General features: G+C 33.4%; 12 protein-coding genes and 1 long non-coding RNA gene across 24 annotated transcripts; 5 read left to right on the top strand and 8 right to left on the bottom strand.

The window, feature by feature from the left end:
- Nucleotides 1-67,782: 67,782 nt before the first annotated feature.
- On the bottom strand, nucleotides 67,783-178,454 carry LOC143205223 (uncharacterized). The gene is made up of 5 exons (XM_076418416.1): nucleotides 178,155-178,454; nucleotides 177,953-178,100; nucleotides 177,553-177,707; nucleotides 177,351-177,430; nucleotides 67,783-67,880 (listed from the first exon to the last, which is right to left on the bottom strand). Exons 1-5 carry the CDS (start codon nucleotides 178,452-178,454, stop codon nucleotides 67,877-67,879), a joined length of 687 nt encoding a protein of 228 aa, XP_076274531.1. The 3' UTR covers nucleotides 67,783-67,876.
- Nucleotides 93,934-118,018, bottom strand: LOC143202054 (uncharacterized). 3 transcript variants are annotated; one of them, XM_076413441.1, is made up of 3 exons: nucleotides 117,833-118,018; nucleotides 95,634-95,779; nucleotides 93,934-94,204 (listed from the first exon to the last, which is right to left on the bottom strand). In XM_076413441.1, the coding sequence occupies exons 1-3, from the start codon at nucleotides 117,896-117,898 to the stop codon at nucleotides 94,174-94,176; spliced, it is 243 nt and encodes an 80-aa protein (XP_076269556.1). In that variant the 5' UTR covers nucleotides 117,899-118,018; the 3' UTR covers nucleotides 93,934-94,173. The 3 variants fall into 3 exon arrangements, with proteins under 3 accessions (XP_076269556.1, XP_076269477.1, XP_076269634.1); XM_076413362.1 differs by lacking the exon at nucleotides 93,934-94,204 and adding an exon at nucleotides 95,472-95,570; XM_076413519.1 differs by lacking the exons at nucleotides 93,934-94,204; nucleotides 117,833-118,018 and adding exons at nucleotides 95,472-95,570; nucleotides 114,473-114,607.
- On the top strand, nucleotides 119,227-120,129 carry LOC143201899 (elongation factor 1-beta'). Its single transcript, XM_076413131.1, has 2 exons — nucleotides 119,227-119,397; nucleotides 119,495-120,129. Exons 1-2 carry the CDS (start codon nucleotides 119,318-119,320, stop codon nucleotides 120,069-120,071), a joined length of 657 nt encoding a protein of 218 aa, XP_076269246.1. The 5' UTR covers nucleotides 119,227-119,317; the 3' UTR covers nucleotides 120,072-120,129.
- On the bottom strand, nucleotides 120,120-121,016 carry LOC143202249 (uncharacterized). Its single transcript, XR_013007109.1, has 2 exons — nucleotides 120,607-121,016; nucleotides 120,120-120,555 (listed from the first exon to the last, which is right to left on the bottom strand). It is a non-coding gene; the product is annotated as an uncharacterized LOC143202249 (long non-coding RNA).
- Srp68 (Signal recognition particle 68) lies at nucleotides 121,021-123,299 on the top strand. The gene is made up of 7 exons (XM_076413051.1): nucleotides 121,021-121,248; nucleotides 121,322-121,502; nucleotides 121,561-121,729; nucleotides 121,782-121,904; nucleotides 121,957-122,107; nucleotides 122,158-122,295; nucleotides 122,351-123,299. Exons 1-7 carry the CDS (start codon nucleotides 121,152-121,154, stop codon nucleotides 123,193-123,195), a joined length of 1,704 nt encoding a protein of 567 aa, XP_076269166.1. The 5' UTR covers nucleotides 121,021-121,151; the 3' UTR covers nucleotides 123,196-123,299.
- LOC143201965 (uncharacterized) lies at nucleotides 128,791-129,367 on the bottom strand. Its single transcript, XM_076413254.1, has 2 exons — nucleotides 129,118-129,367; nucleotides 128,791-129,054 (listed from the first exon to the last, which is right to left on the bottom strand). Exons 1-2 carry the CDS (start codon nucleotides 129,301-129,303, stop codon nucleotides 128,911-128,913), a joined length of 330 nt encoding a protein of 109 aa, XP_076269369.1. The 5' UTR covers nucleotides 129,304-129,367; the 3' UTR covers nucleotides 128,791-128,910.
- Nucleotides 161,844-168,263, bottom strand: koi (Sad1 and UNC84 domain-containing protein klaroid). Its single transcript, XM_076409087.1, has 7 exons — nucleotides 168,020-168,263; nucleotides 167,818-167,960; nucleotides 167,359-167,549; nucleotides 167,011-167,280; nucleotides 166,209-166,493; nucleotides 165,928-166,157; nucleotides 161,844-164,373 (listed from the first exon to the last, which is right to left on the bottom strand). Exons 3-7 carry the CDS (start codon nucleotides 167,493-167,495, stop codon nucleotides 162,887-162,889), a joined length of 2,409 nt encoding a protein of 802 aa, XP_076265202.1. The 5' UTR covers nucleotides 167,496-167,549; nucleotides 167,818-167,960; nucleotides 168,020-168,263; the 3' UTR covers nucleotides 161,844-162,886.
- Nucleotides 178,455-178,540: 86 nt separating the features above from the next.
- Nucleotides 178,541-179,187, top strand: LOC143205154 (uncharacterized). The gene is made up of 3 exons (XM_076418286.1): nucleotides 178,541-178,728; nucleotides 178,784-178,859; nucleotides 178,923-179,187. Exons 1-3 carry the CDS (start codon nucleotides 178,541-178,543, stop codon nucleotides 179,064-179,066), a joined length of 408 nt encoding a protein of 135 aa, XP_076274401.1. The 3' UTR covers nucleotides 179,067-179,187.
- Nucleotides 179,188-201,930: 22,743 nt separating this feature from the next.
- Nucleotides 201,931-205,530, bottom strand: ND-75 (NADH dehydrogenase (ubiquinone) 75 kDa subunit). Its single transcript, XM_076410583.1, has 12 exons — nucleotides 205,240-205,530; nucleotides 204,907-205,084; nucleotides 204,705-204,846; nucleotides 204,495-204,654; nucleotides 204,296-204,438; nucleotides 203,970-204,237; nucleotides 203,772-203,917; nucleotides 203,437-203,717; nucleotides 203,114-203,386; nucleotides 202,707-202,848; nucleotides 202,335-202,645; nucleotides 201,931-202,237 (listed from the first exon to the last, which is right to left on the bottom strand). Exons 2-12 carry the CDS (start codon nucleotides 205,075-205,077, stop codon nucleotides 202,088-202,090), a joined length of 2,187 nt encoding a protein of 728 aa, XP_076266698.1. The 5' UTR covers nucleotides 205,078-205,084; nucleotides 205,240-205,530; the 3' UTR covers nucleotides 201,931-202,087.
- Hap40 (Huntingtin-associated protein 40 kDa) lies at nucleotides 205,468-206,796 on the top strand. The gene is made up of 5 exons (XM_076411703.1): nucleotides 205,468-205,677; nucleotides 205,732-205,981; nucleotides 206,037-206,253; nucleotides 206,305-206,523; nucleotides 206,581-206,796. The coding sequence occupies exons 1-5, from the start codon at nucleotides 205,610-205,612 to the stop codon at nucleotides 206,745-206,747; spliced, it is 921 nt and encodes a 306-aa protein (XP_076267818.1). The 5' UTR covers nucleotides 205,468-205,609; the 3' UTR covers nucleotides 206,748-206,796.
- A 107-nt stretch (nucleotides 206,797-206,903) lies between these two features.
- On the top strand, nucleotides 206,904-258,179 carry unc-104 (kinesin family member unc-104). 10 transcript variants are annotated; one of them, XR_013006511.1, is made up of 29 exons: nucleotides 206,904-206,979; nucleotides 233,271-233,389; nucleotides 234,455-234,537; nucleotides 234,602-234,908; nucleotides 239,894-240,089; nucleotides 241,426-241,603; nucleotides 241,757-241,920; nucleotides 242,750-242,889; nucleotides 244,792-244,830; nucleotides 245,254-245,373; nucleotides 245,478-245,674; nucleotides 245,724-245,885; nucleotides 247,365-247,634; nucleotides 248,260-248,374; nucleotides 249,799-249,971; nucleotides 250,471-250,643; nucleotides 252,186-252,511; nucleotides 252,565-252,835; nucleotides 252,900-252,990; nucleotides 253,140-253,490; nucleotides 253,572-253,737; nucleotides 253,847-253,992; nucleotides 254,057-254,246; nucleotides 254,842-255,141; nucleotides 255,219-255,482; nucleotides 255,541-255,671; nucleotides 255,727-255,840; nucleotides 255,981-256,255; nucleotides 257,306-257,489. XR_013006511.1 is itself a non-coding variant. In XM_076409693.1 (28 exons), the coding sequence occupies exons 2-28, from the start codon at nucleotides 233,290-233,292 to the stop codon at nucleotides 256,182-256,184; spliced, it is 4,950 nt and encodes a 1,649-aa protein (XP_076265808.1). In that variant the 5' UTR covers nucleotides 206,904-206,979; nucleotides 233,271-233,289; the 3' UTR covers nucleotides 256,185-258,179. The 10 variants fall into 10 exon arrangements, 8 of the variants coding, with proteins under 8 accessions (XP_076265808.1, XP_076265727.1, XP_076265614.1 ...); XM_076409693.1 differs by having other exon boundaries at nucleotides 249,820-249,971; nucleotides 255,981-258,179; XM_076409612.1 differs by having other exon boundaries at nucleotides 254,057-254,237; nucleotides 255,981-258,179.
- Nucleotides 258,180-258,283: 104 nt separating this feature from the next.
- Nucleotides 258,284-268,639, bottom strand: Spt6 (transcription elongation factor Spt6). The gene is made up of 28 exons (XM_076409390.1): nucleotides 268,410-268,639; nucleotides 268,124-268,205; nucleotides 267,876-268,069; nucleotides 267,718-267,825; nucleotides 267,151-267,430; nucleotides 266,990-267,089; nucleotides 266,770-266,956; nucleotides 266,335-266,627; nucleotides 266,139-266,282; nucleotides 265,883-266,076; nucleotides 265,694-265,833; nucleotides 265,275-265,539; nucleotides 264,937-265,224; nucleotides 262,346-262,724; nucleotides 261,890-262,286; nucleotides 261,596-261,827; nucleotides 261,339-261,536; nucleotides 261,111-261,267; nucleotides 260,930-261,048; nucleotides 260,715-260,835; nucleotides 260,504-260,658; nucleotides 260,226-260,427; nucleotides 259,964-260,164; nucleotides 259,765-259,910; nucleotides 259,493-259,703; nucleotides 259,201-259,392; nucleotides 258,863-258,954; nucleotides 258,284-258,784 (listed from the first exon to the last, which is right to left on the bottom strand). The coding sequence occupies exons 1-28, from the start codon at nucleotides 268,449-268,451 to the stop codon at nucleotides 258,573-258,575; spliced, it is 5,331 nt and encodes a 1,776-aa protein (XP_076265505.1). The 5' UTR covers nucleotides 268,452-268,639; the 3' UTR covers nucleotides 258,284-258,572.
- A 4,173-nt stretch (nucleotides 268,640-272,812) lies between these two features.
- Nucleotides 272,813-275,389, bottom strand: Noc2 (Nucleolar complex protein 2). Its single transcript, XM_076410461.1, has 6 exons — nucleotides 274,991-275,389; nucleotides 274,614-274,941; nucleotides 274,398-274,564; nucleotides 273,666-274,331; nucleotides 273,400-273,615; nucleotides 272,813-273,343 (listed from the first exon to the last, which is right to left on the bottom strand). Exons 1-6 carry the CDS (start codon nucleotides 275,306-275,308, stop codon nucleotides 272,837-272,839), a joined length of 2,202 nt encoding a protein of 733 aa, XP_076266576.1. The 5' UTR covers nucleotides 275,309-275,389; the 3' UTR covers nucleotides 272,813-272,836.
- Nucleotides 275,390-288,358: the final 12,969 nt, after the last annotated feature.

The raw sequence follows: 288,358 nt of genomic DNA, 5'->3' as shown, positions 1-288,358 counted from the left end.
AGTTTCCGGGATATAGACAATCGAAATTTTACAATTTTATCTCTGCTTCTAACATGGGTCAAAATTGTAAAATGGTCTTATGAATTAGCGATTTCGTTCCAATTCACACTCCAAGTAATATTTGGCATGCTAATTACGTTGTCGATTACCAAATTGCATTATCCCTTATAGTTTCCGAGATATGGACTATCGAAATTTTACAATTTTGGCTCTGATTCTAACTTGGGTCAAAATTGTAAATTGATCTTATAAATTACCGATTTCGTTCTAATTCACATTCCAAGTGATATTCGACATGCTAATTACGCTGTCCATTACCAAATTGCATTATCTCTTATAGTTTTCGAGATATGGACTATCGAAATTTTACAATCTTATCTCTGCTTCTGACATGGGCCAAAATTGTAAAATGGTCTTATGAATTAGCGATTTCGTTCTAAATACATTCCAAGTAATATTCGGCATGCTAAATATGATGTCGATTAGCAAATTGCATTATCTCTTATAGTTTCCTAGACATGGGCAATCGAAATTTTATAATTTGGGCTCTATTTATAACTTGGGCCAAAATTGTAAAATGGTCTTATGAATTAGCAATTTCGTTCCACTTCATATTCCAAGTGATATTCGGCATGCTAATTACGCTGTCGATTACCAAATTGCATTATCTCTTATAGTTTCCGAGATATGAACTTTCGAAATTTTATAATTTTGGCTCTATTTATAACTTGGGTCAAAATTGTAAAATGGTCTTATGAATTAGCGATTTCGTTCTAAATACATTCCAAGTAATATTCGGCATACTAATTATGATGTCGATTAGCAAATTGCATTATCTCTTATAGTTTCCTAGATATGGGCAATCGAAATTTTATAATTTTGGCTCTATTTATAACTTGGGCCAAAATTGTAAAATGGTCTTATGAATTAGCGATTTCGTCCCAATTCATATTCCAAGTGATATTCGGCATGCTAATTACGCTGTCGATTACCAAATTGCATTATATCTTATAGTTTCCTAGATATGGGCAATCGAAATTTTATAAATTTGGCTCTATTTATAACTTGGGCCAAAATTGTAAAATGGTCTTATGAATTAGCGATTTCGTTCTAAATCACATTCCAAGTAATATTCGGCATGCTAATTACAATGTCGATTAGCAAATTGAATTATCTCTTATAGTTTCCTAGATATGGGCAATCGAAATTTTATAATTTTGGCTCTATTTATAACTTGGGCCAAAATTGTAAAATGGTCTTATGAATTAGCGATTTCGTTCTAAATCACATTTCAAGTAATATTCGGCATGCTAATTACAATGTCGATTAGCAAATTGAATTATCTCTTATAGTTTCCTAGATATGGGCAATCGAAATTTTATAATTTTGGCTCTATTTATAACTTGGGCCAAAATTGTAAAATGGTCTTATGAATTAGCAATTTTGTTCCAATTCACACTCCAAGTAATATTTGGAATGCTAATAACGTTGTCGATTGCCAAATTGTATTATCTCTTATAGTTTCCGGGATATAGACAATCGAAATTTTACAATTTTATCTCTGCTTCTAACATGGGTCAAAATTGTAAAATGGTCTTATGAATTAGCGATTTCGTTCCAATTCACATTCCAAGTAATATTCAGCATGCTAATTACGTTGCCGATTGCCAAATAGCATTATCTCTTACAGTTTCCGAGATACGGTCAATCGAAATTTTACACCTTAGAGTCTGTTTCTAACTGGGGTCAAAATTGTAAAACGGTCTTATGAATTAGCGATTTCGCTCCAATTCACATACCAAGTAATATTCGGCTTGCTAATTACGTTGCCGATTGCCAAATTGCATTATCTCTTATAGTTTCGGAGATATGGGCAATCGAAATTTTACACCTTAGAGTCTGTTTCTAACAGGGGTCAAAATTGTAAAATGGTCTTATGAATTAGCGATTTCGCTCCAATTCACATTCCAAGTAATATTCGGCATGCTAATTACGTTGCCGATTGCCAAATTGCATTATCTCTTATAGTTTCCGAGATATGGACTATCGATATCTTACAATATTGGCTCTGCTTCTAACTTGGGCCAGAATTGTAAAATGGTCTTATGAATTAGCGATTTCGCTCCAATTCACATTCCAAGTAATATTCGGCATGCTAATTACGTTGCCGATTGCCAAATTGCATTATCTCTTATAGTTTCCGAGATATGGACTATCGACATCTTACAATATTGGCTCTGCTTCTACCTTGGGCCAGAATTGTAAAATGGTCTTATGAATTAGCGATTTCGCTCCAATTCACATTCCAAGTAATATTCGGCATGCTAATTACGTTGCCCATTGCCAAATTGCATTATCTCTTATAGTTTCCGAGATATGGGCAATCGAAATTTTACACCTTAGAGTCTGTTTCTAACTGGGGTCAAAATTGTAAAATGGTCTTATGAATTAGCAATATCGCTCCAATTCACATTCCAAGTAATATTCGGCATGCTAATTACGTTGCCCATTGCCAAATTGCATTATCTCTTATAGTTTCCGAGATATGGGCAATCGAAATTTTACACCTTAGAGTCTGTTTCTAACTGGGGTCAAAATTGTAAAATGGTCTTATAAATTAGCGATTTCGCTCCAATTCACATTCCAAGTAATATTCGGCATGCTAATTACGTTGCCGATTGCCAAATTGCATTATCTCTTATAGTTTCCGAGATATGAACTTTCGAAATTTTATAATTTTGGCTCTATTTATAACTTGGGTCAAAATTGTAAAATGGTCTTATGAATTAGCGACTTCGTTCTAAATCACATTCCAAGTAATATTCGGCATGCTAATTACGATGTCGATTAGCAAATTGCATTATCTCTTATAGTTTCCTAGATATGGGCAATCGAAATTTTACACCTTAGGCTCTGTTTCTAAGTTGGGCCAAAATTGTAAAATGGTCTTATGAATTAGCAATTTTATTCCAATTCACACTCCAAGTAATATTCGGCATGCTAATAAAGTTGTCGATTGCCAAATTGTATTATCTCGTATAGTGTCCGAGATACAGACTATCGAAATTTTACAATTTTATCTCTGGTTCTAACATGGGTCAAAATTGTAAAATGGTCTTATGAATTAGCGATTTCGTTCCAATTCACATTCCAAGTAATATTCGGCATGCTAATTACGCTGTCGATTACCAAATTGCATTATCTCTTATAGTTTCCAAGATATGAACTTTCGAAATTTTATAATTTTGGCTCTATTTACAACTTGGATCGAAATTGTAAAATGGTCTTATGAATTAGCGATTTCGTTCCAATTCACATTCCAAGTAATATTCGGCATGCTAATTACGCTGTCAATTACCAAATTGCATTATCTCTTATAGTTTTCGAGATATGGACTATCGAAATTTTACAATCTCATCTCTGCTTCTGACATGGGTCAAAATTGTAAAATGGTCTTATGAATTACCGGTTTCGTTCCAATTCACATTCCAAGTAATACACGGCATGCTAATTACATTGTCGATTGCCAAATTGTAATATCTCTTATAGTTTCCGAGATATGAACTTTCGAAATTTTATAATTTTTTCTCTGTTTATAACTTGGGTCAAAATTGTAAAATGGTCTTATGAATTAGCGAATTCGTTCTAAATCACATTCCAAGTAATAATCGCCATGCTAATTACGATGCCGATTACCAAATTGCATTATCTCTTATAGTTTCCTAGATATGGGCAATCGTAATTTTACACCTTAGACTCTGTTTCTAACCTGGGCCAAAATTGTAAAATGGTCTTATGAATTAGCGATTTCGTTCCAATTCACACTCCAAGTAATATTCGGCATGCTAATTACATTGCCGATTGCCAAATTGCATTATCTCTTATAATTTCGGAGTTATGGACTATTGACATTTTACAATTTTGGCTCTGCTTCTAACTTGGGTCAAAATTGTAAAATGGTCTTACGATTTAGCGATTTCATTCCAATTCACATTCCGAGTAATATTCGGCATGCTAATTACGATGCCGATTAGCAAATTCCATTATCTCTTATAGTTTCCTATATATGGGCAATCGAAATTTTACACCTTAGACTCTGTTTCTAACCTGGGCCAAAATTGTAAAATGGTCTTATGAATTAGCGATTTCGTTCTAATTCACATTATAAGTGATATTCGGCATGCTAATTACGCTGTCGATTACCAAATTGCATTATCTCTTATTGTTTCCGAGATATGGACTATCGAAATTTTACAATATTGGCTCTGCTTCTAACTTGAGCCAAATTTGTAAAATGGTCTCATGAATTACCGATTTAGTTCCAATTCACACTCCAAGTAATAGTCGGCATGTTAATTACATTGCCGATTGCCAAATTGCATTATCACTAATAGTTTCCGGGATATGGGTAATCGAAATTTTACACCTTAGACTCTGTTTCTAACTTAGGCCAAATTTGTAAAATGGTCTTATGAATTAGCGAATTCGTTCCAATTCACATTCCAAATAATATTCGGCATGCTAATTACATTGCCGATTGCCAAATTGCATTATCTCTTGTAATTTCGGAGATATGGACTATTGACATTTTACAATTTTGGCTCAGCTTCTAACTTGGGTCAAAATTCTAAAATGGTCTTATGAATTAGCGATTTCGTTCCAATTCACATTCCGAGTAATATTCGGAATGCTAATTACATTGCCGATTGCCAAATTGCATTATCTCTTATAATTTCCAAGATATGGATTACAGAAATTTTACACCTTAGGCTCTGTTTCTAACTTAGGCCAAAATTGTAAAATGGTCTTATGAATTAGCGATTTCCTTCCAATTCACACTCCAATTAATATTCGGCATGCTAATTACGTTGTCCATTACCAAATTGCATTATCTCTTATAGTTTCCGAGATATGGACTATCGACATCTTACAATATTGGCTCTGCTTCTAAGTTGGGCCAAAATTGTAAAATGGTCTTATGAATTAGCGATTTCGTTCCAATTCACATTCCAAGTAATATTCAGCATGCTAATTACGTTGCCGATTGCCAAATTGCAATATCTCTTATAGATTCCGAGATATAGACTATCGACATCTTACAATATTGGCTCTGCTTCTAACTTGGCCCAAAATTGTAAAATGGTCTTATGAATTAGCGATTTCGCTCCAATTCACATTCCAAGTAATATTCAGCATGCTAATTACGTTGCCGATTGCCAAATAGCATTATCTCTTACAGTTTCCGAGATACGGTCAATCGAAATTTTACACCTTAGAATCTGTTTCTAACTGGGGTCAAAATTGTAAAACGGTCTTATGAATTAGCGATTTCGCTCCAATTCACATTCCAAGTAATATTCGGCATGCTAATTACGTTGCCCATTGCCAAATTGCATTATCTCTTATAGTTTCCGAGATATGGGCAATCGAAATTTTACACCTTAGAGTCTGTTTCTAACTGGGGTCAAAATTGTAAAATGGTCTTATAAATTAGCGATTTCGCTCCAATTCACATTCCAAGTAATATTCGGCATGCTAATTACGTTGCCGTTTGCCAAATTGCATTATCTCTTATAGTTTCCGAGATATGAACTTTCGAAATTTTATAATTTTGGCTCTATTTATAACTTGGGTCAAAATTGTAAAATGGTCTTATGAATTAGCGACTTCGTTCTAAATCACATTCCAAGTAATATTCGGCATGCTAATTACGATGTCGATTAGCAAATTGCATTATCTCTTATAGTTTCCTAGATATGGGCAATCGAAATTTTACACCTTAGGCTCTGTTTCTAAGTTGGGCCAAAATTGTAAAATGGTCTTATGAATTAGCAATTTTATTCCAATTCACACTCCAAGTAATATTCGGCATGCTAATAAAGTTGTCGATTGCCAAATTGTATTATCTCGTATAGTGTCCGAGATACAGACTATCGAAATTTTACAATTTTATCTCTGGTTCTAACATGGGTCAAAATTGTAAAATGGTCTTATGAATTAGCGATTTCGTTCCAATTCACATTCCAAGTAATATTCGGCATGCTAATTACGCTGTCGATTACCAAATTGCATTATCTCTTATAGTTTCCAAGATATGAACTTTCGAAATTTTATAATTTTGGCTCTATTTACAACTTGGATCGAAATTGTAAAATGGTCTTATGAATTAGCGATTTCGTTCCAATTCACATTCCAAGTAATATTCGGCATGCTAATTACGCTGTCAATTACCAAATTGCATTAACTCTTATAGTTTTCGAGATATGGACTATCGAAATTTTACAATCTTATCTCTGCTTCTGACATGGGTCAAAATTGTAAAATGGTCTTATGAATTACCGGTTTCGTTCCAATTCACATTCCAAGTAATACACGGCATGCTAATTACATTGTCGATTGCCAAATTGTAATATCTCTTATAGTTTCCGAGATATGAACTTTCGAAATTTTATAATTTTTTCTCTGTTTATAACTTGGGTCAAAATTGTAAAATGGTCTTATGAATTAGCGAATTCGTTCTAAATCACATTCCAAGTAATAATCGCCATGCTAATTACGATGCCGATTACCAAATTGCATTATCTCTTATAGTTTCCTAGATATGGGCAATCGTAATTTTACACCTTAGACTCTGTTTCTAACCTGGGCCAAAATTGTAAAATGGTCTTATGAATTAGCGATTTCGTTCTAATTCACATTATAAGTGATATTCGGCATGCTAATTACGCTGTCGATTACCAAATTGCATTATCTCTTATTGTTTCCGAGATATGGACTATCGAAATTTTACAATATTGGCTCTGCTTCTAACTTGAGCCAAATTTGTAAAATGGTCTCATGAATTACCGATTTAGTTCCAATTCACACTCCAAGTAATAGTCGGCATGTTAATTACATTGCCGATTGCCAAATTGCATTATCACTATTAGTTTCCGGGATATGGGTAAACGAAATTTTACACCTTAGACTCTGTTTCTAACTTAGGCCAAATTTGTAAAATGGTCTTATGAATTAGCGAATTCGTTCCAATTCACATTCCAAATAATATTCGGCATGCTAATTACATCGCCGATTGCCAAATTGCATTATCTCTTGTAATTTCGGAGATATGGACTATTGACATTTTACAATTTTGGCTCAGCTTCTAACTTGAGTCAAAATTCTAAAATGGTCTTATGAATTAGCGATTTCGTTCCAATTCACATTCCGAGTAATATTCGGAATGCTAATTACATTGCCGATTGCCAAATTGCATTATCTCTTATAATTTCCAAGATATGGATTACAGAAATTTTACACCTTAGGCTCTGTTTCTAACTTAGGCCAAAATTGTAAAATGGTCTTATGAATTAGCGATTTCGTTCCAATTCATATTCCAAGTGATATTCGGCATGCTAATTACGCTGTCGATTACCAAATTGCATTATCTCTTATAGTTTCCGAGATATGAACTTTCGAAATTTTATAATTTTAGCTCTATTTATAACTTGGGTCAAAATAGTAAAATGGTCTTATGAATTAGCGATTTCGTTCTAAATACATTCCAGGTAATATTCGGCATGCTAATTATGATGTCGATTAGCAAATTGCATTATCTCTTATAGTTTCCTATATATGGGCAATCGAAACTTTATAATTTTGGCTCTATTTATAACTTGGGCCAAAATTGTAAAATGGTCTTATGAATTAGCGATTTCGTCCCAATTCATATTCCAAGTGATATTCGGCATGCTAATTACGTTGCCGATTGCCAAATTTCATTATCTCTTATAGTTTCCTAGATATGGGCAATCGAAATTTTATAAATTTGGCTCTATTTATAACTTGGGCCAAAATTGTAAAATGGTCTTATGAATTAGCGATTTCGTTCTAAATCACATTCCAAGTAATATTCGGCATGCTAATTACAATGTCGATTAGCAAATTGAATTATCTCTTATAGTTTCCTAGATATGGGCAATCGAAATTTTATAATTTTGCCTCTATTTATAACTTGGGCCAAAATTGTAAAATGGTCTTATGAATTAGCGATTTCGTTCTAAATCACATTCCAAGTAATATTCGGCATGCTAATTACAATGTCGATTAGCAAATTGAATTATCTCTTATAGTTTCCTAGATATGGGCAATCGAAATTTTATAATTTTGGCTCTATTTATAACTTGGGCCAAAATTGTAAAATGGTCTTATGAATTAGCAATTTTGTTCCAATTCACACTCCAAGTAATATTTGGAATGCTAATAACGTTGTCGATTGCCAAATTGTATTATCTCTTATAGTTTCCGGGATATAGACAATCGAAATTTTACAATTTTATCTCTGCTTCTAACATGGGTCAAAATTGTAAAATGGTCTTATGAATTAGCGATTTCGTTCCAATTCACACTCCAAGTAATATTTGGCATGCTAATTACGTTGTCGATTACCAAATTGCATTATCCCTTATAGTTTCCGAGATATGGACTATCGAAATTTTACAATTTTGGCTCTGATTCTAACTTGGGTCAAAATTGTAAATTGATCTTATAAATTACCGATTTCGTTCTAATTCACATTCCAAGTGATATTCGACATGCTAATTACGCTGTCCATTACCAAATTGCATTATCTCTTATAGTTTTCGAGATATGGACTATCGAAATTTTACAATCTTATCTCTGCTTCTGACATGGGCCAAAATTGTAAAATGGTCTTATGAATTAGCGATTTCGTTCTAAATACATTCCAAGTAATATTCGGCATGCTAAATATGATGTCGATTAGCAAATTGCATTATCTCTTATAGTTTCCTAGACATGGGCAATCGAAATTTTATAATTTGGGCTCTATTTATAACTTGGGCCAAAATTGTAAAATGGTCTTATGAATTAGCAATTTCGTTCCACTTCATATTCCAAGTGATATTCGGCATGCTAATTACGCTGTCGATTACCAAATTGCATTATCTCTTATAGTTTCCGAGATATGAACTTTCGAAATTTTATAATTTTGGCTCTATTTATAACTTGGGTCAAAATTGTAAAATGGTCTTATGAATTAGCGATTTCGTTCTAAATACATTCCAAGTAATATTCGGCATACTAATTATGATGTCGATTAGCAAATTGCATTATCTCTTATAGTTTCCTAGATATGGGCAATCGAAATTTTATAATTTTGGCTCTATTTATAACTTGGGCCAAAATTGTAAAATGGTCTTATGAATTAGCGATTTCGTCCCAATTCATATTCCAAGTGATATTCGGCATGCTAATTACGCTGTCGATTACCAAATTGCATTATATCTTATAGTTTCCTAGATATGGGCAATCGAAATTTTATAAATTTGGCTCTATTTATAACTTGGGCCAAAATTGTAAAATGGTCTTATGAATTAGCGATTTCGTTCTAAATCACATTCCAAGTAATATTCGGCATGCTAATTACAATGTCGATTAGCAAATTGAATTATCTCTTATAGTTTCCTAGATATGGGCAATCGAAATTTTATAATTTTGGCTCTATTTATAACTTGGGCCAAAATTGTAAAATGGTCTTATGAATTAGCGATTTCGTTCTAAATCACATTTCAAGTAATATTCGGCATGCTAATTACAATGTCGATTAGCAAATTGAATTATCTCTTATAGTTTCCTAGATATGGGCAATCGAAATTTTATAATTTTGGCTCTATTTATAACTTGGGCCAAAATTGTAAAATGGTCTTATGAATTAGCAATTTTGTTCCAATTCACACTCCAAGTAATATTTGGAATGCTAATAACGTTGTCGATTGCCAAATTGTATTATCTCTTATAGTTTCCGGGATATAGACAATCGAAATTTTACAATTTTATCTCTGCTTCTAACATGGGTCAAAATTGTAAAATGGTCTTATGAATTAGCGATTTCGTTCCAATTCACACTCCAAGTAATATTTGGCATGCTAATTACGTTGTCGATTACCAAATTGCATTATCCCTTATAGTTTCCGAGATATGGACTATCGAAATTTTACAATTTTGGCTCTGATTCTAACTTGGGTCAAAATTGTAAATTGATCTTATAAATTACCGATTTCGTTCTAATTCACATTCCAAGTGATATTCGACATGCTAATTACGCTGTCCATTACCAAATTGCATTATCTCTTATAGTTTTCGAGATATGGACTATCGAAATTTTACAATCTTATCTCTGCTTCTGACATGGGCCAAAATTGTAAAATGGTCTTATGAATTAGCGATTTCGTTCTAAATACATTCCAAGTAATATTCGGCATGCTAAATATGATGTCGATTAGCAAATTGCATTATCTCTTATAGTTTCCTAGACATGGGCAATCGAAATTTTATAATTTGGGCTCTATTTATAACTTGGGCCAAAATTGTAAAATGGTCTTATGAATTAGCAATTTCGTTCCACTTCATATTCCAAGTGATATTCGGCATGCTAATTACGCTGTCGATTACCAAATTGCATTATCTCTTATAGTTTCCGAGATATGAACTTTCGAAATTTTATAATTTTGGCTCTATTTATAACTTGGGTCAAAATTGTAAAATGGTCTTATGAATTAGCGATTTCGTTCTAAATACATTCCAAGTAATATTCGGCATACTAATTATGATGTCGATTAGCAAATTGCATTATCTCTTATAGTTTCCTAGATATGGGCAATCGAAATTTTATAATTTTGGCTCTATTTATAACTTGGGCCAAAATTGTAAAATGGTCTTATGAATTAGCGATTTCGTTCTAAATCACATTCCAAGTAATATTCGGCATGCTAATTACAATGTCGATTAGCAAATTGAATTATCTCTTATAGTTTCCTAGATATGGGCAATCGAAATTTTATGATTTTGGCTCTATTTATAACTTGGGCCAAAATTGTAAAATGGTCTTATGAATTAGCGATTTCGTTCCAATTCATATTCCAAGTGATATTCGGCATGCTAATTACGCTGTCGATTACCAAATTGCATTATCTCTTATAGTTTACGAGATATGAACTTTCGAAATTTTATAATTTTGGCTCTATTTCTGACTTGGGCTAAAATTGTAAAATGGTCTTATGAATTACGGATTTCGTTCCAATTCACATTCCAAATAATATTCGGCAAGCTATTACGTTGTCGATTGTTAAATTGCATTATCTTTTATAGATTCCGGGATAAGGGGAATCGAAATTTTACACTTTATGCTCTGTTTTTAATTTATGTCAAATTTGCATAATGGTCTTATGAATTTCGGAATTCATTCGAATTCACATTATAGGTAATATTGGGCAAGCTAATTGCGTTGTCGATTGCCGAATAGCACTATCTCTTATAGTTTCCGAGATACGAACTTTTGAAATTTTAGAATTTTGGCTCTATTTATAACTTGGGCCAAAATTGTAAAATGGTCTTATGAATTAGCGATTTCGTTCCAATTCATATTCCAAGTGATATTCGGCATGCTAATTACGCTGTCGATTACCAAATTGCATTATCTCTTATAGTTTCCGAGATATGAACTTTCGAAATTTTATAATTTTGGCTCTATTTATAACTTGGGCCAAAATTGTAAAATGGTCTTATGAATTAGCGATTTCGTTCCAATTCATATTCCAAGTGATATTCGTCATGCTAATTACGCTGTCGATTACCAAATTGCATTATCTCTTATAGTTTCCGAGATATGAACTTTCGAAATTTTATAATTTTGGCTCTATTTATAACTTGGGTCAAAATTGTAAAATGGTCTTATGAATTAGCGACTTCGTTCTAAATCACATTCCAAGTAATATTCGGCATGCTAATTACGATGTCGATTAGCAAATTGCATTATCTCTTATAGTTTCCTAGATATGGGCAATCGAAATTTTATAATTTGGGCTCTATTTATAACTTGGGCCAAAATTGTAAAATGGTCTTATGAATTAGCAATTTCGTTCCACTTCATATTCCAAGTGATATTCGGCATGCTAATTACGCTGTCGATTACCAAATTGCATTATCTCTTATAGTTTCCGAGATATGAACTTTCGAAATTTTATAATTTTGGCTCTATTTATAACTTGGGTCAAAATTGTAAAATGGTCTTATGAATTAGCGACTTCGTTCTAAATCACATTCCAAGTAATATTCGGCATGCTAATTACGATGTCGATTAGCAAATTGCATTATCTCTTATAGTTTCCTAGATATGGGCAATCGAAATTTTACACCTTAGGCTCTGTTTCTAAGTTGGGCCAAAATTGTAAAATACTCTTATGAATTAGCAATTTTATTCCAATTCACACTCCAAGTAATATTCGGCATGCTAATAACGTTGTCGATTGCCAAATTGTATTATCTCTTATAGTGTCCGAGATACAGACTATCGAAATTTTACAATTTTATCTCTGGTTCTAACATGGGTCAAAATTGTAAAATGGTCTTATGAATTAGCGATTTCGTTCCAATTCACATTCGAAGTAATATTCGACATGCTAATTACGCTGTCGATTACCAAATTGCATTATCTCTTATAGTTTCCAAGATATGAACTTTCGAAATTTTATAATTTTGGCTCTATTTACAACTTGGATCAAAATTGTAAAATGGTCTTATGAATTAGCGATTTCGTTCCAATTCACATTCCAAGTAATATTCGGCATGCTAATTACGCTGTCAATTACCAAATTGCATTATCTCTTATAGTTTTCGAGATATGGACTATCGAAATTTTACAATCTTATCTCTGCTTCTGACATGGGTCAAAATTGTAAAATGGTCTTATGAATTACCGGTTTCGTTCCAATTCACATTCCAAGTAATACACGGCATGCTAATTACATTGTCGATTGCCAAATTGTAATATCTCTTATAGTTTCCGAGATATGAACTTTCGAAATTTTATAATTTTGGCTCTGTTTATAACTTGGGTCAAAATTGTAAAATGGTCTTATGAATTAGCGAATTCGTTCTAAATCACATTCCAAGTAATATTCGCCATGCTAATTACGATGCCGATTAGCAAATTGCATTATCTCTTATAGTTTCCTAGATATGGGCAATCGTAATTTTACACCTTAGACTCTGTTTCTAACCTGGGCCAAAATTGTAAAATGGTCTGATGAATTAGCGATTTCGTTCTAATTCACATTATAAGTGATATTCGGCATGCTAATTACGCTGTCGATTACCAAATTGCATTATCTCTTATAGTTTCCGAGATATGAACTTTCGAAATTTTATAATTTTGGCTCTATTTATAACTTGGGTCAAAATTGTAAAATGGTCTTATGAATTAGCGACTTCGTTCTAAATCACATTCCAAGTAATATTCGGCATGCTAATTACGATGTCGATTAGCAAATTGCATTATCTCTTATAGTTTCCTAGATATGGGCAATCGAAATTTTATAATTTTGGCTCTATTTATAACTTGGGCCAAAATTGTAAAATGGTCTTATGAATTAGCAATTTCGTTCCACTTCATATTCCAAGTGATATTCGGCATGCTAATTACGCTGTCGATTACCAAATTGCATTATCTCTTATAGTTTCCGAGATATGAACTTTCGAAATTTTATAATTTTGGCTCTATTTATAACTTGGGCCAAAATTGTAAAATGGTCTTATGAATTAGCGATTTCGTTCCAATTCATATTCCAAGTGATATTCGGCATGCTAATTACGCTGTCGATTACCAAATTGCATTATCTCTTATAGTTTCCGAGATATAAACTTTCGAAATTTTATAATTTTGGCTCTATTTATAACTTGGGTCAAAATTGTTAAATGGTCTTATGAATTAGCGACTTCGTTCTAAATCACATTCCAAGTAATATTCGGCATGCTAATTACGATGTCGATTAGCAAATTGCATTATCTCTTATACTTTCCGAGATACGGGCAATCGAAATTTCAAACCGTAGACTCTGCTTCTAACCTGGGCCAAAATTGTAAAATGGTCTTATGAATTAGCGATATCGCTCCAATTCACATTCCAAGTAATATTCGGCATGCTAATTACGTTGCCCATTGCCAAATTGCATTATCTCTTATAGTTTCCGAGATATGGGCAATCGAAATTTTACACCTTAGAGTCTGTTTCTAACTGGGGTCAAAATTGTAAAATGGTCTTATAAATTAGCGATTTCGCTCCAATTCACATTCCAAGTAATATTCGGCATGCTAATTACGTTGCCGATTGCCAAATTGCATTATCTCTTATAGTTTCCGAGATATGGGCAATCGAAATTTTACACCTTAGAGTCTGTTTCTAACTGGGGTCAAAATTGTAAATCGATCTTATGAATTAGCGATTTCGTTCCAATTCACACTCCAAGTAATATTCGGCATGCTAATTACATTGCCGATTGCCAAATTGCATTATCTCTTATAATTTCGGAGTTATGGACTATTGACATTTTACAATTTTGGATCTGCTTCTAACTTGGGTCAAAATTGTAAAATGGTCTTACGATTTAGCGATTTCATTCCAATTCACATTCCGAGTAATATTTGGCATGCTAATTACGATGCCGATTAGCAAATTCCAATATCTCTTATAGTTTCCTATATATGGGCAATCGAAATTTTACACCTTAGACTCTGTTTCTAACCTGGGCCAAAATTGTAAAATGGTCTTATGAATTAGCGATTTCGTTCCAATTCAGACTCCAAGTAATATTCGGCATGCTAATTACATTGCCGATTGCCAAATTGCATTATCTCTTATAGTTTCCGAGATATGAACTTTCGAAGTTTTATTAGTTCAGCTCTATTTATAACTTGGGTCAAAATTGTAAAATGGTCTTATGAATTAGCGATTTCGTTCTAATTCACATTATAAGTGATATTCGGCATGCTAATTACGCTGTCGATTACCAAATTGCATTATCTCTTATTGTTTCCGAGATATGGACTATCGAAATTTTACAATATTGGCTCTGCTTCTAACTTGAGCCAAATTTGTAAAATGGTCTCATGAATTACCGATTTAGTTCCAATTCACACTCCAAGTAATAGTCGGCATGTTAATTACATTGCCGATTGCCAAATTGCATTATCACTAATAGTTTCCGGGATATGGGTAATCGAAATTTTACACCTTAGACTCTGTTTCTAACTTAGGCCAAATTTGTAAAATGGTCTTATGAATTAGCGAATTCGTTCCAATTCACATTCCAAATAATATTCGGCATGCTAATTACATTGCCGATTGCCAAATTGCATTATCTCTTGTAATTTCGGAGATATGGACTATTGACATTTTACAATTTTGGCTCAGCTTCTAACTTGGGTCAAAATTCTAAAATGGTCTTATGAATTAGCGATTTCGTTCCAATTCACATTCCGAGTAATATTCGGAATGCTAATTACATTGCCGATTGCCAAATTGCATTATCTCTTATAATTTCCAAGATATGGATTACAGAAATTTTACATCTTAGGCTCTGTTTCTAACTTAGGCCAAAATTGTAAAATGGTCTTATGAATTAGCGATTTCCTTCCAATTCACACTCCAATTAATATTCGGCATGCTAATTACGTTGTCCATTACCAAATTGCATTATCTCTTATAATTTCCAAGATATGGATTACCGAAATTTTATACCTTAGGTTCTGTTTCTAACTTGGGCCAAAATTGTAAAATGGTCTTATGTGTTAGCGATTTCGTTCCAATTCACATTCCAAGTAGTATTCGGCATGCTAATTACGTTGCCGATTGCCAAATTGCATTATCTCTTATAGTTTCCGAGATATGGACTATCGACATCTTACAATATTGGCTCGGCTTCTAACTTGGGCCAGAATTGTAAAATGTTCTTATGAATTAGCGATTTCGCTCCAATTCACATTCCAAGTAATATTCAGCATGCTATTTACGTTGCCGATTGCCAAATTGCATTATCTCTTATAGTTTCCGAGATATGGACTATCGACATCTTACAATATTGGCTCTGCTTCTAAGTTGGGCCAAAATTGTAAAATGGTCTTATGAATTAGCGATTTCGTTCCAATTCACATTCCAAGTAATATTCAGCATGCTAATTACGTTGCCGGTTGCCAAATTGCAATATCTCTTATAGATTCCGAGATATAGACTATCGACATCTTACAATATTGGCTCTGCTTCTAACTTGGCCCAAAATTGTAAAATGGTCTTATGAATTAGCGATTTCGCTCCAATTCACATTCCAAGTAATATTCAGCATGCTAATTACGTTGCCGATTGCCAAATAGCATTATCTCTTACAGTTTCCGAGATACGGTCAATCGAAATTTTACACCTTAGAATCTGTTTCTAACTGGTGTCAAAATTGTAAAACGGTCTTATGAATTAGCGATTTCGCTCCAATTCACATACCAAGTAATATTCGGCTTGCTAATTACGTTGCCGATTGCCAAATTGCATTATCTCTTATAGTTTCGGAGATATGGGCAATCGAAATTTTACACCTTAGAGTCTGTTTCTAACTGGGGTCAAAATTGTAAAATGGTCTTATGAATTAGCGATTTCGCTCCAATTCACATTCCAAGTAATATTCGGCTTGCTAATTACGTTGCCGATTGCCAAATTGCATTATCTCTTATAGTTTCCGAGATATGGGCAATCGAAATTTTACACCTTAGAGTCTGTTTCTAACTGGGGTCAAAATTGTAAAATGGTCTTATGAATTAGCGATATCGCTCCAATTCACATTCCAAGTAATATTCGGCATGCTAATTACGTTGCCCATTGCCAAATTGCATTATCTCTTATAGTTTCAGAGATATGGGCAATCGAAATTTTACACCTTAGAGTCTGTTTCTAACTGGGGTCAAAATTGTAAAATGGTCTTATAAATTAGCGATTTCGCTCCAATTAACATTCCAAGTAATATTCGGCATGCTAATTACGTTGCCGATTGCCAAATTGCATTATCTCCTATAGTTTTCGAGATATGGACTATCGACATCTTACAATATTGGCTCTGCTTCTAACTTGGACCAGAATTGTAAAATGGTCTTATGAATTAGCGATTTCGCTCCAATTCACATTCCAAGTAATATTCGGCATGCTAATTACGTTGCCGATTGCCAAATTGCATTATCTCTTATAGTTTCCGAGATATGAACTTTCGAAATTTTATAATTTTGGCTCTATTTATAACTTGGGTCAAAATTGTAAAATGGTCTTATGAATTAGCGACTTCGTTCTAAATCACATTCCAAGTAATATTCGGCATGCTAATTACGATGTCGATTAGCAAATTGCATTATCTCTTATAGTTTCCTAGATATGGGCAATCGAAATTTTACACCTTAGGCTCTGTTTCTAAGTTGGGCCAAAATTGTAAAATGGTCTTATGAATTAGCAATTTTATTCCAATTCACACTCCAAGTAATATTCGGCATGCTAATAACGTTGTCGATTGCCAAATTGTATTATCTCGTATAGTGTCCGAGATACAGACTATCGAAATTTTACAATTTTATCTCTGGTTCTAACATGGGTCAAAATTGTAAAATGGTCTTATGAATAAGCGATTTCGTTCCAATTCACATTCCAAGTAATATTCGGCATGCTAATTACGCTGACGATTACCAAATTGCATTATCTCTTATAGTTTCCAAGATATGAACTTTCGAAATTTTATAATTTTGGCTCTATTTACAACTTGGATCGAAATTGTAAAATGGTCTTATGAATTAGCGATTTCGTTGCAATTCACATTCCAAGTAATATTCGGCATGCTAATTACGCTGTCAATTACCAAATTGCATTATCTCTTATAGTTTTCGAGATATGGACTATCGAAATTTTAAAATCTTATCTCTGCTTCTGACATGGGTCAAAATTGTAAAATGGTCTTATGAATTACCGGTTTCGTTCCAATTCACATTCCAAGTAATACACGGCATGCTAATTACATTGTCGATTGCCAAATTGTAATATCTCTTATAGTTTCCGAGATATGAACTTTCGAAATTTTATAATTTTGGCTCTGTTTATAATTTGGGTCAAAATTGTAAAATGGTCTTATGAATTAGCGAATTCGTTCTAAATCACATTCCAAGTAATAATCGCCATGCTAATTACGATGCCGATTACCAAATTGCATTATGTCTTATAGTTTCCTAGATATGGGCAATCGTAATTTTACACCTTAGACTCTGTTTCTAACCTGGGCCAAAATTGTAAAATGGTCTTATGAATTATCGATTTCGTTCTAATTCACATTATAAGTGATATTCGGCATGCTAATTACGCTGTCGATTACCAAATTGCATTATCTCTTATTGTTTCCGAGATATGGACTATCGAAATTTTACAATATTGGCTCTGCTTCTAACTTGAGCCAAATTTGTAAAATGGTCTCATGAATTACCGATTTAGTTCCAATTCACACTCCAAGTAATAGTCGGCATGTTAATTACATTGCCGATTGCCAAATTGCATTATCACTATTAGTTTCCGGGATATGGGTAATCGAAATTTTACACCTTAGACTCTGTTTCTAACTTAGGCCAAATTTGTAAAATGGTCTTATGAATTAGCGAATTCGTTCCAATTCACATTCCAAATAATATTCGGCATGCTAATTACATTGCCGATTGCCAAATTGCATTATCTCTTGTAATTTCGGAGATATGGACTATTGACATTTTACAATTTTGACTCAGCTTCTAACTTGGGTCAAAATTCTAAAATGGTCTTATGAATTAGCGATTTCGTTCCAATTCACATTCCGAGTAATATTCGGAATGCTAATTACATTGCCGATTGCCAAATTGCATTATCTCTTATAATTTCCAAGATATGGATTACAGAAATTTTACACCTTAGGCTCTGTTTCTAACTTAGGCCAAAATTGTAAAATGATCTTATGAATTAGCGATTTCGTTCCAATTAATATTCCAAGTGATATTCGGCATGCTAATTACGCTGTCGATTACCAAATTGCATTATCTTTTATAGTTTCCTAGATATGGGCAATCGAAATTTTATAAATTTGGCTCTATTTATAACTTGGGCCAAAATTGTAAAATGGTCTTATGAATTAGCGATTTCGTTCTAAATACATTCCAAGTAATATTCGGCATGCTAAATATGATGTCGATTAGCAAATTGCATTATCTCTTATAGTTTCCTAGACATGGGCAATCGAAATTTTATAATTTGGGCTCTATTTATAACTTGGGCCAAAATTGTAAAATGGTCTTATGAATTAGCAATTTCGTTCCACTTCATACTCCAAGTGATATTCGGCATGCTAATTACGCTGTCGATTACCAAATTGCATTATCTCTTATAGTTTCCGAGATATGAACTTTCGAAATTTTATAATTTTGGCTCTATTTATAACTTGGGTCAAAATTGTAAAATGGTCTTATGAATTAGCGATTTCGTTCTAAATACATTCCAAGTAATATTCGGCATACTAATTATGATGTCGATTAGCAAATTGCATTATCTCTTATAGTTTCCTAGATATGGGCAATCGAAATTTTATAATTTTGGCTCTATTTATAACTTGGGCCAAAATTGTAAAATGGTCTTATGAATTAGCGATTTCGTCCCAATTCATATTCCAAGTGATATTCGGCATGCTAATTACGCTGTCGATTACCAAATTGCATTATCTCTTATAGTTTAATAGATATGGGCAATCGAAATTTTATAAATTTGGCTCTATTTATAACTTGGGCCAAAATTGTAAAATGGTCTTATGAATTAGCGATTTCGTTCTAAATCACATTCCAAGTAATATTCGGCATGCTAATTACAATGTCGATTAGCAAATTGAATTATCTCTTATAGTTTCCTAGATATGGGCAATCGAAATTTTATAATTTTGGCTCTATTTATAACTTGGGCCAAAATTGTAAAATGGTCTTATGAATTAGCGATTTCGTTCTAAATCACATTCCAAGTAATATTCGGCATGCTAATTACAATGTCGATTAGCAAATTGAATTATCTCTTATAGTTTCCTAGATATGGGCAATCGAAATTTTATAATTTTGGCTCTATTTATAACTTGGGCCAAAATTGTAAAATGGTCTTATGAATTAGCAATTTTGTTCCAATTCACACTCCAAGTAATATTTGGAATGCTAATAAGGTTGTCGATTGCCAAAGTGTATTATCTCTTATAGTTTCCGGGATATAGACAATCGAAATTTTACAATTTTATCTCTGCTTCTAACATGGGTCAAAATTGTAAAATGGTCTTATGAATTAGCGATTTCGTTCCAATTCACACTCCAAGTAATATTCGGCATGCTAATTACGTTGTCGATTACCAAATTGCATTATCTCTTATAGTTTCCGAGATATGGACTATCGAAATTTTACAATTTTGGCTCTGATTCTAACTTGGGTCAAAATTGTAAATTGATCTTATAAATTACCGATTTCGTTCTAATTCACATTCCAAGTGATATTCGGCATGCTAATTACGCTGTCCATTACCAAATTGCATTATCTCTTATAGTTTTCGAGATATGGACTATCGAAATTTTACAATCTTATTTCTGCTTCTGACATGGGCCAAAATTGTAAAATGGTCTTATGAATTAGCGATTTCGTTCTAAATACATTCCAAGTAATATTCGGCATGCTAATTATGATGTCGATTAGCAAATTGCATTATCTCTTATAGTTTCCTAGACATGGGCAATCGAAATTTTATAATTTGGGCTCTATTTATAACTTGGGCCAAAATTGTAAAATGGTCTTATGAATTAGCAATTTCGTTCCACTTCATATTCCAAGTGATATTCGGCATGCTAATTACGCTGTCGATTACCAAATTGCATTATCTCTTATAGTTTCCGAGATATGAACTTTCGAAATTTTATAATTTTGGCTCTATTTATAACTTGGGTCAAAATTGTAAAATGGTCTTATGAATTAGCGACTTCGTTCTAAATCACATTCCAAGTAATATTCGGCATGCTAATTACGATGTCGATTAGCAAATTGCATTATCTCTTATAGTTTCCTAGATATGGGCAATCGAAATTTTACACCTTAGGCTCTGTTTCTAAGTTGGGCCAAAATTGTAAAATGGTCTTATGAATTAGCAATTTTATTCCAATTCACACTCCAAGTAATATTCGGCATGCTAATAACGTTGTCGATTGCCAAATTGTATTATCTCTTATAGTGTTCGAGATACAGACTATCGAAATTTTACAATTTTATCTCTGGTTCTAACATGGGTCAAAATTGTGAAACGGTCTTATGAATTAGCGATTTCGTTCCAATTCACATTCCAAGTAATATTCGGCATGCTAATTACGCTGTCAATTACCAAATTGCATTATCTCTTATAGTTTTCGAGATATGGACTATCGAAATTTTACAATCTTATCTCTGCTTCTGACATGGGTCAAAATTGTAAAATGGTCTTATGAATTACCGGTTTCGTTCCAATTCACATTCCAAGTAATACACGGCATGCTAATTACATTGTCGATTGCCAAATTGTAATATCTCTTATAGTTTCCGAGATATGAACTTTCGAAATTTTATAATTTTGGCTCTGTTTATAACTTGGGTCAAAATTGTAAAATGGTCTTATGAATTAGCGAATTCGTTCTAAATCACATTCCAAGTAATAATCGCCATGCTAATTACGATGCCGATTACCAAATTGCATTATCTCTTATAGCTTCCTAGATATGGGCAATCGTAATTTTACAACTTAGACTCTGTTTCTAACCTGGGCCAAAATTGTAAAATGGTCTTATGAATTAGCTATTTCGTTCCAATTCACATTCCGAGTAATATTCGGAATGCTAATTACATTGCCGATTGCCAAATTGCATTATCTCTTATTGTTTCCGTGATATGGACTACCGAAATTTTACAATATTGGCTCTGCTTCTAACTTGGGCCAAATTTGTAAAATGGTCTCATGAATTACCGATTTAGTTCCAATTCACACTCCAAGTAATAGTCGGCATGTTAATTACATTGCCGATTGCCAAATTGCATTATCACTATTAGTTTCCGGGATATGGGTAATCGAAATTTTACACCTTAGACTCTGTTTCTAACTTAGGCCAAATTTGTAAAATGGTCTTATGAATTAGCGAATTCGTTCCAATTCACATTCCAAATAATATTCGGCATGCTAATTACATTGCCGATTGCCAAATTGCATTATCTCTTGTAATTTCGGAGATATGGACTATTGACGTTTTACAATTTTTACTCAGCTTCTAACTTGGGTCAAAATTCTAAAATGGTCTTATGAATTAGCGATTTCGTTCCAATTCACATTCCGAGTAATATTCGGAATGCTAATTACATTGCCGATTGCCAAATTGCATTATCTCTTATAATTTCCAAGATATGGATTACCGAAATTTTACACCTTAGGCTCTGTTTCTAACTTGGGCCAAAATTGTAAAATGGTCTTATGAGTTAGCGATTTCGTTCCAATTCACATTCTGAGTAATATTCGGAATGCCAATTACATTGCCGATTGCCAAATTGCATTATCTCTTATAATTTCCAAGATATGGATTACAGAAATTTTACACCTTAGGCTCTGTTTCTAACTTAGGCCAAAATTGTAAAATGGTCTTATGAATTAGCGATTTCGTTCCAATTCATATTCCAAGTGATATTCGGCATGCTAATTACGCTGTCGATTACCAAATTGCATTATCTCTTATAGTTTCCGAGATATAAACTTTCGAAATTTTATAAATTTGGCTCTATTTATAACTTGGGTCAAAATTGTTAAATGGTCTTATGAATTAGCGACTTCGTTCTAAATCACATTCCAAGTAATATTCGGCATGCTAATTACGATGTCGATTAGCAAATTGCATTATCTCTTATAGTTTCCTAGATATGGGCAATCGAAATTTTACACCTTAGGCTCTGTTTCTAACTTGGGCCAAAATTGTAAAATGGTCTTATGAATTAGCAATTTTGTTCCAATTCACACTCCAAGTAATATTCGGCATGCTAATAACGTTGTCGATTGCCAAATTGCATTATCTCTTATACTTTCCGAGATACGGGCAATCGAAATTTCAAACCTTAGACTCTGCTTCTAACCTGGGCCAAAATTGTAAAATGGTCTTATGAATTAGCAATTTTGTTCCAATTCACACTCCAAGTAATATTTGGAATGCTAATAACGTTGTCGATTGCCAAATTGTATTATCTCTTATAGTTTCCGGGATATAAACAATCGAAATTTTACAATTTTATCTCTGCTTCTAACATGGGTCAAAATTGTAAAATGGTCTTATGAATTAGCGATTTCGTTCCAATTCACACCCCAAGTAATATTCGGCATGCTAATTACGTTGTCGATTACCAAATTGCATTATCTCTTATAGTTTCCGAGATATGGACTATCGAAATTTTACAATTTTGGCTCTGATTCTAACTTGGGTCAAAATTGTAAATTGATCTTATAAATTACCGATTTCGTTCTAATTCACATTCCAAGTGATATTCGGCATGCTAATTACGCTGTCCATTACCAAATTGCATTATCTCTTATAGTTTTCGAGATATGGAATATCGAAATTTTACAATCTTATCTCTGCTTCTGACATGGGCCAAAATTGTAAAATGGTCTTATGAATTAGCGATTTCGTTCTAAATACATTCCAAGTAATATTCGGCATGCTAATTATGATGTCGATTAGCAAATTGCATTATCTCTTATAGTTTCCTAGACATGGGCAATCGAAATTTTATAATTTGGGCTCTATTTATAACTTGGGCCAAAATTGTAAAATGGTCTTATGAATTAGCAATTTCGTTCCACTTCATATTCCAAGTGATATTCGGCATGCTAATTACGCTGTCGATTACCAAATTGCATTATCTCTTATAGTTTCCGAGATATGAACTTTCGAAATTTTATAATTTTGGCTCTATTTATAACTTGGGTCAAAATTGTAAAATGGTCTTATGAATTAGCGACTTCGTTCTAAATCACATTCCAAGTAATATTCAGCATGCTAATTACGATGTCGATTAGCAAATTCCATTATCTCTTATAGTTTCCTAGATATGGGCAATCGAAATTTTACACCTTAGGCTCTGTTTCTAAGTTGGGCCAAAATTGTAAAATGGTCTTATGAATTAGCAATTTTTTTCCAATTCACACTCCAAGTAATATTTGGAATGCTAATAACGTTGTCGATTGCCAAATTGTATTATCTCTTATAGTTTCCGGGATATAAACAATCGAAATTTTACAATTTATCTCTGCTTCTAACATGGGTCAAAATTGTAAAATGGTCTTATGAATTAGCGATTTCGTTCCAATTCACACCCCAAGTAATATTCGGCATGCTAATTACGTTGTCGATTACCAAATTGCATTATCTCTTATAGTTTCCGAGATATGGACTATCGAAATTTTACAATTTTGGCTCTGATTCTAACTTGGGTCAAAATTGTAAATTGATCTTATAAATTACCGATTTCGTTCTAATTCACATTCCAAGTGATATTCGGCATGCTAATTACGCTGTCCATTACCAAATTGCATTATCTCTTATAGTTTTCGAGATATGGAATATCGAAATTTTACAATCTTATCTCTGCTTCTGACATGGGCCAAAATTGTAAAATGGTCTTATGAATTAGCGATTTCGTTCTAAATACATTCCAAGTAATATTCGGCATGCTAATTATGATGTCGATTAGCAAATTGCATTATCTCTTATAGTTTCCTAGACATGGGCAATCGAAATTTTATAATTTGGGCTCTATTTATAACTTGGGCCAAAATTGTAAAATGGTCTTATGAATTAGCAATTTCGTTCCACTTCATATTCCAAGTGATATTCGGCATGCTAATTACGCTGTCGATTACCAAATTGCATTATCTCTTATAGTTTCCGAGATATGAACTTTCGAAATTTTATAATTTTGGCTCTATTTATAACTTGGGTCAAAATTGTAAAATGGTCTTATGAATTAGCGACTTCGTTCTAAATCACATTCCAAGTAATATTCGGCATGCTAATGACGATGTCGATTAGCAAATTGCATTATCTCTTATAGTTTCCTAGATATGGGCAATCGAAATTTTACACCTTAGGCTCTGTTTCTAAGTTGGGCCAAAATTGTAAAATGGTCTTATGAATTAGCGATTTCGTTCCAATTCACATTCCAAGTAATATTCGACATGCTAATTACGCTGTCGATTACCAAATTGCATTATCTCTTACAGTTTCCAAGATATGAACTTTCGAAATTTTATAATTTTGGCTCTATTTACAACTTGGATCAAAATTGTAAAATGGTCTTATGAATTAGCGATTTCGTTCCAATTCACATTCCAAGTAATATTCGGCATGCTAATTACGCTGTCAATTACCAAATTGCATTATCTCTTATAGTTTTCGAGATATGGACTATCGAAATTTTACAATCTTATCTCTGCTTCTGACATGGGTCAAAATTGTAAAATGGTCTTATGAATTACCGGTTTCGTTCCAATTCACATTCCAAGTAATACACGGCATGCTAATTACATTGTCGAATGCCAAATTGTAATATCTCTTATAGTTTCCGAGATATGAACTTTCGAAATTTTATAATTTTGGCTCTGTTTATAACTTGGGTCAAAATTGTAAAATGGTCTTATGAATTAGCGAATTCGTTCTAAATCACATTCCAAGTAATAATCGCCATGCTAATTACGATGCCGATTACCAAATTGCATTATCTCTTATAGCTTCCTAGATATGGGCAATCGTAATTTTACAACTTAGACTCTGTTTCTAACCTGGGCCAAAATTGTAAAATGGTCTTATGAATTAGCGATTTCGTTCCAATTCACATTCCGAGTAATATTCGGAATGCTAATTACATTGCCGATTGCCAAATTGCATTATCTCTTATTGTTTCCGTGATATGGACTACCGAAATTTTACAATATTGGCTCTGCTTCTAACTTGGGCCAAATTTGTAAAATGGTCTCATGAATTACCGATTTAGTTCCAATTCACACTCCAAGTAATAGTCGGCATGTTAATTACATTGCCGATTGCCAAATTGCATTATCACTATTAGTTTCCGGGATATGGGTAATCGAAATTTTACACCTTAGACTCTGTTTCTAACTTAGGCCAAATTTGTAAAATGGTCTTATGAATTAGCAAATTCGTTCCAATTCACATTCCAAATAATATTCGGCATGCTAATTACATTGCCGATTGCCAAATTGCATTATCTCTTGTAATTTCGGAGATATGGACTATTGACATTTTACAATTTTTACTCAGCTTCTAACTTGGGTCAAAATTCTAAAATGGTCTTATGAATTAGCGATTTCGTTCCAATTCACATTCCGAGTAATATTCGGAATGCCAATTACATTGCCGATAGCCAAATTGCATTATCTCTTATAATTTCGGAGATATGGACTATTGACATTTTACAATTTTGGCTCAGCTTCTAACTTGGGTCAAAATTCTAAAATGGTCTTATGAATTAGCGATTTCGTTCCAATTCACATTCCGAGTAATATTCGGAATGCTAATTACATTGCCGATTGCCAAATTGCATTATCTCTTATAATTTCCAAGATATGGATTACAGAAATTTTACACCTTAGGCTCTGTTTCTAACTTAGGCCAAAATTGTAAAATGGTCTTATGAATTAGCGATTTCCTTCCAATTCACACTCCAAGTAATATTCGGCATGCTAATTACGTTGTCCATTACCAAATTGCATTATCTCTTATAATTTCCAAGATATGGATTACCGAAATTTTACACCATAGGCTCTGTTTCTAACTTGGGCCAAAATTGTAAAATGGTCTTATGAGTTAGCGATTTCGTTCCAATTCACATTATAAGAAATATTCGGCATGCTAAATAAATTGTCGGTTGCCAAATTGCATTATCTCTTCTAATTTCCGAGATATGGACTATCGAAATTTTACAATTTTGGCTCTATTTCTGACTTGGGCTAAAATTGTAAAATGGTCTTATGAATTACGGATTTCGTTCCAATTCACATTCCAAATAATATTCGGCAAGCTATTACGTTGCCGATTGTTAAATTGCATTATCTTTTATAGATTCCGGGATAAGGGGAATCGAAATTTTACACTTTATGCTCTGTTTTTAATTTATGCCAAATTTGCATAATGGTCTTATGAATTTCGGAATTCATTCGAATTCACATTATAGGTAATATTGGGCAAGCTAATTGCGTTGTCGATTGCCGAATTGCACTATCTCTTATAGTTTCCGAGATATGAACTTTTGAAATTTTAGAATTTTGGCTCTATTTATAACTTGGGCCAAAATTGTAAAATGGTCTTATGAATTACCGGTTTCGCTCCAATTCACATTCCAAGTAATACTCGGCATGCTAATTATATTGTCGATTGCCAAATTGCATTATCTCTTATAGTTTCCTAGATATGGGCTATCGAAATTTTACAATTTTATCTCTGCTTCTGACATGGGTCAAAATTGTAAAATGGTCTTATGAATTAGCGATTTCGTTCCAATTCACATTCCAAGTGATATTCGGCATGCTAATTACGCTGTCGTTTACCAGATTGCAATATCTCTTATAGTTTCCGAGATATGAACTTTCGAAATTTTATAATTTTGGCTCTATTTATAACTTGGGCCAAAATTGTAAAATGGTCTTATGAATTAGCGATTTCGTTCCAATTCATATTCCAAGTGATATTCGGCATGCTAATTACGATGTCGATTAGCAAATTGCATTATCTCTTATAGTTTCCGAGATATAAACTTTCGAAATTTTATAATTTTGGCTCTATTTATAACTTGGGTCAAAATTGTTAAATGGTCTTATGAATTAGCGACTTCGTTCTAAATCACATTCCAAGTAATATTCGGCATGCTAATTACGATGTCGATTAGCAAATTGCATTATCTCTTATAGTTTCCTAGATATGGGCAATCGAAATTTTACACCTTAGGCTCTGTTTCTAACTTGGGCCAAAATTGTAAAATGGTCTTATGAATTAGCAATTTTGTTCCAATTCACACTCCAAGTAATATTCGGCATGCTAATAACGTTGTCGATTGCCAAAGTGCATTATCTCTTATACTTTCCGAGATACGGGCAATCGAAATTTCAAACCTTAGACTCTGCTTCTAACCTGGGCCAAAATTGTAAAATGGTCTTATGAATTAGCGATTTCGTTCCAATTCACACTCCAAGTAATATTCGGCATGCTAATTACATTGCCGATTGCCAAATTGCATTATCTCTTATAATTTCGGAGTTATGGACTATTGACATTTTACAATTTTGGCTCTGCTTCTAACTTGGGTCAAAATTGTAAAATGGTCTTACGATTTAGCGATTTCATTCCAATTCACATTCCGAGTAATATTCGGCATGCTAATTACGATGCCGATTAGCAAATTCCATTATCTCTTATAGTTTCCTATATATGGGCAATCGAAATTTTACACCTTAGACTCTGTTTCTAACCTGGGCCAAAATTGTAAAATGGTCTTATGAATTAGCGATTTCGTTCCAATTCACACTCCAAGTAATATTCGGCATGCTAATTACATTGCCAATTGCCTAATTGCATTATCTCTTATAGTTTCCGAGATATGAACTTTCGAAGTTTTATTAGTTCAGCTCTATTTATAACTTGGGTCAAAATTGTAAAATGGTCTTATGAATTAGCGATTTCGTTCTAAATACATTCCAAGTAATATTCGGCATGCTAATTATGATGTCGATTAGCAAATTGCATTATCTCTTATAGTTTCCTAGATATGGGCAATCGAAATTTTATAATTTTGGCTCTATTTATAACTTGGGCCAAAATTGTAAAATGGTCTTATGAATTAGCAATTTTGTTCCAATTCACACTCCAAGTAATATATGGAATGCTAATAACGTTGTCGATTGCCAAAATGTATTATCTCTTATAGTTTCCGGGATATAGACAATCGAAATTTTACAATTTTATCTCTGCTTCTAACATGGGTCAAAATTGTAAAATGGTCTTATGAATTAGCGATTTCGTTCCAATTCACACTCCAAGTAATATTCGGCATGCTAATTACGTTGTCGATTACCAAATTGCATTATCTCTTATAGTTTCCGAGATATGGACTATCGAAATTTTACAATTTTGGCTCTGATTCTAACTTGGGTCAAAATTGTAAAATGGTCTTATATATTACCGATTTCGTTCTAATTCACATTCCAAGTGATATTCGGCATGCTAATTACGCTGTCCATTACCAAATTGCATTATCTCTTATAATTTTCGAGATATGGACTATCGAAATTTTACAATTTTGTCTCTGCTTCTAACTTGACCCGAAATTGTAAAATGGTCTTATGAATTGGCGATTTCATTATAATTCACATTCCAAGTAATATTCGGCATGCTAATTACATTGCCGATTTCCAAATTGCATTATCTCTTATACTTTCCGAGATACGGGCAATCGAAATTTTAAACCTTAGACTCTGATTCTAACTTGGGCCAAAATTGTATAATGTTCATATGAATTAGCGATTTCGTTCCAATTCACATTCCAAGTAAATCGGATTCGGAATGCTAATTACGTTGTCGATTACCAAATTGCATTATCTCTTATAGTTTCCGAGATATGGACTATCGAAATTTTACAATTTTGGCACTGCTTCTAACTAGAGCCGAAATTGTAAAATGGTCTTATGAATTAGCGATTTCGTTCCAATTCACATTCCAAGTGATATTCGGCATGCTAATAACGTTGTCGATTGCCAAATTGTATTATCTCTTATAGTGTCCGAGATACAGACTATCGAAATTTTACAATTTTATCTCTGGTTCTAACATGGGTCAAAATTGTAAAATGGTCTTATGAATTAGCGATTTCGTTCCAATTCACGTTCCAAGTAATATTCGGCATGCTAATTACATTGCCGATTGCCAAATTGCATTATCTCTTATACTTTCCGCGATATGGGCAATCGAAATTTTACAATTTTATCTCTGCTTCTGACATTGGTCAAAATTGTAAAATGGTCTTATGAATAAGCGGTTTCGTTAAAATTCACAATCCAAGTGATATTCGGCATGCTAATTACGCTGTCAATTACCAAATTGCATTATCTCTTATAGTTTCCGAGATATGAACTTTCGAAATTTTATAATTTTGGCTCTATTTATAACTTGGGTCAAAATTGTAAAATGGTCTTATGAATTAGCGATTTCGTTCTAAATACATTCCAAGTAATATTCGGCATGCTAATTATGATGTCGATTAGCAAATTGCATTATCTCTTATAGTTTCCTAGATATGGGCAATCGAAATTTTATAATTTGGGCTCTATTTATAACTTGGGTCAAAATTGTAAAATGGTCTTATGAATTAGCGATTTCGTTCCACTTCATATTCCAAGTGATATTCGGCATGCTAATTACGCTGTCGATTACCAAATTGCATTATCTCTTATAGTTTCCGAGATATGAACTTTCGAAATTTTGTAATTTTGGCTCTATTTATAACTTGGGTCAAAATTGTAAAATGGTCTTATGAATTAGCGACTTCGTTCTAAATCACATTCCAAGTAATATTCGGCATGCTAATTACGATGTCGATTAGCAAATTGCATTATCTCTTATAGTTTCTTAGATATGGGCAATCGAAATTTTACACCTTAGGCTCTGTTTCTAAGTTGGGCCAAAATTGTAAAATGGTCTTATGAATTAGCAATTTTATTCCAATTCACACTCCAAGTAATATTCGGCATGCTAATAACGTTGTCGATTGCCAAATTGTATTATCTCTTATAGTGTCCAAGATACAGACTATCGAAATTTTACAATTTTATCTCTGGTTCTAACATGGATCAAAATTGTAAAATGGTCTTATGAATTAGCGATTTCGTTCCAATTCACATTCCAAGTAATATTCGGCATGCTAATTACGCTGTCGATTACCAAATTGCATTATCTCTTATAGTTTCCAAGATATGAACTTTCGAAATTTTATAATTTTGGCTCTATTTACAACTTGGATCAAAATTGTAAAATGGTCTTATGAATTAGCGATTTCGTTCCAATTCACACTCCAAGTAATATTCGGCATGCTAATTACATTGCCGATTGCCAAATTGCATTATCCCTTATACTTTCCGAGATATGGGCAATCGAAATTTTACAATTTTATCTCTGCTTCTGACATTGGTCAAAATTGTAAAATGGTCTTATGAATAAGCGGTTTCGTTCCAATTCACAATCCAAGTGATATTCGGCATGCTAATTACGCGGTCAATTACCAAATTGCATTATCTCTTATAGTTTTCGAGATATGGACTATCGAAATTTTACAATCTTATCTCTGCTTCTGACATGGGTCAAAATTGTAAAATGGTCTTATGAATTACCGGTTACGTTCCAATTCACATTCCAAGTAATACACGGCATGCTAATTACATTGTCGATTGCCAAATTGTATTATCTCCTATAGTTTCCGAGATATGAACTTTCGAAATTTTATAATTTTGGCTCTGTTTATAACTTGGGTCAAAATTGTAAAATGGTCTTATGAATTAGCGAATTTGTTCTAAATCACATTCCAAGTAATATTCGCCATGCTAATTACGATGCCGATTAGCAAATTACATTATCTCTTATAGTTTCCTAGATATGGGCAATCGTAATTTTACACCTTAGACTCTGTTTCTAACCTGGGCCAAAATTGTAAAATGGTCTTATGAATTAGCGATTTCGTTCTAATTCACATTATAAGTGATATTCGGCATGCTAATTACGCTGTCGATTACCAAATTGCATTATTTCTTATTGTTTCCGAGATATGGACTATCGAAATTTTACAATATTGGCTCTGCTTCTAACTTGGGTCAAAATTGTAAAATGGTCTTATGAATTAGCGATTTCGTTCCAATTCACATTCCGAGTAATATTCGGCATGCTAATAACGTTGTCGATTGCCAAATTGTATTATCTATTATAGTGTCCGAGATACAGACTATCGAAATTTTACAATTTTATGTCTGGTTCTAACATGGGTCAAAATTGTAAAATGGTCTTATGAATTAGCGATTTCGTTCCAATTCACGTTCCAAGTAATATTCGGCATGCTAATTACATTGCCGATTGCCAAATTGCATTATCTCTTATACTTTCCGCGATATGGGCAATCGAAATTTTACAATTTTATCTCTGCTTCTGACATTGGTCAAAATTGTAAAATGGTCTTATGAATAAGCGGTTTCGTTCCAATTCACAATCCAAGTGATATTCGGCATGCTAATTACGCTGTCAATTACCAAATTGCATTATCTCTTATAGTTTCCGAGATATGAACTTTCGAAATTTTATAATTTTGGCTCTATTTATAACTTGGGTCAAAATTGTAAAATGGTCTTATGAATTAGCGATTTCGTTCTAAATACATTCCAAGTAATATTCGGCATGCTAATTATGATGTCGATTAGCAAATTGCATTATCTCTTATAGTTTCCTAGATATGGGCAATCGAAATTTTATAATTTGGGCTCTATTTTAACTTGGGTCAAAATTGTAAAATGGTCTTATGAATTAGCGATTTCGTTCCACTTCATATTCCAAGTGATATTCGGCATGCTAATTACGCTGTCGATTACCAAATTGCATTATCTCTTATAGTTTCCGAGATATGAACTTTCGAAATTTTATAATTTTGGCTCTATTTATAACTTGCGTCAAAATTGTAAAATGGTCTTATGAATTAGCGACTTCGTTCTAAATCACATTCCAAGTAATATTCGGCATGCTAATTACGATGTCGATTAGCAAATTGCATTATCTCTTATAGTTTCTTAGATACGGGCAATCGAAATTTTACACCTTATGCTCTGTTTCTAAGTTGGGCCAAAATTGTAAAATGGTCTTATGAATTAGCAATTTTATTCCAATTCACACTCCAAGTAATATTCGGCATGCTAATAACGTTGTCGATTGCCAAATTGTATTATCTCTTATAGTGTCCGAGATACAGACTATCGAAATTTTACAATTTTATCTCTGGTTCTAAAATGGATCAAAATTGTAAAATGGTCTTATGAATTAGCGATTTCGTTCCAATTCACATTCCAAGTAATATTCGGCATGCTAATTACGCTGTCGATTACCAAATTGCATAATCTCTTATAGTTTCCAAGATATGAACTTTCGAAATTTTATAATTTTGGCTCTATTTACAACTTGGATCAAAATTGTAAAATGTTCTTATGAATTAGCGATTTCGTTCCAATTCACACTCCAAGTAATATTCGGCATGCTAATTACATTGCCGATTGCCAAATTGCATTATCTCTTATACTTTCCGCGATATGGGCAATCGAAATTTTACAATTTTATCTCTGCTTCTGACATTGGTCAAAATTGTAAAATGGCCTTATGAATAAGCGGTTTCGTTCCAATTCACAATCCAAGTGATATTCGGCATGCTAATTACGCTGTCAATTACCAAATTGCATTATCTCTTATAGTTTTCGAGATATGGACTATCGAAATTTTACAATCTTATCTCTGCTTCTGACATGGGTCAAAATTGTAAAATGGTCTTATGAATTACCGGTTTCGTTCCAATTCACATCCCAAGTAATACACGGCATGCTAATTACATTGTCGATTGCCAAATTGTATTATCTCTTATAGTTTCCGAGATATGAACTTTCGAAATTTTATAATTTTGGCTCTGTTTATAACTTGGGTCAAAATTGTAAAATGGTCTTATGAATTAGCGAATTTGTTCTAAATCACATTCCAAGTAATATTCGCCATGCTAATTACGATGTCGATTAGCAAATTGCTTTATCTCTTGTAGTTTCCTAGATATGGGCAATCGAAATTTTACACCTTAGACTCTGTTTCTAACCTGGGCCAAAATTGTAAAATGGTCTTATGAATTAGCGATTTCGTTCTAATTCACATTATAAGTGATATTCGGCATGCTAATTACGCTGTCGATTACCAAATTGCATTATCTCTTATTGTTTCCGAGATATGGACTATCGAAATTTTACAATATTGGCTCTGCTTCTAACTTGGGTCAAAATTGTAAAATGGTCTTATGAATTAGCGATTTCGTTCCAATTCACATTCCGAGTAATATTCGGCATGCTAATAACGTTGTCGATTGCCAAATTGTATTATCTATTATAGTGTCCCAGATACAGACTATCGAAATTTTACAATTATATGTCTGGTTCTAACATGGGTCAAAATTGTAAAATGGTCTTATGAATTAGCGATTTCGTTCCAATTCACATTCCGAGTAATATTCGGAATGCTAATTACGTTGTCGATTATCAAATTGCATTATCTCTTATAATTTCGGAGATATGGACTATTGACATTTTACAATTTTGGCTCTGCTTCTAACTTGGGTCAAAATTGTAAAATGGTCTTATGAATTAGCGATTTCGTTCCAATTCACATTCCGAGTAAAATTCGGAATGCTAATTACATTGCCGATTGCCAAACTGCATTATCTCTTATAATTTCCAAGATATCGATTACAGAAATTTTACACCTTAGGCTCTGTTTCTAACTTGAGCCGAAATTTTAAAATGGTCTTATGAATTAGCAACTTCGTTCCAATTCACATTCCAAGTAATATTCGGCATGCTAATTACATTGCCGATTGCCAAATTGCATTATCTCTTATAGTTTCTCTTAGTTTCTTTCTTATAGTTTGTCTCTATTTATAACTTGGGCCAAAATTGTACAATGGTCTTATGAATTACCGGTTTCGTTCCAATTCACATTCCAAGTAATTGTCGGCATGCTAATTACATTGTCGATTACCAAATTGTATTATCTCTTATAGGTTCCGAGATATGGACTATCGAAATTTTATAATTTTGTCTCTATTTATAACTTGGGTCAAAATTGTAAAATGGTCTTATGAATTAGCGATTTCGTTCTAAATCACTTTCCAAGTAATATTCGGCATGCTAATTACGATGTCGATTAGCAAATTGCTTTATCTCTTGTAGTTTCCTAGATATGGGCAATCGAAATTTTACACCTTAGGCTCTGTTTCTAACTTGGGCCAAAATTCTAAAATGGTCTTATGAATTAGCGATTTCGTTCAAATTCACATTCCAAGTGATATTCGGCATGCTAATTACGCTGTCGATTACCAAATTGCATTATCTTTTATAGTTTCCGAGATATGGACTATCGAAATTTTACAATTTTATCTCTGCTTCTGACATGGGTCAAAATTGTAAAATGGTCTTATAAATTAGCGATTTCGTTCTAAATCACATTCCAAGTAATATTGGGCATGCTAATTACGATATCGATTAGCAAATTACATTATCTCGTATAGTTTCCGAGATATGGACTATCGAAAATTTACAATTTGGCTCTGCTTCTAGCTTGGGCCAAAATTATAAAATGGTCTTATGAATTAGCGATTTCGTTCCAATTCACATCCCAAGTAATATTCGGCATGCTAATTACGTTGTCGATTACCAAATTGCATTATCTCTTATAATTTCCAAGATATGTATTACCGAAATTTTACACCTTAGGCTCTGTTTCTAACTTGGGCCAAAATTGTAAAATGGTCTTATGAATTAGCGATTTCGTTCTGATTCACATTCCAAGTGATACTCGGCATGCTAATTACATTGTCGATTGCCAAATTATATTATCTCTTATAGTTTCCGAGATATGAACTTTCGAAATTTTACAATTTTATCTGTGCTTCTGACATGGGTCAAAATTGTAATATGGTCTTATGAATTACCGGTTTCGTTCCAATTCACATACCAAGTAATACTCGGCATGCTAATTACATTGTCGATTGCCAAATTGTATTATCTATTATAGTTTCCGAGATATGAACTTTCGAAATTTTACAATTTTATCTCTGCTTCTGACATGGGTCAAAATTGTAAAATCGTTTTATGAATTAGCGGTTTCGTTCCATTTCACAATCCAAGTGATATTCGGCATGCTAATTACGCTGTCAATTACCAAATTGCATTATCTCTTATAGTTTTCGAGATACGGACTATCGAAATTTTACAATTTTATCTCTGCTTCTGACATGGGTCAAAATTGTAAAATCGTTTTATGAATTAGCGGTTTCGTTCCATTTCACAATCCAAGTGATATTCGGCATGCTAATTACGCTGTCAATTACCAAATTGCATTATTTATTATAGTTTTCGAGATATGGACTATCGAAATTTTACAATTTTATCTCTGCTTCTGACATGGGGCAATATTGTAAAATGGTCTTATGAATTACCGGTTTCGTTCCAATTCACATTCCAAGTAATACTCGGCATTCTAATTACATTGTCGGTTGCCAAATTGTATTATCTCTTATAGTTTCCGAGATATGAACTTTCGAAATTTTATAATTTTGGCTCTGTTTATAACTTGGGACAAAATTGTAAAATGGTCTTATGAATTAGCGAATTCTTTCTAAATCACATTCCAAGTAATATTCGCCATGCTAATTACGATGCCGATTAGCAAATTGCATTATCTCTTATAGTTTCCTAGATATGGGCAATAGAAATTTTACACCTTAGACTCTGTTTCTAACCTGGGCCAAAATTGTAAAATGGTCTAATGAATTAGCGATTTCGTTCTAATTCACATTATAAGTGATATTCGGCATGCTAATTACGCTGTCGATTACCAAATTGCATTATCTCTTATAGTTTCCGAGATATGGACTATCGAAATTTTACAATTTTGGCTCTGCTTCTAACTTGGGCCAAATTTGTAAAATGGTCTCATGAATTACCGATTTAGTTCCAATTCACATTACAAGTAATATTCGGCATGCTAATTACATTGCCGGTTGCCAAATTGCATTATCTCTTATAATTTCGGAGATATGGACTATTGACATTTTACAATTTTGGCTCTTCTTCTAACTTGGGTCAAAATTGTAAAATGGTCTTATGAATTAGCGATTTCGTTCCAATTCACACTCCAAGTAATATACGGAATGCTAATTACATTGCCGATTGCCAAATTGCATTATCTCTTATAATTTCCAAGATATGGATTACAGAAATTTTACACCTTAGGCTCTGTTTCTAACTTGAGCCGAAATTGTAAAATGGTCTTATGAATTAGCGATTTCGTTCCAACTCACATTCCAAGTAATATTCGGCATGCTAATTACATTGCCGATTGCCAAATTGCATTATCTCTTATAGTTTCCGACATATGGACTATCGAAATTTTATAATTTTGTCTCTATATATAACTTGGGCCAAAATTGTACAATGGTCTTATGAATTGCCGGTTTCGTTCCAATTCACATTCCAAGTAATACTCGGCATGCTAATTACATTGTCGATTACCAAATTGTATTATCTCTTATAGTTTCCGAGATATGGACTATCGAAATTTTATAATTTTGTCTCTATTTATAACTCGGGTCAAAATTGTAAAATGGTCTTATGAATTAGCGATTTCGTTCCAAATCACATTCCAAGTAATATTCGGCATGCTAATTACGATGTCGATTAGCAAATTGCATTATCTCTTGTAGTTTCCTAGATATGGGCAATCGAAATTTTACACCTTAGGCTCTGTTTCTAACTTGGGTCAAAATTGTAAAATGGTCTTATGAATTAGCGATTTCGTTCTAAATCACATTCCAAGTAATATTCGGCATGCTAATTACGATGTCGATTACCAAATTGTATTATCTCTTATAGTTTCCGAGATATAGACTATCGAAATTTTACAATTCTATCTCTGCTTCTAACATGGGTCAAAATTGTAAAATGGTCTTATGAATTAGCGATTTCGTTCCAATTCACACTCCAAGTAATATTCGGCATGCTAATTGCGTTGTCGATTACCAAATTGCATTATCTCTTATAGTTTTCGAGATATGGACTATCGAAATTTTACAATTTTGGCTCTGCTTCTAACTTGACCCGAAATTGTAAAATGGTCTTATGAACTAGCGATTTCGTTCCAATTCACATTCCAAGTAATATTCGGCATGCTAATTACATTGCCGATTGCCAAATTGCATTATCTCTTATACTTTCCGAGATACGGGCAATCGAAATTTCAAACCTTAGACTCTGTTTCTAACCTGGGCCAAAAATGTAAAATGGTCTTATGAATTAGCGATTTCGTTCCAATTCACACTCCAAGTAATATTCGGCATGCTAATTACATTGCCGATTGCCAAATTGCATTATCTCTTAATTTCGGAGTTATGGACTATTGACATTTTACAATTTTGGCTCTGCTTCTAACTTGGGTCAAAATTGTAAAATGGTCTTATGATTTAGCGATTTCATTCCAATTCACATTCCGAGTAATATTCGGCATGCTAATTACGATGCCGATTAGCAAATTGCATTATCTCTTATAGTTTCCTATATATGGGCAATCGAAATTTTACACCTTAGACTCTGTTTCTAACCTGGGCCAAAATTGTAAAATGTTCTTATGAATTAGCGATTTCGTTCCAATTCACACTCCAAGTATTATTCGGCATGCTAATTACATTGCCAATTGCCAAATTGCATTATCTCTTATAGTTTCCGAGATATGGAATATCGAAATTTTATAATTTTGGCTCTATTTATAACTTGGGCCAAAAATGTAAAATGGTCTTATGAATTAGCGATTTCGTTCTAAATCACATTCCTAGTAATATTCGGCATGCTAATTACAATGTCGATTAGCAAATTGAATTATCTCTTATAGTTTCCTAGATATGGGCAATCGAAATTTTATAATTTTGGCTCTATTTATAACTTGGGCCAAAATTGTAAAATGGTCTTATGAATTAGCGATTTCGTTCTAAATCACATTCCAAGTAATATTCGGCATGCTAATTACAATGTCGATTTGCAAATTGAATTATCTCTTATACTTTCCTAGATATGGGCAATCGAAATTTTATAATTTTGGCTCTATTTATAACTTGGGTCAAAATTGTAAAATGGTCTTATGAATTAGCAATTTTGTTCCAATTCACACTCCAAGTAATATTTGGAATGCTAATAACGTTGTCGATCGCCGAATTGTATTATCTCTTATAGTTTCCGGGATATAGACAATCGAAATTTTACAATTTTATCTCTGCTTCTAACATGGGTCAAAATTGTAAAATGGTCTTATGAATTAGCGATTTCGTTCCAGTTCACACTCCAAGTAATATTCGGCATGCTAATTACGTTGTCGATTACCAAATTGCATTATCCCTTATAGTTTCCGAGATATGGACTATCGAAATTTTACAATTTTGGCTCTGATTCTAACTTGGGTCAAAATTGTAAATTGATCTTATAAATTACCGATTTCGTTCTAATTCACATTCCAAGTGATATTCGGCATGCTAATTACGCTGTCCATTACCAAATTGCATTATCTCTTATAGTTTTCGAGATATGGACTATCGAAATTTTACAATCTTATCTCTGCTTCTGACATGGGCCAAAATTGTAAAATGGTCTTATGAATTAGCGATTTCGTTCTAAATAAATTCCAAGTAATATTCGGCATGCTAAATATGATGCCGATTAGCAAATTGCATTATCTCTTATAGTTTCCTAGACATGGGCAATCGAAATTTTATAATTTGGGCTCTATTTATAACTTGGGCCAAAATTGTAAAATGGTCTTATCTATTGGCAATTTCGTTCCACTTCATATTCCAAGTGATATTCGGCATGCTAATTACGCTGTCGATTACCAAATTGCATTATCTCTTATAGTTTCCGATATATGAACTTTCGAAATTTTATAATTTTGGCTCTATTTATAACTTGGGTCAAAATTGTAAAATGGTCTTATGAATTAGCGATTTCGTTCTAAATACATTCCAAGTAATATTCGGCATACTAATTATGATGTCGATTAGCAAATTGCATTATCTCTTATAGTTTCCTAGATATGGGCAATCGAAATTTTATAATTTTGGCTCTATTTATAACTTGGGCCAAAATTGTAAAATGGTCTTATGAATTAGCGATTTCGTCCCAATTCATATTCCAAGTGATATTCGGCATGCTAATTACGCTGTCGATTACCAAATTGCATTATCTCTTATAGTTTCCTAGATATGGGCAATCGAAATTTTATAAATTTGGCTCTATTTATAACTTGGGCCAAAATTGTAAAATGGTCTTATGAATTAGCGATTTCGTTCTAAATCACATTCCAAGTAATATTCGGCATGCTAATTACAATGTCGATTAGCAAATTGAATTATCTCTTATAGTTTCCTAGATATGGGCAATCGAAATTTTATAATTTTTGCTCTATTTATAACTTGGGCCAAAATTGTAAAATGGTCTTATGAATTAGCGATTTCGTTCTAAATCACATTCCAAGTAATATTCGGCATGCTAATTACAATGTCGATTAGCAAATTGAATTATCTCTTATAGTTTCCTAGATATGGGCAATCGAAATTTTATAATTTTGGCTCTATTTATAACTTGGGATAAAATTGTAAAATGGTCTTATGAATTAGCAATTTTGTTCCAATTCACACTCCAAGTAATATTTGGAATGCTAATAAGGTTGTCGATTGCCAAAGTGTATTATCTCTTATAGTTTCCGGGATATAGACAATCGAAATTTTACAATTTTATCTCTGCTTCTAACATGGGTCAAAATTGTAAAATGGTCTTATGAATTAGCGATTTCGTTCCAATTCACACTCCAAGTAATATTCGGCATGCTAATTACGTTGTCGATTACCAAATTGCATTATCTCTTATAGTTTCCGAGATATGGACTATCGAAATTTTACAATTTTGGCTCTGATTCTAACTTGGGTCAAAATTGTAAATTGATCTTATAAATTACCGATTTCGTTCTAATTCACATTCCAAGTGATATTCGGCATGCTAATTACGCTGTCCATTACCAAATTGCATTATCTCTTATAGTTTTCGAGATATGGACTATCGAAATTTTACAATCTTATCTCTGCTTCTGACATGGGCCAAAATTGTAAAATGGTCTTATGAATTAGCGATTTCGTTCTAAATACATTCCAAGTAATATTCGGCATGCTAATTATGATGTCGATTAGCAAATTGCATTATCTCTTATAGTTTCCTAGACATGGGCAATCGAAATTTTATAATTTGGGCTCTATTTATAACTTGGGCCAAAATTGTAAAATGGTCTTATGAATTAGCAATTTCGTTCCACTTCATATTCCAAGTGATATTCGGCATGCTAATTACGCTGTCGATTACCAAATTGCATTATCTCTTATAGTTTCCTATATATGGGCAATCGAAATTTTACACCTTAGACTCTGTTTCTAACCTGGGCCAAAATTGTAAAATGTTCTTATGAATTAGCGATTTCGTTCCAATTCACACTCCAAGTATTATTCGGCATGCTAATTACATTGCCAATTGCCAAATTGCATTATCTCTTATAGTTTCCGAGATATGGAATATCGAAATTTTATAATTTTAACTCTATTTATAACTTGGGCCAAAAATGTAAAATGGTCTTATGAATTAGCGATTTCGTTCTAAATCACATTCCAAGTAATATTCGGCATGCTAATTACAATGTCGATTTGCAAATTGAATTATCTCTTATAGTTTCCTAGATATGGGCAATCGAAATTTTATAATTTTGGCTCTATTTATAACTTGGGCCAAAATTGTAAAATGGTCTTATGAATTAGCAATTTTGTTCCAATTCACACTCCAAGTAATATTTGGAATGCTAATAACGTTGTCGATCGCCGAATTGTATTATCTCTTATAGTTTCCGGGATATAGACAATCGAAATTTTACAATTTTATCTCTGCTTCTAACATGGGTCAAAATTGTAAAATGGTCTTATGAATTAGCGATTTCGTTCCAATTCACACTCCAAGTAATATTCGGCATGCTAATTACGTTGTCGATTACCAAATTGCATTATCCCTTATAGTTTCCGAGATATGGACTATCGAAATTTTACAATTTTGGCTCTGATTCTAACTTGGGTCAAAATTGTAAATTGATCTTATAAATTACCGATTTCGTTCTAATTCACATTCCAAGTGATATTCGGCATGCTAATTACGCTGTCCATTACCAAATTGCATTATATCTTATAGTTTTCGAGATATGGACTATCGAAATTTTACAATCTTATCTCTGCTTCTGACATGGGCCAAAATTGTAAAATGGTCTTATGAATTAGCGATTTCGTTCTAAATAAATTCCAAGTAATATTCGGCATGCTAAATATGATGTCGATTATCAAATTGCATTATCTCTTATAGTTTCCTAGACATGGGCAATCGAAATTTTATAATTTGGGCTCTATTTATAACTTGGGCCAAAATTGTAAAATGGTCTTATGAATTAGCAATTTCGTTCCACTTCATATTCCAAGTGATATTCGGCATGCTAATTACGCTGTCGATTACCAAATTGCATTATCTCTTATAGTTTCCGAGATATGAACTTTCGAAATTTTATAATTTTGGCTCTATTTATAACTTGGGTCAAAATTGTAAAATGGTCTTATGAATTAGCGATTTCGTTCTAAATACATTCCAAGTAATATTCGGCATACTAATTATGATGTCGATTAGCAAATTGCATTATCTCTTATAGTTTCCTAGATATGGGCAATCGAAATTTTATAATTTTGGCTCTATTTATAACTTGGGCCAAAATTGTAAAATGGTCTTATGAATTAGCGATTTCGTCCCAATTCATATTCCAAGTGATATTCGGCATGCTAATTACGCTGTCGATTACCAAATTGCATTATCTCTTATAGTTTCCTAGATATGGGCAATCGAAATTTTATAAACTTGGCTCTATTTATAACTTGGGCCAAAATTGTAAAATGGTCTTATGAATTAGCGATTTCGTTCTAAATCACATTCCAAGTAATATTCGGCATGCTAATTACAATGTCGATTAGCAAATTGAATTATCTCTTATAGTTTCCTAGATATGGGCAATCGAAATTTTATAATTTTGGCTCTATTTATAACTTGGGCCAGAATTGTAAAATGGTCTTATGAATTAGAGATTTCGCTCCAATTCACATTCCAAGTAATATTCGGCATGCTAATTACAATGTCGATTAGCAAATTGAATTATCTCTTATAGTTTCCTAGATATGGGCAATCGAAATTTTATAATTTTGGCTCTATTTATAACTTGGGATAAAATTGTAAAATGGTCTTATGAATTAGCAATTTTGTTCCAATTCACACTCCAAGTAATATTTGGAATGCTAATAAGGTTGTCGATTGCCAAAGTGTATTATCTCTTATAGTTTCCGGGATATAGACAATCGAAATTTTACAATTTTATCTCTGCTTCTAACATGGGTCAAAATTGTAAAATGGTCTTATGAATTAGCGATTTCGTTCCAATTCACACTCCAAGTAATATTCGGCATGCTAATTACGTTGTCGATTACCAAATTGCATTATCTCTTATAGTTTCCGAGATATGGACTATCGAAATTTTACAATTTTGGCTCTGATTCTAACTTGGGTCAAAATTGTAAATTGATCTTATAAATTACCGATTTCGTTCTAATTCACATTCCAAGTGATATTCGGCATGCTAATTACGCTGTCCATTACCAAATTGCATTATCTCTTATAGTTTTCGAGATATGGACTATCGAAATTTTACAATCTTATCTCTGCTTCTGACATGGGCCAAAATTGTAAAATGGTCTTATGAATTAGCGATTTCGTTCTAAATACATTCCAAGTAATATTCGGCATACTAATTATGATGTCGATTAAGAAATTGCGTTATCTCTTATAGTTTCCTAGATATGGGCAATCGAAATTTTATAATTTTGGCTCTATTTATAACTTGGGCCAAAATTGTAAAATGGTCTTATGAATTAGCGATTTCGTTCCAATTCATATTCCAAGTGATATTCGGCATGCTAATTACGCTGTCGATTACCAAATTGCATTATCTCTTATAGTTTCCGAGATATGAACTTTCGAAATTTTATAATTTTGGCTCTATTTATAACTTGGGTCAAAATTGTAAAATGGTCTTATGAATTAGCGATTTCGTTCTAAATCACATTCCAAGTAATATTCGGCATGCTAATTACAATGTCGACTAGCAAATTGAATTATCTCTTATAGTTTCCTAGATATTTGCAATCGAAATTTTATAATTTTGGCTCTATTTATAACTAGGGCCAAAATTGTAATATGGTCTTATGAATTAGCAATTTCGTTCCAATTCACACTCCAAGTAATATTCGGCATGCTAATAACGTTGTCGATTGCCAAATTGTATTATCTCTTATAGTGTCCGAGATACAGACTATCGAAATTTTACAATTTTATCTCTGGTTCTAACATTGATCAAAATTGTAAAATGGTCTTATGAATTAGCGATTTCGTTCCAATTCACATTCCAAGTAATATTCGGCATTCTAATTACGCTGTCGATTACCAAATTGCATTATCTCTTATAGTTTCCAAGATATGAACTTTCGAAATTTTATAATTTTGGCTTTATTTACAACTTGGATCAAAATTGTAAAATGGTCTTATGAATTAGCGATTTCGTTCCAATTCACAATCCAAGTAATATTCGGCATGCTAATTACATTGCCGATTGCCAAATTGCATTATCTCTTATACTTTCCGCGATATGGGCAATCGAAATTTTACAATTTTATCTCTGCTTCTGACATTGGTCAAAATTGTAAAATGGTCTTATGAATAAGCGGTTTCGTTCCAATTCACATTCCAAGTGATATTCGGCATGCTAATTACGCTGTCAATTACCAAATTGCATTATCTCTTATAGTTTTCGAGATATGGACTATCGAAATTTTACAATCTTATCTCTGCTTCTGACATGGGTCAAAATTGTAAAATGGTCTTATGAATTACCGGTTTCGTTCCAATTCACATTCCAAGTAATACACGGCATGCTAATTACATTGTCGATTGCCAAATTGCATTATCTCTTATAGTTTCCGAGATATGAACTTTCGAAATTTTATAATTTTGGCTCTGTTTATAACTTGGGTCAAAATTGTAAAATGGTCTTATGAATTAGCGAATTTGTTCTAAATCACATTCCAAGTAATATTCGCCATGCTAATTACGATGCCGATTAGCAAATTGCATTATCTCTTATAGTTTCCTAGATATGGGTAATCGAAATTTTATAATTTGGGCTCTATTTATAACTTGGGTCAAAATTGTAAAATGGTCTTATGAATTAGCGATTTCGTTCCACTTCATATTCCAAGTGATATTCGGCATGCTAATTACGCTGTCGATTACCAAATTGCATTATCTCTTATAGTTTCCGAGATATGAACTTTCAAAATTTTATAATTTTGGCTTTATTTATAACTTGGGTCAAAATTGTAAAATGGTCTTATGAATTAGCGACTTCATTCTAAATCACATTCCAAGTAATATTCGGCATGCTAATTACGATGTCGATTAGCAAATTGCATTATCTCTTATAGTTTCTTAGATATGGGCAATCGAAATTTTACACCTTAGGCTCTGTTTCTAAGTTGGGCCAAAATTGTAAAATGGTCTTATGAATTAGCAATTTTATTCCAATTCACACTCCAAGTAATATTCGGCATGCTAATAACGTTGTCGATTACCAAATTGTATTATCTCTTATAGTGTCCGAGATACAGACTATCGAAATTTTACAATTTTATCTCTGGTTCAAACATGGATCAAAATTGTAAAATGGTCTTATGAATTAGCGATTTCGTTCCGATTCACATTCCAAGTAATATTCGGCATGCTAATTACGCTGTCGATTACCAAATTGCATTATCTCTTATAGTTTCCAAGATATGAACTTTCGAAATTTTATAATTTTGGCTCTATTTATAACTTGGATCAAAATTGTAAAATGGTCTTATGAATTAGCGATTTCGTTCCAATTCACACTCCAAGTAATATTCGGCATGCTAATTACATTGCCGATTGCCAAATTGCATTATCTCTTATGCTTTCCGCGATATGGGCAATCGAAATTTTACAATTTTATCTCTGCTTCTGACATTGGTCAAAATTGTAAAATGGTCTTATGAATAAGCGGTTTCGTTCCAATTCACATTCCAAGTGATATTCGGCATGCTATTTACGCTGCCAATTACCAAATTGCATTATCTCTTATAGTTTTCGAGATATGGACTATCGAAATTTTACAATCTTATCTCTGTTTCTGACATGGGTCAAAATTGTAAAATGGTCTTATGAATTACCGGTTTCGTTCCAATTCACATTCTAAGTAATACACGGCATGCTAATTAAATTGTCGATTGTCAAATTGTATTATCTCTTATAGTTTCCGAGATATGAACTTTCGAAATTTTATAATTTTGGCTCTGTTTATAACTTGGGTCAAAATTGTAAAATGGTCTTATGAATTAGCGAATTTGTTCTAAATCACATTCCAAGTAATATTCGCCATGCTAATTACGATGCCGATTAGCAAATTGCATTATCTCTTATAGTTTCCTAGATATGGGCAATCGTAATTTTACACCTTAGACTCTGTTTCTAACCTGGGCCAAAATTGTAAAATGGTCTTATGAATTAGCGATTTCGTTCTAATTCACATTATAAGTGATATTCGGCATGCTAATTACGCTGTCGATTACCAAATTGCATTATCTCTTATTGTTTCCGAGATATGGACTATCGAAATTTTACAATATTGGCTCTGCTTCTAACTTGGGTCAAAATTGTAAAATGGTCTTATGAATTAGCGATTTCGTTCCAATTCACATTCCGAGTAATATTCGGCATGCTAATAACGTTGTCGATTGCCAAATTGTATTATCTATTATAGTGTCCGAGATACAGACTATCGAAATTTTACAATTTTATGTCTGGTTCTAACATGGGTCAAAATTGTAAAATGGTCTTATGAATTAGTGATTTCGTTCCATTTCACACTCCAAGTAATATTCGGCATGCTAATTACGTTGTCGATTACCAAACTGCATTATCTCTTATACTTTCCGAGATATGGGCAATCGAAATTTTAAACCTTAGACTCTGTTTCTAAATTGGGCCAAAATTGTAAAATGGTCTTATGAATTAGCGATTTCGTTCCAATTCACATTCCGAGTAATATTCGGAATGCTAATTACGTTGTCGATTATCAAATTGCATTATCTCTTATAATTTCGGAGATATGGACTATTGACATTTTACAATTTTGGCTCTGCTTCTAACTTGGGTCAAAATTGTAAAATGGTCTTATGAATTAGCGATTTCGTTCCAATTCACATTCCGAGTAATATTCGGAATGCTAATTACATTGCCGATTGCCAAACTGCATTATCTCTTATAATTTCCAAGATATGGATTACAGAAATTTTACACCTTAGGCTCTGTTTCTAACTTGAGCCGAAATTGTAAAATGGTCTTATGAATTAGCAACTTCGTTCCAATTCACATTCCAAGTAATATTCGGCATGCTAATTACATTGCCGATTGCCAAATTGCATTATCTCTTATAGTTTCTCTTAGTTTCTTTCTTATAGTTTGTCTCTATTTATAACATGGGCCAAAATTGTACAATGGTCTTATGAAATACCGGTTTCGTTCCAATTCACATTCCAAGTAATAGTCGGCATGCTAATTACATTGTGGATTACCAAATTGTATTATCTCTTATAGTTTCCGAGATATGGACTATCGAAATTTTATAATTTTATCTCTATTTATAACTTGGGTCAAAATTGTAAAATGGTCTTATGAATTAGCGATTTCGTTCTAAATCACTTTCCAAGTAATATTCGGCATGCTAATTACGATGTCGATTAGCAAATTGCTTTATCTCTTGTAGTTTCCTAGATATGGGCAATCGAAATTTTACACCTTAGGCTCTGTTTCTAACTTGGGCCAAAATTCTAAAATGGTCTTATGAATTAGCGATTTCGTTCAAATTCACATTCCAAGTGATATTCGGCATGCTAATTACGCAGTCGATTACCAAATTGCATTATCTTTTATAGTTTCCGAGATATGGACTATCGAAATTTTACAATTTTATCTCTGCTTCTGACATGGGTCAAAATTGTAAAATGGTCTTATAAATTAGCGATTTCGTTCTAAATCACATTCCAAGTAATATTGGGCATGCTAATTACGATATCGATTAGCAAATTGCATTATCTCGTATAGTTTCCGAGATATGGACTATCGAAAATTTACAATTTGGCTCTGCTTCTAGCTTGGGCCAAAATTATAAAATGTTCTTATGAATTAGCGATTTCGTTCCAATTCACATCCCAAGTAATATTCGGCATGCTAATTACGTTGTCGATTACCAAATTGCATTATCTCTTATAATTTCCAAGATACGTATTACCGAAATTTTACACCTTAGGCTCTGTTTCTAACTTGGGCCAAAATTGTAAAATGGTCTTATGAATTAGCGATTTCGTTCTGATTCACATTCCAAGTGATACTCGGCATGCTAATTACATTGTCGATTGCCAAATTGTATTATCTCTTATAGTTTCCGAGATATGAACTTTCGAAATTTTACAATTTTATCTGTGCTTCTGACATGGGTCAAAATTGTAAAATGGTCTTATGAATTACCGGTTTCGTTCCAATTCACATACCAAGTAATACTCGGCATGCTAATTACATTGTCGATTGCCAAATTGCATTATCTCTTAGAGTTTCCGAGATATGAACTTTCGAAATTTTATAATTTTGGCTCTATTTATAACTTGAGCCAAAATTGTAAAATGGTCATATGAATTACCGGTTTCGTTCCAATTCACATTCCAAGTAATACTCGGCATGCTAATTACATTGTCGATTGCCAAATTGTTTTATCTCTTATAGTTTCCGAGATATGAACTTTCGAAATTTTACAATTTTATCTCTGCTTCTGACATGGGTCAAAATTGTAAAATGGTCTTATGAATTACTGGTTTCGTTCCAATTCACATTCCAAGTAATACTCGGCATGCTAATTACATTGTCGATTGCCAAATTGTATTATCTATTATAGTTTCCGAGATATGAACTTTCGAAATTTTACAATTTTATCTCTGCTTCTGACATGGGTCAAAATTGTAAAATCGTTTTATGAATTAGCGGTTTCGTTCCATTTCACAATCCAAGTGATATTCGGCATGCTAATTACGCTGTCAATTACCAAATTGCATTATCTCTTATAGTTTTCGAGATATGGACTATCGAAATTTTACAATTTCATCTCTGCTTCTGACATGGGGCAATATTGTAAAATGGTCTTATGAATTACCGGTTTCGTTCCAATTCACATTCCAAGTAATACTCTGCATGCTAATTACATTGTCGATTGCCAAATTGTATTATCTCTTATAGTTTCCGAGATATGAACTTTCGAAATTTTATAATTTTGGCTCTGTTTATAACTTGGGACAAAATTGTAAAATGGTCTTATGAATTAGCGAATTCGTTCTAAATCACATTCCAAGTAATATTCGCCATGCTAATTACGATGCCGATTAGCAAATTGCATTATCTCTTATAGTTTCCTAGATATGGGCAATAGAAATTTTACACCTTAGACTATGTTTCTAACCTGGGCCAAAAATGTAAAATGGTCTAATGAATTAGCGATTTCGTTCTAATTCACATTATAAGTGATATTCGGCATGCTAATTACGCTGTCGATTACCAAATTGCATTATCTCTTATAGTTTCCGAGATATGGACTATCGAAATTTTACAATTTTGGCTCTGCTTCTAACTTGGGCCAAATTTGTAATATGGTCTCATGAATTACCGATTTAGTTCCAATTCACACTCCAAGTAATAGTCGGCATGTTAATTACATTGCCGATTGCCAAATTGCATTATCACTATTAGTTTCCGGGATATGAGTAATCGAAATTTTACACATTAGACTCTGTTCCTAACTTAGGCCAAATTTGTAAAATGGTTTAATGAATTAGCGATTTCGTTCTAATTCACATTATAAGTGATATTCGGCATGCTAATTACGCTGTCGATTACCAAATTGCATTATCTCTTATAGTTTCCGAGATATGGACTATCGAAATTTTACAATTTTGGCTCTGCTTCTAACTTGGGCCAAATTTGTAAAATGGTCTCATGAATTACCGATTTAGTTCCAATTCACATTACAAGTAATATTCGGCATGATAATTACATTGCCGGTTGCCAAATTGCATTATCTCTTATAATTTCGGAGAAATGGACTATTGACATTTTACAATTTTGGCTCTTCTTCTAACTTGGGTCAAAATTGTAAAATGGTCTTATGAATTACCGGTTTCGTTCCAATTCACATTCCAAGTAATACTCGGCATGCTAATTACATTGTCGATTACCAAATTGTATTATCTCTTATAGTTTCCGAGATATGGACTATCGAAATTTTATAATTTTGTCTCTATTTATAACTTGGGTCAAAATTGTAAAATGGTCTTATGAATTACCGGTTTCGTTCCAATTCACATTCCAAGTAATACACGGCATGCTAATTACATTGTCGATTGCCAAATTGTATTATCTCTTATAGTTTCCGAGATATGAACTTTCGAAATTTTATAATTTTGGCTCTGTTTATAACTTGGGTCAAAATTGTAAAATGGTCTTATGAATTAGCGAATTTGTTCTAAATCACATTCCAAGTAATATTCGCCATGCTAATTACGATGCCGATTAGCAAATTGCATTATCTCTTATAGATTCCTAGATATGGGTAATCGAAATTTTATAATTTGGGCTCTATTTATAACTTGAGTCAAAATTGTAAAATGGTCTTATGAATTAGCGATTTCGTTCCACTTCATATTCCAAGTGATATTCGGCATGCTAATTACGCTGTCGATTACCAAATTGCATTATCTCTTATAGTTTCCGAGATATGAACTTTCAAAATTTTATAATTTTGGCTTTATTTATAACTTGGGTCAAAATTGTAAAATGGTCTTATGAATTAGCGACTTCATTCTAAATCACATTCCAAGTAATATTCGGCATGCTAATTACGATGTCGATTAGCAAATTGCATTATCCCTTATAGTTTCTTAGATATGGGCAATCGAAATTTTACACCTTAGGCTCTGTTTCTAAGTTGGGCCAAAATTGTAAAATGGTCTTATGAATTAGCAATTTTATTCCAATTCACACTCCAAGTAATATTCGGCATGCTAATAACGTTGTCGATTGCCAAATTGTATTATCTCTTATAGTGTCCGAGATACAGACTATCGAAATTTTACAATTTTATCTCTGGTTCAAACATGGATCAAAATTGTAAAATGGTCTTATGAATTAGCGATTTCGTTCCAATTCACATTCCAAGTAATATTCGGCATGCTAATTACGCTGTCGATTACCAAATTGCATTATCTCTTATAGTTTCCAAGATATGAACTTTCGAAATTTTATAATTTTGGCTCTATTTATAACTTGGATCAAAATTGTAAAATGGTCTTATGAATTAGCGATTTCGTTCCAATTCACACTCCAAGTAATATTCGGCATGCTAATTACATTGCCGATTGCCAAATTGCATTATCTCTTATACTTTCCGCGATATGGGCAATCGAAATTTTACAATTTTATCTCTGCTTCTGACATTGGTCAAAATTGTAAAATGGTCTTATGAATAAGCGGTTTCGTTCCAATTCACATTCCAAGTGATATTCGGCATGCTAATTACGCTGCCAATTACCAAATTGCATTATCTCTTATAGTTTTCGAGATATGGACTATCGAAATTTTACAATCTTATCTCTGCTTCTGACATGGGTCAAAATTGTAAAATGGTCTTATGAATTACCGGTTTCGTTCCAATTCACATTCCAAGTAATACACGGCATGCTAATTAAATTGTCGATTGTCAAATTGTATTATCTCTTATAGTTTCCGAGATATGAACTTTCGAAATTTTATAATTTTGGCTCTGTTTATAACTTGGGTCAAAATTGTAAAATGGTCTTATGAATTAGCGAATTTGTTCTAAATCACATTCCAAGTAATATTCGCCATGCTAATTACGATGCCGATTAGCAAATTGCATTATCTCTTATAGTTTCCTAGATATGGGCAATCGTAATTTTACACCTTAGACTCTGTTTCTAACCTGGGCCAAAATTGTAAAATGGTCTTATGAATTAGCGATTTCGTTCTAATTCACATTATAAGTGATATTGGGCATGCTAATTACGCTGTCGATTACCAAATTGCATTATCTCTTATTGTTTCCGAGATATGGACTATCGAAATTTTACAATATTGGCTCTGCTTCTAACTTGGGTCAAAATTGTAAAATGGTCTTATGAATTAGCGATTTCGTTCCAATTCACATTCCGAGTAATATTCGGCATGCTAATAACGTTGTCGATTGCCAAATTGTATTATCTATTATAGTGTCCGAGATACAGACTATCGAAATTTTACAATTTTATGTCTGGTTCTAACATGGGTCAAAATTGTAAAATGGTCTTATGAATTAGTGATTTCGTTCCATTTCACACTCCAAGTAATATTCGGCATGCTAATTACGTTGTCGATTACCAAACTGCATTATCTCTTATACTTTCCGAGATATGGGCAATCGAAATTTTAAACCTTAGACTCTGTTTCTAAATTGGGCCAAAATTGTAAAATGGTCTTATGAATTAGCGATTTCGTTCCAATTCACATTCCGAGTAATATTCGGAATGCTAATTACGTTGTCGGTTATCAAATTGCATTATCTCTTATAATTTCGGAGATATGGACTATTGACATTTTACAATTTTGGCTCTGCTTCTAACTTGGGTCAAAATTGTAAAATGGTCTTATGAATTAGCGATTTCGTTCCAATTCACATTCCGAGTAATATTCGGAATGCTAATTACATTGCCGATTGCCAAACTGCATTATCTCTTATAATTTCCAAGATATGGATTACAGAAATTTTACACCTTAGGCTCTGTTTCTAACTTGAGCCGAAATTGTAAAATGGTCTTATGAATTAGCAACTTCGTTCCAATTCACATTCCAAGTAATATTCGGCATGCTAATTACATTGCCGATTGCCAAATTGCATTATCTCTTATAGTTTCTCTTAGTTTCTTTCTTATAGTTTGTCTCTATTTATAACATGGGCCAAAATTGTACAATGGTCTTATGAAATACCGGTTTCGTTCCAATTCACATTCCAAGTAATAGTCGGCATGCTAATTACATTGTGGATTACCAAATTGTATTATCTCTTATAGTTTCCGAGATATGGACTATCGAAATTTTATAATTTTATCTCTATTTATAACTTGGGTCAAAATTGTAAAATGGTCTTATGAATTAGCGATTTCGTTCTAAATCACTTTCCAAGTAATATTCGGCATGCTAATTACGATGTCGATTAGCAAATTGCTTTATCTCTTGTAGTTTCCTAGATATGGGCAATCGAAATTTTACACCTTAGGCTCTGTTTCTAACTTGGGCCAAAATTCTAAAATGGTCTTATGAATTAGCGATTTCGTTCAAATTCACATTCCAAGTGATATTCGGCATGCTAATTACGCAGTCGATTACCAAATTGCATTATCTTTTATAGTTTCCGAGATATGGACTATCAAAATTTTACAATTTTATCTCTGCTTCTGACATGGGTCAAAATTGTAAAATGGTCTTATAAATTAGCGATTTCGTTCTAAATCACATTCCAAGTAATATTGGGCATGCTAATTACGATATCGATTAGCAAATTGCATTATCTCGTATAGTTTCCGAGATATGGACTATCGAAAATTTACAATTTGGCTCTGCTTCTAGCTTGGGCCAAAATTATAAAATGTTCTTATGAATTAGCGATTTCGTTCCAATTCACATCCCAAGTAATATTCGGCATGCTAATTACGTTGTCGATTACCAAATTGCATTATCTCTTATAATTTCCAAGATACGTATTACCGAAATTTTACACCTTAGGCTCTGTTTCTAACTTGGGCCAAAATTGTAAAATGGTCTTATGAATTAGCGATTTCGTTCTGATTCACATTCCAAGTGATACTCGGCATGCTAATTACATTGTCGATTGCCAAATTGTATTATCTCTTATAGTTTCCGAGATATGAACTTTCGAAATTTTACAATTTTATCTGTGCTTCTGACATGGGTCAAAATTGTAAAATGGTCTTATGAATTACCGGTTTCGTTCCAATTCACATACCAAGTAATACTCGGCATGCTAATTACATTGTCGATTGCCAAATTGCATTATCTCTTAGAGTTTCCGAGATATGAACTTTCGAAATTTTATAATTTTGGCTCTATTTATAACTTGAGCCAAAATTGTAAAATGGTCATATGAATTACCGGTTTCGTTCCAATTCACATTCCAAGTAATACTCGGCATGCTAATTACATTGTCGATTGCCAAATTGTTTTATCTCTTATAGTTTCCGAGATATGAACTTTCGAAATTTTACAATTTTATCTCTGCTTCTGACATGGGTCAAAATTGTAAAATGGTCTTATGAATTACTGGTTTCGTTCCAATTCACATTCCAAGTAATACTCGGCATGCTAATTACATTGTCGATTGCTAAATTGTATTATCTATTATAGTTTCCGAGATATGAACTTTCGAAATTTTACAATTTTATCTCTGCTTCTGACATGGGTCAAAATTGTAAAATCGTTTTATGAATTAGCGGTTTCGTTCCATTTCACAATCCAAGTGATATTCGGCATGCTAATTACGCTGTCAATTACCAAATTGCATTATCTCTTATAGTTTTCGAGATATGGACTATCGAAATTTTACAATTTTATCTCTGCTTCTGACATGGGGCAATATTGTAAAATGGTCTTATGAATTACCGGTTTCGTTCCAATTCACATTCCAAGTAATACTCGGCATGCTAATTACATTGTCGATTGCCAAATTGTATTATCTCTTATAGTTTCCGAGATATGAACTTTCGAAATTTTATAATTTTGGCTCTGTTTATAACTTGGGACAAAATTGTAAAATGGTCTTATGAATTAGCGAATTCGTTCTAAATCACATTCCAAGTAATATTCGCCATGCTAATTACGATGCCGATTAGCAAATTGCATTATCTCTTATAGTTTCCTAGATATGGGCAATAGAAATTTTACACCTTAGACTATGTTTCTAACCTGGGCCAAAAATGTAAAATGGTCTAATGAATTAGCGATTTCGTTCTAATTCACATTATAAGTGATATTCGGCATGCTAATTACGCTGTCGATTACCAAATTGCATTATCTCTTATAGTTTCCGAGATATGGACTATCGAAATTTTACAATTTTGGCTCTGCTTCTAACTTGGGCCAAATTTGTAATATGGTCTCATGAATTACCGATTTAGTTCCAATTCACACTCCAAGTAATAGTCGGCATGTTAATTACATTGCCGATTGCCAAATTGCATTATCACTATTAGTTTCCGGGATATGAGTAATCGAAATTTTACACATTAGACTCTGTTTCTAACTTAGGCCAAATTTGTAAAATGGTTTAATGAATTAGCGATTTCGTTCTAATTCACATTATAAGTGATATTCGGCATGCTAATTACGCTGTCGATTACCAAATTGCATTATCTCTTATAGTTTCCGAGATATGGACTATCGAAATTTTACAATTTTGGCTCTGCTTCTAACTTGGGCCAAATTTGTAAAATGGTCTCATGAATTACCGATTTAGTTCCAATTCACATTACAAGTAATATTCGGCATGCTAATTACATTGCCGGTTGCCAAATTGCATTATCTCTTATAATTTCGGAGATATGGACTATTGACATTTTACAATTTTGGCTCTTCTTCTAACTTGGGTCAAAATTGTAAAATGGTCTTATGAATTACCGGTTTCGTTCCAATTCACATTCCAAGTAATACTCGGCATGCTAATTACATTGTCGATTACCAAATTGTATTATCTCTTATAGTTTCCGAGATATGGACTATCGAAATTTTATAATTTTGTCTCTATTTATAACTTGGGCCAAAATTGTACAATGGTCTTATGAATTACCGGTTTCGTTCCAATTCACATTCCAAGTAATATTCGGCATGCTAATTACATTGTCGATTACCAAATTGTATTATCTCTTATAGTTTCCGAGATATGGACTATCGAAATTTTATAATTTTGTCTCTATTTATAACTCGGGTCAAAATTGTATAATGGTCTTATGAATTAGCGATTTCGTTCTAAATCACATTCCAAGTAATATTCGGCATGCTAATTACGATGTCGATTAGCAAATTGCATTATCTCTTGTAGTTTCCTAGATATGGGCAATCGAAATTTTACACCTTAGGCTCTGTTTCTAACTTGGGCCAAAATTATAAAATGGTCTTATGAATTAGCGATTTCGTTCAAATTCACATTCCAAGTGATATTCGGCATGCTAATTACGCTGTCGATTACCAAATTGCATCATCTTTTATAGTTTCCGAGATATAGACAATCTAAATTTTACAATTCTATCTCTGCTTCTAACATGGTTCAAAATTGTAAAATGGTCTTATGAATTAGCGATTTCGTTCCAATTCACACTCCAAGTAATATTCGACATGCTAATTACGTTGTCGATTACCAAATTGCATTATCTCTTATAGTTTCCTAGATATGGGCAATCGAAATTTTACACCTTAGGCTCTGTTTCTAACTTGGGCCAAAATTGTAAAATGGTCTTATGAATTAGCATTTTCGTTCCAATTCGCACTCCAAATAATATTCGGCATGCTAATAACGTTGTCGATTGCCAAAATGTATTATCTCTTATAGTTTCCGAGATATAGACTATCGAAATTTTACAATTCTATTTCTGCTTCTAACATGGGTCAAAATTGTAAAATGGTCTTATGAATTAGCGATTTCGTTCCAATTCACACTCCAAGTAATATTCGGCATGCTAATTACGTTGTCGATTACCAAATTGCATTATCTCTTATAGTTTCCGAGATATGAACTTTCGAAATTTTATAATTTTGGCTCTATTTATAACTTGGATCAAAATTGTAAAATGGTCTTATGAATTAGCGATTTCGTTCCAATTCACGTTCCAAGCAATATTCGGCATGCTAATTACATTGCCGATTGCCAAACTGCATTATCTCTTATACTTTCCGAGATATGGGCAATCGAAATTTTAAACCTTAGACTCTGTTTCTAAATTGGGCCAAAATTGTAAAATGGTCTTATGAATTAGCGATTTCGTTCCAATTCACATTCCGAGTAATATTCGGAATGCTAATTACGTTGTCGATTATCAAATTGCATTATCTCTTATAATTTCGGAGATATGGACTATTGACATTTTACAATTTTGGCTCTGCTTCTAACTTGGGTCAAAATTGTAAAATGGTCTTATGAATTAGCGATTTCGTTCCAATTCACATTCCGAGTAATATTCGGAATGCTAATTACATTGCCGATTGCCAAATTGCATTATCTCTTATAATTTCCAAGATATGGATAACAGAAATTTTACACCTTAGGCTCTGTTTCTAACTTGAGCCGAAATTGTAAAATGGTCTTATGAATTAGCGACTTCGTTCCAATTCACATTCCAAGTAATATTCGGCATGCTAATTACATTGCCGATTGGAAAATTGCATTATCTCTTATAGTTTCTCTTAGTTTCTTTCTTATAGTTTGTCTCTATTTATAACTTGGGCCAAAATTGTACAATGGTCTTATGAATTACCGGTTTCGTTCCAATTCACATTCCAAGTAATAGTCGGCATGCTAATTACATTGTCGATTACCAAATTGTATTATCTCTTATAGTTTCCGAGATATGGACTATCGAAATTTTATAATTTTGTCTCTATTTATAACTTGGGCCAAAATTGTAAAATGGTCTTATGAATTAGCATTTTCGTTCCAATTCGCACTCCAAATAATATTCGGCATGCTAATAACGTTGTCCATTGCCAAAATGTATTATCTCTTATAGTTTCCGAGATATAGACTATCGAAATTTTACAATTCTATCTCTGCTTCTAACATGGGTCAAAATTGTAAAATGGTCTTATGAATTAGCGATTTCGTTCCAATTCACACTCCAAGTAATATTCGGCATGCTAATTACGTTGTCGATTACCAAATTGCATTATCTCTTATAGTTTTCGAGATATGGACTATCGAAATTTTACAATTTTGGCTCTGCTTCTAACTTGACCCGAAATTGTAAAATGGTCTTATGAACTAGCGATTTCGTTCCAATTCACATTCCAAGTAATATTCGGCATGCTAATTACATTGCCGATTACCAAATTGCATTATCTCTTATACTTTCCGAGATACGGGCAATCGAAATTTCAAACCTTAGACTCTGTTTCTAACCTGGGCCAAAAATGTAAAATGGTCTTATGAATTAGCGATTTCGTTCCAATTCACACTCCAAGTAATATTCGGCATGCTAATTACGTTGTCGATTACCAAATTGCATTATCTCTTATAATTTCGGAGATATAGACTATCCACATTTTACAATTTTGGCTCTGCTTCTATCTTGGGTAAAAATTGTAAAATGGTCTTATGAATTACCGATTTCGTTCTAATTCACATTCCAAGTGATATTCGGCATGCCAATTACGCTGTCCATTACCAATTTGTATTATCTCTTATAGTTTTCGAGATATGGACTATCGAAATTTTACAATTTTGGCTCTGCTTCTAACTTGACCCGAAATTGTAAAATGGTCTTATGAACTAGCGATTTCGTTCCAATTCACATTCCAAGTAATATTCGGCATGCTAATTACATTGCCGATTGCCAAATTGCATTATCTCTTATACTTTCCGAGATACGGGCAATCGAAATTTCAAACCTTAGACTCTGTTTCTAACCTGGGCCAAAAATGTAAAATGGTCTTATGAATTAGCGATTTCGTTCCAATTCACACTCCAAGTAATATTCGGCATGCTAATTACATTGCCGATTGCCAAATTGCATTATCTCTTATAATTTCGGAGTTATGGACTATTGACATTTTACAATTTTGGCTCTGCTTCTAACTTGGGTCAAAATTGTAAAATGGTCTTATGATTTAGCGATTTCATTCCAATTCACATTCCGAGTAATATTCGGCATGCTAATTACGATGCCGATTAGCAAATTGCATTATCTCTTATAGTTTCCTATATATGGGCAATCGAAATTTTACACCTTAGACTCTGTTTCTAACCTGGGCCAAAATTGTAAAATGTTCTTATGAATTAGCGATTTCGTTCCAATTCACACTCCAAGTAATATTCGGCATGCTAATTACATTGCCAATTGCCAAATTGCATTATTTCTTATAGTTTCCGAAATATGGAATATCGAAATTTTATAATTTTGGCTCTATTTATAACTTGGGCCATTATCGACTACCAAATTGTATTATCTCTTATAGTTTCCGAGATATGGGCTATCGAAATTTTACAATTTTGGCTCTATTTATAACTTGGGTCAAAATTGCAAAATGGTCTTATGAATTAGCGATTTCGTTCTAAATCACATTCCAAGTAATATTTGGCATGCTAATTACGATGTCGATTAGCAAATTGCATTATCTCTTATAGTTTCCTAGATATGGGCAATCGAAATTTTACAATTTTATCTCTGCATCTAACATGGGTCAAAATTGTAAAATGGCCTTATGAATTACCGATTTCGTTCTAATTCACATTCCAAGTGATATTCGGCATGCTAATTACGTTATCGATTACCAAATTGCATTATCTCTTATAGTTTCCGAGATATGGACTATCGAAATTTTACAATTTTGGCTCTGATTCTAACTTGGGTCAAAATTGTAAAATGGTCTTATGAATTACCGATTTCGTTCTAATTCACATTCCAAGTGATATTCGGCATGCTAATTATGCTGTCCATTACCAAATTGCATTATCTCTTATAGTTTTCGAGATATGGACTATCGAAATTTTACAATTTTAGCTGTGCTTCTAACATGACCCGAAATTGTAAAATGGTCTTATGAATTAGCGATTCCGTTCCAATTCACTTCATAAGCAATATTCAGCATGCTAATTAAATTGTCGGTTGCCAAATTGCATTATCTCTTATAGTTTCCGAGATATGGACTATCGAAATTTGACACCTTAGGCTCTGTTTCTAACTTAGGCCAAAATTGTAAAATGGTCTTATAAATTAGCGATTTCCTTCTAATTCACATTCCAAGTGATATTCGGCATGCTAATTACGTTATCGATTACCAAATTGCATTATCCCTTATAGTTTCCGAGATATGGACTATCGAAATTTTACAATTTTGGCTCTGATTCTAACTTGATTCAAAATTGTAAAATGGTCTTATGAATTACCGATTTCGTTCTAATTCACATTCCAAGTGATATTCGGCATGCTAATTACGCTGTCCATTACCAAATTGCATTATCTCTTATAGTTTTCGAGATATGGACTATCGAAATTTTACAATTTTGGCTGTGCTTCTAACATGACCCGAAATTGTAAAATTGTCTTATGAATTAGCGATTTCGTTCCAATTCACATTCCAAGTATAATTCAGAATGCTAATTACGTTGTCGATTACTAAATTGCATTATCTCTTATAATTTCCAAGATATGGATTACCGAAATTTTACACCTTAGGCTCTGTTTCTAACTTGGGCCAAAATTGTAAAATGGTCTTATGAATTAGCGATTCCGTTCCAATTCACATCATAAGCAATATTCGGCATGCTAAATAAATTGTCGGTTGCCAAATTGCATTATCTCTTATAGTTTCCGAGATATGGACTATCGAAATTTTACAATTTTGGCTCTATTTCTGACTTGGGCTAAAATGGTAAAATGGTCTTATGAATTACGGATTTCGTTCCAATTCACACTAAAAATAATATTCGGCAAGCTATTACGTTGTCGGTTGTTAAATTGCATTATCTCTTATAGATTCCGGGATAAGGGGAATCGAAATTTTACACTTTATGCTCTGTTTTTAACTTATGCCAAATTTCCATAATGGTCTTATGAATTTCGGAATTCATACTACATTCGGAATTAGCAATTTTGTTCCAATTCACACTTCAAGTAATATTTGGCATGCTAATAACGTTGTCGATTGCCAAATTGTATTATCTCTTATAGTTTCCGTGATATAGACTATCGAAATTTTACAATTTTATCTCTGCTTCTAACATGGGTCAAATTTGTAAAATTGACTTATGAATTAGCGATTTCGTTCCAATTCACACTCCAAGTAATATTCGGCATGCTAATTACGTTGTCGATTACCAAATTGCATTATCTCTTATAGTTTCCGAGATATGGGCTCTCGAAGTTTTACAATTTTGGCTCTGATTCTAACTTGGGTCAAAATTGTAAAATGGTCTTATGAATTACCGATTTCGTTCTAATTCACATTCCAAGTGATATTCGGCATGCTAATTATGCTGTCCATTACCAAATTGCATTATCTCTTATAGTTTTCGAGATATGGACTATCGAAATTTTACAATTTTGGCTGAGCTTCTAACTTGACCCGAAATTGTAAAATGGTCTTATGAATTAGCGATTTCGTTCCAATTCACATCATAAGCAATATTCGGCATGCTAATTAAATTGTCGGTTGCCAAATTACATTATCTCTTATAGTTTCCGAGATATGGACTATCGAAATTTTACACCTTAGGCTCTGTTTCTAACTTGGGCCAAAATTGTAAAATGGTCTTATGAATTAGCGATTTCCTTCCAATTCACACTCCAAGTAATATTCGGCATGCTAATTACGTTGTCGATTACCAAATTGCATTATCTCTTATAGTTTTCGAGATATGGACTATCGAAATTTTACAATTTTGGCTCTGCTTCTAACTTGACCCGAAATTATAAAATGGTCTTATGAACTAGCGATTTCGTTCCAATTCACATTCCAAGTAATATTCGGCATGCTAATTACATTGCCGATTGCCAAATTGCATTATCTCTTATACTTTCCGAGATACGGGCAATCGAAATTTCAAACCTTAGACTCTGTTTCTAACCTGGGCCAAAAATGTAAAATGGTCTTATGAATTAGCGATTTCGTTCCAATTCACACTCCAAGTAATATTCGGCATGCTAATTACATTGCCGATTGCCAAATTGCATTATCTCTTATAATTTCGGAGTTATGGACTATTGACATTTTACAATTTTGGCTCTGCTTCTAACTTGGGTCAAAATTGTAAAATGGTCTTATGATTTAGCGATTTCATTCCAATTCACATTCCGAGTAATATTCGGCATGCTAATTACGATGCCGATTAGCAAATTGCATTATCTCTTATAGTTTCCTATATATGGGCAATCGAAATTTTACACCTTAGACTCTGTTTCTAACCTGGGCCAAAATTGTAAAATGTTCTTATGAATTAGCGATTTCGTTCCAATTCACACTCCAAGTAATATTCGGCATGCTAATTACATTGCCAATTGCCAAATTGCATTATCTCTTATAGTTTCCGAGATATGGAATATCGAAATTTTATAATTTTGGCTCTATTTATAACTTGGGCCAAAAATGGTCTTATGAATTAGCGATTTCGTTCCAATTCACACTCCAAGTAATATTCGGCATGCTAATTACGTTGTCGATTACCAAATTGCATTATCTCTTATAATTTCGGAGATATAGACTATCCACATTTTACAATTTTGGCTCTGCTTCTATCTTGGGTAAAAATTGTAAAATGGTCTTATGAATTACCGATTTCGTTCTAATTCACATTCCAAGTGATATTTGGCATGCCAATTACGCTGTCCATTACCAATTTGTATTATCTCTTATAGTTTTCGAGATATGGACTATCGAAATTTTACAATTTTGGCTCTGCTTCTAACTTGACCCGAAATTGTAAAATGGTCTTATGAACTAGCGATTTCGTTCCAATTCACATTCCAAGTAATATTCGGCATGCTAATTACATTGCCGATTGCCAAATTGCATTATCTCTTATACTTTCCGAGATACGGGCAATCGAAATTTCAAACCTTAGACTCTGTTTCTAACCTGGGCCAAAAATGTAAAATGGTCTTATGAATTAGCGATTTCGTTCCAATTCACACTCCAAGTAATATTCGGCATGCTAATTACATTGCCGATTGCCAAATTGCATTATCTCTTATAATTTCGGAGTTATGGACTATTGACATTTTACAATTTTGGCTCTGCTTCTAACTTGGGTCAAAATTGTAAAATGGTCTTATGATTTAGCGATTTCATTCCAATTCACATTCCGAGTAATATTCGGCATGCTAATTACGATGCCGATTAGCAAATTGCATTATCTCTTATAGTTTCCTATATATGGGCAATCGAAATTTTACACCTTAGACTCTGTTTCTAACCTGGGCCAAAATTGTAAAATGTTCTTATGAATTAGCGATTTCGTTCCAATTCACACTCCAAGTAATATTCGGCATGCTAATTACATTGCCAATTGCCAAATTGCATTATCTCTTATAGTTTCCGAAATATGGAATATCGAAATTTTATAATTTTGGCTCTATTTATAACTTGGGCCATTATCGACTACCAAATTGTATTATCTCTTATAGTTTCCGAGATATGGGCTATCGAAATTTTACAATTTTGGCTCTATTTATAACTTGGGTCAAAATTGCAAAATGGTCTTATGAATTAGCGATTTCGTTCTAAATCACATTCCAAGTAATATTTGGCATGCTAATTACGATGTCGATTAGCAAATTGCATTATCTCTTATAGTTTCCTAGATATGGGCAATCGAAATTTTACACCTTAGGCTCTGTTTCTAACTTGGGCCAAAATTGTAAAATGGTCTTATGAATTACCGGTTTCGTTCCAATTCACATTGCAAGTAATACTCGGCATGCTAATTACATTGTCGATTGCCAAAGTGTATTATCTCTTATAGTTTCCGAGATATGGACTATCGAAATTTTACAATTTTATCTCTACTTCTGACATGGGTCAAAATTGTAAAATGGTCTTATGAATTAGCGATTTCGTTCCAATTCACATTCCAAGTGATATTCGGCATGCTAATTACGCTGTCGATTACCAAATTGCATTATCTCTTATAGTTTCCGAGATATGAACTTTCGAAATTTTATAATTTTGGCTCTATTTATAACTTGGGTCAAAATTGCAAAATGGTCTTATGAATTAGCGATTTCGTTCTAAATCACATTCCAAGTAATATTCGTCATGCTAATTACGATGTCGATTAGCAAATTGCATTATCTCTTATAGTTTCCTAGATATGGGCAATCGAAATTTTACACCTTAGGCTCTGTTTCTAACTTGGGCCAAAATTGTAAAATGGTCTTATGAATTAGCAATTTTGTTCCAATTCACACTCCAAGTAATATTTGGAATGCTAAAAACGTTGTCGATAGCCAAATTGTATTATCTCTTATAGTTTCCGAGATATGGACTATCGAAATTTTACAATTTTGGCTCTGATTCTAACTTGGGTCAAAATTGTAAAATGGTCTTATGAATTACCGATTTCGTTCTAATTCACATTCCAAGTGATATTCGGCATGCTAATTATGCTGTCCATTACCAAATTGCATTATCTCTTATAGTTTTCGAGATATGGACTATCGAAATTTTACAATTTTAGCTGTGCTTCTAACATGACCCGAAATTGTAAAATGGTCTTATGAATTAGCGATTCCGTTCCAATTCACTTCATAAGCAATATTCAGCATGCTAATTAAATTGTCGGTTGCCAAATTGCATTATCTCTTATAGTTTCCGAGATATGGACTGTCGAAATTTGACACCTTAGGCTCTGTTTCTAACTTAGGCCAAAATTGTAAAATGGTCTTATAAATTAGCGATTTCCTTCTAATTCACATTCCAAGTGATATTCGGCATGCTAATTACGTTATCGATTACCAAATTGCATTATCCCTTATAGTTTCCGAGATATGGACTATCGAAATTTTACAATTTTGGCTCTGATTCTAACTTGATTCAAAATTGTAAAATGGTCTTATGAATTACCGATTTCGTTCTAATTCACATTCCAAGTGATATTCGGCATGCTAATTACGCTGTCCATTACCAAATTGCATTATCTCTTATAGTTTTCGAGATATGGACTATCGAAATTTTACAATTTTGGCTGTGCTTCTAACATGACCCGAAATTGTAAAATGGTCTTATGAATTAGCGATTTCGTTCCAATTCACATTCCAAGTAAAATTCGGAATGCTAATTACGTTGTCGATTACTAAATTGCATTATCTCTTATAATTTCCAAGATATGGATTACCGAAATTTTACACCTTAGGCTCTGTTTCTAACTTGGGCCAAAATTGTAAAATGGTCTTATGAATTAGCGATTCCGTTCCAATTCACATCATAAGCAATATTCGGCATGCTAAATAAATTGTCGGTTGCCAAATTGCATTATCTCTTATAGTTTCCGAGATATGGACTATCGAAATTTTACAATTTTGGCTCTATTTCTGACTTGGGCTAAAATGGTAAAATGGTCTTATGAATTTCGGAATTCATACTACATTCGAAATTAGCAATTTTGTTCCAATTCACACTTCAAGTAATATTTGGCATGCTAATAACGTTGTCGATTGCCAAATTGTATTATCTCTTATAGTTTCCGAGATATAGACTATCGAAATTTTACAATTTTATCTCTGCTTCTAACATGGGTCAAATTTGTAAAATTGTCTTATGAATTAGCGATTTCGTTCCAATTCACACTCCAAGTAATATTCGGCATGCTAATTACGTTGTCGATTACCAAATTGCATTATCTCTTATAGTTTCCGAGATATGGGCTCTCGAAGTTTTACAATTTTGGCTCTGATTCTAACTTGGGTCAAAATTGTAAAATGGTCTTATGAATTACCGATTTCGTTCTAATTCACATTCCAAGTGATATTCGGCATGCTAATTACGCTGTCCATTACCAAATTGCATTATCTCTTATAGTTTTCGAGATATGGACTATCGAAATTTTACAATTTTGGCTGAGCTTCTAACTTGACCCGAAATTGTAAAATGGTCTTATGAATTAGCGATTTCGTTCCAATTCACATCATAAGCAATATTCGGCATGCTAATTAAATTGTCGGTTGCCAAATTACATTATCTCTTATAGTTTCCGAGATATGGACTATCGAAATTTTACACCTTAGGTTCTGTTTCTAACTTGGGCCAAAATTGTAAAATGGTCTTATGAATTAGCGATTCCCTTCCAATTCACACTCCAAGTAATATTCGGCATGCTAATTACGTTGTCGATTACCAAATTGCATTATCTCTTATAATTTCCAAGATATGGATTACCGAAATTTTACACCTTAAGCTCTGTTTCTAACTTGGGCCAAAATTGTAAAATGGTCTTATGAATTAGCGATTTCGTTCCAATTCACATCATAAGCAATATTCGGCATGCTAATTAAATTGTCGGTTGCCAAATTGCATTATCTCTTATAGTTTTCGAGGTATGGACTATCGAAATTTTAAAATTTTGGCTGTGCTTCTAACTTGACCCGAAATTGTAAAATGGTCTTATGAATTAGCGATTTCGTTCCTATTCACATTCCAAGTAAAATTCGGAATGCTAATTACGTTGTCGATTACCAAATTGCATTATCTCTTATAATTTCCAAGATATGGATTACCGAAATTTTACACCTTAAGCTCTGTTTCTAACTTGGGCCAAAATTGTAAAATTGTCTTATGAATTAGCGATTTCCTTCCAATTCACACTCCAAGTAATATTCGGCATGCTAATTACATTGCCGATTGCCAATAACTAATAATAATTGAAAATAACGTAATGTAAACAAACATCGGCGCATACCCAAGCCACAAGATGGCGCCGAAATGGATGAAAAGTAAACAAAGGATGCAGGTATGAATTTTGAAAATATTTTAATTACACTGCAGCATGAAAAGGGAACTTTCCTTAAATTCTGAAAAAGAAATGTTGAATAAAAATTCGGTGTGGCGAATTAGTTCTAGGTAATAGGCGACGCAAAATGATTGTCCGCCCCTGAGCACAATGGCACAGGACCGGATCTGGTAAAATAATTTTTTTACTTATTTTTTTTACAAGCGACAACGTTTTCAAGTGCAACAGACGTACTTTCTATTTATTACAAGAAGTAGATAAATTTGAAAATTATATTTTTTCTGATTCATCTGTTTTTTCCACAAGGTTTCTGTTGCAAATCGATAGACATGACGATGAGGTACACCAGCAAATCGGCATGATGTGGAACAGCAAATTAGCTACATACATCACAGGTTATAGCTCTACATAGAGAGCAATAACCTGTGATAAAACAACTCGCAACTGGCAGGCCACAGACAAGGCCAGCTACACAAGTTCGCTATAGTGAAAGACAACACCAGATATACCAACAAGATTGACGCTACCTAGCAGTCCTGCACGATGAGAGACAGGAAGGGGTACATCAACAGGATGGGCGCCAACTAGGCCTGCATCATGAGAGATAGTATGGGGTACACCAACGAGAGGGCTACCACTAGAAGTTCACCACGAGTTCGCAGACTTAATATCAGGTATGTAATCTAGATCGACGTCAATCTGGGGAGCCATGACAAACGATCCAACAACCTGGGTGTTCCATGGCATGAGCCTCGCCAACTTAGCAGTCGCAACAACGAGCCGCCTATTTGAAGGGTCGCGTCCCACCAATCTGGGTCACCACAACAAGTCTGCTGCCCACTTGGGGAATCCATGAAAGAGTCCTACCAATTTGGGGAGTTCGCTATATGCGTACCACCAATCCAAGGGTCCACGACATGCATGACGCCTACCAGACGAGCTTGCCGCCTACCTGAGTGGGGTGCAACCAGCGTGCCGTCTACCTGGGGTCCGCAATCAACGCGAAGCCTCTACAAGGTGCCCGCAACATGCATGCCTCCTACCTGACGGGCATGCAACCAGCGTGCCGTCTACCTGGGTTCCGCAATCATCGTGCAGGCTATTCAAGGGCCCTGCAACCTGCTTGCCACCTACCTGACGATCGCACAACAGGTGTGACGTCAACCCGAGAAATCCACAATGAGCCGCCTACCAACCTGGGAGCCACAACGAGCGTTCCTTCAACATAGAAGGTCCACAACAAGCTGCCCACCAACCTGGGGGGCCCACAACGAGCTGGCCGCCAACATGAGTGGGCCACAACGAGCGTTCCGTCAACCAGGAACGTCCACAATGAGCGTCCCACCAACCTGGGGGCCACAACGGGCAGTCCATTAAATAGGGGCCATGCAGCAGACGTTCAGCCTACCAAGGGGGCCACACGTACGAACCACCAACCATGTGGAATCATCGCAGACCAGCTGCCCATCCAAGAGACCACTACAGAATCACCAAGCACGGTGACACACTGAGAAAGCTTGAAGCAGATACACACCTATGTGGGGTACGCCAACGAGAAGACCAACAACTAGAGTCATCAATGCAAGCGACAACAAATTAGCGGCCAGTATGAAGGGTACTACCCAAACAGGGGCCTGCCAATCGGCCAGCATCATCAGAGACGTTCCATGAACGTCTACAACAAGACTGCCTGCAAGAGGGGGGTCAACCAACCTGTTGCCACTACGAGTGACGTTCCATGAACGTCTACAATCAGACTGCCAGCGCAAGAAGGGCCAACCAACCGGTGGCCATCACAAGCGACGTTTCTATTAACGTCTACAACTCAGCAGTCAACAGAAGGGGGTCAACCAATCGGTGATCACCACGGGAGACGTTGAACGTCTAGAGCCAGGTTTCCACTGCGGACAACAATAGCAGTCACGACATTCACATGAATTGCGACAACCAGTCCTCCATCACAGGGGATGCATGCAGTCAGATGAACAAGAAGTTTGTCTGCTATCAGGCCTTCACCATGGCCGACAGCAGCAGTTACAGCAATCAGATTGAGATCTACAGTCAGACCACTATCACAGAGGCATCCACAACCAATACAGATAGTATATCAGGCCACCATTACAGTGAGTATTAACATCTAGGTTGACAAGACGAACATCTACAGAACCGCCAAGCAGACACTCCAGCGTGAACACGCACAGCCAAGCGAACCAGTTGAATATCTGCAGTCAGGCCACCAACATGGGGCCAGCATCATTCATTACAACCAGATGAATGTCTGCAGTCAGGCTACCAACACGGGGCCAACAGCACGCACAGCAATCAGATAGATATGTGAAATCAGGGCATTATTAGAGTGAGTATTAGCTTCCAGGCCGACAAGATAGTTGTCTGCAATTAGACCACTAACATTGAGAACAACAGCAACAATCATGCCAACCTAATGGGCGGTAGCAATCAGACTGCCATTCATTAGGGGGAAACCAGTAGCTGTCGCCAACTAGACAACTGGCTACAAACAGCTTGCCATGTTGACAAATAAGCGTCTAAAAAGGGTACACCAAAAGGTATGTTAACAACCAGGCGGTAATAAGGTAAAGGTCAACAAACCAGCTATCAAGATTATGAAGAATAGTAGACAAACCGCTAACAAAGTGGTTGTCAACAAACGAGCCATCAAGATGAAGAACTATTAACAAAATTTCAGTAAATATACAGCCAATAAGGTTTATATCAAAGTAGTGTTGAAAATAGTAATTAAGCAGTATCAAAATCAGTAAACAAAACCTCAATAAATACACATGCTGCCCATATGGTGGATGTCATCAAACAGCCAGCACAATAAAAGTCGCAATCATAGAAAATCAAGTAGTAATCAAACAGTAACAAAAATAGTAATAAACAAAACCTCTAGAATTACACATGTTGCCAATATGGCGAAGGTAAATGCACAAGCTATCAACAAGCAAAAATTCAACAAACGGGCCACCACAATATGGACATAAACAAAGAGGCTGTTCACAAACAAAATCAAGTAGTTACAAAGTCAATCATGTGGTTAGTAAAAGACGTCAACAATGGCTAGGTTTTAGAAGCAAGTCAGTAGCAAGCACGAGCATTAAGTATTACCAGCACACAAAATCGATGCAAGTAAGATAGACATCCTATTAATGTGCACAAAATTAGTAAAGTGAGAGAATACTAGAAATCATTGGTTTGATAGTATAAGTAGTAAATCTACATGAGTTTGGATTAAAGCTAATTAGTATTTTGCTTCGAGTACATTAATATAGAAAAGCAGATAGAGGTTAGGAAATAACACATCGGCTGTTATCCAAAATTTACAGGCACACAAGAAAAGAAGGAACCAACAGCATTCACACAGAAGCAGACCTATTGGAAGAATATTTTTTGAAGATCTTCTTACGGTAAACAGCAAATGAATCCACAGTAAACTTTGTAAGATGAAGATAGGGGTAATGTAACTATTGTTATTAAATCAGCCAAAATTAGTATATAATAACAAAAGAAATAGGATATTTTTAACATCCATGATTACTATTTTAAATTCCATGTTAAAATTAGAAACAATAGACTTTAGTAATTTTATACAAAATCTAAATAATTTCAATCAACAAACATACCAATTATGACGATTCAATTTAAAAACAAACATAATTCATTAAAATACATATTTAATACGATAATCTGATTAATCGCTAAATAATTTCAGCAAAATTAGGTAATAAAGTTATAGGGTAAATTATGTTAAATAATAATTTTGCTATATTTCGAGTTAAATGTAAATTTCATTTTGTTTAAATTTATTAATTAATAGAAGCTCAATTGTAGCATAATGATAATATTTCCTATAAACACTATGTATTTTTGGGTAATATCAATACATTTTAATTAGTATAATACATTCTGAGAATTTTAAAATAACCGTTGAAAGAACAGATTTTTAACCCTCAGACGAAAGAAATGTTATAAATTGCAAGATTATAAAATGTTCAGACCACATTGTGCTGCTGTAATAACATTCTTGACAAAATTTTGAAGTTGATTAATTTTAATTCAAAGTTAGGGTTGACAACAGATCATATCAATGTGTGAATAGTTTGAATAAATGAATACAAATAAAGGCTTCAAATGGATAGTTTAGTCCAGAAAATTTAAAATACTTTGGGAATAAAACCAAAATGGTAGTCTAATTTAGTAATAATCTTGAATAGGACTATTGATATTGAAAATACAGCAATGGTATAGTTTATAATTTCTTACAAATATATAAAATAGCAAATGATTAAAATAAAATATTTTCTTTAAAGCAATATACTCACATTGCATTTGTCAAATTATCTATAAATTAATTAAATAAGTTAAATAATTGAGAATTAAACAAAACAAAAAGTTTTATAACTTTAATTTATCTAATGTAAGGTAATCCGAATTCTTTTAATTTTGGTGATTTCCTGAAATGGAATATTGTATAATTACATAAAAAAAGATAGCAGAACAACCTTCTTAAATCTAAAAAATGTGCCAATTGCAGTTGCATGAATTTTGTATTTAGATATGGCTTGAGATTATTATCAATTTAGAGGTTGTATCTCTGAAAGATCTGATGCATGATTTTAACCTGAATTAACAACTTTCTGTTCGAGAAATCACTTACTTTTGTTAATAATTCTCTAGACATGGATATAATCATAGGTAAACGCTTACACTAGGGACATAAGTTAAAATTTTGGAATTGTAAAATTAAAGCTTGTAGTGTATACATACATTCAATATGATTCTGTAACATTTATGATTAAAATGAAGGCAACATAACAATAAATTACAAAACTTTTGTTAAAAGGCAGCAACTCATCAGAGAATAAAATAACTTTTAAACGCAAATACAAGAATGTATGTGTTTTAATGAATACATGGAATATAATACAAATCTATTAAGAACATAGTGATGAAGAACAATAGTAATATGAAATCAGACCAGTAAATAGGCAGATATATACAATTAAAAGGCAATAAATGATCAAAATAGAAATCAAGTAATGAAATACATGAATAAGAATAGTGTGAAAGTAAAATACAACAAAGGTTTGCAGTATAACAATAAGTATAAACAGTATATAGTTGGGTAAAGTAAATAATAAGTATACAGCAAACATGAGTTTGATTGTTCAGTTGAGGTGATCATTGAAAAGGATAATATTATAGTTATTGGATAGATTTATTGTTATAAAGTTTCAAAATGTTATAAAATATTGCAGTAAATGTAATTAAAATAATATTTAGTTGGAAAACAAAAAATGAAACAAGAAATATAGTTTTGGGGATCGAAGTAGATCTTGAGAATATAAAGGTGCCAAGTTATTAAACAATGTAAAAATTTGCAAAGTAATTATTTCAAGTAAATAGTTTAGACTATTGTTGGATGAAAAATTCGAAATATCAAACGCAAAAGGATATAAATTGTAAGGTTCGTTAGAAATATAGCAGAAAAAGAAGCACATAATCCACCAGGCAATTCAGAGAAGTTAAAATGGAGTCTAGCAGTTGAACCCCACCGAAGGCATTGACTGCAGTTCAGCCAAAAAAAATAAAATTAACTTCACAGAAGTTATAAAACAAACCGCATGGAAGGTATAAAATGAAACGATGAAGGAAGAAATCATCAAGTTAAGACATTTTAAAAGATCATGTAGTAAAGACTGTTTCCATTATAGAAAGAATAAAGCCACCAACTACAATATTCTAAGAGCAGCCGGAGTGAAGCCTTGCGAGGACGCTGCGAAGTCAGGATGGCCGAATGTTGGATATATAAATAATTGAGTGGGTGCGCTATCTGACATCCTCTGACGATGTATATATGGTTGCATAGCCGATTAGTAGTTTCCTGTAAATTATAATAAACGCTACGGCGCATGCTCGTACTAATGCCGTCCGGACATGATGAAGATCCCGCCATCTTGATTCATTCTGTGTTGGGGCTTTAACCGATATGTTTTTCGAAATAAATAGAGAGTGACTCAGTTGAATCCTGTGTTTTAATTGCCCAAACACTTTCACCAAATCGATTCTACAAAATCCGTTCTAACATTAGTCTAAAATTATAAAATGGTCTTATGAATTACGGATTACGTTCCAATTCACATTCCAACTAATATTCCGCATGCTACTACGTTGTCGATTGACAAAATGCATTATCTCTTATAGATACCGGGTTATGGGCCATCGAAATTTTACACTTTAGTCTGTGTCTGTGTTTTTAACTTAGAATAAAATTGTAAAATGGTCTTATGAATTACGGATTTCGTTCCAAATCACATTCCACATTATATTCGGCATGCTATTGCGTTGTCGATTGCCTTATTGCATTATCTTTAATAGTTTCCGGGATATGGAAAATCGAAGTTTTACGCTTTAGTCTGTGTATTTAACTTAGGCTAAAATTGTAAAATGGTCTTATGAATTACAGATTTTGTTCGAAATAACTTTGCAAATTATATTCGATATGCTAACTACGTTGTCGATTGCCAAATTAAATTATCTCTTATAGATTCCGAGATATTGGCTATCGAAATTTTACACTTTAATCTGTGTTTTTAACTTATCTTACCCTTCAGGCTCTTTTCTTAATATAGGCTAAAATTGTAAAATGGTCTTATGAATTACTGATTTCGTTCCAATTCACATTCCAAGTAATATTCGGCATGCTAATTACGTTGTCGATTGCCAATATCCATTATCTCTTATAGTTTCTCTTTTTTAGTATAGGCCCAAAGAGTAAAATGGTCTTATAAATTAGGGATTCCGTCCCAAAACACATTCCAAGTAATATTCGGCGTGCTAATTACGTTGTAGATCGCTAAATTGCATTATCTGTTATACTTTCCAACATATGGGCTATCAAACTTTTACCCTTTAAGCTCTATTCCTAACTTAGACCAAATTTTAAAATAGTCTTATGAATTACTTAAGTCTTATGAATGATTTCATTTCAATTCGCATTCCAAATATTATTCGGCATGCTATTACATTGTCGATTGTTAATTTGCATTAATTCTTATAGTTTCCGAGATATGGGCTATTGAAATTTTTCACTTCAGGCTGTGTTTTTAACTTAGGTTAAAATTGTAAAATGGTCTTATGAATTACGGATTTCGTTCCATATCAGATTCCTAGTTATATTTTTCCTCTCTCATAGTTTCCGAGATATGGGCCATCGAAACTTTACACTTTTGTCTGTGTTTTTAACTTAGGCTAAAATTGTAAAATGGTCTTATGAATTACGGATTTCGTTAAAATTCACACTACAAGTAATACTCGGCATGCCAATTACGTTGACGACTGCCATATTGAATTTATAATTTGATATCAATTTGTTGTCAATTAGTTGTCAATTAGTCACACAATTAGATATGGGCTATCGAAATTTTTCAGTTTAGGCTCTGTTTTTAACTTAGTCCAAAATCGTAAAATGGTCTTATGAATTAAGGATTTCGTTCCAAATCACATTTCAAGTAATATTCGGCATGCTAATTAGGTTATCGATTGTCAAATTGAATTATCTCTTATAGTTTCCGAGATGTAGGCTACCGAAATTTAAAACTTTAGGCTCTTTTTTAATAAAGGCCAAAATTGTAAAATGGTCTTATGAATTACGGATTTCATTCCAAGTCACATTCTAAGAAATTTTGGGCAAGCTAATTACGTTGTCGATTGCCGAATTAAATTATCTCTTATAGTTTTCAAGATATGAGCTACCGAAATTTTACACGTTCGTCTGTGTTTTTAACTTAGGCTAAAATTGTAAAATGGTCTTATGAATTACGAATTTGGTTCCAAATCACATTCCAAGAAATATTGGACAAGATAAATATGTTGTGGATTGCCAAATTGAATTCTCTTTTTTAGTTTCCGATATATGGGCTATCGAATTTTGAGACTTTAATCTGTGTTTTGAATTTAGGCTTAAATTGTAAAATGGTCTTAAGAATTACGGATTTCGTTCCAAATCACATTCCAAGTAATATTCGAAATGCTAATTACGGTGTCGGTTACCATATTGCATTATCTCCTATAGTGTCCGAGACATGGGCTATCGAAATTTTACAACTTAGGCTCTTTATTAATATAGGCTAAAATTGTTAAAATGGTCTTATGAATTAGGGATTTCGCCCCAAAACACATTCCAAGTAATATTCGGCATGCTAATTACGTTGTGGAGCGCCAAATTATATTATCGCTTATAGTTTCCGAGATAAGGACTCTCACAATTTTACACCTTAGGCTCTGTTTCTAACTTAGACCTAAATTAGTCTTATGAATTACGGATTTCGTATCAAAACATCTTCCAAGTAATATTCGGCATAATAATTACGTTGTCTATTACCGAATTGAATTATCTCTTATAGTTTTCGAGATAGAGGCCATCGAAATTTTACACTTTAGTAAATGTTTTGAACTTAGGTTAAAATTGTAAAATGGTCTTATGTATTAAGGATTTCGTTCCACATAACATTCCAAATCATATAATCTTAGACTCTGTTTCTAACATGCTCCTAAATTGTACAATGGTCTTATGAATTACGGATTTCGTTCCAAATCACATTCCAAGTTATATTAGGCATGCTACTACGTTGTCGATTGTTAAATTGCACTATCTCTTATAGATTCCGGGATAAGGGGAATCGAAATTTTACACTTCAGGCTCTGTTTTATTGCTCTGCAAATTGCATTATCTCTTATGGTTTACGATATATGGAATATCAAAATTTTCCTATTTGGCTCTGCTTCTAACTTGGGCCAAAATTGTAATATGGTCTTATGAATTAGCAATTTCGTTCCAATTCACATTCCAAATATTATTCGGCATGCTATTACGTTGACGATTATTAAATTGCATTAATTCTTATAGTTTCCGATATATGGGCTATCGAAGATTTTCACTTTAGGCTCTGTTTTTAACTTAGTCCAAAATTGTAAAATGGTCTTATGAATTTAGGATTCCGTTCCAAATCACATTTCAAGTAATATTCGACATGCTAATTAGGTTATCGATTGCCTAATTGAATTATCTCTTATAGTTTCCAAGATATAGACTACCGAAATTTTAAACTTTAGGCTCTTTTTTAATATATGCCAAAATTGTAAAATGGTCTTATGAATTAGGGATTTGTTTCCAAGTCACATTCCAAGTAATACACGGCAGGCTAATAACGTTGTCAGTTGCTAAATTGTATTATCTCCTATAGTTTCACAGATATAGGCTAGCGAAATTTGACCCTTCTTTGGCTCTCTTTTAATAGAGGCAGAAATTATATAGTGGTCTTATGAATTACGGATTTCGTTCCGATTCACATTCCAAATAACATTCATCATGCTAATTACGTTGTCGAATACCAAATTGAATTATCTCTTATAGTTTCTGAGATATGGACTGTCGAAATTTTACACTTTAATCTCTGTTTTTAACGTATGTCAAAATTGCAAAATGGTCTTATGAATTAAGGATTTCGTTCCAAATCACATTCCAAATAACATTCGTCACGTTAATTACGTTGTCGAATGCCAAAATGAATTATCTCTTATAGTTTCCGAGATATAGGCTGTCGAAATTTTGCAATAGAGGCTCTGTTTTTAATATAGGCCAAAATTCTAAAATTGTAGGAATATTATTCCAAATCACATTCCATGTAACATTCGACATGCTAATTAAGTTTCCGTTTATCAAATTGCATTATCCCTTATAGTTTCCCAGATATGGGCTATCGAAATTTTACACATTGGGCTCTGCTTCTAACTTAGGCCAAAATTGTAAAATGGTCCTATGAATTACGGATTTTGGTCCAAATAACATTCCATGTAATATTCGGCATGCTAAGTACGTTGTCGGTTGCCAAATTGCATTATCTCCCATAGTTTCATAGATATAGGGTACCGAAACCTTACACTTTAGGCTCTTTTCTTAATATAGTCTAAAATTGTAAAATGGTCTTATGTATTACTGATTTCGTTCCAATTTACATTCCAAGTAATATTCGGCATGCTAAGTACGTTGTCGGTTGCCATATTGCATTATCTCCTATAGATTCACAGATATAGGGTACCGAATTTTTACACTTTAGGCTCTTTTCTTAAAATAGGCTAAAACTGTAATACGGTCTTATGAATTACGGATTTCGTTATAAATCACATTCCAAGTACTATTGAGCATGCTAATTAAGTTGTCGATTGCCGAATTGAATTATCTCTTATAGTTTCCGAGATACGGGCTACCGAAATTTTCAATTTAGTCTATGTTTTTAACTTAGGATAAAATTGTAAAATGGTCTTATGAATTACGGATTTCGTTCCAATTTACATTCCATGTAACATTCGGCATGCTAAGTACGTTGTCGGTTGCCAAATTGCATTATCTCCTATAGTTTCGCAGATATAGGGTACCGAATTCTTAAACTTTAGGCTCTTTTCTTAAAATAGGCTAAAATTGTAATACGGTCTTCTGAATTACGGATTTCATTATAAATCACATTCCAAGAAATATTGGACATGCTAATTATATTGTGGATTGCCGAATTGAATTATTTTTTATAGTTTCCGATATATGGGCTATCGAATTTTTAAACTTTAGTCTGTGTTTTGAATTTAGGCTAAAATTGTAAAGTGGTCTTATGAATTCTGGATTTCGTTCCAAATCACATTCCAAATAACATTCGTCCTGCTAATTACGTTATCTCTTATAGTTTCCGAAATATAGGCTACCGAAATTTTACTCTTTAGGCTCTTTTTTAATATAGGCCAAAAATGTAAAATGGTCTTATGAATTAGGGATTTCGTCCCAAAACACATTCCAAGTAATATTTGGAATTCTAATTATGTTGTAGATCGCCAAATTTCTTTATCTGTTATACTTTCCGAGATATGGGCTATCGAACTTTTACACTTTAGGCTCTGTCCCTAACTTAATCCAAAATGTTAAAATGGTCTTATGAATTACGGATTTCATTTCAAATCACATTCCAAGTAATATTCGGCATACAAATTACGTTGTCGATTGCCATATTGAATGATATCTTATAGTTTCCGAAATATCGACTACCGAAATTTTACATTTTAACCTTTTTTTAATATATTATATATATATATATATATATATATATATATATATATATATATATATATAATATATATATATATATATGTATATAAATAAACTATTCTTATAGTTTCCGAGATATGGTCTATCGAAATTTTACACTTTAGTCTGTGTTTTTAACTTAGGCTAAAATTGTAAGATGGTCTTAAGAATTACGGATTTCGTTCCAAATCACATTGCAAGTATCATTGGGCATGATAATTACGTTGTCGATTGCCGAATTGAATTATCTCTTATAGCTTTCGAGATATGGGTTTCGAGATACGGATTTCCTTCCAATTCACATTCCAAGTAATTGGCATGCTAATTACGTTACCGTTTATCAAATTGCATTATCCCTTATATTTTCCGAGATATGGGCTATCGAAATTTTACACTTTAAGCTCTGCTTCTAACTTACTCCAAAATTTAAAATGGTCTTATGAATTACGGATTTTGTTTCAATTTACATTTCAAGTAATATTTGGTATGGTAATTACCTTGCCGTTTATCAAATTACATTATCTCTTATAGTTTCCGAGATATAGGCTATCGAAATTTTACACTTTAGGTTCTGTTTTTAACTTAGGTCAAAATTGTGAAATGGTCTTATGAATTGAGGATTTCGTTCCAAATCACATTTCAAGAAATATTAGGCATGTTAATTACGTTCTCGATTGTTGAATTGAATTAATTCTTATAGTTTCCGTGATATGGGCTATCGAAATTTTTCACTTTAGTCTGTGTTTTTAATTTAATGCTAATTACGTTGTCGATTGCCAATTTGAATTATCTCTTATAGTTTCCGAGATATAAGCTTTCGAAATATGACACTTTTAACTCTGTTTCTAACTTAGGCCAAAATTGTAAAATGGTCTTATTAATTACGGATCTGGTTCCAATTCACATTCCAAGTAACATTCGGCATGCTAATTACGTTGCCGTTTATCAAATTACAACTATAAGAGATTAGTTTCCAAGATATGGGCTATCGAAATTTTCATATTTTGTACTCGGAAATACGCTTATTAGGAGTACGACTCGTATTTTGGATTATCGCATTAGTTTTCGAGGGGTAACGCATTGAACTTTGATGGACTTGCTATATTGTCGATTTTTCAATTATTTTACTTTAACGAATAAACTGTAACAGATGGAGATTTTGGGTTTTCACCACCAGTATAACAGTAATAACAGTTTTTGAATTCTTGAATACCTACGTTCGCTTCTTTACAAATTTTTCGCGTAATTTTGAAAGGTTTCAACATTTCCTTTTAACATATTTTGTTATATATATTTATGTATATCATAACATATATACCCAAGGTACGCCGATTAAAATTCCAAAGTACTCCCTTTTTAAATTATCTGCATTAGTTTTTGAGATATGGTGCATTGAACTTTTACATTTGCTTAATCATTTCAATTTCGTTTCAATATCTTTACACTAACGGCAAGGCTGTAATATACCATTAACGCATATTACTCACCGCGGTACCCGATTAAGAGCATGACTCGCATTTTACATTACCTACATTAGTTTTTGAGATATGGCGCATTAATCTTTGATAAATTTGCTTAATAGCTGCTTCTTCAGTTATTTTACATTATCGCGTAAACTACAATAGATGAGGATTTGAAATTTTCACCACAAGAACAGCAGCCTATTTTTTAATATACTACCAGATTTTAACTGCTTTCTGTCGATATTGAATTAATGAAAAAATTCGCTTTTAAAAACTGAATAACACGTAATATTGAAATGTTGGCTTCAATAGTTATCTTTAACATATACTGTATTAAGAAGTAGACCGAATAAATATGCGACTCGTATTTCGATTTAACTCCACTATTTTTTGAGAAGTGAGGCATCGAATTTTTATGAATTTGCCTAACAGCCGGTTTTTTTATTTACCAAATTGAGGACAAAACTAATAGATGGTATTAGGGGTTTTCACAGTTAGGTCCTATTTTTTATAAATCACCGTATTTTCACTGGTTTCTATTTCCCAATAATTTTGAAATGCAAGTTTCTGTAGTACCTTTTAACATATTTTGTAACCCAAAGTAAACCTAATAAAAGTACACCTTGCAATTTTGATTACCGCCATTAGGTTTTGAGATATAACGCATTAAATTTAAATAAATTAGATACATTTTTGTGTTATTCAATTTTTTAACATTAATGCGAAAACTCTAAGAAATTGTGATTTTAGGTTTTTAACAAAATAATAGCAACTTAATCTTTTTAAACTACCAGATTTTCACTGGTTTCTATCGGTTTTCACATACTTGAAAAATTTCTACTTTCCCCACTTTGCAATTTTTTTAGGGTAATTTTGAAATGTAGGTTCCAGTATTTCATTTTAACATATTTATTACTCCAGAGATAGCCGATTAAAAATACGTCTCATACTACGTAATTTGAATTGCCGCCATTATGTTTTGAGATGTAACGATTTGAACTTTGATAATTGGTTTTAATCGCCAGTTTTTCAATTCTTGATCTTGGTATTGAAACGAAAACTGTAATAAATGAGGATTTAAGTGTTTTATCACATGAATAGCATCATTTTTATAAACTGCCAATTTTCATTGATTTGTGTGGGTTTTCACATTCCTGAAAACGGCCTCCTTTCTCTTGGGGTTCCCCCTTCGCAATTCCGCATCGAGACGTCGAAACGAACGTGTGCTCAAGTATATCGGTACCAATATAAGAACGACTATAACTGGAAATCCTTTTATTAAAGCAATTAGGTTGATTGTAAGATAATTCTGCCGCAAGAACTGCTGTCAATTAGATTGAGTACGCAACTGCAATGCTGCCCGACATGATCAAACATTATTAATTTTATGGTGTCTTAGAGGTAGATCTACAGTACCGTACAGGGAACTTTCCAACTTAATAATTAACTAGAATTATTTTATTGACTAGGATATTTTTTAAATAAAAAGGATTTTATTTATTAATTAATGAAATTATTAGTAATCAATAATAATTAAAATTTTATAACCTTGCGATGAAATTAATCAAAGTACAAAGGCGGGTCAAAGTAATAAGCGGTTTAATAACCTAAGAATATAGAGGCCATAAGAAACTTCATTTACGAGGGCAGATATTAGAAAAGGCTGCAACCATATAGACAGCATCTGAAAGATGACACGATTTATAGCAATAAAAACGTAACTAAAATCTATGGAGAAAGCAACATCATCAAAAAAGAATGTGAGAACAGAAATGGATCAAGAACATATGCCAAGGTAGCGAAAAGAAATTTAAATATGGATTTGGGTACACAAATACTCACAACTGAAAAAATAAAAATAGAAAAAAACAATGGGAAACTCCAAAGAAATGGAGCTTCGTAATTGAACGTCGTATGGTGAAACAGAAAAATAATATTACCATTAGATTAAGCAGAAAGAAAGGTATTAAAACAAGGAGAGGGAAAAAGCTGAAGCCGAGGCTAAGAATTATTACTAATAAAACTATGTGGATGAATAATGAAATTATTGAAGACATTACCAACAAAAATAGTATCCATATAGTGTTATGGCTAAGTATAATAGAGCATAATAACAGGACCAAGCTATTAAGGTATTGACAATATTCGAAACAGTTATACTTAGTGCTCTAATACAAGCAGAAGGAATCAATGTAGGATTGTTGAGCTTGCTGGTGGAAGAAGATATTAAACCACTACAGTGCCTCAGATGCTTTGGTTTTGGACATAAACAAGGCTATTGTAAAGCTAAACCCAGCTGTTATAATTGCGGTGGGGAGCACGAAGGAAGACAATGTCGAGAGGTAAAAAAATGTGGAAGTTTCTGCAAGGCGGGAAGGGAGACAAACGAGCATCGGGCGATTGTCCAGTTGGAAATTATTGGAAAGCAATTGAGGACACGAAAGCCATAACTAAATATTAATGGGAATTAAGGTACTAGAGATAAACTTAGGGAAATGGAGTCGATGGGGTAATTATAAGAATTATGTTATGCAGCAATCTAACAACTATAAAGATAGTCGATAGATATGCTAACAATAAATATTTATGAAGAACCAAACAGTAACAGTATGAAAAGAACTAAAGAGAGAAATTATGAAATGTTCTGTACTGAAAATAATAATAGAGGTATAAAATTGCTAAATTGGACCATTACACATGAGCTGAAATTGGGCTACGGGAATCATGGAATACCAACATTTAAGAATAATAGGGGAGAAGGTCGTATAGATACAACATGGCATAGAGGATCGATCTGCAAGGTTGGGAGGTACGCAAGATCAAGATTCAATTAGTGATCATAGGTATATTAAATGTAAAATTGATGCTATTGTCAGTATGGACAGAAACACAAAACTGCACATGGATTATACGGGCACAAACTGAGAATTAGTGAGGAACATGTTTCAAGAAACATTAACTTACATAGAGCTTACGCAGGACGAAAATTAAATAAACGAGCAAGTAGAGAGACTATATAAGGCAATGAAAAATGTCATGAAATGTCTAAAGATTAAAACTATCTTAATCAAGGATGATAATGAATGGTGGGATAGTGAATGTCTTGAAAATACGAGGATACTGCACAGACTAAAGACAATGATTAGAGAAATTAAGAACGATGAGAAAGTAATGGGCAATAGAGTAGAATCGCACATATAAGGCACAAATAAAGCGAGAGCAAGAAATACTAAATAACAATAGAAATTGAAAGAACATGTAAGTACCACCCAAATGTGGATGCGGAAGAAAAGGAAGAGTTGAAAGCGATAAGGGAGAAAATTAGAAAGGATGAGGGAATGGCTGAAGATGAGGGTCAGCTAGCAATCACTGAGACATAGCTGTAGCGGGTGCTGAACTAGCTAAACTTGGGAAGGCGTGCGAAGTTGCGAGTTCCGAATAAATTACTTAGAGAAGTGTGCATAATTAAAAAGGAAGAAATTCTACGGTTGTTAAACAATTGTGGTAATTTAAGATATTTCCCAATAAGTGGAAACGAGAAAAAATGTGTGGCTCAAGAATACGAATGGAGGAGAAGACCGATTAACCTGTACCCAATAATGGTGAAGGTTTCGGACAATTTATTATATAAGAACATACTGGCTATATGCTTGGAGCTGTTGCACCACCATCCAGCCAAGTATAGTGTTAAGAAAAGAAGATCAACGATAGGTGCAGTAGAGTAATTAAGAGCATGGATAAATGAAGAGAAAATAGCAGAAAAATGAAGAGGAATGTATTGCTAGTGACTCTGAATCTGAAGAATGCGTTCAACACCGTATCGCAAGTAATGATACTTGATGAAATGATGGAGAGCATGAATAGCAAGCTCATCAGCATGGTTGAGCTTTTTGAAGGGCAGGACGGTCATTAGCAATGGCGTGGATGTTCAAATTGTTGATATCAGTGACATTAGCAAAGATAGGATCAGGGAAACATGGAAGGCAGGTTGGAAAACATGCGAGGACTGGGCTGCCAAATCAAGGGTGGAGTATAAGAAGGAAAACACGAAAGCTATGTACGTATGGAGTAAGAAATAGATCATATCCCCGTTGGTCAGAATAGGCCAACACGTCGTACACCCAAGTAATGGAATCAAATAACTGGGAATAATCAAATAACTGTGATAGAGTATCTAGCTTCAAAGAGCACATTAAATATATAAGAAAGAGTATGAACAAGGTGCCAATCAGAGTGTCGGTACCGCAGAAATCCTTACTAGGCAAGTAGGCTCAAAACACGTTTAAATTGATATAGGAGAAAGTGGTAATGCTAGCAGCCCTATATGGAGCTAACTGAGACAATATACGACCAAGACAGTGTCTGGTGTTTGTTCGTACGGTAGTGGAGACGAAGATAGTGAGCACATCATGTGGCAGTGTACTACTGAAGAGAGGCAAAACACAAGAATAGATAGTGGACTCGACGAGTTTCGAACTGATATAACACATAACGATTGTTAGGACCGATTTGGTAGAATCGATTTGGTGAAGGTATCTGGGCAATTAAAACACTAGATTCAACTGAGTCGCTCTCTATTTATTTCTACAAACAGCTCGGTCGAAGCCCCAACACAGAATGAATCAAGATGGCGGGATCTTCATCCTGTCCGGGTGGCATTAGTACGAACATGCGCCGTAACGCTCATTACAATTTACAGGAAACTGCTTAAAATCTGCTTATGCAACCATATACAAATGAGGACGTCAGATGTATCCAACAATTATTTATATATCCAACATTCGGCCATCCTGACTTCGCAGTGTCCTCGTAAGACTTCACTCCGGCTGCTCTTGGAACATTGTAGTTGGTGGTTCTGGTCTTTCTATAATGGAAACAAGTTCTTTACTACTTGATCTATTAAAATATCTTACCTTGATGATATCTTCCTTCATCATATCATTTTATACCTTCCGTACAGTTTATTTTATAACTTCTATGAAGTCAATTTTGTACTTTTTTGGCTGAACTGTAGTTAATGCCTTCGGTGAGGTTCCACTGCTAGACTCCATTTTAACGTCTCTGAATGGCCTGGTGCGTTATATGCTTCTTATTCTGTGAGTTTTCTTATGAACTTTATAATTTATATTTTGCCGGAACAACTCCCAAGTAATTAACTCTACAACCTCCTACTATTATTTTATACCTTTTGCATTTGATATTAGAATTTTACATCCAACAATAGTTTAAACTATTTACTTGCAATAATTACTTTGCCAATTTCCGCATTGTTTAATAGCTTTGCACCTTTATATTCTCAAGTTCTATTTCGATCTCCAAAACTATGTTTCTTGTTTAGTTTTTTGCTTTCCAACTAAATATTATTTTAATTACATTTACTGCCACACTTTATAACTTCTGTGAAGTCAATTATGTATTTCATTACTTGATTTCCATTTTGATCATTTTTGCCCTTTAACTAAATTATATACATCTACGTATATTGTAACGGAAATCATCCAGCGAACTACAAGGGTTGCGCAGTTCACAAGCAACTACAGCAGAAACTCTATCCTGCCTTAAGGGAAAAAAGGCATCAACAAAAACAATCCACTACTACCAATCTACCACTACCCACCAGAACAAGTCAACCAGACATAACTTATGCCCAAATAGTTGAAAATGGTTCAGCACAAAAACGAGAGACAATATCTCAACCTACTGAAACTAGCAACATCTCAAGATTGGAAAATATGATGGCCAAACTAATGGATCAAATGAGTACGATGCTTGGTCTACTCACAACCGTCGTAAGCAAACTTGCCTAATGCCTGAAACCAATAGCTACAAAATCGCCGTCTGGAATGCCAATGGGCTCCAACAACACGCCAGGGAACTAAAAATGTTCGTAAATGAACAAAATATTGACATTATGATGGTTTCCGAAACACACTTTACGGACAAGAATTATCTGAAAGTTCCTAAATATAAGATTTATCATACAAATCACCCTGATGATAAAGCACATGGAGGTACAGCCATAATAATTCGAGATGATATAAAGCATTTCGAAAAAGAAAAATTCCGCAAAGACTACCTGCAAGCCACCAGTATAACCATAGAGGAAGCCCATGGACCATTAAAAATTTCTGCGATTTATTGCCCACCCAAACATAACAACAAGGCAGAACAATTTCAAGAATTCTTCAGTACGCTAGGTAATAGATTTATAGCAGGTGGAGATTATAATGCAAAACATTTAATGTGGAGTTCAAGAATAATAACCTCAAAAGGTCTAGAACTGCTCAAAGCCATAAGGAAAGATAACTTACAACATATCTCTACTGGTGAACCAACATATTGGCCTTCAGACAGAAATAAAAAACCAGATACAATAGATTTCTGTATTACAAAAAATATTGATCCAAAAAAGTGTCAGGCAGAATCATGTTTCGACCTGTCTTCTGATCATTCACCAATAATAGTAACAATTTCTTCAAAAATTACCATCAAAGATAAACCCCCTTCTCTGTGCAATAATAGAACTAACTGGCCCTCATTTAGAGAAAACTTAGACCAAAATATCTCTCTAAATTTACCGTTACAAACTGAAATGGATATAGAAATAGCAGCAATAAATCTTACAAAAAATATACAGGAGGCAGCATATTCCGCGACTCCCAACAGTGAAACATTTCCAAGAAAAAATACACATATATCATGTACAATACAGAAAAAGATAGCAGAAAAAAGAAAGTTACGACGAAATTGGCAACAGCAAAGGACTGAAGAGAATAAAAGAAAATTTAATAGGGCCATAAAAGAGCTGAGAGATCTAATCCAAATTGAACAAAACCAAGGCATTCAAGAATACCTAGAAAATTTGACATCAACTGAGGCTACAGACTATTCGTTGTGGAAAGCAACAAAAAAGCTTAGGAGATCCCAGCAGCATAACCCACCTATTAAAACGAGCGAAAATAATTGGGCGAGAAGCAATAAAGAGAAGGCCGACATTTTCTCAAAACACTTAAAAAATGTTTTTAAACCTTTCCAGTCTCAGCTACATAAAGATGAGGAAAATAAAATTACTAGCTTTCTAGATTCGCCATTTCAAATGGATTTACCGCACGAGAAATTAACGGTCAAAAAAGTTAAACATACAATAATGAGAGAGATTAATATTAAAAAAGCTCCTGGTTATGACTTAATTACTGGCAAAATTTTAAAAGAACTATCAGAAAAGGCTATAAAACTATTAACATATATATTTAATGCTATGCTACGAATTAATTACTTCCCTAGTATCTGGAAAGTAGCTAAAATATTAATGATACTTAAACCAGGAAAAATACCAGAAGATGTGACCTCCTACCGACCTATAAGTTTATTACCAATAATCTCGAAAGTTTTCGAGAAATTATACATAAAAAAACTAAACTATATAATAGAAAAAAGAAAACTTATTCCAGAACATCAGTTTGGCTTTCGCAATAAGCATGGGACTATAGAACAAGTGCATAGACTTGTAAACCAAATAAACGCTGACCTAAATGCCAAAAGATATTATTCGGCTGTTTTCCTAGACATATCTCAGGCTTTTGACAAAGTATGGCATACGGGCTTGCAGGTTAAACTAAAGAAACTTCTCCCTCATCCGGACTATCAGCTACTAAAATCGTATCTCACTGACAGACATTTTATTGTAAATCAAGGCGATGAACATACCGAATTAAATCCCATATATTCAGGAGTTCCGCAAGGTAGTGTACTGGGTCCAGTACTGTATCTTCTGTATACGGCTGATCTGCCCACCACAAAAATAACTACTGTGGCAACATATGCAGACGATACAGCAATCTTAGCATCCCATGAAGATCCAGTCACAGCATCAATAAACCTACAAACTCACCTGGAGCAAATACAATTATGGTTGAAGACATGGCGCATTAAAGCCAATGAATCAAAATCCACGCATATAACGTTTACCCTGCGTAGAAGAACATGTCCACCAGTAAATATCAATCATCGTCAACTCCCCCAAGCAGAGCATGTTAAATATCTTGGTATGCATTTAGATCGACGCCTAACCTGGAAGAAGCACATACTCTCTAAACGGAAACAACTAGGACTAAAATTATATCAAATGTATTGGCTCATCGGGCGCAAATCCAAGTTATCATTAGATAACAAGGTATTGCTGTATGAGTCTATACTCAAGCCTATTTGGACATATGGAATTCAACTATGGGGTACCGCTAGCAAATCGAATATATCCATCATTCAACGGTTCCAAAATAAGGTGTTGCGTGCCATTGTTGATGCTCCGTACTATATTTCAAATAAAGTGATACAACGCGATATTCCTCTAGAACCTATAACCAGTGTAATCCAACGTGTTTGTGTGAAGTACTTCGAAAGAGTGTCAGTGCATCCCAATGTACTCGCTAATCAGCTAAATATGCGACGTGATAGTGAAGTGCGTAGACTAAAACGTTTAACACCACCTGATCTGATTACTGGACATATGTAGAGTTTAGAATAAGCATTAGAATAAGACTAATTAATTAAGATAATATTTTATACAGAAGATTGCTTAATGAAGTGATTTTCTACATGCCATGTATATATAATATAGACATAAGAAATACTTATTGCCAATAGGGCAGATTGTGGACTCACGAAGAGTAATAAAAAAAAAATCTACGTATATGACTATTGTTCTTCATCACTATGTCCTTAATAGATTTATTTTATATTCCATGTATTCATTAAAATATATTCAACATTCTTGTATTTGCGTTTAAAAGTTAATTTATTTTCTGATTGGTTGCTGACTTTTAACAAACGTCTTATAAGTTATTGTTATATTGCCTTCATTTTGATCAGAATTATATTGAATATATGTATATACAACAATTTTAAAATTTATAATTCCAATTTTACGTTATGTCCCTAGTGTAAGCGTTTACCTATGATAATATCCATGTCTAGAGAATTATTGACGAAAGTAGATGATTTCTCGAACAGAAAGTTGTTAATTCAGGTTAAAATCATGCATCAGATCTTTCAAAGATACAACCTCTAAATTGACATATAATCTCAAGCCATATCTAAATACAAAATTCATGCAACTACAATTGGCACATACATTAGATTTACGAAGATTGTTCTGCTCTCTTTTTATCTTAATTATATAATATTACATTCCAGGAAATCGCCAAAACTAAAAGAAATTGGATTAGCGTACATTAGATAAAATTCAAGTTATAAAACTTTTTGTTTTGTTTAATTCTCATTTATTTAACTTATTTAATTAATTCATCGATAATTTGACAAATGAAGTGTAAAGATGTTTTAAAGAAAATATTTGATTTTAATCATTTGCTATTATATATATATTTGTAAAAAATATAAATACTGTATAATACTGTATACTATACAATTACTGTATATTCAATATCAATAATACTAGACTACCATTTTGATTTTCTTCCCAAAATATTTTAAATTTACTGAACTAAACTATCCATTTAAAGCCTTTATTTATATTTATTTATTCAAACTATTCACACATTGATATGATCTGTTGTCAGCCCTAACTTTGAATTACAATTTTTAAACTTCAAAATTTTGTCGAGAATGTTATTACAGCAGTATAATGTTGTCTGAAAATTTTGCAATCTTGCTCTATAAAATTTCCTTCGTCTGAGAATTAAAAACCTGGTCTTTGAAAAACTGCTGTTTGAAAGTTTATTTTAAAATTCTCAGAATGTATCATACCAATTCAAAATGCATTGATATTAATCAAAAAACATAGCGTTTACAGGAAATATCATAATGCTACGATTGGGCTTCTATTAATTAAATTTAAATCTTTGACAATTCCCCTGCGCCTATTTTTCGGAAATTTATGATATTTAACTTGAAATAAAAAATTATACAGCAACCTCATTATTTAACATAATTTATCATTTAGCATTATTACTTAATTTAGCTGAAATTATTTAGCAACTAATCAGGTTATCTTATTAATTATATATTTTAATGAATTATGTTTGTTTTTAAATTGAATCATCATAATTAGTATGTTTGTTGATTGTAAATTATTTAAATCTTGTTTGAAATTAATAAAGTCTATTCTTTCTAATTTTAACATGGTATTTAAAATCGTAATCTTGGATGTTAAAGATATCTCGATTCCTCATTTTTGCGTTATTTTATATTAATTTTGGCTGATTTAATTACAATGGTTACTTTACCCCTATGTGCATCTTACAAAGTTTACTGTGGATTAATTTGCTGTTTTCCGTGAGAAAAACTTCAAAAATATTCTTCCAATAAGCCTGCTTCTGTGTGAATGCTGTTGGTTGCTTCTTTTCTTGTGTCGATGCAAATTTTGCATAACAGCCGATGTTTTATTTCCTAACCTCTATTTGCTTTTCTATAATAATGCACTCAAAAAAAAAATACTAATTAGTTTTAATCTCAACTCATGTGAATTTACTACTTATACTACCAAACCAATGTTTTCTAGTATTCTCTCACCTTACTAATTTTTGTGCACATCAATACGGATGTCGATCTTACTTGTGTCAATGATATGTAATGATAATACTTAATGCTTGTTCTTCCTACTGGCTTCTAACACTTGACCATCGTTGACGTCTTTGACTACATGACTGGCTTTGTAACTACTTGATTTTGTGAATGAACAGCCTGTTTGTTTTTGTTTACTATTTTTGTTACTGCTGATTTTCTATGATTACTATTTTTATTATGCTTGGCTGTTTGATGACATCCACCATATTGGCAGCAGGTGTTGAGGTTTTGTTTACTAATTTTGATACTGCTTAATTATTGCTTTCATCACTACTTTGGTATAAACCTTATTGGCTGTATATTTGCTGAAATTTTGTTAATAGATCTTCATCTTAATGGCTCGTTTGTGGACAACCACCTTGCTAGCGGCTTGTCTACTATTCTTCAAAATCTTCATAGCTGGTTTCTTGACCTTTACCTTATTACCACCTGGTTGTTAACATACATTTTCGTGTACCCCTTTTAGACGCTTACTTGTCAACATGGCAACCTGTTTGTGACCAGTTGTCTAGTTGGCGACAGCTACTGGTTTCCCCCAAATGATGGCAGTCTAATTGCAGACGCCTATTAGGTGGGCATGGCGGTTGCTGCTGTTTTCGATGTTAATAATTGGAGACAATTATCTCGTCGGTCTGGAAGCTAATACTCTCTCTAATAATGTCCTGATTTCAAAAGTCTATCTGATTGCCGTGCGTGCTGTTGGTCACGTGTTGGTAGCCTAACTACAGACATTCATCTGGATGCAATGAATGATGCTGCCCCCATGTTGGTGGCCTGACTGCAGATATTCATCTCGTTCTCTTGACTGTGCGTGTGTGTTCTCTGGAGTGCCTGCTTGACAGTTCTGCAGGTGTTTATCTTGTCAACCTAAAATTATGGCCTGATAGTCTATATTGGTTTCGGATGCCTCTGTGATAGTGGCCTGACAGTAGACCTTTATTTGATTGCTCTAACTGCTGCTGACAGCCATGGCGATGGCCTGATGGCAGACAAACCTCTAGTTCGTCTGACTGCATGTATCCCCTGTGATGGAGGACTGGCTACCGACATTCATGTGAATGTCGTGACTGGTAATGTTGTCCGTAATGGAGACCTGGCTGTAGACGTTCAACGTCTCTCGTGGTGACCACCGGTTGGTTGGCCCTTCTTGCGCTGGCATTCTGGTTGTAGACGTTCATAGAAACGTCGCTCGTGATGGCCACTCGTTGGCTGGTCCCTCTTGCGAGCAGCCTGGTTGTAGACGTTCATGGAAACGTCTCTGATGATGGTGGCCGATTGGCTGGCCCCTGTTTGGTCAGTACGCTTCATATTGGCGGCTAATTTGTTGTCGCTTGCATTGGTTCTCTAGATTGTAGTTCATCTCGTTGGCGTACCCCACATAGGTATGTACCTACTGCAAGCTTTCTCGCTGTGTCACCGTGCCTGGTGATTATGTAGTGGTATTTTGGACGGGCAGCTCGTCCGCGATGGCTCCACAAGATTGGTAACTGGTACGTGTGGCCCCCTTGGTAGGCTACATGTCTGCTGCGTCCCCCCTGTTTAATTGAATGCCCGTTGAGGCTCTCAGGTTGGCGGAACGTTCATTGTGAACCTCCCCGGTTGATGGAACGCTCGTTGTAGCCCACTCAGGTTGACGGCCAGCTCGTTGTAGACCTTCTAGGTTGAAGGAATGCTCATTGTCGCCCACAGGTTGGTGGATAGCTCATTGTGGACCTTCTCGGTAGGAGAAACACTCGTTGTGGACCCCCCAGGTTGGTGGGCATCTCGTTGTGGGTGACCCTCCAGATTGGTGGGCAGCTCGTTGTGCACCCCAGGTTGGTGGGAGGCTCGTTGTGGACCTTCTAGGTTAAAGGAACGCTCGTTGTCTCCCCCAGAAGTTGGCGGAACACTGATATAAAACCATCAGATTGACGACACGGTCGTTGCAGACCCCTCAGGTTGACGCCAGACGTCTTGCGGACTCCCATGTCGGTGGAACGCATGTAGTGGATCTCTCGAATTGTCAACACGTTGTTGCGCGCTGGTCAAATTGGCGGTATGTTTGTTATGCACCTTTACATTGGCGGCCCGCTAGTTACGGCCCCTGGATTGGCGAGCTTATGTTGTGGATTTCTCGGGTTGACGTCACACCTGCTGTGCGACCGTCAGGTAGGCGGCAAGGATGTTACGGGCCCCTTGAATAGCATGCACGGTGTTTGCAAACCCCAGGTAGGCGGCACGCTGGTTGCACGCCCGTCAGGTTGGCGGCATGCATGTTGCGGGCCCCTCGAAGAGGCTACATGCTCATTGCGGACCCCAGGTAGGCGGCACGCTGGTTGCACGCCCGTCAGGTAGGCGCCATGCATGTTGTGAACCCTTGGATTGGTGGTACGCATGTAGCGATTTACCCAAATTGGTTGGACTGTTGTTTGAATGAATTGAAGTGGGTGGCAGAGTTGTTGTGGTCCCCCAGGTTGGCGGGACGGGATCCTTCAAATGGGCGGCTCCCGTGTTGCGGCCCCTAGGTTGACGAGGCTCATATCGTGGAATACCCAGGTTGGCGGATCATTTGTCGTGGCTCCCCTGATTGACGTCGATATTGTTTATATACCTGATACTGAATCTACGAACTCGTAATGAACAGCCAGTGGCACCCTTCCGTTGGTGTACCTAGTACTGCTGGCGTCAATCTTGTTGGTGTACCTCACCATGTCTGTGGCCTGCTGGTTGCGAGTTCTTGTATCACAGGTTATTGCTCTCTATATAGACAGCTAATTTGCTGTTCCACATCATGCCGACTTACTGGTATACCTCATAGTCATGTCTATTGATTTGCATAAGAACCCTTGTAGAAAAACAGATGAATCAGAAAAATAATAGAATTTTCAAATTTATCTACTTCCTGTAATAAAAGGAAAGTACGTCTGTTGCACTTGAAAACGTTGACGCTTGTAAAAAAAAATAAATTATTTTACCAGATCCGGTCTTGTGCCATTGTGCTCAGGGGTGGCGCCTATTACCTAGAAGCAATTCGCCACGCCGAATTTTTATTCAACATTTCTTTTTCAAAATTTAAGGAAAGTTCCCTTTTCATGCGGCAGTGTAATTAAAATGTTTTAAATTCATACCTGCATCTTTTATTTGCGTTTCATCCATTTTGGCGCCATTTTATGGCTTGGGTATGCGCCGATGTTTGTTTACATTATGTTATTTTCGTGTTTATGGCTAATTACTAATTAATAATCAAACTGCCCTTGTGGCGATTAATCTATAACAATAGTGTTGTAATAACATTCCTTTGTATCAACTTGTTCGTCTCATGGATTCTAGTTTGCGTTGTTTACACACTAAAAACACTACTTATAAAATAATAACTATAATTCACTGTGAACGCGTTGTTCTTTATCCCACTTCTGATTTGTTAGAACCCATTTGGTAGAATCGATTTGGTGAAGGTGTTTGGGCAATTAAAACACTGGATTTAACTGAGTCGCTCTCTATTTATTTCTACAAACAGCTCGGTCTAAGCCCCAATACAGAACGAATCAAGATGGCGAGATCTTCATCTTGTCTGGGTGGCAATAGTACGAGCATGCGCCGTAGCGTTCATTACAATTTAGAGGAAACTGCTTAATATCTGCTTATGCAACCATATATACGCGAGGACGTCAGATGTAGGCGCATCCACCCAATTATTTATATCTCCAACACGATATAAGAGACTATGAAGCGGTTGATAAACTTAATCAATGGTTGTGTAGGTTTATAAAGACACCGGAATTCGGGTCGGACGAACTAATTGACAGTGATCGCGAATAGTAGTAGAGATTTTATGAGCGAAAACATTACGTAGGTAGATTTAAGTAAAATTTAAGGAAGGAAAATTACTTAAAAAGGAAAAAAGAGTGAAATAAACACTAATTAGATAGATTAATTATATATATAGAGATAGGTTAAGTATGTATTGGAATAACAATGAAAGTATATAATCTCATGCCAAGAGCGCAATCAATGGGTCGTGAAGAACTAAAATTTATTACTCTCGAAGGGTCTTGATAATTTTTCTGGAGTAAGTGCTGTTAGGAAATAGCGTCGTAAGAATGTGCGACATATGCCTGTGGGTTCCTCCCGTAGTGGTAAGTTGTTTACTACTGCAACTATTCATAATGATTGATAGCGGGCCGGCCTGAAACTGAAAAGTATAAGGGTTTAACTCTAAACTTATAAATTGTTCCCCCTTTGCCCTTTTTTCCAGTAATATTGAAAATCAGGTTTCAGTAATTTTTTTATCATATTTTATACTCCAAAGCATGCCGATTAACAGCATTTTGAGTTACCGCCATTAGTTTTTGAGATATGGCGCATTGAATTTGAACTAGCTAAATTTGATTAACCGCTTGTTTTTCAATTTTATGACATTAATGCAAAAACTATAGGAATTGAGAATTAAGGGATTTAACCCGAAGAATATCGGCATATTTTTTATAAGTTAATTTGATGAAATATTTCAAGTTCAATGGTCAATGAAACGTGGCGTCAGGGCTATAACGTGCTGCACATGCATAACAAACTTTATCAAAGAACCAATCAAATGTCTTCACAGCAACACAATTTTTCTCTCAATAATAAATTCGTTTATATATGCCGATATTCTTCGGGTTAAATCCCTTAATTCCCAATTCCTATAGTTTTTGCATTAATGTCATAAAATTGAAAAACAAGCGGTTAATCAAATTTAGCTAGTTTAAAATTGTTCAGAAGTGTACAAAACTAAATATAATAATTTGCTAAATTAAGCCCCTGTCATTAATATAACCTCAAATTTCAGGACTATAAAATGTATAACTCAACAAAAAACACAGTAATGTTATAGAAACGTCTATAGAATTTCAATTTTTATTATATACAAACTTATATAACATATATATTATATAAAATGTATAAATGACTAGATATCTATTCACCTCAATTATTTGACTAGAATTTCCAATTTATATTTAATTAATGAATAATATATCTCTTAAAATTATATATTTTACATTAAATTCTTATAATTTGTATTAAAGTATTATTAAATTCTATAAAATAATAAAAATTTTGAACTTAGGTATTAATTAATTACTGTATAATACAATGTATCCAGTATTGACTAGCAAAGTTTTTATATATTTTAATAATAAACCTTATTTGTTAATAATAATACTATAATATATATACATATATATATATATATATATATATATATATATACATATATATATATATATATATATATATATATATATATATATATATATATATATATATATATATATATATATTTATATATATATATATATATTTATATATATATATATATATATACATATATATATATATATATATATATATATATACATATATATATATATATATATATATATATATATATATATATATATATATATATATATATATATATTTGGATATGTTGATATCAATTTCGATTTCTTAATAGCCTTTCAGTTAAAGCCTTAACAAGGGGATGATCAGAAGACATTCCTTGTGCAGACAGAAACCTGAAAGCAAACAATATATATAATTGAGAAAATATGTGAAAAATAAGTTACTTTAGGTGTTACCTGAGAGTTTCCATAGCACAAACGGAGTAACCTTCAGCTTCAGGATCGTGAATTTCCTCTTCATCCTGTTGTATTTCCGCTTGAAGTTCGCATATCTTTTGCAAACAGTATTTTAACGTTTCTGTCATACGATCTCCATCTCTTCCCTGAAACAAAAATTACAATACATGATTCTCAAGAATAGTAGGCAAAATAATATGTTTAACACGCAAAATAGGTTTCCGATTAATTGGTCACTTCCAATCTTGCTACAGTTGACGATACGAATATAATTTTCTGTCAACCCAACGACAAATTTTCCGACGATACAATCATTATGGCAAAAGACATATAGGTCCGTTAATATTGCGTTCTGTGTCTTACATATTCTACGTCACAAATCATAAAGTTAAAAAGGTGAAGTCGACATCTGAAGAGGAGATCGTTAGAGTAAGACAGTAAACTTAAAATATAAAAAGGTAATATAAAAAGTTAAGGGTCCAAAACGAAATATGTATATGTACGAAATATATATAAATGCAGCGTAAAATAAAATGTATACATCAACATCAAGAATAGTATACTTGGAACAACGAAGTTTATCCTTGAATCCAAATCTAACTCAAAATTAACAACAATTCTACAATGAATCGATGAACGAAAATTCGGCGTAAAAGAACCTTGAAATTGTGTTGACAAATATACAGAAATAAATAAATATACTTCATCTTAAATTAACTAGTCAAAACTCTTAGTGCAAAGACAAAAGAACAATAAACAATCAGGCCAATAAAAACAGTTTTCCTCTAACTTATGAAACACATGAAGGGCTGCAACAAGAACTAGGCTGGATAACCATGATGTTAGGGTGGTAGGTTAAACAATTATAAAAAGAACTATTAAGAAATATAACAAAGGGGAAATAATTTTTCTGGAGAAGCCTTAGACCCTATTTGTGTTATCACTTAGACATGATTCCGATGAAGTCTATGATGATGGTGAAGTCTATTTATGGAGCTAAATAAACTCTAGGAATCGAAGTGAAAACCACAATGCAAGTGATGCCAACTATACACACAGTAATTTTACAACCGAGATGTGTAAAATACTCAAACACCTAACTAAAAACCGCAGAAAATCAAAAAAGATAATTATAAAACTCACCAACTTGATTAAAGTAGCATTCCCATTAAAACATGTTCCTGCAGAAACATTTTACTGCTACCAGCGAGATGAGATGATATTATCGAGATGCTAACATGCTAGTAGCTTAGATTGGAAAAATTACGTTATACAAAATCATCCAAAATATATCAAAATATCTTGTTAAAAAGGTAAAAACCAATCATAGATAGAAAAAAATTATAAACTCCATAAAATGTTACCAAACCAAAACGTTGAATCTTAAACTCCTCTCCTACGTCTTAGTCAAAAGTTTACAGTTGAGTAAGAAGACAAAAGCAATTCTACCGTAAACCGTGTTTTTGGTCCTGTTATTTACCTAGTCTATGCATGAACAAAATGCAATGAAAAAGTAAGGACAATAGCCAAAATGCAATCAGAACTGCAATACGCAAGTACTAAGATAAATAAGTGGATCCAGACATGGAGAATTAAAGTCAACGAGAGTAAATCAGTGTATATTGAATTCACCTACAATCAAGCTGCTCACAACCCAATGAATATACATACAGTAACAATGCTAAAAGCCTTGGAATGAATTTTGATACAACATTTGGGAGGAACGTATCAAAAACAAAAGAACTCGAATTAAAATACAACAAAATGTATGGAATTAATTTAAGGGGATATCAGAATAAAGCCTTGAGAGGTATTATGGGAACACTCAGTTACTATAGGAAGAATTATTTAAACCGAGACCTCAAATGTGCTACTGGCTGCTTTTATTTATTTTTATTAGATTTTTAGAATGTTATTTTATTACAGACTAAGTAAGGGCGTTCCTGGATAAGTAACTGGTTTCAAGTCAGTGTACAAGCAAATTTTAAGTTAGTTGGCAACGACTAGTAATAATTTAAAAATTGTCATTGCGGTGAAATTACAATAACCTAATTATATCACTTGAGGATGACTGATTCCATCGAGATGCTAACATGCTAGTAGCTTAGATTGGAAAAATCACGTTATACAAAATCAATCAACTTTTTTAATTATTTGGAATATACTCTCATATCTAGTGTCAAAGAGAAGAGCTAATAAGTCAAATATAAATCCTATTTAGACTTTTCGAGTGCAAGGGTGCAAATATGGAGCATTGAAAATCATACCGACAGCCATCCAACTCTGAGCAAAACAGTTTTTTCGATTAATTACCTATGCCAATCGGTACGTAACCAAATGCATTATGACCTCCAAAATAAATTGATTTATAAAGACGACCAATATATAGTTTTAAAATATGATATTTTAAATAATGCGGAAAGAATACAGCTACTGGACAACGCGCAGTATATCAAAAGATGGAGGAGAACCAAACCACATGAATTTATATAGTGTATAAGTCCTGCTTTTAACTTTAGTTTGAATAATCTAATGTAATTTAACTTTCAAAAATACATGTTGACATATTTATACCTTACAACTCTCTTGTACAGTACAGGATAAACTGAGGTATTTTACTGTCCTACTTGTTTTTAATATAAGTACAACAGAACAATAGTAATAAATTAATTTCGTAAATTAAAGTTAGACTAAGCATGTTTAAGTTAAGATGTAATAAAACAAGGCTATGACAAACAAGAAAATGTATATTTGTAATAAACGAAGCAATACAGCTAGGAACCAAGAGTTAGCGATGCATAAGAATTGATACCATGCTGTTATATAAAAACATGCAAAGAATATAAAAAAAATCCAGGACGACTACGCCTCTCTTTCTTTCCTATTTCTGGTATGTTAGAAACTTAACTTTAACCTGCATTTCCATTCCATTTAAACATTATGTAAAACTTCGTATCAAATAAATATTTAAGTAAAACATAACACCAATGACAAAGGGAGAAAACCCTAAAAAGAAATCCCCTTCCATAACACAGAAATCCTCTACCCCACCATCAGAACTCCTCCAAAACCAAACCGCACCTAATAGTGCGGATCTTTCCCTTATCACTTCCCAGTCTTCCCGTTTCTCATCCCTTGATAAAAGGGATGGCTTGCTCTCCAGCACGATCAGGCAATTAAAGGCTAAATGCTGGATGGTATTCAGCAACAAATTAAACCCTCAAACTTCAACACAAGATATATGGAAGAGCATTCGAAAATTAAAGGGTCTATCCATATCTAACATACCAGCCATTGTTAAAGAGACACGGTACATATTTTTTTTATTATGTAATTAATACATTGTTACTAGTCGTTTCCATCTAACCTACAATTTGTCTTTATGCTAACTTAAATCTAGGCATATAACTAGGAGGACCCATCGGCCCTAACTCAGTCTCTGGTGAAATAATGTTTATACATGTCAGTGCTGATTTTTTTAATATATGCACCTCACTACACAACACTGCAAAAGATCAGATGGTTTGATCATTTGAGTCTGTGTCCTGTTCTGGTGGTATCCAAAAGTTGCAATATTTCAATATTATTAGTATAAGAATGGAGTCTTCCCTCGTGCCCCCTTGCAATTCTCTTGATTTCTTGACTGACTGTGAGTATCTGAAGGTCTCGATGTAGGTATCAGTCCTATACTATTTGGGTGCACCCACAATACCTCTCAGGACTTTGTTCTATAAAGTTTGTATTTTATTTATGTTACTCTTTGCAGAACATCGCCATAATTAAACTCCGTATCTCCATATAGGTTTCAATATTTGCTTATATAATAGCAATTTATTATGTACTGATAATTGTGATTTTCTTCCTATTAGCCAGTACATTTTCCTATATTTCAATTCCAGTTCTTTTCTTTTCTTTTTTATATGTTCCTTCCAGCGAAGTTTTGCATCGAGATTAATTCTAAGATATTTAGCGTTGTTGCTATATGGAATGACAGTGTTATTTAATGTTATTGGTGCTTGTACGGTGTTTATAGGTGAACTGCACATGGACAGATTTACTTTCATTAATTCTTATTTTCCAAGCTTGTGTCCAATTATTTATATTGTCACTTGCCCGTTGTAATTTTTGTGAGGCTCCTTCACTATTTTCTCCCACAGCTATAATCGCAGTATTATCAGCAAATGTAACCATCGTGATATTTTCCATTTGTGGTATATCACAAGCATAAAGTAGATAAAGCATTGGTCCCAGTACACTTCCTTGTGGTACACCTGCTTTAGCTTCTTTTATTGTAGAGTAGGCTTCTTCTTGTTTGACTCTAAACATTCTGGTTGTAATGTATGATTTTGGTAGTTTGGTGTGTTGTTTTGGTAACATTTTCTGTAGTTTATGAACAAGGCCTTACATCTAAGAATATAGCTGAGCATACTTTTTGACTTTCGTAGGCTTTTTCAATAACATCTGTTATTCTGTGGACCTGGTCAATTGTTGAGTGCTTGTTAAGAAAGCCAAACTGGTGTGTTGGTATTAGGTTTTATCTCTCTATGATCGGTTTTATTCTTTTCAACAGGACTTTTTCAAAAACCTTAGATATTACTGGCAGTAGTGATATAGGTCTATAGGATTTTATTTCGTTTGTTGACTTCCCAGGTTTTGGGATCATTATAATTTCCGCTATCTTCAAATGTCTGGGACATGTTTTAATCTAAATGCTGTGTTGATCAAGTTGGTGAGTTTTATAATTCCCTTTCTTGATAGTTTTTGCAGTAATTCTCCTGTTATTAAATCGTAGCCTGGTGATTTCCTGGGGTTAATGTCAGTTTTAAAAACTTTGGTTAACTCGTTCTGCGTGATTAATTCAATCATCGAATTTTCAGCTTCTATGTCCGGCAAATTATGTTCAATATTAGTTTCGTTTGGTTTGAAAGTTTTTTCTAGATATTCAGCAAATGCTTCTGCTTTTTGGCGATTGTCACGTGCCCAATTCCCACACAGGTCTCTTATAGGTGGACTGTGTAGACATGAGCAATTTAGATATTTTGTGGCTTTCCAGAGCGAGTAATCAGTTTCTTTATAATCTGTTAAATTTCTAAGATAATCATTTATGGTTTCCTTTTTTATTTGCAGTATTTCTCTTTTCAGTCTTTTCAGGTGTTCTGTTTTGTTGCTATTTTTTCGTAATTTACGTTCTTCAGCTACCATTTCCTTCACTTCTTTTGGATAATTAATTCTTTTAGTTGTACTCTTAATTTCTGGAGTATTATTCTAAGCAGCTTGTTGCTACTAATATCTACTACGAATTTTTCTACTTCAAGATTTAATTGTTCAGTTGTTTTGAGGGGTACATTTAGTTGAATTCGTTTGTTCAATTCTTCAGCAAATCCTTCCCAGTCTGTTCCCTTGTTTGTTAACGTTGGGTTTCTTTCTTTTCTTATTATATTTTCGCTCAGCGTCAGAATCACTGGCGTATGATCTGAACTTAGCTCAAAATTTTCTTCGACTTTTATATAGTTGGATGGTATGTTTCTTACTATGAAGAAATCTAACAGGCCTGGGGTTTTCTCTTGATTAGTCGGCCAATAAGTACGTTTTTCAGTTGACATGTGCGGTATATAGATGACCCTCTATAACTGACAGAACTCTTCGGGGGGCACTTCGAAAACCAACAACAATTATGATTACCTATATGGTCCCATCACTTATGACGAGCTATCTCAAGCTATATATAAAACTAGGAATACCTCTTCCGGCCCTGATGGTTCAGGTCAATATTTATAATTGCTATTTATATTGCAATATATATTTGCTGAGCGTTTACAATACCATATGGAACAGTGGACAACCTGCTTTTGGAAATAGTCAATGTTGGTCCCGATACATAAATTAGGAAAACCCGGACATTCGGTAAATGAATACAGACCAATAGCGCTAACTAGCCATCTATGTAAGCTATTGAAACGCATAATCAACAATAAACTTTCTTATGTCATTCAAAAATACAGATTGTTGAGTGGTCACCAATTGGGTTTCATCAAAGGCTTCCCCACATTGGATCATAGTGGGGTTTGAAAGCAATTTGGTTGAGGGATTCAATAACAGGCAGCTAGGGTCAGAGTAAACGATGCGCTATCGTCATCCTTTCCGCAACTAAACGGTGTACCTCAAAGCTTCAACATCAGTCCAACTCTGTTTTTATTTGCAACAAAGAATTTATACAAAGACAAATTACAGTACGTTTCTTTGGAGATGATATTGTTATCTATCATACTCATCAGGACCACAAGATCAGTCAGGATTTACTTCAAAAATTCCTTGATACTCTTCCTTCCCGGGCGGAAAAAAACGACCTCAGGTTCTCTTCCAATAAATCTAACAGCGTACACTACTACAGAATAAGGAACTGCCCCTGAATGACTGTTATTCCTCGTTGTTCAAAATTCCTGGGATATTTGATTCACGGCTCAGCTGGCTCCCACATATAAAATATATAAAGAACAGATGCCTGAACTTTCATTGGGGTGCCAATAGAACCACCCTCTTGAATATTTATAGAACGCTAACGTTGAATAAGCTTGGTTATGACTACCAGTGATTCACTTCTGCAGCCCCCTCATATATAAAAAGATTTAACTCAATCCAAAACACAGAACTAAGAATAGCCTAGAAGCCGTTCATACCAGTCCAATTGACAGTTTGCTTTGCGAGGCGGAGATTTCTTCCTTGAATTCTCGAGGGGAACTTTTCTTGCTAAAATATGCGGGCTCTATAAGATTCAAGCCAAGACTATCTCAATATGGACTGTTTTTTCCTACCAACTGCAATACCACTATGATAGGGAGAATATATAAAGGGTCTTGTCATTACTTTCAGAGAATATGTAATCATTAGATATACCTACAACCTATAGACTTATAAATAGAATACCTTCCTGGCAAAATGTGCTTATGGCCATTGATGTGTCGATGAGGCTTCTTCCCAAGGATAGCCTCAGTTCTTTTAGCGCGCGTTCCCTCTTCAAACAAATTATTTCTGAAAATGGCAATTGAAAATTCGGAATTGCTAGCCATATACAAAGCCCTAAAATACATTCAAAACAGCCAGGATATGATCTCCGTGGTAATTGTCACTGACTCCATGAGCTCTCTAGAGAGCTTTGGATCAGTACACACACATTATCCACTGATAATGTGCATCCTAGAGCCAAACACCATTATTTACAATAGTAGCTAGAATATCAAGTACATGTGGGTTCAATCTCACATGGGAATTGATGGTAATGAGAAAGTTGATCATCTTGCGGGGAGGAGGGAAGGATCGCTTTCGGAGAATTTTCTTCGTTGGAACAGAGACCTGAATCCGCATTATACTACCCTTACTTGTTTTTAAATTATCTATTTGTATGTACGTTTATAAGTATTCCTGCATTTTATTTATACACAGCTTTTGTTTATTTTAGGATTCTATTTTGTCTTTTTGCTATTAAATATATTGTGCTAAGTCCTAAATAGCACATGAGGCTGACGGATCTTTGTTAGATCTTATAATCTGATCTTATAATCAGACCTTCTATTACTGAAAGTTATTTCCCCAAACTGATTAAACCCTAGGTGACTACTTTCCATACATGTAAGTCAATTAAAATATAAAAATCTTCCTGTTTTTTGCTTTGGCATATCACGATTTTGTATGATACCCGTTTCACAATTATTTTGAAGGAATTTTAGACATTAAAGATCCCTAACTCCGTTAAAATAGCAAAATTATTTGTTAACCTTCTAGAAGTATCCTCATGGTGTATTCCTCAGTTTAAAAGTGGAAGTTTGGCTATTCGAACATAAAATTAAGACCATAGATGAAATACTGGTAGATGCTAAATTTTAGGATAGAAATTTAACAAATACATTACGAAGATAGCATCTTCATAAATTTGAATTGCTGGAGAGATTAGTTGAATTTTTTGGATATGTAATTCCACCCCAAGGAATTAAACTTAATGTTAAAAACGTCCCTGCTATAAAATATTTCGAACTCCTCTAAACTCCTAAAGAAATCGAACCCTTCCTTGGATTATCTGTATATTGCCCCAAGTCTATTGAAAACTTTGCACAAATGACAAAACCTCTCAGGCAATGCTTAAAGAAAACATCAATCACAGCAGGGCTTTAATTCAAACTTTTGAAACCTGCAAAAATATCCTAACTAACAATCCCATTCTTCAGCATCGTGGTTTCCAAAAACTATTTATTCTATCAACTATCGGTGCTGTATTAGCTACAGTTTGCATTACTTAATATTTCCGTCCTTTTCTTTGAAAGAAAATACGCTTTGAAAGAAAAAGATAATAGTCACCGGCCACAAACCCTTGAACACCCCAAAATGAATAATGAAATAAGGAAAATCACTAAACACAAATACAAAAACCAAAAAGAATTATTAAGCAAAAAGGCTGCAGAAGAAGATATTTATATAAGATTTTATATTACTTAATAACGAGAGTGAAGTCAGAAGAGAAAATGACTTACACGCTTCTATGAGAAACGCTATTTTTAAGATATTAAAGAAAGCCAACTACCAAAGTTAGTCGTCCCATGATCTTGAATGAAACATAACAAAACTATTAGAGAGTACTTGTTCAAAGATGTAAATGTTGAAATATTAGTAATGCAATCTAAAAGAGCCTGCGGTATGAACAAAAAAATGTCAAGATCGATATAATATCGGATATATATAGTCTATTCAAAGTTTTTTGTACATACGTCATCAAGATGTTCAATGTATTGCCTGTCGCAATTTGTAAATTCGTTTTAGAATCAGATAATAGTTTCCTTCTCATTTTGTTCTACTTAAAATTAAAAAGAGACACAATACTAACTGATTAGTTCGAACACGTAAACGAATGAGTTTGTCAAAGCAAGAAGTTATAACTCTAACCTAGAAGCCATTTTGGCTGTATAATACACTGTAGTTTTTAGATGTACTATAATGTTAAAATAAATTATCTTTTATAACATTTTTGTTCAATTATTTTATTTAGATTAGAATTTTGTTGTATATCAGAGCCAAACTGGACTAAAACTCAGAGTTGATAATATAGATAATAACATTGCGATGTTTTGAGGTCACAAATTTAAATGACGTATATACAAAATAACTTTGAACAGACTATATATATATAAAGTTTATAATAAGAAAATGACATATTTTACACCACAAACATAAAGTAAGAAATTTAACTTTAATGTACCTCCAACATCCAATATCTAAATAACACTACAATCGCCTTTTCGATACATTTTATTGGGTTGTTTGAATCGCCATGCTTATGCCGCGAAAGCATTTTATTGGTTCATTTCACTTCTATGGTGGTTTTGTGGTTTATTGGGGTTGATTTTTGTCACCAAATTATAATCAAGATTAGTTCATTATAATTCGTTCGAGTGTAGTTTTTTTAATATATTAATATATTTTTCTTTAATCTTAAGTTAATCTTTAATTAATGTTAATTGTCAATAAATGGGCGATAGTTGTATATTGGCCAAAATATAAGTCTAAAAATCAAGTAGAACAAGGATAAAAAAAAGATATTTATTGCCAAATAAATCAACATTTGAATAGTGTTAAATTGTGTTGCAACTTAAAAAGATCTATCTGTTATGTTATATTTTATTTCAACATATATTTGTTGTGTTTTATATTTTTATTTATATAACTTTACTTTAGTTATTTAATTTAATTATTAAAAAAGAGTAAAATGTGCATGAAATATCCTGCGAACCAATTATGAACCCCTATGAACCAATTAAATGCAATTCAAAACATTTTTTTTCTACAAATGTTAGAAATTACACTAACCAATCAAATTACTCCAATGGCGATCAGTGGAACTGGCGAAGCTTTTCTATAGAGACCCCTATCGTGTTGTATCTCCGTAACTCTCTATTTTATACTAAACTTTGATATTCACACTGCCATGCCATTCAAATCTTACATATTAGAAAATATAATATCAGTTATAATAATATTTCTAATAGAAAGGGAGTATTGCAGTTCTTAATGAGGAATTTATTCAGTTGTTGCTCAAGTCGGTAAAGAAAACTAAACGCAGAAGCACTACGAAATTTGTAATGTCATTGTAGTCATGTCATCTCAGTTTAAGTGTCATGTAGTTTAATGTATGTGTGTTTGTAGTTTATATATGTCAATTTCATTAATTCACAATTAACAACAACGGAACGGTAAAATGAGCGTGTATATGTATGAGGCGCGTAAATTAATAATCTAAACAAATAAAAAAACTAAATAAATAATCTAAACATTTAAATTTTAATTAAATGCTAACTAATTCTATATGGTTAATTTCAATTCATAATGGCTAATCCACAACACATTTCTGTTGATTAATCAATTCAATCAATCGCTCTTAGCAGTAACGTTCAACATCCAATAACTGAAACCCATCAAATGCCAGAATGGAGCATTGTTACAAACAAAAAACGCTTAAGAAGTCCGGAAGAACAAGTCGTCTGAAGACAAACGAAAATCAGCGAGTATTGGCTTCAAAAACTCATCCAAATATATAACAGAAGAGACAAAAGAAAACTAGAACAACAAAGAAAACCAGTTAAAAACACTTCCCAGGCCACCTCCAGTAACAATGTATAAGGTCGGAGTTACTAAACATCCGCATGACTTGTTCAAGACAATATATAATAATTATACAATAAAAACAACCGGATTTCAAACATTGAAGATTCAAATGTTTGAGCCTGAACATTTCAAAATGTTAATAAAGCAATTGGACAATAGATATACGCAAAATCCAAAAAAAAAATTGTCATAAAAGGACTACATCTCGCCACAGTCTCAAACATAATCAAAACAGTCCTAGCTGAACAAGGCCACGAAGTTGTAAATATACACAATATTAAACAACATGCAACAAAAGAGATCCAATGTTTTATATTGACTTGAATCCCAAAGAAAATAATAAAAATATACCATATAAATTATGTGATTAAATATCTGGACTACAATGTCATTAAATGTTAACTACCATAAACAAAAAGTATTATCCCATAATGCGCTAGATACTAAGCATATGGGCATACCAAAACGTACTGTCGCAAAATATATCGAAGTGAAAAATGCGCAGGAGAGCATGCGATGAATGATTGCACGCGTAAAATACGGAAAGATAAAGTAAATTGCGTCAACTGTAACGCTGACAGCCATTACAGTCTGGAATGCTAATTGATCTCAACAACATACCACGGAGCTTAAAATATTCTTATATGAACAAAATATTGATATCATGATAGTATTCGAAACACATTTCATACATAGAAATTATTTGCGGATTCCGAAATACAAGCTGTATCACACAAAACACCAGATGATAATGCACATGGAGGAACGTCTATAATTATCCGTGAAAACACTATGAAAGAAAGAAATTCAGCGAGGACTATTTATAATCCACCAATGTAACCATTGAAGAAGTAAACGGGCCCACAAAAAAGTAACAATGAGTAATATCTATTGTCCACCTAAACACAGCAACATGGCAGAACAATACCACGGTTTCTTTAGCAGACTTGATAATAGATTCATTGCCAAAGGAGACTACAATACAAAACATGTAATGTAGCTTTCTAGATTAATAACACCAAAAAGCAGAGAATTGGTTAAAGTAATAAAAGCACATAATTTAAGACATATATCTATTAGTGAGCTAACACATTGGCCGTCAAATAGGAACAAAATTTCCAAAAATATTGACACCAAAAAGTGCAAAGCTGAATCATACTTTGATCTGTCATCTGATCACTCACCAGTTACTATAAACGTCAACTCAAATATTCTCAACAAAATAAAACCACCTTCTTTGCATAACATTAAAACTAACTGGCCATTATTTAGAGATAAACTAGACAGTGTAATATCCCCAAATTTACGTCTCAAAACAGAAAGAGATATAGAAGCAGCATCAATAAATATAATAAAAACTATACAAGACGACGCATGGTACGCAACTCCTAATAGCGCGACATATCAAAATTTTAATTATATATCATCTACAATTAAACGAAAAATTTTTAAAAAAGGGAAGATGCGAATAACCTGGCAACAAATCAGAACAGAAGAAAACAAGAGAAAATTCAACCAGACAGCAAAGGAGCTGAAAGAGATAATAAATAAGGAAGAAAATCAAAGAATTCAAAACTATTTAGAAAATTTAACGCCAACTAATACAACGGAATATTCTCTCTGGAAAGTAACAAAAAAAATTAGAAAACCTCAACAACATAATCCACCCAATAAAATTGACAACAATACCTGGGCTAGAAATGATAAAAATAACGCCGAAGTTTTCTCTAAACATTTAAATACAGCATTTAATCGGTACCCGTCTGAAATATCCGCAACAGAAGAAAATAACATAGTTGACTTTATTAATACTTCGTTTCAAATAGATATGCCACATGAGAAATTTACTGTTAAGGAAATAAAACAAACAATATATAAAAAATCAATTCTAAAAAAGCCCCTAAGACCTAATAACTGGAAGAATCTTAAAAGAGCCGCCAGGAAAGCGCATCAAATTAATAACATTCATATTTAATGCCATGATAAGACTTAATTACTTTCCTAGCACTTGAAAAGTGGCTCACATCATTATGATTCTTAAACCTGCAAAAAAATCAGAAGACGTCTCCTCTTATCGTCCTATAAGCCCGTTACATGTGATCTCTAAATTATTCGAAAAATTATACATTAAATACTTAAAATAGTCGCAGAGGAGACAAATATTATTCCGTTATATCAATTTGGCTTCCATAATAAACACGGAACAATAGAACAAATACATAGATTAGTCAACCAAATTAACAAAAAAACGATAAAAAATATTGCTCCGCTGCATTTTTCGATATTTCTCAGGCCTTCGACAAGGTGTGGAACACTGAACTGCATGTTAAATTGAAAAAACTTTTGCTCCATACGCACTTTCAACTGCTGAAATGGTACCTCACAGAACATTTTATTGTCAAACAGGGTGACGAATACACTGACGTACAATATATTCGGGTGTTCTGCAGGGCAGTGTTCTTGGCGCATTGTTATATCTATTGTATACAGTATTGAGGACCTATTGTTTTATCATCACACGAGGATCCAATATCAGCCACAAGAAACCTCCTTCAAAAAAACTTCATCTTAACAAAGTCAAACTGTGGTTGAAAACGTTTAACATGGAAAAAACATATAGTGACAAAACGCAAACAGATTGGGGTTAAACAAAACCAAATGTACTGGCTGATAAGGCATAAATCTAAATTATCATTAGATAACAAGGTTTTGCTGCATAAGTTAATACTTAGGCCCATTTTGCGAGCCCATGTTGCGAGTCATCGTCGATGCCCCATTTTACGTGTCCAACAAACTGATTCAGCGCGATATCTCCATACAACCCATAACGAGTGTAATTCGGAGTGTTAGTGGGGAGTACTCTGAAAGACTATTAGTGCATCTCAATGAATTCGCCAAACAGTTAAATGTGCGCGATGACAGTAAAATGCATAGGCTCAAACTACCATACGAACTGATTAATACACATAGAGTGAGATATAATAATCTCTAGAATAAGTTAGAATAGTTTTTAGAATAAGTTAGGATATACTTTAGAATAAGTTAGAATAGTATCTAGAGTAAGATTTGGATTATAAGATAACCCATAACGAGTGTAATTCGGAGTGTTAGTGGGGAGTACTCTGAAAAACTATTACATCCTAATGCATTTGCCAAACAGTTAAATGTGCGCGATGACAGTAAAGTGCATAGACTCAAACTATTATAAGAACTGATTAACACACATAGAGTGAGATATAATAATCTCTAAAATAAGTTAGAACAGTCTTTAGAATAAGTTAGGATAGACTTTAGAAAAGTTAATACAGTATCTAGAATAAGATTTGGATATAAGTCTGAACAGCAGATCACTTACAAAAGCGGTCTTCTACATGTCAGGATAGTTATATTGTATAATGGAAATCAAATAATAGTACTAATTGTCCATGAGCAATTGTTGAAATTCTAAGAGATTAATAAAACAAATTAGGTAAAGAAATAATTCTTTTAATTAGCGTGGCGTATTTATGGGGTTTTTAATACCTATTTTAGGTGAGAAATATAGATAAAAATACATAAGTAAAATAATGAAAGTATGCAGGATTTGTTTGAAATATAACTTACTACATAATTTGAATGGATGGAAAAGCAGGTCAATTCAAAATTCTCCGGACTGGCACATGGATGGCGCTACTAAAATTAAATCCATATGTTTTTTAGTTAGCCCTAACCCTCAAAAGATACGTGTATAAATTTGACAGCTGTCGGATCATTAATTTGTGCATTTTGAGTGAAGCAACTTTTGTTATCGTGAAAAAATTGATAAAAAGGAATTTCGCATGTTGATAAAATATTGCTTTTTGAAGGGAAAAAATACAGTTGAAGCAAAAACTTGGCTTGATGCCGAGTTTCCGGATACTGTCCGAGGAAAATCAATCATCAAGGTATGCTAAATTTAGACGTGGTGAAATGAGCACCGAAGACGGTGAACGCGGTGGACGCCCAAAAGAGGTTGTTACCGACGAAAACATTTTAAAAATCCACAAAATTATTTTGACTGACATTTTTTTGAACCTTGTATCAATTATTTTGATTATTGACTTTATAGACCTAAATTTTGGAATATCAATAGTTAATTTAATAATTGTAAATACATTACTTTAATATACATTTCTAAATTATGTTCGTTATTGTGTTAATGTACATGCTCCAATATCAAAGTAATAATACATATATTAATTATACAAGAACATTAAATATATACAAGAACGCAAATAGACTAAATCAACGGGTCGGAGAACTAGAACTGTTTCTGACAACAAACCACATAGATACAGCTCTCATATGGAAGACTATTTTCTTAAAAAAATACATTAAAATTCGGGATTATGATGCTTACACCACAGTAAAAGTTCCCGAAGCTCATAATCATAAATCAAAATATACAGTATTTCCAAAAAGACGAGATTAAAAAAGAAGGAAGCAAACGCACGTTGGCGCTATATACTATCGACCAAAACACAAACGCAACAAGACGCAACAACAATATGTATTTACTTATTTTTAAAATTAAGCACAAGGTTTATTATTGGAGGGGTATTTAATGTTAAACACAAGGCTTGAGGCTCCTGACTAATCACACCTGGAAAAGGAACTAAATTACTCACAGCAATTAATATTACAAATTATAATTATCACAATTATTTACAGGTGCCAGTATGATTCAAATACAAAGTAACCAATCATATTACTCGAATGGCGATTACAGCACCATCTGGATATCGGACGTTACGAAACTTTTCTATATGGCTATAGATCGATATCCATAGAAAAAATAGAAATTCAACTGTATAGGCGACCTTGGATAGGACCAAAGGTAGCGCTGCAATCGTAACGTGTGATTGGCTAGTTTAAATTATTCGAACCGCCTCTACAAAAGCATGTGATTAGTTCGCTGAACTTGTGCGAAGGAAATTTTATTTTTAAGTATGTTGTTATAATGGTTTAATTTTAAGTGTTTAAAGCCATTTTGGCAGCCATAAGAAGTAATCTCCTATAATAGAAGGAAATATTCGTTTTACGTCGTACATATTTTCTGTGTTAAATTAATTGTTACTAAGTAATGAACATAAGTAGTGAAAATATTGTTTTAAGTAGTTTACCAAGTTGTTCGAATGCTTTCGATGTAATCATATAAAGAAATCTTCCAAAAAGGTAATAATTAATTAGGTTAATTGAATAATTACAATACCTTTATAACAATATCTTATAAACATATTGTCAGAAATAAGAGTTTAGTAGCCTCGTACAAAAGCAGATTTGCAAACATCAGTTCAGGTTCGCGTTCAAATTTACTAAAAGACTTTTTTGAAGGTACTAATAAACCAACATTTATTTTTCTTTCTCAATTAGCAACGAAGCCACGTAAACGTTTCAAAATACAAAAGAAAGTTTTTACTGTTGTTCTTTTAAAGTCAAGCGGAAAGGCCTATAGATTATTGTCAAAAATATTTACTCAAAAATGCTTCCCTCAAAAATACGAACAATGCTAAATGAGCAAATATTTTTGTCAATGAGGAGCGCAGTTGAAAACATGAACATAAAAAATAGTGCCTGTATTGTGATGATTGACGAAATGAACCTAACTAGCTTCCAATTTGCAATATATTATTAAAGAAGACTGTATCGATGGCTTGGACAACATAGCAGACTACGTAAATGTGTTTATGATGAGGGGATTGTTTCGGAAATAGAAATCTTCCTATCCTATCTCCTTCACGTACAAAAAGGTCCAATTAAATCAATATCATTAAAATAATTGATTGTTTCAGTAATAGTAAAATGCCAAAAATAGGTGTAAAAGTCCTTTGCAAAATTCTGCGACCAAAGGTCTGCTAATCAGGCTGCTATTAACACATAAAAATATTATTTATACATAAAAATTCATAATTGCAAAATGGGGAGCTAGGATCTATATTACTCTCATAGAGAAGAGCGCGTGACTATATGCCCAAAATTGAGACCGCCACATGTACCAGTATCATGTAATACCAGGCAAGATAAACAAATGAACGTGATGAGTTGTTCACAAATTATCAGTTATAGAGTGGGCTCACATTTGGTCCACTGGATAAATTATAGTAAGTATGCTGCAACGTAACATGTATTAATCATAATTGTAATTTTGTCTTGTTTTTAGAAGCTACTTTTCCAAAGGAAGCTGAACAAACAGGTGCCACGTAGGTTACGTGTTATGTAGTTGTAACACGTAACGTTAGTCTATTTCAGGCTGTTTGACAAAACCTCTGAAAAAGAGACAATGTGTAACCTTGGTCTACATCTTCTTAAGTAGTTCTAGAGATCAAATACTCGATACTGATCATAGAAGCAATACCACCATGCAGGCTCCAGTTAACTCCATCAAGGCTGTTTTATTATACAGTTTGTAGATATTTAAACTATATCTTATATATAGTTCCTAGATTTGACCATAAAAACAATATATCAGTTATTTTGAGACATATCTTTAAAAAACACACCAATTTTAAACGTTTTAATTTTTCAAAAAGTTACTTTCAGGTGTATATTGTATTTTTGGGTTAAACAACTCATGCAATATTAACAGGGAAAGACTTCAAATTTACCTTCAGTATAGCAAAAATAGAAGATAGAACTCTAATAGATCCCGTAAAATTGCTGGTACTAAACAAATACGAAAAAATATTTTTAACGAAAAAATTTAAGAACTCACTATAATTTAAAAAATAATCAAACTTAAATTTTTAACACAAAAACAAATTAAAATAAAATATGTACACAATAATCCTTATAATAACTAATAAAAATTTTTAAAAAAAAATTAATTAACCTATCTACTACACGTATTTTATATTCTACAATATACACAAAACTTAGCTTGATACCTAAACCAGCCGGCTTGCTGGCGCAGTGGAAAAGCCGAAGGAACGGCCCTCCTACTGTTGCGATAGGCGCGGGTTCGAATCCTGCTGGGGCATAGTCGTAAATTTATGTTTGTGGTTAATTTAAAATTTGTGAATGTTCTAGTCAGACCAGTAACCAGGCTGACCTGGTAAGACCGGATGTCTTCTGGGATGATTTCACACAGATGATCACTTTAAAGTCAGTGTCGAACATATAAACAGTTATATTAAATTAGATTTGTTTTGTTGGTAATTTAATTTTTTGTATGTCACAAATTTATATTATTATTTTTGTACTTTTCAGCTCGGCACCGACTTCAAAGTGACCAGTTGGTTGTCGTAGTGAGCTTCTTATTTATTTTTTGAAGTCGGCTCAATTTTTTTGTTAAAATATTTTATTTTTCTCTTTTTAATATTAGATACTTACTCAATAAATTACGCAGTTATTTTATTTAAAATTACAATGAGTAGGCTAAGCAAAGGTGCAGCCCGTATGAGAAAAAATAAGAATAAAGAAACAGTGATTAAAAATAAGGGGTCCGCTACCTAGAATAAGTGATTTGACAAATGTTCTAACTAAACAACAAGAAGTTATTGTAACGCTGGGACTCGAATCCTCGACCGCCGTTTTGGAGCTAAAGACTTTAACCGTTGTACCATAGAGGCAGTTCTACAACATTTCTACGAGGTCTTATATGATACAGTTAGTGCTTAAAAATCAAACTAAATGGTTTTTGCACTGAACAACTTTTGATTTGCCGTCACATCAGATCACCAATGACATTATACACAAATAACTGATTATTTTAGAAGAAAGAATTTTGAAAATCGATCTACAATTGACGGAGATACCGGCGAACACATAAAGAAAAAATATATGCAGCCGAACATAGAACGCCCTCCTTTTTCTAAGTCGATTAAAAAGCAAGAAGCCGTTGCACATGAATATTTTAATTAATTGCCTTGAGTACTCAGCTCTTTTTTTTATTTAAACTTATATACTTTTATTTCCTTATTCTTACTTTACTTATGTACTTATATTTGTATATATTTTATATAATTATATTATTTACATTTTTTATTTTCATTTATATTTATAGGATATAGGATTTTATACTAATAACTTATTTTTAAAAATTAAATTTGGTTTTCGTTTGAATTCTATTGGCTAATCAGTGTGGTGTCATAAAGTAATCACGTGAAATGCAGGACCAACCAAAGCTTTTTTTAATATTTTCTCTACAGACTTTTACATAACCAATTTAAACTAACCAGTCAAATGTTACGTTCTCAGCGCCCGCACCGATTGAACCAAACAAAATATTGTCCCAGAGGATCCTGTTGGAGTTATCACCCTATCGATCGATGCCCTTAAATTCACCATCACCCACGCACCATATCGTCAATCCACACGGATCTATATTATGATCTATTTGAATCATGTTATATTCCATACATAAGAACATAGATGATGCTTTCAACTAAAAGAAAAACGTTTCGTTAATACATCATAGTTCTGTTCAAACCACCACGGAGTGCAGACGTACCTTTCAGAACGCTTTGTTGCAAAAAAAACCATCTGTGTTACTGTTGGTGTCATAAAAGTGCCGTTCATAAAAAGTGAAAACCTAGTCTCAACCATTGTATGGTGAGAACGTGATTTAAAATGTGAACTATTGAACATGAAATTTAAAATTTATTTTTTATAAGCAAGGCTCTACCTTCTAGGAATTTTCTTCATTATTTTCGGAACGGTACATCGAGAGAGTAAAATATAACGCGTGTACAAAAAAATTAAATTAAACCTTTAATAACTATTAAGTGATCTGTACGGTTAATTTCAATACGGAATGGCTAATCCACAACATATTTTTGTCGATTTATTAATTGGACCACCCGCTATTTGAAATAAGAATCAATTGCCAATAACTGAAACCACTCAAATGTACGAATGGAACACGGTTATAAACAAAAACCGCTTAAGAAGTCCCGAAGAACAATTAGTTCGAAAACAGACGAAAATCAGCGACTATTGGCTTCATAACTCATCCCAACATGCAGAGTTTCAGTGCCCTGAAAGAAGAAACAAAAGAAAACTAGAACAACAAAGAAAACCAACAAAAAGCAATTCCCAAACCACCCCCAATAACAATATATAAGGTAGGTATGGTTAAACACCTGCATGACTTGCTCAAGACAATATCTAATCATTATACAATAAAAACGATCGGATCTGAAACAATAAAGATTCATATGTTTGACCCTAAACTTTTCAAAGTTTTAATAAAAGAATTGGACAATAGCAACACAGTTCGACGAAAGTCCGAAAAAACTTTTAAATTCGTCATAAAAGGACTACAACACGCGACAGATACAAACACAATTAAAGCAGCCCTAGCTGAACAAGGCCACGAAGTCGTAAATATACATAATATAAAACGTTGTTTAACAAAGGAGCCACTGCCAATGTTTTATATTGATTTGAAGCCAAAAAAAATAAACATGTTGACGAGATTAAGTATTTGAACCACAATGTCATTAAACGTGAGCCATCAAACACAAAAAAAATCATCCCACAATGCGCCAGAGGCCTAGCATATGAGCATACCGAAACATACTGTCGCAAGTTGTATAGATGTGCGAAATGCACAAGAGAGCATGCGACCAATGATTGCACGCGCAAAACGCATACCGATAAAGTAAAATGCGTCAACTGTGACGGTGACCATCCTGCAAATTATAGGGGATGCCTAATCCATAAAGCGTTGTAACAAAATTGTATCTAGCACTGAGAGAAAAAAGAAACTTAAACCACCAAAACAGCCCATACCGTTTAACTCGCCTAAAGCACTAATACAACATCTTCATATATACGCACGCGCAGTAACCAACAGTCAGGCCCAACCTAATACGCAGAAAACGCCAATCACCACTGAACCCATAAGTACTATTAGTAAATTAGAGGAAATGATGGGAAAACTTATGGAACAAATGAGTACAATGATGAAATATTGCTCGCTGCATTTCTCGATATTTCTCAGGTCTTTGACAAGGTGTGACACACTGGACTGCACGTTAAATTGAAAAAGCTTTTGCCCCATACGCACTTTCAATTGCTGAAATCGTACCTCACAGACAGATATTTTATGGTCAAATAGGCTGATGAATACACTGACCTACAGCCCATAGATTCGGGTGTTCCGCAAGGCAGTGTTCTCGGCCCATTGTTATATCTTATGTGTACAGCTGACATACCGACCTCAAGAAACACTACTGTTGCAACGATATGCTGACGATACAGCGGTTTTATCATCACACGAGGATCCAATATCAGCCACAAAAAAACCTCCAGCTTCATCTTAACCTTCATCATCATTAACAAAGTCGAATTGTGGTTGAAAACGTGGCGTATCAAAGCAAATGAGACAAAATCGACCCAGATGACATTCACCCCTGGCAGAAGAACATGTCCCTCCGTAAAATTGAATAATCATGAACTTCCGCCAGCAGATAACGTTAATTATCATTAGATAACAAGGTTTTGCTGTATAAGTCAATACTTAGGCCCATCTGGACCTATGGTATTGAACTGTGGGTTACTACTTGCAAATCTAACATAGATATTCACCTAGAACCCATAACAAGTGTGATTCGAAGTGCTAGTACGAAGTACTCTGAAAGACTATTAGTGCATCCCAATGCACTCGCCAAACAGTTAAATGTGCGCGATGATAGTGATAGAATAGTCATTAGAATAAGTTAGGATGGACTAAAATAAGTTAGAATTGTATCTAGAATAAGATTTAGATTATAAGTTGTACAGCAGATCACTTACTGAAGTGATCTTCTACATGTTAGGATGGTTATATTATATAACGGAAATCATACAATAATACTTATTGCCCACGCGCAGATTGTTGGCGTTCTATGCGATTAATAAAAAAAATACTTCATAGGCAGCTTTTCTATCCTAATTAAAAAGTTCTATTTCAAAAGCGTTCAAAACTGAATGTAATAGCATACTAAAAAATGTGTCTATGTATTAATCGGATTAGCGAAAATTTTACACACCTTTTTAATAGAAACGGTGGCACCTGGAGGAGTGAAATCTAGCACTATTAAAGCTTATATCGAGAAAGAATTGTTAGGCCTAATATTTTTGTGTAATATGCGCTACAAATAAATATATAATAAAAATAAAATTAAAAACAACCAAATCAAACAACCATGAATAGCCGTCTATTCTAGCTTTATTTTGAACTAAAGTATAGTAAGTCGTTTAATAAGTTCACAAACTTTAAAATAAAAATTGGACGCCATTAGGAATCTATGACAAGCTGACTCGCTGCGCTCAATGCTAACTTAAAAAATCACATTCATGGATATGAGAAAGGCGGATTATTTAAATGAGTAAGTATTTTCAAATTCAAATGCATAATAAAATGTACAAAAAGGTGTTAAAAGAAGATAACTCTAGATATAAAATACTGTGAATTAATATTTGAATATATGAAATTCAACTATTTTCAAAAATTAATTCAAAATATTAATTTATTTAAATATAAAATATATACAGTTGATCACTACAAAATAAATCTTTCGTCATAACCGGAAAGAAAAATTGAAACTCACCCGATGTCTTATAATTCTTCTATTACTATATTTTCCAGATTTGTTTGCCAATCCTTCTCGTTTCATTTTTATATGTATTTTACTTTTTTTATAATATTACTGATAATTTGTTTAAAAATCACACAAATGTTTAATGTTTATGCCCATAAAAATATCAGACACACTCCCACTAAAGACACAACATCGTTTGAGTTCTATGCAGTATGTACTTTGAAAATCACGTATGGGGTGAGGGAGCGGATATAATCGAATATTAAAATAATGTGACACTATTGTTCGGAATTAAGATATTTGAGAAGCGTTCAGTGGCTGCATACTATTTACATTGCATGAAGTAGTATGTATTATAGAATAATTGTTAATGTGCTTGTTTTCACATAAACACCTAAACAAATTATTAAAATTGTTAAATTATAATTAACAAATATGTCCCAATACTTTGCCATACTACATTAACAACCCTAAAACTCAAGCTGCATGTTCGAAGCACAAACTATATACAGCGTCATGGGAAATAATCCATATACTTACTATTGCTAGCAAACATTTTACTTTGCCGCTTCATATATAATTTATCAGCAGCTGTTCTGCCGACAGATGGAAGGATACATTCCATGTTAATGTGGTTCAAAAGAGAGCACTTTGCGTATAAATAGGGGATGAATATTAATCTGATAGAAATCGTTAATCTAACGAAACAATTTAAATCTAAGTTGTATTGTTAAAAAATAAATTATGAATTGAAAATAAAATTGAAAATTGAAAAATAAATAAATAAATTGAAATGTTACATATATATTGGTATATTTATGGAATTATAGTTTATATATTTATTATCAATAATTTAGTTTATTGTTATGATGTGTTACGACAACATGCATTTCTCCTACACGATAATATGTTTTAATAAAAAACTATCAGTCAAAAATTATAAGGAATTTGAAAAAATAATTTACAAAATTTGATTTTCTAAAATAATAAACTGGTAATTTAGAAAAAATTAGGAACATTCAGATATTACGTAGCAATATTCTTGTGAACTATTATCTTGATACACCACAGATGACAAACGCAAGGTGGGAAAATGTGTTACTTCTTGGCGTTTTTAAGTAATATATTAGTTGATTGTTCTAATATAGTTAGTGATGAGATTTGAAATAACTAAAAAAATGTGTTATTTATTTATTATTTTATACATTTTAAAAATATAAAACACGAAAAACTAAAATGCACTTCAATTCATAATAATTGAATAGATTTTTTCAAGCATACAACGAAATTATCCTGATAATAACTCATTCAAAGTTAAGAGAAAAACAATTTAGATATGTGGAATAATCTGAAGATCACTTCTGAAAACAATTTGTGAACTAAGCTTAACTGACATTTGACGATTCCTTTCCCGTCAAATGTTACTTCCTTTGAGGTTGGTTGATTTGAGTTCTAGCACGTTTTTATAGATTAAAGGTAAAATTTTATTATAAAATGGCTTTTGGAGATCTTAAAAGTGATAAGGGAGTTAGCGAACTTAACAAATTCCTGGAAGATAAAAGTTACATAAGTGGGTAAGTATTTTAATTAATATAGGTTATTTAAACACATTGCTATTTAATGATATGCGATATGTAAGCCTTCTACGTAAAATATACCCTCCATTTTCAGATATGTTCTTTCTAAAGCTGATATTGACGCATTTAACCAGCTAGCCAAAGCCCCATCAGTGAACCAGCCTCACGCCTTAAGATGGTATAACCACATAAAATCATTCTCACCTGAAGAACTCAAAAGTGTGGGGGCTTCTCCACTTAAAGCTGGAATGACAACAACAGCTCTAACTGCTAGTAATAATGAAGATGATGAAGATGTTGATTTATTTGCTTCAGACGAAGAAGAAGATGCTGAAGCTGCCAAGATCCGTGAAGAAAGATTGAAAGCTTACGCAGAGAAAAAATCAAAGAAACCAGAATTAATTGCTAAATCCAGTGTTGTTCTCGACGTCAAACCATGGGATGATGAAACTGATATGAAGGAAATGGAAACAAATGTGAGGACTATTGAAATGGATGGACTAGTGTGGGGGGCCTCGAAACTGGTACCAGTAGGTTATGGAATTAACAAGTTGCAAATAATGTGTGTTGTTGAAGATGCTAAAGTTTCAATTGATGAGCTTACTGAAAAAATTCAAGATTTTGAAGATTTTGTTCAATCTGTTGATGTAGCAGCCTTCAATAAAATTTAAATGAGAATGTTCACTTTTTTCGTTCATAAAGTATAAAATAAATACAAGTATATATGAATATTTTTATTGATTAAAATTACCAACCATAATATTACATATGACTGACAGCAAAATACTTTCATTTACAACAATTTTGTATGTAGATCTTAGTTTATAAAACATATGCACAGGTTTAAAATTAATTTGCTTGCTGACCTAATAATCAACCACTATCACTAATTTGCAGAATTTGGTATAAATGCAATGGTTTTGTCACAGAAACAAATTTATTACAACTCTCTTTAGGACTCCTAGCTAAATAAAACTGCTTATTTCCTTCTTTTACTTCATTATCTATAAAGTTATTTAATTTTGGTTCTGGGTCTTTTTGTAAAACAGGACCCCTATTTACAATTAAAGGAACTGATTTAGTTCCCTCTGAACAAAGGGGTATTAAATCTTTGAAAACAAATTGCCCATATGGAAAATTTACTTTTTTTGACACCTACAATATACAAGAAATATAAATCTCATAATTGAAGATAATCTAGGCTACCTTTTCTTCAGAAGCCAGTTCGTTTTTATTTACAGCAGATACACCGAGCGTATTTCTTGGTTTAGTAACACTGTCAACACTTTTTGATATTTTAAGTGTACTTTGCATTTCTGGTGTATGAAATTCTTTGTTATAGGCTGATTTTGTATGGACATCAGGTGTAATTTCAGTTTTTTGCAAAAACCTACTTGAGGAAACACCTACGTCATTTACTTTTCTTGCTTGCCATAATTCAGTATTCCTAACAATTTTTTTGTGTGTATCTAACTGTTTACATTTATTCATAATGGCAAATTTTACTTTGTACCTACATAAAGAGGTTAACTCACAAATTTTTCTATGGTCAAAAATAGAAATAAATAGCTAAAAAAAAAATATTTTATAACCTATATTCTGCTTTAAAGTAATCTTGCTATGTATAGGCAGCACTCTATGCACACACGTCAACTCTTTAAAGTGACAATTAAAATTGAGATATTAGGCCTGGTAAAGTTTTTATCTACTCAAATTAGAAAATATTATTTTAAATCAATAAAAGGTTTAGAATGAGTGAAAAAACTTTGAATTCAAAGATTCCCGAAGAAGACGAAACTCGAAAGATTAAGCCGGAACCAGAACCATTAAAACAGTTTACGTTGAAAGGTATAATTTCCATCTGTTAAAGAAATGTTATATGTGAAGCGTAAAATGTAAAGCTCGTATTTTACTCTTTTAGTTTTAACACTTATTAAAGAATCACAACAACAACATGGCCTAAGGCATGGGGACTATCAAAGATACAGAGGTTATTGCTCAAGACGTTTAAGTCGCCTTCGAAAGGTTTTAAAAATACCACAAGGTGATAGAAGACACTTTAAAAAAAGAGATGTAACAGAAAGTCATATAAATAATCCAAAGTAAGAATGCAATGTAATTAAAAGCAATATCTTGAAAATATATAATATTGTTTTATAGAGCAGATGAGAGGTATCTCCATATTCCATTAATATTAGCTGAGAGATGCTGGGCATATGCCATGCAGTTACGTCAAGAAGCAAATACAGAACCAAGAAAAAAGTTTCATTTAATTCAAAAACTGCGAAAAGCTTGTATTTATGCATTACAGTTAGATGAATTATGTAAAGTATGTTATAAAAGTTTAGTTATATTAAACACTAGTATTTCAAAATATATAGCAAGAAAGATGTGATGCAAGGACCTGCCTAGAAGCTCAAGCATATGTTGCGTGGATCCACGGATCATTACAATTTGAGTTGCAATTATGGCTAAAAGCTACTGAAAATTTTAAAAAAGCTCAAGTTAGTATTTTTAAAAGTAATATAATCAAATATTATATTATATAATTATTAGGTTATATATGAAAAAATAGCATCTACATTAAATGATGATGATCAGTTGCCCTATAAACAAAGATTGGAAGAAATTGCGCCAAGTTTAAGATATTGTGCTTATAACATTGGAGATGATAAAGCTGTTGACTTATTAGAGTTACGAAGCCAAGGTAAGGAAAACATACTTCGCTTCATTATCTAAAATATTTTATATTTGCAGGTGTCCTAGAAACATTTGATGCCCTGGTATCACAGTCTAAAGAAGAGACAGCTGCAATTTTACATGAGATTACTTGGTTTGATTTAAAAATCCCTGTAAGAATTGAAAGAGTAAGGCTCTTTTTATTAAGCATTGAAGGTCGATACTAATTAGATAGTAATTTTATTCAAACTAATAATTAACTCTATTTCAGGGTTGAATGAATCGTTAGGGAATGCTGAAGATAATCAAGCTAAGATTAAAATTTTGGAAAATTTGTTTATAGATTTACGTGATGTAATTTCACTAACGAGGGAAAGTGCACGATCAGAGAAACAAGATCTTTTATTGTTAGCTTATTTACTGTCCATCAGGATTGAGAAAACTTCTCAAAGAAATCTATTATTAATTCAACAAACCAGAAAATCTCAAGATTGTGTTCGGTTACTTGACATTAATATACAACAAACCCATGAACTTTCACAAAATGATTCAATTAAAGAAAACTCTGCTTCAAAAAAATATTTTGAAGATCAATTGAAAGCTTATAAATCTTTGCGTATGTACTATTTGGCAAAAACTCATGCTAGTGCTAAAAGATGGAAAGAAGCCGCGGTATTATATGATGCTTCTGGAAGAGTTACTAAAGAACTTAATATAGACCATTATCAATCTGAATTGAAACAGTTTTTGAAGACAATTGTTGAGAACTACGAAATTGAAATAACAACTGCACAAGCTAATTTTGTCCTAGAGAACCAAGAAGATCAAACTGTGCCTACTGTGCCACAAAAAATATTCAAATCTAAGAAACCTCTTATTGAACGGCTTGATGAATTTAGAGAGGAGCCACAATTACTTACAAAAAATCCAAATTTGGTATCTTTACCACCCAATATGAATCCAATACCTGCCAAGCCTCTTTTCTATGATTTAGCATTAAATTTAGTACAATTCCCCGATTTATCTGACAAGTTAGAAGGTCAATCAAAAACTAAACAAACAGCTGGCATATCTGGATTTGTTAAAGGATTATGGGGTTGGGGCTCTAAGAAGTAAACAAGCCCATATTAGCATAAATGTAGCATTATAAAAATCATTGATGTTTTACTTTTTAATTTATATAATTGGATCAGGAGAAATAAATATTTACATGACTTGAATTGTTAATGATGAATTATTTTATATAGCATTTAACTAATAATTCCTCGATTTTTCGAGTGTCGAAAGACACTTATATTCATAAAACGTTGCGTCTGTATATTTTGTGCTTATATTTGCTTAAACATATATTTATATATTTTGTGTTGTACTATCTTAGCTTTTTACCAATATATGGCACAGTATCTAATATGAATAAATTAACGTTGGCAGCTGTCTTGCTACTTAACTTATTTCTTATTATTTAATTATTGATGTCAAATTTTTATGGTAAATTACACGATTAAGGTGCATGTCCTGATAAATAAGATTTTTCCTTTTTTAATCCTTTTTTAAAATACCCTATTATTCAACTTAGTTTTTATTAAGTCAATTTTAGAAACCCACCTTAAGAGGAATATTATTTAACGAATATCTATAATCTATTCAAAATAACATATATGGAAAATATACATTCATGGGAAGCTAGTGCCGAGTTACCATCAACAAAATAGTTGTCTATTAAAATAAATTAATAGCATTGAGAGTAAACATATTAACAGGTATAATTTATTTATGTAAAACGACGTCAACCTGCCCGAAGCTCACCAATTTTTTTTATGATAACCTGTATTAGATAAGCTTAGTACAATCTTAACTATTAATTAATTTATTACTAAATTTCATTTGTAGTTGAATTCATTCACAAGCAAGACGAGTGCGAGAAATTAATGCATTCTCTATTTATGTATTCTTCAATTATATAATTATAATAACTTAAGTTATAGTTTACACTAAAGGTATATACTTTATGTAAGTTCGCGTTGGATGACTAGTTGATTTGAATTCTTAGTGCAACCCCATATTTGCACCCTATAGGTCCAAATTTACATTATGATTGTCTTATAAATCAACCTCTTTGATTTTAGATCAAGTTGAGAGTATCTTCGGACTAACCAGTATAGTTGTTTTATTTTGGTTCTATTGTGTTTTGCTTTTGTCTAACATGATGTTAAGCTAACCAAGTGGCAATGTATTTACAAAAAGTTACTGTTGGGTTCGATGATATCGTCCATATCAATTTACAACCCTACTTTTTAACGCCGTTAAACTTCTGTAGTTTTCTGAAATCTTATATATCACAGCCCGTTGCTCATAAATTATTAAAAATTAGATCAGCACACAAAAAACAATTTATTTTCTAAAATAAATGTATTAATTCAACGAATGCAATAAATATAATCTGTGAAATAAATATATCCATAAAATATAAATATTATGTATATAAAATGAAAATCAAATAACTTGAAATTACAATTCAAAATTACTTCTTCGGTGCTTCAGTTTCCCCTTTTCTATATTTGTTTGGTGCCATCAGTTTAATCTATTAGAGATGATTATGAGTTTACCCAAAAATATATAGTACATCTTATTTGTAATATTCTATCTGGAAAATCATTATGTAGTGTACAATTAAAAGGTTTTAAATTTACATTTTTTAAAGATATTTGACAAAAATATGTTATATTACCAGCGTGGCAATATCGCAGGATAAAATAAAATGGTTTAAAATAAAGAGACCTACTGGCAGTATAATAAACTTTGGCAATTTTCTGAGGCATAAGATATTGCCTTGACTCGTTTATTCATATAGGAATATGTGGAATTCAAGTTATCCTCCGTTAGTATAGAATGTAAATTATTTAAAGAGCACTCATATTCATCATCTTCACAATTTACTAAAGGCCAATGAGGTGAAAAAAAAAATTATGTTGAACGCCTCAAATTATTTCTAAAACATACTAGCCAAGGATGTATATTTCTGAATCCATGAGCTAGATCAAAAAAAAAACTATCTTGGTTAAGCAGCCCTAAGTCAATATATTTGTTTGGTAAAGACACTTTTTATTTCTTGTTAGAACCGATTGTGTAGAATCGATTTGGTGAAGGTGTTGGGCAATTAAAACACTGGATTCAACTGAGTCTCTCTCTATTTATTTCGACAAACATTTCGGTCAAAACCCCAACACAGAATGCATCAAGATGGCGGGATCTTCATCCTGCCCGGGTGACATTAGTGCAAGCATGCGCCGTAGCGTTTATTATAATTTACAGGAAACTACTTTAATATCAACTATGCCATATATACACAGACAGAGGGCGTTAGATGTAGGCGCATCCACCCAATTATTTATATATCCAACACTCGGCCATCCTGACTTCGCAGCGTCCTCGCAAGGCTTCACTCCAGCTGCTCTTGAACATTGTAGTTGGTGGCTTTGGTCTTTCTATAATGGAAACATAGTCTTTACTACATGATCTATTAAAATGTCTTACCTGGATGATTTTTTCCTTCATTGCTTCATTTTATAGCTTCCATGCAGTTTGTTTTATAACTTCTGTGAAGTCAATTTTATACTTTTTGGCTGAACTGCAGATGCCTTTGGTGAGGTTCAACTGCCAGACTCCATTTTAACTTCTTTGAATGGCCTGGTGCATTATGTGCTTCTTCTTCTGCTACTTTCTAACGAACCTTATAATTTATATCCTTTTGCGTTTGATATTTAGAATTTTACATCCAATAATAGTCTAAACTATTTACTTGAAATAATTACTTTGCCAATTTACACACTGTTTAATAACTTTGCACCTTTATATTCTCAAGTTCTACGTTGATCCCCAAAATTTCTTGCTTCGTTTTTTTTTGTTTTCCAACTAAATTTATTTTAATTGCATTTACTGCAATATTTTATAACATTTTGAAACTTTATAACCAATGAAACTATCCAACAACTACAATATTATCTTTTTCAATGTTCACCTCAACTGAACAATCAAACTCATGTTTGCTGTATACTTATTATTTACTTTACCCAACTATAAACTGTTTATACTTATTGTTGTTCTGCAAACCTTTGTAGTATTTTACTTTCACCCTATTCTTATTCATGTATTTCATTACTTGATTTTTATTTTGATCATTTATTTGCCTGTTAATTGTATATATCTGCTTATTTACTGGTCTGATTTAATATGACTATTGTTCTTCATCACTATGTTCTTAATAGATTTATTTTATATTCCATGTATTCATTAAAACACATACATCATTGTATTTGCGTTTAAAAGTTAATTTATTCTCTGATTAGTTGCTGCCTTTTAACAAAAGTTTTGTAAGTTGTTATGTTGCCTTCATTTTAATCATAAATGTTACAGAATCATATTGAATGTATGTATATATAGAGAATGTATATATATATACTACAACTTTTGAATTTACAATTCCAAAATTTTAACTTATGTCCTTAGTATAAGCGTTTACCTATGATTATATCCATGTCTAGAGAATTATTGACGAAAGTAGGTGATTTCTCGAACAGAAAAGTTGTTAATTCAGGTTAAAATCATGCATCAGATCTTTCAGAAATACAACCTCTAAATTGATAATAATCTCAAGCCATATCTAAATACAAAATTCATGCAACTACAATTGGCACATTCATTAGATTTAAGAAGGTTGTTCTGCTATCTTTTTTTTTATGTTAATTATATAATATTCCATTCCAGGAAATCACCCAAAATTAAAAGAATTTGGATTAGCTTACATTAGATGAATTCAAGTTATAAAACTTTTTGTTTTGTTTAATTCTCAATTATTTAACTTATTTAATTAATTTATAGATAATTTGACAAATGAAATGTGGGTATATTGCTTTAAAGAAAATATTTTATTTTAATCATTTGCTATTTTATATATTTGTAACAAAATATAAACTATACCATTGCTGATCAAAATATTAAAAATTTTCTGAACTAAACTATCTATTTGAAGCCTTTATTTGTATCCATTTATTCAAACACATTGATATGATCTGTTGTCAACCCTAATTTTGAATTAAAATTAATCAACTTCAAAATATTGTCAAGAATTTTTATTACAGCAGTACAATGTCTGAAAATTTTATAATCTTGCACTTTATAACATTTCCTTCGTCTGAGGGTTAAAATCTGTTCTTTGAACGTTTATTTTAAAATTCTCAGAATGTATTATACTAATTAAAATGTATTGATATTACCCAAAAAATACGTAGTGTTTATAGGAAATATTATCATTATGCTACAATTGAGCTTCTATTAATTAAATTTAAACAAAATGAAATTTACATTTAACTTGAAATATAGCAACATTATTACTTAACATAATTTATCCTATAACTTTATTACCTAATTTTTCTGAAATTATTTAGCGACCAATCAGATTATCCTATTAATTATGTATTTTAATGAATTATGTTTGTATTTAAATTGAATTGTCATAATTGGTATATTTGTTGATTGCAAATTATTTAGATCTTGTATAAAATAACTAGTCTATTGTTTCTAATTTTAACATGGAATTTAAAATAGTAATCTTGGATGCTAAAAATATCTCGATTCCTAATTTTTTTGTTATTATATACTAATTTTGGCTGATTTAATAACAATGGTTACTTTACCCCTATGTGCATCTTACAAAGTTTACTGTGGATTAATTTGCTGTTTACCGTGAGTGATCTTCAAAAATATTCTTCCAATGGTCTGCTTCTGTGAATGCTGCTGGTTCCTTCTTTTCTTGTGTCCATGTAACTTTTGCATAACAGCCGATGTGTTATTTCCTAATCTCTATCTGCTTTTCTATAATAATGTACTCGAAACAAAATACTAATTAGTTTTAATCCAAAATCATGTGGATTTACTACTTATACTACTAAACCAATGATTTCTAGTATTCTCTCACCTTACTAATTTTGTGCACATTAATAGGATGTCTATCTTACTTGTATCAATCTTGTGTACTGGTAATACTTAATGCTTGTGCTTGCTACTGACTTGTTTCTAAAACCTGGCCATTGCTGACGTCTTTTACTGACTACATGATTGACTTTGTAACTACTTGATTTTGTTTCTGAACAGCCTGTTTGTTTATATCCACATTGTGGTGGCTCGTTTGTTGAATTTTTGCTTATTGATAGCCTGTGTAATGATATTCGCCATATTGGCAACATGTGTAATCCTAAAGGTTTTGTTTACTATTTTTGTTACTGTTTGATTACTACTTGATTTTCTAAGATTGCGACTTTTATTGTGCTTGGCTGTTTGATGATATCCACCATATTGCCAGCATGTGTATTTATTGAGGTTTTGTTTACTAATTTTGATACTGCTTAATTACTACTTTCATCACTACTTTGATATAAACCTTATAGGCTGTATATTTACTGAAATGTTGTTAATAGTACTTCATCTTGATGGCTCGTTTGTTGACAACCACTTTGCTAGCGGTTTGTCTACTATTCTTCATAATCTTGATAGCTGGTTTGTTGACTTTTACCTTATTCCCACCTGGTGGTTAACATACATTTTGGTGTACCCCTTTTAGACACTTATTTGTCAACATGGCAACCTGTTTGTGGCCAGTTGTCTAGTTGGCGACAGCTACTGGGTTCCCCCTAATGATGGCAGTCTGATTGCAAACGCCCATTAGGTTGGCATGGCTGTTGCTGCTGTTCTCGATGTTAGTGGTCTAATTATAGACAACTATCTTGTCGGCCTGGAAGTTAATACTCACTCTAATAGTGCTCTGATTTCAAATGTCTATCTGATTGCCGTGCGTGTTGTTGGCCCCGTGTTGGTAGCCTGACTGCAGACATTCATCTGGTTGTAATGAATGATGCTGGCCCCATGTTGGTGGCCTGACTGCAGATATTCAACTGGTTCGCTTGGCTGTGCGTGTTCGCGCTGGAGTGTCTGCTTGTCGGTTCTGTAGATGTTCGTCTTGTCAACCTAGATGTTAATACTCACTGTAATTGTGGCCTGATATACTATCTGTATTGGTTGCGGATGCCTCTGTGATGGTGGTCTGACTGTAGACCTCAATCTGGTTGCTGCAATTGCTGCTGTCGGCCATGGTGAAGGCCTGATGGCGGACAAACTTCTTGTTCGTCTGACTGCATGCATCCCCTGTGATGGAGGACTGGCTGCCGACATTCGTGCGAATGTCGTGACTGCTATTGTCGTCCGTAGTGGAGACCTGGCTGTAGACGTTCATAGAAACGTCGCTTGCGATGGCCACCGGTTGGTTGGCCCCATTTTGCTAGCAGCCTTGTTGTAGACGTTCATAGAAACGTCGCTTGCGATGGCCATCGGTTGGTTGGCCCCCCTTGCGCTGGCAGTCTGGTTGTAGACGTTCATGGAACGTCACTCGTGGTGGCAATAGGCTGGTTGACCCCCCCTCGTGCAGGCAGCTTTGTTGTAGACGTTCAGGGAAAGTCACTCGTGGTGGCAACAGGTTGGTTGACCTGCCTCTTGCAGGTAGTCTTGTTGTAGACCTTCATGGAACATATCTGATGATGTTGGCCGATTGGCTGGCCCCTGTTTGGTGATTCTGTAGTGGTCTCTTGGTTGGGCAGCTGGTCTGCAATGGCTCCACAAGGTTGGTGGTTCGTACGTGTGGCCCCCTTGGTTGGCTGCACGTCTGCTGCGTGGCCCCTTTTTAATGGACTGCCCGTTGTGGCTACCAGGTTGGTGGGACGCTCATTGTGGACGTTCCTGGTTGACGGAACGCTCGTTGTGGCCCCCTCTGACGGCCAGCTCGTTGTGGACCCCCCCCAGGTTGGTGGGCTGCTCGTTGTGGACCTTCTAGGTTGAAGGAACGCTCGTTGTGGACCTTCTCGGTAAGAGAAACGCTCGTTGTGGCCCCCAGGTTGGTGGGCGGCTCGTTGTAGACCCCCTCAGGTTGGTGGGCAGCTCGTTGTGGACCTTCTAGGTTGAAGGAACGCTCGTTGTGGACCTTCTCGGTAAGAGAAACGCTCGTTGTGGACCTCAGGCTGGTGGGCGGCTCGTTGTGGACCTTCCATGTTGAAGGAACGCTCGTTGTGGCCCCCAGGTTGGTGGGCGGCTCGTTGTGGACCCCCTCAGGTTGGTGGGCAGATCATTGTGGACCTTCCCTGTTGAAGGAACGCTCGTTGTGGCCCCCAGATTGGTGAGCGGCTCGTTGTGGACCCCCTCAGGTTGGTGGGCAGCTCATTGTGGACCTTTCATGTTGAAGGAACGCTCGTTGTGGCCCCCAGGTTGGTGGGCGGCTCGTTGTGGACCCCCTCAGGTTGGTGGGCAGATCATTGTGGACCTTCCATTTGGAAGGAACACTCGTTGTGGCCCCCAGGTTAGTGGGCGGCTCGTCGTGGATTTCTCGAGTTGACGTCACACCTGTTGTGCGACCGTCAGGTAGACGGCAAGCAGGTTGCAGGGCCCTTGAATAGCCTGCACGGTGATTGCGGACCCCAGGTAGAAGGCACGCTGGTTCCACGCGCGTCAGGTAGGAGGCATGCATGTTGCGGGCCCCTCGAAGAGGCATCGTTTTGATTGCGGACCCCAGGTTGTCGGATCGTTTGTCATGGCTCCCCAGATTGACGTCGATCTTGTTTACATACCTGATACTAAGTCTGCGAACTCATGGTGAACTTCCAGTGGCACCCCTCTTATTGGTGTACCTCGTACTGTCTCTCATGATGCAGGCCTAGTTGGCACCCATCCTGTTGATGTACCCCTTCCTGTCTCTCATCGTGCAGGACTTCTAAGTGGCGTCAATCTTGTTGATATACCTGGTGTTGTCTTTCACTATAGCGAACTTGTGTAGTTCACCATGTCTGTGGCCTACCAGTTGCGAGTTGTTGTATCACAGGTTATTGCTCTCTATGTAGACAGCTAATTCGCTGTTCCACATCATGCCGACTTGATGGTGTACCTCATTGTCATGTTTATCGATTTGCAACAGAACCCTTGTGGAAAAAAAACAGATGAACCAGAAAAATATAATTTTCAAATTTATCTACTCCCTATAATAAATAGAAAGTACGTCTGTCGCACTTGAAAACGTTGTCGCTTGTAAAAAAAAATTAAAAAAAAATATTTTACCAGATCCGGTCCTGTGCCATTGTGCTCAGGGGTGGACAATCAATTTGCGTCGCCTATTACCTAGAACTAATTCGCCCCGCCGAATTTTTATTCAACCTTTCTTTTTCAGAATTTAAAGAAAGTTCCCTTTTCTTGCTGCAGTGTAATTAAAATGTTTTAAATTCATACCTGCATCCTTTGTTTACGTTTCATCCATTTCGGCGCCATTTTGTGGCTTGGGTACGCGCCGATGTTTGTTTACATTATGTTATTTTCGTGTTAATGGCTAATTACTAATTAATAATCAAACTGCCCTTGTGGCGATTGATCTAAAACAATAGTGTTTTAATAATATTCCTTTGTATTACCTTGTTCGCCTCATGGATTCTACTTTGCGTCGTTTACACACTAAACACTACTTCAAATAATCACTATAAATCACTGTGCACGCGTTGTTCTTTATCTTTATATTTTTTTACACCGACAGAGGGCGTTAGATGTAGGCGCATCCACCCAATTATTTATATATCCAACATTCTTTAACGAAATGAACCCCTCAAAGTATTTGACATGTTAACACTTTAACATATTTGTTCTTACTTGGGCAATAAATTTTACACCTTAATCCTCTTTTAATAGATTTGCATTCAGAAAATTCAAACTTACAACAACAAAATATGCAGTAACGATAAAAAATGTCTTTGATATCTAATCCGATCGGTTTGGGTTTTTTAACTGTACTACCGACTTATATATACTAATGAAGTAATAATTTAATCTCTAAATTGACTATTCCTTATGTCAGCCATACTGAAAATAGCGTTTAAAATAAATAAATAAACGTACCATAGAAACGAAGTGAGGCAATCAGATCCCTTCGCGGCTTATAGGGTAGCGATTAAAGCAAGTAATATGTAGGGACCGCTAGGACCCTTTACCCTACCCCTACCCTGGTAGAACGGTACCATGCGGTTTAAAAGACCACCACGGCGACGTTTCGCTCTTCTCAATGGGTCCGATCTGACACAATGGAGCACAGGCGTGGTACAGGTATGTCTCGGAGAGACTACTTGAAGTACTACAAGTGTTCCAATCCAAAAAAGTCCGTGCGTTGCTCAGAGTCCCATGGTTTATGAGGAACGTTAACACACACCTCGAATCAGGCATCCCGTTTGTGAAAAATTTCATAAACATGCTCAGTGTGAGGTTCTCCATAGGAACCCTAGAACACGACAACAACTTAATAAAATCCCTAACCGTCAACAAATCCCGGTAGTAAACAAACTACGACGGTCCCAATTGTAACCCAGGGTCTCTGTCGCCCGCAAAACAACCATACCACGAACCTGAAGCGACATCAGCCGAATACCATTTGGTTCTAGCTGGTGAATCTAGTAAACGAAAAAAAAAAGTTTCGCTCTTAACAACTTCACGGACGCACACCACATAATCTCGAATGAATAATTTGGTTTCCGTGCCAAACATTCAAGCTGCGCGTCGCAGTAACAATCTACCAGGCATAAAGAAAAGGTCGAAAAACTGGAGCCATCTTTTTAGATGTCTCCAAAGCTTTTAAGTATGGCACCACGGTCTAATTTTCAAAGCAAAACAGCTTTGTCTACCGAATGACCTAATCTCCCTAATAGATTCATACATGGACGGTAGGTCCTTTCAAGTGAGGATCGGTGACGCAAACTAGGTGACTCGTAAACAGATTTCCGCAGGAGTCCCTCAAGGTGCTCCACTAGCCCCAGCCCTATTCAACCTCTATATGGCTGATTTCCCACTCCACAAACATTCCCACACAACATTTTATACACAAACATTCCCACACAGCATTTTATACACTGCTTTTTTCACAATCGGTTATAGTCCTGACGCTATTCGCGACAGACTCCAAGTCCAGCAGAGCCACGCGATTGCGTGGTACAAATTCTGGTGGCTGCTGATAAACCCGAGCAAAACACAGGCTATTCTGTTCCACCTCAAGAAGGAGTTCCGCGCCTATCGCCTCCAAATTGTTAAAGTCCGTATCCGATGGCTCCGGAAAGTTTCATACCTCGTTCTTCAGTTCGAGCGCAGATTCCAGTGGTCAGCCCAAATACAGCACGCGACTTGCAAAGGCAATGGTGTCTACAGCCTACTATTTCCACTCCTCTGCAGAGAAAGTAAACTCCCAATCGCCCAGAAAGCGATTCTGTACAAAATGCTAGTCCGTCCAGTCTGCCTCTTCGGAGCCCAGATGTGGTACAGATATGTCTCTGAGAGACAACTTGAACTACTACAAGTGTTCCAACCCAAAAAGCCCGCACGTTACTCAATGCCCCATGTTTTATGAGGAACGTCAACACTCACCTCGAATCAGGCATCCCGTTTGAGAAGAACTTCACGAACATGCTCAGTGTAAGGTTCTCCATATGCGCCTTAGAACACGACAACACCTTGATTAAATCCCTATTCATCCACAAATCTCAGAAGTAAACCAACTACGACAATCCCACTCGTAAACCAGGATCTCTGTCGCCCGCGAAACACTCACTATCCTGAACCTGAAGAGATATCCGCAAAAGACCATTTAGTTCTAGCTGGTCATCATAGAATAAGAAAAAAAACGCCTCGCTCTTTTTTCTTTTCTCTAACCCTTGTAACAGGACCACTTCCACAGCACTACCTAGTGTTGGTAACTATCGACTGAATTCGACTATCGACTGTTTAGTAATTGCCTACTTTTTACTATCGACTGTTTCAGTCGCTATTTTTGGTTCTAATTTTACAACTTCTTACTAGTCACTGTTTCAGTCGATTGTTTTCATTCGCTATTTTCGGTCCGACTAATTTTGTTACTATTTACTATCATCTGTTTCAGTCGTGTACTTTTACGTACTATTTTTGGTTCTACTAGTTTCATTCATAAATTTGTTTTGCCCAATATCCAGAGGGCACCATAATGGGCCATTCAAGTAATTTGATTGGTCAATTTAAATCTCCATTATAGGCACCTGAATGAAATATATTTTACTATGAAGACATTTCATTGGCTCATTAGTAATGTTTGGCACGTGATAGCCTTGATGTCATGTTTAATTGATCAATGAAATTTAATTAAAAAACATTTTTTTTCTGAAATAAATTTATTAAATAAACTTCAATTAAATACAAGTATATTTAAAAATAAATAAATATAAATATAATCTATAACAATAAATATAAATATATAATGTAAATTTATCTACAAAATATAAATATAACCTAAAAATAAATGTATTTATAAAATATAAATATTATATACATATATATAAAGCCGTTTTATATATACCGGTTTAATATTTTATCCAAAAGATCATTGTGGAATGTAAAATTGAAGGGTTTTGAATTTACTTTTTATTTTAAAACATTTGACAAAAATGTTGTTACATTATCGACGTGGCAAAATCGCTGAATAAAATAAGACATAGCTCAAAGACCTACTAACAGTATAATAAAACAATTTTGTTGAAGTCTGGGGCACGAGATAGTGTCTTGCCTCTATAGAATCAGTCTCAATTTGTGGGTCTACTGATTTATTCATAATTGTGTGTCACACTTAATTTCTTTTTTCAAGTTTTACTTGAAAAAAGAAATTAATAACCTGAGATGTACACTACGGTACAACTTAAAACTTTGTTTGCTTTTAGAGGAACATCTCGACTGAAGTTATAGAGTCAGGTTATTAATGATAAGAATGAGCAGAAAGGATGACACTGGCTGAATGAATACAAACTTTACCATTACCTTCTGGAGTTTGTTCAAATGTCGATGATACCTGCTTCGAACACCTTGGTAGTGGGCCAGGAACGATGTAAATAGGCACTACAAATAAAGTAAGACAGTTTAGAAATTAATGGTAACAATTATGAACAGAAATGTGACTGACTCCTTCAATTTACCTTCTATATCATTTTGATTTTGATCCACTTCCATTTGTACGTATTCTGGGCTCGTGGTATTATTTTCGCCATCACTAAATTTTTCATAAGTACTTAAAGGAAAGTTTAAATGTATTACAAAAATGTCTGACATGGTAACAATCATAAATGTGATTTCATGTTTAAACCAACCAGTTTAGGATTTGTAATGTTTTCTACCAATTTCTTAAAGATTGCCGGGTACTTTTTTAACGGAAAACGATAATACATTTCCTCACTATCTATGCATTCGGGCACACAACACTTCTTAGAACGAGAATGCATTTCAGCTACCACCTTGTATATACTAATAAAATAAAATAATAATTATTTAATAATATATACGTTATAAAAATCTAACCACACTGTTTTCTATATAGGGCACATTAAAAATGGTGTACAAAATAAATAAACCGTAGAACGAAATGAATCAATCACATCCCGTCGCGGATCTTAGCATAACGAATAAAACAAGTAACATATTAAAGATAGCGACATCTACATGTTGGACGTTGCGAAACATTTCGCCAAAATTTCCCATAAAGTGAAATCTGACTCTGTTGTCCTAGCCGCGATTTTGACAAAAATGTACCTAATTTATGCTTACATAGGTTTATATGTAATATATAGTTTTATGATTTTTTGGTAATTTTCTTGTAAATAACAATATACTATATATTAATACAGCAGCGTTTTGGAACGACATTTTCCAAGATTGTTAATGTAATAGGGTAAAAAGATTAAAATTGTGAATGATAAATAATAATATAATTTTAACTGGAGTTCAGTTCCAACCTTCGTAGGGTGAAGACGTATTTTCAATACGGTCCAAGCTATAAAAAGATACCTTTCTTTAAAAAAAAAACAGTATTTTATTACGGTTATTTAAGTGAGTGTTAAAAACGCATAACAGATGCGGCTATCCGTCTCTCAGTGGACCTAAAGTGTAGTGAATAAGTGTTTACGTGACCAGACAAAAGGTCTGCATCTCATTTTTATTAGTGTTTTAAAATTATTTCATCTTATTTTACAACAGTCCTTTTGAAATTCATTTATAGTATTTTTGGTCAAAAACTAGTGCTAAAATAACGTAAGTGAAAAATGAAGTGCGTGAAATAAACAATGTATTTATTTTATTTTTTTATCCTCTGGAAGTAAATTAAATAAAATAATAAAAATTAAAAAATGGCAAACCATAGCGATTTAACCAAATCACCTGCACACTTTGATATAAGATTAGAACAAACAGCAATAACGCAAACTCCACCATCAGAATGGACTACAGTCATTAACAAAAAACGACTGAGAAGTCCAGAAGAAGAAATCGTGAGGAAACAAACAAGAATCAGTGACTATTGGTTACAGAAACCGATAGAGACAAAAAACAGTTTTAGCAACCTGTCGGAAGAAATTGAAGAGAACATACAACCAAGCCCTGAAAAAGTTGTTCCCAAACCACCACCAATAACAGTCTATAAGGTAGGAATAATAAAAAACATCCATGACTTATTGAAAACCATTACTACGAACTACACAATTAAAACAGTGAGCTATGAAACAATTAAAATCCAATTGTTCGAAGCGGATCACTTTAAAGTTCTTATAAAAGAATTAGATGAAAGAAACACCCAATACCATACATTCAGGCCAAAATCCGAGAGAACATTTAAATTCGTGTTAAAAGGATTACATCACGGGACGGACTTTAACACCATCAAGGCAGCACTAGCTGAAAAAGGTTACGAGGTCGTAAATATTCACAATATACGACATCACACGACAAAAAAACCTCTGCCTATGTTTTATATAGATATAAAACTTAATGGAAATAATAAGGTGGTGTATGAAATCACCAAATTGGAAAATAATATTATTAAATGCGAACCACCACATATAAAAAGAATTATACCACAATGCACAAGGTGTCAAGCGCACGGGCACACAAAGACTTACTGTCGCAAATCATATAGATGCGTAAAATGTGCAGGAGAACATAAGACAGGAGATTGTACTCGTAAAGTTCGCGATGAAAAAGTGAAATGTGCTAACTGTAACGGAAATCATCCAGCGAACTACAAGGGTTGCGCAGTTCACAAGCAACTACAGCAGAAACTCTATCCTACCTTAAGGGAAAAAAGGCATCAACAAAAACAATCCACTACTACCAATCTACCACTACCAACCAGAACAAGTCAACCAGACATAACTTATGCCCAAATAGTTGAAAATGGTTCAGCACAAAAACGAGAGACAATATCTCAACCTACTGAAACTAGCAACATCTCAAGATTAGAAAATATGATGGCCAAACTAATGGATCAAATGAGTACGATGCTTGGTCTACTCACAACCGTTGTAAGCAAACTTGCCTAATGCCTGAAACCAATAGCTACAAAATCGCCGTCTGGAATGCCAATGGGCTCCAACAACACGCCAGGGAACTAAAAGTGTTCGTAATTGAACAAAATATTGACGTTATGATGGTTTCCGAAACACACTTTACGGACAAAAATTATTTGAAAGTTCCTAAATATAAGCTTTATCATACAAATCACCCTGATGATAAAGCACATGGAGGTACAGCCATAATAATTCGAGATGATATAAAGCATTTCGAAAAAGAAAAATTCCGCAAAGACTACCTGCAAGCCACCAGTATAACCATAGAGGAAGCACATGGACCATTAACATTTTTTGCGATTTATTGCCCACCCAAACATAACAACAAGGCAGAACAATTTCAAGAATTCTTCAGTACGCTAGGTAATAGATTTATAGCAGGAGGAGATTATAATGCAAAACATTTAATGTGGGGTTCAAGAATAATAACCTCAAAAGGTAGAGAACTGCTCAAAGCCATAAGGATAGATAACTTACAACATATCTCTACTGGTGAACCAACATATTGGCCTTCAGACAGAAATAAAAAACCAGATACAATAGATTTCTGTGTTACAAAAAATATTGATCCAAAAAAGTGTCAGGCAGAATCATGTTTCGACCTGTCTTCTGATCATTCACCGATAATAGTAACAATTTCTTCAAAAATTACCATCAAAGATAAACCCCCTTCTCTGTGCAATAATAGAACTAACTGGCCCTCATTTAGAGAAAACTTAGACCAAAATATCTCTCTAAACTTACCGTTACAAACTGAAATGGATATAGAAATAGCAGCAATAAATCTTACAAAAAATATACAGGAGGCAGCATATTCCGCGACTCCCAACAGTGAAACATTTCCAAGAAAAAATACACATATATCATATACAATACAGAAAAAGATAGCAGAAAAAAGAAAATTACGACGAAATTGGCAACAGCAAAGGACTGAAGAGAATAAAAGAAAATTTAATAGGGCCATAAAAGAGCTGAGAGATCTAATCCAAATTGAACAAAACCAAGGCATTCAAGAATACCTAGAAAACTTGACATCAACTGAGGCTACAGACTATTCGTTGTGGAAAGCAACAAAAAAGCTTAGGAGAGAAGGCCGACATTTTCTCAAAACACTTAAAAAATGTTTTTAAACATTTCCAGTCTCAGCTACATAAATATGACGAAAATAAAATTACTAGCTTTCTAGATTCGCCATTTCAAATGGATTTACCGCACAAGAAATTAACGGTCAAAAAAGTTAAACATACAATAATGAGAGAGATTAATATTAAAAAAGCTCCTGGTTATGACTTAATTACTGGCAAAATTTTAAAAGAACTATCAGAAAAGGCTATAAAACTATTAACATATATATTTAATGCTATGCTACGAATTAATTACTTCCCTAGTATCTGGAAAGTAGCTAAAATATTAATGATACTTAAACCAGGAAAAATACCAGAAGATGTGACCTCCTACCGACCTATAAGTTTATTACCAATAATCTCGAAAGTTTTCGAGAAATTATACATAAAAAAACTAAACTATATAATAGAAAAAAGAAAAATTATTCCAGAACATCAGTTTGGCTTTCGCAATAAGCATGGGACTATAGAACAAGTGCATAGACTTGTAAACCAAATAAACGCTGACCTAAATGCCAAAAGATATTGTTCGGCTGCTTTCCTAGACATATCTCAGGCTTTTGACAAAGTATGGCATACGGGCTTGCAGGTTAAACTAAAGAAACTTCTCCCTCATCCGGACTATCAGCTACTAAAATCGTATCTCACTGACAGACATTTTATTGTAAATCAAGGCGATGAACATACCGAATTAAATCCCATATATTCAGGAGTTCCGCAAGGTAGTGTACTGGGTCCAGTACTGTATCTTCTGTATACGGCTGATCTGCCCACCACAAAAATAACTACTGTGGCAACATATGCAGACGATACAGCAATCTTAGCATCCCATGAAGATCCAGTCACAGCATCAATAAACCTACAAACCCACCTGGAGCAAATACAATTATGGTTGAAGACATGGCGCATTAAAGCCAATGAATCAAAATCCACGCATATAACGTTTACCCTGCGTAGAAGAACATGTCCACCAGTAAATATCAATCATCGTCAACTCCCCCAAGCAGAGCATGTTAAATATCTTGGTATGCATTTAGATCGACGCCTAACCTGGAAGAAGCACATACTCTCTAAACGGAAACAACTAGGACTAAAATTATATTAAATGTATTGGCTCATTGGGCGCAAATCCAAGTTATCATTAGATAACAAGGTATTGCTGTATGAGTCTATACTCAAGCCCATTTGGACATATGGAATTCAACTATGGGGTACCGCTAGCAAATCTAATATATCCATCATTCAACGGTTCCAAAATAAGGTGTTGCGTGCCATTGTTGATGCTCCGTACTATATTTCAAATAAAGTGATACAACGCGATATTCCTCTAGAACCTATAACGAGTGTAATCCAACGTGTTTGTGTGAAGTACTTCGAAAGAGTGTCAGTGCATCCCAATGTACTCGCTAATCAGCTAAATATGCGACGTGATAGTGAAGTGCGTAGACTAAAACGTTTAACACCACCTGATCTGATTACTGGACATATGTAGAGTTTAGAATAAGCATTAGAATAAGACTAATTAATTAAGAAATACTTATTGCCAATAGGGCAGGTTGTGGACTCACGAAGAGTAATGAAAAATAAAAAAAAATCTTTGAAATTACTCAATATATCAGAGAGTACATAAAACATATCATATATTTTTGACCTTGCTTTACCATGCTTACTATGCTTCAACATTAGTAGAGTCACTTTTATGTTTTGTACCTATGGAATTCAATTGGTTTGTTTGCTGAATACTATATAAATCTTTATGGGTCAATAAATCTGGTCTTTTCAAATTCCCATTGCTTAAATTAGCTCAGGTTTCATCTAATATATCATCCATTGGAATTTTAGCAGCTACTTTGGCTGCAATCATATTTTTATCTGATTTTAATAACTCACCTTGCACCCTTTGATACATTCTCATGAATTCCTGATCGATTATCCTCAAGTGTCGCTTTAGAGAAAAACCGCGTGGTTGTTATAAACTATTCAATTTTCGTTTATAGATAGAATAAAACTGTTTGTTAATAACCTAAAATCTCAACATAGCAAGCTAAACTTCAATGTTTCTTATTCAATTTTATTATTGAAAACTAACTATATGATCAACGAAATTATAATGGCTTTTTTGGCAATATTCACAAATCAATGATTTATCTATTACTGCCTGCCATTTACAATCAAAATATGAACAGTACATGACCAAATAAACTACAAGCAACAAAATAATCTTAATTTTAGAAAGAAATCCAAAATAGCTATTGTAGTATGTTGGATTCTACTAAAATTTTAGCCACAGAACCGTTTCATTAAGTTCCTTTTGCAATCTGTCCTGTATGTAATCTGGGATTATGAGCAAAGTGAAGAAAGCAATGTCGTTCGCGCAGAGGTCGGCTCCGACTAAATGAATTTTTGGAAAATCCGCCATAAAGAGATTTAAAAAGGCGGGAGCCAGAGGGGAATCTTAGAAAACACTGGACTTGATGTTTTTCCGATTTGGGAGAGGTTTTCGAACTTTCACTTTTCCAACATAACGACCTACGCAATAGAAACGGTTTAATGAGGGCTATAAGGTCTTCGGGTAAACGTAGTTGTTTGGATTTATATGATTTTTTAATCTAATTTGGTTTCTTAGATGCCGAGAAAACATATGACCTTAACGGTTAGGAAGTAATGGAATGTCAGTGGACATGTAGTTAAACGTCTACTGGATGTTTCTAGTTAATTTAACGGTAGCTTGCTCGTGTTATTCAGAACTATTCACATATGGAATTGGGTCGGATCTCACTAGAATCTCTTGGAAGCTTTTTTAACATGTTCGGTTTGTGTAATAGGCATGAGATATCTCGATCGTCTTACAGTCCTCGGCTCGAATAAAAATGAACAGTGGTATGATTCTAGTTTCTCGAAAACACGGACATACGCCGGCCTGTTAGCAGAGTCGCGGATACCTGGAGAGCTCCGGAAGTAGGCGTAAAAGATGGATTCATCCTGTAGCACGTAGTCTTCTTAGGCGGAAGCTTTCGTCAGTTAGGATAACTCTGACTTCGTCAACAGCAATGGTCTCGGAAATATTGTGAATAATGACGCGGATGCTCCGTTCCTGCGGAAGACAGAATGAGTTACAGAAGTAACCACTATCGCTTACGGCCAGTGTTAACGTGTTTTCATCCATCATGTTTGTTAAAGCCAAGGTTGGCCTTCTAAATGTTTCCATTCATTTAGTGAGAGTATTGATCTATTTGGGTAGACCTCTGATGAGTAATCTGAGTAGTGGTTAGGTGACATTTTTTTGTGAATTTTTTGTTTAGATTATTTCTGGATTAGTTTATATAATTATTTATTACTTAACAGACAAACTTAGCCGAAATTAACTTGAGTGTAAACTATATAACCTATTCAAAGTTTTTATGTATATACGTCATCAAGATGTTTAATGTATTGCCTGCCGCAATTTGTAAATTCGTTTCAGAATCAGACAATATTTTCCTTCCCGTTTAAAGAGTTAGTTAAAAAGAGACATAATGCTGTCTAATATGTTCGAACGTGAAACCGAACTAGCCTGTCAATGTCGTCCGGTTGTCAAACGTACGCAAAATTATTCAAAATATTATAATTACAGGTTATAAACCGTCAAACGTTTGCCGTTGTTTGTTGTTTTAACTTATCTCAAAAAATTAAATTATCTAAAAATTTTTATATCTCAAAAAATAAAAAACAATATAGCTTTAAATTCACAAAAAAGAAACCGTTTTTATGCGAAACAGGCGATGAATCAAGATCAGCTTGATGTTAGCTGTATCGAAGTTCAAATATACGAAATGTATAAAAACAGTAAGTAGTTTTTTCAATCGAAACATACTTTAATACAGTTATTGAAGGTATCCATAAAAACTATATGAGAGATGTTGAACATCCCTTTATACTCTTGGGTAATATAGGATTTAAGTTGTGTAAAGACAACCCACGAATAGGTTTAATGGAACTTGCAAACATTGCTTTTAAAAGAATACAATTTCTAAAATCATAACAAAATCAAGGAAGAATTATTATATCAATTTGTATATTTGGATGAGACGTGAATATTTCAGAATGGTACATTGGATCACTCATGGCAAGATGATAATAAATATAGCATAAAGGCAGCAAAAGTTGATGGAAAAAGGTGAACATGAGAATAACTATCCATTAGGTTTTGTTAATCATAACATTTATTAATAATTCATTGCAGACATAACTATATATCATGATGAACTACTACATGCTGAAAACAGGAATATAAAGGAAATATTTTAATTTCTGGTGCAGAATTAATGGTTTCCTCTAAGTCCAAGAGTATCTGAAATGGAGAAATGAACCATAACTTGTTTTTGCAGTGGTTTGAAAATCAGCTTTTAAAGGACTTGGAGGAATCATCATTTATTGCCATGGACAATTCACCATATCTTAATACACTGGTGCAGAAGATTCCAACAAGTGCATTAACAAAGGCTGCAATTAACAAATGGCTTAAAGTACATAAAATAAGTTTTGACGAAACCATATTAAAGAATGAACTATGTCAAATTGTTACTAAGTATTTTTTTACTCTTTGTGATTCCACAATCTGCCCTATAGGCAATAAGTATTTCTTATGTCTATATTACATATATATGGCATATAGAAAATCACTTCATTAAGCGATCTCCTGTATAAAATATTATCTTAATTAATTAGTCTTATTGTAAAGCTTATTCTAAAGTCTATATATGTCCAGTAATCAGATCAGGTGGTGTTAAACGTTTTAGTCTACGCTCTTCACTATCACATTACATATTTAGCTGCTTAGCGCGTATGTTGGGATGCACACTCTTTCGAAGTACTTTACGCAAACACGTTGAATTACACTCGTTATAGGTTCTAGAGGAATATCGCGTTGTATTATTTTATTTGAAATATAGTACGGAGCATCAACAATGGCACGCAACACTTCATTTTGAAACCGTTGAATGATGGATATATTAGATTTGCAAGTGTTACCCCATAGTTGGATTCCATATGACCAAATAGGCTTGAGTATAGACTCATACAGCAACACCTTGTTATCTAATGATAACTTGGATTTGCGCCCGATGAGCCAATACATTTGATATAATTTAAGTCCAAGTTGTTTTCGTTTAGAGAGTATGTGCTTCTCCCAGGTTAGGCGTCAATCTAAGTGCAAGATATTTAACATGCTCTGCGCGGGGGAATTAACAATGATTAATATTCACTGGTCGACATGTGCTTCTACGCAGGCTAAACGTTATATGGGTGGATTTTGTTTCATTTGCTTTAATACGCCATGTCTTCAACCATAATTGTATTTGCTCTAGGTGGGTTTGTAATTTTTTGATGCTGTGACTGGATATTCATGAGATGTTAAGATTGCCGTGTTGTCTGCGTAGTTACTTTTGTGGTGGGCAGATCGACCGTATACAGAAGATACAGTACTGGACCCAGCACACTACCTTGCGGAACTCCTGAATATATGGGATGTAATTCGGTATGTTCATCGCCTTGATTTACAATGAAATGTCTGTCAGTGAGATATGATTTTAGTAACTGATAGCCAGGATGAGGGAGAAGTTTCTTTAATTTAACCTGCAAGCCCGTATGCTATACTTGTAAGCCTGAGATATATCTACGAAAACAGCTGAACAATATCTTTTGGCATTTAGGTCGGTGTTTATTTTGTTTACAAGTCGATACACTTGTTCAATAGTTCCATGCTGATTGCGAAACCCAAACTTATGTTCTGGAATTATTCTAATTTTTTCTATTACACAGTTTAGCTTCCTTATGTATAGTTTCTCGAAAGCTTTCGAAATTATCGATAATAAACTAATAGGCCGGTAGGAGGTCACATCTTCTGGTATTTTTCCTGGTTTGAGAATTATTAATATTTTAGCTAATTTCCAGATACTAGCAAAGAAATTAATTCGTAGCATAGCATTAAATATAAATGTTAATAGTTTTATACCCTTTTCTGATAGTTCTTTTAAAATTTTACCGGTAATCAAATCATAACCAGGAGCTTTTTTAATATCAATCTCTATCATTATTGTTTGTTTAACTTTTTTGACTGTTAATTTCTCGTGCGGTAAGTCCATTTGAAATGGCGAATCTAGAAAGCTAGTAATATATAGAAACAACGCTAAATATCTCGGAATGAATCTTGATGCAAAACTTCGCTGGAAGGAACATATAAAGAAGAAAAGAAAAGAACTGGAATTGAAATATAGGAAAATGTGCTGGCTAATGGGAAGAAAATCACAATTATCAGTACATAATAATAAATTGCTATTATATAAGCAAATAATGAAACCTATATGGAGATACGGAGTTCAATTATGGCGATGTTCTGCAAAGAGTAACATAAATAAAATACAAACTTTATAGAACAAAGTCCTGAGAGGTATTGTGATATATTCTTCAGATACCCACAGTCACTCAAGAAATCAAGGGAATTGTAAGGGGGCATAAGGAAAGACTCCATTCTCATGAGTTTGATCTTGTGTGTTTTGTGTAGTGAGGTGCATATATTAAAAAAAGCAGCAGTGACATGTATAAATATTATTTCACCAGAGACTGAGTTAGGGCCGATGGGTCCTCCTAGTTATATACCTAGATTTAAGTTAGCATAAAGACAAATTGTAGGTTAGACGGAAACGACTAGTAACAATATATTAATTAAATAATAAAAAAAAAATTGCATTGTAATCTCCTCTGGCTATAAATCTATTATCTAGCGTACTAAAGAATTCTTGAAAGTGTTTTGCCTTGTTATGTTTAGGTGGGCAATAATTCGCAGACATGTTCATGGTCCATAGACTTCCTCTTTGGTTATACTGGTTGCTTACAGATAGTTTTTGCCAAATTTTTCTTTTTCGAAATGCTTTATATCATTTCGAATGATTATGGCTGTACCTCCATGTGCTTTATCATCAGGGTGATTTGTATGATAAAGTTTATATTTGGGAATTTTCAAATAATGTTTGGCCGTGAAATGTGTTTCGAAAACCGTCATAACGTCAATATTTGTTAAGTTACGAACATTTTTAGTTCCCTGGCGTGTTGTTGGAGCCCATTGGCATTCCAGACGGCGAGTTTGTAGTTAATGTTTTCAGGCATTAGGCAAGTTTGCTGACGACGGTTGTGAGTAGACCAAGCAACGTACTCATTTGATCCATTAGTTTGGCCATCATGTTTTCTAATCTAGAGATATTGCTGTTAGTTTCAGTAGGTTGTGATGTGATTTCTCGATTTTGTGTTGAACAATTTTCAACCATTTGGGCATAAGTTATATCTGGTTGACTTGGTCTGGCGGGTAGACTAGTAGGTGTGGATTGTTTTTGTTGCTGTTAATGCCTTTTTTCTCAATGCAGCGCTACAATTGTAGTTCGCTGGATGATTTCCGTTACAGTTAGCACATTTCACTTTATCATCGCGAACTTTACCAGTACAATCTACCGTTCCATATTTTCCTGTATATTCTACGCATTTAAAAGATTTGCGACAGTAAATTACTGTGTGCCCGTACGCTTGACACCTTGTGCATTGTGGTATTATTATTTTTGTATGTGGTGGTTCGCATTTAATAATAATGTTTTCTAATTTGATAATTTCATACACCGCCTTATTATTTCCATTTGGTTTTAAGTCAATATAGAACATAGGCAGAGGTTTCTTTGTCATGCGATGTTGTATATTGTGAACATTTACGACCTCGTGGCCTTATTCAGCTAGGGCTACCTTGATGGTGTTAGTGTCCGTCCGGTGGTGTAATCCTTTTAATACGAATTTGAATGTTCTCTAGGATTTTGGCCTCAATGTATGATACTGGGTGCTTCTTTCGTCTAATTCTTTCACTAGATCTTTAAAGTACAATTGAATTTTTATTGTTTTATAGCTCTTTGTTTTAATTGTGTAGTTCGTAGTGATGGCTTTCAATAGGTCATGGATGTGTTTTATTGTTCCCTACATTATAAAATGTTATTGGTGGTGGTTTGGGAACAACTTTTTCAGGGCTTGGTTGTATATTCTCTTCAATTTCTTCCGATAGGTCGCTAAAGCTGTTTATTTGTTTTCTCGCGATTTCTTCTTCTGGTCTTCTCAATCGTTTTTTTGTTAATGAGTGTAGTTCATTCTGTTTGTGGGGTTTACGTTATTGCTGATTGTTCTAATCTTGTACCATAGTATGCGGGTGATTGGGTTGAATCATTATGGTTTGCCATTTTTAGATTATTAATATTTTATTTTATTTACTTCCAAAGGATTAAAAGAAATAAAGTAAAAAGTATATTGTTTATTTCACCCACTTCATTTTTCACTCACGTATTATTTTTTGCACTAGTTTTTGACCAAAAATACTATAAATGAATTTTAAAAGGACTGTAGTAAAATTAGGGAAAATAATTTTAAAACACTAATAAAAATGAGATGCAGTCTTTTTGGCTGGTCACGTAAACACGTATTCACTACACTTTAGGTCCACTGAGAGGCCCATAGCCACATCTGTTATGCGTTTTTAATATTCAATTATATAACCGTAATAAAATTTTGTTTCTTTTAAGAAAGATATCTTCCTAGAGCTTGGACCGTATTGAAAATATGTCTTCACCCTACGAAGATTGGAACCGAACTAACTAGGTAAATATAAATGAAATGTTTCATTGCGTTATCTTGCAATTCACTTTTTTTAGAAATAAGACCGAAAAAAAAACAAACAAACAAAAAAAAAATAAAATATATATATATATATATATATATATATATATATATATATATATATATATATATATATATACAGTAGATCAGATAGCTGAACAATATGGTCACATTACGACTTCCTCCGTATTACTGTATATTCAATCCAATAGAGCTGTTATGGAGGGGGATTAGGAAAAATTTATTATAATAGACATGCTGGTCCAGAAGAATATTTCATCAAGAACTGTTTGGATATGTGGAGGAAAGCATGGTCGACCATAACACCTTCGGTTTGGATGAAGTCGATAGGACATACAGAGGAAGAAATTGATAAATGGTGGAATCACGAACATGTTTTAGACAGATTGAAAATTAACAGTTTAGTAATTGATTTGAACGGTGACTCAAAAAGTGAAAGTGACTAAAGGAAACTTCAGGATATGTCATAATGCTGTACAATGCTGGAAATTCCTGAGACAGAGTGATGAGAGTGGATACAACTACAGGTATACACATAATTAATAGAATATAACTGAAGAAAATGGTATTGTTGAGCGGGAAATATTGGTGTGCACAGATATGATTGTAATTATTCAGAATGAAACATGAGCATTAGGTTAAAATGTATGAGGAGAGAATGAATACTAACTGTTTTGTAGATATGGTAAATGCATTAGGCAGAATTCAGTGATTTGACAGAATTTTATCAGGAATAGTGTACACAGATAGTAGCAGAAGATACAAAAATACAGTGATATCAAGATGACTCGACTCGTTTTCTTGCAGCGTAGTAGAGAGAGGGAGGCCTGTTCTTATTCTCCGTCATCACATTTTAGTTATTTTTACTTCGTCTAGGACTACTCAGCTCGATATCTTTATTGTCGGAAGATTGGGCCGATTCTAACATTGAGGAAAGAAGCGGCAGTGGTTTGTCCAGCGGAAGCAATTCCATCGTTTTAGTGTTCCTGTCACCAATAGAATTGCATTTCACCTTCACCGTACTTCAGTAGTATTATTAATGGTCATGAGCTATTCAAGTTAAACACGTGTCACAAAGTAAGCCAGTGTTTGAAAAAGCAAGTCTGCACTCGATGAACGCTCACATAGAAAAAAAGAAAAACTTTATTAATATTGATACCCTTTTATACAAATTTGAAAGGCAGCCAGGTTGTCGAAGGTTGTCGAAAATATATCGATATTTTCGATCGATATATCTTGACCAACTATGAGTATCTGGACTGGGCCTAAAGTTTAAGGTGGGCTCCGAACCACGGTCCTCAGCATTAAGCCTACTGACTGGCGAGTGACCAATTTTAGAAATCATCCCAGAAGACATCCGGTCTTATCCATAATTTGGTCTTATCCAATAACCTGGTTACTGGCGTGACTGGGGTCATTTTCCTTGTCGGATTTTACACTCTTGCCTAGAACATTCACAAATTTTAAACAAACACAAACATAAATGTTCACGACCATGCCCCAGCAGGATTCGAACCTGCGACTATCGCAACAATAGGAGGACCGTCCACTGCGCCACCAAGACGGCTTCTTAAATATTAATAAAAAAAATTAAATTATTTTTAATAAACTTTTAAAATTGGCATTTAATTTTAAAAGTTTAATTCATTTTGGTACTTAACCTTAAAGGTTTATTAGAAATATTGCAATTTTTTAAAGAGTATCGCTATATTATTGGACGGATATACCAATATTTTTATTTTTTCTTAGCAATATCAATATATCGATATTTTTTTAAAAAATATCAAAATATGGATATTATTCTCAGCGGCCGATAACCCTACAGCAGCGCAAGCCAAACTGCAACACTCTCTACTAATCATTTTTCTTTTTTTCTACATATTAGCTTAGGATGTTGACCGCGAAGAAAAATTCCAATGTTTTTTAAAATATAGATATCTCGATATACCTTACCGACTTGTACTATTTCAATTTAAAATAACTCCAAATACATACATACATAAGTACATTTGTTCATCATTTGACATCATACTTTATCTATATTTATTAATAAACAATACACTGTAAATAATACAAATAAATATCCAATTTCATTTCACAATTAATAGTTACCGGTAAAACTATCATAATATCACTCGCCTTTACCACACAAGATTTTATGCTACCTTGAATTCAGTATTACATAATAATGATTCGAATTTTAAATTCATATAGTAATTTTCAATATCGCTTGGTAAAGTAATATATTTTGACATAATGACCAAATATTGTTTTTTAGCTGGGATATCATCTATGCATAGCAGTTAGAGATGGAGGTCACAAGACACCACTAATACTACTACTAATAGGTTTACGCATTAAGAATGCCCCTTCATGCGAGGTTACATTTTCTTTTGAGAAGATATGACACCAGCAACTGACAATAGTTCCGCAGTAACAATTTGTTCATCTTGTGGCATCATTCGAATGTAATCAACGGCCAAATGCATGTGAGACGTCCAGGAATATTACAGAGCAGTATTTCTTTTTTTCGAGCGTTTTTTCAATATCCGCTATTACTCTATGTACCTAGTCGATTGTTAAGCGGTGAGTTGGAGTATTTAGCACGTTTTAATAGCAATTTCTCTTTCAATTTGGATATGGCTGGTAGAAGCGGGATTCCTGTAAGAACCGATTTTAACTAGCGATTTATCAGTTTATTTACCATAAATATTTGTGCCATCTTAAAATGTGGTTCAGTCTTAACCTTCGTAGAGTCAACACGTGTTTTTCACTTCGTTTTTGAGAACTCTCTAGAAATACGATCATCGATCTATATATTACGGTCAACTTTTAGTGAACGGTCTCAAAAAGTTCCCAAATACGCGTGACGGCAACACGGTCAACCTAAAATGAACCGAATACGTGCCGCGAAACAAATAACGTTCCGCTCTTATAATACTAGGACAGTGGAATCAAGAACTCCTGTAAAATTACATACAAATATCAAACAAAGTGGATCCAACTGCACTTATAAACGAAAACAATGAGTTGAAAACAACTAATCAGCAGTTAAACCAAAACTGTTAGAATTAAGTAATGAGCTGCCAGCTCTGCGATTGCTTATACAAGGTCCGTCACGAAAAATCGATAAACTAAAAGTATTTCACCGATGAGGACAAATTAGCACAAGAGATAGGCGACAATCCGAATGGACAGAAGTGAAGAATAAAAGGAGGAAGAAGTCCGAGATAATGAGATAATACCTTCCCCGCTACTAAGAAAACACCAAGAAAATATCACACAGAACATAAAAACAGAAGCAAGAAGATAAAATTCCTCTGAACCTAATCCCCACCCCTAAAGGTAAGGAATATTGATAATTCTAATCTATTCAGAACACAAATAAAAGAAGTAGCCACTAACAGAATACAATTCAAAGCTCTGTCCAATAACAGTATTAACGTTCTTGTACAAATGAAACTGATTATAGAGCTATAAAGAAACATCTGAATCAAATGAAATGAAACAAAGAGACGACGGATAAACCATTCAATAAACTAGAGTACCACACATATCAATTAAAAAGTGATAAGTGGTACAGAGTAGTTATTTGGGCACTACCGTCAACAAGTCAGGATGATATTAAATGCGAACTAGACGCTTACGGACATTAAAACGCGACCGTTACGCCTATAGTGAAAGACAAAAACTTATTAAGGCATTTCCGCTGTTTTACGTCGATTTGATACAAAATAGAAACAACAAAACCATCTATGACATAAAATACCTGATTGTAAGATTGTAAAATAAAAGTAGAACTCCCGAAGAATAATAATAGTATTCCTCAATGTACAAATTGTCAACAGCTTGGGCATACTAAAAATGTATACAGTAGTGAACCTAGATGTGTGAAGTGTACTGGTAAACATCACACTAATCAATATAGACAGCAACGCAATAGCGTAGCAACATGCGCATTATGTAAAGAAAAAGGTCACCCTATAATGTAATAGTGTATCAGAAAAAAATAAAAGAACTTCAGCCAAATAAAATTACAGCTTAATAATGATTAAAATAACTCAACAAAACGCAAAACTCTGAAAAGCCAACTGCCATTGAAAATAAAACATTTGAAGAAAGAATAATTCCAATTGCAAAAAATATAAACGATAAAAAATTTAATGATAAACAAATTAAGATAAAAAAGCAGGAATGTAACCAACGAGCCAACTATCGTCGACATGATGAAATAGCTCAGTGAATTTCAGACTGAAATGCGACAAAATTTCAGTCAGTTAGCAGAGTAGAAAAATTAGAAAAGCTCAAAATAAGTTAGAAAACAGAAATGAGTAATTCGTTCTTAAGAATGATCACATGGGATGAAAATAGGCTAAAAGGGCGGGTCTGGGACCTAGAACTATTTCTAAGAACAAATAACATAGATATAGCTCGCATATCGGAGACTTATTTTTATAAAAGGAATTATATTAAAATACGGTGTTATGATGCATATTGGACATTACACCCCAGTGACCTTGCTCGAGGCGGAACAGCTCTAATAATAAAACAAAATCTACAGCTTTTCTAATAAGACGAGATACGACAAAAAGAAATACAAGCTACGATAGTTAATATTGAAAAGAACGGCGCTGAAATAAATATAGGAGCTATATACTGTCGACCTAGATTCAAAATAACACAATAACAAATCAGAGATTTATTTTTAAAATTAGGCCAAAGTATATTATTGGAGGGGATTTTAATGTTAAACACACAGCCTGGGGTTCAGGATTAATAATACCTGGAAAAGGAAACGAATTATTCACAGCAATAAATATTACTAATTGTAACTATTATTCAAGGCGAGAACACACTTACTAGCCCACCGACAATAATAAAATACCAGACCTACTGGACCTTTACATTTCGAAAGGCATCTCATCAAATCAAATACAAATCGAGAGCTTGTGCGAACACACTATTGTTAACACTAGGCGCTTTTAAACTTTTGATAACTATCAAATGATCACACTCCAGCATTGTTAACACTAGGCGCAATAATTCTGAAAAAAAGAAGAAGCCTAGTCTGTTACTAATACATTTAATAACTGGGATATATTTAGACTTATAATGCAGGAACAAATCAATTTAAACGTAAAACTCAAAACTCTAGACGATCTTGAGCTGCAAATCCGAAATATAATTAAACAAATTTTGTCTGCTGCAAAAGAAGGTACCTCAATATCAGAATATGAGGTAAATTATCCCTTTAAATTAGGAAATTGGTAAAAGAAAGGCGAAAAGCTAGAGTATGGCACAGAACCAGAAATGCTGTAGACAAAACAATTAAAGATTAAAGAATATAAACAGAGTTGCTTCGAGAAATATATAAGTGAATTAAGTCCGGAACCAAAAAAAGATTACTCGGTATGAAAAGCAATTCGGAGATTTAAGATAAGACCAATTACTAGAGTACCGTCTATTAAAAATGAATGGGTCCGATACAATGATGAAAAAGCTGCCTTTTAGGAATTCTCTTTATTATTTTCGGAACGCTAAATAGACCGGGTAAAATATGAGGCGCGTAAACTTAGAAATTTAAATTAAACATTTAATACCTATTAATTGATCTGTACGGTTTCAATATTTAATTCAGTATTTCAATACATAATGGCTAATCCACAACACTTTTCTGTCGATTTATTAATTGAATCACCCGCTATTCGAAATAGCAATCAACTGCCAATAAATGAAACCCATCAAATGCCAGAATAGAACATCGTTACAAACAAAAAAACGCTTGAGAAACCTGGAAGAACAAGTAGTCCGAAAACAAACGAAAATCAGCGACTATTTGCTTTAAAAACCCATCCAAACATACAACAGTTTCAGTGCTCTGACAGAAGAGACAGAAGAAAACCAGAACAACAAAGAAGACGAACCACAAGCAATTCCCAGGCCACCCATAGTAACAATATATAAGGTAGGTGTTGTTAAACATCTGCATGACTTGCTAAAGACAATATGTAATAACTAAACAATAACAACAATCGGATATGACAAAATAAAGATTCAAATGTTTGACCCTGAACACTTCAAAGGGTTAGTAAAAAAATTGGATAATAGAAATACGTAACATCATACTTTTCGACCAAAGTCTGAAACACCATTTAAATTAATTATAAAAGGACTACATCACGCCACAGATTCAAACACAGTTAAAATAGCCTTAGCTGAATAAAGCCACGAAGATGTAAATACATACAATATTAAACATCATCCAACAAAGGAGCCACTAGCAATGTTTTATATTGATTGGAAGCCAAAAGAAAATAATAAACATGTTTACGATTAAGTTAAGTATTTGAACAACAATATCATTAAATATGAACCAACGTACACAAAAAGAATCATCCCCAGGTGCCAGGTGCCAAGCATATGGGCATACCAAAACATACAGTACATACAAACAACATTATTTTATCCTACACTGAGAGAACAAAGAAACTTACAGCTACCTAGACAGCCCATAGCATTTAACTCGTCTAAAGCACCAATACAACACCCTCATATATCATACGCATACGCATTAACCAACAGTCAGACCCAATATAACACGCAGAAAACGCCAATCGCCATTGAACCTGTAAGTATTATTAGTAAATTAGAGGAAATGATGGAGAACCTTATGGAGCAAATGAGTGCAAAGGTGAATTTACTCACCGTCATCGTTAACAAGCTAGCCTAATGGCTGATAGCCATTACAGCAAATATAATATAGCCGTCTGGAATGCTAATTGACCCCAACAACATGCAAGGGAGCTTAAAATATTCTTATATGAAAAAAATATCGATATCATGATGGTAACCGAAACATATTTCACGGATAGAAATTATTTACGGATTCCGAGATACACCTTTATCACACAAAAAACCCAGATGATAAAGCATAAGAAGGAGCGTCTATAATTATCCGTGAAAACTTAAAACACTGTGAAAGAGAGAAATTCAGCGAGGAATATTTACAAGCCACCACCATTAAGGAAGTGTACGGACCATTAACAATGAGTGCCATCTATTTTTCACCTAAACACAACAACAAGGCAACACGCTGGGTAACAGATTCAATATTGGAGGAGACTAAAATGCAAAATATGTAATGTGGGGTTCTAGATTAATAACACCAAAAGGCAGAGAATTGGTCAAAGCAATGAAAATACATAATTTACAGTATAACATTACTGGTGAGCTAACGTATTGGCCGTTTGATAGAAATGAAATTTCCGACACCATAGACTTTTGAGTTACAAAAAATATTGACACCAAAACGTGTAGAACTGAATCATGATTCGATCACTCACCAGTTATCTGATCACATCTGAGCACTCACCAGTTATCTGATCACATCTGATCACTCACCAGTTATTATAAAAGTGAACTGAAATATTATCAACAAAACAAACCACCTTCTTTGCATAACACCAAAATTAACTGGCCAAATAATGAGAGAAAAATTAGAGACTTTAATATACCTAAATTTACCTCTCAAAACAGAAAGAGATACAGAAATAACAGCAAAAAATATAACAAAAACTATACAAGAGCAGCATGGTAAACAATAACTAATAGCGCGACATATCAAAAGTTTAATTATATTTCAACTACAATTAAACAAAAAATTTCTGGAGAGAGAAAACTGCGAAAAACCTGACAACAAATTAGAACAGAAGAAAACAAAGGAAAATTCAACAAGGCCACAAATGAACTGAAACAGCTAGTAAATAAGGGAAAAAATCAAGGATTTCAAAACTATTTAGAAAACTTAACGCCAACTGATTCTCTCTGGAAAATAACAAAACAAGATTTAAAAACCTCAACAACATAAACTACCCATTAAAATTGACAGCATTATCTGAGCTAGGAATGATAAAAATAAAGCGGAAGTTTTCTCTAAATACTTAAAAACAGTATTTAATCCGTACCCGTCTGAAGGAAGTAAAACAAACAATACTTAAAGAAATCAATACTAAAAAAGTTCCTGGTTTTTACCTAATTACTGCAAGAATATTTAAAGAGCTCTCAGAAAAGTGCATCAAATTAATAACATTTATATTTAATGCCATGATAAGACTTAATTAATTTCCTAGCACTTCGAAAGTGACTCAAATCACTATCATTCTTAAACCTGGGAAAAAATCAGAAGACGTCTCTTCTTATCGTCCTATAAGCATGTTATCTGTTATCTCTACAATTTTCGAAAAGCTATACATTAAGAGACTCAAAAAAAACGCAGAGGAAATATTATTCCAGACCATCAATTTGGCTTCCATAATAAACACGGAACAATAGAACAAATACATAGATTAGTCAACAAAATTAAACGATAAAAATACTACTCCGCTACATTTCTCGATATTTCTCAGGCCTTCGACAAGGTGTGGCCCACTGGACTGCTGTTAAATTGAAAAGGCTTTTGCCCCATACGCACTTTCAACTGCTGATATCATACCTCACACACAGACATTTTATTGTCAAACAGCATAGCTGCAGGGCAGTTTTCTTGGCCCATTGTTATATCTATTGTATACTGCTGACCTACCGACCTCAAGAAACACTACTGTTGCAACATATGCTGACAATACAGCGGTTTAATAATCACACGAGGATCCAATATCAGCCGCAACAAACCTCCAACTTCATCTTAACAAAGTCGAACGAAGGCAAGCCGCCGATAGGGCGCAAATCGAAATTATCATTAGAGAACAAGGTTTTAATTTATAAGTCGCCCATTTAGGCCCATTTGATATTGAACTGTGGGGTACTACTAGCAAATCGAACATAGATATCCTCCAGAGGTTCCAGAATAAAGTGTTGCGAGTCATCGTCGATGCCCCATATTACGTGTCCAACAAACTGATTTAGCGCGATACCCCTTAGAACCCATAACGAGTGTTATTCGAAGTGTTAGTGCGAAGTACTCCGAAAGACTATTTGTACATCATTTAATCAGTTAAAGGTACACGATGACAGTGAAGAGCGTAGGCTCAAACGTAAACTACCATACGAACTGATTAATAGATACATAGAGTGAGAATAATAATCTCTAGAATAAGTTATAATAGTAGTTAGAATAAGTTAGGATACACTTTAAAATAAGTTAGAATAGTATCTAGAATAAAATTTAGATTATAAGTGGTACAGCAGATCACTTACTGAAGTGATATTGTACATGTCAGAATAGTTATATTAAATAACGGAAATCATATAATAATACTTATTGCCCACAGGCAGATTGTTAACATTCTAAGAGATTTATAAAACAAACTTGAGTTATTTAAAGAGATGCTACAAAAAGCAAGAATCATGTTGACATTAATAATCAATGCATGGTTACTGAACCATGCACTGAATATTAATTCAATCAAACCATGTTCTGGAATGTCTTAAGGTTGCTCCAATAATTATGCTTAAAAAACCTCATAAACCGGCGGGACAAGTTGGATCTTACATGCCTATTTCGCTGCTACCTGCGATATGAAAATTATTTGAGAAACTGCTGTAAAAACGCATTAAACCATTTATAAAAATACTAGATTTCCAGTTTGGATTTCGAAATCACCATTCGACAATCGACCAAGTGCTCAGAGTAACGGCGGTTGTTGAAAAAGCATTCGAAGGAAAGAAATACTGCCCTGCAATATTCCTAGATATTTCACAAGCTTTTGACTGGCTATGGCATCTGGGATTAATTCTCAAAATAAGTAAATTGCTACCGCGAAGTTTCGCATGAAGGGGCATTGTCACCACTTAAACCTATTTTGGCTGGAGTTCCAAAAGGTAGTGTCTTGGGACGATTTCTATACTTGCTCTATACTGCTGATATCCCAACAACAAAAGAAACAGTACTTGGATCATATGCTGGCGACACAGTTATAATGGCAAAAGATGTATCTGTGTCTATTATACAAGTAGCGGTTAAAGCCCAAACCAAATTTCTACGATTAATTACCAATGCTTACCGCTACGGAACCAACGAAGAGCTGCACCTGATTTTAGAATAAAATGGAAACACGTGAACCAAGGTTTCGCCCTAAAACATGAAACAAGGTTGTTAAATCACAGCAACGTAGAAACAATACAGCTCAGGAGCTGTCAGAGCTGTACTATAGTCAGGAATATTAACTAGGTCCCATACCTCATTTTTCAAATGAATTCAGCTCATCTTCCATAGCTTTCCTCCATTTGTCACCATTGAGTCGTTACAAGGCATCTCTGAAAATTTCTGGATCGTCTTTCCAAACACATATAAGTGCAGTAATCTTCAAACTTCATGGGTTTTGGAAACGGTTCCTATCTTCTTAGTACTGGCACACTTTCTTCTTCAGATATAGATCAATCACTTTCATCGTCTAAAATTCATCCTTAACATCTTTAAAATTATCAAAAGGTATACCTTAGATTATATCAGATTATATATATATGTATATATATATATATATATATATATATATATATATATATATATATATATATATATATATATATATACATATATATACATATATATATATATATATATATATATATATATATATATATATATATATATATATATATATATATATATATATATATATATATATATATTATGGCATTGAAACAAAAAAGAAACTTTATTTAGAACCCTGATATTTTATACAAACGCGATACAAGTTACAGCGCCCTCTACTAACTCTTCTTCCTCTATTCTACACTGGCTCTTGTATCACACAAGTCATATATTTAATAGAGTATAGACATTTATCTTTTAATGAATTATATCATTCCATGCCAAAAACTTCCTTGCTGCAAAATTTACCTTTTTTTTGTTCTGGCCTAAAACCAGGCGGTGGAATGCATGACCTGGTCGCGGAGACTTGCCCTGGAGTGACAAGTTGGACCGAGCTATGTGGGACTGCCTCTGGGTTTACCACTAAACCGAAACCGCCTCACAGATTACCCCTGTGGATCGCTACTGCTACTGCATTAAATTTGGGGATATGGCACCCGCTAATCGGGCAGCCGTTATTGGGCACGAGGACCCGGCGATTCTATTGATTCGCGAACTTAAGTTAACACACGACTGGATACTAATCTTGTAAAATTTGATGGAGATGGGAAGTCTGCTAGAAGGGTAAATCAGAGAAGATAGCAGGTTTGATATCCCCGAACCTTTCTGAATTGCTTTTTGGATTTGGGAATGCCAACTGAACATTCCCGGTCGAAGTGGAGAACTAGGTATGTAACGTTATCCAGCCATGGAATTATTGCGGTGTTTTCAGGGGGTTTGCAAGCTCCAGAATTTAAACCACTTGACCGCATGATCGAGCTGAAGAATCGACCGTGAAGAAAGCAGTGTCGTCAGCGTAAAACGCGACGCCAATGTGCTCTTTTCTGGGCAGATCTGAAACAAAGAGGTTAAATAAGGCTGTGGCCAGCGGGGAACCTTGAGGTACGCCGGGAAATTTATTTGGGAAAAGACAAGCAAGTTGGTGAGCCAGGGCGATCACTTGCAGGAAATCCTGCATATCACTAAACGCCTGCATTGGGAAGTTAAAAGTCCGGTGTAGTGACTGCAGCAGGAGATTGAGTTGGAGCAGGCTGGGTAGCACGGGCTAGTTTTTGGGCTAGCTTCGTGCCATCTTGGTTACTCCATGCAGAACATTGTGCAGCAGAGGCAGCATTTTCTCGAATTGAATGACTGGCTTGGGTTCTGATTTGGAAGCAGTTGCCTGTTTCGTACCAAGGTAAAACCATCATCCGGGTCTTCAATTTCCAACGGTAGGTATCTGAGTTGATTAGATGTCTCAGGAGGTTGATGTAATGGCTGGGCCGGGGTGGGTTTAGCAAGGTCGTTTTGTAGCAACATTGCGGAGAGCTAATCTCCTTGCTTGGTTAACAGTACACGAAGTTGAGTAACCTCAATTTTAATCTCTGCATTTTCTTTTTGTAGATACTCGATAAATCCAAGACCCATCAACCGGGCATCGTCAAGGCTATCGTCGGCAGATTTTTCGGTTGTTGGACGGCGTGGACAGCTTCTGCTTCTGATTGTTAAATATTTGACAACCGCTATTTAATAATTTTATAATTATTTATATACTTAACAGGTTTTCCGTTTCTAATCAGTTGACTGACTGACAACAAATTTGTAACTAGATCTGGAACAACTATCGTTAGATTTGTTTTACCAGAATAGATCACAGAAACTGTTAAAGTGTAGTATTTCTTCTTTAGTTAAAAGAAGGCCTGTGTTGAGTACAATAACAGACACACAATAATTAGACTTTGAGTTATATAGTTATTAGATATATATGTGTCAGACAAGAGTAAAAACACGTTGTTGGATATAGATTATTCATTAGTTCGTTTATAGAGTCTTCAAAAGTTTAAATAGGTATATTAAATTAATAAAGATGGGAAGTTAAAATATTCTCAGAATATAAATTAAAAACCTAAAATCTCTAAAGAAACCTTTGTTTTATTGGCCACCATTATTTGTTTCAAGTCTATCTGGATCTGAACTCCTTCAACTCTATTAGCAGTTAGATGTAGACTTGTGCCAGAGTTCAAATACCAGTCCAACTTACTAAACGAACTATTCAGACTGCACTAAAAGCATTAGAAGTACTCTTTGCATTACAATAATCTTTTTCCTTATTGGAAGTGTGAAATGCTCGCTAACACGCTACCACTGCTACTGATATCTAGTAGATACTCAATGTTCAATGAGTTGTTCCTCATACTGATCCCTGAATCCTCTATCGCAATTATCATAGGTTCAAATCTCTCATGGTTTATACTGAAGCCAGTTCCTCTTAATTTATGTCCCGTCTCAAGGAGTTTATTAACGTAACTTACCATAGATTCAGTTTTCCAAACGTAACGATATAAGCTTTCTTAACAGGCCAATCTTCCTTGTGAAACCTTTGTAGTCAAATAACGTCTTCAACCTGTTCCATAGTTCTCGTAATGCATAATGCGCATACACAATGATGTGACTATCGTTAAAATTAGCTTTGCCTTGGCAGTCCCATTCCTTTTTCGGAATCAAATTTGCTGATGATTTTTTCCATGGAACTTGGCGAAATGATGCACTAGAAATGGTCTGATGGGGGCGTTTATGTTTTTAAGTTGTTCGCCATTCTCGATGATTTCCTCATTATCTGCGCTGCAGTATTTTGTATTGAAAGACGGACTGAACTTGCTGCGATTTAACATAGTCTACCGGAATTTGGACAGAAGCTTGCAGTTTGGAGTGAACGGCTACCAAAAGCGAATTGTAGCTCTGTTTCTTAGCCGTAGACTATTGTAATCTAAAATCACCAAAACTTGGAAAACGATCTCATAGAGAAAAACCCATACGAAATTGGGTAGAAACAACACCATTTCCAACAACTTCAAAAACAAACTAGAGGAAAGGTACAGGCGATAGTCCAACATTATTTTATTAACAACTATAAACTGCCCAGGCGCGACAACGACCACGTCCATCCCTGTGATCTTTAAGAGGGAATCGATTATACGGTTAGTACTACATCGGCGACGGACTGCACTGTGATCTGAGAGGCAATCGGTTTTGAATGGTGTTACGAGTAGGAAAAATAGACGTCGGAATGATTTTTATCACTAATCATTTGATGAGTAAAATAAAGGTAATAAAACCTCACAACTGTACAAATTAAATATTGTTGGATATATGACAATGTATATATGGTTGCATAGCCGATTAGTAGTTTCTTGTAAATTATAATAAACGTTACGGCGCATGCTTGTACTAATGCCATCCGGACAGGATGAAGATCCCGCCATCTTGATTCATTCTCTGTTGGGGCTTTGGCCGATATGTTTGTCGAAATAAATAGAGAGAGACTCAGTTGAATCCAGTGTTTTAATTACCAAAACACTTTCACCAAATCGATTCTACACAATCGGTCCTAAATATATACTATTATAAATTCTAATAGAATTTTAGTGGATGAAAATACACTATTTCAGTAAATATGACGTAGACATATCTTACAATTTTCATAAATTATTAAATGCATTATTATTTTGTTTAAAATTTAGTTCGTAATAAATTGTAATACATTTTTACATCTTGACCATATTTTTATTTACTTTCTTCTCTGTTCGCAAACTCTGTAGGCTTTTACCATTAACTTTATTTATTTCTGGGATTTGAACTTGATCAAGCCTATAAATTAATTCTAAAGGATTTACAACAGATAGTGTTACTGTGTATTAACCACATCGGTAACCAATTGATCATGCATCATCATCAACGACAAAGCCGAATATCCATGGCTCCAAGCTAATGCTCTGTATTTAGTGGGATCAGCTTGATGTGGTATACTACGGATTGCTAAAACCTAATGAAACATGAATGGGGACCGCTATCAACAACGCAAATATTTTATTTAGGAAGTACAAAACCAAAAATTAAAGGAATATTTTATTAATACATTTTTATTACAGTTATAGGAAATATATTCAATTCCGGTAAAAAATAAATTACATAAGGCACGGCAACTTGTGATTTAATAATAATGTAATAGATATCCATAAAGTACACTCAATAAATAGCTTTACAGTTTATTCAAAAAAACAATAGAAAGGTAATATTTTTATAGCAGATAATTTGAAATAACAAATTAAAGTTCTCCAACAAATATTTGTACTTTAAAACTGCCACATAACCTCTACATCTAAAGTTAGTACGACTAGCGCTTAAACAAAATACAGAATTGTTACAACCGATATAGGAAAATGGCGCAAATGTTGAAGTCAATATGGTTAACACTAAACTAAATCCTTGATCATAATTAACTTATAAATAATACATATAAAAACATTAACATAGATTATTTGTTATAGCATAAGTCGAATATATTAAAATAAGTACTTATATTAATTCAACAAAGTTAATAAAAAAAAGTCATTATAATTGGACAATCAATATTTCGTAATTACGTTTCATATGTAGCATTATTCTTTGGCGAAGAATTACTTGTATATATATAGTAATGAAAATTTAATATAAAGCTTATAAACTAAATTGCATAAAACCTCTATTTTAAAATGAAATTCAATCAAATAAGTTTTCTGTAAACAATATATAATTACTTAAGACACTATTAACTAGTTATAAAAACACTATTATCGAAAAGTATTGAAAAATTACAACCTAATATCAAAAGCAATACATAAAACAAGTCATAAAAAAGCAAAAATTTAATAAAGCACTTAATATTAAACTCTTAAAAGTTACAGATAATTTATATATATATACAAAATAAATTATTATGTGGTCATTTCTAATATTATTAACTCCCTATATATACATGAGTGAAACTTTGCAGAATCGAGCTTTATTGTACATTATACACCAACATTAATCTTAGATATTGACTTAGACATTTGCAAAAAAACTGCAAGAATTAACAAATAAATAAGCTTCTTAAGTAAAATTTAAAATAACTGCAAAAATCATCTGTCATTTTCGTGATATATTTGTCCGTGTACTCTAAACCTGTAGAGACATGTATAATTTGGATTACCATGATTTGAAGTTACTCTTAATTCTACCATATCAAATATTAGACCAAATGAATTTATAGGAAAAAACTGTAAAGGATCGCCATTATAGTCGTATGTAAAAGTGCCCAGAAGAATGGGATTTCTGTCATTCTCTTCTTGTAAACCATACACTTCAAACTGTTTTGGGGCCGAGTCAATTTTTCCTTCTGGTACTAATAGCCTACTAATATGTTCCATAGAGAATGCTTCAAGTTTAATTTTAGTAGACAGTTTAATGACCACAAACCCAGGGAAATTTTGAAATGCCCAACACTCACCTGGGGCTATACTGGGACGTATTATTGTTCGAGGAGAGTTCCTAGGGTACCACAAAGGTACTCCCAATATGGATACCACTGCTTTACCAGAATGATATAATTCTGTACATCTTGTAGTAAGTATTTGACCTCCCATTGACTCCATAGCAAAATCAACTAAACCAGTCTTGTCTGCATCATATATGGCCAAAACATTCTTGACCACTTTTTTAATGTCATTTTCTGATAATTCACTCACAGTATTACTATATTCATTACTACTATGTTTAATATTAAACTCTGCTAATTTGGCTGCAATTTGATCCATAATCATGTGACTATTTGCTTTTATTAGACTTGTGATTTTGTCGTCCATATTGGAAGATACATTGCCAATATAATATTCCATTTCCAATTTAGCAACAAATATAGATTTTAGCCAGTCATTAAAACCTTGCTGATTTCTTAAAAACTCAGGGTTGTTTAACATTTTGGTTAATAGGTCACTTATATAACCACTGACATTTACTATAGGTTTTTTATTACAGCATTTTTTTATATTTAATGTTAATCTATTAAACTGATCAAGATTCTTCCGATTGTTTTGAGAAATATCACCTTTAATATCCTCTATTTCTTTTAAAAGATTACTAATTATTAATTCATGTTTCTTAAGCAGTTCTGATTGGTCTTTATCATTATTTTTAGTGTTCTCCAGTTTAATAAGTCTTGCATTTTCTACAACATAATTACTAATCATACTTTGAAAATTGGCATTTTGAATTATATTTTCAACGAAATTAGAATCTATTTCTTTAGTTTTTTCTAAGTTCATTGAATCTTTAATAATATTTGCAATAATTTCTAACTGATCATGAGTTAAAATGGCCGCAACATCTGATGGAGATAACGATGGCGAAAAATTATCTAATTGTTTTGCTGCATCAAAACTTCTTATCTCTTTATCTTGGGTGTTCAATTCTTCTAAATAAGACCTTCGAATTAAATTGTCGTCATTATAATCATTTTTCGAAGGTTTGTAACTCCAAATACTAAACAAAGGAATATAAGTAACACTTGATGAATGATTGGTCAAAAACCCATATACAATACTGCCCAAACTAGAAGTCAACCATACACCTAAAAAATATTGTTTTTAATGGTTATCTTCGCAAGCAGTACACACGTCAAATTAAGTTTATAAGTACACTTAAATAATAGCAAATATTAATATAAATTATAATTAATAAATCGATTTAAATATGAGTAAAAAAAATTATAGTGCTAAAATAACATCCTAAGACGAACTGGGATAATTATAAAATTAATCACACATATATGATTTAAAAGATGTATCTAACTGCAACCAAAATGGCCACATTATAATAATAAAATAGTTGAAGTTGGGCTATGCATACAAAGTGAAATGACCCTTGCTGTCTCATACCACCACATTATGATAAGGTAAAAGAAACAAGCACGTTTAATATGTAAATAATTTTATTAAAGAAAAAACAAGAACACCATATGATATAAAAATAATTATACTTAAAGTAAATATGGCCATAATATATTGTTAATATAATATTAAACAATGCGACAAATTTTAGATTAATATTAGTATATGAAAAAAATTAAGATAAAAGTGCATAAAAAGTATAAATAAAAATTAAAGTAAAAAATTAGTATAACAACCCATAAATAGTTATGAGCCCTTTCAGTAGTATTAATTTTATATTTCAAAATAGAGGTGACAATCTACTATACTAAATAAATTAAAATACACCCACCAAATTCAGAAGATTAAAATAAATCATCTATATTAGAAACTAATTTAGAATTATACCAAAACAAGTATTTTAAAAATATTATAATTTTTGTTAATGTCATAAATGTATTCAAAGTAACATACATAGAATAATAGTACTCTGTAGACATAAAACAAGTATGTTAAATGAATCAATTCCCGTTTAAATGTTAAAACAAGTAGATTAGTTTTTTAGTAGTTGAAAATTAGGACCATTATGTTGGTAAATACTTTGTACTCATTGTAATGCCTTTTAAAGGCAAACTTAATATCTAATATCAATATGCTAAAAAAACCTCTATAATGAAATATGATAATCCTAAATAAACGTTGCAAAATGATAAAAGATCTAATGGTCTGATGGTCCACATCACTAAATAGCACATTAAATCTAATACATTAAATATTAATGAGCATTATACATGTAAGAGCTATTTAGTTATGTTGACAGAATAAAGGTGGTATACGCCATCTATAATCGAATTAATATATGTGGAAACAACTTTTCCGCAGTTTGGGTGGCAGGAGAGAGCAAGGGTCGCACCACTAGCCAATAGTATGTGCATACCTAAAAATGTATCTTAATTCATCCTCTCAGAAAATACTTTACTGTTTTATTTGTTTTGTTTATGAATATTAACTACTGTAATATAAGCTTCATTAAGGTTCAATAACAAGTACTGTAAAATATTATTTATTTTTTATAGTCCTTTTAGTAAGACGTTATTTTATACCTTAAATTACTTATATTCAATGAATAACGATATAAAGCTGTAATTCAATATTTAATAGATATTTAAGTAACTCAAAATCAGGAACTTGATATTAATGAAGCATTATATTCATAGATTAATATTTGAAATAAAACTAAACGAAAAATCACTTACCACTTAAAATAATTAATGGTAAAAGGCAAAGTAATATTAATTTTGTAGCTTTATCACCAGGTTTAGATTTCCACATCAAATAAGTGTCCCACAGCATAACTTTACTAGCTGTACGATGAATTATAGAAAACACTGTTGTTTGTATCAAATATAAATAATATAAAAGTGAGAAAATCGATTTAATACTACTGGAAATGGTGTATTTAATCCTAGTCCAACGACTGAATCTTCTAAAATAATAATAATTGAATATTATAGGAATCTACATGTAAAAACAGTACCTTTTTATATAGAAATCATCTGCATTATTATTAAATATGTTATTTTGTACATTTTCTAAATGACTATATCTTCTGGTGAATAAATCATCAGTGTTGACATTTTTGTGAGCTACATTTTCTGAATAAAAACCACCAGATGAATCTGACCGATAGCTTTGTTGGGAAAAATCATCCAAAGAATGTATAGCTTTTCGGGACATATTAGGCATAGCAACAACACCTGGTGAAATTTCAATTCTATCTTTAGAGTGTTGAGAATATGTCCAGTCAGTTTTTGGATAAACTCTAAAAATAAACATATATTCTAACAAACTTAAATAAACTTCTACATTAGCATATGGGTAATATATATACATATATATTATAATATACATATATGTTTATAATGAAATATACATAAGCAAATAATGCCAAAATTATAAACATCATTATATAATTTTCGGTTTAAAAAGATAATGACCTATCTAAAAGATCCGCAGCAATAATCACATAATTAAAAACAGGTATAACTTGCAATGGTAAAAATATAGTAGTAAATACCTAATATTCTAGTTAACACATTAACACGCATTAAATATAACTAGTAACTCATCAATATGTCAGTTATAAAAATTAACTAGAATCTATATATTTAAAACACTAAAAATGTTCCCAAAAAAATACATAAAAGTAAAGAAACATAAAAATATACAAAAAAAACTATAAAATAGTTGTTATTATCAATAAGGAATCTCACTATAAAATATTTATATTTAGACTGACTTTTTAGAATTTATATATCTATATATAAACACAAACTTACTCCCAATATCTACCACTTTTCTTATATAGTTCCAGAGCAGACATTTCATTGCCATTTATCAATGTTTTGGCTTGTTCCACAAACTGATTCACCTCATTTTGTCTTAATACTCTTGTTGAGCTAACTTCATTTTCACCCTCTTCGGAAGAATAATCAGATGTTATTACTTTAGTATGCACAGATTGTTCTGATTTGGGCAATGATTTTATTTGTTGGCTTGGATGATGAGAGAATACTTCATCTGTTGAACTGGTTGCTATTTCATTATTTCTGAAAAAAATGTGAGCAATAAATTTTAATCATTCAATATAACACATATTATATAAAATGATTAAATATAATACTTGCTTGTAAATTGTTGTTCTTCTAGTAGTTCTCACAATAGTTCTTTCGACTTCATGTTCTCCAGATGATACTTCATTATCCTGCCTCACAAAAGGGGTTTTTGATCTAGATCTACTAGATCTTAATTCCATTTTACTCATTTTGCCTCCAAATTATCTTTTTAGAATTATAATTAGACATTCAGTTTTTAGATTCTTAAAATAGAAATAATATTTTTTTTTAAATTTTTATTACACCATCTAAATTAAATATATTACAAGGTTACAAAATTATCCTTAAATAAATATGTATATCGAGATGACTAATAAGGAACAAAAATATAAATGCATATAAATACAAGCACCCTTACGTATCAACTTAAAATTCTATTATTTAATTTGTCATAACAAATATTATATTCAGTATAGAAATTAAATAGACCAAATAAAGATAAACAATGACGATACCAAAATAAAGACTTACTTGCTTATATCCTTATGATATTTAAGAATAACTTCGAGTTTCCTCCTCGAAGAACTCCACTGATAAAAATAATATAAAACGATTCTATTTTAAGCAAATATTAACGGACGCTTTTAGTCGGTTACTTTATGAAATAAACCCGCCTACAAATTAATACATAACCAAACAATTTGTCATTTATTCAGAACACTAATAGACGTACTAGAATTGATACTTATAATTATCCTTCCGGATAGTAAAAAATACTATTTATAACAATATATAAACACAGATTGATTCCTATGAAAAGAATATTCTGTATGATGACGTCACTCATACCAGTTTATGTGTTTCAGGTTTGACATATCAGGATAATCCCTACTTCTATTATACATAAGATTTAATTTTGAATAACTTATTTGGCATAAAAAAAGTAGAGTATGTTTGTTTCAAGTTGTTACGTCATCGTTTTTTAAGATGATTAGAAAAAGACAAAAATAGCGAAAAGGATGACATCATTATAGTTTGCAGCATTCCATTAATTGCACATATGTGACATGAAATATATGTTACCGTATATCTAGTTACCAACTTTTCATCAACCAAAAAATAAAATTATTCAAATATTGTTTCCCTCATAGGCAATATAAAATACATTTGCACTGCATATAAATGAGATTATTTAGAATACCTCCCTTAATAATAAGCAATATTTTATCAACACTGGAAATTCTTTTTTATCCATTTTTTCACAATAACAAAGGTTGCTTCACTCAAAGTGCTGTTATTCACAAAATGTTCACAAACTAATGATCGGACAGCTATCAAATTTATCACGCATCTTTTGAGGGTTTGGGCTAACTAAAAAACATATCGATTTGTAGGAATGTTTGTAGGGTTTGTCAGTCGGTCGAAATATGTGGCTGCCGCTGCGATTATTTGTCAGAACACTCACTACTATTTTTGGAAGGAATGTGCAAGAGAACTGAAAACATTGGTTGAAGAAATACTGTTTATTTTAATATTAAATTATACATGTGGTCGACGGGAGAATTGACAGGATATTAGGTTAGGTAGAGGAAGTATGGTACTACTACAAGGGCATGGAGAAAAGAAAAGAGAACGAGACGTCGTCGTGATAGTCTTTTATAGCCTGGAACTTCATGGTACCAATCCACCGGCGTTACCAACCTTTGAGTTGTTATTGGTGAATTCGTGGTGGCCTAAAGGGTCGTGGCGGTTGCCGTATAACTCCCCTCCTATTGGAACTGTCGTGGAACGTACGTCTATGTCGTGCAGGTTCCGGAGTGCACCCACAATCGCGCAAACAAACGCCCAGAGACTGCTGATGAGATGGGGATCCCAACCTGAGCGAGGAGTTTTAGTAGGACGTCGTTCGTCTTGGGGCGTTTAGCTTTGTTTGAGAGTACCTATAAGTGTGTTACGTGTCCCGTTTCGTGATGCGAAGGTGTTCATGTGTTGATGGTATACATGATGGGCTTCTGTGGTTTTCGTCCATCAGGCTAGTCTCGTGGGATGTCGTCGACCATGTGATGTTGATGGGTTCCGTTCCTCGTGCTATCCTTCCATGCACGTGTCAAACACCTGTCGAGTGGCTTATGTTGAGTTGATTTACCTGTTAGGCACTTTGATCACGTCGGGGTCACCAATTGTAGGAATGTTCGTTGGGTCCGTGAGTCGGTCGAAATGTGCGGCTGCCGCTGCGATTATTTGTCAGAACACTCACTACTATTTTTGGAAGGAATTTGCACGAGAACTGAAAACATTGGTTGAAGAAATACTGTTTATTTTAATATTAAATTATACATGTAGTCGACGGGAGAATTGACAGGATATTAGGTTAGGTAGAGGAAGTACGGTAGCGCTGTGGAAGTGGTACTATTACAAGGGGATAGAGAAAAGAAAAGGGAACAAGAGGTCGTCGTGATGGTCTTTTATAGCCTGGAACTTCATGGATCCAATATGTTGGTTCACCAGTAGAGATATGTAGTAAATGATCTGTCTTTATTGCTTTTAGCAGTTCTCTACCTTTTGAGGTTATTATTCTTGCTTTTTTGCATTGTAATATCCTCCGGCTATAAATCTATTACCTAGCATACAGAAGAATTCTTGAAGGTTTTCTGCCTTGTTATGTTTGGGTGGGCACTAAATTGCAGACATTGTCAATGGTCCATGGACTTCCTCTATGATTATACTGGTTGCTTGCAGGTAGTCTTTGCTGAATTTTTCTTTTTCGAAATGTTTTATATCATCTCGAATGATTATGGCTGTACCTCCATGTGCTTTATTATCAGGGTGATTTGTATGATAAAGTTTATATTTGGGAATTTTCAAATAATGTTTGTCCGTAAAATGTGTTTCGGAAACCATCATAATATCAATATTTTATTCAGTTACGAACATTTTTAGTTTCCTAGCGTGTTGTTGGAGCCCATTGGTATGCCAGACGGCGATTTTCTAGCTAATGGTTTCAGGCATTAGGCAAGTTTGCTGACGACGGTTGTGAGTAGACCAAGCATCGTACTCATTTGATCCATTAGTTTGGCCATCATGTTTTCTAATCTAGACATGTTGCTGCTAGTTTCAGTAGGTTTTGATGTGGTTTCTCGCTTTTGTTTTGAACCATTTTCAACCATTTGCGCATAAGTTATGTCTGGTTGACTTGATTTGGTGAGTAGACTGGTAGGTGTGGATTGTTTTTGTTGCGGTTGATGCCTTTTGTTTGTCTTAAGGCAGGATATAGTTTCTGCTGCAGTTGTTTGTGAACTGCGCAGCCCTTGTAGTTCGCTGGATGATTTCCGTTACAGTTAGCACATCTCACTTTTTCATCACGAACTTTACGAGGGCAATCTCCTGTTTTGTGTTTTCCTGCACATTTTACGCATCTAAATGATTTGCGACAGTAAGTTTTTGTGTGCCCCTGCGCTTGACACCTCGTGCATTGTGGTATAATTCTTTTTGTGTATGGTGGTTCGCATTTAATAATATTGTTTTCTAATTTGGTAATTTCATACACCGCCTTATTATTTCCATTAGGTTTTAGATCAATATAGAACGTAGGCAGAGGTTTTTTTGTTGTGCGATGTTGTATATTGTGAACATTTACGACCTCGTAGCCTTGTTCAGCTAGGGCTACCTTGATGGTGTTAATGTCCGTCCCGTGATGTAATCTGGTTACTGGGTGTTTCTTTCATCTAATTCTTTTTGTAGAACTTTAAAGTGCTCCGCTTCGAACAATTGAATTTTTATTGTTTCATAGCTCACTGTTTTAATTGTGTAGTTCGTATGATGATGTTCAAGACGGTTTTCAATAGGTCATGGATGTTTTTTATTACTCCTACCTTATAAACTGTTATTGGTGGTGGTTTGGTAACAACTTTTTCAGGACTTGGTTGTATATTCTCTTCAATTTCTTCCGATAGGTCGCTAAAACTGTTTTTTGTCTCTATTGGTTTCTGTAACCAATAGGCAGTAATCCTTGTTTGTTTTCTCGCAATTTGTTCTTCTGGGCTTCTCAATCATTTTTTATTAATGAGTGTAGTGCATTCTGATGATTGAGTTTGCGTTATTGCTGATTGTTCTAATCTTATATCAAAGTGTGCAGGTGGTTTGGTTGAATCGCTGTGGTTTGCCATTTTTAGTTTTTTAATATTTTATTTTAATTTCCAGAGTATAAAAAAATAAAATAAATACATTGTTTATTTCACGCACTTCATTTTTCACTTACGTGTTATTTCTTGTACTAATTTTTGGCCAAAATTACTATAAATGAATTTCAAAAGGACTGTTATGAAATAAGGGTAAATAATTTTGTAACACTAATAAAAATGAGATGCAGTCTTTTTGTCTGGTCATGTAAACACGTATTCACTACACTTTAGGTCCTCTGAGAGACGGATAGCCGCATGTGTGATGCGTTTTTAACACTCAATTAAATAACAGTAATAAAATACTGGGTTTTTTTTTTAAAGAAAGGTATCTTTCTAGAGCTTGAAGCGTATTGAAAATACGTCTTCACCCCACGAAAGTTGGAACTGAACTGGTGATTCGAGACCTGAAAGACAGTTGATCCTAGCTAAAGGAGAGTGACAAAGTGTGCGACTAACTCCTGTCATTGCCAAGTAAGTAGGATACTGTAGTAACAGAATTAGAAACTGTCGAGAATGTAAAATTAGACTTCGTAAAGGCACGTTTGTTGGAAGAGGAGCTTAAAATAAATCCAAACAACGAGAGAAACACTGAAGAAACATGATTAACATCAGGTACAAGGAAGTGCTATTTATGTGGTAGTGAACATCACATTTCGTAGAAGAGGGTACTCAAGATCAGGCAGAGGGTAACATAACCAAAACCCAATAACAGACAGAGCAAATACTGCAGAAGAAGTGCAACTGTATGCAGCACATCTGAGCAAGGAGGTTACTAACAAAATATCATTTGTATTGGATTCAGAAGCGAGCAATCATTTTGTTGAAGGTTCATTAGAAAAACACATCGCCATTGGCAAACGACGTGTTAATACAATTGGCCAATGGGCAAATCTTAAGAACCAAGAAATCTGGAGTGCTGAAGGTGAAATTCCAATTCCAATCAATAGAAGCCTCCTTCCTTGGATATAACCGCTATATGTGCGTGTTTCCAAGACGCCGGAAAATGTTGCAGCCACATAATGGAGTTAATGATGTTTGCCAGTTCCGCGAGCTGTTTAGCTGGGAGCTTTTTTAATTGGGTAATCGATATTCCGCAGAAACCCGGAGATTGTTTGCTTTGAAGTTTGCCGATCATAGTCGGTAGAAACTTTGGAGATACGAGATGGTGGAGAAGAAAGGTGAATGGTCTTTTTATGGAGTTAGATTCGTTGATGACAGTGTCGTTGTCTTTAGGTTTGGTGTTTTCTGCGGGAGGGAGGCATTTCATCTGGGCTCCGTAGGTCTCTGTGAGGAGCTCGACTTTTTCCTGATCAGTGACTGCGAAATTTCCTGTATCCGCTGACTTCAGGGGGATAACATAGTGCGTCTTCTTCGCGAGGCATCTGGAGACACGCCAGAAAGAAAGGAAGCCGTCCAGTCTTTGGCTGAACGTCCAGAAATACTGAGTTTTAGTGATGCGTGGGTTCATCTGGCTTGGTTAGACCGTAGCCCAGATCTGTACTTAGACTACGATGGTGTTGCCTGCGGGGTTCGCTCTGGAGTACCTCCAGGTGAGGGGGAAGGACGACTACTTGAACAATTAATAGTTCTATCCCGGATTTGAATTCCCATCTTTATGTGAATTTGGGATGAAAGTCTTAATTAATGAAAGTCTGATATGTTTCTTATAATCACGCGGAATGATTTCTCCTCCAGATGACAGAAGGAATGGTAAGGATAATTCCTTTCCTAGAGTAGGGTAGTGAGATTTCGGTAATCGCCGCTTGTAGGGACGAATAAGAGAATGCCGTCCTTTTTGTTTCGGGCGCTAATTTCGATTGATTGTGCCTTGGAGGTTCTAATGAGCTCCATGAACCTCTTCTTGTCACGGAGCACTATAGGTGGGATTTTTTCTTTTAAGGAAGTTTGAGAGCCAGTGGCCGCAGTGGTTGGCACTAATTTTGCTGTGGAGATTAAAATTTGGTTAGTAGCCTGGCTACTTACCTGCGCAGGTATGTATCCAATTTTCATATATGTGGACTGTATATACATGATCGCTTTAGGTATTTGGTGTCCTTCCAGAGCGAATATTCTGTTTCTTTGTCATCTGTTAGATTTTGCAGATAGTTATTTATATATTTGTTTCTAATAATTATTAATAACTATAATGCTAAAATATTTCTCATTTCAACCTTTGGATTTCTCGCCAAATAGTTAAATGTGCACGATGACAGTGAAGTGCGTAGGCTCAAACGCAGACCACCATACGAACTGGTTAATAGACACATAGAGTGAAATTTAATAATTTCTAGAATAAGTTAGAATAGTCAATAGAATAAGTTAGCTTAGACTTTAAAATAAGTTAGAATTGTATCTAGAATAAGATTTAGATTATAATTTATACAGCAGATCACTTATTGAAGTGATCTTCTAAATGTTAGGATGGTTATATTATATAACGGAAATCAAAGAGTAACACTTATTGCCCACGGGCAAATTGTTAACGTTCCAAGAGATTGATAATAATAATAAAAAACCTTTGGATTTATATTGTTTTTATTCTGATAATTAATTTACTTGTACTCTAAATTTCTGGGGTATTGTTCCAAACAGCTTGTTGGATATCTACAACGAATTTCTCTGCTTTAAAGTTGAATTGTTAGTTTCTTTTGAGTGGTATACCTTCTGGAGTTTCCGGTCTGGAGTTTTATTTGTACCAATCATAGTTATGGTCAATAAGTTAGTTTTTCTGTTGACGTGTAGTTACATACCAGTTCTTCAGATACTTTATGCAACTCGTTAGCTTTAACTTAGTTAAGTTGTTTAGTACGTTTAGGTAATTTTTCATTTTTGATTGTATCTTGATGGACAGTAAATTGCAGCCCGTCTCATTCTATACCCGCCTGAATTAATTGGTACCGCGGTTACTTGATTTTCTATTAATCTGAGTCCTGTTTCTCTGCAGTGAGAAATATTGTTTTTAATTATCATTGCACTTCCTCCTCTTGCGATATTAGCTGGATGCGTCGTATGGTAAATATATATCCTCTAAATTTAATGAAGGAATGCTTTGTCAGGTGGATTTTAGATATTAGACAAACATCTATTTTTTGTAATTCCAAGAAATAACACGTCTTTATTTGCCATATCTGTTAGTTGAGGCCACTGTCCTATTGTTATTTTCTATATTTTGAAATATTTCAGAAAATGATGAAAATGTTTTCTTGTTTATCCATTTTTTACAATTCGTTGATTGTAGCTTCAGCTTTTATCGCCATATTCTCAGCCTTGTTCATTCTTTGGGTACTGCTAATGTTTTCATTAACTTGATATTCTTTATTATTTAATTAATATATTACATCTCGGTCAAAGCCCCAACACAGAATGAACCAAGATGGCGGCATCTTCATCCTGTCCAGATGGCATTAGTACGAGCACGCACCGTAGCGTTTATTATAATTTACAGGAAACTACTCTAATGCAACCATATATACATCGTCAAAGGACGTCAGATGTAGGCGCATCCACCCAATTATTTATATATCCAACATTCGGCCATCCTAACTTCGCAGCGTCCACGCAAGGCTTCACTACGGCTGATCTTGGAACATTGTAGTTGGTGGTTTTGGTCTTTCTATAATGGAAACGTAGTCTTTACTACGTGATCTTTTAAAATGTCTTACCTTGATGATTTCTTCCTTCATCGTTTCATTTTATACCTTCCATGCGGTTTGTTTTATAACTTCTGTGAAGTCAATTTTATACTTTTTGGCTGAACTGCAATCAATGCCTTCGGTGAGGTTCAACTGCTAAACTCCATTTTAACTTCTTTGAATGACCTGGTGCATTATGTGGTTCTTCTTCTGCTATTTTTCTAACGAATCTTATAATTTAGATCCTTTTGCATTTGATATTTAGAATTGTACATCCAACAATAGTCTAAACTATTTACTTGAAATAATTACTTTGCCAATTTTCACATTGTTTAATAACTTTGCACCTTTATATTGTCAAGTTCTACTTCGATCCCCAAAACTGTATTTCTTGTTTCGTTTTTTGCGTTCCAACTAAATATTATTTTAATTACATTTACTGCAATATTTTATAACATTTTGAAACTTTATAACCAATAAAACTATCCAACAACTACAATATTCATTAATATCATACAATATTCATACAATATCATTTTCAATATTCACCTCAACTGAACAATCAAACTCAAGTTTGCTGTATACTTATTATTTACTTTACCCAACTATAAACTGTTTATACTTATTGTTGTTCTGATTACTTGATTTCTATTTTGATCATTTATTGCCTTTTAACTAAATTGTATATATCTGCCTATTTACTGGTCTGAATTCATATGGCTATTGTTCTTCATCACTATGTTCTTAATAGATTTATTTTATATTCCATGTATTTATTAAAACATATATATACATTCTTGTATTTGAGTTTAAAAGTTAATTTATTCTCTGATTAGTTGCTGCCTTTTAACAAAAGTTTTGTAAGTTATTGTTTTGTTGCCTTCATTTCATTCATAAATGTTACAGAATCATATTGGATGTATGTATATTGTTGGATATATAAATAAATGGGTGGGTGCGCCTACATCTGATATCCGCTGACGATGTATGTATGGTTGCATAGCTGATTAGTAGTTTCCTGTAAATTATAATAAACGCTACGGCGCATGCTCGTACTAATGCCATCCGGACAGGATGAAGATCCCGCCATCTTGATTCATTCTGTGTTGGGCCTTTGGCCGATATGTTTGTCGAAATAAATAGAGAGAGACTTAGTTGAATCCAGTGTTTTAATTGCCCAAACACCTTCACCAAATCGATTCTACATAATCGGTTCTAACAAATCAGAAGTGGGATAAAGAACAACGCGTGCACAGTGATTTATAGTGATTGTTTAAAGTAGTGTTTAGTGTGTAAGCGACGCAAACTAGAATCCATGAGGCGAACAAGGTAATACAAAGGAATATTATTAAAACACTATTGTTTTAGATCAATCGCCACAAGGGCAGTTTGATTATTAATTAGTAATTAGCCATTAACACGAAAATAGCATAATGTAAACAAACATCGGCGCGTACCCAAGCCACAAAATGGCGCCGAAATGGATGAAACGTAAACAAAGGATGCAGGTATGAATTTAAAACATTTTAATTACACTGTGGCAAGAAAAGGGAACTTTCTTTAAATTCTGAAAAAGAAATGTTGAAAAAAAATTCGGCGTGGCGAATTAGTTCTAGGTAATAGGCGACGCAAATTGATTGTCCGCCTCTGGGCACAATGGCACAGGACCGGATCTGGTAAAATATTTTTTTTATTTATTTTTTTAAATTTTTTTTTACAAGCGACAACGTTTTCAAGTGCAACAGACGTACTTTCTATTTATTATAGGGAGTAGATAAATTTGAAAATTATATTTTTCTGATTCATCTGTTTTTTTTCCACAAGGGTTCTGTTGCAAATCGGTAGACATGACAATGAGGTACACCAGCAAGTCGGCATGATGTGGAATAGCGAATTAGCTGTCTACATAGAGAGCAATAACCTGTGATACAACTCGCAACTGGCAAGCCACAGACATGGTGAACTACACAAGTTCGCTATAGTGAAAGACAACACCAGGTATATCAACAAGATTGACGCCACTTAGAAGTCCTGCACGATGAGAGACAGGAAGGGGTACATCAACAGGATGGGCGCCAACTAGGCCTGCATCATGAGGGATAGTACGACGTACACCAACAAGAGGGGTGCCACTGGAACTTTACCATGAGTTCGCAGACTTAGTATCAGGTATGTAAACAAGATCGACGTCAATCTGGGGAGCCATGACAAACGATCCGCCAAGCTGGGTGTTCCACGACATGACGCCTACCAGACGAGCGTGCCGCCTACCTGGGGTCCGCAGTCAGCGTGCAGCTTCTTCGAAGGGCCCGCAACATGCATGCCGCCTACCTGACGGGCGTGCAATCATCGTGCCGCCTACCTGGGGTCCGCAGTCAACGCGATGCCTCTTCGAGGGGCCCGCAACATGCATGCCTCCTATCTGACGGGCGTGGAACCAGCGTGTCATCTACCTGGGGTCTGCAATCATCGTGCAGGCTCTTCAAGGGCCCTGCAACCTGCTTGCCGCCTACCTGACGGTCGCACAACAGGTGTGACGTCAACTCGAGAAATCCACAATGAGCTGCCCACCAACCTGAGGGGGGTCCACAACGAGCCGCCCACCAATCTGGGGTCCACAACGAGCCGCCCACCAGCCTGGAGTCCACAACGAGCGTTTCTCTTACAGAGAAGGTCCACAACGAGCGTTTCTCTTACAGAGAAGGTCCACAACGAGCTGTCCGCCAACCTGAGGGGGGTCCACAACGAGCCATCCACCAATCTGGGGGCCACAACGAGCGTTCCTTCAACATGGAAGGTCCACAATGCGCTGCCCACCAACCTGAGGGGGTCTACAACGAGCCGCCCACCAACCTGGGGGCCACAACGAGCGTTCCTTCAACATGGAAGGTCCACAATGAACTGCCCACCAACCTGAGGGGGGTCCACAACGAGCCGCCCACCAATCTGGGGTCCACAACGAGCGTTCCTTCAACCTAGAAGGTCCACAACGAGCTGCCCACTAACCTGGGGAGGGGTCCACAACGAGCTGCCCACCAACCTGGGGGTTCACAACGAGCTGGCCGTCAATCTGAGGGGGGCACAACGAGCGTTCCGTCAACCAGGAACTCCGCAATGAGCGTCCCACCAACCTGGGGGCCACAACGGGCAGTCTATTAAACAGGGGCCACGCAGCAGACGTGCAGCCAACCAAGGGGGCCACACGTACGAACCACCAACCTTGTGGAGCCATCGCAGACCAGCTGCCCAGCCAAGAGACCACTACAGAATCACCAAGCACAACTAGAGTCATCAATGCAAGCGACAACAAATTAGCCGCCAGTATGAAGGGTACTAACCAAACAGGGGCCAGCATCATCAGAGACGTTCCATGAACGTCTACAACAAGACTGCCTGCAAGAGGGGGGTCAACCAGCCTGTTGCCACCACGAGTGACGTTCCATGAACGTCTACAACCAGACTGCCAGCGCAAGGGGGGCCAACCAACCGGTGGCCATCGCCAGCGACGTTTCTATGAACGTCTACAGCCAGGTCTCCACTACGGACGACAGTAGCAGTCACGACATTCACATGAATGTCGGCAGCCAGTCCTCCATCACAGGGGATGCATGCAGTCAGACGAACAAGAAGTTTGTCCGCCATCAGGCCTTCACCATAGCCGACAGCAGCAGTTAGAACAATCAGATTGAGGTCTACAGTCAGACCACCATCACAGAGGCATCCGCAACCAATACAGATAGTATATCAGGCCACAATTACAGTGAGTATTAACATCTAGGTTGACAAGACGAACATCTACAGAACCGCCAAGCAGACACTCCAGCGCGAACACGCACAGCCAAGCGAACCAGTTGAATATCTGCAGTCAGGCCACCAACATGGGGCCAGCATCATTCATTACAACCAGATGAATGTCTGCAGTCAGGCTACCAACACGGGGCCAACAGCACGCACGGCAATCAGATAGATATTCGAAATCAGGGCATTATTAGACTGAGTATTAGCTTCCAGGCCGACAAGATAGTTGTCTGTAATTAGACCACTAACATCGAGAACAGCAGCAACAGCCATGCCAACCTAATGGGCGTTTGCAATCAGACTGCCATCATTAGGGGGAACCCAGTAGCTGTCGCTAACTAGACAACTTGCCACAAACAGGTTGCTATGTTGACAAATAAGCGTCTAAAAGGGGTACACCAAAATGTATGTTAAGCACCAGGTGGTAATAAGGTAAAGGTCAACAAACCAGCTATCCAGATTATGCAGAATAGTAGACAATCCGCTAGCAAAGTGGTTGTCAATAAACGAGCCATCAAGATGAAGAACTATTAATCAGTAAATATACAGCCAATAAGGTTTATATCAAAGTAGTGATGAAAGTAGTAATTAAGCAGTATCAAAATTAGTAAACAAAACATCAATAAATACACATGCTGCCAATATGGTGGATGTCATCAAACAGCCAAGCACAATAAAAGTCGCAATCATAGAAAATCAAGTAGTAGTCAAACAGTAACAAAAATAGTAAACAAAACCTTTAGAATTACACATGTTGCCAATATGGCGAATGTCAATACACAGGCTATCAATAAACAAAAATTCAACAAACGCACCACCACAATGTGGACATAAACAAACAAGCTGTTCAGAAACAAAATCAAGTCGTTACAAAGTCAATCATGTAGTCAGTAGAAGACGTCAACAATGGCCAGGTTTTAGAAGCAAGTCAGTAGCAAGCACAAGCATTCAGCATTACCAGTACACAAAATTGATGCAAGTAAGATAGACATCCTATTAATGTGCACAAAATTTACTAATTTTGCTAATTTTTACTAAATTTACTAATTTAATTTACTAATTTACTAGGTGAGAGAATACTAGAAATCATTGGTTTGGTAGTATAAGTAGTAAATCCACATGAGTTTGGATTAAAACTAATTAGTATTTTGTTTCGAGTACATTATTATAGAAAAGCAGATAGAGATTAGGAAATAACACATCGGCTGTTATGCAAAAGTTACATGGACACAAGAAAAGAAGGAACCAGCAGCATTCACAGAAGCAGACCATTGGAAGAATATTTTTCAAGATCACTCACGGACAACAGCAAATTATTCCACAGTAAACTTTGTAAGATGTACATAGGGGTAAAGTAACCATTGTTATTAAATCAGCCAAAATTAGTATGCAATAACGCAAAATTAAGAATCGAGATATTTTTAACATCCAAGATTACTATTTTAAATTCCATGTCAAAATTAGAAAGAATAGACTTTATTAATTTCAAACAAGATTTAAATAATTTGCAATCAACAAATATTCCAATTATGACAATTCAATTTAAATACAAACATAATTCATTAAAATATATAATTAATAGGATAATCTGATTGGTCGCTAAATAATTTCAGCAAAATTAGGTCATAAAGTTATAGGATAAATTATGTTAAATAATAATGTTGCTGTATTTCAAGTTAAATGTAAATTTCATTTTTGTTTAAATTTAATTAATAGAAGCTCAATTGTAGCATAATGATAATATTTCCTATAAACACTATGTATTTTTGGGTACTATTAATTCACATTTTAATTAGTATAATACATTCTGAGAATTTTAAAATAAACGTTCAAAGAACAAATTTTTAGCCCTCAGACGAAAAAATGTTATAAAGTGCAAGATTATAAAATTTTCAGACATTGTACTGACACATTAACAACACAATAACATTCTTGACAAAATTTTGAATTTGATTAATTTTAATTCAGAATTAGGGTTGACAACAGATCATATCAATGTGTGAATAGTTTGAATAAATGAATACAAATAAAGGCTTCAAATGGATAGTTTAGTCCAGAAAATTTAAAATACTTTGGGAATAAAATCAAAATGGTAGTCTAATTTAGTAATAATCTTGAATAGGACTACTAATATTGAAAATACAGCAATGGTATAGTTTATAATTTGTTACAAATATATAAAATAGCAAATGATTAAAATAAAATATTTTCTTTAAAGCAATATACTCACATTGCATTTGTCAAATTATCTATAAATTAATTAAATAAGTTAAATAATTGAGAATTAAACAAAACAAAAAGTTTTATAACTTGAATTTATCTAATGTAAGGTAATTCGAATTCTTTTAATTTTGGTAATTTCCTGAAATGGAATATTATATAATTAACATAAAAAAAGGTAGCAGAACAACCTTCTTAAATCTAATGAATGTGCCAATTGTAGTTGCATGAATTTTGTATTTAGATATGGCTTGAGATTATTATCAATTTAGAGGTTGTATCTCTGAAAGATCTGATGCATGATTTTAACCTGAATTAACAACTTTCTGTTCGAGAAATCACTTACTTTCGTCAATAATTCTCTAGACATGGATATAATCATAGGTAAATGCTTACACTAAGGACATAAGTTAAAATTTTGGAATTGTAAATTCAAAAGTTGTAGTATATACATACATTCTCTATATATACATATATTCAATATGATTCTGTAACATTTATGATTGAAATGAAGGCAACATAACAATAACTTAAAAACTTTTGTTAAAAGTCAGCAACTAATCAGAGAATAAATTAACTTTTAAACGCAAATACAAGAATGTATATGTTTTAATGAATACATGGAATATAAAATAAATCTATTAAGAACATAGTGATGAAGAACAATAGTCATATTAAATCAGACCAGTAAATAAGCAGATATATACAATTAACAGGCAAATAAATGATCAAAATAAAAATCAAGTAATGAAATATATGAATAAGAATAGGGTGAAAGTAAAATACAACAAAGGTTTGCAGAACAACAATAAGTATAAACAGTTTATAGTTGGGTAAAGTAAATAGTAAGTATACAGCAAACATGAGTTTGATTGTTCAGTTGAGGTGAACATTGAAAAAGGATAATATTGTAGTTTGTGGATAGTTTTATTGGTTATAAAGTTTCAAAATGTTATAAAATATTGCAGTAAATGCAATTAAAATAAACTTAGTTGGAAAACAAAAAATTTGGGGATCGAAGTAGAACTTGAGAATATAGAGGTGCGAAGCTATTAAACAATGTGGAAATTGGCAAAATAATTATTTCAAGTAAATAGTTAAGACTATTGTTGGATGTAAAATTCTAAATATCAAACGCAAAAGGATATAAATTTATAAGGTTCGTTAGAAAAATAGCAGAAGAAGCACATAATGCACCAGGCCATTCAGAGAAGTTAAAATGGAGTCTAGCAGTTGAACCTCACCGAAGACATTGACTGCAGTTCAGCCAAAAAGTATAAAATTGACTTCACAGTTATAAAACAAACCGCATGGAAGGTATAAAATGAAACGACGAAGGAAGAAATCATCAAGGTAAGACATTTTAAAAGATCATGTAGTAAAGACTGTTTCGATTATAGAAAGACCAAAGCCACCAACTACAATGTTCCAAGAGCAGCCGGAGTGAAGCCTTGCGAGGACGCTGCGAAGTCAGGATGGCCGAATGTTGGATATATAAATAAATGGGTGGGTGCGCCTACATCTGACATCCTCTGACGATGTATGTATTGTTGCATAGCCGATTAGTAGTTTCCTGTAAATTATAATAAACGCTACGGCGCATGCTCATACTAATGCCATCCGGACAGGATGAAGATCCCGCCATCTTGATTCATTCTGTGTTGGGCCTTTGGCTGATATGTTTGTCGAAATAAATAGAGAGAGACTCAGTTGAATCCAGTGTTTTAATTGCCCAAACACCTTCATCAAATCGATTCTACACAATCGGTTCTAACAATATATTACAACTTTTAAAATTTAAAATTCCAAAATTTTAACTTATGTCCCTAGTGTAAGCGTTTACCTATGATTATATCCATGTCTAGAGAATTATTGACGAAAGTAGGTGATTTCTCGAACAGAAAGTTGTTAATTCAGGTTAAAATCATGCATCAGATCTTTCAAAGATACAACCTCTAAATTGATAATAATCTCAAGCCATATCTAAATACAAAATTCATGCAACTACAATTGGCACATTCATTAGATTTAAGAAGGTTGTTCTGCTATCTTTTTTATATTAATTATATAATATTCCATTTCAAGAAATCACCAAAATTAAAAGAATTCGAATTACCTTAGATTAGATAAATTCAAGTTATAAAACTTTTTGTTTTGTTTAATTCTCAATTATTTAACTTATAGATAATTTGGCAAATGAAATGTGAGTATATTGCTTTAAAGAAAATATTTTATTTTAATCATTTGCTATTTTATATATTTGTAACAAAATATAAACTATACCATTACTGTATTTTCAATATTAATAGTCCTATTCAAGATTATTATTAAATTAGAATCATTTTATTCCCAAAATATTTTAAATTTTCTGAACTAAACTATCTATTTGAAGCCTTTATTTGTATTCATTTATTCAAACTATTCACACATTGATATGATCCGTTGTCAACCCTAATTTTGAATTAAAATTAATCAACTTCAAAATTTTGTCAAGAATGTTATTACAGCAGTACAATTTTTTTCTATGAGTACAATGTTGTCTGAAAATTTAAAATCTTGCACTTCATAACATTTCTTTCGTCTGAGGGTTAAAAATCTGTACTTTGAACGTTTGTTTTAAAATTCTGAATGTATTATACTAATTAACAGTTCCGTGCTAGCTCTCGAAGAGAACGGTCGTGTCCGGTCCGCCGAACCTACCTGCGCTTCCGAGAATTACCCAAAACTTTCTCTGAGACGGTCGATCCGTTATCACGTTTTCACCAGTGCCTACGTCAAAAAAGCGTCTGTAAGCGCCGAAAAGGCGTATTTACAGACAAGGCAATGGAGTTATATACGTCAGAGCCGACGTCGCCTCCTGAGCATAATCCCAGCTCTCCTAACTCAAATGGACAATCTTTCGAAGACAGCCGAGAATTGCTCATAATAGATTTAGGAAGACAGAATGAAGACCTGTGAAAGCAGATAGCTGAAGTAAAAATGTTCGCTAAAGCACAAACAGGCGCTCTGAACAAGCAGACGGAAAAGCTGGAAAAGAGTGAAAAGGCTTCCGAAGATCTTAAAGAAGAAATCAAAATTCTCACTGCTACGAAAACAGACTTCATGAAGTATCAAAAAGATGCCATGGAAATAAAGACTCCCGCTGCCACAGAAACCCAGACCCAGACACCAGCTAAACCGGCACAACGGTCAGACCAAACTGAAGACACGGACGACGGTTTCACCTTGGTGGGAAAAAGAAAGAGGGGGGCCATCACTCCACCTCAGGAAAGCCAGCTGCCGAAGGCCGGCAACAAGGGGAAACAGGCTCCCAAATCACAGCCCAAGCCGGCCATTCAATCTACCCAATCAAAAGCCAAGGCTAACGTACAGCCTTCGATTACAAAATTTGCCACCAGACCAGTGCAAAGCAAGCCGACCACCAGGACGGCCCCACAGCCACTACCGAAACAAGTTACCACAAGACCAACCCAGCCTGCGCAGGTAAGTAGCCAGGCCACTAAACAAACCTTAACCTCCACAGCAAAAACAGTGCCAACCGTTTCGGCGACTGTTTCTCAAACTCACCCAAAGGAAAAAATTCCGCCTATAGTGCTCCGTGACAAGAAGAGGTTCATGGAGCTCATTAGAATTACTAAGGCACAATCAATAGATATTATAACCCGAAACAAAAAGGAGGGCATTTTCTTATTCGTCGCCACAAGCGACGATTACCGAAAACTCACTACCCTGCTTAAGGAAAGGAATTACCCTTACCATTCCTTCTGTCATCCGGAGGAGAGAGCATTCCGGGTAATAATAAGAAACGCATTGACTGCATTGACGAGTATCGTTAACTTCTCTTTGATCAAGGCTTCCATCCCAAATTTGTGCAAAGATGGAAATTAAAATCCTGGATAGAACTACCAATTGTTCAGGTAGTTGTCCCTCGCGAAGAGCGACAGATCATATATATGATCAAACTCGGCGTCATCACAGTAAAGATTGAGGTCCAGAGGGGAAACGGCCAGCCAGTGCAGTGCTTCAACTACCAGCTTTTGGGTCATTCCAGCTCGTATTGCCGAGCACCCCCACGGTGCGTCAAATATGCCGGGCATCACGACAATAGATCCTGTACCAAAATCCCAGAAGCACCTCCAAAGTGCAGCAATTGCGGTGAAATTCATACCGCAAACTTCACCGGTTGCAGCTGCCGTCCGGCTACAAGAAAACCAAAAATTCCGACCGAATCCAGGCCTCCACAAGGTTCTGCATGGAGTAACCAAGGTGGCAGAAAGCTAGCCCAAAAATTAGCCAGCGCCACCCAGCCTGCTCCAACTCAAACTCCTGCTTCAACCAATACACCGGACCTTAACTCCCCAATGCAGGCATTTACTGACACGCAGGCTTTCCTACAAGTGATCGCCCTGGCTCAGCAACGTGCTCGTCTTTTTCCAAATGTCGCCGCCTAAGCGGCAACATTTACCTGTTTCTTTAACTTCCAGCAGCCTTTTAATTCTTCGAAATGGCTGTTTCGAAATCTCTTATACTGATGACATGGAATGCAAACAGCTTACGCGGAAAGAAAGCGGAATTGGAAGACGTCATGATATTCTATGACGTCGACATCGTTCTCATCCAGGAAAATTTCCTGAAACCCTCGCATCGTTTCTCTTTCGAACACTTTTTTGTCTACAGAAACGATAGAACTCCGGCTCGAGGAGGTGGAACCGCCATTCTCGTCAGAAAAGGAGTCAAACTCAAGCTCCTTCCATCGTTATCAGTAAACAACTTCGAAACAACCTCCATTAAAATCGATATCCAAGAACGTCCCTTCGTGATTACATCACTGTACAGGGAATCTTCTGCATTCAACTATGCCAAATACCTATCACTCGTCGAAGGAAAATTTCCAAAAATAATAGGTGGCGATTTCAACGCCCACCACCCCACCTGGGAGTGTTTCAGAGCGAATCCCGCAGGTAACGCCATCGCAGCTCTAAGTGCAGATCTGGGCTACGGCCACCACTCAAGCCCCACTAACAAGATTCAGGAAAAAGACCGGCTGGAAAAACTACCAATCCCTTCTCCTGAAATCCGATCCAATTCCGAAAATTAACCAGAACAGCTCGAGGAAGCCGTACTCAAGCTAACTCGTGATATTCAGTCTGCTCACGAATCTGCCACAGTCAAAATTTTATCACAACCCCAGCCGTGGAAAAACAACATTCCCGCTTCTCTTAAACGTGAAATTCGCGTCAAAAACGGTTTATGTAGATTAGTTCAATTCACCCTTGATGCTGCAGACAAAAGGGAGGCGAACAGAGCATGCAAGGGGGTAAGGGCGGCCGTCTCGACTTGGCGAGCAATGAAATGGAACTCATTTCTCGCGGACCAAAGACTGGATGGCTCCCTTCCTTCGGGCGTGTCTCCAAATGCCTCGTGGGGAAGATGCACAATGTCATCCCCCCTGAAGTCAGCGGTTACAGGAAATTTCGCAGTCACTGACCAAGAAAAAGTCGAGCTCCTTGCAGAGACCTACGAAGCTCAAATGAAATGCCTCCCACCCGCAGAGAACACTAAAACTAAATACAATGACACTGTCATCAACGAATCCAACTCCATCAAAAGACCAGTAACCCCAGCCGTTCTTCTCAACCATTTCGTGTCTCCATAGTCTCTACAGACTATGATCGGCAAACTTCAAACCAGAAAATCTCCAGGTTTCGATGGAATATCAATTGCCCAGTTAAAAAAGCTCCCGCATAAGCAGCTCGCAGAACTGGCAAACATCATTAACTCCATCATGAGGCTGCAACATTTCCCGGCGTCTTGGAAACACGCACATATAGCGGTTATACCCAAGAAAGGAGCAAAATCATCTCCATCTGATTACAGGCCTATCAGCCTTCTCAGCGCCATTTCGAAGCTTGTCGAGAGGGCAATACTCTACGATCTCAACTCTTTCACAAAGGAAAACAACATCATTCCAGATAAACAATTCGGCTTTCGCGCTCACCACTCATCCGTCCATCAGGCTACCCGACTGGCCGCACACATCTATCACGCTCTTGACCAACGTAAAAAGCTTGGAGCACTTCTTCTGGACCTAACCAAAGCCTTCGACAAGGTCTGGCACGACGGATTGATCGCAAAGCGCGTGCGGTTAGGCCTTCCAGAAGACCTAACCGCTCTCATCAAGTCCTATCTCTCGGACAGATCTTTCCAGGTCAAGATCAGGGAATCACTTAAATTCACCAGTCGTAAACAAATCGATGCTGGCGTACCTCAATTGCTCAAATACCTCAAATGCTTATTTTACAAGATGTTAATTCGGTCCGTACTCCTCTACGGATCTAATGTCTACTTCAAGTTTGTTACACCCAACCAGGTCAAACGGCTTCAAGTTTTCCAAAATAAGCTCCACAGGAGAATATTAAACGCTCCATGGTTTGTCAGAAATAATCAAATTCATAGCGAAACTGACACTCCAGAAATCAAGCACTTCATATCTCAATCATTCCACAAACAACAACTCAGCTCAAGTTCTTCTGAAAATGCGCTTGTTCGCGAGCTGGTCGACATGCTGGGAGCTTAGCACCGCGTCACCGCCAAGCTCCCCCCTTTTCCAGGTTGAAACGACCTCATCCGTCGCTACAGTCATAACTTTTGCCCCCATACAACGGTATCCAGTTGTGTGTTAACTCAGGTTCGCGATCAATAGAATCGCCGGGCCCTCGTGCCCAATAATGGCTGCCCGATCAGCGGGTGCCATATCCACAAATTTAATGCAGTAGCAGTAGCGATCCACAGGGGTCAACTGTGAGGCGGTTTCGATTTAGTGTATTGGTAAGCCCAGAGGCAGTCTCACATAACCCGGTCCAACTTGTCACTCCAGGGTGAATCTCCGCGACCAGGTATGCGTCATGCATTCAACCGCCTGGTTTTTAGGCCAGAACAAAAAAAAATTATACTAATTAAAATGTATTGATATTACCCAAAAATACATAGTGTTTATAGGAAATATTATCATTATGCTACAATTGAGCTTCTATTAATTAAATTTAAACAAAATGAAATTTACATTTAACTTGAAATATAGCAACATTATTATTTAACATAATTTATCATATTACTTTATTACCTAATTTTGCTGAAATTATTTAGAGAGTAATCAGATTATCTTATTAAATATGCATTTAATGAATTATGTTTGCTTTTAAATAGAATCGTCATAATTGGTATGTTTGTTGATTGCAAATTATTTAAATCTTGTTTGAAATTAATAAAGTTTATTCTTTCTAATTTTGACATGGAATCTAAAATAGTAATCTTGGATGTTAAAGATATCTCGATTCCTAATTTTTGCGTTATTGTATACTAATTTTGGCTGATTTAATAACAATGGTTACTTTACCCCTATCTGCATCTTACAAAGTTTACTGTGGATAAATTTGCTGTTTTCCATGATATCTTCAAAATATTCTTCCAATTGGTCCGATTATATGTGAATGCTATTGGTTCCTTCTTTTCTTGTGTCCAATGTAAACTGCCAATGGGTTATTTCCTAACCTCTATCTGCTTTCCTATATTAATGTACTCGAAACAAAATACTAATTAGCTTTAATCCAAACTCATGTAGATTTACTACTTATACTACCAAACCAATGATTTCTAGTATTCTCTCACCCTACTAATTTTGTGTACATCAATAGGATGCCTATCTTACTTACATCAATTTTGTGTACTGGTAATACTTAATGCTTGTGCTTGCTACTGACTTGCTTCTAAAACCTGGCCATTGTTGACGTCTTTTACTGACTACATGATTGACTTTGTAACTACTTGATTTTGTTTCTGAACGGCCTGTTTGTTTATGTCCACATTGTGGTGGCCCGTTTGTTGAATTTTTGCTTATTGCCTGTGTGTTGACATTCGCCATATTGGCAACACGTGTAATTCTAGAGGTTTTGTTTACTATTTTTGTTACTGTTTGGTTACTACTTGATTTTCTATCATTACTACTTTTATTGTGTTTGGCTGTTTGATGACATCCACCATATTGGCAGCATATGTATTTATTGAGGTTTTGTTTACTAATTTGATACTGCTTAATTACTACTTTCATCACTACTTTGATATAAACCTTATTGGCTGTATATTTACTGAAATTTTGTTAATAGTTCTTCATCTTGATAGCTCGTTTGTTGACAACCACTTTGCTAGCGGTTTGTTTACTATTCTTCATAATCTTGATAGCTGGTTTGTTGACTTTTACCTTATTACCACCTGTTTGTGGCCAGTTGTCTAGTTGGCGACAGCTACTGGTTTCCCCCTAATGATGGCAGTCTGATTGCCCATTAGGCTGGCATGGCTGTTGCTGCTGTTGTCGATGTTAGTGGTCTAATTGCAGACAACCACCTTGTGGGCCTGGAAGCTAACACGCACTCTAATAATGCCCTGATTTCAAATGTCTATCTAATTGCCGTGCGTGCTGTTGGCCCCGTGTTGGTGCAGACATTCATCTGGTTGTAATGAATGATGCTGCCCCCATGTCAGTGGCCTGACTGCAGATATTCAACCGGTTCGCTTGGCTGTGCGTGTTCGCTAGGGTGTCTGCTTGGCGGTTCTACAGATGTTCGTCTTGTCAACCTAGATGTTAATACTCACTGTAATCGTGGCCTGATAGACTATCTGTATTGGTTGCGGATGCCTCTGTGATGGTGGTCTGACTGTAGACCTCAATCTGATTGTCCTAACTGCTGCTGTCGGCCATGGTGAAGGCCTGATGGCGGACAAACTTCTTGTTCGTCTGACTGCATGCATCCCTTGTGATGGAGGACTGGCTCCTGACATTTAAGTGTATGTCGTGACTGCTATTGTCGTCCGTAGTGGAGACCTTTCAGACTTCTTTGGCTGTAGACATTCATAAAAATGTCGCTTGCGATGGTCACCGGTTGGTTGGCCCTTCTTGCGCTGGCAGTCTGCTTGTAGACGTTCATGGAACGTCACTCGTGATGGCAACAGGTTGGTTGACCCCCTCTTGCAGGCAACCTTGTTGTAGACGTTCATGGAACGTCTCTGATGATGGTGGCCGATTGGCTGGCCCCTGTTTGGTTAGTACCCTTTATATTGGCGGCTAATTTGTTGTCGCTTGCATTGGTGACTCTAGTTGTTGTTCATCTCGTTGGCGTACCCCACATAGATATTTACATGCTGCAAGCTTTCTCGCTGTGTCACCGTGCTTGGTGATTCTGTAGTGATCTCTTGGATGGGCAGCTGGTCTGCGATGGCTCCACAAGGTTGGTGTCTCGTACGTGTGGCCCCCTTGGTTGGCTGCACGTCTGCTGCGTGGCCCCTGTTTAATAGACTGCCCGTTGTGGCCACCAGATTGGTGGGACGCTCATTGTGGACCTTCCTGGTTGACGGGACGCTCGTTGTGGCCCTCTCAGGTTGACAGCCAGCTCGTTGTGGACCCCCCAGGTTGGTGGGCAGCTCGTTGTGGGCCTTCTAGGTTGAAGGAACGCTCGTTGTGGATCTTCTCGGTAGGAGAAACGCTCGTTGTGGACCCCAGGTTGGCGGGCGGCTCGTTGTGGACTCCCCAGGTTGGTGGGAAGCTCGTTGTGGACCTTCTAGGTTGAAGGAACGCTCGTTCTGGCCCCCAGGTTGGTGGGCGGCTCGTTGTGGATATCTCGGGTTGACGTCACACCTGTTGCGCGACCGTCAGGTAGGCGGCAAGCAGGTTACAGGGTCCTTGAATAGCCTGCACGGTGATTGCGGACCCCAGGTAGACGGCACGCTGGTTGCACGTCCGTCAGTTAGGAGGCATGCTTGTTGTGGGCCCTTCGAAGAGGCAGCACGCTGATTGTAGACTCCCAGGTAGACGGCACGCTCGCCTGGTAGGCGTCATGCATGCCGTGGACCCTTGGATTGGCGGTACGCACATAGCGAACTCCCCAATTTGGTTGGACTCTTTCATGGATTACCCTAGTGGGCAACAAACTTATTGTGGTCCCCCAGATTGGCGGGACGGGACCCTTCAAATAGGCGGCTCGCTGTTGCGGCCGCTAAGTTGGCGAGGCTCATGCCATGGAACACCCAGGTTGGCGGATCATTTGTCATGGCTCCCCAGATTGACGTCGATCTTGTTTACATACCTGATACTAAGTCTGCGAACTCATGGTGAACTTCCAGTAGCACCCCTCTCGTTGGTGTACCTCGTACTATCTCTCATGATGCAGGCTTAGTTGGCGCCCGTTTTGTTGATGTACCCCTTCCTGTCTCTTATCATGTAGGACTGCTAGGTGGCGTCAATCTTCTTGGTATACCTGGTGTTGTCTTTCGACTTTCTATAGCGATATTGTGTAGTTCACCATGTCTGTGGCCTGCTAGTTGCGAGTTGTTGTATCACAGGTTATTGCTCTCTATGTAGACAGCTTATTCGCTGTTCCACGTCATGCCGACTTGCTGGTGTACCTCATTGTCATGTCTATCGATTTGCAACAGAACCCTTGTGGAAAAAAAAGAGATGAATCAGAAAAAATATAATTTTCAAATTTATCTATTCCCTGTAATAAATAGAAAGTACGTCTGTTGCAATTGAAAACGTTGTCGCTTGTAAAAAAAAATAAATAAAAAAATTATTTTACCAGATCTGGTCCTGTGCCATTGTGCTCAGGGGTGGACCATCAATTTGCGTCGACTATTACCTAGAACTAATTCGCCACGCCGAATTTATATTCAACATTTCTTTTTCAAAATTTAAGGAAAGTTCCCTCTTCATGATGCAGTGTAATTAAAATGTTTTAAATTCATACCTGCATCCTTTGTTTACGTTTAATCTATTTCGGCGCCATTTTGTGGCTTGGGTATGCCCTGATGTTTGTTTAGATTATGTTATTTTCGTGTTTATGGCTAATTACTAATTAATAATCAAACTGCCCTTGTGGCGATTGATCTATTGATTGAACAATAGTGTTTTAATAATATTCCTTTATATTACCTTGTTCGCCTCATGGATTCTAGTTTGCGACGTTTACGCACTAAACACTAGTTTAGTTTAGTTATCAATCACTATAAATCACTGTGAGCGCGTTGTTCTTAATCCCACTTCTGATTTGTTAGAACCGATTGTGTAGAATCGATTTGGTGAAGGTGTTTGGGCAATTAAAACACTGGTTTCAACTGAGTCACTCTCTATTTATTTCGGCAAACATCTCGGTCAAAACCCCAACACAGAATGAACCAAGATGGCGGGATCTTTATCCTGTCCGGATGGCATTAGTACGAGCATGCGCCGTAGCGTTTATTATAATTTACAGGAAACTACTTTAATATCGACTATGCAACCATATATACATCGTCACAGGATGTCAGATGTAGGCGAATCCACCTAATTATTTATATATCCAACAATTATTATTAGTCGTTTCCGTCTAACCTACAATTTGTCTTTATGATAACTTAAATCTAGGTATATAACTAGGAGGACCCATCGGCCCTATCATATCAGTATCTGGTGAAATAATGTTTATACATGTCACTGCTGAATTTTTTAATATATGCACCTCACTACACAACACTACACAAGATCAGGTGGTTTGATTCTTTTGAGTCTGTGCCCTGTTCTGGTGGTATCCAATAGTTGTAATATTTCAATATTCGTTTGAGAATGGAGTCTTTCCTCATGCACCCTTGCAATTCTCTTGATTTCTTGACTGACTGTGGGTATCTGAAGGTCTCGATATAGTATTTGGGTGCACCCACAATACCTCTCAGGACTTTGTTCTGAAAAATTCGTATTTTATTTATGTTACTCTTTACAGAACACCCCCATAATTGAACTCCGTATGTCCATATAGGTTTCAATATTTGCTTATATAATAGTAATTTATATAATATTACTTAATTTATATTATATGCTTATATAATATTTAGTTTATTATTAATTACAGATAATTGTGATTTTCTTCCAATTAGGCAGTACATTTTCCTATATTTCAATTGCAGTTCTTTTCTTTTCTTCTTTATATGTTCCTTCCAGCAAAGTTTTACATCGAGATTCATTCCAAGATATTTAGCGTTGTTGCTATATGGAATGATAGTATTATTTAATGTTATGGGTGCTTGTTCGGTCTATTTATAGGTGAACTGCATATGTACAGATTTACTTTCATTAATTCTTATTTTCCAAGCTTGTGTCCAATTATTTATATTGTCACTTGCCTGTTATAATTTTCGTGAGGCTTTTTCACTATTATATCATCAGCAAATATAGCAATCCTAATATATTCCGTTTGTGGTATATCACAAGTGTAGAGTAGATAAAGCATTGGTCCCAGTACACTTCCTTGTGGTACACCTGATTTAGATTCTTTTATTGTAGAGTAAGCTTCTTCTTGTTTGACTCTAAACATTCTCCTTGTAATGTATGATTTTAATAGTTCGGTGTGTTGTTTTGGTAGCATTTCCTGTAGTTTATGAATAAGGCCTTCACGCCAAACCTTATCGAAAGCTTGTGCTATATGCTATATCTAAAAATATATACCTTACTTTCGTAGGCTTTTTCAAAAACATCTGTTATTCTGTGGGCCTGGTCAATTGTTGAGTGCTTGTTAATAAACACAAACTTGTTAACAACACACTGGTGTGTTGGTATTAGGTTTTTTCTCTCTATGATCGGTTGTACTTTTTTCAACAGAAGTTTTTCAAAAACCTTAGATATTACTGGTAGCAGTGATATAGCTCTATAGGATTTTATTTCGTTTGCTGACTTCCCAGGTTTTGGGATCATTATAATTTCCGCCATCTTCCCAATGTCTGGGACATGTTTTAATCTAAATGCTGTATTGATCAAGTTGGTGAGTTTTATAATTCCCTTTCTTGGTAGTTTTTGCAGTAATTCTCCTGTTATTAAATCATAGCCTGGTAACTTCCTGGGGTTAATGTCAGTGTTAATAACTTTGTTTTTAATTTGCAGTATTTCTCTTTTCAGTATTTATGTTATATTGTTTAAACTATTTTCATTTTCAGGCGTTCTGTTTTGTTGTAATTTTTCTCGTAATTTACGTTTTTCGGCTACCATTTCCTTCACTTCTTTTGGATAATTAATTCCTTTTGTTGTACTCTTAATTTCTGGAGTATTATTCCAAGCATCTTGTTGAATATCTACTACGAAATTTTTTGCTTCAAAATTTAATTGTTCAGTTGTCTTGAGGGGTACATTTAGTTTAATTCGTTTGTTCAATTCTTCAGCAAATCCTTCCCAGTCTGTTCTCTTGTTTGTTAACGTTGGGTTTCTTTCTTTTTTTATTATATTTTCGCTCAACGTCAGAATCACTGGCGTATGATCTGAACTTAGCTCAAAATTTTCTTCGGCTTTCATATAATTGGATGTTATGTTTCTTACTATGAAGGAATCTAACAGATCCGGTGTTTTCTCTTGATCAGTCGACCAATAAGTTGGTTTTCCAGTTGACATATAACTACATCTTAGTTCAGCAGCTGCTTTATGCAGTTCATTGCCTTTAGTTGTTGTCATTCTGGATCTCCATCTTGTATTTTTTGCATTAAAATCACCTCCAATTATAATTTTTTCTCCCAGGTTGCTTAGGAAATTCAAATAATTTTCTTTTTTTTTATTGTATCTTGGAGGACAATAAATTGCGGCTATTGTAACCTTGTATCTGCTTGATTTAATAGTTACTGCTGTTACCTGATTTTCTGCTGTACTGAGCCCGGGTTCTTGATGGTGGGAAATGTTCTTTTTTATTATTATTGCACTTCCTCTTGCGGTGTTAGCTGGATGTATGGTATATTACGAATCACTTATAATTCGGGACGGGACGGAATTAATACACCACTTATGGCCTTGGAACAAAAGAGAAACTTTATTTTGATCCCTGGTAATTTATACCCACTCGATACAAGTCACAGCGCCCTCTACTAACTTTTCTTCCTCTTTTCTATACTGGCTCTTGTATCGAGACAAGTCATATATTTAACACCCCCCTTCAATTTAAATGTACTATATAACTTAACCTAACTAAGATTGTAAACAAAGATTACAAAAGTACATTTAAATTGCCAGAACAAAACTATTACATTGTACATACAAATTTGTTCAAACTTAGAACTATTTTATTTCTACATCGCGAGAATTTTAACTTAATTAATAATTTAATCAAATGAATCTACACAATTATATGATAAACAAACGTAACAGTTAGTTTTCTACTTAAAAACAATTCTCCCTTTGAACAATCATGGAAATAGTCGCCACAACACTGTCCAATTTAATATCGATTTTATCAAATAGTATGAATCCATTAAAACTTCCTAGTTTCTTCTTGCTCCTTCAAGTCCACTATCGCCTTACATTAGTCCATGGCCTTCTGGTATCACTGAATGCCAAACATACACATCTATTTCTCTTCGAATAAATTTCTTCCATGCCTCTGGATTGTTTTTATCAAATGGCATGAATCCCTTAAAACTTCCTAGTTGATTACCATACCAGTCTTCATAACTTACTCCTTCAAGTCCACTTCCGCCTTACATTAGTCCATGGCCTTCTGGTATCACTGAGGTATCATGACTAAACGGTCACCACTGCAGTTTTCTTAACTTGTTCCTTCAAGTCAACTTCTGCCCTACATTAGCCCATGGTTTTCTGGTATCACTGAGGTATCATAACTAATTGGTCACCACAATCTCCATATTCTGCTTCTAATATTGTACTCAATTTTGTTTTCTCCAATTTTCTAACTTTATCACCTTGACTTATTACTTTCAACTCAAATCATTCACTAACATTATTCTGCTTTATGAGCTTTCTTCTGTTCTTTATCTCTATATTCGAAATCAATTATTAATGGGTGTTCACTTTTGTTTTTTCTTTTCTTTTAACATTCTTCATAGTTCCCTTTGTTTTATTCTTCTTGTCATCTAGACCAGATTCATCATTATCAAATCCTAATATGTTTGTTATTTCCATTACTATCAAAATCATTATCACTCCATTTCCAACTCAAAATCAGAATATTTTTAATATAACCTAGAACTGTCTAAGTGCTCTTGATTGCTTTTTTTTCTATCATCACTCAAACTCTTGATGTCTTCTTCCTGTTGCAAAACTATATGCATCAGTTCACTCACAGATTCTTCTTTGGAATTTTCTATGCTCGCCTTATATTAGTCTCTCTATATATTTTCTAAACGGTATATCTTTAATTATTTCTTCACTATTATCCATATTGAAGTTGACTTCCATTGGCGTACCAAATTGATCTGCTTAGATGCGATTTTGTAACTAACGAAACTTATATGCCTTTTAATCTTCAATATATTACCCTTTAAATTATAACTAAATTATTTTCCACTTTTGCTGGTGTTAATATATTTCAAATTGTGTAATAATCTCCGCTTTTTCCATTCCAATAAACTGTTTAACTTCATAAAGACTGTCCATTAAATCCACTATACACTCTTCATGTCATTTTGTATTCCAACCTTTAGGTGAATTTCTCAATCCATACAATGCTCGATTTAATTGTTGGTATCTTGTTTAGTTCGTAAACAGAACTAAATTTAATTAATTAATAATGTCCTATTTAATCTTTCCGCTTTTCCATTACTTTGCGGTGAATGGGCTATTGCTATATTCTAAATGAATTCCCTTTTTCCTACAAAATAGCTTTACTATCCATGCTGTCTTTCTAATTCATACATTAAGTATTTGAAATTCTTTTCAGCTTCATTTTCTGTCTTAAGGATTTTTACTCTGATAAAATGGGACAAATCATCTAGTATTTTCTATCCTTTATTAATCTTCCTCCATCTTCAGATATTGGGTTTATTAGCCTATAAATATCTGAATCAATTAATTCTTCGATTGCACTTGTTCTTGTCTCTAGCTTCTACGCACATAGAACAAGGTTTATCTATCTTCTTCACCAATAGAATTGATATTTATATCAAAATTGTAACATTTTGTAACTAAACTCAAAGTAACTTTGTTCTCCATCCTTACAAATTAAAAATTCTTCTTCATTGGGTTCCATAGCTTTTCATTCTATCTGTAATTCTGTTCGACCCATTATTTCTAGTTTTCAATACTTCTCTGGTCCTTGCAACTTACACATGGTTGATTTTCTAAACTCTTCTCCATTACTAATTAGTACATTAATTACAATGTTTTCTTTATCCTACTGATAATTCTGTTGGATATCATATTACTAGTTTACTAGTGCTTCACTGATCCTTGTATATTATACACGTGGTTGACCTTCTAAACTCTTAACCACTGCACCACTATTTACTACATTGACTACAATGTTTTCTTCTATCCTACTTATAACTCAAGATCACATTTTTTCTAGTTTTCTGGTGTTTCTTCTGATGGTCATTGATCTTTGAGTGCTCTAGTGCTCCGAAATTAATTTCCGTCTGTTGCATACAGCAACTATATATATACTATACCGAACCAAACACTTTTTTCCTAATCTCCATTCCCCTGCACTCTCCGTCGTCACCCTACTACTTCTCATTTACACCGAGAATTCTGGGCCCATAACCTATTACGAATCACTTATAATTCGGGACGGGACGGAATTAATACACCACTTATGGCCTTGGAACAAAAGAGAAACTTTATTTTGATCCCTGGTAATTTATACCTACTCGATACAAGTCACAGCGCCCTCTATTAACTTTTCTTCCTCCTTTCTATAATGACTCTTGTATCGAGACAAGTCATATATTTAACACTCCCCTTCAATTTAAATGTACTATATAACTTAACCTAACTAAGATTATTATTGCACTTCCTCCTCTTGTGGTGTTAGCTCGATGTATGGTATTATAAAATGTATATCCTCTAAATTTTATAAAGGATTCTTTTGTTAAATGGGTTTCTGATATTAGGCAAATATCTATTTTTTGTATATCTAAGAATACTTGTAGGGTAGCGTGATGTTGCTGGATTCCATTAGCATTCCAAATTGCTATTCGGATATCTTTATTTGCCATTTCGGGTTTTTGGGGCCACAGGCGTAATGTTTTTCATTTCTAGTTTTTCAATCCTTTCGGAAAAAGATTAGATCATTTTTTCTTGTCTGTCCAGCTTTCCTATTAGTTTAAGTAGCAATTCGTTGGTGGTTGCTTCATTTTCCTTGGTGTCTCTTTGGTTATTTTGACTGATACTTTGGGCATAAGTCATTTCACCATTAACGTTGTTATATTTTTCGGTTGTTTCTTTTCACTCATTGTTTCTTTAGGTTGGTTTAACTTGAGCTACTTTATTTCTCCTCTCTTTTAGTGTTTTAGCAACTACACATCCTCTATAACTTGCCGGATGCGCTTCATTGCAGTTTGCAAATTTCGGCTTAGCTTATTTTGGTTTTCTAGACTCTGTGGTGATATGTTTACCTGAACATTTTATACATCTAGGTTCTCTTCTGCAGAATTTCTGTGTGTGTCCATGCAATTGGCATGTTTTGCATTGCGATATTAAGTTCGATTTTTTTAGAGGTTCTATTTTTATTTCGACCCCTAAAATTCTTTTAATACCAAAAATGGTTTTTGTGTCCGTTTCATGTTCAAAAGCTAACATAAATAAAGGTAATGGCTTCTTGTGGACTAAAATTTCTCCTTTGTTATTTTTTGTCTTTTCTTTTTTTAAAATATTTGTCGCATTTAAGCATTTAAGCCCATTTTGGTTTAGTTCTGCGATAATTTCTTCACTTTTAGCTGTTGATGGAAGCCCTCTTGCCATAACTTTTTTAACATGATGTCTCTGTTTGTCTTCATAAGAGTGCCATTGCAGTTTCAACAACTCTAAACAATCTATTATTTTTGTGAATGTTGTACGACATTCGGCGTTAAGTTTTATTTGTCCATTGTTTAGTACCGTTGCTTTGAATAATATATAGTTGGACCTCAGTGTTTCGTATAGCAAGTCAAAGTCGGTAACATTACTTACGATAATTGGGGGTGGCCTGGGCATTCTAATTTCTTTATTTTGTTTTATTTTTATTTGCTGTGGTGAAGATCCTGGAGAATTATTTGCTTTTCTTTTTTTATTTTTAACCTTTATCCAACCTACTTCTTTCTGCAATTCTTCTTCATCTGTTTCGTATGTAACAATTTGGCTGCTTTTGTTGGCTTGATGGTTTATCGTTGTTTTGTCCTTGCCCTCAGAGCTTTGTTTATTTAGTTGTAGCTGGAAAGCATTTATTTGTTTTTGCATATTGGTTAATGCAACTTCAAGACTTTCCCGCGCAGACTTTTCGTTCATCCACGCATTGTAGAGTGCCTGTTCGTTCTGGGTTCTAGTTGTCTTCTCTACATTCAAAACTGCAATATGTAATACGCCTGATGTCGATATTTCCATTTTATCTGTTTTTTTGTGCAGTGTTCTCCATATTTTTTTATATATTGTTGAAATAATACTGTTATTTTTATGTTTCAAATTATCCTGCGCCGCATTTGTGGTCCAGATGTTAAGTTTTCGACCCTTAACGTTTTATGGCATTTTGCATTTATTTTCTACTGTACTGACCTTTTTTTCCGATCGCACTTTCACTTTTTCACCAGTCTTTAAAATGTTATTGTTAGACTTTTTTTTAATGCCGCATTTGTGACACAGATGTTGCACTTTTGTCTCGTTTCACTGACCGTCTCTCCGAACACGTCTTTACTCTGTGAAAGTTAAACGTCGACTGCATTAACTTGACTAAGTTATGTTTTTTGTTGCTTGGAACATTTTTGCGACTATACATCCTCTGTAACTTGCTGGATGTTGTTCACTGAATTTTGCACATTTGTTCCTTGTGGTTTCCTGCAGTCTTCAACTGGATGTTTGCATGAGCATCTTACACATCTCGGTTTTAGGCTATAACATTTTTGTGCGTGATCGTGTAGTTAGGCATCGCTTGCATTGTGGTACAAGATTCGCCTTTTTTCACTTCGACTCCTAGTATACTTTAAATTCCATAAATAACTTTTATATCCGTATCATACCGAAATGATAACATAAACAAGGCTAGAGGTTTTCTGGACAACTATTTCTCCATTATTATTTTTGTTCTTTTCTTTTTTCAAAATATTTTCTGTATTAGTACATTTAAATCCAATTTGCTGCAATTCATCTATTATCTTTGTGGTTTTGACTGTTAGTGGGAGCCCTCTTACCATAATTTTAACGTCTGTGATCTGCTTGTTTGCATACGAGTACCATTGAAATTCTAACTTTTTGACACTCTGCACTCACATTTTAGTGAACGTTTTGTCACATTTAATGGCGATGTTTAATTTGATCTGTCCATTGTTAACACGATATATTTCTTCCTCCCTCTATGGTTTCCTAGAGTAAGTCAAAATCAGTGACATTGGGCAATTTTATTTCTTTATTTTGATTCATTATCTTATGATATTTGACCGTTATCCAACCTACTTCTCGTTGCAGTTCTTCATCTGTTTCATAAGTAACATATAGCATCGCCGACATGATGAAATTACTCGGTGAATTTCAGACTGAAATGCAACACAATTTTAGTCAGTTAGCATACAGGGTAGAAGTATTAGAAAACAAGTTAAAGAAAAACAAAAATGAGTAATTCATTTTTATGAATAATAACATGGAACGTAAAGGGGATAAATCAGAGAGTCCAAAGGGGGTTGCTAAAGTGCACTAAAACATCAAACCAACTAGTAATCCAATGCACCCAAAACAAAGTTCTGCGGTTAATTACCAATGTTTATCGCTACGTAACCAAAATAGAGCTGCACCATAATCTCGGAATCAAATGGATACACGAAGTGATCCAAGATTTCGCCTAAACCATGAAACAAGGTTGCTAAATCACAGCAACCTGGAAGCGATACAACTACTGCACACCACGCAAGATATCAGAAGATTGAAGCGAACCAAAACACACGAACTAATTTAGTGTATAAGTGTATTATTAACTTTAGCTTAAGTGGATTAGTTTTATTTTAATTTAGGAAATACATACTGATATATTAATTCTGTACTCGCCTTGCTTGTGTATTAATACAAATACAACAGAACAGTAGTAGTAAATTAAGATTATACTAAGCATATCTAATGTAAGATGTAATTAATAAAAAAAAGGTATTTCCTGTTGTTTTGATTCAGGCTCAATTGCAGGTCAAGTCCATTTATTTGTTTTCGTATATTTGCTACTATAATTTCAAGGTTCCCTTCTCGATCATCCACGCATTGTAGTTGTTCATTTTGAGTTCTAATTGGATTCAAAACTGATTTTGTTGTACCAAGTTACTTCACCTGATGCGTTCATTTTATTGGTTTTTTGATCGGTATTTTTCATATTTGTGTCATGTTTAAATCGATTGTTGAAATTTTAAAATAGCACGTTATTTGAACTTAGTAATAGCAAGTTCTTGTTTAACATCGTATTTGTGAAACATATGTTGAACTTATTTTATTAAGTTACTTTATTAACTTATTTCATTTTCTGACCGTCTTTGTTCTACGAAAGTCAAACAACAACTTTGTATTGTATGATAAAGATTGTATCTTCTAAATTAATTAGTAGTGGTTTAGTTTAAGTAACATTGCTTCTTATTTTTTGTCATGTCTTGCTTACTGCATATACTCTGTAGCTTACTGAATGTTCAACAGTATTTGCCTGAACATTTGAATTCTATGATAGCTTTTGCGTATCATGTTGATATTAACATAAATATTTGCTTGCTAAATAGTTGCATTGCTACATTTCAGACCATTTTGATTCGGTTCACTTCTTATTATTACAACTTTAGATGATTTTGGTGAATACAATGAATATAAATTTTATAATTTCAGAATAGAAATTTTATTCATAACATTTTATTCGGAACCAATATACAAGTTGATCTTAGAAATAAAAATTATAACATTACCTATTTGGACTTTACAGAAATTGATCTTATAAGGTTATTTAATCAATAACAATGGGTTAAAATTATTTAATATTTAGACTGTTTTTGTTTAATAACTGCTTGAACACATTTAGCCATTGTTGGCGAAGCTCGGCTGATAGAATCTGTCATGAAGTAATCTTGCAATTCCTTTAATTTTACATCAAATGGAGTTTTGTCGATTTGGCTTTTAACACTCTAAAATAAAACATTTATTGAAATTAATGTTTACGAAAAAAATTAGCATGTTTTATAATGTACAGACTTGACAGATTTTAATCCAATATCAAGTTACCTTCGATAAAGCTTCTGCCTGTTTGAAAAAGTTGGCATTTTCTGCAGTTCCATATCGAGTTAAATGAGGCGCAACCTCATCCAATCTATTTCGAATTTCGTTCAAATTGTCGTAAGGTAAAGTAGCTCCGATAATTTCTGATAAGGCTCTAATAATTTTCCAATCTTCTCTGGCTCTGCCAGGTGGTGATACAGCAGTCAGAGTTTGTTGAGCTCGTCCCTCTGTGTTTACATATGTGGCTTGTTTTTCAGTATAAGCCGCGCCCGGTAAAATAGCATCAGCTACCGCAGCTCCGTTATCACCATGATGCCCTTAAATTTTTAAATTAATACAATTATTTATATATTTTAAACAGAAAAATATATAAAATACCCAAATAAATAATAAAGGTGTCTTTTGATAAATCTGATTTATCAATTGATCCTTCATCTGCACCTAAAAGAAGCAATATTTTAGGACTAAGCTCTCTGATTTTATCTACTCCTGGTGTATATCCAATATCCAAAGCAGCCACCTACAAATGAAATAAATTAATTACACTTTTTTTAAGTGGAAATAGTAATAATTAGAGTACATTCAGATATGTTTAATTTCCTTTATATTAGTAATTAACACCATAAAAGATGTAGAAAGTAAATTAAATCTCAAGGATACTGATTGTTTTACATCCAAGTCCTCGCTTGTCTAATTAAATATTGCCAGTAATTATTTTTTATGCTTGATTTACAGACAGCTTTTAAAAAGTATAATGATTCTTTTAACTGTGAACTGAAATTTACCTGACTTGCAACTTTGTGTAAAACATTTAGAACTTTCCAGTTCTCTGTTTGAGGATTAGTAGCTGCAGAAAGTTTCTGTACAGCAGACAAAATTGCACCTCCATCTGGACGTTCCAAAACTTCAGATCCAATTATAATAAGAGGTTTTTTTGCAGATGTCAACTTTTTTGATATTTGATGTTGACCATTTACTAACTGCTCTAATACACTAGGTGAATCGCCTAAGTGGACATATTTATAACTTAAGTCAACTTTGGGTCCAATCAATGCAACCTAAAAAGTATTTTTATTGCTAATATTACAGTTACGTAAATAAATCTTACTTCAAGCTCATTATGCACATAACCCTTTCTAAGCCTGGAGTTTAATAAGGGTGCTTCTAGTCTAGGATTTGTTCCTATCAATAAAACAAAATCAGCCTCTTCTGCTCCTGCAATTTTATTATTTAATAAATAGCTAGAACGTAGATCGGTTCCAGATCCATCTAAAGGAAATGTATGTTCGGTACATAGAGCTTCTGACCCTAATTTATTAAGCAAATCTTTCACGGCTACAAGTACTTCTGCATCAGCAAAACCTCCAGCGATAGCTCCAACACTTGGTCCTAAAGGTCAAATCATATTAACTTAAATAACTCAATATGAGCCTAGATTCCCACCTGCATTTTTAAGTTGTTTAGCAACTGTCAGTAAAGCAACTTCCCAATCAACAGGTTTTAGTTCACCTTTACTATCCCTTAACATTGGAGTCACAAGCCTCTGGCGTTTTAACCCATCATAAGAGAATCTTGACTTATCTGATAACCTAATAATAAATAATAGTATATACTTATAATAAAATATGATGATTTTCATACCATTCTTCATTGATCTCTTCATTAACTCTAGGCATAATACGCATTACTTCACCGGTACGAGTAGAAACAACTATATTTGAACCAACAGCATCCAAAACATCAATTGAGTCAATTTTTCTTATTTCCCATGGTCTTGCTGTAAAGCTGTAAGGTTTACTAGTTAATGCTCCAACTGGACATAGATCAATTACATTTCCAGATAATTCAGATAAAAACATTTTTTCTACATAAGTTCCAACTTGCATATCATTTCCTCTGCCAGTAGTACCTTTTAAAAAAATTAGCTTTTCTATTGCATTATTTTACTTTAACTTATAATAATATACCTAAATCATCGACTCCTGCCACTTCTGATGCAAATCTAATACATCTAGTACAATGAATACATCTTGTCATAATCGTTTTAATCAGAGGACCTATATCTTTATCTTCAACTGCACGTTTACCAGAATGATCAATATCAGTGAATCTATTGAAAATTTTATTAGTTTATAAAGTCATTTTTGAGTAGATCGAAATTTTTACCTAGAGCGATCAGAACCAAAAGCCATACTTTGATCCTGTAAATCACATTCGCCTCCTTGATCACAAATAGGACAATCCAAAGGATGGTTAACTAGCAAGAACTCCATTATACCTTCTCTAGCTTTTTTAGTCAGCTCCGAATCAGTTTTAATACGCCAGCCTATTAATAACATTTTAAAGATCATAATTAATTAAAATAATTCTATTCACCCTTCATAACTGGCATTGCACATGCTGCGACTGGTTTAGGGCTCTTTTCTACTTCTACTAGACACATTCTACAATTTCCAGCAACAGCTAACCTTTCATGGTAACAAAAACGAGGTATTTCTACACCAACCATAGCAGCAGCCTAAAATGGTTTATTCATACATAATTACAGTAGAATATTACTTTTTGTTAAAATACTAACTTGTAATACTGTTGTTCCAGGTTCAACTTTAACAGGGATGTCATCAATAAACACTTCAATTTTTTCTGGTTTCTTTGCAGCCTGATCACTGGCAGCTCTTGTTATAACAGCAATATTTTTGGGGCTGAACTGAGCCCCATTTAATACTTTTGCTAAAGTCGTACGTAACATACTTTACCTAAAATAATAACTTGTCTAATATAGGCAGTTCAGAAATTATATAACAAAATCGCACATAACCTCTACAAAATAAAAATCGCTATAAATTAAATGAGTTATACAGGTCTTTAAGGTATTGTATAGAATTTAAGGCAAATTAAGGGAGTAAAATACCTTTTTTCCTTAAATAAAATTAGTGTCAGTTTTATGAGACATAGACAGCCATCAACACCATTATGGATTTGACATTAGACAAAATAGCCAACAAAGTGTTTTTCTATGGTATTTTTTTAGTATATTCTTTGCATAGAGTCCGCAGATGAATTCGTTACGTTAATTAAACTTATACATCTTTATGTCTTCAAAAAAATCTTCAGAATCATTACAATTTAAAAAGTTCTTTAAAATAAGGATAAATTTTGACATTTCAGTACTGTGTTTTCTAATGGTTTTGTATTGGTAGTAATTTCTAAAGTATTTATTCTATTTTCTCCTGGGATTGTTGATTCAACAGATGAAATCAAAATATTGCACTGTTTGAAAAATGGCAAACGAAGGCAGTGGTTGTAATATTTTGGAAAGATATCGAAATATTTCCAATAAACTTAAAAAGTATCTTTAAAACAAATAATGTGTACTTTATTTTATAAAAATTAAATATTTTAGACGTTTCCTACGAAAACCAAATGAAATGGAAGGAGCAGAATCTTTTGCTTCTTTAGGACGGTACTGTGAGTCTCAGGATTTAAATTCATATGCAGCATTGAGCTGGACAGCAGCATCACGCTGTGAGGGTATACTTGGTAATACAGTTGGAGAAACAGCTTACTTGGTAAGAGCTACTAGACAGTTTTTAAAATCTGAAAAAAATGATATTCATATTGGCTTTGTTAGTGTACCTACAGAAAATTTACAGGTATGTATATAGTTATAATTGTATTTATTTATTTTATAAGATATTTCAATTTCAGGCAGGTCTTAATTCCTGTATGCTTGCTTGCACAAAGTACCCAAAAGACAGTATTCTACAAACAGGTTTATATTTAGAATTAGTTGATTTTTTAAAAGAGATAGGAAAAATTGAATTAATGCAGCCATATCTGAAAGGGGCAATACAACTGTCTCAAGGAAAGCATGACACAAATATCCACTGTTTAGAAAAATTTGCTTTACATTTTATATCTATTGGTAATTATGTTATAAAAATATAAGTGTTTATTTGATTATAATGAATTTTAGGTGACTATGTGTCTGCTTTACAGACTTATCAAGAAATTATGAGAATAATAGATAGACTACCTAAAAATGGTTATAGATGTGACATTTTATTAAAGTGTGAGATCAATTCTGTCTTTCTTTTATTAATTTTAAGGCCAAATACATTAAATATAGCTCCAAATTTAGCAAAGATTTTAGAAAAATATACATGGGGAGATAAGAGTGATAATATACTGCAAGGTAAAAGTTGTAAAATAGTCAAATAATAAATTTCTGTTTATGTATTTTTTATTATAGCATGTAAAATGTCCGAGATGTTATTTATACTGCTTCAATCACTTGTTGTAATCTGCCAGTCTTTAGACAAAAGCAGTTTGGAGGATTTAGAAGTTGAGTTTTGGCCATTTCTGTCATCAGAGCAAAAAAATTTATTAAGAGTTTTAATTAAATTATATTGCCATTAAAATCTAGATTACAGCATATAATGTTAATATATTAAATGATTATACAGAATGTTTTTGTTTCAATAAAATTACTTTATAATTATTATGGAAGATAAATTTATATTTGTAAATACGACCCTGTGAATTTTGCCAAGGTTATTAATGCGCATGTCTTATCGATCGGTCAGTAAAATGCCAATGTTTTGTTTTGAGTGGGTGATTCTGGGCTGTCTCTGAAGAATAATTGGATACAGTAAGTTTTTACCATACATATTTTAAAAATAAAGTATCTTTCTTTCATATATAAGCATGTATTATGATATGCATTAAAAATAATTTCCAATTACGATAATTTTACAATATAGGTTTTCAAATGCAGGTCCGTATTAGGTAGGTTTATTTATTTTGTAAATACATATCCTTTTTTTAAAACAAATTGTATAAACTATTTGTTCCCTGACAAGATTTATATTCTCTATTTCTTTAAAAATTGGTTTTGTAATAGTCAATAATATTTAGATAATATAAGAATATGGTTTATTGTGATGGTTAACATGAAAAATATATAGAAAGGTCGAGGAAATTAAGTCATTGATTTTTCCCCGACACAGGGTAAAGAATGACTCATTCATTTAAAGGTTTCGTTTGAATTAAATTCGTATTGTATAATGAAATAAATACTGTGTTGTGTTTTAGAAAAAGAAATTATATTATTATTAGTTTGTTTTTATTTAAAATCAGGATCTATTTAATATCTTAGTGTTGCTTTTAATATATAGTCAAATTACAATATGAAAACTTGTTTGTTAAATATGTTTACATATTGCTTTATATTTTTTAATATCTTAAAATTAGTTTATGTTTTATTTCGACGCACGATTGTCATAAGTAAACTGTGGCTTTTAACCGATAGTTATTATATTTATACCAGCTGATAATCGTCCGCTTCACTGGAGATTTTCCCTTGATAATTTAGTTCTGGAACAGGGACGTAAAATATAAACAAAATGCTTAACTTCAAGACTATGATAAAAATAAATATAGAATTTGAGTATACTATGTACTGATTGTACATAGCTGAAACCTGTTCGCTTGGCTGAATAGACATAATTGAATTATTATTACTATTGAGCTCAAAACTTGATAAGCTAATAAGTATGTAAGTATGATAATTCATAATATCATTATTCCTAATCCATCAATTTTATGGATGTGTCAATGAGCCAGTGAATAGCTATAACTACCAACTATATCAATTATAACCGAAGTAGTGAAGACAGCTGATAAGGTCCAATTCTAAGAATTCAAATTCTATGATTTACTTGCTACTGAACTTTAATGGTGGCATAACGCTTAGCTAGCCTATTCTAACCGTATTTTAAACCTTCATTGTGGTTACGAATAGTAGGAGTGTAGAAATAAAATGTTGCTGATGGATAAGGAGACTATTCAAAGTTTTAGGATAGGGCTGAATATTAAAAAGATTCAGAAGAGATTCGTATTTCCATTTTAAAGTACGACGCCAAATACAGGACAACACTGTCGATGCTTACAATTTTATTGTTTGAGTAATCAAGATTTATTTTATATTTAAAACCAAACAGTTTTAGAAGTTTAAGGCGCTAATAAAACTTTTTGAAACTGAATTTTTTAATTATATTAAATTACAGCTTTCTGACTAGAGTACGGGCTATTAAAAACATAATTATGTCTACCTACTCTAGTTACCTTACAATAAATTTGGGTATATTTTCTAACAGCTTCTCTATTAACTTGTATTCTGAAAGCTTCTAATTAACTGTGAGTATATTTTGAAACAAATTATCTTACTTGATTATTACATATTGATCTTTCAAATATTTTTCTTTCTTATTTTGATTGAATAGGCACTAGATATTAAAATAATAAATCAGTATTAGGAATATTGATTGATTAGAGCAGTAAATAAATGTATCTAAGCCAATATAGATTCAGCGAGAAAACACCTAACAGATGACTTTAAACTGTCGTATCTCTAGTATTATAATATTTATTCAATGGTGCCATACTGTAATGGCTTTGAAAGATATAAATACACAGAATATTCTAGATGTAGAACTGGCGTCATTCGTTATCCAGTTAACAATTATTGCGCTTTTAAAATGGACATTCAAGGGCGTTATATTGTTGGCTTTTTATTTCCTAATTTTAACTAATCATTGATAAATGAAAAAAAAAGGAGATTGTTGGAATACTTTAAAATACTGAGGTATACCGACATATTTATTATAGCAACATCGCTTGATTTCATAAATATGGACCATAAAATAGCTTTGAACCAATTAAATGGTTCTGAATAGTAAAGGAACACTGAACGGATAAATAATACGGAAAGTGTTAATCAGTCTCTTTGTAATCAAAATAATCAAATTAAAAGAGGCTCGGTTCCAAGTGCTCTAAATGTGTATAGACCATGTGGTGTAATGATGAATGTGTAACGATAGCAATATGCATTGCAACGCTGGTTAATGTATGTATAAAATAACATCTGAATACTTTAACTTTTACTATATATTTGGTAAACTGTACCGGAAAACAAACGATAAAAATATGACTCATACCATGACTAAAAATAAATCTTAGGGTCATCTGCATATTATAGTATTAATTATTTAATGTTAATTATTAATATAATATTAGAATTTAACAGTTATATAGGCTAGAATGATTATTTTGATACTTCACATTTTCACCAATGCATATCATTGATTAGCATGACATGCAAACACCTAAATTAAAAGAAACAATTATTGAAATTAAACATTTTCAATAGGACAATGTATTTCAATACAATATTTTACAATATTAATTTATTGCGTAACTAGCATCATGTTTCATCTTTAAATTTCTACAAAACGGTCTCTTGAACATTTGAAAACGGTTATCAATTTTTTCTATTGTTGGAAAACATTCTTAGTCGCCCCACGCTTAGAGTTCTTCTTGTGCTTTTTTGCGTTAAGGTGTCATCTTTTAATTCGATATTTTAGACCTTTTTTAGTTTTAGGTCATTTATGTTTAAAGAGGTTTCAATAAAAACAAAGAGGTTTTTCCCCTTTAATATAATCCCATTCCCTTTATTTCATTTATCATTTTCTATATCTTTTTTTATTTATATATTAATTTGTTTTCATCTATTTTATTTTCTTCTATTTTATCATTTATTCGTATATTTCCCATAATCCTTAAATTACTGTACATTAAAGATAATAACGTTTTATGGTTGCAATTAAAAAGTATAAATTATAATTATAAACCAGAAACTGATGTCAGAGTGGATATCAGTAACTGATGTATAGTTGTTGTGGATTATTGTTAATTGTAAGATTATATAATCGTCACAGATGATGGTTCCTGTGTCTTGTACCTTGTTTATTGTTTTTTAATGATTTTGACATTACCCTAGAGAGGTCTATTAACCCAAGTAACAGGATCTCACGTGTTTGCTTCATATCACGCGGTAGAAGCTGGTAGTCCCGTGTTAACTTCCCTTCGTACCGTGGGCACATGTCATACTTCATCCTGTGGTATTTATAATACATGTCATGCATATTTTTTAATTGCACCATTGTCAATGAAAATTGGTTGCTTAGGTAGATTTTCATTTCGTTTTCAGAACTGTAACCGGCCCGCCACCTCAACACCAAGATCTCGCACGCTTAGAAAAATAACTTTATTTATTTATTGTGTTAGTAGCTGTTATGTTATTTATTTTGGTTTTTATTTGTTTAAGGTGTTAAATTGTTTTATATTGTTTTACTTAAATAGAATTTTTATTATACATGCTTGTTTAAATTTTGTCCTACACAATATTAATTTTTTGAATAACTTGCCTCATGTTTCAAATTAAAATTTCTGGAAAACAAGTTTTTTTTCTGTTATTGGAAAAAAGTTCTTAGGCGTATAAAGTTTTTTTTTATTTTTTTTTACCTTAAGGCAAACTTCATTGATGAAAGGTGATATTTTTGTGCGATAGATAAGGCTACGAAGAACCGAACGGGTTATTGGCCTAAAATATCGGCCGGCTCGGTAACTATTATCCGAGAGACGAAGAGTGGAGAAATATCTTGAGTAGAGCTCGGATATAAAATTGTGAACTTATGGGACGTCTGTTTCTCTACTGAATTTAATTATTTCTGACGAACCAGGGGGCACTTAGCCAAGTGAGACGTATTTGAGATAGACACTGGAGCCGTATAGAACGACTGATCGAACCAGCATATTGTACAGGAGAGATTTTATTGAGAGAGGAAGCCTGCTGACGCGGTTGATGAGCGGGAACAGCAGATTGACAATACTTTGACCTTTCTGGAGGTACCTTTGAATCTGGGAATTCCACCTACACTTGTGATCGAAGAGAAGACTGAGATAGGTTCTTCTGACCATGGAATTCCGGCGTTCTCGGTTTTAAAATACGAAATTCTCGGTGCAAAACCATTCTTGTGGAAGAAGATAGCCTGGGTTTTCTGTGGGTTAACTTGCAACCTCCAGAGATGTAACCACTGGACCGTCTCATCGAGTTGTTTTTGGAGACTGCTTTGGATGTGCGGTGCTACTCTTGAAGAAGCAAAGTAAGCAGCGTAGTCTGCGTAAAAAGCTGCCGCAACTTGTGGTCTCCTAGAGATATCTGAAAGAAAAAGATTAAACAAAGCGGATGCCAGGGGGAACCTTGTGGAACTTCTACGTCGGTTGTTTTTTGGCTGGAGAGAATATCTTCACCTGGAACGATCGTCCTGATAGAAATTATTTAATAAGAGCGGTTAGGTCATCGGATAGACCTAACCGAATGCATTTCGCCTCTAAGGCTTCGTGCCAAACCTTGTCAAAGGCTTTAGTTAGGTCCAAGAAGATCGCTCCCAGTCTTTTACATCGGTTAAAAGCACAGCTTTTTTTTGCGACCAGCCGATGGGCGTGATGAACGGCTGAGTGTTTGGCGCGGAACCCGAATTGCTCATCTGGAATGATATTGTTTGCCTTCGTAAAATCATTAAGAACATAAAGAATTGTTTTTACAACAAGCTTAGAAATGGAACTTAGTAGGCTGATAGTGTTGCAGCCTCAGAATGGCGTTGATGATATTAGTTAGTTCGGTGGGCTGCTTGTAGAGAAGCTTGTAGAGTTGGACTTCCTAATGGTTTCGTCGTTCTCAGCAGCATGTATATTTGTAGCAGAAGGGAGGCGTTCCACCAGGGCGTCATAGGAGCTGGGCGTTTTCGTGGTCGGTGACTGCGTCCAATCTCCGCTGACTTCAGGGGGGAATAACGTTTGGCGCCTTCCCCACTAGGCTTTTAGAGAGCTTTTAGTCGCCAGAAAGTTGAGGGTCACCCAGCCTTTGGTCCGCTAGAAATATGTTCCATTTCTCGGATTGCCAGGCTTTAATGATTTCCTTCACTTCCCGTTTTACTCTATTAGCCTCCCTTTTGTCCGCCGAGTTGAGAGTGCACGAGCTGTACTTTAGAGACGATTCTTGAATAGGATCTGTGACTTTTTGGAGAATGAAAAAGTCCAGAATGCGTATAGTGCCCCGTTGTCCAACAGCGGGGTGATGGGGGGTAGGCTCATCCGGTAGGGCGAGACTGATCCCTAAGTTTGCGCTCAGTGCTGCGATATTGTTGCCTGCTTGATTAACGCGCTCGCAATCCCACGTGGGTTGGTAAGCGTTGAAGTCTCCACCGATTAGTCTTGATATTGAGCCATCGAAGAGAGTTTTGAAGGCAGACGAGTCTGTATGGAGCATTTCCTGTACAAGGAGGTGACCACGATTGGACGATCATGAGTTTCCACCTGGATAGAGGTAGATTTGATGTTTGGTGACGGTACAATTGAAGATATAAGGTTGTATTTGATTCCTTTTTTGACCAGGATAGCGCTTCCATCGCCGCGGGCTGAGACATGGTTATTCCTGTATACCGTGTAGTTTAGAAAGGAAAAACAATGAGAGGGCTTTAGGAGATTCCCCTGGATAAGTACAATATTGATGCCTGAAGACGAAATACCGAGTTCCAGTTCTATTTTTTTTATCGTGTAAGCTGTTGGCGTTCCACGACATGATTTGTAGCACTTTGGAGGCAGCCATTTCGCCGAGTGAAGGCCTGCTGAAAGCTAAACGGAAAAGGGGTTGCCTTAAGGTAAGCTTAAGTGGCTACATTGGGAAGGTATTATACGGATTGAAAGAACTGCCAGATGCTGATCATCTGCTGCTGTGTGAAGGTAGTTGGAAGGCACGGTGACAGTGCAGGAAGTTGCATTGGTTCAGGGACTCGGATATTGGCGGGAGCCGCCCGGTTGAAGCAAGCCAACTTTTGAGCTAACCTCCTGCGTCACTGGTTGTTCCACGCCGAATTTGTATTGCCAAAGAGTTGTCTGGATTGGATTGGTCTAGGATTCCTGGGGGCAGATCAGCAGCCAGTCTCCACAATTGCTGCACTTGGGTGGGTTCTTGCGTATCTTGGTGCACGAACAGGTATTATGGTGACCGGCGCATTTGACACACCGAGGAGGCGCTCTACAACGAGAGCTGGAATGGCCAAACATATGGTAGTTGTAGCACTGCACAGGCTGGCCGTTGCCTCGCTGAAGTTCGACTTTCACGATTGACAGGCCTATTTTGGTGAAATTTACAATGTTTCTTTCTTCGTTAGGAGCAACTATCTAGATATGGGAAGATGTTCGCCTGATTTGAGTTTCCACCTTTGAAGAGATTTTGGGTGGAAGCCTTGCGGAATAAGGTGTTCTTTAACTTAATCAACCGTTACAATCGTTGGAACGTTGCGGATGATAACACGGATTTCCCTTGAAGGTGGACAGAAGGAGTGAAACGCATATTTCCTGTCTTCGAGATACGTGGTTAGTTTGCGGAAGTCGTTTGAAGTTGGTACAAATAAGCGAATTCCGTCCTTTCGACTTAAAGTTCTAGTAATCTCAATGGAGTTATCTTTTGAGATTCGAAGGATTTCTGAGTATCTCTTCATGTCATGAAGAACGATGGGTGGAATTCTTTCCTTTCTAGGAGCGGTGGTCGGACTTGGGTTCACCGCAAGAGTTGGCATAGGTATTAGGGTTAGAGTTTGTGATACAGTTCCCTAAGAGATTGACACTGTGGTTGCTGGAAGAGAAGTATTTGGTGGATTAATGGCATGGCTACTTGACGGCGGCTGGTTTGAACGTTGGCTAGGTAGCTGTCTTAGTTACTAGCGGCTTGCTCGACGCTGGTCTGACGGCATATCTGGAGGTGGATGGTTGCGAGTTAGCCTTGGCTCTCAGCTGGCTAGGTTGGGTAGACGGTTTGATTACAGCTGCTTGTATCGCCTTATTGGCGGCCTTCGACAGCTGACTTGGTTGTGGCGGGGTGAAGGGACCCCTCTTCCTCTTTCCGACAATGGTGAATCCGTCATCCGGGTCTTCGATTTCCAACGGTCGTGATGTGAGTTTAATTGGTGTTGCAGGAGATTGATGTACTGGCTGGGCCGGGGTGGGTTTGGCAAGGGCGTCTTGTAATAACATCCGCCTTTCGGTGAGCTCGTTTCCTTGCTTGCTTAGGAGTACTCGAAGTTGAGTTACCCCATTTTTACATATAATACAGTCCAAGTCCTGCATTACCTATTAACCGGACGTTGTCAAGGTTATCGTCGGGAGATTTCGCACTTGTCGGGAAGCTTTGGCGACTTTCTGGATTTGGTGATGGCGCTGCTTTGCAGGACGCCATTGCCTCGCTTGTAAAACGCTTTCCGGTCTTTACAAACGCTTATGATATCTTGGCGAAAGTGCTGATGAAAGCGGTTTACTAGTTTACTAGTTTACTAGATCGTCTTTACTCTGTGAAGGTCAGACGTCGACTAGTCTTTGAATATTGAAAACATAAATATACTTCCCTTAATGTTCCCTCGCTAAATACAAAATTAAATACACAAGTAACACATTTTTACAACTTTTGTAATGGTCTGGTCATGATGTCCGCTACATACTACTTAGTTGAAATATTTGAAACCCAAGCCAAGAATTAAGTTGCAGCTGTTATCATAAACTCTGCTTTCAGCTGTCTGAAGAAAATCTCCAAGTTACTCTGAAAGGTAGTCGCTACTAAACATCTCGTTATAGTTGATGCCTATGTTGATTAAAACCCTTAACGAGTTAAGCCTTATTCTTGTCTATACTGTCATTTGCATTTATTTTCCGTCGAAAAAGACCATTTATACGGTATTGCTCTGATACCTTTTGGTAAGTCTATAAGTCACCAAATTTTATTTTCCCTCAACGAATCGATCTCCTTCTCCATTGTTCTCTTGCATCCAACACAATATTCATGTTTGACTAGATCCTCATACGTCTCAGGTACTCCATTCGTGTTGAAGAAACTTTCTGTTAATATGTAGTCATTCAGAAACTGTAATTCCTTCAAAACGAACGATTTCTCAATCTCAAGCCACTCTTCTCGAAGTTATGGACACCTTTATCGAATCTTCTGAGCCGGTCTCATAATTTTCTGAGCTGTCTTTAATGACTTATTTATTGAGTTGCTTCATTTATCACTGTCTATCCACAATTGGCACTATCTTACGATGAATCTTGAACAGTTTCTTCTTCCATTTTCATATTTAGAAATGGTAGTCTTAACTTGTTGATCACAGTATTAAAATTTCTCTTTATTTCGTACATACTTTGAAAAAATGACGCTTTGACTCTCTTGAACCGAAATTATAAACTGTTCATCACTTTATATATCAAAATTCCTTCGTTTTTGACTATGAATGTGGGTATAACACTATGAACCAATGATTCTAAGATGTTTAGTTTACAGCTTTTAAGGACCGTACAGTTGAGTTTCCAATTTGCAATTTTGTTTAAAATATACACCCCACATATATTCCTTCTTCATTTCATCTGGATTCGAATATTTCATAGTTCCATTTCAAGTACAGCTCTATTGATCCATTAACAAACTCCATGTTAATCAAGAGTGTAGGGAGCTATTAACTAATTTTGCTATTGGTCTTGGTCTAATTTCATGTTTACTCAGCATCTCTTTTACTCAATATCCCAACGTTTTTGCGTGCTTTAAAATTCGTTTAGATCCTCAATTACCTCTAACTTCTGTGCTATAAAATAGACACATCTAAACTGTACGTAAACTGTGTGTCTGTGTATATACGCTTCTTTTTGAATGAGTCTTCTTCAAAAGGTCCATACACATCTGTTAGCATTAGCTTACTTAGAGTTTTTGACATATCTCTTGTACCAAATGCTCACCTCAATATAAAAATCTCTCGTATATATATATATATATATATACAGAATTTTTCGGAATCCAGTTTTGCAATTTTCCTCTAGAACGCGATACGTTTTTATTGATTATTGTTAGCAGTGCAATTGGAGGGCGACGTATTGATTTCCGTCACGTGACGGCACGGCCTCTTGCGCACATCAAACCTCGTCGCCTACTCCTCCGAAAATCCTTGCGAAAGGAACATCACACAACGGGCTCGAATCAAATGCCCTTCGTTTAGATGTGCGTTATTCGCGATCGAAGTTTGGAAAAAAGAAATGTTTAAACAATCGCGTTGTAAACGTTTTATATAGAACACGGTCGACCATTTTCGGACGATCAGCATTTCGATCTAGGAAAACTCAAAGGAGTAACATGTAAGTATCAGGAAGCTTGCTATTGACTTTTCCTTTGACCCTACTAGGGCGTATGACTAAACGCTGTTTATTATTCTTAAACTTCCATCGAAACTACCATTTTTCGACATGAATTAATTCAGGCCTTCGTTTTCATTCTGTTATTATTTATAAAATGCTTTGTACACAGTAAGTATATTCTTTATTCCGTTTCTACTCTTCTATCACATTGTACGGTATTTAACAACCAAATTTATTTTAAAATTTTTTCAATTTTTTGTAATTGGATGGTTATATTACCAGTCCTCAATAATCTTCATATTTCCCTTCAGCATCTACAATATCCAACAGTTTACTACATCAAGTTCTTCTCTGTGAACAATTTGTTATCTTGTGTATATATTGATTGCCACTGGATTAACATAAAATATTTAATTTTTTTTGTTGATTTGTGAACAATTCATATATGCTCCGAACATTAATTATTACATGTATTTTTTATATATTTTTTATTATTATGTCACTTTATTAATTATCTAACATGTATACCTCAATATATTGTGTCTAGCTAAACTGATTTATTAAATGTTCTAATAAAAACCAAATGACTTAAATCTTAAATAATTTAAATCGTTAAATACTCTGAACATTTACTATTCGGTTGTGTAACATAAAATATTTATCATCAGATAAAAGTTACACGAGTCTATCGATTTTCTTAAAATCTCAAATTTATCTTTGTTAGTACCTTTTGGCGTCTTATAACAAATAACATTTCTGTAGAAATTAAATCGAATATCGAAGAAATAATATTAATAAGCCAATAAAATATTCTACTTGCTGTTTTCATGACTGGTTTTAATATTATTTATTGTGGTAGGTTCCAAAAGAATGACATATTCGATATGATTCGATAAACTTAACATCAGGTCTGTTTCTTCTTTATTGCAGATTTAATGTTATTGTATCTTCAATTCAACTGATTCTCAGTGGTAACTTCGCCTGTTCTCTCGCATATTTTTTTATTAAGGTTTATTATTACACACTACTTACAGATGCACATTAAATGAAAATGCTATTTTAACTGAAATATAATAATATGTAACACCAAAAACCTATTTGGTGATGTTTTTTTATATGTTAGTTAATTTTATGGTTCTAATCTGTTTGATATTGATTGATATTTTGTCACTAATGATTTAGTACATTTTTGGCATCTTGTGAACGAGAACGAATTATAGCTTAATTTTTGGACTTTAATAACTTTTTTATAAAATATAATAATTGAATTAAATAATACCATTTAATAATACAGTTGTTATTTATAATTGAAATATAATTTAATTAATGGTTTTATAATGTAACTAAAGCTACGAAATAATAGTAATATTATATGTGAATGTTGTATAATTAATGTTTATATAATTATTTTTAATACATTTAAGGCTATATTGTAAAAATTAAAAATTATTATTTATTCGCAGTTTTATCCATTACCATTACTTTTCTACATCATTATAGCATCACTTAAATACCATGTTGGAAAAATGACTAGTCTTTTTGTACTATCTAAAATTAGAATAAAACAAAGAGAAATAAATAATAATCGAAAGATGTAATTTATAGTAAATACAAACAGTGCTTGTTTAAACCTGTAGAATGCAATTGATAACAAGTTACTTTTGTTACGTTATAACACATCATTCATTCATCTTCATCATTTTTCATTTTGCAACTCTCCTATAAAATTAGTCGATGCCATACTGATTTTATACGTAGTGTTCAAAGTATTCCATTTATTTTCATATCTATGTTTATAGATGATTGTCATAGTGATTTTATTTGTTAGCTGGCAGTTCTTTAACTGCTTAACGTTATTTAACTTCACTTTTAAGTCATTTTCAGCTCATTTGTTGTTCAGGTTAAATGTTTAATTCATGGCCTTTCCAGTATTAGATTATATTCAGTTTACATATTGTTTCATATTCATGGAGAGCATTACTCGCATAATTCGCATAAAGACCATACATTTGCAAATGTATTACTTTAAAATTCATTTTAAATAATAATCACTAACAATCTTTAAGACCATAGACTATTTCTGCGCCGAAATAAAAAGTAGAATAGAAGGCATTTTCATTAATCAAGCAAGGAATACATCGTAAACAGGCTGACACTGACGTAGGTTTGCTTCGCCCTTGGGTGGCGTTGTAAACGGTCACTCCCCCGCAACCAACGATTGCGGCGACGGCGACGCTATGTCGTTTCTGTGGCGCCGTCGAATCGGTACGTCGATCTGGTTTGGCTATCGCTGAGTCACGCGAGCGTTATGATTCCAAAGATGTTTTTAAACCGACCCATAACTCACGACGAAAATCTAAACAAAAACCGCCCCCCACTTCTTGAACTCAATTTAATGTTCAGAACATAACCTATTAACTTAAATATTTAAAAATTTAACGTTAGATTTTATTGTTAATAAAAAACATAATATATTGATTTCATTGTTGAATCGAACACAAGTAATGGTTTTGAAAAATAGTTTGTATTTGTTGGCATAACATTTTACCCATGATTTTCTTTAAATTTGCTTTGGCGCGTAGTTTTCGCAATACATAAAAAGTCTACAGATGTTTGCCTTAAATATACCTTTTTATTTTATTTAATTTTTTTAATATTTAATAATATGTCTAGAGACTGTTATAGAAGGAAGGAATTTATCTTTAATTTTATCTTCCTTGGCGCTGTATGCAAGGACTGAAAAAAAAAATTAGGTACAGGTAGTTCAATAATGTTTTTTTTATTATTAACTATGATACATTAATAAAATACCAACCTAAATCAAGGTATATTTCGTCAAATGTGGGAATGACTATTCTATCCATTGCTGCTAGTTTCCTAACTGAAAATCTTAGCGAATGGAATGTTGCAGTGCCTACTCCTGCCAGAAAAGGAACTTTATTTAATATGGGTGTTAAGATATTCATTGAAGGCAAGAAGAAAATTTTTGGTAGTAGCTTGTAACCCTGAGCGCTATATTGTAAGTCCTAAAGCAAATATCTTATTACGCATTGTGAACCTTGTTGCTTTTGGTGTCTTAACTTTTCTTGTCTTAACTAAATAAATTACTGATTTCAAAAAACCTTACCTCTTACAAAAACAATTAATGAATATACGCTTTCTAATAGATAAAATTAAAATAAAATAATTTCTTCCTAAAAGCTACAAAATCATACTTTAAATAACCAAATTGCATACATACTACAAACAATATTTTATAAAATTTATAATATTTAAAATCGAAAGAAAGAAATTCGTAATATTTTTATCTCCGGTCCTCTAGCGACTCGAATGTATAGTGACATGATGACTACGAGTATGCCCATTTAAGTTCTCATTCTATATTTCTATGCTTTGTACAGAGAGTATAGAAGGAAATCTCCCATGCATTAATCGTGAAAAAGTTTAGCTTTATTTTTGCGCTATAAGGACACGAATGTCGCCAATATGAACACTGGGGAGTTTAAAATATAACACTAATAATAAGAGAAAATAAAAATACAAAAAAAATCTACATTTTAAGTAAATATTTATAAAATACATGAAAAAATGCACTATATTTTTACAATTTTGATATATCAGAAATATGAAAAATTTTCATTGCAATACTATTAGCATTTAAAGTTATTAGCATTTACTAGGTTCCGTTTCATTGAACATGAATGAAATTTTTTTTAATATTTCTTAAATACTTTCAAATACAGAATGGTCCTACAAAAACTATCAAATCTTATAATTTCTGTTTTCAACAAATATAATGAATTTTTCGTTATTATAAATACAACTCGCCAATATAGAATATATGTTATGTTTAAGACAATTTATTTTCTAATATTTTCTTTTGATACATATTTATTATGAATATGTAATTCAACATTATTTATATAAGTTGATGTTTTGCTTTTTGCAAATATATTAATCTCCCTAATCCACCAAAACCACACTTAATTATTCCTAAATACAATATCTTGTTCAGGATGCTCCACACAATTTATTTGTACTTGATTTCATATTTTCTTTTCCAATTAGTAATGCAAAATGATCGGCGAATAAATATATGTTATGCATTTCAAATCAATTATACTCATATATTTTAGAGTATCCTTTTTACTAACTAGGGTTTATCTGGACTGGATTCATAGTGTAACATGGGCTCCTAACCACGATCCCCAACATTAAGCCACCACCTGGTCAACCAAGCCGGCGAACTCTGTCTTTGTTAAGCAATGGTCTTCTATTTCGCTTTATTGTCAGCCTATTTAAGTTCTCAGTATTATTTCTTAAAATTATTTACGTTAATTTTGTATTTATACTTAAAGCCGCCTAACGCCAAAAAAAATAAAATGCTGTTTCACGTGCGCCCAATTAAGATCTCCTATATTATGTGTGCTCAACTAATATGCTGATATTAGTATTGCATGACTATAAACATTCTTCACTAATCTCGACACAGTTGCGGGTTTCGCTTTAGACAATGTTAATCTTCTAGTTTTCAGATCGCTTTTTATGATCTTAATCCGCCTTTTTTCAGAGCTGATTGCCTTATCTTTCATTCAATAGACATGTTCAAACCATTACAATCAGCGTCTCTGAATTTGCCTTTTAATTATGCACTGATTGTCGCATCTTAGACCTTAAAGACCTCAAGTTTACAGATGTTAGAATGTAACAGTATTCATATCTCGAAGACATACAGAACTATTGGCAAGAGAAAGAGGAGGAATTTAGTCTTGTTTGTAAAATTTCCTCTCTTCTACACGCATGCTAAAAAAGCTTGAGCTGAGCTTTTGAGCTGAGCACCTGACTTACCATTTTCTTCTCTTCTATATTACCAATACCTAATAATTAAATTGCTGCTTTTGCTCCAAATGGATCTCGTTGAAATTTACATTATCAATCGATCTGTCAATTATCAATACTTTGGTCTTTTCTTCATTAATTCTCAGTCACGGCTCTGAAGTAAGAAATATTTAAAGAAATATATTATAAGCCTTAACATCTGTATCAGCACATATAGCGCTATCATTAGCGCACATGAGATCGGTCAAAGAATTTGTAATATCATATTGAACGCCATATCTGTTTTTAACTTTACGCAATATTGCATCCACTACAATGTCTAAAATCAATGGACAAACATCTCCTCGGCGAAGGTCGACTCGGATCTCAAATGGACTTGATTGAACTTGAACATACCTAATGAAACCGTTGTTACATGTTTGAATAACTTTTTGGAGACATATATTTAGCTTCCAAATTTGTCCAAAGTGAGGGCCAGTGTATACAGTCGAAAGTAGAACAAAAATCAATAAAAGCGACAATTGTGTTATCTCCTCGCGAGCTCTCTGAAGCTTCATTTGTATGATCTTCATAGACCTTGTATCACCTTCTCGACAATATAAGGAAACTTATACCTCGGTAGTTCTTACACTGTTTACAGTTGCCGTTTTTCAGTATAGGGACAATTATCGCTTTCTTCCACGCTTGTGGTACTCTCCTCAATGACCAAAATTACGTAAGCAGCGCATAAAGCCATTGAAATATTATGTTATCCCATCGACTTTAATAATTTCTGTCCTAACTTGGTCGACTCACCGATCTTATCACACTTTAATGATCTTATTGCTGTTCGCAATTTGTCCATTGTTGGCTCGTCATCATTAATAAAAGTTTTTGGAATGTCAATTGCTGGTGGAGTTGCTAACCTTATGGGGCATGATTCTAGAGTTATATGAAAAACTCCCTCCATCGTTCGAGACATTCATCATGTAACTTTTAATCTTAAAGTACATGTATTTCAATATAATTTTAACTATAATCACGGGTTCGAATCCTACCGGAGCATAGTGGTAAATTGATTGAATGTTTGTGATTGTTTCTTATTAGGAGTGTCCATAGACAGATATGTAGTAACTCTAATAACTAGCTTGGGTAAGACCGAATGTCTTATGGAATGGTCTCTAAATTGGTCACTGGGCAATCGGTAGGTGTTCGGAAACAAGACTTAAAAAACTAAAACTAATTAAATGAAACAAAAAAGTATAAAAATAAAGTAAAATGATAAAATCGAATTAAAATATTTATAGTTTATACAACTCAACTTTTAATATTTTCGTAATAAGTGAAGTACCTCTTGGTCATGCCATGTTCGAATAGAACATTTGGTAGTCGGAAGGAGCAATTTATGATAAATTGGGCAAGTAGGGTAGTTCGCCGTTCCACTACACTTCTAGTTTTCGTAGCAAAATTTACCTCCTTTGAGCTTTTGACACAACTTTTTTCAGCTTAAAGATATTATACTACATGTGCTTGATGTCAGGAGCAACCGCGAACCAACGAAAACTAAGATCTGACAGCCCCGAGTCGTTGACCTCGAATATCATTGAAGGGTACTTTTGACCATTCATTTACTGGCCATTCAAAACGTACAACCATAGATTGCCTAACCGCATTGCCGTCTCACTTTCTTTATTCTCTGTGCATTTTCTTTAATTTTTTCTACCACCGATTTTATTTTACCGAGCACCAATCCCCAAAACGTAAAGTATAAGTTCCGTGTATATGACACTTAAACTAATATACTTAATAACTAGGAACCCTTCGGTTGTTATTTCATAACAATAATGTTTTAATTTTTTTCTGTCGATTACACTTATTTGTGTATTCTTTGCAACATCGGTGTTAACATAATCGTGAAATTTCTCTCATCGGTCTCACATCGGTGTTAACATAATCGTGAAGTCTCTCTCATGTGTCTTTGCAAATAATCAAGTATCAATATAAGTAATCATTTATATAATATTTGGCTTTATTTACAATAACTATTAGGACGTCCATAGATCCATATCAGTTCTAAAATATCCTCTAGACCTGATTTAACATATTTTATTGTAGAATAAGCTTCCTCTTTTTGACATCAAACATTCTGGCCTAGATGTAAGAGATTAGGAATTCAGTGCTTTGGTAACATTTTTAGTAGTGTTACATTCCACTTACTTAATCGTTGTCGAAGGCTTGGGTTTAATAGGGGTTTTCAATGGAATTTGTGATTCTATACACCTAGTCAGTTGTTAAATGTTTGTTCATAAAACCAAATTGGTTAACAGACATTCGATTTTTTCTCTTTATAATTTCTTCTATAAAATCTTTTTAACGGTTTTTCAAATATCGTAGCTATTATTAGTAACAGTGAAGTAGATATGCAAGTGCATATTTTTAATTAGGCAGTTCTTTTATTCAACGGGGTTGTTTGTTCACTCTTCAACAGAAAAAGTAATTATATCGAAAATTCAGTTTTGTGTGGAAAACTAAATAAAGACATGGATAACGGCAGATAAAAGGTACGTAACAGTACGCATCCGACCTATACTAGGATATGGATATTTTTAGTTTGTCCCTTAAATTTATGTATTTGCTAGTGATGGCCTGCCTGTGGGTAGACTTAACGAATTCATTAAGATCAATTGCAATCATTAAGATATATATATATATATATATATATATATATATATATAAGTCTACCCACACAAAACTGAATTGTGTTATGTTATTTAATGTATTATTCATTGAATCTATATAAAATAGCAATTTAAATTTTTAGTCATTTGCGGGTAGGCGTTAAATCGATTTTCATTAAACTTGACTTAATTATTTGAATTATTGATCCAATTTACACGTGATAAATTAAGCGAAACAAATATTTACTAATTTAGGTTAAGGTTAAACGACAAGGACAAAAGGCAGTTCCAAAATGTTGTATTTGACAACAATGCCTAACAAATATTGACTTGATCCATCATACTTATCCAGTTCATAAATAAATATTGCTTCATCATAATTAGTTTACTGTAAAATTATTTTAAATGACATTTCACTTTTTAAAATGGGAATTTATTTAAAATAATAATTTATTTCTTAAATAATAATTTATTAAAAAAAACCCTTTGATACACTTTTTTTTAAATAACTTTAGTATGCCTTCGATGTCCGATATTATTGATATTGATACGCGATCTTGATATTGCGACAACTTTAATAACTGACCTAAAAGTGCGATGCATTTTTAGTAGAATAAGCTAATGGTGGGTATAGACCTTGGCATTCGGGGCGAGTATACACAGGAAATTTAAAGTACGTATGAGCAGAACCGAATTCAGCGAACAGTTTAAGCCGAACAGGTTTCAAAATTGGTTAAAAACTGTATTGCGCTTAAACTTTGCTTAGTTCTTTTACTTGCCGCATGTTAGCGCTTGGCGACCGACAGAATCTTGTCCACAAAGCACAGAGGAATTAGAAGTATATCTCCCATATATTACCTGTGAACAAGTTTAGCGTTCATTTTCCACCAGTGAAAAAAAAAGTGCGACTGACAATATGACTAGCTGGAAATTAAGCTTAAAAATAAATTTTATTTAAATATACGTAAAATTTACATTACAATTACATCAAAAAGAAAATTCTTGGAATTTTCTATGTTTAATGACAATATATTGTATTAACAATACATTAAAATGTAATATAACAGATTTAACATAAAAATTATACTTTTAAATATACAAAATTTAATAAACTATAGAATATGGAATATTTTATCTTAAAGATAATCTGCCAAATATAGAGTACAGTACAATATATATCTCAAGACTATTGATTTTGGAATGTTTTTTTAAATACTTCCTTTGCCAAATATTTATTGTAATTATACAATTGTACATTATCCATATAAGCTGTGTTATATTTAGATATTACATTAAAAAATGTTGCCTTTTGCTATTCTGTTCACTTTTCTCATCCACTAAAACAAACAACACCTAACTATTATCTTTCTAATTATGTCTCGTTCAGAATGCTCAAAACAGTTAAACGTTTTGAAAAATACAGGCATTTGGTGATTTAAAATATTGGACAGACTGCTTGTTAAGTTTTGTGTATAATCTGGGAATTAAATAGAACAGTCAATATATCATTTATCAACAAAGTAAAAAAGTTTCTGGCTTTGTCAAATTACATCTATCATACTGCCAGGCTTTAATAACTTCACTGTTCAATTGACATTTCCTAACATATTTAGATCAATGTTTTCCTTCTTCTATGCCACAGCTAAAATGGAGGCTTGTTATTTTTTACAAATCAGTTACATATAATTAACATTATAAAAGACTTACAATTTAAATAACAACTGGAAACCATATCCCTGTTAAGCAATGCTCTTCTACATTTTGGTTTGTAATTATCCTGTGTAAAATATATATTACAAACCCTTTTGCTCATTTAAGACCTCAGAAGAGATTCCCATCAGTTTTTCATTATTTATTGCTAAAAGCCATTTGCTTTGCTACCAAATTTATACCTCGAGCCATCTAGCGTCAAATTAAGAAACTAAAACACAGTATCGCATGCGCCCTTCTAAATTTTCAATATTTTGTGATCTTGTCCCAGAAGCCGCGAATCAGACGAATTGAACGAGAGTGGAAAAAGTGGGTGTTTTGGTTTCGAGAAAATAACTCTATTTTTTCCTTGTAATTTATTTATCCCTGCAAAGATTTTTTGAATGATAATATGTGTTTAATACCTATTAATGATTAATAATACATATAATTACATAAAACGTTATAAAAAACATGAAAAATTTAAATATTTATATTTTCCTTACAGGATCTTGTTATGAAATCTGAAATATTTATATTTCTATTTTACAAATGGCAATTATCCACAAAATTAAACGTATCATAAGAATAAAGAATGTCATAAAAATATCAGTAATGTTTTTTCTTACTTTTCTTTGAATTAAAGGACTGATTAAAAATTATAAATTAAAATTAAAGGGAAATTACATTTATAAAAATAATTTTCTCAAAGCTTCTCAAATAATATGGAAAAACTATTTCACAATTGGTGAGAGAAAATATATTCAGTAATAATCTCATATAAAATAATTATTAATAACATAAATAATTTAATTTAGCAGAGGTTGTTGGAACATTATTTTTCAATATGTTATTGTTTGGAATATATATGAAAGTTCTGCAAATACACAATCAGCAATCAAAAACAGCAATCGAAAATAGGTTGAAACAATACAACTACCAATACTTATATACTATTACCTATATTATATACTACTTATATATTATACCTATATTACTTACATACTTAATATTTTCTACCTATATTACTACCAATTTTAGTTACTTGCAGTTTATAAAAATGCAAACATTTCAAAATGTATTAAATACGTGAACATTCAAAAAATAACCACAAATTAACACACTGTACTCAACAAGTGGGTGTTTAGCTTCTTTCTTCTTTTCTACCTAAAATATACAGTAAAAGCTACTAAATACAGTAATTTGGAAAAGGGTCACTTACCTACGTTATTCTTTATACAATAGTTATCAATCAACAATGTGCTTGTTAGAAGTTTTATTTCTCTGTTTTGTGCCACCAAACAGAGGTAATATTTTTAACTTATGGTTTTATTATGTCTACATTGTAGTGAAATTTCCACATATGCATATACAGCCTTTTCCCTTGAGGATAAATATAGCTTCTGACCAAAGTTTAACCAATCTTATTGGTATTTTCTTCGTTATCATAACATTGTTTATTATGTTAATGGTCATACTTACAATAATTCAATATTATGTAAAAAACGCTCAGACCGTACATATTATTTTAGCAATAAACGTTGTTTTTCAAGAAAAGATCACTACACGTAGCGTCGAAAAGTGATTCACAAGATACTTTATTTTGTTTATCATTGTGAAAAGTCTGGTTATTGTTAAACAAAAGAATACATGCCTCTCCTCTGGTTCTGTATCAAACAATGAAAACCATGAAATACTTGTTGGGGACCGAAGAACTGAACGCTCCACGAGTTCATTTCGATCACCAGAAAAAACCGCGAACGGAGAGCCGTTAATGCTTTGTTAATGTTTGTACTCACCATAAGAGGTATTTCACAATTTTTAAATTTCAGTAATGTACAATTAAAAAGAGCTTTTCAAAACAGCGATGCTCCTAAATTCTAGTGGCCTACAGCTAGGAGTGCTTTAAGCGAGTTCGTTTTGTTATTAGGTGCTATTGTTATTTTAATCAGCGATATCTGTTAGCGACAATGCAAAGTATCAATGTAAACAACTGTTAAATAACCTAACCTAACCTTAATAATAAACCTAACCTAACTGTGTAAATTCGATGATTTTGACATTTTTTTTACATAAAATAATAGTTTTCCATTTAGTATTATTCAATACCTAAACCTATTTCAACTGGAGTTCCACACAGTAGTATCTTGGGACCACACTTATATCTGCTCTATATTGCTGATATCTCATCAAAAAAAGAAACAGTACTTGGAACACATTTATAATGGCAAAACATGTATCTCTATATAAGGCTATAGAAAAATTCTAAGTAGCGGTCAACAAGATAGAGATAGAGACTGAAAAATACTGAAGCGAAGAAGAAATAATGAAGCGAACTAAACTATACGAATTTGTTTCGTGTATAAGTGTATTTTTAACTTTAGCTTAAGTAGATTCGTTTTATTTTAATTTGGGAAATACATACTGATGTGTTAATCCTGTACTCGCTTTGCTTACATATTAATGCAAGTACAACAGAAGAGTAGTAGTAAATTAATTTGTAAATTAAGACTGTACTAAGCATATCTAATGTAAGATGTAATTAATAAAAAATAGTATTATTGGTATATTGCGTGTCAATCCTGAAATTTTGCCGAAATCCAATCCTAAGAACGCGTGTAATGTGAAGTTAAAGCATTGTCATATAGCAATATAATTTGCCTGCTACCTTGATTAGTAACCTTACCTTAATTGATGGTTTCTTAACTCAATGTGTGGCTTTAGCATTCTGCAGTCAATATCTGATAAATTTCTAAGATTTATTAACAAAACACCCCTTCATTCCCACCAAATACACAGGAGAACCTCCTAAAAATAGATGTCCTATTAAAAAAAATATGCATTTCATTCGTTTTCTAATTTTAGATTACAAATGAATTAATAGCTATAGTATTTCTTATTTTAATGATACTTGATATGTTTTACAATCTCTTATTTCAAAATATTATTTATAATCTATAAAATTAAGATTGAAAATGTGAGGCTTAATTTGCTTTTATACAATTTTTTTCTAGCCTAGCTTTTTCCTAAATATTTCTAGCCGTATATGCTCTTAATGATTTATGCCATGGAATGTATTGGCATATTTTAAACATAAGTTAAAATAATAAATAAACGCATATTGATGTATTTATCCTAGCCCAACAATATATCTGAGCCAAGTACGAAAGAAAATTAATAATACATTTGTAATTAAGATAGTACTAAATGTATCTAATAATGTAATGTAAATATATTTAATTTGGGAATACTACATAAAGTGCGAAATAGATGGGATCAAAATACTACTCGCTTGAAGACTATTACAGTTCTCTAACAGACATTGATATGAATTAACTACTGTGTGATATATTACATATTACTGCTTTGTTTAACTGCGAAGTACTGATCTATTGAAAAATACACCTAAAGCATTTAGATAAAATGGTAATTTTATTTTCAAGATAATTATTAATATAAGTTATAATTAAAGGACCTAATGTCCTAAAGTTGTTCCGTGTAGCCTTATTATTTTTTCACTCCAAAAGGGATCGAGAAAGGCATTTTCTACAACTTTTTCCCATTTTTCTGCTAACATGACGAGACCGTATCGAATGAAGAATGTTGGGTTTGGTAGCGATCCAATCATCAATTCCTTATCGCAATTCCTTATCCGTATGCCAACTAAACCATGCTGCATCGATCTGAAAAAGAGATAATCAGTAGTATCAGTATCTTTCACAACTCTTGCTACGTGTACCGAAACGTTGTCATGCAAGGAGATGACTTTGCGTCTTTTACTCGTTATTTTTGCAACAATACATCATTCAATTTGTTGAGGTGTTATCGGTAGACATATCAGTAACAGTTTCATTCGATTTTAGCAGCTCGTAATACACTCGATCCTGCTAATCCCACAATATGCACAATAATACTTTATCGCCATGAATATTCCGCTTCACTATCAACATGGATAGCACTCCTGGAGTAACTTATGACTTTTGCGTTTGGGACCAGCGTAGTAGATCCACGTTTCATCACAGTTATCTACCACCACCAACTGCACTTCCACAATGCCCCACAGAAAACTCGTCTTTTTGCCTTTGCAAACAATGAAACAACGATTTTTTCGCCATTTGCAGTTAATTCGTGTGGTAGCCATTATTCCTTTTTTGGATCATTCTTATCGCATATAAACAGCTAGAAACGGTAGATTTGTTAAGCGCTAAGCTCTCTGAAAGTTTGAGCTAACTTTTCGTCCAACAAGTATTCCACTTCACTTCCTTGGAATATGTTTGGTCCTCTAGGTTTTCTTTGTCATTGATATCAAAATCACTACTTTCAAATCATTGAAACCGACAAATAGGATTTGACAAAAAAGTTTCACCACAAGGGTCTGAAAGTGTCTACTAGGCTTAGACAGCAGATTTTTTCGAATTAATAAACTGTTGAAAATGAAGTGTTGAGCATTTCATGATTAACGTCGTTATTTTATGCATAACAATGTCAAAAATATCGAATTTAACAGTTATGTTAAGTTGTTTAACAGTTTACATTGACACTTTTTGACACGCATTTTTACCAATAGATATCGCTGATCAAAATACATGCAATCACCTAATAAGAAATGTATAAAAAAAGATAGCTATTTTATTTAATTATAAAGTATATACACGCATTTTAACAATTACCAATATTGTTTTCAGCAAATAAATAATAATTGAGTAAAGATTGTAATAATAAAACATATTTTAATATAATTCAAAAATATTTCACTTGTCCCGTATGGTCAATATAAGTAGTACCGTTATTTTCTCTATCTGAACAATCATACCCTAAATGTAATGCTGATCAGAGTATGTGCTTAAACATTCTTTACCTAATGAATGCTTTTAAAAAGCTGATTTTCTCTATCTGCACAATCATACCCTAAATTTAACGCTGATTAGAGTATGTGGTTAAACATTCTTTACCTAATGAATGCTTTTTAAAAAACTGTTTAGTTTAGAAACGTTTTTGGAGGGTGCAATTTTCTTAGGCTATATTTTATAAAACGCTACATCTTATAAGTATAATTAAAAGCACTAAAATACTATATTACGTTCTATTTTTGTACAAAATCTTCAATTAGATAAGAGTACATAATTAACTCACTTACTAGTGCCAGCTGTCTTCAAACTTAAAGTATACTGAACAGCCCTCACATAATGAATATTAAATGTTATTAAATGAAGATGTTACATTTGATGAAATTTAATATATTTACTTCTTTCCATGCCGTTCTCTTAAAACTCTAAAGACAGACTACTTCTCATGAAAATTTAATGGTGACAAACTGCAAATACTTTAACAGTGTAGAGGTACGTGAGTCTGATCAATATTTCAAATAATAGTCTGCTGTAGCGTTTTTTGGAACTGTTAAAAATTATGGACCTATCTCTTTATACCTTTAATTTATTATTTAGAAACGTAAAAATGTTATGTACAGAAAGTTTATTTTTATGTGAAGTTTTAGATGAGAGAATTATTAATGCTCATATAAGGCCTAACATAGTTATGAACATGCGATATACTAGGTTATTCAATAAGTTTGCGGGAGTGGGAGTGAAACGGAAATATAGCTGATCTGTAAACCGGTTTTTTTTCACGATGTTAGCCTAAATGTTACTAAATTAATATTAGTATATTATATTACCAGTTTTGAGGTAATCTATTCCCAAAATTATTTTTGCATCACAAGAAACTTTCTTAAGCCAATTTTTTAATACATTTCAGATTCGTGGCTAAATGGTGCATCGAAGTTGTTTTTCAATAAATTGTACAATATATCCAATAAATACACAATATTAGGTTGATGATACATTATCACTTAATATTTATTATAATTTCGATACAAAAACATACAAAAATGCTAAAACTAGACCTTTCTATGTTATGCACACAGAAAAAAATACTTCCAATACAGGGAACGTCCGTACCACTAATCGAAACAAATGAAAAATGACTAGATAACAAGAACTAAAATGAACCTAAACCAATTTAATATCTTCGTGGGCCTTAATTAATAAAGCGACCGAAATGTTATTCCAACGCCGCATTTAGTTAGAGAACGCCACGAAACAATTCTTCAAAGTTACGTATAAAGTTAAATCTCTATTTACTCTATTATAAAAACGCGTAAATATTAGTAAATATTAATAGCATCGAAATTGTTTTGAACCCAATTTTTAACAGTTTTATAGTTTAACAATCAAGTTGAAATCAATATATCTCATAGTGAAATATTGATATAGTCTATCCAATCAAACAGACAACACATGTCATAAAAATTTATGACGTCAAAACATCGCAATGTTGACACCTCAAATTGTACTTTTGGTTTATTTTTATAGTTAATTGCGTACTAACTACAGGGTAGTGAACAAGATGTAGTATTAGTTTGGTTTTATATGACCTTCTTATTTCTTACATGCCTGTATTTCGTTAAAAATCGTTTAAAAATAATATCGTTTCTCTTACAATGCTATTACAGCTATCAATATTTTAGAACAATTAATAGAATTGAAACTTGGAAATGTTCAATAAAATCAAACTTGTATCAATAGACACTTATTATGTTACTTACACTTATATACCTAATATACTTTTCTTTGTTACTAAATAACTTAAAATAATAGAAATAAGTAGCTTTTAGCTTAGATATTGTATGGTATTAATGAAAACAAAAGAAACAAATCAAATTTTATGTGGAATATGGTATATTTATTTCAATATCGAAGTAACAGCATCGATTTGACCGATTGACATGAATCACATGACAATTACAGGAACAATAACACTAACATTGATACATACAAATTTACCATACCCTAACAGTGTTAGATAACTAGTTAAATTTTACATTCTTTATGAGTTTTAAAATTACCCTATTCTGGTCATTTTCTTGGTGTTGGTGTTGTCGTGTCTAGAATATATGATCATTTTTATTCATATTTTAGTATACTATCAGATACTTATTGGATTAATATATATTCATAATCTCAATTTTTAGTCTCATCTTCAATATATTTTGTTTAATTTCCCGTATTAATAATTTTAAAAAACTATTGATTTGCTATTTTTTATCAACTTCTTCAAATTTTCACAACTATTTATGATTATTATTAAATACACTTATATTATTGAAATGCACATGCACATAACGAGCTAATTATATAGGACATCTTGTTCACTTCCCTTCCCTATGAAATAGACTACATTTCATATGAACCTTCGCTGGATCCCACCTTAACCAGTTAACATTAGTTATTATTACAATTGATAACATAATAATTAACATATTATATAATAATTAGTTGCAATTGATTTAATTTATGCTGTAACATCCGTAACAGTTCGTATCCACTCAGATCAGAGATACATTAGGTGCGACTTAACTTCCTATTAAAACTGCAACAATGTATCCTTCACAACTTTTGCAACATAAGTTGTCATACAAAAGGATGAGTTTGCGTTGTTACTTATTATTGATGTTTTTTTTGTAACACCTTGCTGACTTCACCAATGGGCTTGCAATGCAAAACTTTATGGCCATAAATCTTCCGCTTACTTTATTCTTTTATGTTGTTCTACTATTTATGTTGCTTCCGCAACATGATTATAATTAATAATTTTGGTTTTTTAAATAAATGTTAATTTGTTTCAGCGGCTCCAAAACCAGAATCATGTCCTCAGTAAAAGTTGCAGTTCGTGTGAGGCCATTCAATACCAGGGAAAAATCCAAAGAATGCAAATGCATCATCAAAATGATTGGAAATACCACCAGTAAGTAAAGTAGATTCTCTACATAAGTTATGAAATGAAATTATTTGTTCTATTGTTTAATTATTTTTATATACGGACGGTACATTCAAGTTTCATTTTAAACTTTCTATGAGGTTAATTCAACGAAATCTGTTATACTTTCAGTGATATCTGTTTTATCCCTTTTACAAGGTCTATTTTGCGTTTTGCACAATGTATTATGTATCTCTTCATAGACCAAAAGTATATTTTTAATAGTACTATTTAATTAAGACTTCAAGCATATTTAGTAATACTCATCGAAATTATTACTATGTCGAGGTTTCATGATAACTTTTCTATCGATTGTTTTATTCTTATTAATAAATAAGAAAATAATTGTCCTTGTCGATATAATATGGTACATTTATTCATGATTAAATAACTAAAATGCCCTTAGTAAATTTCCCTATCGACCTTTTTTGTGTTCAAGTTTTACTATCACCATGTAAAATGAATATTTTTTTTATTATTACATCTTACATTAGATATGCTTAGTACAATCTTAATTTAAAAATTAATTTATTACTACTATTCTGTTGTACTTGCATTAATAGACAAGTAAGGCGAGTACGCAATTAACGCATCAGTATGTATTTCCCAAATGTAAAATGAATATATGCGAATAATATGAAAATATTTAGTTAAAATTAACTTATTCGAAGATAAGACGCTGGTCAATCGATTTCTAGATCCATTCATTTCTGAATTAATTAATAATTCGTAGAATAGTAATTTATTTATTCTTATATTAAACCATGTGTGATCTAAAGTGTTTTGTCTTATAAAAATAAATGACTTTCCTCGATTTGTCAAATCGGAGGGTAGAAAATCTCAGATATCCATATTTAGTTTGTCAAAATACACCAGTTTTCACATTTTTTATTTAATTTTGATTGAATATTTGGCATACTTATTTGATGACATAGTTTTTCTTGGAGATTGAGGATTGACTTAAGGCGTTAAATTATTATGATAATATTAATAAATTGAATTTGTAATATTAAGTTACACAATAAATAAATACAACAGTAAATATTTTTGCAGCTATCGCAAACCCTAAAGCAGAACCGAACACAAAGGATTCTATAAAAAGTTTCAATTTTGACTATTCCTATTGGTCCCATGATGTAAGTGTTTCTGTACTGGTTATTCACTTCACTTCACCAATATACATTGAACTTTTTTTTCCAGCCCCATGATCCAGATTTCTCTTCGCAGCTGGTTGTCTATCGAGACATCGGCGAGGAAATGCTTCAGCACTCGTTTGATGGCTATAATGTTTGTATTTTTGCTTATGGTCAAACTGGTGCCGGAAAATCATACACTATGATGGGCAAACAAGAGGAAGGCCAAGAAGGCATCATCCCTCAGATTTGCAAAGAACTGTTTAAGAAAATACGAGATAATAGCCAACCAGATATTAAATACTCAGTCGAAGTGAGTTATATGGAGATATACTGCGAGCGTGTACGAGACCTACTTAACCCAAAGAACAAAGGTTAGTTGAGTTTTTTGTATTTTTAAGTGTTTACTTTATTTTGTTTAAGTCACTAAGTTAATACATTTTTCTAGTTCATAATTATAGTAGAATTAATAGCACTGTCAAATATGTACTATATAAGTAATAATAACTATCTTACTAACACATACTACAACTAACAGACTCGACAGACGTTGTCCTGTGCAAACGTCATTTTTCATATGATATGATGTGTAATCAAGTTTGTCAAAGATTTTTGTTTTAACATACATGCAGTGATATCATAGTGATGCATTGTTTTTGACCTAGCAAAAACAACAATTTAATTTCATCATAGTTTGGATTACATGTCAATGTGATGATCGAGATCAGGTCGAGCGTATTCATGCACAACAATCATGACGTCTTGAATATATTTTTACGTATGACGCCAGTATATTATGATGGAATGTATGCGATACCGATGTTATCAATATCAGTTGTTCCATCTACGTTGCTGATAATAGCATCAGGCAAATATATGTAGTCTTCAGAACGAAGCTTGCATTTTCAAGCTGTTCAGATAAAAACAAGTTAGATTTGCTTCCGCATATTTGATATAGTTCTGTTCAAACCACCGCGGAGTGCAGACGTACCTTTCAGAACGCTCTGTTGTAAAAAAAAAACGTCTGAGTTACTATTGGCGTCATAAAAGTGCCGGTCATAAAAAGTGAAAACCTAGTCTCAATCATTATATCATTATTAAGTGCCCTAATAGAAGAGACAGAAGAAAAACAAAGATAACCAACCCAAATCAATTCCCAGACTACCCCCAGTAGTAATATACATAAGGTATGTGGTAGGTGTTGTTAAACATCTGCATGACTTGCTCAAGACAATATGTAATAATTACACAATAAAAATAATCGGATCTGAAACAATGAAGATTCAAATGTTTGACCCCGAACACTTCAAAGTGTTAATAAGAGAACTGGACAATAGAAATACGCAATACCATACTTTTCGACCAAAGTCCTAAAAAACATTTAAATTCGTCATTTAGACCACAATATCATTAAATGTAAACCACCATATACAAAAAGAATCATGCCACAATACGCTAGATGCCAAGCATATGGGCATACCAAAACATACTGTTGCAAGTTGTATAGAGTGTGAAATGCGCAGGAGAGCATCCGACGAATGATTGCACGCGTAAAAAACGTGACGATAAAGTAAAATGCATGAACTGTAACGGTGACCATCATGCAAATTATAGAAGATGCCTAGTACATAACGCGTTGCAACAAAAATTTTATCCAGCACTGAGAGAAAAAAGAAACTTATAGCCACCAAAACAACTCATACCATTTAACTCGCCTAAAGCACCAATACAACATCCTCATATATCATACGCACACGCCGTGTCCAACAGTCAGATCCAACCTAATACGCAGACAACGCCAATCACCACTGAACCTGTAGGTACTATTAGTAAATTAGAGGAAATGGTGGGTAAACTTATGGAGCAAATGAGTACAATGATGAATTTACTCACCGACGTCGTTACCAAGCTAACCTAATGACTGATAGCCATTACAACAAATACAAAATAGCCGTCTGGAAAACTAATGGACTCTATCAATATGCCAAGGAGCTTAAAATATTCTTATATGAACAAAATCATGATATCATGATGGTATCCGAAAACACATTTCACGGATAGAAATTATTTACGGATTCCGCAATACAAGCTGTATCACACAAAACACCCAGATGATAAAGCACATGGAGGACCATCTATAATTATCCGTGAAAACATACAACAACACTGTGAAACAGATAAATTCAGCGAGGAATATTTACAAGCCACCAGTGTAACCATTGAAGAAGTGCATGGGCCATTAACAATGAATGCTAACTATTGTCCACATAAACACAACAACAATGCAGAACAATACTACGGTTTCTTTAATACGCTAGGTAATATATTCATTGCCGGAGGAGACTATAATGCAAAACATGTAATCTAGGGGTTCTAGGTTAATAACAGCAAAAGGCAGAGAATTGGTCAAAACAACGAAGGCACATAACTTTAGCATATCTCTACTGGTGAGCCAACATATTGGCCGTCAGATAGAAATAAAATTCCCGATACCATAGACATTTGTGTTACAAAAAATATTGACACTAAAACGTGCAAAGCTGAATTATGCTTCAATCTATCATCACTCACCAGTTATTATAACAGTGAACTCAAATATTCTCAACAAAACAAAACCACCTTCTTTGCATAACTCCAAAACTAACTAGCTGTTATTTAGAGAGAAATTAAACAGTTTAATACCCCTCAAAACAGACATAGCAGCAAATAATATTACAAAAACTATACAAGAAGCAGCATGGTACGCAATACCTAATAGCGCGACATATCAAAAGTTTAATTATATTTCATCTACAATTAAACAAAAAATTGCTGAAAAAAGAAAACTGCGAAAAACCTGACAACAAATCAGAACAGAAGAAAACAAAAGAAAATTCAACAAGGCCACAAAAGAGCTGAAAGAGCTAATAAATAAGGAACAAAATCAAGGTATTCAAAACTATTTAGAAAACTTAACGCCAACTGATGCAACTGAATATTCTCTCTCGAAAGTAACAAAAAGGATTGAAAAACCTCAACAACATAATCCACCCATTAAAATTGACAATACCGTCTAAGATATCGGTAACAGAAGAAAATAACATAATTGACTTTCTTAAGACTCCGTTTCAAATGGATATCCACATGAGAAAATTACTGTTAAGGAAGTAAAACAAACTATACTTAAAGAAATCAATGTTAAAAAAGCTCCTAGTTTTGACCTAATTACTGGAGGAATCTTAAAAGAGCTCTCAGGAAAGTGCATCAAATTAATTACATTCATATTTAATGCCATGCTAAGACTTGGAAAGTGGCTTAAATCATTATGATTCTTAAACCTGGATAAAAATCAGAAGACGTCTCATCTTATCGTCCTGTAAGCATGTTACCTGTGATCTCTAAACTTTTCAAAAAACTATACATTAAGAGACTCAAAATAATCGCAGAGGAGAGAAATATTATTCCAGACCATCAATTTGGCTTCCGTAATAAACACGGAACAGAACAATTACATAGATTAGTCAATCAAATTAACAAAAACTTAAACGATAAAAAATATTGCTCGCTGCATATCTCGATATTTCTCATGCTTTCGACAAGTGTGGCACACTGGACTGCATGTTAAATTGAAAAAACTTTTGCCCTATACGCACTTTCAACTGCTAAAATCATACCTCACAGACAGGCATTTTATTGTCAAACAGGGCAACGAATACACTGACCTACACCCAATATATTCGGGTGTTCCACAGGGCAGTGTTCTTGGCTCATTATTGTATCTATTGTATACAGTGATATAGCGGTTTTATCATCACACGAGGATCCAATATCGGGCACAAAAAACATCCAACTTTATCTTAACAAAGTCGAATTATGGTTGAAAACGTGGCGTATCAAAACAAATGAGACAAAATGTATCCATATGACATTCACCCTTTGTAGAAGAACATGTCCCTCAGTAAAATTGAATAATCATGAACTTCCTCAAACAGACAACGTTAAATATCTGGGAATGCATTTTGATCGATGTTGAAATTTTACGGTGATTAATTGATATTCTGAGATTACTTTTAACAAACAGCTTTATTTAATACACCTATCTAAACAGTTGAAGACTCCATATAAACGAACTGATGAATTAATCTATATACAATAACAACGTGGTTTCTCTCTTGACTAACACTTAAATCAAATATATTGACTGATAGGGCGTAAATCTAAATTATCATTAGATAACAAGGTTTTGCTGTATAAGTCAATACTTAGGCCCATTTGGCCCTATGGTATTGAACTGTGGGGTACTACTAGCAAATCTAACTTAGATATCCTCCAAAGGTTCCAGAATAGTGTTACGAGTCATCGTCGATGTCCCATATTACACATCCAACAAACTGGTTCAGCGCGATATCCCGATATCTGAAAGACTAAGTGCGTAGGCTCAAACGCAAACTACCAGACGAACTGATTAATAGACACATAGAGTGATATTTAATAATCTCTAGAATAAGTTAGAATAGTCTTTAGAATAAGTTAGGATAGACTTTAAAATAAGTTATAATAGTATCTAGAATAAGATTTAGATTATAAGTTGTACAGCAGATCACTTACTGAAATGATATTCTACATGTCAGAATGGTTATATTTTATAATGGAAATCATATACTAATACTTATTTCCCACGGGCAGATTATTGACGTTCTAAGAGATTAATAAAAAAAAATTAAAAAGAACGAAGCTTCACTTGATTAAACTTAATATATTGTAGTCGCGCGCTATTGGATATAATTGTTATTACAAACCATTCTCAAATCCACATAAACACAGGTGAAACATGTCATCAAAATCATTCTAACCGTTTAGGAGAAGTTAAATTACATAAGATAAAGATAATTCTTCTGCCTATCTGTATGTTACTTAACTTATTTTTTTTGTGTGTTTATGTAGATTCGAGAATAGTTTAGATTCACAACGTGTCCCAACATGTGGCGCTACAATAGGGGATTTTAAGATATTTTTTATCTGATCTTTTAAAGAAAAACACTAATTAAAAGTTATTACGATCATCTTATAGCATTTGCTTTATTGTCGAAATTTATTCCGTCCAAACAAAAAGCCACAAACAAAATGTTCGGGCATGTCTCTAATACTATATGTAAGGTATTTTGGGCTGTCTAATACTATATATAGCATATATAAGGTTTACGTAGAAAAAATAATAAAACTATTTTTTTATTAAAATTTTGATTTTATTTAAATAAATATTCACTTTTCAATAACTGATCTGATTGGCAACAACACTTTAAAACATTGAAAATATTTTAAACATATTGTTAATAGTAATTTTTATTGAATAAATTTATAATGAATTTTCGTTTTTTAGGAAATTTAAAAGTTCGTGAACATCCATTATTGGGTCCTTACGTAGAAGATTTAAGTAAATTAGCTGTAACCAGTTACCAAGATATTCACGATTTAATCGATGAAGGAAATAAAGCTAGAACTGTAGCTGCTACAAATATGAATGAAACTAGTTCTAGATCACATGCAGTTTTTACAATATTCTTCACACAACAAAGGTAAAATAATTCCTCATTTATCCGATTTATTGATGCAAAATATATTGGATGGTTGATAATGTATAGTCTATCCAAAGTAACAATGAACTCACGCCATCTCAATTTATGACGTCAAAACGTCGCAAAGTTGCCACATTTAACTTTGACATTTTACGCATTTTAGTTTATTCTAGCCTTGACTATAGTTTGTAGATTAGAGAATTGTGCACACATGTGACAACCGAATGACTTTTGCAAGCTGATTCGGTTGCATGTTCGAACGTTTCAGCAACGACAGCATCTTTTTAACTGGAATAAAATGAAAAGGAAAATGTATTAATACGAATTTGGTTCTTTACTTGTTTTAATAAATTTCAAATCCTTGTTTATCATTACTCTGATCGAAAATACCGGTCAGAGTCGGAAACAGATTGCGTCTATCAGTTACTTCGAACAGAAACAGGATAATAGATGCATTAGATGTACTTTTTATTTATTTATGATATTTGTTGACTACATTGATAACTTTAGGGATTAACAGTTACAATTTTCAAGAATGTTACATTATTCAGATTAGAGTTTTGTTATATATCAAAGCCATATTGAGCTAAAACTCAAAGTTTGTGTGGCAACATTGCGACATTTTGACGTCATAAATTTAGATGAGGTGCGTTCACTGTTTTATTGAACGGACTATATATCTTGATGACGTGAGTTCACTGCTACTTTGGATAATATATTTTCTTTTTCAATAAAGGCTCGTGGATATTGAAATGGAATGAAACAATGTGTGAGATATTAAAGAAATTATTTTGTATTTCATAGGTCCATTCATTCAACACCTATTTAAAAAAAAACGTTGACACAAATGGATTTTATCTAAAGAAGACGATTTTGAAGTAACTGATGTAAAGTGAATAAATAATCGATTTCCTCACACCAGTAAATAGTGGGCAGGATGTCAAACAACTCAAAGTTAGAGTAAAATTTCATTTCAAACATGATTAGAAAGTGCAAAATTTACCTCATGCGTCTCATCTTGATTAATGCCTTAATCTTAGAATTAAATAACATACAAGTTTTAAACCACTATAGACAATACTGCACTGGGCTAATAACACCTATTAAATTAATAAAAACTTTGTATATAATGTTATTTAAACGAAGGGTTTGACAAAAAGAGAATAGTTCCTGAATGAATTAGTCAAAAACATTCTAGGTTACTATGATTTATTAAATCTTATTTATTTTATGTGAAAAATGTTATTTGATTAAAAAAATTTTATAGAAACATTGTAGTAATGCTTCCATTATTTCCTGCAAATTATTACCTATTACTACGACCAGTTATTTTCAGACTTGACGAAACCACACAACTAACAACTGAAAAAGTATCAAAAATATCTTTGGTTGATTTAGCTGGATCTGAAAGAGCAGATTCGACTGGTGCAAAAGGAACGCGCTTAAAAGAAGGAGCCAACATTAACAAAAGCTTAACTACCTTGGGAAAAGTTATTTCCGCTCTCGCTGAAATTGTAAGTATTTCTTTTAGAATTCCACAAATCATTTTTAACTTAAATTGTTTCCCTTGCATTCATTTCGTCCTCATTTCTTTCATTTCAGTCGGTAAGTGTTGTAAGTAACATTGCTGTAATTTCTGTAATATTTATATGCACTTTTTAATTCAGGCATCTAAGAGCAAAAAATCTAAAAAAGCAGATTTTATACCATATAGAGATTCTGTATTGACATGGCTTCTGCGAGAGAATCTAGGAGGAAACAGTAAAACTGCCATGATTGCAGCTATCTCCCCTGCTGATATTAATTATGATGAGACATTATCAACTTTAAGGTAATATTTTTTGTATTAATAACACAAAAAGTTAATCAAATATATATGTTGTTAAAGAATATACAAAACATGTAATTCCAAATTGATTCCTTTGGTTAGGTAAAATGTTGATGCATGAAAAACACTCAAATTCAAAATTCAGTCTCAACAATTTTATTTACAAAATTTTATATTCTAATAAAGAATACATTTTTAATAGGCGTTGGGTAATGTTTACGAACTCATTTGAGAATCAGAAATTATATAAAATAATAATTTATTAGAGCGCAAATATAACTTTGGGCAAATGCATAAGGCATACTTACATTTGTAGTTGTAACTATTAGTAATATTTCAGTTCCTTATAGGGTTAACACCGCAATTAGTATTACTTTTCTCTATAAAACATCTGAAAGACGAACTTTTAATTTCCTACTTTTTACTTCAAGCAATTTTATGGTGTAACTTTCACGTTTTTAATTTTTACAATTTTAATTTTAATTCTTAACGTTTTATTTTTTGAATTGTGATAATCTTGTCTGCATTTATAGTTTAAAATTCTTGAAATTCTTGTTAATATTAAGATCTAAAGCATAAAATGTTTACGATTTCTTTAAAAAGCCTAAAGTTCACTTGTGATTGGCCTAAAATAGATTCGCTATTTCTGTTTTATATATGAAGAATATTTAAATCCAGTAATATGAATAGATTAATCAATAAGAGCATAAGTATTTTCTATTAGTTACATTAAACTAAATGGATAATATATAGTACAAAACATTTATTTTACAAATGAACATACATGATCGTAAGTTCATAAGGAATTTCATTGTTATCTGTTATAAATTAGATACGCCGACAGAGCCAAACAAATTGTTTGCAAGGCCGTTGTTAACGAAGACGCTAATGCCAAACTTATCAGAGAACTCAAAGAAGAAATTCAGAAACTTCGCGAACTACTTAAACAAGAAGGAATTGAAGTACATGAAGGTAAGTACAGGTTACATTGTCTTAATTTTATTATTTTAAAGTCAACTCAAATCAACTAATTAGATGTGTATCAAAAACAATTGCAATAGTTAGAAAATCTACACTAATGGTGCAGTTAATTAACTAAATTCAGATTTTTCACCTTCAATCTATATTTTCGTTTTTGAGTTAGGTGAAAGGACTGAATCTCTTGAGATGGCGTACATGTCATATACTGTCAACGTAAAATGATTAATGTCTTTTTTATACATTTTAAATATATAAGAATTTTACGGTTGCAATATACGTTTTTTTAAGCTGTGAAGTTGAAAACGGAAACGCATTGTTGGAAAAAAAATTAATTAAACTATAGCACTATTCTGCTATTATCCATATATCAATATACAATTCAACAATATGGTTTCAATTATTTGAGAATCATTAAAGCTTCTAATTCCAACCAATGTTAAAAAAATGTTAGCTCATTAAATGTTGGGTTGGGGAAAAGTAATTTCGGTTTTTTTTTGAAAATTTAAAACTAATCAGTAATTTGTACTTGCATTACTATGGAACTTTTGATTTCTGAACTAAAAATTGAACCTAGGTATTTTCACAAGCCTCTTTTAAAACTAGCTTTATACCATTATGGGAGCTTTGCAGAGGCCAGAACAAGTAGTAGTTGGATGGATAGGTCTGTGCTATACGGTGGATACATCAAAATTTACCATCCAGCCTCTCAATTTTTACCGAGTCAATAAAGAAACATCTGCTCTAGTATTTCAACCGTTTTTCAATCGTCTACCACAATCTCATTAGTGGTTGACTGTATATAGTCGAATTAATAATGGTTTAACTATGTTTGAGTAGCACATAACTGACAATTACTTCTTTTCTTCTCCGGGTTTTGACCAAGATTTTTTCACGCATTCATCTCAAATAATTCGTTTTAAAAATAGTTCGATTTGGTCTGGTTTCAATTCACAATTCGCAATTCAATTCACTAATGAAAACTCAGTTCATTAAATTTATCGTAATTTTCACCGTTAATTAAGACTTTTTTATATTTTTTTATATGATTAAAAACTATCTTATGGTCAATGTTTAATTCCGTCGTAATATTACGAGATGTTGGCTTACTTCGATATATGTTCAGGTCAGTGCGAGATTCAGCTTTAACATCTGCATTTCCGGAAAGAAACTGGCAATTCAATTCTGGCACTGGCATTCACTGAAACATTATTAATGTATATAAACACCACCCAATTCTCAATGGACCTACGCTGTATTTTTTCATTTTCTGAAGGAATCAGTAAATTATTGCGAAAATAACCTTCCGAAATCTTTCCGAAGCCTTCCGAAATAACTTTTAACTGAGTATACTAATGGCGCTACCTTTATATCCAGAGCATTTTATGAACTATTGCCTTAAACAATTTACTATAGTATGGTCTGATTGAATAAATATTACCAGAAGAATGCTACTTTAAAGGCATCTATTAGGAAAACCGCTAATTATTTTTTCCAGCCTTATAGTTATAACGTTGTAGATTATTCTAATGCTAAGTCAGAATATTCACTTAATTATGATTATTATAGAGCAGTATAGAGGTTTTATCTATTGTCTAATTATTCACAAGTAGTTAATTCTGATAGACAATCTAGTTCTACTTATATTTGGTTCGTTCCATCGACAAGAGTTTTTAATACAAACAGAAAATGCTATAATGAAGGATAAAAATTGTATAACGATAATTATTCAATTGGTTTAGATCAATTTATTATTTTAATAAACTTTTTATTCTATTTTTAACTTATAATATATAAGCCATATTATATTTTACGGTTGACAGTAATATTAACTTTTTCCCATTTTTCATATCGAAAAGTTTTGTGGCTCATTAAATTTTTATTAAACGCCGCCAGGCCCAGATGGTAAAGTTATATACGAAAAGAAAGAACAGCGTAAGTATTGTTCGCTTCCAGAGAAGCTTATGGCACCCTTAAATCGCCACAGCGATGGCGCCACATGTGTCGTACTTCACAAATTATTCATGTTTATCAAATTAGCAACAGTTTCTAAATATTATCGAACTTATTATCACCATAATTTTCCAAAAATATTTTAATGCTAGAAAATGTGTGTTACACATAAACTGTTGCCATTTGAAAATGAAGTGTGTTCAGTGCAGCTTAAAACGCAGCTTCTTTGTACCCGAATTGAAAATATTTTTGTTTCTAAATTTGTATCCATTAACGTACATAGCTCTAGCTTGAGAATAATCGATCTAAAATTTTTGATCATTTATTAGATCTATACGAATATCATAATATTTGGCATTAGTACCAAATATATATTATTAATTTTAATTTTATATTAATTTATAGGTGTTGAAAATAATATCGTTGAACGTAACAACAAAGAAAATGAAAAGCGAGCACGTACACAATCTACGACAGCTGAAGAAGCAGTTGATCAACTACAAGCAAGCGAAAAACTTATTGCAGGTATACGTCATAATATATTAATATTTTAATATTCACAAACGAATTTAAGTGAAAGGTTGCCAAAAATCTTATAATATTATTGACGTTTTCTTTATTCTCAACAGAACTAAATGAAACTTGGGAGGAGAAACTGAAAAAAACAGAAGCGATCAGAATAGAACGCGAAGCGGTGTTTGCTGAAATGGGGGTGGCTATTAAAGATGGTAACACGGTTGGTATTTTCTCACCAAAGAAAACACCACATTTAGTTAACTTGAACGAAGATCCCTTTATGTCCGAATGTCTCATTTATTACATCAAGGTAAGAGGTAAGCCTAGGGTAATTGTTATTATGGTTGTTTTTATTTTAGGATGGTCTTACTCGAATTGGTACAGAGGAAGCAAACTGTCCCCAAGATGTCCAGTTGTCGGGTTCGCACATTAAATCTGAACATTGTATCTTTGAAAATAAGGATAAAAAGATTACACTTATACCTTTAAATGGAGCTCTAATCTATGTTAATGGTAGAGAGGTGAGTTATTAACATTTTTAATTAGTACAGCACAAAACAACTTCTAATAATTTACTTAGTTATTAGATATTATATTTTCATAAATATTAAAGCATAATAATTGAAAAATATGCATCAGCCATTAAGAAGGCGCTTAGCTTGGTTCACTAACATGCAAATTATAATGTCGTTAATTTATTTTTAAATTAGTTTATTTGGGCAATACAAATAACTATGATAGTTAATAACATATATATTTAAAATATATATTTTTGTATTTATAAGTATTTTTATATATATTTTATTTTTGTGTATTTTTTATTATAACAATTGGAACACATATTGCTTTATTCACACATTGTCAACACCATGTTCTTTACAAATATTCTTATAATAAAAACTACATATTATATATTTCCTGATAGTGGATAAATATAACTTTTTTTCTTAGTTTTTGGCCCTGAAGCTACTCAAAAATACCTTCTGAACATTTTTCTAAAATTATATTTTGCACATAATTTGTCATTAGCATCTACACGACCCTTAGTCAAATAAATTGTATCATGTTCCCTAGTTTGTTTACTAAACAAATTACATTATTTCGCAATGTTATATTATTAAGCAATTAGTAATTAGCAATTAATACTGCTGATTTTCACCCTGTTAAAATATACATTGGATACCCGATAGAAATATTGAAGAAACATTACATTACTTCAATTAATAAGAGAGGCTATTGAAATTCTTGGCTTCCAGCCTAGTTTATTGTACCTGAAGAAGATGGAGGGACTGCTAGAGAAGCTTTTTAAACTTTTTTGGTCTTATTTTCTTGAGTTTCTCTTGTTGTAATAGGTGAGCATTGGATCTTATTGCTCATTTGGAGGATCATTTTTTTATATGCCTCAAGCTGTTACATTTGAGGACAAACTTGTCTAAGGTTTGCTAAGTTAAAATAGAGAGAGACTGAAAGAGTTTCCCTTGTGGCATTCCCGTTTTTTTTTTTCAAAGTATAAACCAAATCAGAAGGGTACCAAAGATGCACAATGTTAAAGTTATATTCAAACCAAACAGATCTCAGATATCAGGTGCCTCTAACCGCAAAGGTATAGTGGATCTGCCAAAGATAGTAAATGATAACCCCTATTTGAGTAAGAAAGTATTTATAGGAGAAACTGCATAGCATCAATGATATGTGAAATGTAGATACACCAACCTAACTGGCATTCCACCCTCCCATAAAAAGGTGCGGTCCTAGTTGCCAATCACTCAGCCGTGATGCGCACATTTTCATGGGATGATTTGGGAGTGATGATGCAGTCTAATAGTTTTAGCCAGTAAACCCGCCAAAACAACTCACATCTAAAAAATCGAAACTGTTTTTGTCGTCGAATCGATACCATAACTTGACTTTGTTTATTTCTTTGAATACTAATACTTGTACTAAAATATTAATAAAACACAAGCACGAAAATATCAGAAGTATATGTTAATTTGTTTTAGGTAACTGAACCAATTGTGCTAAAAACAGGTTCCAGAGTAATTTTGGGTAAAAATCACGTTTTCCGTTTCACTCACCCTGATGAAGTGAGAGAAATGAGAGAGAAAAATACCCCTGCCGAAACCGTCGACTGGAATTATGCCCAAAATGAGCTATTGGAAAAACAGGGTGTAGACTTAAAAGCTGAAATGCAAAAGAAACTAGTAACGTTAGAGGAACAATATCGCAAAGAAAAAGAAGCTGCTGATCAGTTGTTTGATGAACAAAGAAAGGTAAACCATTATTTATTTCAATACCAATATATGATGTTATGTTGTTATGTGAAATTTCTATGAAGCATGGACAGTTCTACTCTTAACTATTAATATATTTCAATCCCATTTTATTAGAATCAATCCCAAAGTATAAATTTATCTGACAGATAAAGAGACAGACAGCGAGATCTGACAAGATTGATGATTAAATATGATAATGTACTTTTTTCACCTTCAAAAGTTGATCTGGCTTCGAATTAACCTTTTCAAAATTTCGACACTTCACTGTAACTGAACTGAAATAAGATAATGTTTGTCAGATAGCACCATCAATACTCTTTTTTTAATTTACTATTTTGAAATGAAATTTAATAATAGCCTTCACAAGTATTATTTTGTTTTTTTGTTTACAAAAGAGAATATACAAAGCTTAATTTTATCTTAATTATTTAAACAAATACAATTGTCTAATTTTCGACTCCACAATCCCATATGTAGTGATATAGAAACTATTCCATGCTAAAGGATATCTGTTTATTATATTTAAAGCCTCGTTTTCTTTTTTCTCAAAATATGTTTATATTACATTATGTTATAAAGAAAACCTATTTCTTTCCTAATATATAGTTTTAATATTCTTAAGAATTACGAAGCACGTATTGATGCACTTCAAAAACAAGTTGAAGAGCAAAGTATGACTATGTCAATGTATAGTTCATACACTCCTGAAGATTTCAACAATGAAGAAGACATTTTTGGTGAGTACTGAAACTTGTGTTTGTAAATTGCTTTTAGTTGCTTTCGGTAGTAGCCACAACAGTTTAACTCAATAGATGATGTAATATTAATTGAAGAATCTTAATCAATTTTCATTTTTATTTATACTAGTAATCGCCCGATGGTTAATTTATTATTTTATTTATCACTATTTAATGAAGTTAATCATATTGCTATCATAATAAAGAGAATAGTTTAAAAATATGTTACTAGAACTTGTTTTGACATATACGCGATACATAATATTAATTAAAATAATATGAATTGTAATATAGTCTATTCAATAAAACAGCCAATGCACATCATGAAATTGTACGACGTCAGCACGTCGCAATGTTGCCGCATCAAATTGAACTTTTGGTTTACAATTCTTACCGGTTTTTATAAACTCTATAATTAGAGGTTTTCTCTATTATTATCACTAATATTTTGAAGTTTGGATGGTTTAAATATTTACCAAATTACTGTTTTTAATTAATAGTTACTTCCATTTGTCCTTTTTTCAATCTATACAAATTAAGTAGCTAGTTTTATTTTATCTGCATATTTTCTATCCATATATCTCACTTAAAATATATATTGAAAAACAATACATACACCACGCTTATTTGATAAAAGAATATTTTCTTTTCTTAAATTTTTACGATTCTTGTTATTCTCATTTTCGATTTTTTATATTATTATGAAATTTTATACCGGCATTCGTACTTTGCTGCCAGATTTTACGTATCAACGTAAAATTACATATGCGTGGTCAATTAACGTACAACAGAAACGGCGAATTATCTATCATATAAGAGTTAGAGCTGTCACCATGTTGACTAAATCCAATGAAAATAGAGTCTAAAATATTTATTATATATTTTGTGTCATCAACCTCACAGCTATTCCTGGTTGTTTGATTTTTAGCGCATATTACACAAATATTTTCACTGCGCCAGATACCCCCGTTTTCCGCAAAAAGAGATGCAATGTCTTCACTAAGCTTACTAATAAGGAGAAAAATTATGCATATAATTAACTTTTTAATAATTTACACTGTTATTATATAAATGTATTTAAACATATTAACAAATTAATCATTACAAATAAAGGTTTCAAAAACAGTTATGGGTAAAAATATTAAGACAATGTTAAATACAAGATTGTTATAGTGCATGCAGTGACATATTTTGTAAGTTCCGTTAAAGCTAGACAGCGTTAATTATAAATGGAGGTTTTTTACTGAAGATATTTGAATTTTACATTAACTAATCCTAATTTAAAATAATCATATTGCATCATCTCATAATAAAAGAAAAGTTTACTCAAGATACTTTTCTTAGCCTTCTTTGCGAAGGTAGCGAACGTATTTGCATGCGTGGCTTAGTCAAGCTTCAATATACCGAGTGGCACGCTTTTTCAGTGAACCCTCTGTTTGATGCAGAGTGCAATTGGTCCGAGAAGGAGTTCGAGATTGCGGCACATTCATGGAGAAAATGGAAACATCATCAATTTACTTCGTTGAGAGACGACTTGTGGGGAAATGCTATTTTCCTAAAGGAAGCTAATGCAATCAGTGTCGAATTGAAGAAAAAGGCAAGTTTGCAATAGACTGGTTGTGCAAATTACTAAATTTAATAGGTAAAACAAGAGAACATCTTTAACATAAATTATTCTAAAATGAATGTTTTTGTCAGTTCTTAACAGAAACTAAAATTATATATTAATTTTTATAAGAACATTTTTTTTCCCATATTGTTCATACAACATTTATTTCTAATTATATTTTTTTATATTTTTATATATTATATATTTATTTTAAATATGTTTTCCAAGTAAATTTCTTGGATAAAAATTATTTTGGAATAACTCGTTCCATTGGTACAATGAATAACTAAGAAATCGTTTGATCATATGCACTTTTTATAGTAGCAGGTTTTCATTGAATATTTTCTGCTAAGTTAACTTTGATTTCAGATAAATGAGTCTATAAAAATTTTTAAAATCTTTGTGTTTCCAACCATAATAAATCTTATATCGACAAATATTTCATTATTATTGTATATAAAAATAATATAATAATGTTTTTCTCTAGGTTCAATTTCAATTCACACTTCTGACAGATACTCTATATTCCCCACTTCCACCAGATTTACGCCCAGTTGTAGATTTTGAAGAGGACATGTCTATTCAAAAAACTATTGTAGCTGTAGAAGTTCAAGACTTAAAAAATGGGGCTACTCATTATTGGTCTCTAGATAAATTACGGTAAGTATTATCGTAAATAATATTTTTTATGCTAAGGTAGCTTGAAAAGTTTCTTGATTATTGAAATGGCCTTTCTATGTTGTATTTACGATATTATAGGCGTTTAGCGTTAACTATTTCGACGCACATGTATATTAGACGCATGGTAGGAATTGAATTTGGTCTAGAATTATACAGAAAAAATAAAATGTATGTAGCAATGGACGTACTCCTAATATATAACATACAATTATGATACAAATACAATCTTTCTAATGCCCAAATATGTGTTCTAAATGTAACCAGAAATAACGAGGGAGAGAGAGAAATTACACAGCTTTTTTATTAATTTAAAGCACTAGTACACTAAATGTGTTTAATATAGTCATTCTTTATATACTCACAGATACACATTACAGTTTTACTTTAAAATTAAAACAGTTCATAATTTCATTATATTTTTTATATCATTATTTATATACATTCTACATACTATTCAAGCTACCTTTTTATCATTTTCCAGTTAAAAGTACCTTTTCATTGTCAGTCACCGTATGCATCATATATAAAGATATAATAAAGCAGCTATTAAACATTTGGGTTGACTCACAAAAATTCACTTGGTGTTTATTTTTAAACGCTTTCACCTAGTCATAAATTGGAGATAATGAAAATAACATGTGAAGAAATAGCAATGAGCTCATCAACAACGCCGGATGATCAATGCCCGCCAATTCTTAGTTGTCTCGTTCACTGCCCACCTCTGGCTTCATCGAGGTTGGTGTCACACTGCTTCATGCTACTGCCATCCCCTTCTCAATGTAACTTGGCTTGACGAATGAATGAACTGTGCACAGTTATATATTGTTTAAATTATATATATATATATATATATGTATACATATAATATATATATATATATATATATATATATTAAATTAATACACAAACGAAATATAACTTAATAATTAGAAGCAATATATTATACAATGATTTAATACATGGGACATGATTTATATAATATGTTTGTATTAACGGTAATGTATTAAATTTAATATATATTTTAATATAAACCTTACGAAATATTTATAATTATAATAAATTAAAAAAGAACATTAATAAAACTGTTCTATTTTTATTGTACCAAATTTTTCATTTATATTATTTCTTCAATTACGTCTTCATTATTTTATGTTTATATCAGTATATATTAGTTATAAATTAATATTTTATATACATTCAAGTATTATATAAAATATGTCCCTTCATTTCATGATTTACGATATGTTATGCGCCTAAAAATGTACTTAAAAGCTAAGAAAATATTATGTAACACATATCTTTAATATACATCGACCAAATTATAAGTCATAATTAATATCTTTATTATACTCATTATTTATATTTAATAATGCTTTAATTTAATTTTTATTAAATTTGAAAATTTTGTTGAATTTAAATGAGAATGATATCAAAAATTCATATTGTTATTTTAAATACATATCGTTCTTCATTTATTGTTAAAGTTTACTCAACCCAAATCAATATATATTTTTGTTCCAGTCAACGGTTGGAACTAATGCGTGAAATGTATCACAACGAAGCTGAGATGTCTCCAACATCACCAGATTACAATGTGGAATCATTAACCGGCGGTGATCCTTTTTATGACCGTTTTCCATGGTTCCGCATGGTGGGACGCGGGTTTGTCTACCTAAGTAATCTTCTTTATCCAGTAACGCTGATTCATAAAGTAGCCATCGTAAGCGAAAAAGGCGATGTTCGTGGTTATTTAAGGGTGGCAGTTCAAGCTGTCTTAGACGAAGATAACGCAGATCAAGTGGGAGTTCGGCAAAGTGCTAGAATTGCCTTTGAACCAACACCTAAGGGTTACTAATACCCTGTTGTTTTTTAATAACATTTTAATATTATTAATTTTTAGCCGTTTCTACTATAACTGATAAAGACAGAACAAATCAAAATATAGATGAAAGAATTATAGAAGGACAGAACAATATTGATCCTATCAAATTGGAAGAATTGATAGAATGTGATGCGGATTCTAGTCGTGGAGATAGCTCTGTCGCTTCCGACGTAAAAGAAGAAGATATACCTGACCATCTTCTTCTAGGAAAGGAATTCACATTCAGAGTAACTGTACTTCAAGCAGTAGGAATTTCTACAGAATATGCTGATGTATTTTGCCAATTTAAGTATGTTAACAGATTTTTTAAGACTTGCCCGTATTATATAACGCCACATTATTTTTGCTTGCAGTTTCTTACATAGGCATGACGAAGCATTCTCAACTGAACCCGTTAAAAATACTGGAAAAGGAACTCCTCTTGGTTTCTACCATGTGCAAAATGTAAGTAATTATAATGACATAATGTTAATATTTAAGTAGTTGTTTGTCTTAGCCGTTTTTATTAAATCGTTGTATTTTAAATCGTCAAAAATGTTTAATAATCTTTAAAAAATTTCTTTTAGAAACCTAATATATATCTATATTTGTAGATTACCGTTACTTGTACGAAATCTTTTATTGATTATATAAAAAATCAGCCAATCGTCTTTGAGGTATTTGGCCATTATCAACAACACCCACTACACAAAGATGCCAAACTGGAAGGAAATGTTCGTCAGCCACCTCGTCGAATGCTTCCACCCTCTATCCCTATTTCACAACCAGTACGATCGAGTAAATTTGGTGCTTTACCAAGCCCATGCACAGCACATATTCACGCTAAAGTCGATGTACTAGTATGGTTTGAAATATGTGAGCTGGCTCCAAATGGTGAATATGTAACAGCTGCAGTCGAACATAGCGATGATTTACCATGCAGAGGATTATTCTTATTGCATCAGGTAAATTGTAAATATTTTGTATATTGTAACATATTGTTTGAAATAATATTTATAAAAAAACTCACTATTAACGGCATTTAGGGTATTCAAAGAAGAATTCGCATTACTATGGTTCATGATCAAGCTTATGAAATTAGATGGCTTGACGTTCGTGAATTAGTTGTTGGGAGAATTAGAAAAACTCCTGAATCAGAATCCGAAATCGAAGATAATGATAGAACTGTTCTTTCTTTAGGCCTATTTCCAGGTACATTTGGGTATTAAATATATTTGTATTAAAAATTTTAATTTAAATATATATTTATACTCATAGCTTGAATATATTTTTCCTTAAAAAATATTTGATTTAAATTTAGGTGAATATGTAGAAATCCCTGGAGATGATCGGGTAATGTTCAGATTTGAAGCCGCTTGGGATAGCTCCTTACACAATTCGTTACTATTGAATACTGTTACACCTCCAGGCGAACAGATATATTTGACAATATCAGCTTATATGCAAGTATGTTTATAGTATGCATATATTATAGGCAATGATTATAAATTTGTTTCTAATTTTATTTAAGCTTGAAAATTGTGGACGCCCAGCTATAATAACTAAAGATTTAAGCATAGTGATATATGGAAGAGATGCTCGTATTGGTCCAAGATCATTAAAACATCTATTTTCCGGCAGTTATAGAAACGCCGAAGCTAACCGTCTTTCTGGAGTGTACGAACTTTTACTGCGACGAGCTAGCGAAGCAGGTAGTCCAGGTAGATCCCCTTAGCGAAATTCCCCTCCCATGTCCCACATGTTCGTTATACAATCATTTTGAAAACATAATTAATTAATGTATTATATATTATAGATTTATTCTAACTTATAAACATAAATTTTAGAAAACTTATGTTGGCTCTATAAACATGTTGGTTAACATATAACTAAATAGTTAAGGATGATTAAACATATGATGTTTCAGAAAATGATTGCCTTTAATTAACGATTCTGTCAAGTGATCTATGGAATATTAATCAAAACAAGTAACATGTTAAGCTTTAAATATGTTTTTCAAAATTCTGTTATATTTTAAATATAATACAATTTTTAATAATATTGGTAAATATAAATGAATAATAATGAAAATATATATATATATATATATATATATATATATATATATATATATATCTTTGTATTGATAGTTGTATTCACATTTATATTTTTAGCTTAACTAAAAATGTACTACATTGTTATTGGATGCACATCCTAAATTCCTCTTGCACGTTAATTGGCTGAGTACTAAATTTAAGTATCATTACGTTTATATTATGATTTGTAGTATATTATATGACAATATTTCTTATCAAGGTGTTCAAAGGCGTCAACGTCGTGTATTAGACACTAGCTCCACTTATGTCCGTGGTGAAGAAAATTTGCATGGTTGGCGACCTAGAGGGGATTCACTTATTTTTGATCATCAATGGGAACTTGAAAAATTGACACGTTTAGAAGAAGTTGAACGGGTTAGACATAATCTTTTGTTAAGAGAACGTTTGGGGTTGGATCGCGATCATATCTACAACAAATTCCCGACAGAGTATACCACAAAAAGTGAGAAAGAAGTATCGAATATGGTAGCAAAGAATAATTTGAATCAGGCGATACAAGGTAAGTTTTCACTAAAATTATTTTTAACAATTAAACTACCCCTAATAATTTATTGCACTAATTATTATGGTTTGCAGCTAATAACGATGTAATTTATGAGTATAGCGAGCGTGAACGTCAGTTATTAAACCGATGCATTAGACTGATTCAAGGAAAACCACGAGATTCCAAAGATGTAAAAGATAATGACGTATCAAGTCCCACCGAAGAAATGACAGATATGAGCACCAGTATGATGTCTAGTGTAATGACTCACAGTTCCATGGAATTATGTTCTCCAGAAAGAGCTGCTTTGCCAGGAGAATATGCACCTTTCCCTACAGCTCCAATATATCCTCCAGGTAAAAGAATGAATATTCATTGTTTTAGTAAATTGTAAAAATTTTGTTATTCAAATAGGACCTCGTGATCCAGAGCTTGTTTTATATGTTCCTGATATGGAGGAGATCAGGATTTCTCCCGTTGTTGCTAGAAAAGGTTACCTCAATGTTTTAGAGCACAAAACACATGGCTGGAAAAAACGATGGGTGGTAAGTGTTTTGAGGAGTAAAATGAATTAGTATATTTAAATTTATGTAATTTTAGTCGGTACGGCGTCCGTATGTATTTATTTTCCGTGACGAAAAAGATCCAGTTGAAAGAGCTCTAATTAACCTTGCCACTGCTCAAGTAGAATACTCTGAAGATCAGTTAGCCATGGTGAATAACAGTTATACTTTTTGTTACTGTAATGTTTCCTTCCTTATGACTTTTCTTTTTTGCTGTTCTATTAGATCTTTAATTTGTTCATACCTTTATAATCTGTTCTTTTATACCCCAATATAACATATATTTTTCAGGTTCGGCTGCCAAACACATTTAGTGTCGTGAGTAAACACCGAGGCTATTTACTCCAAACTCTCCACGAAAAAGAAGTTCATGATTGGCTTTACGCCATTAATCCACTATTGGCTGGTCAAATTCGATCAAAATCAGCTCGCAGACAGCCACAGAACAAGGACAAGGAAAACAACGATGCAGTTGCTCCTGTCGGACCTAAATGAGACATGATCAATATGGAATCCGTTCTTGTGTATTAAACTCTCTCAATGTTTTTCCCATAATATCTCCAGTAGTATGTATGAACATTATATAGACGTTTATATTGATTAGTTTAAATATAAATTCGTTGTTCTAATTTGAGATACGAAGCCATCCAATGAAGGATTCCATATTAAGAAACAAGGATGCTACTTTATTCTAGTCAAAGTTTTATTAAAAGGAAGACGTTAAAAATTTCATTCCATTTTCATTGCTTATCATAGGGAATTTTATTTTTCTATATAAAAATAATTTTTTTGACGCCTCGTAAAATATCTGCAGTTAATTAGGTACGGATCCGGGACCTTGATTTTAGTGATATAAGATGAAATAATGTTGATTTTGTACAGAAAAGTATCCTAATTTTAAGGTTTGGTATCCCGGATGCGTCCCAACTCACCATTCAAATATTTTGCTTTAAGAAAAATTGTTGTGTTTAAAATTACTTTTATGTTTTGTGTTTTTTGTTTTTATATGCTATATAATATTTTAAATAGTTACTATTAAGGAATTGTAGGAAAGGAAATTGATATATTCGACATTCATGGCAATTTTAGGTTTGAGAAATAAGCAATTTTCTTTCCACGACCTGTATACGTATTTATTTATTTTAGAATTCAAAGGTTTTTGGAGCTTTCATAGGTTTAACTATTTAAGTATATGTACTAATAATAGACATATATTGAAAATTAAACAATGTTAAACAGTAACCTTTTTCCTTAAGGCCTCAACTTTAGTTTCAGTGTGCAATATTATAATAAGATGTATAAAAGTTCTATTAACACAAAAGACTTTTTATGGTTGAAGGTTTGTGATGGTAATTTATAAGAAAAGTTTTTTAAAGATGAGGGTTAAATGCAGGATTACCAACGATGTTGAATGGAATGCCTCTAGAATGAATTGATTTGGTGATTGATAAGTTAAAGAATTTATTGACTATAAATTTGGTTTTCACTAAAAATCAAAAATATTTATTATATTAAGCTTATTTAAATATATTTTTATAATTATTATTGATGTAATGCTATAACTAATTTATTTCGGATATTTAAAAAGGAAAATTTTCTGAAAATTTTTTTTCCAGATACACGAATATAACAAAGGAAGCAAATATCTTTAGCGACAATTTAAAACGCTGCTTTAAAAGATGGATATGTTTTACAGGATTTTATTGATGGTTGTTAAAGGCAAAAACCACCCTTCAGTGTTGTAGTTAAAACGCTATTTATAACCAAGCGGTAGTGTTAATTATCTTCAGTATTGGAAAATACACCATTAATGTCACGGGTTAATTTATAAATTTGAATCCACGGTACTTTTAGTTATAAAGCTTGTGGCATTTATGTTGTATAGTCATTCCTTCCCCTCGTTGTATGCAACTTAGGTCTGATTCCTACACACTCTTTGTTGTACAGGACGTTAGGAAATAGTATAAAAAAAGTATCACCCGCATTATTTTATGTGTTAGATATTTATATTGTTGACTGGACAATTCTTTTGATTTGTATATTTTTGAATTATATTGCATAATTAATATGGTTTATACCAAAAGTATTTTTCATAAAGTATTTAATATGTTATTAAAAAAAAGTACACTCTAAAAATAAATGAATATTTAATATAATGTACTTTATAGATGCTTATTCAAATAAAAAAGCATTTAATCTCCTTTTTTGTATTAATGTTTTTCTATTATTAAGGGACTTTATGATATAATAAACAGAATTAATTTAATCTTGTATCTTGAAAAGCAACACTACTTCTATTCATACTCTGTTCTGTTCGTTTCAGACACTTGCGCTTAAATTTAAGAGCTATAAATGTATTAAAATATGATCTTAAAGTAGAACAATTTAGGAAATTTATTTTATTTAATTTATGGCAAAGCAGCACGTTTTGCCCTTATTACTGTATAATTGTATAAGAACTATATGAAAATAAACTAAATCGAAAATAAACTGGTTTCTGTTCCATGCCCTTCTTAAAAAATTTGCTTATACATATACAAATAACTCGTAAATATTAACATTCAAGTATTTGCTGGTAGATTAAAACACAGTACTTGTCAAATATGTATATATTTTTAAAAAAACATCTGCTGTCATTACCCAATTTTAATCTTGTTAAATGATCATTAAATTGAATGAACATTATATAAGATTGACTTCAATATTGCCTTAATATTTAAATACAGGATCTAGATATAAAAAACTAGCTACAGCATTTTCGACTTGTACCTTACTTTTAAAGGATCTTTATAAATCAAAGAAAAAAAAAGTCAAGTTAAAAAATATAAAATGGGCTACTTTGCATTTGTATATCCGCTTCTATAATAATTTAAGAAAGTAGTCTTATATACTTTCGTCATACAGAGGTGTCGCATCCCCTAAAGACATACTGTGTGGTGACATGTTGGTCCTAGGCGTCGATCGGAGAGATCTCGGGCTCTTTCCAACATTTTTCATTTTTGTTCTCTCTAAGTCAGCTCGAATATCATCGTAGCGAGGAGTTCTTTGCCCTGTAGAACCTCTGGGAGTATTACGACCATCACTCCTAGGCGTACCTAATATATTAAACAATACAGAAATCTGTGAGCTTGGTGCTACTTTTATTTTAGATGTAAATTAAAAAAATTATGTACCTCGACTTCGAGCCGCCCAAGCTTCGGCAGCTTTTTGCCAGTCCATTTGTTCCGAATTGCCATATCCCCCACTAGATCCATACCCTGGAGCTCTAGAAACAATAAGCCATTTTGCTAATTGAACTGTTTAGAAATAAAATGGAATGATCCAAAACATTACAACACAACCTTAGACATCATTGGTTTTATATAAGAATAAAATCTATCCTTGCCATTGCAATTATAAATTATTATATATTATCATTATAAAATCCATAAATTATATGTGTAGTATATGTAAATATATAATGAATTGGCCAATTATAAAAATCGCATTAACTTATACTAATGAAAATTACCTAGATGCATTTCGTCGACTTGAATAAGAACTTTGTGAGGCAGGACTAGGAACTGGGCTAGAATTAATTGGTGATTGTGTTGGTATATTTCTATAACTCGGAGTTCTATGAGATGGTGTAACAGCACCCGGATGAAGGAAAGGTCCTGAAGACATTCCAGTTGGGACAGCGGATGGTGTTGCTTGGCCATACCTGAAATTAATTAATTAAATTATATATATATATATATATATATATATATATGAAATTATTTATCTAAAATAACAAGCAAGATAAAATAAATAATACTGACCTTGGTGTCTGTTGGTGATGAGGGGTTTGATATGGGGTCATAAATGGAGTTTGTCCACTAGGAGTGTATGGTGTATTAATATAATTTGCTCCATAAGCCCCACCAGGCGTATGTGGGTAATGAGGTGTTTGATTAGCTACAGCGGATAAGCTCTGTAACATGTGGGAAGGCAAATTCTGAGCGACCCTCTGTATAGCTTCTGAATTCATTCCTAAAAAATAATAAAATTAGTTTTTTTATTTCAAGCAATATCTATATATTCAATATAATACCATTGAATGGTGTGGTTGCAGTTCCTTGGTATGGTGTTCGGCCAGAACCCATTCTTGGAGTACTTGGTGTACCACCTGGTATTGGATCTCTAAAGTGTTCTTTAAACCATTTAAATAATGAAGTAACAGAATCAAACATTTGCTGCCTGATGATAAAAAAGTTAATATGAGATGAAGTTCTAATTAATAATTGTCTTACCTAAATCTAAATCCTTCAGGAGTAATACTAACATACTCATGTCTAACTTTGTTTCTTGGTAAATATGACAGCAAAAATTTCCCTGGGAAATTCTTAGCTGCACTTATGACATAATGAATTTTTGAAGGGTTTTTCTTTTTTTCATCTTTTAGATATTCTTCAGCTTTATCTTTCAAACCACCTTCTGTATCCTTATAATATCTAGAAAAATATAAATAAATATACAATATTTAATATACACATATTCATATAAATAATATACCTAAAATATAAAAGATCTCTTGCATATGATGCCATTGGATTAACATATCTAGCAATAATTTCATCTAGATCTTCAAATTCTTCATTTGCAATCCATAAAGATTTACCTAGTGAAAACGCATTTGATTTACCCTCTTCTTTAACATCTATATGCTGATAAATATTATCAGCAACCTTCCAAGTAATTGTTAAATGATCCACCCCTAAATTAATTAAAAAAAAACAAATAAAATGTTTACTAAATGACTGAACTTATTTTAAATGAAGTGTTTTAACTACCTTTACTTGATGGCCTTACAATCACTTCACCTTGATCCATATTGGCCATACATTTTTCTGCTTCTGCATATGATATATTATGGAAAGCTGGATGAACAATTACACGCTTTATATATGTCTGCTTCTGCTTCTCTTTCTTCTTTTCAGCTTCACTCCTATGGCATAGTAATGCGAATGTCTAATCATAATTAAGCCTAAATAACTCACTAACCTATTATCCTTTTCTTCATGTTCTTGGTCATAATATGGATCTCTTTGAGGTCTCCATTCATGGTTTTTATCAATCAAATCACTAGATTTTGATGTACAGTCAACTGAGAACCTTTCTACATCTATTTGAAATTAAAAACCACACCTTTTATTATTATACAAGTTAATTTAGCTATTACTTAAATTATATTATGTAAGTGTACATATTATGTTTACCTATTTTCATAATCCTGCAATGTATCAGCTGACCAATCCCCACGCGTTCTTCTGGATTTGAAACAGGCTTGTCACTTAAGTTCTTGATATAGATATATCCAGAAATTCCATTATCCAATCTAAAATATAATATTGATAAAATAAATATAATATATATAAGTACAACATATATTTTGAGTACCTTAATTTGACTCCAGTAGCTTGACCAGGACATGAACCAGCATCAAAATGATTCCAGACATCAGATAATTCAGGAAAATCGTTCTTTAAACAAAACGGACATTGCCATAGACCCGTTTCATCATTACGCACAGGATTTGCAGAATCAAGTTGTTCACCTACATAAGTTAATAATTTTACATGAATAATAAACATGTTAAAAAAATCCACTCTATATATAATCTTATACCTTGAGGTTTCCTCCTTGCTATTCCTACAACAGACGCTTGAACGAGCTTCCCTATATAAAATGTTTCTGGAGATTCTTTTGTTAACATATCAAACAGCTCTTCTGGATTTGCTGATTTATATGGCGTTCTCAAATCTTTATATCTAGAATTTAGTTCTGCTCTAATATCATATAATGTAATACTCTTATTTCCAAATCCTTCAAAACAAAAATTAAATTAATCATTTAAAAAAACAATTGATAAAAATAGTATTTACCTTGACGTTCTAATTCCTCTGCAAACGCATCTAAATCCAGATCTTTCAGTCTCTCTGGTGTTTCTAATATTTCTTCAAGGGCTCCCGCCGGATTTGCACCTTCGTCATCATCATACTCTAGTGCATCTACAGCCATTTTACGTGCCCATTCATAGGTTTCTGGGTGAACTCGAGAACCATCTAAAATTTCTACATATGCTTCTGTACTATCACCCAAACTATTGGTATCAATCTAAAAAATATTTTACATATGAAACATGCGACTTATTCAGGTATGTCTTCTTCTGTCCGTACCTTAATGAACCCAGAACAATTAATAAACACTTTGGGTCCCATGTGACAAGCTGTAACAAGTTGTGTTCTGTTTTCTAGTCTTTGGTTAGTTTGTTTAAGTACTTTTAATAATGCTTGGCCTTTCCTTGGCCCCAAACCACAAATAAATTGAATCAAGTGACTCTTATGTGTTTGCTGAACAGCTAAATTAACATCAACACCTACTTCATTAGTTCTATTTACAAATTCTAGGCATAATGCCTCTAATAATTCTTCTTTTCCAATTTGCTCCTGTAACGGATGAAAGCGCAAACTAAGTATTTCTTCATCACTGTTACATAATTGAGAATATTCTATTAAAGGATCTTGCATTTTTCTAGAAATTGATATAGCTTGTCTCAAGAGTTCAGGATAATCTCTAAAATAATACAATATTTTCAAGAAAAATGTTAAATCTAACAAATATGCAAAATGTACCTAAAATCTGCTGTTCCTTTATTTGAACTGGCATAAACTTTAGCAAGCTCATTATCAATAATTTCTACTTTAATTGCTGGGAATTGTTCAGATTCAATTAAATCGCTGATAATTCCTCGTATATCATCAGCTATCATTAATGCCTCTTTAGATTCTCCACCGATAGCGATAACATGGGGTTTTTTAGTATAAATAAAATTTCGAAGGGCAGTGAGATCAGCTTCTTTCATAAGTTTTTCCTCCTGTCGGTAACTGTTTTTCCTTTTTAATATATGGGGCAAACGTAGATGATCAGTGATTTCACCATCAGGGGCACATATACAGGCAAATGCGGATTGTGAGTAGTCGGGAACGTATGCTAAGCCCATAGTTCTAATACCTGAAATACATGAATTAAATGGATTTAGTAAACAGCATATATTAAACAGCAGCAAATTAAAAATACTTTAAAATAGATAAAAAATATAGGTGGCTAATATATATATGTTACTCTTGAACAGATATGTTTAGGATGTAGCTTATTTTCACATTCGAGGCTTCGTAAACAAAATAAAACTACATTCAACATTCCATAAATTCATTTATAATGGTTTCCAGACCATCAATTTGGCTTCCGTAATACACACGGAACAACAGAACAAATACATAGATTAGTCATCCAAATTAACAAAAACTTACACGAAAAAAAATATTGCTCCGCTGCATTTCTCGATATTTCTCATGCATTCGACAAGGTGTGGCACACTGGACTGCATGTTAAATTGAAAAAGCTTTTGCCCCATACGCACTTTCAACTGCTGAAATCATACCGCACAAACAGACATTTTATTGTCAAATAGGGTGACGAATACACTGACCTACACCCAATATATTCGGGTGTTCCACAGGGCAGTGTTCTTGGCCCTTTGTTATATCTATTGTATACAGCTGACCTACCGACCTCAACAAACACTACTGTTGCAACATATGCTGACGATACAGCGGTTTTATCATCACACGAGGATCCAATATCAGAAAGAAACCTCTAACGTCATCTTAACAAAGTCGAATTGTGGTTGAAAACGTGGCGTGGTATCAAAGCAATTGAGACAAAATCTATCCATGTGTCATTCACCCTTTGTAGAAGAATGTCCCTCAGTAAAATTGAATAATCATGAGCTTCCACAAGCAGATAACGTTAAATATTTGGGAATGCATTTTGATCGATGTGTGACATCGAAAAAAAAATATAATGACAAAACGCAAACAGCTTGGGTTTAAACTAAACCAAATGTATTGTCTGATCGGGCGCAAGTCTAAATTATCATTAGATTACAAGGTTTTGCTGAATAAGTCAATACTTAGGCCCATTTGGACCTATGGTATTGAACTGTGGAGTAGAACTAGCAAATCTATCATAGCTAGAGAGAGAGATTCAGAGATTCCAGAATAAAGTGTTGCGAGTCACCGTCGTTGCCCCATATTACGTGTCCAACAAACTGATTCAGCGCGATACCCCCTTAGAACCCATAACGAGTGTGATTCTAAGTTTTAGTGCGAAGTACTAGTTCCGAAGTGAAAGACTATTAGTGCATCCCAATGCACTCGCCAAACAGTTAAATGTGTGCGATGACAGTATAATGATGCATAGGCTCAAATGCAAACTATCATACAAACTGATTAATAGATACATAGAGTGAGATTTAATAATCTCTAGAATAAGCTAGAATAGTATCTAGAATAAGATTTAGATTATAAGGTGTATAGAAGATCACTTACTGAATCGACCTTCTACATGTCAGGATAGTTATATAACAGAAATCATATAATAATACTTATTGCCCACGGGCAGATTGTTGAAGATCTAAGAGATTAATAAAAAAAACGTATAATGGTGACATGACATTATTGGACTTCACTTCCCTCAAAACAAAATTTTTGTGATGTGTATGTATTTGTGAATTGTGCCAGGTGTATGTGAACAGCGCCATGTAGTAGTATACTTATGTTTTGTAGTCGCTATTAAGATATTCAGATCTATACGACAAAATAGTTGCGCCATTCAACATAATGACGCGATATGTCACGTAATAAAGTTTTTATGAAGAAATAAAAAAATTATATTGAACTACAGGGGTTTTTCACTAAAGGTGGTCGATCGATCGATGTTGGTAGCCAGATATTGTTTTGGCGGTGACTGCTTAAAGTATCATTTATAATTAATTTACTGATACTAAATCGCAATGGCGAATTATACGAATGAGCAGTATATTATATTGGTGAGTACAGGCTTGAGCATTCGGCTCGAACTGATTCGGCGCATTCACAGAAAACACATGCGTGCGCAGAGAATTGGTCTACATTTCGCCTTATTTTCATCAACGCGCCAAATTCGCTCAAACCGAATATTCAGGTCTGTACTCACCATATGAAAATGATAAAATTTTATTACCAAAATTAGTTGTGCAAAAATTTATTTTCAATGACGAGGCGCTTTTTTAATGAATGTCTATATTAGCAAGCATAATTGCCTTTCATGATATATTAAAAAATCTTATAAAATAAGAGTCCAATTTACGCATATAAAAATATATAAGAATTGATTGACATACCTTTACTAACATCCCATTCATCCTCATCTTCTTCAGGAAAAACAACTTGATATGGAGCTATTTTAATCCAATTATATAATTTTCTGCAACATGCCTTTAACACAAATTCTTTAGCTTCTGCTAATAAAACTCTTTTTAATTCAGATTGTAAATCAGGAAATATACATCTAGTAAGTGCACGTTCAACACACTCCCCTCTTAGTTTATTCCATTCTTGTACAGTTTTGCTAAATTCATCTCGAATATACAATTGCTTCACCTCATCCACATATGAATTTGATGTATGACCTTAAAAAAAAGAGTTTAAATTGATCGATATAGCAAATGGGTTAATATACCTTCAATAGAATCGCTTATTTTAATTGTAAGTAACTGTTCTTCTTCAGCCAAGCTTAATTTCAAAAACTGATCACCAGTAAGATCTCTAACTGGTTTATTTTTCAAGTATTTCATGCTGAAGCAAGAATGGGTTTCATCAATAACTTTTTGTCCTTTTTTTGTTGGAATCACACTTAACTTAGCCTTTTCATAAAATGCTTCACGAACGCATTTACGTACTAAAGGCTCGCGGGCAATTTGTAATGCCACCATATATTTCGTAGCCTAAAATTATATTACAATTAGAGAATTTCAATCCAGAATAAATCATTAAATATTTGAACCCCATTGATATTTTAATTTGAAATCAAGATGTTTGACAGCATAATTTTAAATTTATTTTTAGAGAAATAAATAAATTATGATAAGTGTATTTTACCTGTAGAATCTCCTCAATTGTTTGAAACTTTGGTGATATAAATTCTTTAGCCACTTCAACTGGCTCTGTTGGTTCTTGATCAACATCATGTCTTTGATAATTATCTCGTAAATTTTCAGCAAAATGTTGTGGTGTCAAACCTAAGTTCAATTATTAATAAATAAAATTTGAAATTGTTAGATAGTTTACCAAATTTTTTAGCCATTGTATCCAAGCCTGCTTTACTACATAAAGCATATGATCCTGATCGATTTGCATATTTAATTGTTTCTTGCTCTGGCTCATCTTCTTCTTCTTCATCAGGTATTTCATCTGGAATATCAGCACCATCTTCAGCTTCTGCCAAAGCTTTTAATCTGGCTTCGCGCTTTTCACTTTTTCTCCTAAGATATAAAATATCTAAATAATTGAAAATTAATTAAATATTCAAATTAAAGCTGTATACCTTTCTCTCTCCTTAAGTCGCCAAGCTGCGTGCATAGCTGGAAGATCTTGAGCATAATATAATATAAAATGATTATGAACATCATTTAGTTCTTCAGCAGTTTGAACATTTTTCAACCTTTCTATGTCTGAATCTTTCATAACTCTACAAAATATCAAATTCTGAATAATTTTCCATGAAGGCTTCTAAAACTTACCTAACATTATCTGGTATGGGTGCATCTGGATTTTTCATTAACTGGTCAATTTGATAAGACCTCATCTTTTCAAAGAGAGCCAATAAGTTTTCTTTTCTGCTTTTTAATTGACACCACTTCGCGTCATATTTATATACCTTCCACAAATCATTAATATTAAGTTCTGGTTGAACATATTCTTTTCGATAAAAAGCAATAAACGGGACTTCTAGCTGCTGATTGCGCATAAAATCGAGAGCTTTACGAATTTTTCCGATTGTCTGTGGGCCTTTTTTCTGTTTTTCTCTAGCTTCCTAAAATAATAACTTCTTAACCACTACCACTACATCATATCGTTACACATAGCATAAAAAATTCCGAAAAATTAACTTCTGTATAATTTTAATTTTACGTTTACCAATTGATAATATGTAATAATTTATAAAAACTAATTACAGCTGTCAAATGAGCATCTGTACTGGACACAGTTGATTTACAAAAGGCTTGTTTATAAATCCATTCAGCTTCATCATCAAGCTCTGTCGAATCATCAGGTACTGCTGTTAAAGGAACATCACGTAACTGCATTCTTTCAGGTATATCCGTATTTCGAATTTCGTTATCCAAATCCGTAAAGAAGCCTCTAAATATATACAAAATATATATCATATGTTACCTTTTAAGTTCAGAAGGTTCATATACCTCAAATATGGATTTCTTTGTTGGACGCTTTTTACCAGCTTTTTTCTGACGACGTCTTCTTTCTCCTTCATCATCTAAAATTATTGGGAATATTAAGGATAATGCTTTAATAACTTAAATAACAATAAAGGAGACCTTCTTCATATTCATCTTCCTCATCTTCATCCTCTTCATCATATTCATCATCATATTTAGCAAATTCATCATAGTCAAAATCAACACCAAAAGTTTCTTGAGCTTCTTGTAAGGCAGCATCTGAAAATATAGGCTTCTTTTTTTTTCTAGCAATTGGTTTGCCATCGTCGTCAACAATAAAATCATCAGTATCTGAATATTCTCCTTCTTCTTCTTCTTCACCAAATTGTTCCGTATCAGCTGCTGGACGGTGACTACGTTCCGATCTTCTTTCATCATCCTGTTATGTAGAACAAAATGTGTAGTGTAGTTTTGTAACATACATAAATATTAATAAAAAAATTAAGTAAATACAAAAATTATTTGAAAGCAATATTTAACAACATGTACATATATTCAAGTGAATATATTTATATTAAATATTGCATGCCTGGCTGAGAACAGAGAATTTCATGCAAAAAAGTTACCTTTCTGCTGTCATCCTCTCGTTCCTTGTCAGTACAATAAAATTTAAAATAAGTTTCCTAGGCAGAACATAATTTTAACCTAATATGTATGATTACTTACATCTTCAGAAAACAAATCCATTGCAATATGCTCTCTTTCTTGCTCAGCATCATTTTCATCTTCTCCTTCACTTTCTTCATCTTGAATCCTTCGTAACCTTTTAAATTTCTAACAAAAAGGTTTGTTTATTTTTGTACATAAAAATTGATATTTCATACCCTTCTTTCTACTTTCATGCCTAAATTTTCTTCAAGTAAATCATAATCATCATCTTCAAGTCTATCATCAAGATCTTCATCATCAGATTTCTTTCGCTTTTCTCCTCCAGATGCATCAGAATCTTCACCATCACTTTCTTCAATAGGATTATCATCTATCAAATCATGAAGTTCTTCACGTATTTTATCATCATCTAAAAAGATATATTATTGATTGAATTGGAATTATTAAGAAAATGCAGACTAACCATCCTCTTCTTCCTCAGAACTATCATCCATAGCTTTGACTTTTTTCAGTTTCTTTCTTTCATGGGGCTCCAATTCCTCTTCCTGAAACATTTAAAAACTAAAGTATGTTAAGAACCATATGCATCAACAGCAAGTAAATAGTAATAGTAATTAGTTCCTGTGTAAGTTAACTTATTGTTTTGATGTCCAACATGGTAATTAACCAAAAAGATACTATAACACTTCTATATTAAAAGGTAATTAAGTACAGTTGATAATAGCTTCAATTCACAAGAACAATATTACCTCGCTACTTTCTTCTGCTTCAGAATCGATAAAATCAGCCATTCTGTTGGTATTTGAAACTTTATATTTAATATAATTATTTACAACACTGTAGTAAATCTTTCTGCATTTATAACATATATGTTATCAAATTTTTGGATTAAATGTAAAACTATTTGGCAAAACAGTTCCGACCTGTTAAATTAAAGAAAAAAACTGATGTTGTCACTTGTCATTTCTATCATATTTTCAATACAATCAGCATTGGGAACTATCGACTGAAAATAGTCGAAAGTTAAAAATCACTCCAAACAGTCGATAGTCATATAACCAGCGACGGTTAGATTGTTTTTTCCATTCGTCATATTAGACGAAAATGTCCGAATTCCTTCCCGTATAATTTGTGAGGGAGGATAAGCCGGAGATAATTGCTTGGATCTGTTCATTTTAAATCTATTTCAATGTGAAATTGGCAGTGTTAATTAATGTTATACGTTTCATAGTATTTAATGTTAAATATATGACTTTTCTCGATACAAGAGCCAGTATAGAAAGGAGGAAGAAAAGTTAGTACAGGGCGCTGTGACTTGTATCGAGTGGGTATAAATTACCAGGGATCATTATAAAGTTTCTCTTTTGTTCCAAGGCCATAACTGGTGTATTAATTCCGTCCCGTCCCGAATCATAAGTGATTCGTAATATTTAATTTTAATATTTGGAAAATAATGAATACATAATATAATCTTTTCTATGAATACTAAAATACTATTTTATCGTATTTTAATAATGTCAATTGCTATTTTTAAATAGCATAGTAAATATAGATAATACATTAGAACTTAAACAAAACCTAAAAAATAAAGATGTTTTTTATATGTTTTAAAGTCTCCTTTTACCAACGATGATGTATCTCGACTGGACCTACAGTTTAACGTGGGCTCCGAACCACGGTCCTTGGCATTAAACCTACCGACTGGCGAGTGACCAACTTAGAAATCATCCCAGAAGACATCCGGTCTTATCCAGCCTGGATACTGCCGTGACTGGGTTCATTTTCCTTGTCGGAGTTTGCACTCTTGCCTAAGAACACTGGGCTTTTCATTAGTATTATCTCATATAGAAGACTTTAATTCTAGTAATTCAATTAGTGTTACAATATCATATTTAAAGCTAGACATTTTCCTCTATTGACCTTAAAAATATCTCTGTACACAATAAAAAACGGCGCCGACAAGGGTGGACTGACAGGTGCCCGACGACATGTCGTTGCCGATATATAGGCGATACCGACATATAGGCGAGTGTGAAAGGGTTCCATTTGTTTACGAAAGATTATGCGTCCACCGATATCGTTGTCGTGTCGGTACCAGCAGATGTGAAAACGCCCAATGACAATAGTTAAACAATCACAAACATAAATATTCGACCATGCCCCAGCAGGATTCGAACTCGCGACTATCGCAACAGTAGGAGGAACGTCCTGTCACCTTTACTACTGCGCCAGCAAGCCGGCCATAAATATTTTATTATTTTCAAGGTAGCGGCAAGGACGACTAAACCAGAATTTTAAAAATCAGTCGATTGAAACTAGAAGAACCGAAAATAGTAACTAAAAATAGACGACTGAAACAGTCACAAGTAAAAAGTGGCAAAATCACTCGGACCGAAAATAGCGACTTGAACAGTCGATAGTAAAAAGTAGTTAATTTCGGTCGATAGTTCCCAACGCTAAATATAATGTATTCAATATATCAAATAACTTAAATAAAATAAATAACATGTCAATATTTGTGGCCCTATTAACTAATTAATATTAATTTACACACATATTAATCATAACATATTAGTTATCAATTTATCAAAAATTTTTGAGAAAAATACTGATATTTCAGGCAATACTTTTAGACCGATATAGGGATATAGAAAAAATTTATATATCGATATTTTCTGTAAAAAATATCGATATTTTCTGAAAAAATATCGATATTTTTTGCAGATATATCGATATTTCTTAGAATAAATTAAATATAATTTTTAAAATAGTAACTGAAAATAGACGACTGAAACAGTCACTAGTAAAAAGTGACAAAATCACTCGAACCGAAAATAGCGACTAGAACAGTCGATAGTAAAAAGTCGTTAATTTCAGTCGATAGTTCCCAACGCTAAATATAATGTATTCAATATATCAAATAACTTAAAGAAAATAAATAACATGTCAATATTTGTGGTCCTATTAACAAATTAATATTTGATTACGTACATATTAATCTTAACATCTTAGTTATCAATTAATCAAAAATTTTTGATAATAATATTGATATTTGAGGCAATACTTTTAGACCGATATAGGGATGTAGAAAAAATACCTATATATCGATATTTTCTGAAAAAAATATCGTTTTTTTTTTGGCAGATATATCGATATTTTTTGGAATAAATTATATATAATTTTTTTAACCGTCAAAATTGGTACTTAATATTAAATGGTAGGCGACTTTTTCGTAGATAATTTTAAAGGTCCACTTTTTAGGAGATGTAAGAAAAATATATCTTTTTTAGGCTAATATTTCACTATTTTTACTAAATTATAATAAACCTTTAAAATAAGTACGAAAAGTACCAATTTAAAAAGTTAATTAAAAATAATTAAATGATTTTTATAATCTTTAAGAAATATATTTAATATTTTTAAAAATATATTTTAAAGTCTCCTTTTACCGACTATGGGTTTATCTGAACTGGATCTACAGTTTACCGTGGGCTCCGAACCACGGTTCTCAGCATTAAAGCCTACCGACTGGCGAGTGACCAACTTTAGAAATCATCCCAGAAGACATCCAGTCTTACCCAGCCTGGTTACTGCCGTGACTGGGATCATTTTCCTTGTCGGATTTTATACTCTTGCCTAGAACATTCACAAATTTTAAACAATCACAAACATAAATTTACGACCATGCCCCAGCAGGATTCGAACCCGCGGCTATCGCAACAGTAGGAGGAAATTAATTTTTTTGAGAAAATATCGGCCTAGAAAAATATCGATGTATCTATATATCGATCAAAAGAATATCGGAGAATATATATATATATATATATATATATATATATATATATATATACATATATATATATATATATATATATATATATATATATAGAGAGAGAGAGAGAGAGAGTATCAAACTTAAAATTTTAAAAAATTTTAATGGTTTTTGAAAAGAAGTATCTAACTTTTGCTTTAGTATTTCTTTCCCGATCATAAAACATTTGTTTGGTCAAATATAGGACTGGAGTCGAAAACATTATACGAAAACAGGTTTTAAGGGTGTGTATCGAAATGTTGTTTTCAGATTGCAACAACAATTAAATATAATATAATAATTTCAACGATTTTACTACGAACAAACCCGAACCATTTATTACCATATCAATTTAATCAATTAAGTTTAATTTAATTAGTTGCCACAATTTTTCCCTTTTTTGTTTGCTTGATGTGGCTGTATAGAGAGCATGTGTTAATTTTCTGTTCCTCGTCTCCCATAAGGTAGATTTGCAAACATTTTGAATTAGCATCAGGTATCGAACATAATGAATCAATTTAATGGCGCACTTAGCCCTGAATCTTGATATTGATTGAAAATCTCGACCATCCTCATTGTAGTCGCTCCAAATGATGCCTTTTGGAAGTAAGAATTAAATTGACGAATTTTTCGCAAACACAATTTCGATTGAGATGTGACTCCACCCAATAGCGTTTTCAACTGTTCTGGTGACATATTTAATAAGGAAATGATTTTGATGCACAGCAAAGACCGTCCGATTCACATTTGTGTTTAAAAGCTTGACAATGTTTGCATCTTTTCCATATTGCTGATGACGACTTGTGCATGTGACAACGAATACTTTTCAGGCCCTATATTCGAACGTGACGTGCCTCTCGTCTCAATCTATGAGCTTGAAGATGTTCATTATATTGCTCTCCACTTTCGTTTATAAGTGTTTGCAACTTGGTAAAAATATTATATCGCGCGAATGATATGGCCTTGACAATGAATACTGTTGATTTAAAGGAACAAAGCGTGGGTTGATATTAAGACTGAATACTGCGACAAGTTAAACTTTTAGATATGGTATGTTGATTTATTAAAGAAATTTAATCCCCGTTTCGTTTGGTATCGCTGTTCGCCAAGTCGCTACTTTCTTTGTGAAATAAAATCGTCTTTGCAGTAAGTTTTTTTTGGTTTGATATTTATGATGTATACCGATTGTATTAATATTTTAACCAGTTAATGTGTGTGCTTGAAATTATATAACATAAACTATATACTTCTGTAATAACAACTTTATTATTATTAATTCAACTTTATTCAGTAATAATTATATTTAACATTATATTTCTGGGAGGGAGTGATTAGACACTGTTTAATTTTAAAAAATCATTTATTTTACCAATCATCAACAGATATATCTTCAACAATATCTTTTTGATCAACATCATTCAAATGATTCTCCTTCATAATTTTATTTCTTTTCACATTTTTTCCACCCCTCTTTCCACGTTTAGGTTTCTTCTCAAGTTCATTCTCAGAGTCTTCGGAATCACTAGGGAATAACTCAACTGGGACATCTTGTGCTAAGGATTTATCATTTTTCTTATTCACTCTCTTCAAAGTTGGCAACTTGTAATCAGCCAAAGCATCATTGTTCGTAAGAGCCTTGCTTTTCCGGATATTTCTGACTTTGCACCATGATGTATAAAATGTTACCAATGGTGTACCTTTAGCTCTAATTTGGGATTCCCAGCCTTCTATCTGTTTAACATCAGTCAGTTGTAACATTAGTTTAGACCTTTCGCTTTCAATAAAATTTGAGTTTTGTTCAATTTTTTCTAGTGCTTGTTTTAATTTTCTAGTATACTTCATAGTTTTGCATTTTTTAATAAATTGTTTAATCTAAAATCATACAATACACTAACGTGACTTCCAATAAAATATTGTTAATTACATACCTGCAAAATGCAAACCAAACTAAGGTCAGGAAAACTGACAGAATGAGAAACTATTGATAAATATTCCAATATCTGAGAATAAATTGTATCTATAATGGTATCCTTAAAACCATTTTCCAACAACTGTGATTTGGATAGTCTTAGTAAACATGTAAAATGCAATGGTTTCATTGATATTTTTTGATGTTTTTTATCAAAATTATATGAAGTTAAAACCTAAAAAATAAATTATTAGTCACTTTGTTGTTATATATAATTTACCTTACCTCTAACAAAAATGGTAAAATAGGTATAAAAACCTTTGTATCTTTAGTAAAATCAATTAAAATCTGAACTACATGAAACCTTAATGGATAATATTGGGCAGTTGGTACAAGTTTTATTGTGCCTAGGCAAACTTGTATAAAAGGATAAACTAGTTGATGCATTTGTTGTTTATTTTGAGTTAAAGCTAATAAACTGCCCCATAATCGTAAAGAATTAACAAATTGCCAATTATATACTGCTTGTGTATTTTCCTTTTTGTTAACTGTAATAGCATTGCGAAGTTGGATTGCTAACTGTCTAATGTATAGAAATACATGAGTATATGACACATTTAAGTCAAGAGCAAACATTTCCACTAGTGATCTTCTCATAAAATTAATGGATGCCAAAGTGCTAATGCTAACAAACTTTGAGTTTCTGACGTAAGCCATATACATTGACTTAATGCATATATCTAAAGTTCCTCCCATTTGGTTGGTTACAATCCTCAATATACAGAAAAATGACAAAACTCTAACTGAATCATCAGCCGTACTCCATAATTTGATTAATTTCGTTAATATCGATTTTGTTATATTTGTGTACGAATTAAGCATTGGGCTCATATAATGTAGGTGTTTTAAAAGGACAGTTTGTATATTTGATGATGTTACTCCTATTAGTAGCTACGAACAAAAATCATATATAATATAGGATACACATGTAAAACCAATAATAAATCCTTTACTTACCTTTAATAAGTTAGTAAAATATAATTTTAAAACCCTTTTTACTTTATTGAACTTTTTACATTTATGTGGAGGTTGTTTTGATCCTGACTGTAGTCCTAAATATCTCCTTATTGCAGGACCAAGTTCCATAACACAAATTTGTATTATTGCGTTAAATACAGATGATGCTAAAAATTATTTATAACTCATATGTTTACAGATATAGTGTAATCATACCTTCAACTTTATATTTCAAAGGTTCATTTTCTTCCTCAGAATTAGACACTCTTTTTAAAGCAGCATGGAATGCTTGGGTTAATTCAATTATTGTTTTATTACTTCTGTCAGTTTTTATACTACTTTGCCATTGTTTTATCAATTTCAATGTGATAATATGGTTATCCTTAGGAGAATCGTCTTCAGCTTCAAAATCACTTTCATCACTTGCTACTTCTAAATCAGTATTGGGTTTATGAACTGATTCTTTTTTTACATCTTCATCTGCTGACTGATCTTCACCCTCCTCATCTGACAATGCAAATTGTAGTAGTTTGTTATCATTTTCCTAAAAATAATTCGATTAAAATTTGAATATTATATTTAAAATACTGTACTTGTAAAAATTTGTAGAACTCAGGATCTGTTTTCTTAAGCTTTTCTAGGTCTTCTTTATGCTTTTCAGTTAAAGATTCTTCATCTGCATCAACATCGCTTTCTAAATCACTGTCTGTTTTAATTAAACTATTTTCGTCTATATCGGAAGAAGAATCGTTTTCTAGCACATTTTCCAACTCACTATCACTATTTTTAGTTTCGTTGATTCCTTTAATTGTTGGATTTGTTTGTTTTAATATTTTGTTTCGTTTAATGTGGTTTTTTAACACTAGTCCTTTAGACTTTTTCTTTACTAGAGACTTGTTTATTTTAACCATTTTGATACAAATTGTTTATGTCTTACCAAGAGCATGAAAAACATGCCTAAAATGTAAGGTTAGTTTGAAATCTTAACCTTTTAACCAACTTAGCCAACTTTAAAGTTTGGTTTTATTTACTACCAATATAGTTACGTACTAGTTACTGGGGATGCCGAAAAAAATATTGGCCGATGTTTACAAAAAAATTAAAGATATTTCGTAAACATTTTAAAAACCTTTTAATTATTTTTAATAAACTTGGCTATGGGTTAAGGATGCCAAAAAAAACATATATCGATATTTTTTTCAAATAATATCGAAATTATAGGCATATTTTTTTGACCGATATATCCATATTTTTGTAAGCCCATATTTTTGGATATTTTTTCAAAAACATTAAATGTCTTTTTTAAACATCATAAAAAGTCATTTAATTATTTTTAATAAATCGAGTTTTTTGGTACTCAAGTCGGTTACCCGCTGGGTTTGTTTATATCACAATGTATACAGACTTCATATACTTATTTCAATGTTTTGTGTTTATATATTTTGTGTCACCGATCTGACGGCTATTCTAGTTTGTTGATTTGGGAGATTTTCGTTTTATCGGTACATATTTATTTGTAGTGCATATTACACAAAAATATTAGGTTCCTTCCCCCTTTCCCGGATATAAGCTTTAACCATGTCAAATGTCATGCCTCCAGTGTCCCCGTTTTCTTCAAAAAGTAAGGCAACATTTTCGGAGATTAATACATAGATATTTTTTAAAGTTTACACAAAACAATTATCTATAACATACATAAAACATCCAGGTAACTCAATTACAGGAAATGATAAAATATACGTTGATAATTGATATATAAAATATATAAAATAAAAAAAAACGATTTGTTACATGATATTAAAAAACATATATATTGTGGGATTGTTTTACCACATTTTTCATGATACTAAATACAAAAGTAAAAGTAAAAATTTAATGTAAATAATTTGAATTATAATTTAGGTTCGTGGACCTCTTATTGACTTTTCATCAATATTTTCTTTAAGTGTTTTACTTGTTTGTGGATCATTGGAGTATTGTCTCTGGCTCCCTAGGCCATGTCAGTATTTCCAATGACAAGCGATTGTAGATTTTCTGGAAGCAATAGCTAGACCCTTTGTATGTTTGTACCACGATCGCAACCTCCAGAGGAGAGCGAGAGATGAGAGGAGAAACTTTTCTATCGGTATCTTAATGCCTTACAATATTGACAAATGATTTCCCAATTGTATATTATTACATTATCATATTCCCCAATATGGGTTAAACAAATTTTCAGGTCTATATATCGATAATACAATTTTTAATAAACCTTTAAAATTGGCACTTAATTTTGGTACTTAAAAAACTTTTCTATATCTTTGAAGAAAGATATAATAAATTTAGAAAAAAAAAATATATCTTAGGTTATTTCACTATATTTATTTTTCCTTAAAAATATCGATATTTTTTATACTTATTGCAAAAAAAAATATCGATATTTCCTCATCCTATATATCGATATTTTTAAAAAAATATCGAAAACGATATATCGATATTTTTTTTAAATATCGAAATATCGAGATTTTTCTCGGTGGCCGACACCAATTTCCAATTTTTTGCAATATATATTATAAATAAAATATAAACTCCTACAATTAAGTAAAAAAATATACTCTTCATTTACAATGAAGTACCAAAATACATCGGCTGAAATAAATTTATTAAATAAAATTCAATGAATGAAATAATATAATTTGTAAAACTGCAAATTATGTATAAAATATTATCATAAACAAAGAATTTTGGAACAAATCAAAACTATCTCTTCTGTTTTTTCCCTTTTTCATATTTGTTTAGAGCCATCAATTTAATAGGATCTATTAGAGTTCTGGCTTTTTGTTTTCTTATAAGCAAAGCAAGCAAAATTGAAAGCAACGTCTTTATCTGTTAAAATTACCTGTTTTATCTGTTTTATCCAAAAGTATATGATGCATATTGTTTTTCACATTCTAACTGGAAGATCATTAAATAGTGTCCAATTAAAAGGTTTTAAATTTACATTTTTTAAAGGTGTTTGACACAAAATATGTTATATTATCAATGTGACAATATCGTGAGATAAAATAAAAAATATGGCTCAAAGAACTACTAACAGTATAATAAAACAATTTTCGTTTGTTCATATAGGAACATCTGCAATTGAAGGTATAAAATGAAGTGGCAATTTCTCAACTCCTGGAAATACATCCCCGTTAGTATGGAATTAATCCTCTTCATAATTTCCTAATGGCAAATGATATGAAAAAAATTAACTTATGAGCACTTTAAATGTTTTGTCAAACATACTAACCGAAAAATATATATTCTTCAATCCATGAACTCTAATAGATCCAAAAAAATATTCCTACTTACCTTGATTAAGGAGCCCTAGCCAATACATTTTTGACAACCAACAACAATGTGACAATGTATTAGTGATGTTCAGTAATATAATAAGTTGATTGAAAGTTTCTTTATTTTCTACTGTCTATAAAATCACAGTTAATATAGTTCAGTTCATAAGATATTTTAGCATTTTGCCGCTCAAGAAGTAGTTGGAGTGAATGGAATGAAGAATGCATAATCAACTCGTAGATGTACAAAGTGAAAGTTTTTGTTTTAAACCTTACAAGTCGGTAGAAGTCCGTGGTACGAATTACTTATGATTCGGAACGAGACTGAATTAATAACATCACTTATGGCCTTGGAACAAAAGATAAACTTTATTTACATGGCTGGTCTTTTATATATTTTTGAATAGCCTCGATACAAGTTACAGCGCCATCTACTAGTTGTTCTTCTTTTCTACATTGACTCTTGTATCGACATAAGTTATATATTTAATAGTCTGGTGATATTATAAGGCTCTCTTTCGAATTCATTCAATTCATCTTAATCAACTCATTTATCAAAACACATTTTTAAGAAAAGAAGACAGGCCGAACTCGGATTGGAATTCGTTCCCCAGTTACTCGAAGCATTCCTTGAAATAGTTAAGCAGCATTCGACAAAAAATATCGCAGACCAAGCTGTGATCACCAAAGATGGATTGAAGGTGCTCAAAGTCCTGTAGCCATAAACCGTCAGAATTAGGAAATATCCGTGCTTTGAAAAACACCCCTTGTTTAATCATTGCAGTTCAGTGTGTCTCCAAAGGCTTCCAAAGGCGGACTGAAGTTATTGTAAACTCATAGACTACTGGCATTTGGACAGAAGCTTACGATTTAGGGTGTTCGATCATCAAAAGTATATTGTAGTAACTCAGCTGCGACTGTTCGAATTTGGCCATACACACAAATAATTTAATTGCAAAAGTAAGTTATCCAGACGGTTCTGTTAAATGTATGATTTATATCGATAAAAGAGCCAGTATAGAACAGAAGATGAATTAATAGAGGGAGCTATAATTTGTATCAAGGTTGTTCAAAATTGTATAAAAGACCGGAGATGTAAATAAAGTTTCTCGCCAACATCATTAACTCCATCCTGAGGTTAAAGCATTTCTCAAAGAACTGAAAACATGCGCTTGTCGCTGTCATTCCAAAAAAGAAAGCCAAGTCCAATCCAACTGACTAACAGGCCCATCAGCCTGATTAGTTCACTTTCCATACTTGCTGAAAAAGCGATATTACATGCTTTAAATAGTTTCACAAACGCACACCACATAATACCGAACGAACAATTCGGTTTCCGCGCCAAACACTAAAAGCCTTCATCAAGCTGCTCGCGTCGCAGCAACAATTCACCAGGCATTAAGAAAAGGTCGAAAAAACTGAAGCCATCTTTTTAGATATTTCCAAAACTTTAGATCAAGTGTGACACAAAGATCAAATATTCAAAGCGAAACAGCTTGGTCTACCGAATGACCTAATCTCCCTGATGGATTCATACTTGGACGGTAGGCCCTTTCAAGTTAGCATTGGTGATGCAGTCTCCTCTCGAAAACAGATTTCAGCAGGAATCCCGCAAGGTTCTCCACTAGCCCCTGCCCTGTTCAACCTTTATATGGCTAATTTCCCACTCCATAAACATTCCTACACAATATTTTATGCAGATGATACAGCTTTTTTCATGACCGGTTACAGTCCCGACGCCATTCGCAACAGACTTCAAGTCCAACAGAAAAAAAAGATTGCGTGGTACAAATTCTGGCGGCTGCAGATAAACCGCGCCTATCGCCTCCAAATCGATAAAGTCCCTATCCCCTGGCTCCAGATAGTATCATATCTCGGTTTCCAGTTCGATCGCAGCTTCCAAAGGTCAGTCCAAATCCAGCACGCTATCTGCAAAGGCTATGGCATGTATAGTGTACACTTCCCACTCCGCTGTAGAAAAAGTAAACTCCCAATCCCCCAGAAAGCGACTCTGTATAAAATGCTAGTCCATTCAATCTGCCTCTGCGGAGCACAGGTGTGGTACAAGTATGTCTCTGGGAGACAACTTGAACTACTCCAATCCAAAAAGGCCCGCGCGTTACACAATGGCCCATGGTTTATGAGGAACGTCAACACTCACCTTGAATCAGGTATCCCGTTTGTGAAGAGTTTCACGAAAATGCTCAGTGTAAGGTTCTCCCTAAGCGCCTTAGAACACAACACCTTGATAAAATCCCTACCCATCCACAAACCTCGGTAGATAACTAACTACGACAATCCCAGTCGTAACCCAGGGTCTTTTTCGCCCGCAAAACACTTCACTCTCCCGAAGCCGAAGCGACATTAGCAAAAGACCATTTGGTTCTAGCTGGTTATCTTGGAACAAGAAAAAAGTTTCTCTTTTGTTTCAAAGCCGTAAATGGTGTTATTAATTCCGTCCCGCCTCGAATCATAAGTGACTCGTAACAGGCTATGGGCCCAGTTCTGTCAGTCTAGTAACGATATAGTGAAGTGTGAAAAAAGAATTGTTGCAAGCTAATCATAACAGGAGTTATATCGTATATATAATTATATACCAACAAATATAATAGGATACAGAAAATGACAGGTTTATTATTACAGTACCAATTCTTGAAGCCAATAACTTGAACAACTGGGAGTTTAGAATACAAGAAGAAGAATACATTAAGAAGGGAAAACTGCATTGATACCATATTAACAAGAAAACCGAGTGCAACCGCTACCACGCAGTAGATAGAGAAGTGGAACAAAGAGGATTGTAAGCCATGATCTATAATCGTGCAGGGAGTAGCATAATAGCGTACAAAGATTGCATAAATGCAAAAGTTCAACTTGAAGCACGGAGATTGTTCTTTGTTCGATCCAGCTCATGCATCAAACTTTCGCCATGGAGAAAATTAATTAATTTAAGAACAAATATGAATGATAACCTGGAGGACCATTATTTAATATTCGATACGATTATTCGAGACCTGAAATAGAGTGGATCTGAGCTAAATAAGAGTGACAAAGTGTGCCACTTGCTCCTGTCATTGCCTAGTAAGTACGACACTATAGTAGAAGCGTTGGAAACTGTGAAAGATTGTTACAGCGATTGAAATTAATATTAACATCAGCAAAAGCGGAGAAATAATTTAAAGGGTTCTATATTGAAGATTAAAATGCAGTTTTATATAAGTTTCGTTAGTTACAAGATCATATCTAAACACATCAATTTGATGCACCAATGGAAGTCAACTTTAATATAGATGAAAGTGAAGAAATAATTAAAGTTGTACTGGAAGCTACAGATAGATTAGAAGATATTTAGATAGACCAATAAAAGGCGCATGGAAAGTTCCAAAAAGAGTACTACGATATATCTGTGGTACGAAGGACTATGGACTAATGTAAGGCGATAATGGACTTAAAGGAACAAGTTATGAAAATTGGGGTGATCACCAACTAGGAAAAGTTTTAATGGATTCATGTCATTTTATAAAGGCAACCCAGTGGCATAGAATAAATTTATTTGCAAGCAAATATATATGTATATTTGGCAACACAATAACAAACTAAATAATTGGTATTAAAAGCAGACAGTGTTTTGGCGGCTATTTCTATGATTGTTCAAAGAGAAAATTATGTCTAAAGAAGAAAATTGACTGATACGTTTGTTTACCACATAATTATGCAGACCTAACGAAGTAAATCAATAATTAAAGTTAAATTCTCACCATGTAGAGATACAATAGTTCTAAGTTCAAAGAAATTTGTATGTAGAATGTAATTTTTGTTTATAATGTTAATTAGGTTAAGTTGTTAGGTACTTACATACTTCCCTTTGGCCGTTTCTTCAGGAATAAGATGTTATATAATGCGATTCTACGATATACTTGTGTCTGATGGCATGATATATTTACATTATAAGGGTTTCATTTACGGTTGAATAGGATCGAATTGATAGTTTGTCTGCGCTTTCGGTTCAGTAAGTCGCCACTTAATTTCGTTAAAATATTATAGATTGACAGGAGTAACTTCTGGTTTATTCACAGATTTGGATCATTTTCCAATAATTCGACAAATTTTCAGATACCTTAATAATTTTTTAACCTTAACTTGTTTTGTAACTTTCATTAGATAATTTAAAATAGTTCTTAGTAATTAGCAAACATTAACATAAATTACATTAACTGTAAATCCATTTTATATAAAAACCTTTATTTTCCTGTTATATTATTCGAGACCACTGTCATCTTTAAGTTATTCTGCTATTTTGAAGTACATTATGATTTCATTTTAAAAAGATATTTATTAACCTTTTTCCAAAAATTTTGCACCAAAATTATAACGTATCAGCTGAGGACGTTGCATTAGGCATCATTTGAAACTTGATTTATTGCTGTGATTCTTATTTGGAAAGTGTGAAAATTTAGAAACAACCTTGAAAAGTCTATTCAAAGCGTTTTTGTTACATTTGTGGAAAGTTATGGAGTTGTTCTATAAATATTGTTGATATAAATGCAAAACGCACAGTATAGATATTCTGACGTATCATCAATGTCAAAGCCTGTTCCACGTAGGGAGACTGATCTAGTGCCAATTTGCCCAAGTCTTCATCACCGGCGAGCGATGAAAGCGATATCGTTATGGATGAAAAGCATTTAATTTATTAAAAAATGTTTGTCGGACCTGATTTTTGAAAAGTAATGGCTACATATGTTTAATGCCTGGTGGCGCAACAACATGAGCATTGTTTCAAAGTATTGTTCACAACTGAACTCGGCAATCACAAATCATCGGATATTGCAAAATGACCTCAAGATTGGGGCTTGAATTTTTCTTAAAATACATTTTCTGCATTCACATCTTGATTTTTTCCCACAAAACTTGAAACTTGAAAGGCGATACCAAGGATTTTGGGACGAAGACATGATTGTCGATTAATGTTGGAACCTAATACGTGAAACAGAACCCAAGCAGTAAAAAATATTCTGTTCATTTTTGGTTTATACTTTTTAATTCAAGAAATGGCCGTTGACAGTCAAAAATAGTAAAATAATGAATTTATTGAACATACGAAAACAAGAACCAATTTCAAAAAAGGGGTTGCTGATGTTTTACTCCCTCCCAATTTACCTTATAAACACATTTTTGTTGCTCAGCTTCAGAACCGTCTATATTTGTGTTATTATACAGTGTTCATTATAGTCTAAATACATTGTTATAAATGTAATTCGAACCATCGCAGAGAGCAAATTTAATTCTTAGTACATTTTGCGTCAATACAATGTAACACAACAACATAATAACTAGGTCATATGAAAAAATAAGAAGCAGAGATGAAACGGAGATAAGAGATAAAAAAACTTTCAAACTCCAAGCAAAGCCGAAATGAAGACATTCATCAATATTTAATACGTGGGGCCATCACAGAAAGTGCGTAACTTAAATAACAAAAAAAAATTACTGCGTATTTTTGACCATCTAGACACGTCAATTGTTTTTGTTGATAAATAGAAACTAAGTATCATTCATTCTACGTACAAAGAAAACGCAAAAAGAAATGGTGTCCTTTTCAAAGTTAATTTCAATCCCTAATAATCTCTAATAGTCTACAGTCACTACGTTTGAAAAGCTATAAAGTAATGTAAGTGCTACTGTGATTTACATGCTAATATGTTGTCTTTTCTAGTCGTTTCTTGCTTACAAATCACTTATGAATCTGAAATCAGTAGAAGGAGAATCAAAAAAGGAAGCAAAATATTTAGTATTTTAAAAATGTTTTATTTTATGAAGTTATTAAGATATATAATTTTTTGTAAAAATTAAAGCCATTATTTTACTTTTCCTTTCCAATCGACGTTTGACTTTCACAGAGTAAAGACGTGTTCGGAGAGACGGTCAGTGAAACGAAACAATAGTGCAAAATCTATGTCACAAATGCGGCGTTAAAAAAAGTCTAACAATAACATTTTAAAGACTGGTGAAAAAGTGAAAGTGCGATCGGAAAAAAGGTCAGTACAGTAGAAAATAAATGTAAAATGCCATAAAATGTTAAGGGTTGAAAACTCAACATTTGGACCACAAATGCGGAGTAGGATAATTTGAAACATAAAAATAACAGTATTATTTCAACAATATATTAAAAAATATGGAGAAGAACACTGTACAAAAGACAGATAAAATGGAAATATCGACATCAGGCCTATCACATCTTGCAGTTTTGAATGTAGAGAACACAACTAGAACTCAGAACGAACAGGCACTCTACAATGCGTGGATGAACGAAAAGTTGGCGTGGGAGAGTCTTCAAATTGCATTAACCAATATGCAAAAACAAATAAATGCCCTCCAGTTACAACTAAATAAACAAAGCTCTGAGGGCAAGGACAAAACAACGATAAACCAACAAAAGCAGTCCAATTGTTACATACGAAACAGATGAAGAAGAATTGCAGAAAGAAGTACGCTGGATAACGGTTAAAAATAAAAAAAGAAAAGCAAATAAATCTCCAGGATCTTCACCGCAGCAAATAAAAATTAAACAAAATAATGAACAAAATAAATAAATTAGAATGCCCAGGCCACCCCCAATTATCGTAAGTAATGTTACCGACTTTGACTTGCTATACGAAACACTGAGGTCCAACTATATAGTATTCAAAGCAACGGTACTAAACAATGGACAAATAAAACTGAACGCCGAATGTCATACAACATTCACAAAAATAACAGATTGTTTAGAGTTGCTAAAACTGCAATGGCAAGAGGGCTTCCATCAACAGCTAAAAGTGAAAAAATTATCGCAGAACTAGACCAAAATGGGTTTAAATGCTTAATGCGACAAATATTTTAAAAAAAGAAAAGTCCAAAAATGAAGACCACCCCACACAGTGTAGAAAACCCAAAGAAGCTAAGCCGAGATGTGCAAACTGCAATGAAACGCATCCGGCAAGTTATAGAGAATGTGTAGTTGCTAAAACACTACAAGAGAGGAGAAATAAAGTAGCTCAAGTTAAACCTCAAGAAACAATGAGTGAAAAGAAACAACCGAAAAAATATAACAACAATAATGGTGAAATGACTTATGCCCAAAGTATCGGTCAAAATAACCAAAGAGACACTAAGGCAGATGAAGTAACCGCCAACGAATTGCTACTTAAGCTAATAGGAAAGCTGGACAGATAAGAAAAAATGATTATATATTTTTCCGAAAGGATTGAAAAACTAGAAATGAAAAACATAAGGCCTGTGGTGCTAAAAACCCGAAATGGCAAATAAAGATATCCGAATAGCAATTTGGAATGCTAATGGAATCAGCAACATCACGCTACCCTACAAGTATTCCTAGATATGCAAAAAATAGATATTTGTCCAATATCAGAAACTCATTTAACAAAAGAATCCTTTATAAAATTTAGAGGATATACATTTTATCATACCATACATCCAGTTAACACCGCAAGAGGAGAAAGTGCAATAATAATAAAAAAGAACATTTCCCACCATCAAGAATCCGGGCTCAGTACAGCAGAAAATCAGGTAACAGCAGTAACTATTAAATCAAGCAGATACAAGGTTATAACAGCCGTAATTTATTGCCGTCCAAGATACAATAAAAAAAGGAAAATTCCTAAAAAAGGAATGTCCTAAGTAACCTGGGAGAAAAAATTATAATTGGAGGTGATTTCAATGCAAAAAATACAAGATGGGGATCCAGAATGATAACAACTAAAGGCAATGAACTGCATAAAGCAGCTGCTGAACTAAGATGTAGTTACATGTCAACTGAAAAACCAAGTTATTGGCCGACTGATCAAGAGAAAACCCTGATCCTGTTAGATTTCTTCATAGTAAGAAACATAACATCGAACTACATAAAAGTTGAAGAAAATTTTGACCTAAGTTCAGATCATACGCCAGTGATTCTGACGTTGAGCAAACATATAATAAGAAAAGAAAGAAACCCAACGCTAACAAACAAGAGAATAGACTGGGAAGGATTTGCTGAAGAATTGAACAAACGAATTCAACTAAATGTACCCCTCAAGACAACTGAACAATTAAGTTTTGAAGCAGAAAAATTCGTAGAGATATTCAACAAGCTGCTTGGAATAATATTCCAGAAATTAAGAGTACAACTAAAGGAATTAATTATCCAAAGGAAGTGAAGGAAATGGTAGCTGAAAAACGTAAATTACGAAAAAATGACAACAAAACAGAACACCTGAAAATAAAAGTACTTTAAAAAATATAACCCAAAGACTGAAAAGGGAAATACTGGAAGTTAAAAACAAAACCATGAATGACTATCTGAGACCTTTAACAGATGATAAATAAACTGATTAGTCACTCTGGAAAGCCACAAAATATTTAAAGCGCTTATGTCTACACAGTCCACCTATAAGAGACCTATGTAGGAATTAGGCACGTGACAATCACTAAAAAGCACAAGCATTTGCTGAATATCTAGAAAAATCATTCAAGCCAAACGAAACTAATATTGAACATAATTTGCCGGACATAGAAGCTGAAAATTCGATGATTGAATTAGTCACGCCGAAAGAGCTAACCAAAGTTATTAAAACTGACATTAACCCCAGGAAATCAACAGGCTACGATTTAATAACAGGAGAATTACTGCAAAAACTACCAAGAAAGCGAATTATAAAACTCACCAACTTGATCAATACAGCATTTAGATTAAAACATGTTCCAGCCATTTGGAAGATGGCGGAAATTATAATGATCCCAAAACCTGGGAAGTCAGCAAATGAAATAAAAGCCTATAGACCTATATCACTGTTACCAGTAATACTAAGGTTTTTGAAAAACTTTTGTTTCGCTTTCGATAAGGTTTGGCATGAATCCCTTATTCATAGACTACAGAAAATGTTACCAAAACAACAGACCGAACTATTAAAATCATATATTACAACCAGAATGTTTAAAGTCAAACAACAAGAAGCTTACTCTATAACAAAATAATCTAAAGAAGGTGTACCACAAGGAAGTGTACTGGGACCAATGCTTTATCTACTTTACACTTGTGATATACCACAAACGGAGAATATTACGATGGCTACATTTGCTGATGATACTGCGATTTTAGCTGTCGGAGACAATAGTGAAGAAGCCTCACGAAAATTACAACAGGCAAGTGACAATATAAATAATTGGACACAAGCTTGGAAAATAAGAATTAATGAAAGTAAATCTGTACAGGTGCAGTTCACCTATAAACAGACCGTACAAGCACCCATAACATTAAATAATACTATCATTCCATATAACAACAACGCTAAATATCTCGGAATGAATCTCGATGCAAAACTTCGCTGGAAGGAACATATAAAGAAGAAAAGAAAAGAACTGGAATTGAAATATAGGAAAATGTACTGGCTAATTGGAAGAAAATCACAATTATCAGTACATAATAAATTGCTATTATATAAGCAAATATTGAAAGCTATATGGGCATACGGAATTCAATTATAGGGATGTTCGGCAAAGAGTAACATAAATAAAATACAAATTCTTCAGAACAAAGTCCTGAGAGGTATTATGGGTTCACCCAAATACTACAGGACTGATTATCTACATCGAGACCTTCAGATACCCGCAGTCAGTCAAGAAATCAAGAGAATTGCAACAGGGCATAAGGAAAGACTCCATTCTCACACGAATATTGAAATATTACAACTATTGAATACCACCAGAACAGGACACAGACTCAAAAGAATCAAATCATGTAATCTTGTGTAGTGTTGTGTAGTGAGGTGCATATATTAAAAAATTCAGCAGTGACATGTATAAACATTATTTCACCAGAGACTGAGATAGGGCTGATGGGTCATCCTAGTTATATACCTAGATTTAAGTTATCATAAAGACAAATTGTAGGTTAGACGGAAACGACTAGTAACAATATATTAATTAAATAATAATAAAAAAAAATTTCTTTTCCAATATATGCACCGTCTATTATCTAATCGCCGATAGTAGAAATACTGAGCGGTAGTTCAGTTGCTTAACCAATTTTGTTCCCAAAATAACTTTTGAATGTCATTCCTGAACAATTTATATATCGGTTAACTTCAGTCGTCATATTTGTCCAGTATATATAGTATGTTACACAACATTGTAATGCTCAAAGATGTTTAGGAAAATAAGTTATAGAACTTTTCTATTTATTTCAATATCATTTTTGAATTATTTTACTATCATTTAAAACAATAAAAAATAGAAAACGAATCAATGGTAGCTTTATTTTATATGGCATCTACAAAATGAGCAAATTGCTACCGCGGAATTACTGTCGACTGCTGGAATAATATCTTATCGAAAGAAAATTTAAATTCAGAATTTGAAGGAGCACTCTCAACGCTTAAATCTATTTCGGCTGGAGTTCCACAGGGTAGTGTCTTGGGACAATTCCTATATCTGCTCTATACTGCTGATATCCTAACAACAAAAGAAACAGTACATTTGCAGACTACACAATTATAATGGCAAAATATGTATCTCTGCCTAAAGCTGTAAAAAAGTATAAGTAGCAGTCAACAAGATCTACAATCTTAATAGATTCATATTTGTCCATGTTAATTTTGCCTTGTAACGAAA

This window comes from Rhynchophorus ferrugineus, unplaced genomic scaffold (assembly GCF_030347505.1).
Source record: "Rhynchophorus ferrugineus isolate W39M unplaced genomic scaffold, kcgeb_rfMv2 rfM1, whole genome shotgun sequence".
NCBI classification, from domain to species: Eukaryota; Metazoa; Arthropoda; class Insecta; order Coleoptera; family Curculionidae; genus Rhynchophorus; species Rhynchophorus ferrugineus.
This window is presented reverse-complemented; position numbering and strand designations above follow the sequence as displayed.

Excerpts from the sequence above, each read along its gene's own strand:
- Spt6 (XM_076409390.1), bottom strand. The coding sequence starts at position 268,451 with ATGGCTGATTTTATCGATTCTGAAGCAGAAGAAAGTAGCGAG. Across the intron at positions 268,206-268,409 it reads AAGCAGAAGAAAGTAGCGAG|GAAGAGGAATTGGAGCCCCA; the intron begins GTAATATTGTTC and ends TAAATGTTTCAG. Across the intron at positions 258,785-258,862 it reads TTGGGCGGCTCGAAGTCGAG|GTACGCCTAGGAGTGATGGT; the intron begins GTACATAATTTT and ends TTAATATATTAG.
- LOC143205223 (XM_076418416.1), bottom strand. The coding sequence starts at position 178,454 with ATGCTGGCCCCTGTTTGGTTAGTACCCTTCATACTGGCGGCTAATTTG. Across the intron at positions 178,101-178,154 it reads CTCAGATTGACGGCCAGCTC|TGGGCAGCTCGTTGTGGACC; the intron begins GTTGTGAACCCC and ends TCCCCAGGTTAG. Across the intron at positions 177,708-177,952 it reads ACGCTCGTTGTGGCCCCCAG|ATTGGTGGGCGGCTCGTTGT; the intron begins GTTGGTGGGCGG and ends TGTGGACCCCAG.
- unc-104 (XM_076409499.1), top strand. The coding sequence starts at position 233,290 with ATGTCCTCAGTAAAAGTTGCAGTTCGTGTGAGGCCATTCAATACCAGG. Across the intron at positions 248,375-249,798 it reads CAATGAAGAAGACATTTTTG|TGAACCCTCTGTTTGATGCA; the intron begins GTGAGTACTGAA and ends ACGCTTTTTCAG. Across the intron at positions 255,672-255,726 it reads GCTGGAAAAAACGATGGGTG|TCGGTACGGCGTCCGTATGT; the intron begins GTAAGTGTTTTG and ends ATGTAATTTTAG.
- LOC143201965 (XM_076413254.1), bottom strand. The coding sequence starts at position 129,303 with ATGTCGGCAGCCAGTCCTCCATCACAGGGGATGCATGCAGTCAGACGA. Across the intron at positions 129,055-129,117 it reads TATATCAGGCCACAATTACA|CGCGAACACGCACAGCCAAG; the intron begins GTGAGTATTAAC and ends CAGACACTCCAG.
- ND-75 (XM_076410583.1), bottom strand. The coding sequence starts at position 205,077 with ATGTTACGTACGACTTTAGCAAAAGTATTAAATGGGGCTCAGTTCAGC. Across the intron at positions 204,847-204,906 it reads CTGGAACAACAGTATTACAA|GCTGCTGCTATGGTTGGTGT; the intron begins GTTAGTATTTTA and ends AAACCATTTTAG. Across the intron at positions 202,849-203,113 it reads TACACAAAGTTGCAAGTCAG|GTGGCTGCTTTGGATATTGG; the intron begins GTAAATTTCAGT and ends TTTCATTTGTAG.
- LOC143202054 (XM_076413362.1), bottom strand. The coding sequence starts at position 117,898 with ATGAAACGAGAAGGATTGGCAAACAAATCTGGAAAATATAGTAATAGA. Across the intron at positions 95,780-117,832 it reads GAAGAATTATAAGACATCGG|GGAAGAGATGGAGATCGTAT; the intron begins GTGAGTTTCAAT and ends TTTTTGTTTCAG. Across the intron at positions 95,571-95,633 it reads TGTGCTATGGAAACTCTCAG|GTTTCTGTCTGCACAAGGAA; the intron begins GTAACACCTAAA and ends GTTTGCTTTCAG.
- Srp68 (XM_076413051.1), top strand. The coding sequence starts at position 121,152 with ATGAGTGAAAAAACTTTGAATTCAAAGATTCCCGAAGAAGACGAAACT. Across the intron at positions 121,249-121,321 it reads AAAACAGTTTACGTTGAAAG|TTTTAACACTTATTAAAGAA; the intron begins GTATAATTTCCA and ends TTACTCTTTTAG. Across the intron at positions 122,296-122,350 it reads CTTTTTATTAAGCATTGAAG|GGTTGAATGAATCGTTAGGG; the intron begins GTCGATACTAAT and ends ACTCTATTTCAG.
- LOC143201899 (XM_076413131.1), top strand. The coding sequence starts at position 119,318 with ATGGCTTTTGGAGATCTTAAAAGTGATAAGGGAGTTAGCGAACTTAAC. Across the intron at positions 119,398-119,494 it reads GATAAAAGTTACATAAGTGG|ATATGTTCTTTCTAAAGCTG; the intron begins GTAAGTATTTTA and ends CTCCATTTTCAG.
- koi (XM_076409087.1), bottom strand. The coding sequence starts at position 167,495 with ATGAGTAAAATGGAATTAAGATCTAGTAGATCTAGATCAAAAACCCCT. Across the intron at positions 167,281-167,358 it reads AGAAGAACAACAATTTACAA|AAATAATGAAATAGCAACCA; the intron begins GCAAGTATTATA and ends CATTTTTTTCAG. Across the intron at positions 166,494-167,010 it reads AAAAGTGGTAGATATTGGGA|AGTTTATCCAAAAACTGACT; the intron begins GTAAGTTTGTGT and ends GTTTATTTTTAG.
- Hap40 (XM_076411703.1), top strand. The coding sequence starts at position 205,610 with ATGGCAAACGAAGGCAGTGGTTGTAATATTTTGGAAAGATATCGAAAT. Across the intron at positions 205,982-206,036 it reads TACCTACAGAAAATTTACAG|GCAGGTCTTAATTCCTGTAT; the intron begins GTATGTATATAG and ends TTTCAATTTCAG. Across the intron at positions 206,524-206,580 it reads GAGTGATAATATACTGCAAG|CATGTAAAATGTCCGAGATG; the intron begins GTAAAAGTTGTA and ends TTTTTATTATAG.
- Noc2 (XM_076410461.1), bottom strand. The coding sequence starts at position 275,308 with ATGGTTAAAATAAACAAGTCTCTAGTAAAGAAAAAGTCTAAAGGACTA. Across the intron at positions 274,565-274,613 it reads TTTGAAATATAAAGTTGAAG|CATCATCTGTATTTAACGCA; the intron begins GTATGATTACAC and ends AATAATTTTTAG. Across the intron at positions 273,344-273,399 it reads GTTTGGTTTGCATTTTGCAG|ATTAAACAATTTATTAAAAA; the intron begins GTATGTAATTAA and ends GTATGATTTTAG.
- LOC143205154 (XM_076418286.1), top strand. The coding sequence starts at position 178,541 with ATGAACGTCTACAACCAGACTGCCAGCGCAAGGGGGGCCAACCAACCG. Across the intron at positions 178,729-178,783 it reads TGCAGTCAGACGAACAAGAA|ATTGAGGTCTACAGTCAGAC; the intron begins GTTTGTCCGCCA and ends TAGAACAATCAG. Across the intron at positions 178,860-178,922 it reads TATATCAGGCCACAATTACA|CGCGAACACGCACAGCCAAG; the intron begins GTGAGTATTAAC and ends CAGACACTCCAG.